Here is a 236,476-nt window from a genome sequence, read left to right as displayed (position 1 = left end):
CCCTTCTTAGGGCAGATGCATCCCAGCCCTTGAGCACTCTCTGGGACTGACTCCCATTTGCATCATAGCTTTTGCACACAAGGGGGAAAAAAAACCAACTATATACAACAATAGTGGTAGTTATGGCAAGAGCAATTAAAAAAGGAGAGAGAAAGAGGGTCTGGGCTCAGTCTAAATTGTGTATGCCCAATACCAAAACTACCATTACCTTGAATGAGACTGAGTGCTGGTTTCTTCCTGATTCCCAAATACAGCTACATAGGAGGCACACCTTGGATTTACAGCAATATTTTCTCTTGTGTCTGTTTATCCACTTTGTTCATTTATCTGTGCCTTAACATTCATATTTCCAAAATCCAGCCCATCCAACAGGTTTCTGGAGCACAGTCACAGTGCATTGCATATTGAGAGGAAAAAACCAGCTCCAAGAGCTTTTAAACATCAATAGACTTGAGTTCTGCTAGGGCGTTGGTGGAAGAAATTAGAGATGGGTTGAAATGAATGAAAAATCCCTGCCATTGTTCTCTAGTCTGGTTCAGCAGAAGTACCAATCTGCTTGGAGCAACTCCTCCTTCCTGATAGGAGGTCTGTTTCCCCTGGTCTCTGCCTGTGCAAGCTGGAGACCTCCTGCCCTCCATGGCCATTACTGGTCTGGGTGTTTCCCCTGAGCACAGCCCAGAGCTGCATGTGTGAACGCCCTTTCACATTGGTACCATCCCATTTATTAGGCACATTCAGACCAGCCTTGTCCCAGTCTAGGTCTCTATTTTCAGATAAGCCTGGGATAGATGCTCTGAAGAAGGTACAGGGCCAGTATCTGCCTTCCAGCTTCCCTGCAAGAGCAGAAGCAGCATTCACTCTACATATAGTCTCACTGAGAAAAATTCAGGCCTTGTATTTGAATGTATAGCTAGAGACACATCTCTCACTCCTTCCAGCTCCAATGGGAGTCTTGGAAAAAGCTACTATTGCAGGGTATAGCCTTCAGTGAGGACATGCACATGCATGCACTGCAGAGTGGGAGGCACTAGCTGAACCTCTAGACCAAGGCTTTGCTGCTGGGGAGCTCCACACCAGGGGATACCCTGGGCTTGATGAAAAACAAAACCAGAAAACCACATCGGGTCCTGGGCTTGTAATTCAAAATGGAATTAGGATGTTGAATCTCACTCTGGTTTACTATCTGTGAAAGTTCAAGTGAAATTTTTGTGCTGACCACTAGAAGCCTGTCATTCTCAAGCACCATCAGGAAATCCAGTTTGGAAGGGGCCCTGGGAGGACAGCAGTCCAGCCGCCAGCTCAGAGCAGGGCGAGGTTGCATCAGGCTGCTTGGGCCAAAAAAATCAGGATTCCACTAACACTCTCTTTTTCATCCTATCTGCTGGCTTGAGAGACTGGATTCAGTTTTTACCACATTTTAGTTACACTAGCAATACAGAAAACACTGCAGCTCTTGCCAGCTGTGGAATCAAGTTCTGTTTTGCTTTTTGCCCTGATTTATATGAAAATGGAAATTATTAAGAGCCCGAACTGTCCTCACTCCACCAGAACAATGGCCATTGTCGTGGAAAAAAGTAAATCATGCTGATCCCTGTTATGGCATTTCTAGTGGCCACATTGTCTTTGATAAAAATAACCCAGGGCTATTCTTTAAAAAAACATGGTCTGAACTTCTCATAAAGGATAAGGCTTCTCGATAAAAAAACATGTCTGAATAGCATGCCCTCACTGCACTGCAACTACAGTACTGCTGGTGTCCTCTTCTTGTGGTACCTGAGTTTTTCTTTGGAGATATCCTGGCCAAACAGAGAGTATGTGGGGTACTTGCTTCCTGGGGGGCAGGGGAGAATGTGGCCCTTCCCTCACAGCCCTCTGGTTTCACTGGGAGTCCTATGCCTTGCAAGTGCTTTTTCTGAGTCTGTGGACTGGACAAGGGATAATTGGTGTCTGGCTTTCCATCACACAGTGCTGAAAAGCAGCGCTTCAACCAAGCACTGAGACCAGGCAAAAGGAAACATGGGGAAGGAGAGGTAAAGAGGTAGAACACAAAATAGGCAGGAACAGAGGCATGAGGGATGGAAATAAGAGAGTTTTGATGGCAGTATTAACCAGGGAGCATGCAGACACTACCTAAAGTGACGTGTCAAGTGTCAAGAGAACCACACAGGCTTCTTACAATGGGACAAGGTGTTTCTAGCCAGGCTTTGGAAAGGGTGTGGAGGAAATAGATGGCACCTGGCATGCTTATATTCTATACCAAGAAGTGGCATTTTCCTCTTTGCTTTTAAAGAAGACAAGCCATCTTAAAACAAGTTTTAAATGATTGAAGAATCTCTTCCAGGCAAGCTTTGTGGTGTTGGGTAAGAGGCAAATGGACTGCTTTGATAGCACAGAATCTTCCCCCACTGTACTTTGAAAGGCGTAGAGGCTGCTACTTTCATAAAAAAAATTATATGAGGGAAATGACAAATAACTGATAGATTGAAAGGTTTATCTCAAAATCCTCCCTCACTTTCTCCCAGGTCAATGTCAAAGAGAGGTCAAAAATAGAGATGGCATACTTGAGGGTCCTAAGGACTTTGGATTTTTTCATTTTGTCATATAGGACAGATTCACGCTTCTAGTCAATGATTTTTAAAATCTATATTGTATTGATGTCAGTATAATCCTCAAAGGCAAAAAATAGGACACAAGCAAGCAGGCAGATTTCCAAACTGTCTGGCCCCTTTACATCATTTCCTCCTCGTAACTCATCCTGTGTATTGTACCTCTGACTTGACATCTCTGGCTTCCTTTAGATAAGGGAGAAATTCTTCTTGTGTCACGTGAACTTCTTCAGTTTTATCACCACTTTCTCAGATAAAGGGCTCACGTGAAGCAATCCTTGCTGAGCTCACATTCCTATCTTCTAACAGCAGAACATAAAGCTTTCCACCTTATAAGGAGGGGTTCTACTGCATGTTTGAAAGGTGCTGCAACTGCTTTAAAAGATTTCCCAGCCTGAGTATTGCAGAAGGAAATGTACCTGGTACCTGCCCTTGTGGATTAGCCAGCAACCTGGTATTCCTGCAATGCTGTTCTATGCGCCAGAGCTAAAACCATTTGGAAGGTTGTATTCCATACTTTTTTGTGGACAGATTTTCATCCATCTCCCAGCACAAGCCAATCCTGATGGCATTTAATGGAACAAGTCAGAAAATTTCTTCATTGATTCAGGAACTGTTTTCATAGATGGGAATTCAGTTCCCTGAAGTCTGTTCTCCTCACTCCATGGTTGAACTCCAGGCTCTGAGTACATCTGCTACTGGTGCCTAAAAATCAAGCATGTTACTGTGCTTCTGTGTAGAAGAACCTCAAAGTATTTCCTTTTTACTACATGTGAAGAAAATTGGAATGTAAATGTATTAACAAAATAAGCACTGGCATTTAAAATGAAGCAGAGAAACCAGATGCTCTGTCTCTTTCATTATGCAAAGAAAGAAGGAAGTGTCCCAAGAAACACCAAATGGCACCTGTTGTATGGAGACCAGGCTGCCTATTCAGACTTATATGCAGTAAAATGGACACTTTAAGATTTACCAAATATGCAGTTTAGCCTTTAATTTTCTTTCATTTTTGTTTCCAGTTTCAGACTACAAGTCTGTTCCACTCATAGTGAAAACATACCTGTTTTGGAATCCAAGGACTGGGGAGGAGGGGAGAGGCTCCCTCTTCGGCAGCTCATTTAAAATCCAGGCTGTGATGATGAGTGATGCACTACAGGCCATTTCATCACGGGCCATGCTGTTCTCACAAGGGTTCCTATTTATCACAAGCTTTGCTCATGGAAAGGAAAGCTCAAGAGCAGAGCTGCACAGGGTGTCAGTCTCCTCTTCATTCCTGGGCAGTGTGGTGCTGTTCTGCAAGAGCTCAGCTGCTTTCTCCTTTCCTCCTCTCTGCATTTTCCTTCTAGCTCCACTCCTGTGAGATTTCTCAGCAGGACAGGTCAGGAGCAGTAGGACAGTCCTCAAGGGTTACACTGAGTGGCAGGGAGGCAGAAAGGTCATCTCTGGGTGGGAGCAAGAGCGGATCGCAGAAGTTGGAGGCCAGTGTCCAATTCCAACTGCTTCAGCCAAAACTGAGGCCAGGAGAAGAGTAGGTTATTTTTAATTAAACCAACAACAGAGAAGGACCCATGATATTGTTCTTGAATAGAAACTATTTAGAGGAATAAATCATCACCATGGAAACGGGGAGCTTTGCCAGAGCAAGGCAGGAAACGAAGCACAGAGGGAGATACCCAAGGAATTTTCAGCCATGGTAACTGCAGCAATTGTTGTTTTTGGAGTTGTACCTTTGGTCTAGGGGATCCCAAGTTGCCTTCCTAAGGTCATGGGGCACAGGGGAGTCAATCACCCTAGAAGCTTGTGGTGGGATGCAGCACTTCTGCAATGCCACCCACCAGCACATGCACCATGTATGCTTGAGGTGGGACATGAAGAAGAGTAAGCCTGCAACAGGAGCCTGCAAAACATCTTTGGGAAATAAAATTAACTACACAGGGATTAAACCAAAACAAATCCAGAGGGCTTGAAGCCTTGAAATGTTATCAGCTTGTCTGTTTCTCTAAGTCCTGATTAGATGCAAATGCCAGTTCTTTATCTTGAAGTCCTAAAAGGCAAGGACAAGAGCTTAGCTGAAAGGCAACACAACCTTCATCACATTTAATAATATCTTATGTCCCTCACACTCATACTACCACTACAGAGAAAATATGGACACCCCATTCTTGGCTGTTTGTGCTGTCAGAGAGGCTGACTCCTGAGTAGATCTTTTCACTTAATATGATTTTGTCAGTTTTTGAACCATTTCCATGATCAGGAGTCCAGTCTGGGCAGCTATCATCTCCTACACTGCATTTGAAACTGAGCAGGAAGGGCAGCTGCTTCATGTTGTTCTTCGTTTTGTGCCTCTTCAACGCAATTCCAGCCATGAGTGTAGGCAGAACCAAAATTAAAGGCACAGAAAACCCAGAAAAGAAAAATCAATTTGTATGAAACAATCTGGAAAAGTGACAGCATCAGAACTCCAGGCAACACTATTGTAGCCAGAAAGCTTAGGGAAGCCCAAAGGAGCAGCACCACCACCAGCTCAGGAACAAGCAGTCCTCATCTTTGCTTGATTTCAAGTGTAATAATTATCCAGCCTCCGTGACACTTATCCTAATATTTCGTGTCACAACAAGAAACTCCATCACTTGTGCATGAAAGCCAATATGCAGCAAGGGCAACCTCAGAAGTGACCCCAGTTTAAATGGCAGTCACCTGCCTGCGAGTCAGCCTGGAGGCTTGCTGCCATGAACATGTGTCTCTAGGCACTTCAAAATCCATCATGAGCAGCAGCCCCCAGGTGTGATGGAAAAATGTTCTCTGCATTCAACACATGGGATTAAATGCTGGTTCCAGACCCCAGGCCTTAGCCCCGCAGGTGGATTGAAGCAGAGTGGGGAGCCTGCTGTATCTGAGGAGCAGAGGGTTTGCTATGTACCTAAGTATAGGTGAATCCTTGAGTTCCTCATTGTGCATCTCCTCTCCTTGGATGGGAGCAGCCTGGAGACACAAGGCACTGGCGTGCCTGCTCTGAGCCCCAGGCAGTGGGGCTGTGCACCAGGCCAAGGCAGCAGCACACCAGACAGAGGCTAATATTACTCTTCCCAGAGGTTCAGTAGGTCACTGCTTCATCCTGTGAGCAACTCCAGATTTCAGGGCAGTGAGAGAATTGTTTATATTGGCTACTTGTATGAATGCTAAAAAAAAGAGAGGGTATTATGGGACTTCTGTTCTTTAATTCCAAAAAGAAATCAAACATGTCTAGACTGCTGCATGCATGTGGCTTTCCTCCAGGCTTCTCCCACCTGGAGCAATAAGCAGGCTTGAAATTCTCCATAAAAGACTTTTCAACACCCATTTTAAAATGCTCTCACCCCAGGCACATTAGCCAGTATTGACCAGTCAAATTCTGTTAGGAGGCAACATCAGATAGAGAAAAAGTTTTCAGGCACAGGCCACAGAGATCCTCACACCCTTTCAGCTGAGAGAGGCTGCAGAACCAGCTGGCAGCTGGCCCCGGCCAGAGTCCAGGCAGCGCAGGGGGATGTGCCTGCCTGCATTCCTGCAGGAAAACTGTGGGAGCAGAAGCCACACAGCCACCCCACAGGGCACACACTGCCCTCCTCCAGCCACAGCTCCATCCCCAGGGATTTGTCTCTGCACCACACTGAAACAGGGCTGCAGTTTAGGTGTGGGCTTTTGTTATTGGTGTCACCTGGTGAACTTGAAATTGCTGCTGACAAGAGGTGTCAGAGCTGGTTTGTGGAGAAAGACGTTTTCCCTTTGGGCAGGAATCTGCCTAATTTGAGACTTCATTGATATCAGCTCACTGAGGCGCCAAGATGGCAGAGGTGGGAAGGACCAGCAGTGAGGGAATGGGTGCTCAGTCCTTGCAGATTATCTAGCCGGTCTTCCTTGACAAGGCTAACAGCCAGGGAGGTGGGAGGGCTGTGGAAAATGATCAGCAGAAGGGACAAGGGAATTACCATGTTGATTGAAGCCTGAGGTCCACCTTGTCTGGCAGCAGCCCCAGCACAGCAGTTCAGAGGGAAGTGGAGAACCGTGTAGGCAGGCAGATGTGAAACCATCACATACTGTAAGCCAGTCTTGTTCTTTTGTGAATCTCATAAACTCTCAAACTACCATGACCTGTGCTGTATTCAATCTTCTTGCTAAAGTTACCAGTCCCAGATTTTTCATTGTTTCCTCTCCTACTGAAGGCAAGATCCTTCTTAGCCCAGTGCTGTAGACATTTGTCCAACAGACTGAGGTCAGACACCAAAGTACCTATTTAAACAGTCAGAGATGGGAACAACCACAGCAGCTGGCTCAGGAATGCCCCAGGACTCCAATCTCTCCCTTTTCTGAGCAGATCTATAGAACTACCTTTAACTGTTTTCCCTGCATGTCCTTGTTTACAAAACTGCAACTCTTTGCCATCATCGCCATTATCCAGACTTTCCACAGCTCCCAGGGATATGGATAGTTTAGCCTCATGTGCAGAAGAGGCCCAGGAAAACAGGCAATGTTTTTTACAGTTCTCTAGTCCAAAAAGAGGTCCAGATTGTAATTTTCTGGACATGATGCAATAGATAAATATTTGAGAGATTTTGAGAGATCTGCTCCCACAATGATGAAGAGCTTCTGAACTCAGACAGTAAATTGAGTCCCTGAATGAAATATTGCTTAGCACTGGTGGAATGTTACTACACACCAGTAGGGTGTAAATAGATCTATATCATCAGACAGGAATTTTTCTAAAGCTATAAAACTTGAAATAAACAGAGAACTGGGGGCAGGCTGGGTCAGTTCCCCAGGGCCAGGGACTAGTAAGGAAGAGCCCCCTGCTTGGGAAAGGAGTGCTGAGCCTGTCTGCTGGCAACGTGCTCTGTCTGAGCTGGAGTCAGTCTGCACAGCTGAGGGTAGCCCTGCAGGTAAGTTGGGCACATACTTTACAGACTTGTGGGCAGCTCTTCACAAGGAATAAAGGTAGAGATCTCTAGGAGATCTAGGAGATTTGGTGTTTTTTCTGACTGTGTCCCCTGCAGACAGGTGAGGAGCTTGGACTATTATCACATTTGTTGCTCAGAGTCCACTTCTGTGAGTGCAGCCCTGCATTGCTTCTCCACAAACCCACTCCTAAAGACATCAGGCCCAACCCTCAGCCAGTGGTGATTTGTTTCCCGAGAGTCTGTGTGCTCCAGTCTGAGCCCAGAGCCCCGTGCTCCCAGCTGGCTGTGGCATACAGGCTGTAGAGTGCCTGGGGTGAAAGGATCAGATTTGCCCAAATGCCAATGCAGGTGTTGGGGACAGGAGCCCCAGTCCTGCCTGCCCAAGGGACAGAGGGGATCATCACTGCTCATCCAGCACTGAGCACAGGATGTGCACCCACCCTGCTACCAATTCACCATGCTGGCAGTCCAGCCCTCTCCCCCTTCTACTACCACAGCTGCAGAAAAGCACAAGCAGCAGCTTCTCAGCAGGCCTCAGCCAGGCCCTTCTGTGGGGGAATCAGGAACCATCCTTGCCAGCTGCTTGTGACCAGTGTGGTCCAAGGCCTACCATGCTGCAGTTCCCTGATGTTCTGGGGTACCACCTGTCCCCCAGGGCTAGTGTGATACTAAACACCAGGGGAAGCTGGCCAGGGTGGGATGAAGAGATGGAGGCACTTTTATTGCAGTGGGCTGCTCATACCTGAGTTTTCCCCCTTCTACAGCACCTCTGCTGGGATGGAGGCCACCCCAGTGTGGGGTGTCTGACACAGGAGGAAGACAGAGCGCAGCTGGGCTGTGCAGGAGCAGACGTTTCCCATCTGGAGCCGGCAGCCCGTAGGCGGGTAGATAGCACTGTGCTTACACAGATATGCTACGTCCAATCAGCAGCTCATACATAATTCAAGACGTATGTGATGACATGCTTTAAGCCCTGTAGAAGAATCCAAGATATGTGTGAGACTACCAAGCACTTGCTTTGATGAGTTATCCCAGCTGGCTGCCTTGGTGGCATCCTCGTGCTCAGCACTAGCCATATCCCCCTGTCCAGCATCACTCCTCTGCCATGGTGATTTTCCATGGCTAAGAACAACCTGGATGGAATGAGGTAAGGAAGTTCTAATCAACATCCTCTAAAAATTATTTCTTTGAGAAGCTGAGTAATTTGATCAGATGCTTCTATCTTCAACCAACCGCCCAGGGCCAAGCACACTGCTTTCCTCACCAGCAGAACATTGTCTTGCTAATATTACAGGAGTTATAAAAGGATGAATGAGTGATACCTATAATTTGATTCCATTTCCTGCATGGAAAAAGCATAATTAGATTTATTTAAGAAAAGAAGAACAGCTGAGATATTATTCATCACAAAGCAGTCCACTGGAAACTGCTACAGTGCAAAAGAGAAAAAGCCAAGAGTCAACTCTCTGAGTTAAAGTAATAACATTTCTCCAGGAACATTCATAGATCTTTCACTAATGCTAATTCAGCCTCTTCCTCTGTTCATGCAATGATTAATTCGCTGACTGAATAAATCAGTTCTCCCATCATACTTTTCATGAGAAGAGCACTTAAATCAGTCCAGTTTGTTGAAGGTAATCAAGAACCACCTTAAACAAAATCCACGTGTTTGGAGCAAAATCCACAGGCTGCTGCTACTTTTCATAGATGAGCTGATAACAAACCTAGTGAACAACAGGATGACTGTTTAGTGAATTAGTTTATTAATTCTCAAAGAGTTCAAATGCCAACACAGAAGTATATGAGAAGAGACTTGTCAAGCCAAAATATCTCTATCCCATCCTTCCTTACTCTTGCCATACAGAACCAGATGCCCCCATACCTATTTTCCAAAGAGCTGTTTGTGTTCATAAACTTGAAAACATTAAAGATTGTACTAACAAGACATGGTCTCAGCACAGGGCTCTGAGTACCTCCTCAGAGAAGGACACAATGATGTTATGATCAGATTTACCCTAATATTGGGCTCTTTCCCATCTCCTTGTTTGGTCATCATTTAACATGGGTGAGGCTCTTGCTGCTGCCTGGCAGTGTCCCGCTGGCATGGATGGCTCCACCTGCCTGCTCAGCAGAGCAGAGGCTGAGCAGCACGAGGGGTAGGGAAACAGTGGAGAGAAACTGCAAAGAATCACAACCTGCCTTAGCAAAGAGCTGAGGGCTGAAAGGGGCTTTTGTCTTTGTATGCACAAGGCAAATTTGGCTTTTGCCTTAATTAAAAAGCAGGCAACTGGACCTTCATCTGCAGTACTGTAGGAATGGCACATGTAAGTTTAATGTAGCTTCTGAAGGATGCATGCAGAGTAGTTATCTGAAAAAAAAATTGAAATGCCTTTTCAGGAGTTTCTCTCTCAGCTTGCCTCGCCGGTACATCAGGTAGGTGCAGGTTTACCTCTGCAGAGCATTATGCACTGCACCATTAACTCCTAGCAGGAAGTCCAGTGCTAAATTACAGGGACAAGTGTCTGTACTGCTCACATGTCAGGAGAACCCCTGCAGAAGTGTTGGCATCACACAGCCACCCAGACACGGTACTGTGAGAAAACTTCTCCCTCTGTGAGAAATCCCCAGCTCTGACTTGTGCTGAACCAAACAAGGCAATCAACAGATAGCAATGAAACACACAAAGGATTGAAACTGCTTGGAGTCTGGTTTCACCTAATTATCCTAAAAGATGTTAAGAAAAAGTGACATTGACTTGTCTTTTTTATATCCCTCAACCATACAAATCCCTGCTTTTCTGGCTGTTTTGTTCCCATCCTCAAGTGGCCCAGGTTTATCAGGGCCTGATCTGGGGCGTGATCTGGGGCAGGCTGCTCTGCTTGGCTGCTGAGCCATGTTGTTCTCACTGTCTATCTTTTCTGTTTCTAATGCAGGCTGCAAAGCATGTAGTTACCCTTGTGCATGCTGCCCAGCCATTAATAAAGACATTAATAGATGTATCAATACCCATTTGAAGCCCTGCTGTCCACTAAAAGTGTCACTAATGATTTGCTGCTTGGGGTTAATGTTGATTAATGATGAATGCACTGAATGCAAATTGTCCTGGTTTAATAGACAATGCTTGGGCCCTAGGACATTGAAAACACCTCTCCAGTGGCCCAAGTATTATTGCAACTTCTACATTCATCAGCTGAGCTTGAAAATATGCTTAGCCAACACAATCCATTTTCTACACCATTCCCTATCAGTTTGCACTATTTAATTAGCCATGATGACATTTTCTTGCTTCTTTTTTAATGCTTGCCTCATATCAAATTCTGTTGACACTGAAAGCAAGCCAGTGGGACTGGAATTAGGTCATCCTGTTTCCACGGCTGCTTCCCAGACCCCCAGAGCTTTCCTGAACATCAAGGTTTATTAATACTCCCCACACTATATTAGCAGTTCAGAGATCTCTCTGTGTGGTTAGCTGAAAACTCCAGAGTGCAAATTATCCATTCCTGTTGGTTTGAAGGAACAGGAGCCACAGCTGCCCACTGGCTTTCCTGGGGCAGAGCAGCTCACCTTGGGGTCCTGCCCCAACACTGTGCTACCACAGAGAAAAAATGCACTTTCAGCTCTTGGGAAAACAGCAGGCTCCTCCCGATCAGGATTCGACCCAACAGTCAAATCTTACTTGCCCTGTACTTCTTTTTTTTCTGCTTTGGACCTTTGCTTCCCTCACTGTTTGCCCATATTTCCTGATTTCTAATTGATATTTACTGCTGTGAACTTCCCCTTTTCACTGTTTGCTAATTGTAAATATATACTTTATTAGTGCATTTACTGCTCCTGAACCCAAGTTCATTTGCAAATCACCGGTACCCAGCTGTCACAGTGTGGTATTTGGACTTTCCAGAGTAACATCCTAAAACCATTTCAAGTCAGGGCTGGATGGAAGGAAGCCACAGCTATCCAGGCAGGTCCATTATATGCTGCTATCAGCAGGAGTGAAATGGGCTCTTCACATCCTGATATCACAATCAAAGATGCCATAACATGTGGAATTGGTGAGGGAGGGAACTGAAGTCCGGGCAACTCCCTGCCCCTCCTTTCCCAGTGAATCATCCTCCATAGGGCAACGCTTTTAGAGAAGAGTTACCAGGTACTTTGGCCAGCAGGGTGAGGGAAGGGATTCTTCCCTCTACCCTGCTCTGCTCTGGTGAGCACCTGTAGTGCTGCATCCAGCTGAACATAGGGACATCAACCTGCTGGAGTGAGTCCAGAGTCCAGAGGAGTGCCACGAAGATGATCAGAGGGATGGAGAACCTCTCCTATGAGGAAAGGCTGAAATTCTCAGAGTTGGGGTTGTTCAGTCTGGAGAAGTCTCTGGGGAGACCTTATTGCAGCTTTTCTAAAGTAAAGGGGGATAGAGGAAATGTGGAAAGGGACTTTTTACAAGTGATAGGACAAGGGGTGATGGCTTTAAACTAAAAGAAGGTAGGTTTGAATTAGATATTAGGAAGAAATTCTTTACTGTGAGAGTGGTAATGCACAGGAATTGTTTTCCCAGAGAAGCTGCGTATGCCCCATCCCTGGAAATGTTCGAGGCCAGGTTGGACAGGGCTTTGAGCAACCTGGTCTGGTGGAAGTTGTTCCTGGCCATGGCAGGGGGTTGGAATGAGATGATCTTTAAGGTCCCTTTCAGCCCAAACCATGCTGTGATTCTAAGATCTCCCTCACGTGCCACCAATGACCAGAGTCAGAGCAACCCTCCTTGAGTCTGGCCACCTCCAAACACTGCTGCTGCTCCTTCTGGGGCTTTCCTTGTGAGTTAACAAGCACACTTGTCCAGAATAAACCTGTCAGCTTTGCGTGGACCTTGGAAGTTGAACTGGTTCCCATAGGAAGCCCAGCAGCTCAGGACTAGCTGCCTCTGTCCTGGAGGTTTCCCCTCTGCAGCAGTTTCATAGTAGCAGATCTCAGCTGCTCATGCAACCATCAGCTTCCTTTTTACTAGGAGTTTAAAATGTTTGGGGATTTTTTATTTGGTTGGTTTGTTTGGCTTTTTTCTTTCCCAGCTGTAGACAAATTAAATCCTTCCCTTTAGGCAGTATAATTGTATAGTATGATCAGCTAAGTATTTAATTTGATTTAAACTTCAGAAATTTAATCAGCTAAGCAATACACTGACTTTAAATTCTGAAATAATTTTCATCTGGCAAGACTAAGATTAGAATAGGCTTACCCTTGAGTTGGAAACAAACACTCCTTTGGATACTATGGGATAAAATTGGAGAAACATCAAAGGTATTTCAGGCCCAGCTGTAGGAGACCTCAAGATGTGTCACTCAGAGTGAAACCTTCCCATGTTTTTGCAGATTTTCAACTTCAGAGCATAGATTAATGAGCCATTTCTCTTGCTGTCTCCTGCAATTTTTGTGTCTAGCAAGATGGTCTACTGTCCCAGCATGTTCATTAACTGTTAGGAAGATGGGCCACAAATGACTTGTACTTTTTGCATCTGTACCAGAAGTGGAGGTTATTAGTGGAGTGAAGGAGAAAGTTCACCCACCCTTCCTTGGAAAACAGAGGGGAAATGAAAGGTGAAGAGCCCTTGTGTTGGATGACGAACTGTAAAAGTTTTGACTTTAAAAGTATGTGTAAGTAAATAAAAATTTCCATCTAAGGCTGTAAATTGCTTCCAGTGTTCCTCAGATAGATTATCAGTCAGTCAGCCATTCAGGAATTCAAAACATTGCCACAGACTTTCCCAGATCAAAAATAAATCTTCCACATCATCAGAAACATGTATGAGCTAAAAAAAGCTTCTTTATGGAAAGACTAGAGATCTGCCCTGTTGGACAGGCTGAAGCACTCTCAGTCCCTGAATTAAAGGAGATGCAGGACTTCTGCTGTTATCATCCCTGCATGCAGATAAGTGCACTGCACTGCAGAGTTGGTGTATGTGTGTATGTAATACAAACTTTGGGAATAGGGGGCTTATAACCAGCTTTAAACACATACATCCTTTCATTCCAAGATTGTTGGAGCTTAGACCATCTTTCCTTTCTCTCCCTCCAAAGCTTAGATAGGTGGGAAGCAGACTTTGCTCATTCTTTGGAGAAAATTGTATTCAAGGATATAATTCCAAGCCAGAAAATGCTAGGTCTGGCCATAATACACTGGAAGTCTGGCTGAAGCAGAGCTATGAAATTTCATTTTTGCTTTCTAGGCAAGCCAACACTGGAAGTCCCTCTAGGTCTAGAGACAAGAAAAACGTACAAGACTCCTCAAGGAGACATAGAAACCTCAGGAAGGGAAAGAGTAAGTCAGAGGAGGCTCATGTGTTGTACTCTGTTCTTCCTGCAAGGATGCATTTATTTTCCTCATTTTAATAGGCTGCATAAAGATCACCCTGAAATGTAGCCCCAGACTTTCCCTCCAAGATCCAAAGGCAGACATCAACTAAGGTCCTTAGAGGGAAGTACTTTTGGTTTTCTTCAGCACATCCCAAGCAGTACAAATCTAAAGCAGACAGCTGCAAGACAGAATCAGCTGCTCAGAGCCAGGGGCAGCCTTGCTGCTGACAGCCACGCTGGCTGCACATGGAAGAGTGACCTGGCTGGGTAACAACGTGTGACAGGCTTGTCAAGAGTGATGTGAGGCCTGGCTGTGGCTTCTTGGCTTCTTCAGATCAGTGGGTTTGAGCTGCCAAGCTCAAGAGTGAAAATTCTGTTAACTTATTGCTGAGGCTTTTAGAAGTCACTCTTTGAAGCAGGCAATGAACTTCTATTCAAAACCTAATTGGGTATGAGGGGCTTGTTTGTTTGTTTTTAAAAATACATTTCAACTCCTTTCCTATTTCCTGGCAGAATTCAGTTCTGAAGCTCATGCTGTTTTCTTTTCTGCCACACAGTCACATTTTAAAGAGTTCAAAATGTATCTCATGAGTACTTAACTTTAAACCAAAGCTCTTTGAAAATATGCAACAGGCTTTCCTTGAAGCAACTTTTGTTTCAGTCTTTGTTCTGGGAGCAGGATACTGACTTTTACTGACGCATAAGACTTTCCCAAAGATCATGTGGTTTGACCATCTGTGAATGCCCAGAAGGTGAGCCCTGGAAGTACCTAGGAACTGATGCTCTCTGCTGTTAATGCTGCTAATAAGAAGCTGTGGTTTGTGAAGTGAAATATAGTCCTGGGACTCCACTACACCTAGAAACCTGCAAGTCCTGTAGCATCCAATCACGAAAGTGCTAGACATAGCCAGAGGCATTGTCTGGCTGCGAGGGACCTGCTCCCCCTTCAAAAGTTCAAACACAGGCATTTTTTGCGTGCTTATAGGAGCATTTTTACTCATTTGCATCACATAGCTCTAAGCAGCCAGAATGCAAACAGCAGCTTCAGCAAAGGCAAAACTCTGATCAGCTCTGAAAGCTGCAACAATGCCAACCTACATCTGCAAAGCAACACCAGAGCTGCTGGTGAGACCATGCTGGACTAGAACATAATGGGAAGATATCCCCAAGATAGAGAAGCTGAGCTTGCCAGCCATATCCCAGAACAAATAGCTCACTGACTTGGCCAGTCAGCTCAGGAGGTAGGTATTATGTGTCTACAACAAAATAATAATATTTAAAAAATTATACCCACACCACCCAATTTGGAAAAGACCATTCTACCATGTTCAAGACAATGATAAGTATACAGAGCTGTGTCAGCATCTCTGTCTTGCTCTCTGGAACAGAGATCACACAAGGTGGAGAAGGAGAAAGAGTCCTCCAGCATTTTCTCACCAAACCATAAACCAGCAGGGCTGGGCTCAAGGCTCTGCTCCAGGGATTTGTGGAAGGAACTGTTTCTATTTCCTTTCCCCTTTGCATTTCAGACAAAAGATGAAGAAACTCATCCTAAATAATGCAGTAGGCTGATGCTTAGGATGCTCAAGCAAAAGGCAGGAGGCCCAAGTTCAAGTCCTTAACTTCAGTCAAATTGAAATTATTTCTTCTGATCACAGAACACGCTGATGTCTGGGATTTCTCTGTTTCTGATCAGCACTATCAGTGAAGAAAACTTTGGCAAACTTGGAGCCTCTTGTAACCAGTGGGATATTGGTTTGGGGTTTTTTATTGAGGAGGGGGGGTGGTGGTTTTGGTTTTTTCTTTTTTCTCCCCAAGGGAATTGTTATTTTATCAGATGTCTGAAACAGAGTTCTTGTTCATAAGAATAGAGCATTAGCTGGTCTAATTAGTGCATCCTGATACAGCTGCAGGAGTGTGCTGATATATTTTATAAATTATGTATGTGCTAGAATTAGTTTATTGAAGAATTCCTGAAGAGCCATGTGCAGTGCACATAGTAATTCAGCTTTTGCAGGCATTTGCATTTCCCTGGCACTCTGAAGCTCCTGCAGCACAGCCCTGAGCTTCTCAGGTCTGACAAAGACACCCAGCTAATCTGAGTGGCTGAAAATGAGAGAAAGCATCAGGTGTAAAGGGTAGCTCTGCCAGTACCAGTGCCTGTAAAAAGGAGATAAAAATCTCACTAACACAGAACATTTTAGCTGAATGGGGCAATAACAACAATCTTGCCTCTCTCTCTTCCAAAAACAGCAAAATTCATTAACTGCAAATGAAAGCAGCCCAAGACTTCAGTAATATCAGGCCACATCAGCTTGTGATGGCCACAGTGAGGAGAGACCTCTATGTGTTCATGAGGATGTGACAATGCAGGCAAATACAAGACCTCAGAAGTGAACACAACCACATTTATCTCTTTTGGATGTTGAGGAATAGTGATTCCTTTGAATGAGGTATAGTGATTTCCCAGCTACCAAGTGACATAGGTTATATTCAGAGATTAGGATTGGGTTTCAATCACTTATTCTATTATGAAACTTAGCAGGAAAACATCCACTGCAAATTTGGGAGGGAAGGTTCTTAAATAAGTTGTCCTTCCCATTTATTACTCCAGCTGGGACAGGCTGGATTTTGGAATTTTCTGCAAGCAACTGGTAAAAACCTGTGCTCTTGCCTTCCCAAGACAGCTGTGTCTTTCTGCTCATGCACAGTCTGTGAGACCTGCTTCTGAACAGCAAAGTGCCATCTCCATTGAGCCACTCAGCTTGGAGAAGACTCACCAGCTTTGCTAAAATGTTCTCTGAAGTGCTGCAGGATGAACTTTGGTTGACAGATCTCTCATTCTTCTGCATCTCTACAAGTAGTTAATACCCCAGGCCAGAAAAGCCTTATGCTTGCTCTTCAGAGGAAGAGTCAGCTTTGACTCTCTCTTTAAACAGAGAAAGCTGAAATAAGCAAATAGTCTGTGATCTTGTAGAAATAGAAGAAAGAGCTTCATCAAAAATCAATATTTCTGTCTAACATGCTCTGAGGACATATAAGGGAGGGTTTTTCTTTTCCACAGATAAGGCTCTCTGGAACTGTACAAGGTGGCTTAGCAAATTTCCTGCCATAACAAGCTGCATGGTAAGCAAATAGTGACTAACAGGGTAGTTCAATATTTACACAACCTTTTCGGGTTTTAAGTACATGGCAGATTATTAGTAAAGGTAAAATCTCATCTGATAAATTAGTAAGATTTTCCACTGAACAGTTTACTCTTTTCCCAGAAGTAGGGAGTGACAATTCCAAGCACACAGCAAAATTCATATGGAAACTATGGGCACACAGCAGGATGAGCAACCCAGTGTAGTGAGGGAGAGCAAATACACAGGATCAATGACAGAGTGAAGCAACCTGCAGCAACAGAGCAGCTCTTCTCAGTGTTGGCTACCTCAAAGGGACATGCTGCTGCTTGCTGGCTTGCTTTTTTGGGGCTCTTCACCACATAATGGAGCAGCCTGCTGCTGATAATGTTTTTTGTGTGAGGAGGTGAACACACTGCTTCAGAAGCTGCAGTTCTTGTGTGCACTGAAATTTCCTGTGAACAAAAGGTTAAGATTGCAGCTTGCCTTCCTCCTCCTGCCTGGCAGTAACTAGAAATAACAAGAATGCAGGCAGCATGGGAGTTTGTCTTTGGGGAAACCACAGCAATCCTTTATGCCCAGAGCCAGAACAGGAGCAGGTTGGATTAGATGACCTCCAGTGCTCTCCTCCAGACTTATCCATTCTGTGATTCTGTAACACCAAGTCTGGAGCTTTTATTCTGCTTCTCAAAACAAACAAAAGAACCAGAAAGTGAGACCACAAGGCATTTGAAAAAACACTAGGAAAAGATGACCATGTCAAATAAGAGTATGGATGTTCATTCACTAGAAGTGAGGGATGAAAAAGTTTTCCCATGTAAAGAACTTTCAAAGCATAAAAGTTTTGACTTAGTAACCTCAAGATTTTGGCTAAAAGCCAGAATTTACAGTAAGATGTTTCTACCACTAAGGAAAACACTCCTGTAGTGATCCTGATTGTAGGAATGTACAATATAGTAAGTACAGAACAGTTTTTTCAATAAGGTAACAGTGTATCAGAGCTTGTTCTTATTGTCACTTTTGATTTTGTTTGCAAACCCCTTCGCCTTTCTCACCCAGAAAAGCAGACCCAGTGTGGGCAGACAGCCTATGACAGACTACTTAGAGTAGTTGTAAGTCAATGTTTCAGGTCGTGTTCTTCACTCTCCCTCCCACACCTTTCCCTCACAGCATCCCTTCTGAAGTGCTCCTTCACTTTCATCCTGTTTTAACAGGGCATCTTCCTACTCTCCCAAAGTACTAGGGAGTTGTGGATATGAAATAATTATTCTGAGATCAGTGCTTTACAGCAATGTACTGCTAGAGTTGTATTGAAAGCAAAAATGTCCAATTCCTTAAAATAAACTAACTCTTTCTCAGTATTGGGCTTGAAAGCCTTTGAAAATTACTGGGGTCCAAAGAAGCCTCTTTTTTTGTTGCACGTACATGTAGTTTTTGTGTCCTCTATAGATGGTTTGTTTTCCCCTCACACACTGACTCTTACCTTGTTGCTAGGGAAGCAAGTGCAATTCCACCAATTCCAGCATGCCAGAACTCAGATGACTCACCAGATACTCCACTCAAAAGAGTGCCCAGGCAAGAAACAACCCCATCCACCACAGAGCACTCAAGTTCTTGGCAGCAAGAGTTGTGCTCTTGCACAAGTTCTGATTGCCAGACTTGAAGACCCAGGCTCCACATGTGGGAACAGTTCTCTGAATCTCTCCCTTACATGCAGAACTCTGCTGAATACATCTACCCATGTCCAATTTCGAATATTAGCAGCACAGTGGCGGAAAACCAACCCTGATCTCCAATCCTAACCTGTTCTGGGCTCCAAAAACTGTCAAAAAAGCATTTTTCAATCTTTACCAAATGTTGCTGTTAACATGAATCAGTTACATTATCTATACTTCAGCTATTTTCTGTTTGGCCTACTGCTTCCCAAGAGTAAGAACACGGGGGAACAGTGAACACAATCAAAATATATCCCCACACCCAGAACCATATTCTTAATAATAATAATAATGATAAAGAGGAAGAAGGATATCTATGTGTTAAAATCACAGAAAGGCATGTTTTTTAAAAGCCCTTGGTTAGAATGAGGTCTACAGCATCATACCTGTCTGTTGCCAGCAATCATACTTCTATGTAGTGATGACACTGTGTTATTCAGCTCTTTTCTTTAAAAAAGCCCACAAAATTGAATGTCACCATGGGAACAGTCTAAAGCTGATTTTGGAAAGAGGCTCATTTCCTACAACTTTTCTGTTGGCATAAAAATAATGTCACTGAACTGCATCAGGAGTAAGTACTTTATGAAGTATCATCTCTGAAGATACCATCCAGTTATGGAAATATCCTCCCTAATGGTTGCATTTATTTACTTTCTGCAGCAGAATAAAGGGCCCAGAAACACTTCTTCCCTGCTTTCCTCCATAAGAAACACACCCTAATTGTGTGGTCTACCAGCAGTGTGATCTAATTTCACCATTCTTCAGCCTGCAATATGTAGTGTCAGTATGGAAAACTTCCTCCTTAGAAGAACAATTACACTTTAAAGCAGTCATCCTGGTTGGTTGGCTGAAAAAATGACACATGTTCACACAAGAATTATGCAGTCAACCATCTTAATAAGGATTTACTTTAAACAGAACCTTGTATGGGTACACTAGACTCAGTCTCATTAAGGAGCAAGTTGGATTTTTATACAGCATGAACCACTGGCATTCTAAAACAGACCCACTGAAGAACGGAATGGAGAATCAAACGCAATGTTTCAGACCCAACCTCTATGTGCCTTTAATACTTTCTTTTTCCTTTTCTTTCTGAGTGAGTGCACACTACGACAGACATTTGCATTTATCATGTTTTTAACTTCTTTTCTAAGGATGAACTCTCTGAATCTGCATCTTCCAACTCCACTCTATGTCTTTTCAGTCCTCCAAGAGGTTGAGTGCTCTCACTGCCCGCAGGATGCAGGTCAGCAGTATCCTCTCTTGTGTTCACATTGTAGCTGTTGGAGTCCATTTCAGACAGGCAGCAGTCTCTGTGCAAGGTCACACCCACCTGTACAAGGTTGCCATTATCAGCATTTGAGTGCAGCTGTAGTCCTTGGGTCACAGACTCCTGCTCTCCAAAACTCTGTCCATTGTTGAAGCACGAAGGGTGAAGATGCAAGTGGCCATTATTGTGGTTAACGCAGGAGGTGTCAAAGCTCCTCTCCTCACTGCCATCAGTCTGGTTTCTGGAGCAGTGACCTGACATGCTACAGATGGCAACAGCAGAGAATGGAGGGACCAGTGAGTGATGGCTTGGTGCTGGTTGACAGTTCTGACTATTTTTCTGTTCCACAAGTCCTGCAGTCTGAATGCAAGGTTCTTCGGTACAGCTATTTAGCCCTTTGCAGATAGCTTTTCCATTGAGCTTTTTAGTCTCAAAAGAATGCTCTACACCTCCACTGCTTGTGTCTTCAGATGTGTTTTCTTGACCCTCCATCCGCCGCTGATTGTCACATTCGTGAGCTTGACCATTACTAGGATTTTCTGTCCCACCACATTCTTTTAAATTTTCTCTGTTGTGGTTTTCAGCAGAAAGTGCTGAAGAACCCTGAGGAACTACTGAACTTAAGTTCTTAGCATCTTCTTTAGTTAGTGAGCATGTTGCACTGTGCCTTCCACTGGTTCCTGGTTTTCCTTCATCATTTTCTCCATCTCCTCTGGAGGATTCACCATCTTTACTAGCTGAATATGATATGTAAGAATAATGGAGCCATTTGTAAGCTTTGTAAATTTTTCTCTCCACTGATTCACTGTCTGAACAAGGGGACGTCCTTTCTTTGAGAACTTCTTTGTTGACTGAACTCCTTTCTGGTGAAGAAGCTGGAGAGGAAGAAAGATCATCTACTTTGATCTGGGGGTAATCATATATGTCCTCACCTATGTAAGGGGTTACATTCTCTGTATTAGTGCTAGTCCTTTCCTCCTTTTGCACCTTCTGCCGGCGCCTCAGTGCATTGCGTTGCCTCATCGATGTGCGTCTTTCGTTCAGCTCCTCTTCATCTTCTGTGCTGCTGCTGCTGCTGCTGGAACTGCTGGATTCATTCTCCTCAGGGCTCGGAGATGGTGGCCGTGGGAAAAGGTCTGTCTCTAGCTCTGCCTCACGGGTACTGTCATCAGAGTCAGACTCATTGGAAAGGGCCAGGAGACGTTTGTCCTGATACTTTCTCAGCGCAGAGAGCCTCTGCTGACGGGAAGCCACGTCTTCTCTGGCTGAGGGGGATGCAGTTGATCTTAAGGCCCTTAAGTTATAGGGAGTTTCATCAGACTCTTCAGCCACGTGTGGTGGGGAGTGATGCAAAGAGGTGGAGGACTCAGACTCGCTGTAAGCGGAGCGCTCACTTACTCCTGCGTGGAGCTGCAGGATTGTGCTCTCACTGAGGTCGCTGTCTGAGTCAGAACTCCAGCCCTCGATCTCCCGGCGCACGAGAGAGTCAAAAAAGGCCATCATCCGTGGATCTTCCTGGACTGATTGGTTGGCATAATCGTGGGACAAACCACTGCCACTGTTCAACACAAGACTGATGTACTCTTCATGAGTGTAGAGGCAACGCGAATCATCCTCAATTCTACCATCCAGGTCTCCTGTGCAGTCAGGCTGCTTGTAGGGACTCCAGATCTGTAGCAGAAAATAAAAAAAACCCACACGTATGTCTTTGAATTCATAAAATATTTTAGGAATTTGAAATGGAGCAGTAGCTCAAATACCCAGAATAGCTGCAGGTTGCAGATTGTTTTTCTTAATTTTTACTTCTCAGTACTATACTTACAAGTATTACAAAGCAGTGGGATTTTTTTCTTCCCCTTTACAAATGTGGTTTTTCTGCATTTACTTCACCCATACAGAATATAAAAGCTCTCACACTGCAAATTATCCATCATTTTAGTAGTTCATTGTGTGATAATTTCTCCCAAATTGCAGGGCTCTATTTTTATGTAATAAGGGATGCTTACTCACTAACAGTAAGAATAGTTTGTTGCCTACAATACAGTCTTAGCACTAATGAAGGCACTTGTTTCCCAGGAAACTAGAGTTGCTGGTGCCAGTGGTGTAGAGTAACATTTCATCCAGCTACGTAGTCGATCCCACCTGATCAGCAGGCAGGGAGTTGAATGCATGGAGGTGAAAAGCAGAGCTGCACTACTCCTTTTAGGGAACAGTTACAAAGAAAAGAAATCTTCCAACACCCTCTGAAGATACAGCAGCAGTTTTAAGAGGTGCAATTGAAGAGTTTTACTGAAAGCTACTTTTGAAGTGTACTGATTTCACCAGCAGCAACAGTCTTGACTATGCTGTCCATCTATCCTTCCCTCAATTCTCCTGGTATGGAGAGGAAAAGGGGAAAAAAAAAAAAAGCTCCAAAGAAGATTCACTGATATGCCTAAGATACTGGTAATCCATAGCAAACATAATAGTTGCATGTCCTCACCCTTCTCAGATTTACTCACAGATTTGGGGGCAATGTGATTATGACATTCTGTGGACAACCACTATCACTTTGGATCAATGGTTAATGAAATGAACAATGCCTTACTGTAAGCAGAGCCAGTATGTAGCTTATCTACAACAATGCCTTAATGTTCTGCTTATAAAAGATCTGATCTCAGCCATGCTTTGGTTTTAACATGCTAACAAGCTCAGGGGAAAAATTTCTATGCCAGCTCTCTATACTAGGCTGAACTTCTAGGATAGTCTTTGGAAAAAAAGGGAAATTAAGTTTTGTTCCAAACAGACAAAACTGCTAACAAAAAGAGTGTTTTGCATGTATAAATTACATAACCAGCACTCATCTAACAGGTTAACAGTTAACACATACAACATAACCTGATACTACCATGACAAACAACACAAGAAAAGCTCACAAGAATGCCAGTTACTCTGTATTCACTGAGATCTTCAACAGTGTACAAGAAAACTTTACACCTTTAATAATGTAAGCAAAATGAAATAAATTACCTTGCAACTACTTGTCCAGAACAGCTGAATTTAAGATGAAAAAGTAAACCTTATTCTGGAAATCTCCCAAATTTGAAAGCTTTTACTTTGCATCCTCTGTAATTTATGGTTAACCGAGCCTCCACATATGATCTGCCTAGATGGATAAAAGAGACACTATTCCAAAATTAAAGTGGTCTGTAGATAAACTTTCTTCTGCAGATAATCATCAAGCTGCCTTTCAGAGCAAAGGGAAATGAACTTTATATTGTGTTAGGCTGTTTCCAGGAACATCTCAATATTAAGGTGTATTTGCTATTGCTACTTAATTGCTTTTTTAATTATTTGCAGTTCTTCAGGAAATTCTCTCCCAGTGCAGTTCTTTAATATGACACTTGAAACCAGAATGAAGATGGTTTTCTGTAGCTTGGTTCAAGCACTGCACTTACCAGACACATAGCCCAAAGGACAAGCATCATGTTTGGTTGAAGATAACAAAACCCACTCTAAGTCTACTATGTACAGAATTTCAGCAACTAATCTTAACCTTTTTGAACTATTCAAGGGACCAGGAAGAATTATTCCTCATCCTCAATTTCTCAGGCTCCATTTCCTAAAGACATAGGAAGGAGCTTTCTCTCAGTGAATCCACCAGAGAGGCTGTTGACTTGTGGATACACCACATTTTTTAATAGAAAAATAGAACTCTATTTGCTGAAAAGACTATTCCTGGGTTGCTCCCTTCTTTGTGATTTATGTAGTGTGTGTTCAGTACCTTCTCTCACAGCCTCAGATCTTTCCCCCACTACTGAGCATTTCAGCAGGCAGTCAGATGTTTTTTCAAAGCATGTAACTTCCTGTAAATGCTTTGTACTGTGTGCTTTGACAAGCAGGCCGACATGCCCCTTCCTCAAATAATCCTTGCAGCATTAGACTGATCACTAGGTTTTATAAAGCCTTTTTTTTCATATGTAAGCAAGAGAATTAGAAAATGCTTGGATCTGGTATGAATCAGTATAAGTAGAGGAGAGGTAGTTTGCTCCAAAGTTCCTCTGAGAAAGGCCTGTTTGTAATGAAATTAATCTAAAAGGGTACATAAAGTGTGCACAGAGATATTCTATATCCTTGGTAGCACTACCACATCTTTCTGCTCTCTCTGCAAGCATCAGCAAAAACAGAGCAGTACAAAACATTGAAAAAAAATAGCTACAAAGAGTCCACAGTGAGGCTTTTCCCTTCCAAGAGAGATTTGTTCACAGAGAAGTAAGTAATAAAGAGAAGTCAAGGGAATTCAGGATGAATACCTTGCTTGTATGGGATCAGTTGTCTCTGGAGAATGATATCCCTGCATTTTAGATATTTTGTTATGAAGGAGTGTGAAGGCCTGCCAGAGTCACAGAAAGAAATCAGACTAAGAATCTATCCTTGGCAGAACGAGAAGTCTTTAAACTGGTACCAACAGATCCAGTGCTCTCTGTGGCATCTGAAATGGGCTTCTTAATAAGTGAAATGCCTTTGCCTTTTTCTCATCCTCTGACTGATGCCATGTTGAGGAATTATGTGATCAAACTGGAGAAAATAAGTTGGCAAATCAACCCACTGAAGCAACAATTTATCAAGTAGTTCTTTTTCTGCCAGAAGATTAAGGAGATGAATATTACTCACTGGTGACCTGGGTACAGATATAAAAATAGGAACAATAACAGAAAACGGGAATACAAAACTGGTTCTCTACTTCAGTAGCTATCTACTGACAGCATATTTGAATTGCTTGTATTCCAGGGTGGCAAACCCCCAAATTTTAAAGCCAATAAGTAGTTATGCCTGTAGCATGAGAATAATTAAAACCATTTACATTAGATTATCTGATTAGGCAGAGGCAGATAGTCACAATGCCATTAATTTGTCACCATAGCAACATGTGCAAATAGACTTTGTTATCTCCGACACACTTATGATTTTTAAACAAATGGGACCCACAACAGTTGTGCTCTGTTACACAATATTTCAATTTCAATACAAAACAGAACTTTTTCTCTGAAAATTGTTATACATTTCATCTATTATATCTTTCCTGGAACTGTCTCCTAACTGCATAGTTCTCCATGGCCCTCCTCTAAGCCCAACACATCAGAGGGAATGCCTTATTTATTTCTTCTGCAATGCAATTCACTTTCCTGCCAGCACATCCCAATGTCTTGAGCACTTAACTGAGGGGAAAGTGGCATTTTTCTGTTTTATATTGCTTTAGCCCTTGTGGTGAATCCTTGATGCAAATTATTATTTTAGCTTGCAGCTGCACTTTTTCATACAGTTTTACTGAAGTTCAGTAAGTGAAGGGCAATGAACAATTCATTTGGGGCGATGTGTCCACCACACGCTGTCTGGAGTTGAAGTTCCTAATGCCTCCTCTTAATGAGATTGTTGGGTCTTATTTTTAGTCCTACCAGAAATCAAACCCTAAACTAATAAATTGCTGGATTGTATTCTTGTGGGTGCTTTACAAAAAGATAAAACTAAAACAAAAAACTATAACCCTAAATATCAAAACTATTTTTGTGAATACTACTCTTTTCTGTGGGGCTAGGCCTGAGGTGAATTTGTATCTCATTTGCAATCAACATTAAAATAGCAAATGTGTTGGCAGAAGCTCATGGAATTATTGAATGGCTTGATGCTGGTGCTATCAGTTACTCCTTTCTTGAAGTACTAAATTTAGGCCAGCTACTCTAAAAATTAAGAGCTCAGACAAACAACTACTTGTATCCACATTTTTAACATATTAACATTACTCTAGAATTGTTTCGACAATTGCAATCAACCACGGTGAAGTTATCTTCTGTGATTTTATTCCAGAAAGGGTTTTAGAGGACACTTGAGGGATAATAAAAAGAAAGACACTTTTAAAGAAAGTATTAAAACAAACAAAAAAGAACAAAATAAGAAAACATAAAAAATTTAACTGTGATTTTTATTTATGGTTCCTTCTCCTGTCATCTCAATTTCTCTGAGCAAGCACATAAAGCATTTATATAGGGGAAAGAAAGACAGCCATGCAAAGGAAAGACTTGTGTTCCCAAGTGTTTTTAATGCTGTAAATGGCCCCTAAGAACTGCTGGTGCTGTTTTTCCTAATTTGCCCTTCTGCTAGTGGCAGTTACTAGTCTCCCATCTATCCACAGAAGTGGCTGGAATGAAGAAGAAACCACTTTTGTACAGTCACCTGCAAACTGCTGTGCAGTGAAACAGTACTTCTAGAGAGTGAAGTCAGGCAGCTCAGACAAGATGTGAGCCCCAAACAATGCACACTAAAAGCTGAGGCAAAAAGGACATACAACAAAAGGCTAAGAAGTTCTGGCTGGCCAAAAAACTTAATACATTAAACACCTTTCTCTTAATTTGTTTTAGCTTGAAATGCCTGGGGAATTCAGTTCCTTCAAAGCAGCTGCACAAGTTCCACTGCACACACAGTGGCACAACAGGAGCTCTCTTCTAAGGAAGCGCTCAAGCAGAGGTGTCTTTGAAAGATTTACACAACCTGTGACTTAATCAAACTAACCTTTTAATCACTAGGCAAAAAAAAATGCCTTGCCAAAACCCTAGCAGAAGTACACAAAAGCGTCACAGGGGATGTTTATACCAATGCTAATCCAACAGTCTAAGCACACTCATGCAGGAAGGATTCATAGGGTGGAGGGTCAGCAGATCTAGAATCCAAAAGGGAAAATTCAGGCTGCATGAATCAAGTTCCCAAAGCAATAAAAAAAAAATGCCTCTGGCAAAACTGTTGTTAAACAGTGGCAGTTTGACTGCTTGGAAATTGAAAAATCAGTGAGCTGCTAAGACTGTTCAATGCACTTTTGTTCAAAGCCTGTATTTAATATACTTGTGATCAAACCTGTCAGGCAGGCACAGATGAAGAAAAAAGAACAAAAGTACCAGGGGAAGACAGAAGAGAAGGAAAGCTGAACTACAATCAGAACCTAAATGCTGACAGTAGCTGTAATGCAAGCAATGCAGTGGGGCACTGAGCCATAGTCCCAGGATTTTGGGTCAGTTCTTGTCCATAAGCTTCACATCATTAAAACACTCCTTTGAAGGACAAGTTCATGCTGTCAACTCGTATCTGACAAAAGCATTTACAATATTTTAACAACATTATTTATAGCCACATGCAGGTAAGACTTTCAGTAATACATTCAACAAATAGGATCAACAGCAGTTCTTTTTATCCTACTTCAAAATTAAATGTTTATGACTTTTTTCTTTTACACTGTTGGTAGACCTAAATGATAGCAAAATATTTATGGCAGCAGAATGCAAACCACATTAGTGTAGCATAATCCTTTGCCTTCCCAACCCTCAAATAATAAAATTGGTTTTGCCTTGCTCCCACAATATTGACTGTGCTTCCTTAAGGAAAGAAAATTTCAGAACCTAACAAAGTTTATCTTTAATTTCCACAGAAAAAGGTAAAAAACTTTCTAGAAGTACTGTACATTGTTAAAGGATTCAGAAATATGTGGTGCAAGGTATTTAGAGTCCTTCCTCTGGAAGCCACAGAAAAGGTATGCTGAACTGATTCAATGCACAAATATGTACAAAAATTATAGAAGGTCTTCTGAGGCATTATTCAGCCAGGTCAGTCTAGGCCAAGGTTCAACAATACTCTTTGGAGATACTTTTATTAAATTTTAGACCAGAGCATCACAAGTTGTAGGCGATCACATTACAGCCGTAACCAAACTCACCCGAGCAAACGAGACAAAATATTTTAAAAAACAATAAGAGGAGAAGACAGGATGGGTGTGGAATAGAATGATGGCAAGCAAAGCAGAACATTTCTTCCTGAAAGATTGAAAGAACACATTTTTCTGATCACTAATCTTACCTTTATAATCTTTTCAACGCCAGAAGAACAGATCATGTAGGTGTGAGGATTAAACCGCACTTGGTTGACAATTGACCGATGACCTTTCAATACCATAAAAGCACCATTGACAACCCTGCCAATGCCACCTAGGGGAAAACAACATGGACATGAATAATTAAACCTTCATATTACTTTCAGTCATAGTCATTTAAAGTCCTATTATATTTTACAATGTGCTCCAGCTTTATTTTGCAGTATTTTAAGGCTGTTGGCTGCAGAATTCAATTTTATGCCCCTGTGAGAAGCTGCAAGTTTGATGAAAAGCATCCTTCCTGCAAATTCCTGCTTTGATTCATCCAAATAAACAATGAAGATTTTGACCTAATGTGACAAATATGTGAAACAGAACAACATACATAATGAAATCACAAGTGAAACCTAAGTCATGACAGAGACAGTTTGCAAATCTGTAGCAGAGACAAATAAAGAGGTTGGCCTTTAACAGTGATACTATTTTTTAAATTTATTTTTTAAATCAGCAATTTATTACTGTTGACTCCAGTCTGATGAATAGGAAGGACTTGAAATAACACATCTGAACAGTGGGTTATATCATTCTTTGTCACAAGGCAGTGGATTAGCCAAAGTGGAATGCTTTTGTGCTAGTGGTAAAACTCAAAACAGAAGCCAATTAACTTTTCTGCTTGGTCATTGACTCTTGCTAGGTCTATACACCAAAGCAAGAAACAGTCACAGTATTTTTTTTATATTCATAGACACACACAATTAAAAATACAAATTTGTTAGAAAGCACACCTGTGCATCTGAATAAACAAGTGTCCATCAACATGCTATGACTTTATATTTTCAGTGAAAAAACCCAAAACTTTTAAAAGCTGGGAAGTAAAAACTGACAATCACTTCAGATGAAAATCAACTTGCTATTTAAAACTTCATAGGTTATAAGTATACCTTACAGAAAATTAAAATAATTTCACTAGCTTCTGTGCTACTTATAGTCATCTTTACACTAAACAAACTTTATGTTCCTCTTGTGGAAAATGTTTGCTATCTTCCTTTGACCCTAACAAAAGCTATTTCAGCTGAAAGAGTCACTGGTCTAAGCCCTGTGTTGAACAATTTGTGTTCTAAAACAGTCAGAGTTCTCCTGTAATTTACACTTTCCTAAAGAAAAACTTGCATTACCACTGAAGAGTAGCAATATAGAAGGGTCAAGAAAAAAAATTAAAAAGAAAAAACCATTCTCCTATCACATTTCATTTGCTAGGTAACACAAATGATGAAAACAACTGTAGCTAATGACCTTGTGTACAGCCCCTCCCCTCTTATAAAGTGTTCTATCCCTTTCACTCATTATAGTTGCACTCTGAAGAGCATACTGATGTTCAACATGGAGAATAAACCATGATAAGGATTTAGAAATGAAGTGTCATCCAAGTCCTAAAAATCCAGAGACAGATCTTTTACTGCTCCTGATGCTATCTTCCTTTTTTCCATGTAATAAATTAAATTATCTTTTGCTGTCTTCCCTTGAAATGGTATTTTTATTTGTATTGTTTCAGCAGAATTGACATCTGCTATCCTAAAACCACTAAATTTTGCTTTTGAGGTTTGGGGTTTTTTTAGGGGAAGGGGGTGTTATTTGTTTGCTTTTATATTTAGTAGCATGCATGGGTTCTGCAACTCTTTAATTCTTATAAAACAGCTCCAACATGTATAAGAAGTGTTCATACAAAAGTCATTAGATTACATATCTGTTATAAATAACATACAAAAAAAAATAAATCCTAAAGTCTCCAGAGGCTGACTATACCAATTTTAGAAGGTTTATAATTTTTAAACCTCTAAGTACTGGAGGGAAGAGATGGATATGTTCTAGTTGATTTTGCAATACTACCCAAAAATTGCCATGCTTAAAGACAGTCCTGAGTAGTGGTTTAGTGTTCTAGCTGTGCTGGTCAATGTTTGTTTTTTTTTTTTTTTTTGGTCTGCTTTTATTTGATGCTCACTCAGAATTTATGCCCTGCAAATAAGTGTTCCAAAGAAGAGCAATACAAAAATATCAAAAGGTCCTTAAATAATATCCTAGTATGATATCTGACCAGCTGAAAGAAATAACTTGTAAAAGGCTAAATCTAATGTGCACATTTTAAAACAAATTTCCTGTCCATGTTTGTCAAGAATACCTTTGCACCACAAGGCCTCTCTACAGGCTCCAGGACAGAGGAAGGAATAATACAACATTTTGAAGTAGTTGATGTCTACTAAATTGCCAAAGCAATTTCTTCTTGGTGTGCTTTTTTAACTTATGTTTTAAATGTTAGGCTAATGAACTACTTCTTAATTATGTGGCTTTGTAAATACTAATGTGAATAAATTGACATTTGCCATATTGCAAACATGCTGAATGGTACATCCCAACACATTTTAAAAACCTCTAGTAAATTGTAACAAAGGAGAGTGAGAGATTCAGACACCAATCTGACTTCCCCTACATGAGTTCTACAACAAGAAGCAATGTTTAGAAAAAGCCAGAATAAATTATTTGTAGGATAAAGAAAAAGTGAAAGTGATAGATTACTAAGAAAAAGTGCTCTAGTTCAGAAATCCTGTAAGAATGTGGAACAGTCTCCAAACTAATGGAAGCTGTGTTGTTCCAAACTGCCAGAGAACTTGCTGGGATAAGGAGCTATTCTCCATTGGCTCTGTAACAGAGGAATTAAATGACCTCACTAAGAAGTCTTTTCTATCTAGGACACTGGAAAAGAAATCCCACTGTTTGTTCATATAAGGTAGAAAGACGTTCCACAGACTAAAGCATAACTTCATACAAGCCTTGTGAATTACTCAAAGTGCTGAAAACTCCTGAGAAAAACCAGATATTTGCAGCTGCTGCCAGGGTGCCATAGCATACCATTCCACTGCAGTACTCGGCACTACTGTAGTAGCTCATTTAAAATTAATTTAGTTTTCACTAATAATAATCCAGGGCACATTTAGACCATAGGCCACTACTTTCCATTTGAATCCTATGAGATCATGATGTGTTAACAATGATAGATACCATAGTTTGGAAAGCAAATGGCACAGCACAGTACAAGTAAATATGCAAAGCATATAGGGCCTCTGCCTTCAGGGCAGTAGATTATGTTTAGGTATCTTAAAAGTCTCTCTCTGGTCACTCACACACCTGTATTTGTTTCACACAATGGATGCCAGTAGATGCTTTGTTCCTCAGAGACCCTTTTGCAGAGAAGCTAGACTTAAACATGAGCACTTTGACCTACGAGCACAGGGTCCTGCAGCACACCTTCTTCTGGGATCTGACTCCAGCTCTGGCAGCAGCCAGACTTACTAAAGGTTTATCAGCAGTACAAGCAAAGCTCACTTTGGTCACATCAAATATTAGGTGAGAACAGGAAGAGGAAGCCAAAATCCCTTCTCCCCCTAGCATGGTAAAACGAGACATCAGAAGTACCAAGTGTCCTCTCATAAGACAGCAGCTCCAACTCCATTTGCAAACTGCTTCCTTTGACACCTTTGAGTATCCCCTCCAGCTTCCAGGAGAGGTGAAAGGATCAGCACAGCCTTGCAGAGCTTGAGTGAAAGAACAGGGAGCAGTCAGCTGGCAGCAGCCTCTGTCTTAGACAATGCTCTTTTCCAGGCAATCAACTCCTTTGCCTGGTCTGTGCCTAAGAACCAGCCCCATAATGGTCTTGTACCTCTCTGGAGGTTCCAAAATCCAAAAAGAAAAGTAATATTTAAACATTTAAAGACTATGCAGAAAGCTATATATATATATTTGGATATATGTTTTCTCCCTTCTTTTGTTGCTTCTAAGTATCTGCCATACACATTTTCTATCCCAAACTTCCTACCATTATTTATTACCAGTATAGCTGAGCAACAGTATGAAAGCTAAGATAAAATTACCATAGAAATAAACTTTGGCACACCCTTTCCACTCTGCTCCCCCTCCTGGTCTGAGAGGCACTGCTTTTTAGGTGTGCTTAATGGCATAGGTTGCAACAGGTTTCACAATGTTATTGGAACCATGCAAATTACCACAAAAACCTATGCTTTCTGAACATAACAGATATAAAGTGAGTGAAATTATCTCATAACCAATAGCTGTGCTTGGGGTTTTTGCTTGCTATTTTGTGGTTGTGTTTGGGATTTTTAATGGAAGTGTGAAAACTGCTTGGCTGTACATTTCTTTTGCACTGGTGGCTGCAAACATTTTCAATACAACCAAGAGAAAAGAGCTTTGCTAGGGGCTAAAGCTTCTCCAGCCTCTCCCAGTACTCAGTGTTATCTTCAGCTTTCTGCTCCTGAATTAGATCTTAAACATACTAAGGCTGGTGAGATAAACACTCATGGATGCTGCATCTTCTTTCTTATAGCACTAGAAAGCACCCAACACTGCCTTGTTTTCTGATAGATGCCACTTGACCAGAACACTCCACAGGTCCATGGTATTATTACAATCCAAATAACACAGAAACCAGTCCCAATTCCAGCAAATACAAGAATCTTTTCTACAAGGACACAGCCCTTACTGCCTGTGTTAATCAAACAACTGTTTCATAGCACACTATGGTCACCACTGACTGACCTGAAGAAAGAGACTAACTACAGTCCTAGAAGTAAAGCAGTTTATATCCCAAGACCACACCTCAGAAAAATCATTTTTAAAAAGAACACAAACCTTCAAGAGCATGCTCCCCATTGGGTCAGATGGCTTAACCCTACCCCAACCAAGTGGTATGCAAATATGCATATGTACCCATACATAAAATATCTCAAAAATAGCTAAAGACATTAAGAAACACTTAATATTTTTCTACTCATCTTCATTTATCAGCCCAGAACTTTGAGAACTTAAACTACAAGCTGTCTCCAATGAGATAGCTCTGTTCAAGTGTTGTGAAAAGATCTGTTCCTGAATTCTTCAAGCCTGAAGAGGTGTTAGCATTTACAAAGACCAAGAAGGAGGAAAAAAAAGAAGAAAAATTGCATCAGTTCTGCTGAAAATTTGTGCAATTAGTTTAGTAACTGGCCCACAATGACCGGCCCTTTCTTGCAGTTACAGTCAAAGGCAGAATTAAAAAGAAGTTTTGAAATGCAGTTTGCTGTTCTGATTTAGTAAAGTTTTCCAGAACCTGGTGGCAGCCTGCTCACATAAACTGAAGGATCCTCAGCTGTCTTCACAGTCACAAATAAATGACATATCCCTCACACAGCAGCTTTGAGCAGGATTTCAAAAGCAAGAGTTGCATAGATGATTCAGAGTAGTGAATGAGGAATGTAAATTCCATTTTGAAAACTTTTGGTCTACTTAACCCTCTATTACTCCAGAAGACATGTCAGGTTGTGTCTTGAACAGGGGTCCTTTACCAGCTAATAAACCATGTTTATTGGCATTAGTTTTAATAATGTCTTAAGTGCTTTTATGTTAATGGGCTTGCTGGACAAGTCATGTAGGACTGATATCTATTCTCACTTCCATCTTGCATTGGAGTCAAGTAAAAGCTGTCAAGTAAAAACTCAGGACTGCTTTTCTTCTGCCAGACTCATGTATTAACTTTGCTAGAAGCTGCCTTTGAATAAAAACTGTGATACTTTCACGGATTACTTTAAAGAAGAAACTGGCTAACAAATTCATGAAGCATTTGGCAATTACTTCTAAAGCACAGTGGAAAGCTGGACAGTACTTGGATGGAGATGAAAGTGGAAAAATGAGCAAACTATTCCATCCTTAATAAACCACAAAAGGTGCTAAAAAAGCTACCAACCTTCTGGCATAGGAAATCCTGGCCTATTCAGAATAATCTAAGACTATAGAGGGAGACAGTCAGTAAAACTCTTCAACAGAATAGCTTCCTAAGCAATTTAGGAAATACCTTTTTTCACATACCTCCCTGCCCCAAAGGCAGCAAAAATCCTGCCTAATTATTGGACCAAACAAAACTGCTTGCAGATTGCAGCTGATTGTGGGAATGATTTAATGCAACCTACTGGAAGGACACTTCTAAACTATGACTATCTGAAAAATAACCCAGCAGATTTTGTTCTATTCCCCTGGCAAAATACCAGTACAAGCAACCACATTTCTCCAACTTGAAATATGTTTGCATCTGCCTCTCTGGTGTGTTCCTTCACATTTTTCCTTTTGTTCACTAATGTTGCTAACCATTGGATAATCAGTACTTGGTGCATCTGTAACAAAATAATTTCATAGCTGTTGTTAAGGATGCAGCTGCTTAAAAAGATATAAGCTTGCAAAAAAATCCCTATTTTCAAATAACTGATACAATTTAAGGGAGTTGTATCATAAATATTTATAGCAACACAATGTCTGAGTTCAACCGGAAGGCAGAAATCAGTTCAAGAGATATTTTTATTTAAAATACCAACCAATGGTACAGGACATTACATCATCCTGTCTAGTTTGCACACTATTTTAAGTGAAAGACCACATTCCACTCTTTCAGATCACAAACCCAAAGGCACTCCTATTTTAGACAGAACATAGGAACAAGGAGTTTTCCACTGAAGCAAAAGTTTTCCAAAGTCTCTACATCCCTATGGCAAGACTATTTCTCCAAGAAGAAAGCACAGCAACATCTGTCTCTGGCAATTATTCTGAACAGCAGGATTAGATTTAAGAAAGGACATTTCATCACATTCAAAATGGGCACAACCCTTCAAGAAGAGCTGAATGAAGAAAAGCTTCAATAAGCCTATCACAGGTGATCTGGATGCCCACTTAGTTATTTGCTACAAAAACAGACCTTTGGGTCTGACAAAACAAAGCTTGTGAGTTCTGCTAAAATAAAAAAGAGAACTGTTCAAGTTACAAGCCATTAAGACATAGACATTCCTACTCTTGGATCTTCTGAATCATTAAGCAACCTCTGAGGGCAATTGATATTAAGTAATTAATTTTGTAACTGAAATGTTGCAAGTGTACTGACTCCCTTCCTGATGTTACAAGAACCAGAGACAAGAAACCTGCCCAAAAGAGATATGACATTGTTTTGTGGTAAATAAAAAATTAAATTTGTTTGATCAAAATGTATCACCTAGCAATTACTTTTGCAAGCGTATATCTTTTTTACTGAGGAGCAGTAAAACAACCACTCTGAAGCAGATTATTTTGCTTAATAATTATTTTGCTTACAGGTGCAACAGGTGAAAGTACTAGCTATCATCCTTGTGCAAAAGTCCTAGATAAAAAGTTTGTTATGTGCAGCTATCTGGGAAAAAAATTCTCAAGAGCATCACGATCATATAAACAGAAAATCTCAAATCCAGATTTTACAAAGGAAGTCAGGACAGTTGGTGACATGCAGAAAATGTAATTTTACAGTCCACACAATAAAACTTACAGATAAATAACTAATTTTAATGTATGTTTTAACTAGGAGGAAAAAATCCGTAAGTAGCAATAAAACAGTGTTAAATGTAAAAGAAAACCACAAAAATAAAAAGAAAAGCAGGGAGATATTTCTATAAACTCTATGCAAAGACAGAAAGCCAAGCTACTGGTATTTAGCAGGACCATCTTCAGGACTTGTGGACTGCAACATGAAATGTTGGTTAACTAAGCAAAACCCCCAAAATTAAAGTATCATTTTCCTCAAAACCCTGCCATTAACTGAAGGCTATTCATCCTCTCAGCTGTGGATTACACAGCTATTATTAACAACCTTTGAAAATGAAACAAAATATTTTCATTTTACCTCTAACACACCTTGTAATTTTCTCTCACTATTGCTAAAGCAGCTGAGACCACAGGATAGCCCTTAGTTGTACCTAATATCACTAAAATGTACAGTTTAAAGAGCCAGAGCCACTAACAATGAAAACACTAGTACAGTTTTCAAAATATTGACCCTTTCAATTAAATTTTAACACCCTGCTAGAAGTGCAGGGATTTGTTTCAACAGTAGAGAGATGCTGACATCATATGGCTTAGAGTGTCATATTGCCAAATCCTATACCCTACTAGACCACATCAAATTAGACACTGACCAACAGTGGCATCCACAATACAATTGTTACATTGCCCCCACACTGTTGCTTTTTTTTAACATCCCTCTCCTGTATTTTCATACAGAGCTGTGCTACTGCTGTCTGCTTACCATGTCTGCCCCAGCATGGGAATGAGTCGGAAATTAGTTAAAACTGGCCATTTCCACTAGCTGATAGTGCTCCTCCACTCAGAAAGTAAAAAAGCATAACTCCCCTGTACTGGAAATCATGGGAAGATTTTAGTATAAGAGGAATGAGAGGGGAAAAGAGGTCAATGTACTGGATCTGTAAGGAGCACCTTGTGAAGCCAGCGCCATTTTGTACTGCAAGCTTTATTTTGGGAGGAATGATCATTACATGACAAGGGGAAAAAAAAGAAAATCATTATGATAAAACATTCAAATGGCATTGACCAATGTTATCCAGACACTGGAAAACGAATCTGTAAACTCTCCCTATGCAGCTTTCCTCAGAGTTGCTCTAGACTCACAGTAAGAGAACAGCAATTTTTTTTTAAATACCAGTCTACTATTTGTCAGACACCTCCCCCCAACTTCCTTCCCCATCTAGAATAACAACAACACTTACCTGCTTCTGGATCTGGAGGAATCCTCCACATATACAAATTGAAGTCATCAGAGCCCGAGAGAATGTACTGTTAAGAATAAAAATGAAAGCAGTTTATGGCAAATTGTCACCTGAATTATGCTATTTTACTATTGATCTACTTCCTCCAAACCAAAAATGAGAAAAAAAGGATAATTTGTGTCATTCTTTGTGCCTCACTGATCAATTTACATTTAAATGGGGATGAAGTACAAGCACAAAAATGTTGCATGTAGAAATGGACCAAAATTGAAAAGTGTACTTCATATACCTAATGCCCACTGCCCAAAGTGTATATGTTTGCTTTGCTAAATAAGGCTATGAATTTTGGTTGGCTTTAATATAAGCATGTCTAGATCTAGATCATGTTCTCTAATTTTCAGCCTGCAACTCTGGTCTTTTTTGATCTTGTAGACTTCCATTGTTTTTTCTCATCTCCTGAACTACCAAGGAAAATTCCATCAAACACTTACCTAAGAGAGCTGCCATGTCCATTACAGACAAGCATGTCCATTACTCATCAAGCCATCAAAAGTCAGTCACTGAGAATAATTTTGAACACCAAACAGAAAACAAATCTAAACATTCACTGTCACCAGGCCTCAAGTGGTTTAAGACCTCCCCCCACCCACACATTTATGACACTACTCATTTTTTTCCTGGTCATAGTTACTCTGAAGAGATGGAAGGCTGCCCTTTTTCAGCAGTGCACAAATGAAAAGCAATCTCTTTATTGTGCAGAGCTTCATGCAATCTGCAATTCAAAGTAGCTTAATATACTACAAGCAGGCACTGGAATGACAGGTGACATTTGACGTGGCAAAAAGCTTACACCTCTCATTTCTGAGAGGCTACAAACTGTGCCTTGCCTCCAAATACTTATTCTCCAATAAATGACAGACAGTACAGTTTATTTTGTTCCCAAATTAGAGATTAAATGACACATACTGGAACCAATGGAAGATTGCATTTCTAATTATACTGGTGTAGACAGTGTAAATCTCTATCCCCCCACTAATGTTAGGCTGCAGTTTAATCAATACAATCAAGAAGCTGGGTTTCTCATTTTATTATTATTACTAGGTTAGGGGGAAGGGAGAAAGATAAAGAAATGGACCCAGTTTGTCCCTTTTCTAACCTTTGATGAGAGAAAAATTCTGTTTTGCTTGGGTCAAATGTAACTGGTTTCTGCCTTTCATTCTCCAGGGAAACATAAAATCATCAAGCAAAGTAACACCAAGCAGTGAGGAGACAAGTTCTGGAATAACACAGAACTGAGAAGCAACTAAACAGAAAATATACACTATCACAGAAAAAAAATTGGCTATCAATTTGCATATATTCTGTTTGCAATGCTAATTACATTAGTGCAGTGTTTGGATGGTTCCTGTCAAGAAAATGCAATAACGAACCACTAAAATGCCTTCTCTGGTTTCCTGCTATCATAATCCAACCATTCTTTCTTCCCTCATTTTTAAGAATGCAGGATGTGAGTAAGCACTTATGAATGCAATTCTGCTCGTTTTCTGACAGGTAAGAAGCAGTGATCAAACAAAAGCTCCTTTAAAAGCTTGTGCACACTAGTTCAGAATCACTCATAAACCCATACTTTCCAAGCCAGAAAGTTATTTCTACAAGCCAACATGTTCAAGCACTTACGCAATTTACCTTCCAAACTGACCTGACAGTGCCAGGAATATGTGCTTCCCCTTTCATTTGGCTGCTCATAAATGTTAGCCCACAGCAGGCTGAGCTGCTATGCCAAAATTCTAAGGATTAGTGCTAATATAGGAAACATCCCAGCAATTAGAAAAAAAGCATCTCAAATACGTTTTGTTGAAGAAATGCTACCTGGGAAAAAAAAATTTCTCATTTGTATAGACATGTTGCCAATTGTTACTATTTATTACCAAATTGTGTTGTTGAAGCAGCAACTAGTTTGCCAAGGACACATGACTAAAAACAGACTTGTAACTAAAACACCTAGAAAACGCACTATCTTGAATTTATGACCATGCCTTTTTTTTTTTCTTTTTTTTTTTTTTTTTCTTCACATACCATAAACCAACAATGACAGGGTGCCAAAGTGACATATTTCAGATATCCTGCATGAGGAAAACAGGACAGAAAAACCATCTTATGTACGTACTGGGAATGGAGTGTCTGTGAGTCCCTTCAAACCTGCTTTCAAAGTTATTTGCAGAGGAACACTGCACTGTCATTTGTCACTGCTCACACAGCAATACACTACCTGCGAAGTCCATTGATCCCAGTACACTCTGTCTCACTTTGGAGATAGCAAAATTTAGTGTCTTTGCAGAGATGTGTAGTAACAGCAACTTGATGTGCTGTCAGGAATATAAACAGAAGGTCAAGACAGGTGATTATTCCCCTTATCTGGCATTTTTGAAGCCACATCTGGGGTATTGTGCCTGGCTTGGGTCCCCCTATACAAGAGTGACACTAACAAATTGGACAGAGAGTGGACAAGAGGGCTGCTGCAGCTGAAGGCCCATGATTTGCAGCGAAAGCCTAAGGGAACTGGTTTTGTTTAGCCAGGAGAAAGGGAAGAGACAGAGTGAACCTCAACAGTTTCCCACTCTTCAAAGGAATACTCAGCAGACAGGGAGAGACTCTGCTCAGAGGCATGCACTGGATACCCAGGAAGCAGCAGTCACAAGTCACAGCAAGGGAAATTCCAGCTGGGCACAAAGGAACAGCAAGTTCTGGAGCATTATAAATATTGCAACTCAGCCCCAGAAAGTGGTGGAATCTCCACTCTTGCAAACCCAAAATTGACCTGAACAATTCCCTGAGCAATCAGATCTGACTTTGAAGAGGCTCTGCTCTGAGAAGCAACTAAAGTCAGGTAATCTCCAGAGCTCTCTTTTGACTGATTTGTTTCAAAGACTGCAAAATAAAAAGGGAATTAATTGTCTTGGTGGATTAGGGTTGGGCTACAGGAGGGAAGGGAAGGAGGAGGGAAGAAGTGAGCAATGTCAGGAAAATGCCCACCTGAAACCTTTACACTCCATCACAGCTTCATGAAATGGCAAGACAGGCCACAGGATCTGCAGCTCAGCACATGGACTTGCATAAATTAAAGTGATCACAATTTGGGGAATTTAAAGGAAGAAATTGATAAAGTACCTGAAAATGGTTTAGAGAATCATAGAACGGCTGAGACTGGAAGGGACCTTGGGAAGTCATCTGGTCCACTCCACCTGCTCAAGCAGGGCCACCTAGGAGCTGACTTCCTGGGACAGTGCCCAGATGGCTCCAGAGTATCTCCAGTGGCAGTGATATTCAATCCAATCCTACCTACTTAAAAGGACCATAAAGTCCTTCACTTCATTACCATTTTCAAGCCTAATGACATTTGCACTGATCAAACACACTTGGCTAAAATATTCTGGAGTGAATTAAGAGAAAATAAGTAGGAATGAATTAAACATCTGCAATGCAATTAAGTCGGGCCACAGAACAAGCTCAGCTCGGAATCTGAGATGAAAAAGTACTTATGGCTTTAATCTTGACATAAGACAGCCATTAGTAAATGCCAAAAGCATTAACTGATAAAGTCATGTACACAAGTTTGATGTTGTAAGCAATGTGCTGTGAGTAGTGAACTTTTTATATAAAATTATATAATATAAAATTATTTTGATGGTTAGGCCTCCAATAATCATCAGAAATTGATCATATTCCCCAAAGTATCCAAGTATTTTCTATCCCTGCCACTACACTGCCACCACTGGAGCAGCCAGCATTGTTTTCCACTCTCTTTCCCTGTAAGGATACCTCTGGAGTACACGTCTTCCTGCTGTTCTCACAACAGGATTGAATTCCCAAATGTATTTCTTTTGCCTTTTTCTGTAAGTTTAGGTGATATGGGTCTGACAAACAGAAAACATCTTTTCTGGTCAAGGCCAAGAGATTGCCAGAAGAACAACCTCATGACTTCAGCCATTGCAAGAACAATGTGCCACATGAAGTTTCAAGGGCAGACACCCAAGCTGCTAAAGTCAGAAACATGCCTGACATCACTTGCATGACATTTGGAAAACAATCCTCAATTCCAATTAGCACTCTCTGTGCAAGACAATCAGAACCTAAGGCTTCTAGAGAGCACAGCTGGACTGATGCTATTAGGACTTTTACAGGAACATTTGTGAAAATGTTTCTTTGATATATGCATTAGTTCATGGTTATAGAATAAAGATTAAGAAAACAAAGAAGTCAGTCCCTACTACTAGAAAAGTCAAAGAAATAATTTCTATTAAGTTCACCAAACTCTCTAGTTAATAAGGCTCAAATCCTGAGAGAATGGAGTAGACTTCTTTAACGAAGGAACAGAAACCAAAAAAATAGAGAGGCTTGAGGAAGATTAGATGAAAGAATGTCATCCTGCATATGGTTAGACTCCACTTTAATTGTGAACAAGGATTTTTGGTCCTGAGGGGATAGATTCCTAGCAGAGTACCTTCTATTCACTCATTTTAAGAACAAAAGCCCAGATAATCAAATCACAGAGGCAAGCCAGGGGGAGGCAAAAGCATGTGTATTCCCAGAGACAACTAAATAGCTAAGACATCAGGCACTGTCCTCCTTCCACCCTCCCCCCTAAAGACAAACTTAAGCTGAACATAACCTCAAGAACCACTGCAGTGCTGAACTAGGGATCAGATCAGACTCTGCATGAGGAGCTCAGAACCTGGGAGGAACAGACCAATACTAAACCCACCTGTTTCATTGTCTGCCTTTTTGCTGCTGTATCTGACCAGGACTTCAGAAATCAACATTTATAATATTCACACGAACACAAGATTAGACAGAAAAAACACTTGCTGCTAATACTGGAAGTTTTTTAGAAGGGCAGAGTCAGCTTCTATGCCTAGCTGTTAGCAACAATGACAGGAAAAGGCTTCCAGATGACTATGAGCTGCTGATTCAGAAGTTTGCCTTAGAAGGAAGAAAACTCTCAGGCATGGTTAGAGTCTGCTCCTGGGAGAAAACACCAATTCAGTCTGAGTTTCAAGTACGCATAAAACGCTTAAAATGAACCACCATCAGGAATCTGAAGGAATTGCACAGGACTAGCACTCCCCACTCATTTCACTGTAACTTCTCATTTTCTCTCTCCCCAAGGAAATTACAGCAGTTGATATAAATAAATGAAGATCTAATCTGCTACTGTAGTCTAGTAACAGAGGCATTAGCATTGCATTTTGCAGAGTACTACCACTCTAGGGAATTTATTTTTTGTTCATAGAACTGCCAGTTTGAAAGCTTTCAAAATCCCACAAGCTACATTTCCTCAGGTGCTACTAAATATGGATTATTTCAATAAAATTTTATCTAAATCACACCTTATTTTAGTCTCCAATATCCATGTTTCCTGCTCCCATAAAATGTGCTTTTGCTAGTGACCTATATCAGAGATTTTTGAGCTTTTGGCCCTAGATAAAGGACTAGCAGATATGGATCATGTTTCCAAAAGTGTCAGCAAGTCTCTTCAATGGCCCTAGTAATGCAGGGGAGAACAAGAAGAATGCAGGAGCCTGTCTTAAATGCACAAATCAAAAAGCACCATCACCATATAATTAGAAATGCATGCACAAACAACAGATAAAGGTACCAAAATTACAACCATTTTAAAAGCAAGTACTGCTAGGTTACTAGCAGAAAAATGCTTGTCAGACTCGAATTTCATGCTGCTGTTTACAGTTTTGAAAGGGACTAAACTTCTTAAATCTCAACCCCACTCACTTGGGCACGTCTGCCCTTTCTTCAGAGGAACCAATGAAACTTGGGGCAGAAAGGATCAGAGCAGACAGAATTTTTCTCAGGGTTTTAGTGAGCTGTCCCTTAGCTTCTACAAGCAGTGCAAAACCCACGTGCTGGGGAAGAAGCACAGAGGCATCCAAATTCAAAACAGTCAGGCTTGTACCTTGCATATGTCTTTCATGAGACAGAATGTACAGATCCTTTATTTTACCTGTAGCATAACATAATTAATGGGTGGGGTGTAGACTTTTGGTTCTTTTTCTATGACAACAGATAAAGAATCTGGTTTGGGGCAGCCTGCTAGGCTCAAGCCTTAATTCATCAAAACTTGCACATCACTTCTGTGGTGGAATATGCACTGATAAGCATTGAGGAAAACACAGTTTGACATGAAGCTTCACTGAAGTCTGAAAAATATTTTTTGTCCAAAAGAGCCTGGAATTCACAGCAATCAGCTGTGGAAAAGGAATCCATTTACATGAAGAATACAAAAACTGTGTATTTATCCAAGGAGGAAAGGTTTCCTAAGTAAACAAGGCTTATGCCATTTTGTTCTTTGTGACAGCTCTCTGTCTCCAAGAACTTCTAAGCCTAACAGACAATTTCAAATCTAAAATAGAAGCTGAAGATTCCAGAACTGTGGTCTGTCCAGAAATATTCTTTTACAAAAGGGCAGCTGTCACACAGAGGAGAGAGATACTCTGTAAGTAGTCACTGAAAACAAAGCAGTACTATAGATACATCCTACTAACCAAACATCGGGAAACCCAAAATGGAAGTCATCCTTGAACCCAACAAAATCCCAATGTGAACATGACAATCTGCTTCTCATTGAACTATTTCAAGGGGGGTAAGCACACTATAAACAAGAAGAAGCAAAGCATAAGAAAGCTCCCAACATACACACATGTATATTTGTGTGTGATGTGTGTATATATAAATGTATGTATATAAAAACTGCCATAATGAACACCAGTCTTCTTATATGTTACATTTTGTATGAGAAGTATTTGATAGAATACAAATAAAATTTTTTATAGCTGCTTCTAGACCTTTTGTGGTGTTAAGACTGCTCTACCTATCTTATTAAAAAAAAGCTTTCCCTGCTATTTTTCCATTTTAAAAAAATTACTGATAATTTATATTTTGATCATAATTTCATGTTGTCTGCATTTCCTGCAGGTAGAAAACCCACAGATTTACTTTCATTTCATCTATTGTTAGAGCATCTACTAACCAGATGGGAAACAAGGTAGGGACACAACTATGGAGGAGGAAAAGAATTTTTCCTATTTCAAAAGCATCAAGAAACAGACAAGCAGGGAAACAACAAGGCAAAACAATTAAGGACAGCAGTCAGTTAATAAAGGATTTCCATTTCTTTGTGATTCCTGATCTGTCAGGCTGGCACCTTTATGTTGATAAATCTAGGTGTTGATGAATCTAGGTTTTTAGTATACAATTCCCACTGAGTACAGCTTGAAAGACTGCTGTAATCATCACTGGCTGACTTCCTCAGCAGGTCTGTTCCCACCCAATTGTCTTGTGTTAACATTGCAACCCCTAAGAGCAGAGGTCTGATTCAGTAGCTACAGCAGTAAAACCTCATACAAATTGTCATGACTCATTCAACATAGTATTGCCATTTATGCACTTCAGCCAGATTCTGTAGGGTCAGATGGGTTCCAGCACAGCCCAAGAGGAGTACAGGAGGTCCCCTCGAGGACACATTGCCTTGTTAGTACCTCAAACTGCTACCCCAGTCAGAGTGGCTGCCTCCTTGTAGCAGCTCTCATTGTCACCAACTAGAGATTCTTCTCTCCAAGGCAGTTAACCAGGAGATGACAAAATAATGAGCAGTTACCTCTGCAAGCAACTAACTTCTTATTCCTGTCTTTCAAAGAAAAAAACCTGAAGTAAGAGAAGGCATAACTGAGGAAGCTCTCTCTGAGACGTTTTGGAAAACTTGTGGCTAAGAAAAGAATTTGCCTATAAGGTATCTATACACAACCTTTTATCTTCTACTTTATAATAAATTCTGGGGCACAAAATATGGGGGTTTTTTTTCAATATTTAACAAATTCAAAGAGGGCTCACAACACTGTGAAAACAGAGAGATTTTCACACTAGACAGGACAGCCTGTACTCTTTACATACTATCCTGTTCTCTTGGAGACCTTTTTTTTCAAGAGGCTGAAACTGGCACAAAAAAGAGCTTAAAAGTTTTCCATCTCAGCCTGAGAATCAAACAGGTGAGTCCAAAAGCTTTTTAACAATAGAAGCTTTGTTCGTCAGTAAGAAGCATGCCTATCTCATGAAATTGAAAAAGAAAAGCTGCGACACAGCAGACTGGAGAAATACAAATTGCTTCTACATAAATTTCAAAGCCAAAAATTTGTATTCCCACTCCATAAATCCCTAACCTTACAAGCAGCCAACTCTGTGTGGGGCAGTTTCAAATGCTTACAGAGGCATCATTGGGAACAATCCGTCAACATTTTTACAACTGCCTTTTTGTAGTGCAGAAAGGCCATAACAGGAATTTTATTAATCAACCAAAGCAACTTAGAAATCCTCACTGAGGATTTCTATGGCAGGGAAAATATTTCTATTACATTACAAAGAAATCAACAAGTTTATCTGAGCATATGAGAGGTGCTACTAACTACAGATCTCCCGTGAATGTATTGTGAGGAACTCAAAGCCTGCAAAATTCAAAGTCTCCTGAGTCTGCGTTCCACTCCACCAGAATTTAGTTTCAGTGTGGGTCCTTTTGGGCTTGTATATGGCTGGGCAGATGTCTAAAAACCTCCCCCAAGGCCTTATAGGAATGCAGAAGAAAAGGGAGACAGGAAATGAGACTGGCAGGATGTACCAGGCATGGGGAAAGAGGCAATCAGAATAAAAAGGGTTAAAGAAAACTCATAGCTCCTGCTGAGACCTTGACTCTGAAGAGGCATTTGCAGTATGACCCTTCCAATGTCAATTACTAAAAACAATGGGGAAGCAAAAGAATAAATAATTTCATTGCTAGATAAATCTCATGCCTGGTCTTTATATGTTTGTATTATGCATACAGCTAGAATTTCAACTGTTATTTAGATAAAGCAAAAAGCAAAATACAGTGTCATCAGTAATTCTTGGAGGAAACCAAATTTAAGACACAGTAAGGCATCGATTTTCTTTGTATCTAAGCACAGCACCATATTTGCACACTGAATGCTTTTCTTATATTAAGAAATGCTGACTGCAACAAGCTACTATTCATTAGGAAGTATTCATGCACAGGAAACTTAAAATATATTCTCTAAAAGAATAATTCCCTTTCTTCTTTCTAGTTCTTTAACCTAGACATTGATAAGCACTACTTCCCATGATAAATGACATTCAAATTAGATGACACAAAGAACACCATTGAAGAAAAGTTCTCTTTCTTTACAATGGCAACATACAGCCATACAAGACCCCTGGCACCTATACAGCTAACCTTGTTTTTGGAAGAGTTACATTCAGGTAATAATTCTGTCCTGTGAAAAACTGGCTTGTCCCTAACCAGGGCTATTTAGAACATGGGCTGCACATAATGAGGGCTGTAACTTTATAGGGAGCCAGAGCAGCCTTGCAGGACCGTGAGCAGTGCATTCCTGAAACCCTCCTGTACCAGTGTAATGTCAACAGAAAAGGCTGAGTGGTGATGTAATGTCTGAGGGCATGCCAGAGTCAAGACACTTTTTGTTTGATTCACAGGGTACAAGTTATTTCTCCCCACCCCCGCCTTTTTTAAACAGGCAATACGCAGTTGATTTTACAACCACAAGCGTTATAGAGCCTCATATTATCTGCACAGGGAAAAACAGGAATGAACCGATAGCATTCATCATTGTGACACAGGCAACAATTCTTGAGCAAGAAAACCTTTTGGACTATTTTAGTTTGGAGAGTGGTTGCATTTTGTGGTTTCTTTTTTTTTTTGCTCTTGCCTATCACTATAGCCTCTGAGGCTCCTACACTTATAAACACATTTGGGTACCTAAAATCCTGCAATATTGCCTGTATCCTCAGATACAAAAGATATTTTCTATACCAGTCTAGCAACTAAAAATCCTTAATATTTAATCAACATTTCCCATATTCTAATGCTGACAAGAAGAACAGAAACTTGCCCAGCACTGTGACATGACTAGAGAGTCTCACACATTTAGTATTTGTATGTAATCAAACACTTGTGCATACTAAAGTCAGTGGGACTTGGGTGTATAAATAAAGTGTTTTTAAAATTCTGGATGTGAATGCCCAGAAGGATGGATAAATTACATTCTCACACAGATCTCTACAGCCAACAAAGGCAGTGGGAAGCTGAGAATCATGCTTGATCCACCCAGCCTACCTTACCCTTCCTCTCTTTCACAGCTGTATGATTTAAGTGAGCTCCTGGATAATGCAAACACCTTACCATTTTGAACCTGGTTATCAACCAACATCAGAGCTCTTCTTCAAAGAGTAGAAAAATTGGTGTCATGTGTATTAGGTCATTATTCCAATGACAAGGACAAAAGAAAAATTCTAAGAGGAGCAGATGAAGGTAGTTTTAGATGGGTGCAAATAAAATACCAGCTGAACAATGCCTCTCAAGCTTTGGTAGTTTCAAGAAACAAGAAAAGCATGACTGTGACATTTCTAGGAAAAATGCTCAAGTATATACTATATATATATATATGTATGCACACTGCTCATTGACTTTGAAATCATAGGACAATAATGCATTTGGAGGAAAACAATAGTTTGTAAGGCCACAAAGAGAATCAAAGCTGTTCATCCTCTAAGATCTCTGTCACTTAGCTTGTGCTGCAACCCACAATATTTTCAACAACTCAAAATCAATACAAGCATTTCAGAATCTGTTCTTAAACTTTTAAAAAAACCCCAAAAATCATTGCAGTTAACAATGGCATTTTGTACCTTAAAGCACTAATGATATATCAGTCTTTGCTAAGAGGTTTCAATCTACTTGCATCTCAGATGCTCCAGTAAAAGGAAGTGGTACACAGATCACTGCATGCCTGCTAGTAGCAGGCTTCCCTCTAAAGTGACATATCAGGAGTTCTGGCTCCAAGTCTTTTTGAGTACCTATCACAATCTGTGAGCACTAAAAAAACAATACTGAGGAAATATTAAAACCCCCATCAACAGACAAACTAATCAAACTGTTCCCCAACCAGTAGTCTGTGTTGTTTCTGCAAAGAAATTTCATCAATTTAACACACATACCTTGACAAAGTAAGAACTCTTCTGGTTATTTTGGGAACTTAAGCATTTGACTTCTTAAGATACAAGGGCAATCTCCAAGAGAACTCTCGTGTGCTTGCAGCTCAGAATCTGCTCATTTCTGCCATACAGGAATGCAATCCATATAGAACAGAGTGCTATTTACCTTTACTGTAGATTTTCACCACTGTATTAAAACAAATTTCCAAAGGCAACCCAAAACTAGCAGAGTTTTAAACCCTGATGGCCACCATCTACAAGAAAACTTCCTGTGAGCAAACCATTTTCTATGTACAAAATTCAGAGAAATATTAGCAAAGGCTGTAATTCTGTGAGGAGCTGGGTCTCACAGAGCTGAAAGGCCATCTCTCCATCTCTCATCCATCTTCTGATCCCTATATCACATCCAAATGCTTGTCAGAGCTCTGAGTGTCAGTACAAGTCATTAACCCAGGAAAAGAAGTAAATGCTGCTGCCAAACTAGGAAGTGGTATCAGTGAAAGGTCTTACAATCACCTGTGCTGGACAAGAAAGGCCTCCTCCTTTCAGTTGTTCACTTTTCCCCCAATGCAATTGCATTCAAAGCACTGATGAGCTAAGGATAATCCTTTCTTATTAGAGTTAAGATATAGTACAGAAATGCAACTGTATGAGATGAACTACCTGTGCAGACAATACATAGTAGTTTTTGAACATAGGAGACTCCATTTTTAATTTATGTGCTCTGTAAGAAAGGTAAAATCTAACTATTTAAAACAGCATAAAAGAGAAAAAATATCAAGTTGGAAGTTTAATAAAGATGAAAAGAAGAATTGAAGACAGAAAAAATCAGAGGTTCAATGTGAAAAAACTGCTGAAGAAGCCTTCCTACTAGAAGTGCCACTCACAATTTGAAATCAACTTTCTTATCCACAAGTCCCTTCAAATGAGCCTTAGCCCACACAAAATTTTGATCCTATGAGGAAATACAAGCAAGGTATTCTGTGAAGCTTACTTTGCAGGGATCTCAAATGAAAGACGTTCTTTATAAAGGCTAAGAACAGCAATATTAAAAGGGAGAGGTGACTAAAGCCAGATTAAATTTGATACAGAATTATTTCTTCTTTTTGATGCATTCTGATTTGCAGGGGAGAAGACTTGCATTCATTATATAAAAGCATACCAGTTGTATAGAAGGGCAAAACTAAAAAAACCTGTTATTTTTTAATTCACCTTGTCTATCTTACAGTAGGTTCCAACTCTAACCTTCTTTTCTAGATATACCTTAAGCTGTAATTGGGTTCTCTGTAAAAGGCATTCCTAAGGACTATCCCTAGTGTTGAGAGTCTTAGCCACATTACTGGACAGTTTCAGATAGAATTGAAGCATGTGTTGGCATTTTCTGAATTCATTATAATTTTTCCTTCCAGTTAGAAGATGGGTATAAGCTTGTGTCTAAATGCCAAATTCCACATCTCTCTAACATTCCATATAAAACTTCATCTTCCCTATTAGCATAGTATAGATTTATAAGAGAACGTAATTGTCTTTTGCTCTGATTTCCAACTCATTAGCAGCATTATGTTCTGCTACTTATCTGAATTGATGGTCTGTCAAGCCAAAAGAACATAAAGTTTTTTTTTAAAATGCAGGCTCCTGAAGTATATTTCATCAGCCTGATACATACCCATAAGAAAATGCCTTAGAAAGCAGAGCAACATATACTAAGACTTTTCTCTACATCTTTAGTAACAAATGATAAGCTAAATTATGTGCCAGAGTGTACACAGCTCTACAAGTTTCAGAAGAGAAAACTGTGTTATCTTTAGGCCAACAAAATAAGTGACCACAAATTATCAGTGGTTTCTTCTTAACCAACACGTGTGTTTTCCCACGCTTTATAGTAAGCCACTCAATTGTGTTAAATGAGTTTCATTTTCACAGTCCTGTCAAAAAAGATTCAAAACTAAGGAACACTGCTCAAGTTCAGTGACATGAATGTATTTCCTACTTGCAATCTGAAAGAAGCTCAACTCTGCCTCCTGCAGCAGCAGCAATAGAATTTGTGATGAAATTCTGACTGCAGGAAGTTTGCTGATGACAGTTAAGAAATTTTCAGGTCATAGTTTGATGCTATCATAGCTTGAAAATATATCTTTTGTCCTTAAACAGTGTCTGGTTGTTAAATACATTAAATACAGCTGTTCAAAGACAATATCTGGCTCTAGAATCATATGAACTTCTCTTAACTTCTGTTTATGTGTAACCTATTTCTTTGTGATCAGTAGTAGGGACAGTACCCTGCCTCAGTGAAGTAAGACTATTCCTTCCTAACCACCTGCCATCACCACTTACAGAACACTGACCTACAAAGACCTATTCTACCTGATCTAGTAGTAGAGTATTAAAAGAGAAACATTATCATTTGAAATAAGAATTAATAACTCTATAAATACACAATATTTGCATTTTGTGGGATTGTCTCTACGTCACTCCATAACAAAATTGAAATGCAAGGAAGATGCTTCCTTATGACATGTAGATGAATAGATAACATTGTATTAATTGGACCTAAAAAGTTAGCAAATATTTTCTTATGAATATAATCTTCCAAGTAAGTATTACATCAAATAACAGGTAAAACTTCTCATGTGTTTTGGTATATGTTTTCCTTCTTTCACAGCCCACATTGCAAAACACTTCTGAAGAAGCCTGTACATGTCCTGCCTCCTGTGTTATCTCTTGAATCAGAAAAAAGCCACCCTCACAGAGGTGTTCTCAACCAGCCATGGAAACTCTGGAGACTCAGGGCAGCACTGCTATTACCTGGTCACGATCCCCTGCAAAGCAGCAGCTCTTCATGGTGCAGGAGTTGAAGTAGCCCTGGTTGTCGAACTGGAAGACGGGCAGGCGGCAGTGGATGTCGTAGAGCACCGGGGGCAGGCGCCGGCGCAGCGCCAGCAGCTGGGTGCCGTTGCTGTTGAAGCGCACGCTCATGGCACTCTGCAGGGAGAGGTTTCCACCATAGCGCAGCAGCGAGCTGGGGACAGACCAGTGAGAGCAGGTCAGATGGGCTGCACCTACCACCTACAGTACTTAAAGACAGAATTCTCTTTCATCTTACTGAGGCATGTCAAACGAAAGCCCAGCAAATGATAATCTTGTTTAGTTTCTGCTTTAAAGCATCAATTTCTGAAAAATCTTAACATGAAACCTGAATGACAAGCTATTGAAATGCTATGATTGTAAAATCTTCAGAAGGGAAGTCAAAGACTGTGAGTAGTTTTGCTAATAACAAGTTCATTTCCTACATAGGTGCAAAGTTGGACAGAGCACTTAGCCTTAAGAAAGGCTGTCCTTTTACTTCTGGGATGTCTGCCTTTGAGACTGACCCTAGCAGCACTCAGCCCTTTTTGTTAGCTGGTTCTTGAATCCAGGCAAACTTTTACCCTTGATCTGGCACCAAGATGGCATTTTCTCCAAATGTAGACAGGCTGGCCATTCTCTCTCTTCTGCTTCTATTTATATCTCTACAGGGCATCAGAGGATGTTTAAACTCCACAATCAGTTCCAGATGTCTTAAATAAAAGGACATCTTACTAACATGTTATTGAAAGAAATGCTAAAATAAGTCACTTAGCTAATCTTGAACTAGCTTCATCTAAAAATACTGCCAGGTAGGCAAGACAATTATGTTATCACATGACATTATTACTTAAAACTCTCATGTGGCAGGATTAGCTGGTTTCCTTGTCCCTTATAAGGCTGTATGTTCAGTATCCATTCTTATTGACTTATATAAAACAAAACCAAAGGTTCACAAGTTTCCAGAATCTCTCTTTAAAAAAGTAACAGAAATGGAATTTGTTCCATAAAGGAACCTAAACTTAATCAAAGCACAACTTAAATGTAACTTGTACAGACTTTCTGCTCTGTTCAAAGACTTCATTCAATCTGTATACTTGAAATTATTGTGTATATGGAAAGCGAGACAAAGATGCAAGACATTTAATCCCTTTTTTTGTTCAGTGATCACTTAAACTCCCTAAACAGTACTAAAGCTCATAAATTTGTTAACAGTTCTGTTTTGAGCAATAAGCATCAAATCTTGTTGAGAACCATTACTTTTATGTCCCTTCTGGACCAGAAAGCATGCCAGCTCAGAATTGATAAATTCTTGAGGGAAGGTTATTCATAGATTTTAATGCATAATACTTTCTTATATAGCCCTTTGCCCCAACAAGTATGAAGAATGAGTCACTCCACATGGATGGGAAGCCACATTCCATGCAGGTCGAAACATGCATCATTGCCTGAGATATGGTATCTTTATGGTAAATTTAAAAAACCATTGTTCCTAAGCTAGAGTCAAACAAAACCAACACAAAATATAATATTCTACATAAGGAATACCCTAGAAATAAGCTGCTCTCACACACACACACTCTTTGTGAACTGAACAGTCAAAGCCAGGGTGCCACAAAGGCACCAGAAGTCACATTTTCAAAGCCAACTAACTAGTAATTCTTCAAGCTGGGCACCAAAATTTCAGAACACTTCCATCAGCACGAACAGCCCTGCTGTCTCATGCTCTCCTCCTCCATGGCAAAGTCGCCAAGGTTTTCTTAATCATGTTCAAAGTATACAATTAAAAACATGAGAGAATTTAATACTAGACAACGTAAGCTTAGAGACAAGGATTTAGGATCCCTCTCATCAGCCTTAGTTTCTGTTAATTGACACCAATAAAGTACTCAGCTCAAAATACTCAGTCAGGCATTGAAAATCTAAACAAAACAAGATAACCAAAACACATATGACATTTTTTCTTCCCCCTCTTCTGATAGGTCTTACTAAGCCATTTTTGTTCCATGGAATTTTCCACTTCCTTAACAAAATACAAACAAATAAGCTAAAACATCATAAACCCCTCAAAACCCCAACCCAACCAAAACTCAACACAAAAAGAGGCAGAAGAAACAACACCAGATTTTTTTGGGTAAGAAAAGTAATTTTTTAATACAAATATGAGTTGTCCAACATGAATAAGAAGGTCATAACAAATATGTACCAACCAGACTTAATGTTTAGGTGCACCCACTGCTGTACCAAGATTCAGCTTCTCCTCTCATTACCAGTTCTCTCCCTTAATCCAAATCACAACCCAGAATTCTTTCTGCCTACAAGTGAGTGAGCCTACAAGATGCCCCATCCTTTCAAGTCTTCAAGCAAAGTTTCCATGGTTACTAGTATTATGCCCTGCCTGAAATAATTTGAGATTATATTTTATAGCAATAGGAGTGCAATATTAAACTGGCTTCCATTCTGCTTACAGATGTTTCATTAAGCTTCTATAGCAGTCAAAGGTACCAAAGCAAACACTTGGAATTGAATTCCATATTGTGTTGCAGTAACTTCAATGTAACCAAGTTCCAAAAGAATGTTTTACTCAGAAATTAAAAAAAGCAAGAGAGACAAACTTCAGAAAAAATTATCATATCCACACATGAGAAATCGAGAATTAAGGAGCTACATAGTTAATCCTCTTCAAAAGATTCACAGCTTTGTCTGCCTCAGGTCCTCACTCCACAAAATTCAGCCAAACATGTAATTTCCATGTAATGGCAATACAGTTCCTGCTGAAGTTTGGCTTTTTATTTTCAGTTTGGCTCAAACAAAAAAAAAGAAAACCAAACAAAAAAATTAAACCCCCACACTAACAAAAAAAGCAGTGAGCTAGTTTGGCTGATACAGGAAGAAATACTAAAATAGCTGTTTGCCATTTATTTATGAGAGTAATGACTTTCCCCACTTGCCTTAATTCTGGCCCTGAAAGTCTGACATGGTAGCTCCAAGTGCAACATTTCACTATACTAATCACAAGCAGTTTTCTGTTTCCTCACCCTGCTGTGCCCTGAGTGCTTACTCTCTGCCTCTCTGAAAGGACTTATTAAATTAACTGCACAGTGTTTTCCTTTAACAAACTCCAAAAAGAGGCAGCAGGTAGTCAGGTGGGGATGAAGTGAATAAACTGACAGAAGCCACCAGCAAACATCCAATTCCTGATCCAAACAGAGGAAAAATATTTGCTCCTACTCTCCCCTCCTAGGACAGAACATCTGAGAGATATGTTCACAAATAAGAGGGGGGAATGTGTACGAAGGGAGATCAGCTCATGGCTCTATCTTAGTGGCAAAGCTGCTCACTTAGTTCACAGAAAGCATAAAAAGGATTTGAGAAACCTCTCTTTCTCTGTCTTACACTGCAGGCAGTGCACATTGTAGCAGTACTGAGAACTGAGAAACCCTAAAACTTTGGTAACTTCCATCATAAAATTTTGTTGATTCTAGAACAACCATGACGGTTTTAGGCATAAAAAAAAGAAAATGCCTGAGATCCTTTCTAGAGTATCCACCTCCATCCAAATTGCAGGAAAAAAGCAGTCAGCCCTCTCTGAGAAAGAAACCAGCAGAAGATGTTTTTTACAGTATTAAGCCACTACTAATACGCGTTAGTACTAAGGAGGATATCTGAATCAAGAAGCTCTAAAGAACTTCAAACTCTTCAGAATGACAGCTTTTGCACTTTCTTTTCTTTTTTTTTTTTTTTTGGGGGGGTGGGGGGGAAGAAAGAGAAGTTCTGTGTTTAAGTATGTTCAAATGACTATATCCCCTCTTTCAGTAGCACCAGGGTGTTGCTCTGTAGCTTTAGTTAGTGTTACTTTTGGATTTTTTCACACAGGATTTTGTGGAGCAGCGTAGACATGTTTGGATACGTTGCTCATGTTAGAACTGCCACTTCTGCCTGCCCCTTACTGCATGCACTAACAAAGGAGTTTCAGAGGCAACACCTTGTTGCAGTTACTAAAAAGTTTACTTCATGCATCATGCCAGAAGCAATACTCTCATCTTGAAGATACAGACCATGACAGCTAGTGAGAAATCTGAAGGCAATACTTAAAGGACACTTTTGAACAAGATGAGTGCTCTTTCTGCCAGAGGCATTATTTTTATGAGTCCGAAGCCAGACTACTCGGATTTACTCTACTTCCAAATTTGGCTCACTCAGACAGCTGTGGAATGCTGATGTTGCCTACCAGCTCTGGAAGCAATATAGAGAGAGACACATGCAATTCTGAGTTTTTTTAAAAGTCACATTGTATGATTAAGAGAAATATTTAGTTCACAGATGGAACACTGCAATCCAAACTCACATGCTGGAGCTGGAGGGAGGCTGAGGAGGGAGAGAATGGATGATTATATGCAATATGGTCATTTCTGTAGCTGGATACGCTGCACACAGGCAGCAGGCAAGGCTAACTAAATACCAGCTCAGCCAAACAATGGAAGGCTTTGAATCCATGAGCAGCACCACAAACGTAAATAATTCGGTTTTACTGGCAGTGGGGTAAGGGAAGGAGCAGCATCACTGCATTGCAGTACAGACACTGTCCTTGGGACAGGGGTGTCATTTAAGAAAAGAAATAAATTAAGCAAGGGAAGAGTGTTGGTATCAAAGAGCAGCGAGTGAGACTAAGTCAATGGAAGAATGACCTTAAAAGGAAAGAATGAACTGAATGCTTGTAACTAATACACACCATTGCATACAACTGTGTTTGTCAGCAATTCTGTAACCACAAAATTGAGAAACTTCTAACTGTGCAAAAAAATAACTGGAATGAAACTTGGCAAACAGAATTTTGGCCTAGAAAACTGCAGAAAAGTTTGGGGGTTTATTTGCAGGAAAATTATTGTATGTTTAAAAGGACACAATTCATATATAGTTTGAAGCAAACACTTAGAGCCAAATTAACCAATAACAGAAAAGTCAGCACAATATCAATAATAAATGCAGACCTTTCTAAAGTAGATTATGAGTCTCAGAAATCTCAAGACAGTTTCTTTGAAAAGCAGATAAATTGTGTCTAAGTGTACAGCATTTCACTCTAAGTAATAGAAGTGTTAACAAACATGAAGGAAGTCCATCAGTGTCTGAAGATTAGCAGGTATACAAGCCATACTCAAGATTTTATTATTTTTCAGAAACAAGGTCATTTTTCTAAATTCTATCATCACTACTTCTGATAATCTTACCACCTTTACAAGACTTGTTTCCAAGAATCATCACCAGGGAGTAAGGGGTTTTGCTTGGATTTATTTCTTATTAAACAATAACCAAATAAAATAAAGGCTGTGTATCGTTAGCAAAACTAAACACCTTTGCTTTCCTTCAAAAAGAAAGTATAATTACAATCAACTCCATCCACCAAGATAAGAAAAGTACAGAATTCAGGGTGAAGATTCTGCATGTTCAAGAATGTGACATTTCTTTGCTGTTTACTGTTAGGATCAGAAACATATAAGCTAGTTCAAAAAGGAATCTCCCCATCATTAATGGACTTTCATGCATGGCAAACCCTAAGGCGAAGAAAAGCTTTGCTGTTCTCTCCAAACCACAAGGGCAATATTTTAATTTTTTTAATAACTGAGATTCCTATCTGATAACAGACTTCAGAAACTGGAGCCTTAAAAACATCAAACATCACCATTTATGTACCCAGAGCAACCCGACAACGTAACAACAAAGGCTTGCCTAGTTTGGCCCTTGTGACCCAACTGAATCACTGAATGAAAATGTTGCTACATCAGTGATCTCAGGCAGTTCTCCAGGAAGCATTATGATTTCCTGTATTCTGCGTTTAGTCGCAGGAAAATAACTCAGGAATTTCAGTATTCTGAGGAAGATGGAAAGAGCAGAGGTATAAAGTATACTAAACTGTCCCCTTCATCTGGATTACTTTTATCCTTTCAGGATTTAAGGTCACCTCTACCATTACAAAGATTAAACATTAGTGAATGACAACAAGCAAAAAAAACCCAAAAACCCCTGTTTGTTTGAATGCTTCACATCCTCCTCCAGCACTAGCTAAGGCTTGTTTTGGTGTTATTACAGACCTGTTCCCAAACATTCTCCTGCCCTAGACTTGCCCTCACTACAGATCTGCAGGTCAGCAGGCACAAGAGTGTCCTATTCTCACTCTCTGCTTGAATCATGTAGGTGTTACTGTAATGTAAGTAATAAATGAGATCTAGTAAGAAAACAATTTGTTTTTCCAGAAAATAACAAAAACCCAAACAAACCAAAAACCCAACCAAACAACAAAATTTAGTTGGATTAAAAAAAAAAAACCAAAAAACTAGAGAAGACAATGTAAAAAGCAACTATCCAACGCCACAAACAAACTAGCTGAAACACCTGATAATTTCCATCCTTTTCTAATCCCTAAATTCTCTGATCAGAGTCCATTATTCAGCCTGTTCAGAAATAGCACCTTGTAGGATGGAGTACAGACTGTGACAGAGAGCACTGCTCAGCTAAATCCAGCAAAACACAAAGGAGCAGGTTCCATCAGATAACCAGATAGAGAAGATGGAAATACAGCCAGACATGGCATGGGAAGATGACCTTTAGACCAAATAAAGGACTGGGACTTGTTCCCAAAACCAAGCATTCACCAAAGTCTTTAGAACACAAAGAACATGGATATCAGAGAATGTTACCTTAGAAAAATAATCTGAGTGTAAAAGTTGGCAATCTCTCCTGAAGAATAAAGCCATTTTCATACTTTATGCAAAATCAGTCACATGTCAATACTGCAGTCTTATGATACATTTTTCCTACACATTTCTGTGTTGCAATTGTTGTCTTGCAATAGGAAGCTGAGTAACATCAGACACAGATTTGTTCTCTTATCCAATAATATATATACACTTACTTCTCTGCTTTTTCTATGAAGCTGCAGGAATTTTTAATTTACAAAAACTACACAAGCAGAAATTACAGAAAATAGCATCAAGAAGAAAGTAGGCCTTTCTTTTGACAGGAAAATTGGCAAGATCCAAAATGCTTCTGCAGTAGAGTCCAGTCTTGAACTAATAAAGCTTTTGCCTCTAGTAGGTAAAAGATGAATATAAACTTTCACCTAAAGCTAAGTGAATGCAACTGCAGACATAACTTTGGACTCATCAGATAGGTTTCACCACAATTTCCCCTGGAATGATGTTTCAAAGACTAATTCCCTTCTCTTAAAAAAGGATTAAACTAATATTTCAGATGTTCTCCTAGCAAATGCACTAAGTGGATCTCTCCTTTGATTTCAGTCACTAATATTTTTTTTTAATTATTCTTTCTCCTATTTTTTTTCTTTTTACACAAAAAAGGGTTTTTTAAACATTCCCTCCATATTAAATATAGGTATAGAGGTGATTAGGGCAAGACTTACAATGATTACTTCCTTAAGAAAGCCATCAACAAAAACCCATTCAATCTGAGCTTCTTTTGAACAACAGATTATAATTTTAAAATTTGCATTACAAGGACAATACTTTGCACTTTAAATTCTTGCTTTAAAGAGACCTGGGTGCTAAAGTATTTCAAAGCTAACAAAGTGATTAAGCACTATGAGGCTTTTGAAGTAGGCAATTTTCTCTTTTCTTGGTACAGGAAAAACCAAGGGCAAGAAAGGTCAACTAACAGACCTAAACAACACTGTGAAACAAAACCAGGTTTCCTGACTTCTTGTTTATAGTTACACACAGTGTTGAATACCTAAAATCTGAATAGCACCTCTGCATGTAGGAGCAAGATGGATCCCACAGAGCAAAGGGACAGGACTGAGCTTAAAGTGCCTGCCAGAACCAAGAATGCTAATGTGAGGATGCTGATAGATGTGAAAAAATTTCATCTTCAAATCAGAAAATCTCTGTGCATGTGATGGAGGGCAATCAAGACAGAAGAGGTGAAACAGAAGAATGACCATAGCCCTGTCTGAAAACAACAAAGAATTAAAAGCTGAGCTACTAAGAACACCCATTTTTATTATACAGTTTGGACCTCAGTTCTCCAAAACTGAATTGTGTGTCTGATCAACAAATCTGGGGATCCTAGGGGAAAGTTAAAAATCTTTCTAAATACACTCCACTCCAGGAAGGATACCAGCCTAAACAGAGAGAAAGCTAAGCTAAACACTCTAACCCAAGAGGGCTGCTAAGGTCATGCATAAAGCAGGACTGCAAATTAAATATGGAGTGTGTACATCTAAAACAGAAGCTAAGTGAGAGGGCCCTCCCTATGGTACCATCCCAGTAAATTCCACAATAAGGACAAGGCAGAAGGGTGAGAAAAAGAGACTATGGCACCTGTTTCACACACTTAAATACCAGATAGCATTTGGCAGACTTGCACACTTAAGTATTTCCAGACTATCTATTAGGCAATGCTCACACCAGCAACAGAAATTACTGCTTCAGAATAAAAAAAAAAATAAATTAACAATAAATTCACTGATTTACATATTTCACAACTTCAGGCTGCACTCCTGTCTTTAAAGAAAAAAAAGGTAAAAAAAAAGCATCAATTTACTGAAGATGACAACCACAAAAAAAAGTCTCCACATGAAAGAAAGTCATCAACATGACTAAAGCCTTGATGATTGTCACCACCTCTCTTTGTCCAAAGTCAAAAAAGGCTCATTTGCAAGTACTCCCTTTTTTCTTTCAGTGAGAAGAAAGAAGGAAAGGCAGAGGAAACTACCTTAGATATTTCTAATTCTAAATAAGTGGTTGATTTTGGCTAAATTTGTGGCAAATGTTTCAGAGATTTATGTTCACAATGAGGAAATCAAAGCCAAATGCCATCCAAAAAGTACTACTCCCCCAGATTCCATTACTATTCAAATGTTCCTTCAACATACCCAAAAGATTTCCAGAAAAATTAAATCCCCATTAACTTAAGCAATAGTCAGTTCACTTTCTACCACATTAAAGGGAACTTTTGAGAAGTAAAGGAAGACAATTAGGGGGAAAAGTATCTACATTTAGGTTCTGTGTAATTTGGGGCAAATATGCTGAATTGGATCTGGTTAGGAGATGTTCAAAACTGATCAGTTGAGCTGCCTCAGCAAAGCAGAAGTGTAACATATGAGGATGGTACATGTGTGGGATGAGTTCTATTTCCTGAACTGCAAAAAGTTATTTGAACTATTTGAGGTGGTGTGGTTGACCTATATTGGTGAGTTCCAAAATAGCACTTAAAATTTGTTATACTGTAGCCTAACTAAATAGATTACTTTTAGCAGCATCAAGTTAGTCAAAACTCACAACAAATTATTCCACTGAGAAGAGAAAGAAATGATAAGCCTGACAATGAACAAGTGGTTGCTAAGATACACACATTTCTCCTGCAGTCCTTAATACAGTGCTCTGCTGAGAGCAGTACTGACAAAGGTCTCCAGACAGAGAAACACGCAGCACACTTCTATTGCACTGAAATAATTGAAACAGGTTTTTGCCAATTCAATGGTGTAGTGAACTGTTCCACCTGCAGGGGCTTTGAGAATTCCAAAGTATTCACACTGGAAGTGATGACAATCAGAGGCTTCTTTCCTTCACATGAAAAGTCAAAATGTAAAACAGTCATAGCAAAACCTTTAGTCTCATAATATTCCTGCCATCAACATGAAGAGATTCGACAAGAAGAAAATTCCCAATCCACCAGCACCAGCTTTTAAGGAAAGAGCTCTGAACCTTGGTAAGCTCTCTGTCACAAGCAAACCCTGTGGGGTTTTTTTTGGCTCCTGAATTAATATCCCCAATACAATCACTAACAATACTGGATCCCTCACTTACACTTGCAGAAGCCCAGTATTTCATCCAACATGCCAGACATCTTGGTAACACACAGATAAAAGAAGGCAACTGTTACTTTATAGAGTGAGCTCAGGAGTTAAAGCTAGAAAGGATAAAAACTCAGCACATGGGTGAGTATTTCTCAGAAAATAACTACCATCTCTGTTCTTCTGGTGTGATCTTTAAGGATCACATACCTTGAAGGTATGACCCTAGAAACTAAAGTTGGAAACCACTGGAGACCTCAATCTATGGACTTGTACTCAGTTATGATGTTGTGTTTAACCTTAGAACACCTCCAACATCACCACACAGATTTTCTAAAGTCTTCTCTATGCAACAGGTTAAAAATATCACCTCTGGTACAGACAGAGTTGCAAATACTCATCATCTCCCTTTCTTCCCTTTCCCTCGCACATCCACACATCAAAAATAAACCCTAACAGAATTAATCATGCCATTATTCAGAGGTAATATTCAGTCCTCTCTTGAAAAGCTGGTCTATTTGACATGCATTTAACTAAACTACGAAGAATTATTCTCAATTTTCCTGTAGTTCTGGCAGCTACCACTCCTGTTTTGATATGGAGAGAGGCCTCATAAACCTGAAACCTAACTTTTCCAACTAGATGTCAATCAAATACCACCTGCAAGATTTCTATGTCCAACAGTGTTTTTCCTCTTGCTATCAGACCACTGATACAAAACCAAAAAAAGTAATACTCATCAGGTCTTTAAAAGACTGGGAACTAAAGTAAGAGAAACTACAAGTCAAAGCTATCAGGAGCCAAGAAATGGATTTTCAAAAGAACTGTGATTTTCAGTACATGTGAACCAGAAGTTATGGATTTGATAGATTGCTTTAAGAGTTGGATGGTGTTTACTTGCAGCACAATGACTAAGCTGAACACCTAATAAATAGCACTTGACAGAAAAGCTCTGTTCAAGACAAAGACTTTAGGAAATGCAGTCAGTTCAAGACCAGCAGCACAGTGCAGCCACACCTTCAAAGTCCTTCACACATTGGCAAGATCGACATACCTGAACATTCATAAAACTGATAAGAAGAGTCCTCTCTCAGGACCTCCCTGAAACTAATTGGTTTAGTACAGGGAAAAAATTTCTATAGCTCTCTATTTTGTTTACTGTTTAACAAGCTAACCACTAGGTGATTCACTAATATCTAACAACGTGTATTCCTTCTCCACAACTTGGGAGTTTGCTTCTCTAAATTCTCAGAGCAGGAGGCAAATTTAACATTAATTAGAGCACACTAAGAAAGACTTCTTGATTGCTGTTATTTAAGACACAAATATTCATTTAATGTGAGTTAAAAAGTTTGTTGAAGTGGGCTCTGAACTGCAGTTACTTGTCAGCCAAGACAAAGAAAGAAATCGAAGCTGAAATAATGTTCCTTTTGGATGTATCTGTAAAGACTTAATGGAAAACACCAAAACTGACATTCCTTTAACTTGGGCTCATTATGATTTGTATGGTCAAAAAAAAAAGATTTTAAAATATGCCATAAGGATTACAATTACCAAGGAATACCAGGCTTGCCCTGTTACTCAGGGATTTTTTTAAGTCATCGTTCAGCTTTTTGAGTACATGGACTTGCAACTGTGCAGACAGCATAAATCTTGTGAGCATTCAGAAGAATCTTAAAAAGATCTACTGTGTGTAAGCATTTCTACCTCATTTAGAGTTGAATCCAATACTTGAATTAGGGGGACAAACACATTTTCAGATTCCAAAACTAAAGTCTGGGGTTCTGGAACAGTGTTTTACTCCATGAACACAAAAAGTCAAATGACAAAAAGAAAAATTCTCCGCTTATAGTTTATTCTTACGAAACATGCAGCCTTGGAAGTTAAATCATCCCCAGATTTGGTCAGGTTCCACTTCTACTTTATAAAAAACTTGTAAAGAACATGCTGAGGAGGCAAAAAAGGGGAAGGTTAGTGCAGCAAAAGAAACCAAAGCAAGTAAAGCAGAATGAGCAGAATGCCACAAACAGCTGAACATATCTAATAGTTCACTGCTCCTTAAATGAGGACATGTTTCCTTTTTATGTCCTCTTCTCAGCCTTACTGTCTCTTCTCAATTCTTTACAGTTGCCACTGGACCCTCCCTGAACCAAGTTCAACTTGCTACGGCACAAGAAAGCTACAAAGCCTTTCCAGCTTAGTGTTCTAACTTCCAGACCTGATGAGTTGGCTCAAAAAACAGGTCAAACACATAACTACGCAACAGACATAGGAATGAGGGCTGGGTAGTTTTTAGATAAGCTCTCTCAGACTCACCTAAAATACCCCAAGATATGAATTTATGACACAAGACATAGCATTTTAATCCTTGACCTGGACACACCAATGGATCCCAGTGTGCATAAAGTACTGGCTTAATGCTTCCATCACAAGCAGAACAGACTTCTGTGAACAGCCTTTTTGCAGCATGGAGATTAAAAATATGTGACAGTCATTAATAGGACAAACCAATATAATTTTGATCTCAAAAACTTCCACATAAGTTGATGTAAATGGTGGGTCGGAGGGAACATATGAAAAGAAAGCATTAAGGGGACAATGATAATATTTTCTTAAGGGAAAAAGCAGTTTATTTCAGTAAAAAGGAGATGGTCAGGGAGCTGGGTGGAAAAAGAGAAGGGAGAGCATGAGTACCTAACAACAGCTGAAATATATCTGTACTCTAACTTTCTGAGCTGCCCCCAGAAATTCTGTAACAATATTTGTAAAAGATATTTTATAGTAAATAGTTTAAAAAGCACAGACCTCCCTTTTAAAATTTTCTTCAAAAAAGGCACAGCTTCCAGACCCCATCTAGTGGTGAGAATGCCTTACAGCAGCCTCCTCAACCAAAACCACATTTAAAGCTTTTCAATGCACTGTTTTTAGAAAAGAAACAATACAGATGGTTTCAGTTTAATGTCCACCTGAAGGAATATAAATACTTACACATTCTAAAAATAGAAAAATAAGATTTCCAAAATCACTAGACATCTTATAATAATAGAATTATATTAGTTCTATATTTATAACACTCCATATGCTATTTTTGAGGATTTTGAGGAGTCAACCCACCACATCCAGATCTTATTAGTATACTGGGGTAGACAGAGAGCATCTCAATTGCTGCACTAAATCTGAGACAGAAGAGATATCAAGCTGTGAATGAACTTTGGGAAAAAGCAAAATGAATCCGCCTCTGTATTCTGACTCAGTCAGCAAGACTAATCAAATTATGATTATTTGAAGTGAGCTAAACTTTCCACAATTCAGAGCTGTGCAACTGTCTCTAAATTTCTACATGCCTGCCAAGAAATGCTGGCTTCTCAATCAACTCCTTCACTGTAGTAGCCAAGCATAAAGTACTCCCAGTTTCCCATTTGAAAGTTAACCAATTCCACAGTATATGAATAAAATCTACTCATAATCAGGACTTTTTTCCTGGCCTTAAAAGTATTCAATTTAAAATTTTTAGGGGTGTTTAATGTTGCCTGACTAAACAAGTGGACAAAACCAACTTTCCTGGCTGGAAGCATGCAACAGCAAACTGAGACAAATTCTCCCATAATCCAATTGGAAAAAAGCCATTTATTTCAGAAAAAATACACTGCTGTAAAAAGCCTCAGATTTTCTGGAGAAATAAGTAGATACAGCTCATTTGTTCCTGTCAAGCAATGAAGTCTGTATCTGAATTCTCTAACCTACAAGGACTACTGCTCTATTCAATGCAGAGCTATTAGTTTAAGACTACACAATTAGCCATATTCCACTGACTGACATAGAAGTTAACAGTAAATCTCTCCTTTTCTGATAGTTCATTATCAAGCTGAACAAGCATTATCAAGCATTAAAGAAAAACTATACTTCCCCTGAGAAGCCTCAGCTGATTAAAACTAGAAATTCAGCATCAAACCTGATCGCCTTCAGATGCGTAAAGGCCAGCCAGATCCTGTGAGTTTTATCAAACCTCACCTATATCTGTAAAAAGCCTCAACACACACAGTGCTGTTGGCTGCAATAGGTGTTAAGTGAAGGTATTGCTAACTACAGTGCTGCTACTGGCCACAAACAGTCTTTGGAATTCCAAGCTTTTCACTTGTTGGATTTTGCAGACAAGCAGCAGCAGGATTCCCCAGAGAAGCCTCCAATTACGAAGCAAAAAGTAGTGCCTGCATCATCTAACTCTGCCTCTATCTGAGGGCTGACAGTAGCTAGGGAACTGAGTTTTACAGGAGGTGTTATACCAGCAGCAAATGATTAACTACATGTAACTGTTTCCCAGGTCCCATATTGGAAGAATGCTGTGGTCCAGCTTAAACCACTGGAAGTTAAAATTTTGGCAATCCACAGCAATGTTTAAAAGTATCTACACTTCTTCCCCTTCTTTCTACCTCTAATCAAAACCCCACTACCACACAATATGACAAAACAGTTAAGGTTTAACTGATCTAGTATTTTCTATTAGCACCACAGCTGGAATTATAGGACTGAAAAACTTCCACAATGGCCTCAGTGTTATGATGGATTACATCAATACTGAGGGAAAGGAGGAATTTCCCTTGGTGGCTTAAGGCATAAAAATCCCTCACAGGTGAGCCTCATGTGCAGCAATGTAAATAAAAAATGTAGACTAGGGAAGAAATAGACAGATCTAGCAACTTTTTACTGTAGTTATTTATATATTGTGCTGTACAACAATCCCAGCAAAGATTCAACAATCAAACAAATGTTTCTAAATCATGTCCCTCAAAAACCTCTATTTCTCCATCCTTCCTACCTTGGATTCCAAAGACAGTATAAAAGAAAGCTGTAAACATGTAGAGAAGCAGGAATTTTCACCATTAGCTGGCTTTTTTGACAATGATGAAAGCATCTGATGCAGTAGCTCTCCTTTGCTGTGCTAGTGGCATGCTTGCACAGGCAGCTTCCTGTTTATCCCTAGATTATGGAGAATTTCAGGGCTCTTTAACCCATTCTGCCTATAAAACTCACCAACTAAAGTGCTTTTGGCACACATCTTACCTGCAACTACAGCATCCTTTATTATTAACAAGAATATGGAAAATATTCACAAACTCCTGCACATACCAACTTCAGCTGTATGCAGTCTACCACAAGTACTTACACCATTATGTGGATTACTTTAACAAGAATTATTTTTTCCCTCTGATAATTAAGTGTGTTTTCCCCAGAAGAGACTGTAACAAACTAAAACACACAGGAGTGTAAATTGTGGCTTCCACTTCCCCACTGGAGTGGGGATTGTTTCTTTACCGATCTAAAATTAATAAATATATTTTCCTTTTATGACAAAGTGAATTGCCACAAATACATTAAAAAACAAGTTCCAGCTTTCTAGATTAGCAAATAAGATCTACAGAGACATGTAGAACTTTTGTCAAATGATCTGTTACTTTAAAAAGACTAAAAATCCAGCCTAATTTATTTAAATATGAGAGACTCTGACTTTGGCAGCCCACTAGAAGGACACAGATCATTCTGAAGAGTCCTCTTTCCTAAGAGTTTCATAGGGAAAAAATCTGCAGTGGCAGCAGAGTTTTTTAGAGCCATTTTTTTATGTTTGGGACATATCTCTGATCAAGCAAAGGAGGAGAGCTAATGGCTATACCAGAAAAATGGTAGCTGAAGACTTAACACCTGCATTCATTTATATTACAGCTGGCATTCAGCCAGACTTAACCCACCACAGATTTTTATGATGGAAAAATAAACATTCAAAATCTGAAAGACTGAAAAAGCTTAATCTCTCATGCATGCCAAAGTCTGGTATCAGACACTGTATACAACCACTTTAGAACCCTGTCTAACCATATTTCAAGCTGCAACCTAATTCTCTTAACTTGTTTTTAATTCTATGCAAATCTGGAAGCACATTCTGCAGCCAAATGATTATACAGATGTCTGTATCACTCAGGATGTCATGTTAAACTCATAAGCACTGAGTAAAAATCTGCCTTGACCACAGTCTTGAGTCAGCCACTAAAAACTGAGCTGGGCAGGAAAAACAAACTGCAAACCAGGCAGTGCCCACCACAGCTTCTTCCAGTAGTGCTTCTTACCAAGACAGTGCTAAATATAATGATGAGAACTTGACATAGCAATCCAAGTTAATCTGCAGTGGTGAAGCCAGGCAGGTTTAAAAAAAAAACAACTTACCTTAACACTGAAGATCTAGCCCCATTTTAAATCAAATTAGATCATAAGTATGAAGAAGAATATTATTACGTAAAAAAATTGATTACCAACATTGCTGTTAACTTTGTTCTGCATCTTTGTGACTTAAAAAAATTTTTTAAAAAGCAGCATGCCATCACCTCCCAAGGGAAAGAAATAAAACAAGGACAGCCAGATCATACCTCTGAGGTTTACGAATATCCCAGAGTCCCACACCTTCCTTAGAGTTGGCAGTGGCCAGTAATCTGGGTTCTACTGGATTAAACATCACACTGTGAAAGGCTGATGGGTAGTGTGCCAAGCAGAAGGGCTCTGTTGAAAAAGTTGAAATTTCAGACATAAGAACAAACAATGCATTCAACTTCAATGCAAGGAGTTTGGCAGCTGAATATGGAAATAGCATAACAAGATCTGAAGATATGGAGACATGTTCAAACCACTTCCCAAGCTGACACATCCAAAGCAATATAAAACCTGAAGTTTTAAAATCCACCCACGTTTACATTAATGCAGTCTAAATATGGAAAAGGACACATACTGAATTTCAAGACATAATTTGCTTTATGAAAGGTTATCAGAGTTTTAAACTAGCTATTCAAAAATCAAATACTTAAATCTTCTTAAGGTTCATGACCAAATGCTCATCTGATAAGGACTATACATGGAGGGGCTTCTGAAAGATTCCTAGTAATATATGCCTGAGACCTTCCACAGTCACTGCTGATTACCCAGGGAGAATAATATTACAAGAAGTGAAACAAGTGGGGAAAAGAAGCCTACCACCTCTTAAGGGCTGCACAAGCAGACAAGAAGGGTGTTCCTCTTGCATTAAAAAAAAAATAAAAAAAATTGTTAACAGTTAGCTCTTGCTGTTCACACACAGAGTAGAAAACATGCTCATTCAGACTCTCCCTCTCTTAAGACTGTATTTGGACTGCTACCCTGCCTTATTTATTCCATCAAAATATTATCTCTGTGAAGAGTGGGGAAAAGCCTTGACTCTGTTACCTTCTCTCTGCTTCTGTGAGCGTACAGCTTTAGGCAGTCTAACTCTATTCCTTGTTTGTGTCTTTTGTGGCATGCTGCCACTATGTCATTCAACTAAGAAACCAGATTCAATCCATATTTTGAGCCAGGGATTTGGCCAGATTTTCCCACTCACTATCTGCTTTGGTGCAACTCCTGTGCTACTCATGTGCTTGGGAGAAAATTATTGTCCCTACCTGAGCCACAATGTGCAGCACTTGTAGTCCCACAAGCAGCCCCAGAGCTATGTCATTTTCTTTCCTCATTTCCCTCATTACCACATATAAAACATGGTTAAGCAAGCAACCCTCTCAGATTCCCAGTACCTTATGAAATTATTGCCTATCAAGCAAATGATATTTGTCTTGTCTCTACTCTCCCCTCATACTCTATTACAAGTTTTTTCATCAGGGATTTTCCTTTTTAGTGTTTCTTTAGCAGTGATGAAAACAAAGATTTCTGACCACAGATGAATCTCCATGGTGCTATTCATTGTCATAAGAGTCAAAAGTAAAAAGAAGAAAAGAAGCCAACTTTTGTTCTGCCAGTCTGCCCAAAGGCTTTAGAAATTGCTGTTGCTCTGCCATCAGCTCCAAACAAGGTTTAACACCAAAGCTGACCTTCTATGTTTGCATCATCAAATCAGAATCCTGCTGGGATATAAAAGGCTGCGTTATTAAAATGGCAGCCCCCACTGAGAAGCAAAGGCCTGCATCAGCTGAATGAGAGACAAACATCAGATTGCCAAATAAAAGAGCTGGGTTTTAAATAAACTTTCAATTTGTGCATATTTCCTTAGACAAATCATTGTCACTAATTACTGGTGCTTTCCTTCACACCTTTTATTATAAATAGATTGTCACTGCGGTTTTCTTCTAAGATACCAAAAGTATCTTATCTTTGCCTTTCAGCCTGTCAAAGAGAGATTACAAGAGCTAAACTAATGAGGCACAAAGTAATTTTAATGAAAAGTAGGGGGATTACTTTTCTATTGTTCCTTACGCTCATTCACAATTGTAGCTCTTATACACAGGAGTATGAACATGGTTCTGAAGGGAGTAGCTCAATACCATCCTTAATAAAAATTACAAGTAGTCATTTAAGACAGTAACAGAACTGTAAAGACCAGGACTTGCCAATCACTGGCAAAACAATTATGCCTCACTTTCACCCTTCTCCAAGACTCACCGTCACGACTGTCCCAGATAAACAAATTTTCTCTTCCTTGCCTTGCATGAATTCTTCCTAAATGAATTATATTTTCCTTGTAGATACCTTACCTCCATGGGAAGATTCTCGGATGTCCCAGATAAGAACCCGGCCATCATCTGATGAACTAGCAAAGATGTTGTCATTTACTGGGCTCACTGAAAGGCCATACACTGCATCTTCATGGGCAAACACATCCAAGGTCTCAGTGCTGGAAAAGAGACACAACATTATCATTCTTCCTTCTTTTTCTATTGTTTTATACAGCAAAGTATTTATCCCTTTATCTACCTAGAAACACTTTGTGACATAGTTTCTGTAATTTCATAAGAAGACCCTTGTGTTTAATTACAGTAAAAAATGACCAAAATACCCATGTACACTGACTTCATGCTATGAGGGAAAAAATCTCTCAAACTAAAATCGAAACATTAAAAACTTCAGACACTGCAAGATGCTATGGAACACATGAGGTGTTAGATTTAAGTTTGGAAGGATGTAATGGGAAAGGGAAAGAAGCCTTGGGACCTCTGGAGTAAATTTTTACTATTTAATGTAAAAAAGGAAAACAAGATAGAAGTTCATTCTTTAATACAGGTTTCTGTTTCATCCAAAAGTTTAGTTGAAGCTCGCATAAGAGCAACTTTCCAGATGGTTTTTTCAGTAAGTTTTCTTTGTTTTTCAGGATAGACCAGACCTATATTTTTCTATGTGGAAAGAACAGCAAAGAAAAAATAAAATAAAAATAATTCCCCCAAAAGTATATCTGGATTTCAGCTGTTTCACAATTGAATTTCACATTTTCAAAAATGAAAAAAGAAAAAGCACATTCTCTATTTTTTTCCCAGTGTTTTAGTTCAAATAAAAAGCTGGAAGAGTGGTATATAGTAGAAATACTGTAATACTATGGTAGAAAAACTGAAATACTAAATAAGAAGATCCTGGAACTGTTTTATTTCTTTTAAAAAGTCCCTTTATTTCTTTAGGGAATAAACTTTATATACAAACCCTATATCTCATGGAAGCTGCACCAAAGAGATCCCACATAAAATCAGCATTTTGCTCACATGGCAATAGATGTTCTTAGTGGCAGATCTACTAACTCTGTCTCAGGGATCATTAATAGAAAGGGGAAAAAACAGTAACAGAAAAAGCCATTTAAAGTTATGAAAAAGCAACTGACAGACCAAGTGTTATCATTAAAAAGTGATTAACTTTCCACAGAAATCAATTAGAATTTGATCTACTAAGATTTCTTTTAGAAGGCCATACAAAATAGCCTTAAAGGAAGGAATTCTGTATGGATTACAACCGGACTTAGCACACCAAAAAATACATAAAAACCTGATTACAAAAGTACATTAAAAATATGCACATATCAAAAAGACTTGTTAAAACACCCAAACAAGGCACAGCCAGAAAAAATGTGTTATATAGAAAAGTTAAAATGACAAATAAACAAAAACCCAAAAACCAGCCAGACAAACAAACAAAATAAAACAAAACCCAAAACCCAAACAATAAACAACACAATACTCCTGAGAAACCATCAGAACAGAAGGCAGTTACTTTTACCCAGTTTGTATGTAAGATTTATGCAAGGAGCAGACATAAGGTATGATGGAAGGTAAATATACACTGAACAGTTCAATGCAAAAGGCTTTGGACAAACACATCAAGAAATATGTCCATATAATGTTATTCAGGAAACTCAAAGAAATGCAAGGTTTTACATTTCTCCGTTCTTACATATACCTCTTCCTGATTTTTCTTTATTTTCTTGAGTTCATATTAAATGAATTATCAACACTTAAATCTGTAGAAGTTAATAGCACAGACAAAATTTTGAAGTTTTTTTTCACTTCAAAAGCAGTAAGCTCAGTAGACATGATGTCTAGAGAAGTCAAATGCAATGCATATTACTGCTACTGTATTAATTACACTTCCACTAACAGCCTAATCTTGATGCAGCTCAACAAAGCCTAATTCCCAACAGTTTTGCAGTTTTGCTGGAAAGTATTAAACCCAATATTCTCTATGTTAGTAGGGGAATCCTGCATCCAAAATTTATAAAGGAAGTTAGGTAGGCCAAACACTAGGCATCTTAAACACAAGTCAGGTGAGTCTGTTGAAAAAAAGAAGCCTCTATGTGCCAACAGTTATTTATGTGCCAGAACAATCTACTCAGAACCTACTGTGCTATCTGTAGGAGAGCATATATATTTAATAACCATTTTCTTTCCTGAGGTCAAAATAATACAGAACACAAGTGCTGAAAAAGAAAATGGGGTGATGGGGAATACTTCATTCCAGTTAAATTAAATAAATAAAAAGCAAATTTCAGTATTAAAACACTGTTCTCCTAAACCATTCATTTGAAACAGAAAACAACTCCAGTGAATGGACATTAAAGGAGTTCTTGAAGCAGTGGAAACAAACAGTGCACTTACCTTTCTACATCATGGAGTATAACTTGCTCATCATTGCCTAAAAAGAGAAATACAAGCAGTTAACACCATGTTCTAGTGGTTAAAAAGCATTATGGTGGAAAAAACCCCAAACCACTTTAAAAAAAAAAAATTACAATTTTAAAACCAATATTGAAACAGAGAAGACCAGCTCAGTTGCTACATGGTTACCCTTCGCTCTGTCATATGAAAGGTTTGATGTGATTTTGCCAGTCACGACCAAATGCACCAACCTGTTTCATCTGCTACTGGTCAACAAATAATTCCACTTATATGCTTATTCCACTTAAATATGCTACTTATCACTCTTTGTCCAGTTTGAGCTTCGGTTTTGGGAAATTTGCAATAAAGAATATGAAGCAGCAGAACACTTTAAACTCTGATGAAAATACCTCTTTCTTCCTGCTCAAAGGATGCTCCATAAAAAGATTGTGGAAGGTGAAAAGTGATGCCATAAATGAAATGCACATAGCTCCCCAATCAAATACTGCCAGATAACACTTTCAGCACTCAGGGTTTTGCAGCCATTGAGAAGGTATGAACATGACGGCCAATGTAATTTTTTCTGTATTAACAAAAACCAAACCAAGTAACCAGACAATCATGTCACTTTTCTTTGGTCACACCAATTGAATACAATGGAAACTAACCACATGTGTGCAGGCTAAGAGGGTCACAGCCACCAAGTAATTCCAACAGCTATAACAACAGATTTTTTTTTCCCTCTGTGCTGAATATTTTATTACCTAAATTTGGCACCTCCTCTTTAGAAACCATTTATATTTACATTTAATTCAGGAAAAAAAACCAAATCAAACCAAAACAAAACAAAACCAGATAGCCTGCAAAGTCATATTCTTATGCTCTGCATATCTTTGTAGTTGAATTGCAGACTTGTGAAGCTTTCCTAATGAACACTAAAGACAGAGATTCAGAAGGAGCAAGATTTCATTTTATGATTGTTAAATATTCAGTTGACTCAGTTTCCATGTATCCCATACGTATTTCAGTTGCATTCTGTCTCAACAGAGAAATATGAGAAAGTTTCTCTTTGACTAGTGAGGTATGAGCTTTTCTACCGCCATTTGCTCTTTGCTCAGGCTCCTAGTAAAATCTTGCCAGCCTCAGATTATTGCAGTAGCTCATCTTTTCCATGGTAGAATAAACAAATCACTTAAGTGTAAATGTCCTTTGATCATTAATTGAATTTAGAATTGCCCATTATATATTATTACACACTGTTTATACCAAGTAAAACTACTCTAGTGCCTATGTATTTCACCAGTGAAAAACACTGCCTAGTTTCTCCAATGACAAAATTTCTTCCAGCAGACACTCCTGGATCTTTAGTCTCCATCCAGTATGAACAAAAGAATCATTCCAGTTGCCTGGTTTCAGGCATCCAGTCATCATGGGATCAAATTCCCTTCCATCACAAGCTCCAAAATGGGAAATAAAGAATAAAAAGAGAGTGGAATAACTACTGTTTTCCTCTGTTCTGTGTGTGGGAGGAGAAAGTGGTGACAAAAATCTAACCACAAACTGGATGTTTCTGGTAAGGATTCATCCCTGCAGAAGACATCATTGCTGTTCAGCCCATGGGGGTTCCTACTTACAGTGTTTTTACTTTAACACTGGAAACTTCATTCTACATTGAGATTAACTGGGTCATAATTGTGTACACAACTGTGTCATTTATAGTCTTTCTTGTTTTGAAAACTGCAGTTACAACAATCAGAAAGACAGGAACAATCTGCCATTCCCTTCAGCTATACTTGTCATGGTGAAATACCACAGAGCACATACAGAGGAGTACAGTTAAGGTGGCCTAAACCCCCAAATCTGTCATATAAGAGCTTAAAAAAATATAAATTAATTTCCCGTAGGTTTATTTCAGCTTTTTATATACCTAAGTGCAAAGAAAAAAAAGTCCATGCAGTTTACTAGGAAGGAATCTTGCATTTCAAATGCTGCTCAACTCTCAATGTGTGTGGACAGAGAAGGGCATAAATATTCTTCAGAGATGGGAACTTTCCTGGGACAGGTTTTTCCTCCAGAGATTACATGCAAAACATTATCCACTCAGTTCCTTCCTTCCATTTTTGTAATGGCTACTTGGGTGCTTGCTCCTTCAAAGTAGAGAGCTCCGAAATTTTTTGGTTGCAATCCAATTTGTACTGAAGTGGAAAATCCCTTCTCCACTATTATCAAGAGTTGCTTCAGAGAAAGATCATCAGATCCTAAGTCATTAGTCATTGGCAGTCATTTATTTACAGAATAAATTGGGTTCTGTGTGACTTGTGCTAGTTTACATATTCTAATTTTTGGTTTTGGGGGATTTTTAAGTATTCCAACTTCTATGATTTAAATACTCTAAACTCAGGTGTGGGTGTAGACAACCAGCAGATCTTAGAACCCACAATTCTTTCTGACTTTTTAAGAATCTCCCAGAACATCATTGAGTGAATAAATATAGCTAGCCCCATTTTACCAACAGAGATAAAACAGATGGTACATCTAGGCCATGCAGCAAAATGACTCTTTACAAGGGATCCAAGAGTCAGACTCACAGCCCTTGCAGATGAGCTCACTGAATCTTGATGAAGCAGCTGAAAGAGTTCCTGACTCCTCCAATGGAAATAATTTCTGGCAGAGGCACAGTGTTTTTATGCAAACTGGAGGAGGAAAAAGATATGAAAACGGCCAGTTTCTCTGTGCATCAGCTGTCACAGCTCATCTAACCTGGCATCTTAGCAAAAACCCACCATAATCAATTATAGAAATCTTTAACTGCAGGTGTTAACTTCAGTAACCAGGTACATACAATCAAGCCACACCTCTGCCTTTCCTGTGAAAACAGCAGCCTCTGACAGCAAAGCCCAATGGACAGAGGGCTGAGTTGGACATGAGATAACACCATTCCAGCTGGTCGAGCAAGATTTGGCACACTTCATTCCTTGAATATTCATGTAAGGTTCCATTTGCCTGAATTCATTCTAAAGTAAAAGAGACTTTGGCCCAAAATTCCACTGGAATCACTTGTGCAGATATATTCATTTGAGGACAGCATGTACTGCTATTTTTCTCCTAAAACAAACAGCAGACCCCAGAATAAGAAGATAGGCATCACTATTTGACAGTCTAGGGATTTATTCCACCTGAGAAGTACAACTGAATCATTTCATCCTTGAAATCTGACTCCAGCTGAAGCTTTGTCTTGTCTTTTTTTCTATGGGATATTATAATTTTAACACAACACTGAAGGATGAGAAGCTTCCAACATTCACATCCACTCAGAATCCATCTCTAGCAATGATTTACAGTTCACAAATCTTGGGTCAAAAAGGTAATGAAGGGCTTTGACCAAGTAGTTCCATAGCACCCTAAAGTAAGATTAGCTGTATGTTAACGGACATACTGAAGAAAGATAAAAAATTCTCTTCCATTCTGTGCCCATATCAGAGATTGGAAACAAAGTACAGCAGAAAATGGCACTCAACTCAACTCTTGTGCTTTTTTTCTTCTCAATTTTCTTCCCTATCTCAACACTTTAAAAATCAAGTGAAATGGACCTAAATTACAGAAACTATTACCCCAGAACAAGTTATGTCCACTTCTCTTACCTTAGTTTTAGGACAGAATTAAACTTTCTATTAAAAAGTAGATTTATATTAAAAAGAGACGGTTATCAGAGCCCAATGTGCCAACAGTTCTAAAAGGCAGAGGCTTACCTAGTAAGAACTGAAATGGGGTCTAAGAAAACGTGATCCACCAATAGATGGCAATAGTCCTTCATGAGCCATCTAAGGATGCATTGAAATCAGTAGTAGGAAATATTTTCAAGCATTAGGCGGTTTGGAAAAAGACATGGCAAAATTGAAAATGTTGTGCTAGCTATAGGATTCCCTGCTCCCAAAAAAATTCAAATTGCTGATTGAGAACACCTTCCAGATCTCATGTGTGGCAGCAACTCACTCATCGCTTCTACTCTTGATTTCTTGTGAAATCACGGTGCTCTTCCTTCCTTACCTCCAGAGAACACTTTTGTGTTGCCACTGTTGAAAGCTAGGCAGAAGATGTTAGAGTGATGCTCCCCTTTCAGCTGAACTGGTTTGACTCTCGAGTGGATGGCTTCTTCCATATGCCAAAGCAAGACTCGGCGGTCATCCCCTCCTAGAAGAAATAAAGGAAATGTGCATTACTGCCTGAGCCATGTGTACATTGATTACAGGCAAATTATTTAAGTCTGCACCTATTCATAAAAAGCTTTGCTAAAACCTTAATTAGCATAAAAAATGTATGCCTTCTTGGATATATAGGCACACATTTACATTAAGATGTCATGCAGTCAGGTATTCAATTAAAATTAATGAAAACACAGCTATCAGCAGGAAAAGTTTGAATTAAACAGCTGCCATTCTGCCAACACATAGTCACAACCTATAGCAACCTGGAAACTCAGAAATTCACATGCCAAATTCACATACGCATGTTGGCAAAATGTTTCTACGCCAACTCCTTGTTGTCAGTATTGCTTGTGTTATTCATAAAACACGAAATTTCTCCCCCTTTCACTGACAACTGTATATCCTCCCACAGTCTTTGCAAAGTTTTCATAGCATAGGTTGGCTCAGGACTGATAAAAGATTCAAAAATTTTACTGAAGCATTCAGAAGTCCTCAGTACACACAGTTATGCCAGGCTTCTAGACCTGTAAAGGTTAAGACAGATCTTTCTGAGGGGAAGTTCTGACAAAGAGAGTATCTGAAGAAAGGAAGTTCAATTCTCTTGATTTACATCTTGCTGTACTCCTAATGGCTTGCCTACATGCAGCTCTCAGTTCAGAGCTCTATACATAAATACATTTAAGTGCCTCCTTCTCTGCCTGGCAAACAGTTATATATAAAATAAACATTAGCCTGTTTGTGCTTCAACTGCATTAAGTTATTATTTATTAGGAAAATAAAAAATCAAGGTACTATTGTATTGGTCAGCATTCTCAGCAGCAATTATGAATGCCTGAAAAAAAAATCTGAATAAGTTTTCTTCAAGTCAGATGTAAAATATTTTTGGTATCTGTCTTTGGTAACAAATGAAAGAGAATGGCATTACAAGTGAAAACTGACACCAGAAACATGCTGATTACAATTAAAACATTTTACTAATTCTTTGCACAATCAGAAGCCTGAACTCAGACCTTTTGAGCTGCTATCCAGAGGACAATCAAAAAGAGAAAAAAATAAACCAAAATTACTTGACCTGCTGTTTACATAAAAAAACGTGAATGCATAAATAGATTTCATTACTACGGTTAATCAGATTTCTTAGAACTTTTTACATCATATGTTGCTATTAAGAAATTTTCCCATGGAACTGAGTTATGTCAAACATCCTACAAGTAAACAGTCTCTCAGCCTTTGAGTCTCCTAACAGATTTTATGACACTTTGATAGACAGTACAGCAGCATGTTATGATTACCCATGCTCCATGGAATTGTGTATTCCTCCTCCTGATTTTGTACTTCACATATCAAACAAGAGTACATGATACAAAGATTTGTGATGCTTTTGATAGCTATTGAGAACAAGTCAAATCTGATGGATCCAAAATCTCACAGTAACTTATGGTCAACTAAACTGATGGAGACTTATATTCCTTTCTATCTAGAAATAGGAGAGAAAGTTGCACTCTAGTGATTGCAGATGAGCTTGTAATAGGGAGACATAGAAACACATGAGTGTCGAAACATATGACCACATTATTCAAGATAAGATTAAGAAGTAACTGTCACACTGAACAAGACTACTTCCCAAAGCTGCCAACCACAAGAAAGTATAAACATTGATATATACCTGAAGAATGTAAGCAATATTCCTGTTGTATTTTTGTTCTGTCTAAAACTATGTTTTTGAGCTCTCACTGAGAATTGTTTATGAGACTTGTTTTCTACGCTAATGTCTAGGACTATGTTTTTCACACTGAATTCTAAGGCTTTTACTTTTTAAGGTACTTAAAATGTATTTTTACTTATTTAAAACTAAGATTTATACTTCTACTTCAAGCAACTTAATTTCCACATCTGTGCAACTTAATAATATTTCTATTTACTTAATATCGAATGTCATAATGTTATCACTACCTGAAAAACAATTTAAGCAACATTTAACACAGGTGAACACCAACATTGCTTCTATCAGACTTCATTTACTGCCTTCTGTAAAAGACATTTCAGGGCAAAACATAGTAACATATTGTTATTTGTTAGCATAGCAAACCAATTTGCAAAACCACTGCACAAAGTCTACACATCCTCCTACCTAACAGCAAAGCCATCTAGGTGCCTCACTTTAACAGTAAACTCATAATAATTTCCACTAACCACTGTCCAGAAACAAACAAAAAAAATTACATACAGTGTGAGTAGGATAATTTGCAACCTGTGCATAAAAGTGTTTGATAGTGTGAAAAATAGCCACTATCTTCTCTTTTTTAAGTTCCTATGTCTTAGTGCCTGTGTGATCTTGGAAACTACTTTTCCTGTTAAATACAAATGTCTCCTTCTTTGCAGACACCTAGATCTCCATGAAACTTTGGTGGTGGCACCAAATGGTTCCATATCTTAGGAGCTTTTAAATATGGTGGTTCCATATCTTAAGAGCTTTTAAATGTTCCCCAAACAGCAGTGCTGTTCCTCCTCCATCTATGTATTCTCTTGTACATTCTTGTCTTTGAGAAATTCTACACCTATTCACTCCTCAGTTTTATTCCTCTCATATCCCACTGAGACAAAAGTTTAACAAAATAATAACATTAACTGTGTTGAAAGTGTGTTCTCTTCTAATTCCAATTCAGCTGTTCTTGAAGTAATTCTGACTCAAGGCCAATTCCACCGGGAAAAAAAATTATCCAAAAAAAGTTACTCTGTGTTGGACCACAGAGGATTTGTGGTAAACAAGACACTTCAGCAATCCCCATATCCTCACACCAGAGAACAAGCAGTGTTAAGTCACAGGCAAATAATACCCAATAAAAGGCAAGTCTTAATTGACTCAAACCAGCAAATGCAATCTCCATTACCCAAACCTGACTCTTACCATAAGAGGGAAGAAAGGAGGGGGGTGCACATGTATGGGCAGGTATACAGGGAGAAAGTAAAGAAAATGTGAATATATATGTTCTATGCTCTGTAGTAAGGAACTATGATTCATCAGACACAAACTGCATACAACATAAGTTACAAGTCTGAGAATTATAGGAAACTTCAGGTCTGTAGCACTTGTTCTGTGCAGCAGATTGGCAAATGCAGATTAATTAAAATGCTTTCAATTTTTGGTGAATTTATTGTGTATGTACATCAATTCTACAACTGAAGCAGAAGCCACGTTCTTAAAATAATATAGAGCATACACCAACAGCAACACGTTTATCGTATCTGGAAAACCTGGATTTATGGCTTCATATGCAAATACATTAGCAAGGCTCCACATATGGGTTTTCTGAAAATTGAACATCAACAGAGAATTTGTAATTTTTTCAGTCCATGGTGTGAGTTTCAGTCCAGTTAGTTCAACATCTACAATGAAGAAATAGCTTCACTTTCACCTAATTTTTTCCTAGACAGACTCTGTTTAGGACTGTATGACTGACAATTTGAAAAGTAAAAGTTTGTGTGACCCAGCTAAGAGCTACACAATGCCATTCTACAGTTATTTTTCAGAAAGGAACCACATTTAAAAAAGATTTAATTAGTCAAGTACTTCAGTGCTTGTTACAGGAGCAGGGTCAAACCTGTAGAAACATTCAAAGAGACATAAGAAGAGAAATCTCTTTGGTTTAGACCTAAAACAGTTTGAAGAGGGCCAGAACATACCCTTACCAAAAGTAAATCTAGTTCAAACAGTATCTGCATAGCTCATGAAACACACTTGAGTTCCTGTGTACTAACAGAAGCACTTCTAAATCATACCAGTTCAGTACTGAAAAACTGCAGTTTGAGAGTGCATTAACTTTGCTGGTTTTGGACAAAGCTCAAGACCACTATTCCCCTTTATCTCCCATATACCAGGTGCATTTGCTAAAGAACCTACATGGCAAGTGGGAAATACTTCTAAATCATAACATGAAAGATTAGTCTTATTGCTTGTATCTACTTCAGAAGTTGCATGAATCACAGAAAGCAGGACTGGATGGTATTCCAAGAAGCTGATCACTTAGTTGGTCTTGGCCAAAGGCAGAAGACCAGGCTCTGTCAGAATTATTCTCAGAAGATAAATCTCAAGTTTGTTCTTAAAAAACCACTGCTGAGGAAGATTTCACACCCTCCTTAGGCAGCCTATTTCAGTTTTTCATTATCCTTGCCGTTAGGCAGATTAGCCTCTTATATCAAGCCTGAGGGTGCAGTTTGGCATTACATATAATCCCACTCCCCTTGCCATGTGCTCTTGCTACTTTCCCTTCCATTGGATTCAGTGGCCATTCAGGCACAGGTTAAGTTGAAGAAGTTGACCTGACAGTAAATCAAATGACAGATGAACAACCTCTCCCTGCCAATTCCATCCTCCTGATCAGGTGCTTCCATCATACCAGTTTCAGACTTCAAATTATCTAAGTGTCACAAAAAATGAAGAGGAGAAATTAGTGAATGAGTTACAGGATGAAGGGAAAGTACAAGATCAAACAGCACCCTAAAATCTTTCTTCCTATAAATTGAGACCATTTCTTTGTCCTATTCCCAGCAGACAAAAAAAAAAAAAATTACAACTTAATAATAATAAACATAATAATAATTTAAAACACCTTTATGCAGCTCAGGACTTGCATTTCTAGTCAGCTGTTCTTTCTGTAGATTAAATGGAACACTTTCTTTCACTATTTTGTTCTTCTAAATCTCAGATCATTCTTCATGCCCTCTTCTGAATTTTCTCAGTTTGGGCACATCTTTCTCAAAGTACAGTGTCCAAAACTGAGTGCAGTGCTATAACAGCACCACATTAGGTTTACTTCATGTGCTTTGTCATGTCTGATAATTTGGATCCTTTTCTACACGACTATGGGCTAGTCTCTGTGATCTATTTGTAGAGTTGATAATTTTTATTCACATGCTGCAGGTTGCACTTGTCCCTTTCAAAACACAACATTTTTTCCCTGTAATGTATCTTAATTAACTTGAACTTCAACTCCTATTCCCTGAAACTGTTGCTGCCTGATCTTATCTTTCCTGAGGAATTTTTATAATTTCTCAGATATTAATTAAAACATGATGTAGCAACTGAACCTAATATTCCTCATCACACAGAATTCTGCTTGATACAGACTAAGATCAGAGCACTGCTCCTTAAAACACACTTGATACACAATCCCCTTATCCAGAAGTAATACTCCACAACATCTGCTAAAGTCACCTCATTCCCCTGTTTTAGGCTCATGTTCCTTCAGATTTATGTAAAAACTAAATGACAGATGCATTTCCAATACTTTCCAGCACTCTCACAAATTTAGGATCATAGAGTAACTATTAACTTTTGCATTATCTGGTAGGAAGGGGAAAAAAGCCAAGAGAAAAAGAACACTAGCATGGATTAAGTAAGTCTCTGATTACAGTACTTCCCAGAAGTTATCTTGAAAATGCAGTTTAAAATATGCAAAAAAAAGTGGGAGGTTCTGATAAAGATACTCATGTTTGTAAAAGATAGCAGTCATGAGAAAGGACAGTCAGATAAACAAACAGGAAAACATATCCACCAAACCTAAGGGTGGGAGAAAGACTGTTCCACAGACCAAGTAATGCTGAGTTTTAAGAAGTCAAATTGCAGGAGATGCTTGGCAAATGTGAGGGAAGCATAAGCTTGTTGCATACCACTGCATGGTGATTTTAATTTCCATGCATGGACAGTCACATGATTCTCAAACTGTTAAAAGAAAAAAAACAAAAAAACCACACTATCTAGCACATAAAGTGTTGCAAAGACACATTTTGCCCAATAAAATCTTTCAACTCCATCCAGAAGCAAGTTTTAACCAATTTCAACCCACTTAGACTTTTTTTAATATGTTAAGCTTTCCTCTTCCCTTGTGTCATTCTACAGATAGCTTTTTTCTGCTTGTCACACTGCATTTTCTCCTGAGCATCCACCTCCTCCTTTTGATTATTTCAATTTTTAAAAATTCTTGTCCTTATGTCAGCTCCTTCTTCTAGCACCCCTGCCTAAAGCATTAATCTCTGCTCTTCTTCCTCTCTATAAAGTGACACTGTTGAGTTTCACACAGGTACAGAATCTCCAGACTGTCCCCCAATTCAGTCTGTGGGCCTCAAATTTTTTACTTTGAAATGTGGTTAAGAACAGAAATAAATACTATTAAACATGTAGTTTCCAATACAAAATTTGAAGAAGTTAAGATAGCAAAAATTTTCAAACATGCTTTTGGAGGGCCTGCTGAGGCTTGTCTACACTGAAGTTCTCTCCAAAATCCTAACAGGAAAATTATCTCCAACTGCAATATAAACCCTGTTTAAGCAGTTTGATTTGTTTACTGAAACAGTAATCATTAGCCTTACAGACTTGCTTTTGTGAGACATATTAAAAAAAAAAAAAAAAAAAAAAAAAAAAAAAAGTGGGACACATACCCAGGAAAGCATTCCAGCCAAGTGATGAGAACAGCACTGACCTGGAAGCAGGCTAGTATTTCAATGGCATTGGTATAGCCACTATGAATGCATTGTATCAGCTGTACTTAAAGCAGCTCTAACAAGGTATACAAGGTCTAAGTTGTTAACAAGTCAATCAGCCAAAGCAGACTTCTCTAGGTTAAGAATATACATATTACTTAAGACTGAACAACTGAAAAGGCTGCTTGCACTCTCCCTTTTCATGCACTCCAAGATACCTGTTAACTCTCTTAGCTGTTATGGGTGCAGTTGGAAGTACCCAACATCACATCCTTACTTCTGTACACTGACTATTTTGAGGGAAGAGAGACCCTCATGCCACTAATTCTAAGGCTGTATCTGCATTTGGAAGCCTGTTGAAGCAAGCCTTCTACGAAACTTCAGAGCAGAGGCAGCTTATACTCTACCTTTCCCCATTGCTTTTCTTCCTGCTGTTGCTGTTTCTCAGAGCTCCAAGGCCAAGTGTGGGGTTTAAAAGGAATGCTTTGAGTGTAACTTTAATGAAGCTTAGTCCTATAAAGGTGTGAAATTTAACAGTGTCCATAAATATTTGGACTTCTATTCCTTCTTCTTCTTGACTGAAGAACAAAGCACCTGCTGCTGTTACTATGGCCCATAAAACATTCTAGATATTATGGTCATAGATAACATGAAACTTTTTAAAAAGAAAGTTACTACAATTGGAGCTCTTAATTTTCTCAGGGCATCAGTAGAAAGTCAGACCTAAGGTAATCTGCTCTTGGTTATCCCAAATTTGTGCACTGCTAGCACATGTGATTAATTTTTTTTTTTTTTTTTTTTTTTTTTTAAGGAGGGTAGAACTCTAGTAGCATGTATGTACTACATATGGAGGAAAACCTTACCCTCTGAACATTCTAAAGCTCTATGAAAAGTTAGGAATTTGAAAACTGGACACACACTTTTTTAGATATCCACTAGATGTGAATTCTGCCTTCATTCTCTCACTGAACCTACCTTGATTCAGGCAGTTTGGATAAAATTAATTCTTAAAAGTCCATTTCAGCCCTGGACTGTGCACACTTCTGCCTAAAGAATGGATGTCAACATAGGTAAGTGCACTGATGATACAGCAAGACCTGAAGTATATCCTGAGACCTTTTTGAGCAAGAAGAACAGAAAATATTGGTGGTGTTTCCATCACTTGTTATGGAAAAGAAAGAAGAAAAAAAAATTATACACTTGAGCTCTCTGTATGACTTTATAAGTAAAAATACATCACTCTACTTTCTACTGGAGAAGGACCAGTACAAACCAGTATGACAACTGGCACAATTGGGAACTTTAGAATGGGTGAATCAGCATTCCCTTCCAATACACATTCATATTTATATACATATATATGTATGTATGCACATATATATTCACAAGCTAAATGGATGTATATCTCAGAAGCTGCAGGTGTATAAAACTAAAAGAATTCCTAACAGAACCACTAAGAACCCTCTCGGACACTTCAGAAATCACTGGACATACGCTTGCAAGTTTTTTCAGGTAAGACTTAAATTTCGGAAGGTTTCAGTGTATCAGCTTCCGCTGCACGTTTATACAGGGTTTCTATTCTGCCCGTGCTTAAAAGTAACCAGTCATAAAAACTTTTTTATTGAATGCTCTTTGAAGTTATTACTGATTCCACTGAGTGATACAGTTCACCTCTGCCCAGACACCACGACAAGGCAGTACACTGGCCGCTCAGCCGTGCCTCCATCACATTCCTATTTGCAAGGTGGACAGGGAAACCGAGGCCCTCGGTAAATAACCAGGTCAGCAACCCCCTGGCAAGCGGAGACCACTCTCCACACAGCTGCCAAGGACCTCCGCGATTCCCCCGAGGGCAGCTGCCCCCCACGACGGCGAACGGGCCTTTCCCTGCTGGCCCTGGGGAGGGACCTGTGGCAGCCCCAGCAGCGGGAAAGCAGCGGGAGGGAGCCGCTGCCTCCAGCCGCTGTCCCGGGGCCAGGGGCGGCCGGGACACACCGCCCCCGACCGCGGCCTGCAATGGACACCGCGCTCGGCGGCCCGGCCCTGCCCGGGGCGGCGCGGTACGAGCGGTGCCTCCGGGGCCGGCAGCCCCCTCCCGCCGCTCCAAGGTCTCTGCCCCTGGCAGACGAGCGCAGGGTCCCGGGGCCCGGCGGGAGAAGAACGCCGCGACCCCTCAGCGCCCGAGCCCCCGGGGCGCCGCGGGCGGGATCGGCCCGCGATTCCCCGGCCTATCGCTAAGAGCCGCCCGAGGAGACCGCGGCCTGCAGCGCCCGGCCAGGCCCCGGCCTCAAGTTGCCTCCTTCCCCTGCCGCCCCTCGGGGCCCGGAGGCAGGGAAGCAGGAAGAGGCACCTGCGCCAAGAGCTGCTGGGGTGGGGGGAGAGGCCAGCCGGCCACCGAGCCCCGCAGCCCCTCCCTGGCTGGGGGTGCAGAGCCTTTCCCCCTCTTCGGTGGCGCAGCTGATGTCAAGCCCTCGCCTCCCTCCTACCTGACAGCATCCCCCACCCCTATGGCTCCCTCAGCCCCGGCAGGCAACAGAGGGGACCTTAAGCCAAAATCCATCACCGCAAATACATCCCCTTCTTCCACAAACGCGCCCTGCAAGGGGAGGGAGGAGGAACAAAACAAAACCCGACTCCCCTCCCCCAAAAGAAGATGGGGTAGGGGTGCCCCCGAAGTGACCAGTCCCTCGATTACAGCGATGCCGTTCCCGCCGATGCCGAGCGGCACTGCAGCCCCCCGGCCAAATTCGGGGCCGCCGCCCGCCCCCGGCAGCGACTGCTGACCCCCGGCCGGGGCACGGCGCTGGCAGATGTCACCCGGTGCCCATAATGCGCGCCGCGGGGCTGCTCCTTCGCCGTCGTCGTCCCCCCAAAATAAGAAAATCCTCTTTTTAAGAGGAAAGACACGCGAGCCATCAAATAAAAGGGCACCCCTAGCTCCCACCCCCAGCGCCCGGGAAACACTCTCGTGAAAACTTTGTCCAGGGCTCCCCCCCCGATAATAGTAGAATTTAAAACCTGTCAACCATTTTAGATCTCTGCTTGAGAATTCATCATTCCCGGGCACTGGTGGATTTGGGAAAGGGCTCTAGAGCAGCGCTGCCGCGGCTCCCCTCCCCCGGGCCGCAGGGGAGGCGGCCGGGGAGGAAGATGCTTCCTGGGGAGGGGGTGGCGGGAGGGGGAGAGGGACGGGAGCATTCGCTTTACCTGAGACCAGCCACTGGCCTCCATTGTTGGAGAATTCAATGGCATTGACACAGCCGAAGTGGCCCAGGAGGTCCTTCTTGTAGAGGTTCCTGCAGCCCCGCAGGCGTCTTCGCTGGAAGTCTTGGGTGAGCAGGGGGTCCCCCTCCAAGCCCCGCTGGGACAGGAACCCCACCACCGACCGCATGCTGCCCCCCCGGCTGCCTCTCCTCCTCATGCTGCCGCCTGCGCCGCTCCCCGCCGCTCCTTCCCCCGCCGCCCCTTCCCCCGCCGCCGCCTCCCCTCCCCCGCTTCCCCCCTTGTTATGGTTATGATGATTTTTCTTTAGCCAGCCATGGCAGAGAGGTGTTAGACACTCCGCCGCTTCCTGATCCCGCTGGCTCCTCCCCGCTTCCCTCAGCAGCTGATCCTCAGCTGCAGCCCGCGCCTCCCGGCCCGGCTCTAGCGTGGCGCCGCCGCCGGTTAACTCGCTGCTGGAGCACGGGGGACAGACACACTCGAACTGCGGGGGGACGGTAACGACCGCCACTCCAAGGACCTCCTGGGGCAAGGACACACTCGCCGCTGCGGCGACTTGCGGGGGGCCGGACACACTCTCCGCGCCGGGGACCTTTTGGGGGAAGGACACGCTCGCCGCTCGGAGGAGCTGCCGGGGAGCGGGTGCCCCGCCACTCGGAGCAGCCGCGGCAGGACGCGTCCCACCGCCGCTCAGCCCGGCTGGGTGACCTGCGCCGCAGGTGCTCCCGCGAGCGGCGAATGGCAAGGGAGCGCTCCGGAGCCACGGGCGGGCACGCACCGCAGGGAAGATGAGGGGAAAACAGCTCAAGTGCGGGCGGTTTGCAGTGGGGCTTGTCCCCTGTAAATGCTGAGTGATTTCTGGGAATTCAAAGCATTACGGCTTTAGAGTTTAGTTTGGAGGGTTTTTCTGTTGTTGTAGTTGTTTTCTCTATGATAGTTATTAGCGGGGCCGTCCGAGGTTTCATAGCTTGCTCTGTCTTGCTCCTTCCCCAGCGACACTGAAAACAGGAGGGTTGCCCCATCACAAGTGAGTCAGTACACCTTTCTTCAGCCCTGCTGGAAGTACAGATGAATTGTCTTCTCTTATCCTGCAGTGTCAACTAAACCCCAAAACGCAGATGGCTAACGAGGTAGAAGTGATCTATGTTGTCCTTCACTTTTTAACAACACCCAACCTTTACCTTACTGGAAAAAGAATATCTTTTCTCTTTCACGGGACCTTGTACCTCTCAGGTATCATCTGATGCCATGTCAGGCAACAGGAGTATCATTCAAATAGTGATGTCCGTGAGGCACTGCACAGAACCCCAGTCCCACTTTGCAGCATCTTACTGCATGTCTCTGCACAAAGAGAGTAGCTTGAAACTTTAGGGAAGATATAGTTTTCAGAAGGTGAGAGGAATTAGCCTTACCATCCTGGCCATTTTTATGTAGCACTGCACTTGCTGGGAATTAGGAGTCTTCAAACTTTAAAATAAGCTGAGGGAAAAACCCCCCCGACATAAACTGTGATGTGGCAAGGTCACTGAGTACTGTTAGACTGCTGCCATGTTCCCATGACAGCTTTTCCATAAAAAAATAAATTTTATTACAGAAAGTCAGTTAAGTACTTTGTGTTTCTTCTTGGTTCAGATTATAGAAAGAGCATAAACCAAGCTTTTTTTTTTTTTGACAACATTATAGCCTTAATTTTAACACATAACAAAAGTAAATAAACTTTATCTTCTAATTAGAAATTAAAAAAAGAACATAAGAGGTTACACTAACAGTGTTAACATTAACAATTAACAATGCTTCACAACTGAAGTGAAAACAGAGCAGTTAACCTCTTCAAATCTGAACTGTACATAAGGATCTTTTTTAGTTACAGCTGTTGATGCTCAACTATTACAATATAACACCCTCAATATAGACAGGCAAAGACACTGCCCATCATGGTTTGAGTTTATTACCTTAGCTTCAGACACAGGTAAATTTCAGATATTGCTATAAAATCATATTATATAGCTGTTGCTTGCATGCCATGACATTCTGCACCATTACAATTATATCAGAAAATGTTGCTCACTTCTAAATTCCCAATGTGTGGTTCATTTTTCCCCCTTTCCTAAAGTATTGTTTAGGTTGAATATCTTTGAGTATCTTTTGTTTCTGTACTGAAGTAAATATGCAATATAACAAAATCTCCAGTGGTTTTTCTCCACATTCTGGATCCAGTCTCTAGAAAAACTGTGTACTTACATGGTTTTGCATAGAAATAAAACTATTTCCTAAGTACCCAGTTCCAGGATTTTAAAGAAAGATTTAATTGAGTTTGTTTTGGTTTTGTTTGTTTGTTTATTTTTGTGGGTTTTTTAAAATCACATTTCTAAGCAGAAATTAAAATAAAAACAATAGCAGACTGCCAATCTGTTCTGCCCAATGAAATGACCACGCAGGTTAAAAAACTGTACTGGTAAGCCTTCTTTTCACTCTCTGATTCCTTTTTTTGAATTAATTTTGAATATAACACCTAAGGAAGTTTTCATAGCCTACCCAGGCAATATCTTCCTTGGAAAATAACGGCTTTCTGTGTTAATAAAGCCAGAGTGCTGTTATCTCTCCAAAGCACATACACTGTTATCCTGAGTCATACTGAAGTAGCATCAGTGAAGCACCTTTGTCTCCTTTAATAGGAACATTCTGCAGCTTGCAATGGAATTGATGTTCTGATAGTAGATAGTCAAACAGATCAAACTTTACCAAGTTGCTGTTCTGGGGGACATGTTAGCATGAGGGGTGCTACACCGAGACTGGTTGTCACAGACAAAACTGGATCACAGGAAGACAGAGTCTGCCTGTACACACTGCTTCAGCTGCTTAATTCTGGAGGATGTTTATAGTCTCCTCCATGTCTCAAAAGCAGCATGAAATCAAGCACAACAAATGTTTTGACTGGAATTTCAACAAGTAAGCAACAGAATGGAGACGCCAACTGGAAAGGAAATGGGAGATAATGAACAGGGTGGTGACTTGCTGTAGATGCCCTTGGAAATGAAGGTAAGTAAATAAAGTTTGATGCAATACAGAAGAGGGAACTAGGCAAATCCTTCAAATAGAGAAGTGATGTGGTTAGAGTAATGAGCAATGTAAACAATCTTGGGTTGCAGTTTCAGAGTTGTTAATTCCAAGGCTGTGCAGAGCCCAGTCTCTCAGCAGTACTAAATTGATCTGGATGAGGTATGACCATGGTGTCACATTGCTCTCATATTAAATCTGTCCATGCTACAGTATTTTTGTTCTGCCTCTGGAAGGACTGACAATAACTGATCGGGATTTACTATCTCCTGGTACAAAGTTATCCCTTCAACGTTTTTTTCTGAACAAATTTTAATTGGGAGAATCAGTTAAATTGCATTAGTTGTTTCCGTTTGATGGCTGTGGTGTATTTGATCATTAAAAGGAGGCCTACAGTCAGCTTGGCTCTGTTGTCAGACTGTGACATTTCCAGTGGTCAGTGGCTGTTGTGTTAGGAGCTGTGTTGGTTAATGCTGGGGGATGCTATTAGGGCAGCCTTTGTATATCAGCAAGAGAACAAGGGTCTTAGCTACAAGGATGGATCAAAGGGCTGTTTTGGAGCTGCCACATATACCTTGGGTGCTAGGATCTACAAAGACATTTCAGTCAGACCTGACAGCTGACAAACAAGCTTGAGTGGCAGGTAAACTCACAAAGAAGATAATAAGAAGGTTTTTAGGGAAGAGTTCTTGCTCTAATGAGCTCTAATTTCCTGCTAGTCGTTCACAGAAGAGAGAAGAAGACTATGTTTTGAGTTTGGATAGGGGGAGGTATCTGATCTGAAATACAAATAAATTAATATCTCTCTGCAGATGATTTATGGATCTGCTTCTTTCCCAGAGCTAACTCAGAGATAACGTAGGAAGGTAACAGAAGACCAAGGATACAGCTCTCTGAGAGTCTGTCAAACACTAGGAAGGAAGTCTTATATAAGTAAAAAGCATTTAAGCAAATCATGGTTGATTGTGTCAGGTGAGAAAGGATGAGAATTAAATACTTTTCTTAGGGTTCTGTTGAACCTTTGGTTGGCTTTGGTTAATCCAGAGTGGAAACAGAAGTTTGGACACTGATTGTTGGATGTCTATGGAGTGAGTCAGATAGAGGGAATGCGTAATTAGGAAAGTAGAGCTGAGTCAAGGCTTTTTTTCATTTGTTTATGTATACCACTATTTTTTGTTATTGAGGGGAAATAGAGAGAAATGGTAAACCAAGAAGACTACATCATATTTAACCATATCATTTTTAAAAAAATAATTTTTCTTGTGTAATTTATCCCCTCTAGTGAAAATTTGGTGGCTTCTGGGTTTTTCTCCTTTTGCTTACTTTCATGGACCAGAAGAGTAGGAAAAACAAGGATTGTTTTCTCAAATGTCTCCCCTTGGAGCTTGTTGTTCTGCTATGTAGGTTTAACATGAAGTTAAGCAAATCTAATGATTTGTGGCCACAAAAAGGTGGCTTTATATTTTTTGTGGCTCTGTGTTCTGTCCCTTTCTTTGTGCTGATGCTGCTACTTATTGGACCTGCTTGTCTGCCATGTGTTTATTTGGCTCATGGAAGTGTCCCAATGAGTGCCAAAATCAGCACAAGCTAGCCTGGAGTGCCCAGCTGGGAGATGAGTTTTGGAGATAGGGGATGTCATATTCTTAGCAGCTATAAACTGTGAGTCTGACTCAGAGCACCTTCTGGACTGAATTGTTGGGGTAAGCTAAGCAGCTCTTCAAGAAATGGAATTGTGAAATTCATCTCTGTTTCTATTTAAGCAATGAAAAGGGTTGGCAATTAAGGCAGAAATACGTTGATGATAATTGATGTTAATACTACTCATCCTCATGGGATTATCTGGCATTTTACACCTCTGAGTTTTTTTCAGATTCTTTGCAAAACTTGCAAACTCTGTCAGATCCGTTCAGTGAGCTACCACTGACTCATCTTTTGGCTTAGGATGTAGTTTCACAGAGATCTGGCTGTATGATGAGTTAGTACAAGGAGTTAAACCAGAAGAAAACCCATTTTTTTGCTGGGCTAGCTTTCTGTTCACTTAATTCCTTGAATCAAGCAGGTACCACTATTTGCAGAATTGAGTCTGGAAAAGAATGCTGACAGGTAGAAGGGGGAAGCAGAATTGCTTTTTCAACAGAAGCTAAACCTTCTATCCACTTTGTTGCAGTGTGAGACTCCACCTTTAGGATGTGGCTTCACAGTTGATTGAAACTGATCTCATTCTGACTTCTTGAGGAAAGAAACTCTACTGCCTTCCTGGTATCAACCCTGTTAAAACAAACCCTGCTCAAAATCATTTGTTTGCATATGTAGTCATGGCATTAATAGCATGGACAGAAGGAAGATAAATCCGGAGTTGAAATGTGAGTTTGGCTTTTTTCTGTAGCTCGGGATGGGGCCCCACAGAGCATGTTATTAATGAGCTAGTGGGGACTACATGCAGCTCTCTGCTCATTGTCTGCTACCAGCAATTTAAGTCTTCACTGGAGCTTCTCCCCTTTGATATTCCATGATCATTGATTTTCCTTTGAACACTGACTCATTTACCCTAGTCTTTTCCCTCCTAAAGGATAAGCTAATGCCATTATAAAAATAATTCATTTTTTCTGTGATCAGCAGAACAAGTGAAGCCTGGTTTCCTATGGATTTGTCTCATATGTGTATTAAGCAGTGTCTGCACATGCTTACCATTTTATCAGTGATAGCTTTATTAGGAACTGTTTCATCCATTTGGCTTTGCATTTCACTTAAGTTACCTTTGTACAAATTTAGATGGAATTTAGCAATGGTTTAAGCATGCTTTTTTTGGCAAGGGAAGTGGGGGATGTAATGGGACCCAGAGGCAAAAAAAAAACAACACAGAAAAATTTCATAAGCCTTCTTTCCTTAGGAAATCAGGATAAAAATTAGTCTTTTGACAGAGACCTTTGCAGAAACCTCAGGTCAGGCTACAGACACAGAAAAATAAATGTTGCTGTTTACCATGTAAAGGCTTGCAGTTACCTGCTGTAACAGATTTCATGAAAGGCTAAGCCAGCATTTGGTGTTTACTCACTTGGTTATTTTCTCATCTTCAGCAATGTCCCTATCAGGTTTTGGAAACTTGTAGGGGTTTTTTGTTTGTTTGTTTGTGTCTTTGTTTGTTTTGTGGGTTGTTTGTTTTTTGTTTTGTTTCATTTTGCCAGAGTGCACTCATGCATCACTTGCTTCCATTTATTTTTAATTTAATCTTTATACTTGAATAAATGGCTATGTAGGTATAAGACAAGCTGTTAAAGAGACTTGTGGCTTACAGGACTCTGTAATGTCAGTAATGCCATGAAAAATAAAGGCTTTAAATACAACCAGGGATACAATCCTCTTACTTAAAGAAAAGCTATCATCTTCTCTTTGAGATTTTCACTGTGTAATAAATATTGGGGTATTTTACTGCATTTTTCTCTATTGTAAATGTATACTTCTATTACTTTAGAAACCGAAATAAAATAATTGCAAGAGGAAAACCTGCTATTTCAGATTTCTTGGTGGATACCAGTTTATTATGAAGGGTCCACCAGCAAACAACCTTTGCAGATTTGTTCTGTGTAAGTATTCCATACTTATCTTGAGCTCTGACAGAGTTCTCTTAAGGATGCCTTCTCTACCTTACAGTGGGACAGCTGGATCCTGGAGCCCAGGTGCATAATTTTCTTTATTTCCCAGTCATCTGGGTCTATGAAACATTGCTGAGTAGTGCTGGCTCCTGCTTGGTGATCTGCAGTTCAGCTGGTCAACTGTGTCTGGTGCATCAGAGCATAGGTGTAGGATGGAGAAGCTGGGGCCAGGCTGTGACTGAAAGGAACGTACAGACCTTTCCTCTAGAGGAGAATAAACCAGAGACAAGATGTGAGTTACTGCAGTGAGATTGCAATGCTTTCTAACTCAGTGAATTAATATAAAAATCGATAAAAATCTCCACTGTAGAGCAAGACTGAGAGGTTTTGCAGAAGCACTGATGATACAGAAGCTGTAATTCTTAAGGTATAAAGCATTTGTACGTTCAAAATACAGATGCAAGTCAATGGAAAACAAAACTCTGATCCTACCCCAGGGCCAGTGAGAGCTGATATGGCCACACCATGCTAGCATAGATCAGATCATTAGAAAAAGTAGCTGCTTAACCTTTAATAAGCCTTGTCATCTTATTTCTGATAAGGAGAGGGCCTTATTTGCTCAGAAAAGTGTTCTGGAAATCACCTGTATTCATTGTGAGCTATCAAGATGTCTGTATCTCATTCCTGAGTTAAGAAAAAAATAAGGAGGGAAATAAAGATGAATTACAGACTGAAAAAATATTGCTTCTATAGAAGATTTTTTGCCAATGCCAGCCATTAGCTGCTTTGTTGCACTCTTTGGACAATCTGTGTGCTAATTGCCAAGTCTGCTAGGGAGATCCTCCTACCCTGACAACTACTAGTGGCAAAGTTAAAACAAAATTCGATGCTGTCAAATTGTTAAATTGATTTAATGCAACATTTTCTGTGGGTTCAGTCTCTGTTTCATATAGATGCAGCTAGGTGGAATTCTAACAGCACAAAATCTGGGAGATACTGGGAATTGCAAAGGAATTTGAAGAAATTGGGTGCTCAGATCCTCTCATTTGCAAGGAAGTTTGGGCTGGAAACTTGTTTTGTTTTTAAGAGTGATGACCTCAAGCCTGGATGATTGTAACCCTGAATCCAGCAGCTGCCTGTACTCACTGTCCGGGTTTTGTGGTGTCACACTTCTAACGTGTGTATTTCTCCCCACACATAGGGGGAACAATCACTTGTCATGACTATTCCTCTGTTAATTTCTCAATACTCTCCATTTGATTTGTTCCCTCTTTGTTTTCTTCCAGTTTGCCACTTTGGAGGTGCCTGCGATTTGCTATTTATTTTCCGGGCTGCCTTTGTTCTTTACTTCCCATTTTATCTGGTCCCTCAGACCCAGGGGCTCCCCAGTGCTCTGCCACAGCCCGCTGCGGCTCGCTCCTCAAACCCTCCCTAGCCGCAGACAACAAACCGCACTTTTCACTCCAAAAATCTCCTTTGAACAGAGCTGTGTTTTCAGTATTCCTGCCAGTATTTTGTCCCGGCCGAAGGCACGTTGGCGCCTGCCCATCGACACAGACAGCCGGCCGCTGCTGCCGTACAACATGGCGGCGCCCACCACCCCCTCGCACCGCCGCCACAGAGGAAGCGTCCGCCACTGTAAGGCTCCCGGTGTGTGTGGCGAGGGCCCCGCGGGGCGTTCCTGCAGCCGGACGCAGCCGTTCCGCGGGCCGCAGGCAGCAGGAGGATCGGCGGGGCCGCGGGCGGGCGGCGGGGAGAGGCTGCTGCGCGCATCCCGGACAGGCGGCAGCCGCGGCTGCAGGTGCGCGGTGCGCGGCCCGGTGTGCCCGCGGCCTCCCGCATGCCCGCTCCCGCCGTCCGGGCCTCTTCCCGGCGGAGATAACCGCGCCGAGCCCAAAGCGGGCAGCGCGTTCCCCCTGGCGCCGAGCGGAGCCGCGGACTCCCCGGCTGCCCCCGTCCCGCGGGCCCGGCAGCCGCCCGGGGAGCGCTCGGCTGGGGTCCCGGCCCGCCCCGGGCCTTGGAGCGCCGCTGCCGCCGGGGCTGAGGGGGCCGCGGTGTGTTATCGGGTTTCTCCTGCACGGAGGGGGATCCACACTAGGATCGCAGGCACCCCCGTTGCCAGACGGGTACTGGCTGTTGGACCGAGGGCGCGGCCTCGTTGCCCGCGGTGTTGGCGCTGGGTTTTCGCGGTGGCAGTGGGTGACCTGTTGCTCCGGGGGTGCTCAGGGAGGGCCCGGCAGTGCTCGGGTGCTGTAGCGTCGGCACCCCAACTTCTGCTCGGGAGGAGTGCGCAAGGACAGCCCTTTAGAAACAACGTGGTGGGTTGGGGAGGTAGGGATGGAGGGGCAGGATTGACTTCAGCTTATTGAAGGGGTATAAGCTTCTGTATGCTAGAGGGGTAGCTGTGTTAAAAATAAGATGCTGCTGCTTTAGGACTTTTCAGTGCCTGAAGAGCCATTTGACCCTAGTATGGATGTGAATGTAACGGATAAATGCCCGTTATTTACTAATGCCTGAATGGGCATGCTTATTCTGCAGCAATTTCATTTGGGCCTTGTTTAGATTGATCTAGTTACAAACTGAACTAAAAGATGTTAATAATAACCATGACTAGTTTATTTTTGGAATAGCAGAGTTTATGGAAGCACTGAGTTGCACCAGTTAAATTTAATGGATTTCCTTTAAGGGTTTTAGTGGTGTGATCAAAGCAGCATTCAGTCTCCTCTTCCTGGTCAATGCATCATTGCAGCAGTCTGTCTGCAGGACCCCAGTCTATTAAAGTGGGACCCAGACCTTTTATCTGTTGGGATCACAAGTTGTGACTAGAACCTTGTTATGATACCATTGCATGTGTTCAATATCTCTAAACACATTTGATTAAGTTGTCTTTAATTTCTTCTCTTATTTTTCTCTGCAGGCCATGGTGAAATCCCACAATGCCATTTTGAGAGGGTGAGGTGAAGGAGGAGAAAGGGTAATAAGAAATGGCCAAGCAAACAGCCGTGACGATTACTTTGGCGACCCTGCTGGGTGTTGCACTGGGGGGCCTGGTTTTGTGGAAAGCGAGCCAGTGTCGGAAAGGAAAAACACGCTGTAGTAGTCAGCAAGAGGAAGCAGCAGAGAAGTCAGGAGATGAGAAACTCACTGAGGCAGAGGATAAGAAGGTGCTTTCCTTCTTCAGATCTCCCACCTTTTTCTGGATAGAGAGGACACTTGATGCAGACATAGTGCTGGTTTCAGAGCAGGAGGAGTGGGATCATGTAGAACCATTGCTGAAGAAGGAGCTGGAGAAGTGGCCGGTTCTTGGAATTGATTGTGAGTGGGTGAGTGATCAAGAAGTACCTCTCCTTCCTTTAGATTGCAAATTGCATGGGGAAATCATTGAAGGTAGAGCAATTCCTTTGCTTAGACAGATACGTCATTGATTCTTCTTACGTTTAAACATGCTAAGTTTTTAACTCACCAGATATATTTGTTTACTGAGTTCCTGTGATAAATCGACTTTACTACATATAGTAACAGTTGTATGGATAAATATAGCACTATGTGTTTTGTGTAATATCTCTTAAAAGGTGATTTACTAGAAGTACTTGGGCTTACACTATTTTAAATCCAGCTACGTATTTAAGAAATAATATCTTAAGAATGTTAAATCCAAAAAGGAGGATAATGCTGATATGTAGATAAAACTCACTGGGACAACCAGAAAACAAAGTTCCTTTTCTGCTTGTACATTTGCATGTGTGATATCTCAAACAGACTTAGAGTAATTTGTAAAGCCGGCCTTTGCCATTGTATTGACTGAAGTTTATTCACTCCACAGTCCCACAGCTAAACAATGTATTTGCCATAAACATTTATTTAGTGGGTAGCTTTGTGCTGATGTGGATTCAGAAATGTTTCTTATTTCTTCCACGAGCTCTGCTATGAAGGGGAAGGGTGAAAGGGTGAAAGGTTCTCTTGTGGAAGTGTAGCAAGAAGTAGCTTGGGGACAATAATACTGTGAAAAAGATGTAGTTTGCAGTGAAATTTTTAAAGACATATAACAGTACTTGACCGTGTAAACTGATAAATATTTCCTGCTTTCATTGGCCTTTTTTTGCAGTTTGCTTCTGCTCCAGTATTATAATAAGGTAACCTGGACTCTCATTTTTTACTTCCTTACAGGTATCTGTGGATGGAAAAGCAAATCCTGTATCCCTGTTACAGATAGCTTCTTCCAGTGGCCTCTGCATTCTTGTTCGGTTGCCCAGTCTTGTTGCCAATGGCCAGACTCTTCCAAAGACCCTGTTGGACATCATGGCAGATGGTGCTGTGTTGAAAGTTGGGGTAGGATGCTGGGAAGATGCTTGCAAATTGCTTCATGATTATGGTCTTCCAGTCAAAGGGAGCATGGACCTCCGGTATTTAGCCCTGAGACAGAGGTGAGTGCCTGAGGACCAGAGGTAGATCTCTTTGAGGCATCTTTTGAGTTGGAAATATTTCGTAGCTGATTTGCATAAGCTGAATGATATCAGACTGGTATGTCTGGAATTCTTAGAGTGGCTTTAGAGATAGCTGCAGCCCAACAATGTGTCTTGCTTCTATTCTGTGGTCTTAATGGAAATGAAATCTTCATGAGGATTTAATTTGCTGTTTATGTCCATTAGTCTTCTCTCACAGACTGATACCTTTGTGGACTGCTCTGTGTATCATGCTTCATTCCAGGCACAGTGATGTAATGCAGTGAGAGTGAACACTGTGTCAGCAGATGTTTGAATGCACTGCCTAGAAGTGTGAGTTAAATGTGCCCAGGGCACGTAAATGGAACTGCTGAATTTCAAGATTTCTTGAAAAAAATACTAAATAAACTAGTTCCAGTTTCCTCTTTTAATAACAATTTTTCTATGGAAGGGTTGCACTTCTGTGGAAAGGTTATCATAAATGTGATGCAATTTTCTTATCTTTCACTCTTCCTAAAACAAGATGTTTTATTGCAAATATTCTTCATGTACAGTTATATGTGTGCCTGGGTGTGGTGTTAGTGATCTGGGCCATGGGTTTGCTGACCTGTTGGTGCCTTTTTAGCACTGAGGATGGACTTCTTGTCTCTAGTGGCCAGGGTTCTTCTGAGTCATTCCTGGTTCTTGGGCTTCTCATGAATCCTTTGGACAAATGGTCCGTCACTGTATGATGGATCTCTTTAGTTCAGAAGTGAGTAGTTCAGAGCCAAACACTTCAGCCTTAAATGTTACTAACTCCCAGTCTTGCTTGCTTTGCATATTGCAGACACAAGATAATTACTAAATCTAGAAAGGACATTTTAGTAGAGGGGAGGGAGAGGGCCTATAAAGCTGACAGGCAGCTGTGTGCTGTTTGAGTCATGCATCATGTGCATTGTGCTCTCACAGGTTCAGGCTATATGAGGCCATATGAATTTGTATGAGTGTTTAGTTTCATTTTTAATGTGTTTGTTTCACTTTTTTTGTTGAACTGAAGGAAGGATCTACTTCACAACTGCCTTAGCCTTAAGTCTTTAGCTGAAAAAGTACTGAACTTCACACTTGACAAGTCTCCTCATGTGCGTTGCAGCAACTGGGAAGCAGAAGAACTGACACAAGATCAGGTGTGTTCTCCACTTCAGCTTACTGTTTTGGGAGGAAAAGTAACCTTCTTACTTGAAAAAGTGGTTTTACAGAACGGAGATCTGAGCTTGTTCAAATTATGTCTCAAAACCTTATGTGTGACACTGCCTGCATTTCTGTCTTTTCCATGAAGATAATTTTCTGCTATTCTCCCTGGATTCTTTACCATTTTTTTTTCCTTAGTCATGAAAGGTCTGTGAGGCAAGATCCCTTGAAGAAGTGTTTCCAAAAACCTCACCTTTTTATTATTTTCTTACACTGGAAATCTTGTTCACCTTCTTTGGAGCATTGTTTTTTTCCCTGACTTCCCTGTTTCTTTAGTCAAGTGGCACATGCCTGCAGAAGTAATGACCAGCAGAGGGAGTGACAGGACAAAAAACCACATTGAATAGTCAGCCAGTGTGCCAAAAGGGAACTTTTTATGAGGGAGGGATTGGTGGGGTAGGAGGATGTCTGACCAAAATATATTTTCAGTCCCTTACAGTTCCCGGGGGCACTACCCCAGGGTAGTGGGATGTGGTGATGTTATGAAGGTGCCACTCAATTGGCAAAACTTTATGTGAAATTCAAATGGAAATGAATCCAGCTTCTGGTTTTACTGTACCTTGTGCTAAAGACTGATAATGCTGGGAGTATGCTGTTTGTCAGTATATTAATTTCTGTGCTTTTCTGCAGATTCTCTATGCTGCAAGGGATGCCCAGGTCTCAGTGGCTCTGTTCTTCCATTTGCTGGGATTTACCAGCCTCTCTGCTACATCTGAAGGTGAAAACTCTGTTGCTGCTTGGGAGAAAGCACGGGGTAGATGCCAGGGCTTGGTGGATATCCCATTTAGAGGAAGAAAGAGTGGCAGCATAGGAGAGGAGAAGAGTGGAGAGGGACGTTCCCCTCAGAAAACAAAGAATCGGAAGTCTTGGATGAATGGCCAGCCCTCTGGCAATCAGCAAATGAGAGACCCACGGAGGCAGAAGCGAAAGCCTCTGGGTGTGGGATATTCTGCACGGTGAGTATGTTATCACATCTTACTCTTTGCACTGCATGTGGAAAATCCTGAGTGTTGCCTCATGCTCTGGTCATTAAACAAAGAAGATAACACAAGCTAGGAAAGGGAACACAGGACCTAACAGTCATGGGGGTCAGATCCTATTTCCTCACTTTTTCCACACTTTTTCCTCGCTTTCCTCTAGGTGGTACTGAAAGCAAGGGCAGCACTTATATCTCTACTTAGATCATGAGCAAGTTGAGGTGATGTCTTTGAGTTTTGCCCTTCCTTCCTTCCTTCCTTCCCCTGTGGAAGCATTAGCCAGAGAGCAGAGTCCTAGCAGGAGACAGTTGTCTTTCCTGGTGTTATTCTTGGGTGTCCAAGGTGTCCTGAGCAGGGCCAGGAGTTGTACTAGATGATCTTGGTGGGTCCCTTCCAACTCAGCATATTCTGTGATTCTTTTATTTTGCTGTCCAATCAACTGTGCCCTGTCTTATCCAAGGAAAGGTGGCAACTGAAGAGAGCTTGTCCTTTCATCAGGATCTGCCTTGTGGACTGTTGATTGTCCTTTGCTGTCCCATGTCACTGCGGCCACAGAGGTGGCAGGGCTGAAAGCTGAGGTTAGCAGGGGTAAGACATGTTATGTGAGGTGTCAGAGGGCACAGGAAGGAGCAGCCTGTGGTAGCAGCAAGGCAGTGCCCTTCTGTGTTGGCCAGGGGGTGAGAGGAGAGAATACTGCTGCTTTGGCCTGGCAGAGGCAGCTGTTGCTGGATTCAGGATTACCATCCTTACAGGCGATTTTTTTGGAGTGAATCCTAAATTCTTACGGGTTTTTGCTAGCAAGAATTCAGTTGTTTTTAAATTAAAAACAAGTTGAAAAAGTTGCTTTAAGCTCAGTGAAGTGGAAGATGTGGGATATCTGTATGTTTGGTTTTGTTATAATACAATCTAATAAAATTAAACACTGGACTAACTAACATACTAAAATTGTATGTAATTATCATTGGGAAAGAAATACATTTTACAGTATTTACAGCAATATGGCTCTGGTCTGTAAAAACACTGGATGTGGTTTCAAAAGTCCTTTTTCACTTTTCTGTTTAAGTCGGTTTAGTTTTAATGTTTATTCATCCAGAGTTGGGAAGTACTGACATTATCATGGTAACTGAGTTGAACTGTTGATGCTCAGTAGAAGGGGACCTCCTGTCTCTTTTGCTGGTTTTTTTTCTCCTCACAGACCTCAGAAGAAAGAATTTTGTCAGATTATATAGCCTGTGAATCAACCTTTTTCATGGTAGAGCTCTGCTGAGTACTATTTTGTACAATGTCGATGTAGAGAGGAAATGAAACTTTCCTCCAGTGTATTAGACATGTCTGGCCAGTTCCTCCCATGTCCTCTCTGAGCCCAGCCTGCTCCATGCTTCAATTTTGTATGAAGGAGGTTGGCAGAGTAAGGAAGTGTTTTCTGCAAAACAGAGCCGTTCCACACACTGCCACAAACCACCAGAGACTGCTCAAGCAGGATTTCTTGTCACTGCCAAAGGTTGGGGCCTGTGTTTGAGGGCATCAGCTCAGCTTCGTCGTTCTTCTGAACTTGTGTTCAAGTTCCCCATTTCTCCTGGGTGAATAAAGTAATTGCTATTCACGCTAAATTTTAGAAAAAAATTCATAATAAAACATTAAAATCCAGGCTTAGGCATCCAATCCTTGAAACTGACTTCCCTGTAGGTTGATGCTCTCTTTGAGCTTACTCTTAGCTCATGATTCTATGACTTCAATTTTGTTTTGTTTTCTAATTCAACTTTTTTTTTTTAAATGCTGTCTTCATTGATGCCATCTCTTGAAAATTTCGATTCAATAGTTAAAATTCTTCTATTTAAGAATAGTTATAATTCTTATAAGAATAATTATGTTCCTTATAATTCAGGAAAGCAAAGATATCTTAGAGCCGATTGGTGAATCCTGGATAAATTTTCAGATGTACTGCTTCCTTGAGCAGCAGCCTGTGGAGTCTCAGCAGCCTCAAGTTTGGGTTTAGGGATACTCCTGGGGTTCAGAGGAAGCTGTCTGAATTGCAGTGTGGCACACAGGGCTGTAGAAAGCTCTGGGGTTTTTTGCATGCTATTATAGCTGCTGTAATACTGCCCTTGTTTCATAGAAAATCTCCACTTTATGACAACTGCTTCCTGCATGCACCAGATGGACAGCCCCTGTGCACTTGTGATCGCAAAAAGGCTCAGTGGTATTTGGACAAGGGGATTGGAGGTAGGCATACCAGTTTTCCTGTTGGTATTTGAAATCCTCTCCTCTCCTCTCCTCTCCTCTCCTCTCCTCTCCTCTCCTCTCCTCTCCTCTCCTCTCCTCTCCTCTCCTCTCCTCTCCTCTCCTCTCCTCTCCTCTCCTCTCCTCTCCTCTCCTCTCCTCTCCTCTCCTCTCCTCTCCTCTCCTCTCCTCTCCTCTCCTCTCCTCTCCTCTCCTCTCCTCTCCTCTCCTCTCCTCTCCTCTCCTCTCCTCTCCTCTCCTCTCCTCTCCTCTCCTCTCCTCTCCTCTCCTCTCCTCTCCTCTCCTCTCCTCTCCTCTCCTCTCCTCTCCTCTCCTCTCCTCTCCTCCTCTCCCCTTCCTAATGGAGCGTGAATTTTCTTGTATCCTTACTGGAACTGGGGATTCACTAGAATGACTCTTGTATTGTAGCATTGTTATTTTAGCTTTCCAATACAATTTGTCTTGTATATTTTCTCTTTGCCTTTATCCTTTTAGAGCTAGTTAGCACAGACCCTTTTGTTGTGAAGCTGCGGTTTGAGCCTTCAGGACGTCCTGAGTCTCAAGTTGATTATTATCTGACAATCAAAGAAAATCTCTGTGTTGTATGTGGCAAGCGAGAATCCTATATCCGGTGAGTTGTTCAGTGGGCAGGAGAAAAATGCATCTTCTAAAACAGGACTGAGGTCTGCATCAAGTTTGGCATCCAGAAGCTTGGTTAGTGGCCTGAAACATAGTGCTTGTTCATGTCCTGGGTGGGACACTGTTTGAGTGTTTGTGCAGTTGTTTGGCTGTGTGAGACCCTGAAGAGACCAGCCTTTCCTTTTACTGAGACAGGAGATATTGATCCTAGGAGAGATCAAAGCATATGGAACATGGTGTGCTGCAGTTTGAGTGAAGAGGCAGCAGTGTGCTGACACACACTGGGTGGGGTGGCATCCTCTTCCAAAAAGACCTGTACTATTCCTTTCACTCCTTAATCCTTTATTTTTGGAAAGTTTAGGTGAGCCTAAAGCTCATGAGGTCTCCTTGTCTTTTTGTCTGCTACTGATTAATTGAGAAGTGTACTTCTCATAGTGCATTACTTTTTTTTTTTACAGTATGAATCTTTAATTAAAAGTGATGAATTTTTGGAAAGAAAAGGAGAGCAATGCAGAAAATCTGGAGATAGAACTAAAAATGAAAGAATAAAAATAATTACTTTCTCTACTACATGTCCTGGTAATCTTTGCATACCTGGACTTTTAGTTTTAGTTTTAGTTTTAGTTGACCCTTTCTGGAGCAGGAAGAGGAGGAACTGAGGAGCAGCAGCCGCAGACAAATGCCTGTTTTGTGTTCCCTAGGAAGAATGTTGTTCCTCACGAATACCGAAGACACTTCCCCATCCAGATGAAGGACCACAACTCACATGACGTGCTCCTGCTCTGCACATCCTGCCATGCCATCTCCAATTACTATGACAACCACCTGAAGCAGCAGCTGGCCCAGGAGTTCGGGGCTCCGATCGGCTCTGAGGAAGGCGTGCGTCTCCTGGAGGACCCTCTGCGCAGGCAAGTGCGCTCGGGAGCGCGAGCCCTGCTGAATGCAGACAGCCTGCCTGACCCTCGAAGGGCAGAGCTGCTGCAGAGCATCAAGGACTTCTATAACACAGACACAGTCACTCCAGAGATGCTCCAGGCAGCAGCTGGTCTGGAAACCAGGTATAGCAAGCCCATGTAGGCTGGGTGTAAGGTTTTTAGTCGTTTATATTCATTTCTTACTGGTTTTGTTTTTGTTTATAGCCATCTCCGCTCAACCCACCACTGGTCTCTGAACCACAGCTCTTGTTTCTTTCCCTCTTTCCCTTCCTCCTCACCAGTCATCTGTTCTTGCTTTCCATCTTCACCTCCAATATTTTAGACTTCTTCTGAAGGACAGATCAAGAAAAGATTCTGAAGGACAGTCATATCAGAAGTCTTCTCTTCTTTACTTTCTCAAAGCTTCCCCAGATACCTTTTCTTAACAAGTGTCTAGTGTCTGCATGAAATGAGCATCTTCTCCTTGTTATGCTCGCTGTTGTTTGTAAAGTGTGGATGTTGTAACTCTGAACCCATCCAGGCAGGGAATTCAGTGACGGGCTCAGCGCTCTGAAGGGTCATATAATTCTTGCCTTGAGAAATTTGCAGTCTCTTGAGGAGCTTGTAATGGACCTTAAGAGCTTTGTTTAGTGTTGCTGTAAAGAAGAACACTTTTTAAGGTCAGAGAAACCATCTTTACAGTGTAACTGTGTTCCAGAAAACAGTCTGGTATTAAATCAAACCTTGAAACTCTCCCTCTTGGTTAGGTTACCCTTTGTCAGTAATTAAATTCTGCAGCTGAAAAGTATTTTCAGTGTCTTGCTGTTCACTGGAGAAAGATCTGGAGTCTGACAGTGGGCTTGTGTGAAAATAAATCATGCTTGTGTCCTGGCAGGATCTGCAATGAGAGCTACGTGCCACATGGACTGAAGGTGGTGCAGTGTTGTGCTAAAGGAGGCCTGCGCTGTCTTATGCAGCTGGAAAGACGCTGGCGGCAGCATTTTTTGGACAGCATGAAGCCAAAACACCTCCCAGAGCAATGGTCAGTGGACCATAACCATGTGAAGTTGATCCAAAAGTATGGGGAGGATCTTCAGATCAAGCTGTCATGAAACTAACTTCCTGGACCCTGGATAGTGTCTAATGGACATATGTGACTGAAGATGGAAAGACTTTTTATTTCTGTGTCTCCACTAACACCTTGGGCCTGGGTTTGCAAAAAGACAGTGGTAAATCTGCCAGATTTGCCAGTTAAAGTTAAATTTGACAGTTTATATTAAATCCATTGACTTGAGCTTTCAGATGGTTTGGAAGTTTAATCTTAGTCTGTCACTTTGTTCCGTGCAAGAGTGATACGATAAAGGAGTTTTTCTGCTCAAAATGACTATGAAGAATCATTTTCTAGCCCCCAGGATGTCTGGTGTCTCTAGGCCATCTCTCATAGTAGAGTGAGTACAGAGAAAGGCAACAAAAGCACAATACATGAATGTTTTTAGATTTTCTGACATACATTTATGCCCTTTGCTTTACCTTGAGAGTCTTTACCTTGAGAGTCTTCTTGATAAAAAAATCTTTCTTTGTTTTCAGTGTAGTTGAACTCATAGGAGTTCTTCCTAGAGAAGACCCCCTGGCAGAGAGGGATTCCTTATTTGGAAGAAGCAAACCAACCTTATTTTTTTGCAGATTCTGAGCTGTCTCAGCATTGTAGATAGGCCTAGCAAGTTTCCTGGTGCAGGTGCCTGATGAGAAGTGCACTCACACATGCAGGGCTGTTACAGAGGCAGGGTGCCATAACTCCTGACTGGAGTGTTGGAATGGAAGTGTCTTGGTTTGAAAAGACAGGCATCTGCTAGGGAAGGCAGAAGCCTCTCTTGAAATGGGGAATGTAAACCCCCATAAAAATGCAGTTATACAAAAAAACAAAACACTGACAGAGTCAGAATCCAACCTGACACCCCGTCAGTCAGTCAGGATGTTGGTAGCAGTCCAATTAAATGGTGGCTACAGTCTTGCTGGAGTGACAGATGTGGTTCAGTTGAAGCAGTGGTCCTGTAGAAGTTTTCCTCTGAAGATCCACTGCTGATGTAGATGGGCCTGGTCTTCCTCTGGGAATCCAGTGGAAGAAGGCTACCCTTATGTCCCAAATCTCAGATTTTATCTAGGTAGGAAATGCTTGGCTCCATCCCCTGAGTGGAGCATCACCCAATTGGCTGATGTAATTTTACCAGTCATACAGTGGGACTCTATGGCCCATTAACAGAAGGTGCTTTCCTGGACAAAGGATGGGTAGTGGAAGAGATGGAGAAAACTGCCCCACGTGGATTAACAGCTGGATCATTAACAGAGGATTCCCCCAGAGTTATGAGGGATGGGTTATGGATGAGATAAGGAGCACTGCTCTACCTAGTTTCAACAGATGGTGATAGAATACATACTGCTGGTTACATCTTGCATTGCAACCTGAGGCAGGAAGGATGCAGGCTCTTTAGGAAGAGCAGGGACTGGAGGCAAGGAGGAGGTGTCACCTTCTATGTCAGTGATTGGTTGGAGTGCATGGAACTCAGCCTAGGGATGGATGAGGAGTCCATCAAGAACTTAGGGGTCAGGATTAAAGGGAGGGCAGGGACAGGTGACAGAGGGGATCTTTGAATAGCACTTGGTGAGTACCTTTTCATATCAGACTGAAATAATGAGAGGTGTCTTAAAAGGGTTGAGAGGAAACAATTTAAATTAAAGATCAGAGGCTTTTAAGAGGTCTAACCACACATGGCAAAAAATGGGAAATCTGATGTTCTGTACCTGGAATTGACGTGTGGTGGTGAGCAGGGTTATACTCTCTTCATGCCTGTTTCTCTGTCTCTAAAATGGGACTAATAATACTTAACTATCTCACAAAGGTGTTGTGAGGCTTAATTAATTTGTGTTTTTGTAAAATGCTTTGAAAATATAAGGTAGTGTATGCTAATTATTATTGTTGTTTTTTAAGATGTGCTGCCGTCTAACTTCCTGAAATAGTAACGTTTTTTGTCTGGTGCTAGATCTTAGTTAAAGATAACTTTTTAAAAATACACACTCCTTTCTGTAAAATTCCTTTTGATGATTTTGGTTGCATGAGATGAATGTGCTTCTCCTGAATGATGAAGCTATGCTCAACTTTTATACGCCTCTATAAAGAAGTTTCAGTAAAACTCTTATCTTCACACTGCTGTGTATAGTGCAGTTGACCCACATTTTTTAATAATATTTGGGCAAAATCCTAGATCTCCTGTGATTGTGGCTGAAGCTGTACATTTTCAGATAATTCAAGAAATTTCACAGGCCAGGGGTAAAAACCCTGTTTGTAGCAGAGACTGTTTGAGATGAGTAGGAGCCATGGAGGGAAATGATACATTAATGCCATCCCAGTGGAGCTGCAATAACAGCATGAGGAATCAAAGATTCATGATAAATACTACTTATCACAGAGCTGCAAATGAGATAATTTTCATTATATGGGCAATTTTTTCCTTGTACCACTGGCAAGTCTTAACAAAAAATCTTATAGCCAAATGTGGTATGTCTCTGTGCTCATTCACACAGCTGATTATAATCCCAGCAAGACCTTCCTGCCTACAGCAGCAGTTTGGATATAACTGTTTCTCTCCAAAGCATTTTGAGCATGTGTTCAGATAGTGCTATATCCTGTCTCCATCTGATCAGGGTGTTGAGAGCTCTCTGTGTGACTCAGAAACTCCTTTTCTGTCATCAGGAGTACAAGGTGTCCATTTCACCTCTTTGTTCTGCTTTGTTTTTTCTCCCTTTGTTCTGATATAGGAGCTCCTGATCAAACTCTTTAATGGAACCCATTGGCTGACCACAGGGTCAGGTCTTTTCTGTTTGTGAGACAAGAAAGTTATGTGGAGACAGGAACTGAACTGCAGGTCATCTATTTTTAAGGAGCCAGTGGTATCATTGAAGAGGGTTTTTTCCAAATCACTTGTTCAGAAATAGAAACCAGCAAGGAGAACTTCCTTCACAAATATTTTCTAAACTAAGATTCTTTGTTGTTTGTAAGATATCCTTAACTTGCATGATTTTAATTCAATCTGATAGAAGAGGGGAAACAATATATTTATTATGCAGAAATAGATTGGATTTATTTTATTATGATTTTAAATTTTCTACTAGTCTATAGGTAAAACTTCCTTGTATGTCTCAGTTGCTAATTGTTACATTCTATAAATATTTACTCTTTTACCAGACTTACCACTTTTGAAGTTCTCTTGTTCCTTTCATGTGTGCTTGCTTTTTCTCTTCTTTCCTTGTATTTTACTCAGTCCTTATGGGTCCACTGTTCCTTACAGTAACACCTGGACCTCACCCTCTGAGTTTCCCTTTCCAGTGCCCTCCCTGATTTGTGTGTCAGAGATCAGCTGTGGAAGAGCCCATGCTGGCAGCAGTACTGTACTTCTAAGCAATGGGATAGTGAGCTTGCTCAGGTATGTGTGAATAGTGAATTCAGGTGCTGTCCTTGGCCTGGTCATTTTGGTCTGTCATGGCTACAGATCTACATTTGTTCAAATGAAACCTTGGATTTTTCTCAGCCTGAGCATTCATCTAGGTTGCCCCAAGTATTTTACCTTGACTGGGACAGTCCTGCACTTAAACACACACCCATTTTGTCTATGCAGGGGGAGTATTGGCAATGCTCTCTGTACAGGCTGGCTTTCACAACATGGGATTTTTCTTTCTGTTGCTTGTCACTTCACATTTTTAAGTTGGTCCAAAGCATACTGTCAGAGATGGGGGAGAGAAATTTTCCCTTTTACTTGGTACTTGGTGCCATCTGCTTCAAAGTGGTCCTTGCAGGTTAGCAGGGAGCACACCACACCTTCTGAGATCCCCAAACCTGTCTTGGCTTATGAATTCCCTGCAGAATTTGCTTCCATCCTTTTTGTTTCATGTGTTTTGCCCATGCGAAACAGATGTTCTTCTGTAAGAATATGACTGGGTACAAATTTCCAGAAACACATCTCTGGAATGGGAGAAGCAATGGCCCTTGAAACTCTTCCTCTGTGGGCTACAAACTGATTTCTGTCTTTCCAAACGCTACAGTTTGTGATTTTTCTTGGTTTTTCAGTAACTTAGGCATTACTGCAAGGTGCAGGATTTACCAGCTGGGCAGCATTGTCTGTTGGAGGTGCAGTAGGTGCTGCACTTTTGAGCAGACTATACATGACATGTTAATTATGCTGCTGACAGTCTTGGCATTTGGAGTGCCTTGATTTTCCTCCTTTGACAGTTTCTAAAGGTCCCAGCTGTCACATTTGTGACTGACAGGACTGAAGACAACATATCCCTGCAGGTTTGCATTTTTCTGTTTGGTATTCAGAAATGGCAGGGATGGGAAGCTCACTTCCTGTTGCATTTCTATTGCTCTGGCTCCTTAGGGAGTATCTGAACTTGGCACTGTCTGTAACATGGTTTTGGTGGGAGTTTTCCTGTGAAGGCAATGTGGTTGCCTTGAGAAGTGCCTCACTGCCTTGGCCCCATGCCTGAATGTCTTGGAAGAACTGAGTCTTTTCACATGCAAAGGGAGTCTCTGTAACAAGGAGTCACCTCCCTGTCTGCAGTGTTCTATATGGGTTTACAGGCACCTCTAGTCTGAACCAGAGAGTCAATTCTCATCACTGCTCCTTGATCTCCCTCTTTTGGGCCTCCACAGTTGTCCAGACCTGTAAGACCTTCTTCATTCCCACAGGCTGCCATCCCCTTCGATGTTCCTTGGGAGTAGAGACTATTACAAAGACCTTTCTTCTACTTAGTTCAACACTATTGGTATAAGGACTTTTCCTCACCCTGAGGGGTACATTGTCCTGGAGAAAGGCAGTTTGAGCTCAGTGCAGAGATATATCCAGCTTTCTCTGGGACTTATTAAAGGAGCCACAGTGAGCCCTCTTGTATTAGCCCTGCATCAAGGGGGTTTTGTTAAATGTTTTTACAGGTAATGAGGGTAATGCAAGTGAGCCAGCATGGTTAAGCTTAATAGAGGGGGAAAAAAACTCCAAAAGCCAAATAAACATGTATGGAACATAATTTCTCTTAATCAAAACATATTCCTCTATCACTGTGAATTCTATCATGAAGAACAGGCAGCTCTGGGAAGGTTTTTCTGTGCCAAGGTTAGTGCTGCATCCTCTCCTGCCACTTAACTGTAATGGAGCTTGTTTCTGTCTTGAATTAGCCAGTGTGATGCTACCTGGGGTCTCAGTGGTGTTGGTCGCCAGGAAACAAAGCAAAACCATCATTCTCTTATTACTTTCCTTTTCAAGATATTGGATAAGTTCAGCTTTGAGACGTGGGGGGAGTAAAGAGAACAGAAAAAAAAAAAAAAGAGCATGGAAGCTTTTACTGTAACAAGATGTTATCTTCAGATAACAAGAAGCCATTTCATTGTACAGGAAAAACTTCGGCTTCATCCAGGATGGTAGGAAATATGGCTTCTATCTTCCTTTTCTTAAAAAAGTGAAAGATTGTGCAGTGGTTAAGAAGGAAAAAAGGAGAAGGCATTTATAGATCTTGGCACAAATGTCACAAACCTGTGAAAAGGGTACTAGGCAGCTGTCAGAAATGCAGGCTTAAGAGAAAAACTGCCTGTCCAAACTCCCTTCACAAAAAACCCTGCTGCTCTAAGAAGCTGCTTCACATTGTGTCATGCTCTGTGGGGATCTGAAATCTGTTTCACATTGATTAACAGCAAGTCCTTTCCAATTGATTGTTCTTTGAAAAATGTCAGACAGTACTTTGCATTAGCTGAGATCTGCAAGTTGCTTTTCCTTTTTCCTCTATGCCATGACTCTGTCCAGGACTTCTAGCTGTAAATAAAAGCAGAGAGACTGTCTGACTGCTGGAGCGTGTGAAAATATGAGTGGGACTCCTTTTCAGTGCACTAGGAATAAAAAAAGTCATTATCCCTACTTATCTAGGAAGGGCTATGGAGAGGTGAAATCTGAGCTCTAAGTATGTGTATATAGTTTTATGTCATATTTTTGCTATTCAGATAATGTTTTCCATATGTTTTAGAAGCTTTATACTATCTTCTGTCCCCCTCTGGTTCTCCTGTGATATATGAGTAGCAAGACTAGATGTTGTTCAGCTGCATGTCTCAAAGCACTGTGCTGATGTCTTAAAGACCAGCTCCATTTTACAGATATTTTCTCCACACTAGTAGTAGAATCAATCCAAGCAGTAGAATTGGAACTTAAGAAATCCTTACAGAGCTCTGGAAAATATCAGACTGGACTGCCAGTCTCTTCACAAAGTGTTTATGGGGGAGAAAATTGCCTTCAAGTGCATCTTCTGTGCACCATGGGTGATGGTGAATGACAGGTTCTTGATAGGTCCTCAGGAAAACCCAAATACCCTTTTTTTCCTGCCTTACAAATGGGCATTGGGACTCTTAATGCCACTGGGCTCTGGCCCCATTGGCTTCATGCTCCAGTTATGCTCTGCTGCTTTCAAGGTTTCCAGCGTATAGTGAAATATTGGAGTGTGTTCAATTTTGGACAAAGAAACCAGCAAGTAAAGTAAATACAGGTAGATAAACATAAGAGCTAAAAAAAGGTGTGTTATCTGTTTTTCACTCAATTGGAATAATCACCAGTTAAAACCAGAAAGATTTCCTGCTAGCCTCCAACCTTTTGCTGGATGTGTTTCACTGCCTGCTGTGTGCAGTCAGTGAGTTCACAGCAAAATCTTATTCTCATGGTGGGCTGTAGTAGGAGACAAGGAAGAGAAATGGCCATAGCTAGTGGGTTGGCACTCAGCTACTAACCTTGATTGTCTCTTGGCCTGCCTAGCCCTAACCTCGAAGGGAAAGAGAAAGAGGGAAGCCTGAATGGGTTCTTGTCCTCATTTCTGCCTCTTTTCCTAAAAACTTGCCACTCCGGAAGGTGAGTCCTATGCTCTGCAGGGAACAGCAGTGTGGAAATGTGGCTTATGAGCAAAGGCTAGAAGAGCTGAGTTTGTCTTCTTTAGGAGAAATAATGGAGGGACAAAGAGGTAAATAAGAACCATGTTGTGCAGAAGCGGAGGGGAATTTTTGTGGTGTGCTTTCTAGTCTAGCTAGGAGAGGAGGTTATGGACTTAAATGTCAATGAAGGAGATTTGTGCTAGTCATGAAGAAAAACTTCCTTACAGTATGCACTGCTTCACAACTCAGGTCACATTGCTTTCTTAGCAGCAGACTGACTGCTCCCCAGCTGCAAACCATCTGTGCTTCCCACTGACAAACCTGGAGGTGATAAAAACTAAAATATTTTAGCTACCTCTGTACATGGATGCTCTGCTCCCCTATGTGCTATGTGCCCTCAGTCACCCGCTGCCAAGACAGACACACAGAGCTTCTCTCTGAACTACTTTAATTAATGTGTGCCTGCTCTGTATTTTTATAGCTCTTAAAAAAAAATAGCTGTGAGTGGTATCTTGCATCACAGGGAGGTTTTATATCACTGCTGTGAAGCTTGCCATTGCTACTGCTGAGGAGGTGACCTTGGCACGTGTTCCCTCCCCTTCGCTCCTCACATTATGTATTAACACCACACTTGGCACTTTCAGTCAAATGCTTCAAAAAAGGACACAGAAGCCAAATGAGGAATTTTTTTTTTAATGCAACTTAGCAGCTTTCCAAAAATCCCTGCTTCCTTGAGAAAAATTGCAAAACCAGACCTCCAGACCTAAATGAACATTCTTTTCCCAAGTATGTGCTCATTTTTCTTTAATCTCAGAACTGCACTTAGGGGAGACAATGGAGTCAGTAACCTCACCAGCCTTACTTTTCTATAAAATTCCTGAGAGTTTGCTGGGGAGATTTCACCACTACCCCCACCCCATGAAGTTAAATGGAACTGCTGTACAAAGAAATAAATTGTGCCGGAATAAGATGGGAAATATATGCCAGTAAAACCAGCACAATTTTCTCACTTGCATCCTGAACAAAGATGAAGGGGAAAGCCTGAAAAATACAATCAACTTGAAGGGAGTGCCAAAAGCCATGGGGTGCTGTGTGTTAGGCACACTACAAAAAAAATACCCTATATGAACCATGAGGGCAAGGATGTATGTGTAGGAATTGCTGTGCTGGACTGAAGCCAAATCTAGTTCAAGACAGTTTCACTGACCTTAGTAGTCAGTAGGGTAAGCTTCGTTCTCCCCAGATAGTTTGTTTTTCACACTTCATGTTTTCAGGGTGAAAACTGACTGATATTTCCTGTGGTAGTTTGAGGAGAATTTTTTCAACAAGCCTCCTATCACCAAGACATGGGGAAGTGCCTGCTTTGCTGGGGCTGAGCTGTATGGCCAGCAGGATTTAATTTCACCTCCCCCTCTCTAAATACCCAGCAGTGAGTAGACTCTCAATGAGTTGCCTGTCTGAAAAATGTCAGCTAAAGTGACTGCATGTGTTCTGCCAACACGAATTCCCAAACTGCATTTAGGGTTTGATGAGGAAGGAGAAAGTCCCTGATGATACAATACAACCTCGGTTTGCTTCGGAAAGGCTCCTGCACAGAGGAGCTGTTGGTGAGTTAACAAAGCATTTTACAAGGAAGAATTTCCAAGTCTTCACGCAGAGTGAACTTTGAAGAATTCCATTTTGCATGATTTAACCCCAAAGATTCAGTGCTCTAGGTTTGCTGATTTGATAAGGAAGAAGGAGACTTCTCCACCCTCCTTCCTGTATTTGTCAGTGGATTGTGGTGATAGTGACATAAAAAGATGTTGGGGAGCATTGTCAGAAACAAGTAACCAGACTTCCCAAGTTCAGAGTGTGGCAGAGGAGTAGAAACTCATTCTATGTGTGCTAACCTCACTGCTCTGCTGATTTGACATGGAGACAAAAAAAGGCATTAGTGCTGCTTTTGTGGTCCTTATTGCCCCTGCTGAAACTGCCTGCCTATCACCAGCTGCACTGTGTGAACAAGACACTTGCAAGGTAGCTGGATGGTGAGCCAGCTGGGGAGATGGACATTAGTGGCAAGGAGACAGATGAACAGGTATCATTTGTTCAGGCTTCAGGAGCACCATGGCTGTGTCTTCAGCAGTGAAGTGCTTAAATGTCAGTGGTCTTCACTGGCTATGGCCTGTTAATGCCCACTGAGATGCATTGAGGGACCTATTTTCTAGGCTAGTACAGACCATCTGGAGAGGACCCTCTGATGCATCTGTCTCTGTCATGATAGGCAGAAATTCAGAACTCACTTGCATAGCATTCATTATTATTTTGATTGGAGGTGGACTTTTGGATGGTCTTTTTGTTTATCTAACTGAAATGTGACCTGATGTTGTCAAGAGGGTTGCAAAGGCCTGTTTTGTGTTAATAGCTCATTCCCCTGGTAATGTCATGCTATGAACACCTTCAATCCAGCAGCTGTGTCCATCCTGAGGAAGCTGCCCTGGTTTAATGCTATGACTGTACTAAAGCAGTATTACTTTTGTATTGACAAGCTTCCCTCTCTTTTAGCAGTGAATAGTAGAAGTAAGTAAATTACACTTTTCTGACAAAAGAGAATAAAAGGCATTACATCTGTGTGTCTCCACCTCAAGCTCTGGGGTATGTGCATTTATGCACTGCTGGCAGCCTGGATTCCTGCTGAGACACAGCAACCTGCTACAAAGGAGCCTGCTAGGGAGCATGTTGAGGAGAGCAAGCTGCTGAACAGGATTTTCAGAGCCAGGGCTGATCAGTCTTCAGAGGTAGAAGGAAAGTTCTTTCCTTAAGGTATGTCTTTTGTGTCCCAGTTCTTAATTAATTAATGTCTCTTGCATCCATAAACTATATTCTGAATCTTGCTCAAAGCTGTGAAATCTTGACTTCAATAAATCCACGTCCAAAGCATGATGTGTGGGCCGAGGTCAAGAAATTAAAAATTCAGCAGAGGTATAAAATAAAAAGTATCTTCAAACCCTTCTAAATCTCAATGCACTGGCTATACCTCATTTATTGACTTCTGCTCAGTCTGGGGGCTAAAAAATGAATGTGCACAGTCTGCCCCAGTTCAGTCCATGGGAGACAGTGCCAGGTCACTGATTTCAATGTTTTATTAGTGAAAGAACTGCATATGAGCCAAAAATGAATTACAGGTTTTGTTATTTATATTGTAATGGCTGGTGGTTTAACCATGGATGGAAATTTGGGTGAGCCCCAGCTCATGATGAATGGACAGTGACCTAATAGTCTGATGTCATCACAAATCATTTCTGTTGCAGATGATTTAAAGCAGCTTCAGATTTAGATGAATATGGTGCTACTTGCACCCCAGATAGCAGATGTTCTGTCATTTTTCTTTTCCCACAGGACCCCAGACTCACCAAGTTTTTGTAAGGCACTTTGTTCTGTTTTATCTGCAGTAAGAGTCACTTTCTGTTCTTCTTCCTCACCATACAACTAGCGTTCATTCACTTTTCTTTACAGCAGACTTGTTCTGAAGCAGCCAATGCAGTACTGAGTGTGCCTGGGAGAGGAATAGCCTCCTGGATTTTCCTTACAATGCATAGGACACCTAACTGAGGAATTCCTAGTTTTCTCCAAAATCACTCCTCTGGTGAGCAGTTTCTTGTTGCACCTTTGAGACTCTGTGAGGCTGGACTTTAATTTCCAGATTCAACTGATATTTTTCATTGTGATTCCCTTTCGACATTTTTAGCTTTACTGGTTCAGACCTTCAATTTCCCACTTCCTTGCATCACAGAGGGCCTTCAACCTGTGATATGTAAGTTTTCTATCTAAGGCTAGTTTTCTGCTAGCAAGCAGAAAACACATTTCTTTGTTCACTGTTGACCACACTCATTTGGATTACTCTAAGCTTTTTTTTTTTTTTTTTTAATCCACATGCTACGAAGAATGTGAAGAAGGATAAGGCAGGCAGAGGGAGATGGAAAGATGTGGAGCATTTGTTTCTCTCTGCTTAGGGAGGTTGCAGAAGTTCCTGAGGGCTGGAAAGGTATCAAAGCAAACTCATCCTTCAGAGTTTGTTGGGGGCCAACTGTCCCTGTGGGTCACATCTGTCCTGCTGAGCTCCCCCCTGCACATGAAAGAGAACCTGGTGCCTCCTTCCCTCTGTGTTTGCTGTACTCAGCTGCCCCTGGGGCTGCCAAGTAGGGAAGAGCAGCCTCCCATCTCTGGAGACAAAGGCACAGGGGCTGATGCTGGCCAGCAGAGGCAGGAACACGGCACATAAGAGCCCATGAAATGCTGTGTGGTGGAGTCTGAGCTTGCTCTGTGCTGGAGTTTGGACAAAGCCTGCCTGGCTAAGCTGGCTGCTTGGAGCAGAAACAAAGCCAGGCAATGAAGCAGGAAAGACCAGTGTGACACTTGTGCATGGTAGCATAACTGTTGGCAGGCTGAGATTGCATGTGCTGTATATGGGGCTTTAAAACCTGGACCTATTGATACGGTTATTTTTGTCTGTATAGATTTTACTGCAGTAAAATAACCTGTAAGAGTACTTCAGTATGCCATTTAGCAATATGGTTATAATTATTGCACAGAGCCCTTTTTATCCTCTGTCTGTGGGGAAAGGTATGCTGCAGTGAACGTATTTGTAAAGGAATTAGTTATTTATTTGCTAGATATGGCACATTTCTTGGATCTTGCTGTGACCTTCAAACAGAAATGGTTCTTAGCTCCTGTGGGAGATATTTTCCTCATCTTCAGCCAGCACCAGAGAAAGTGGTATCTGCTGCAAACTTGAGTTAGACTTGAAACAAATCTTAGGGTGTGAAACTGTGCACGTGTGTATATGCATGTCATGATGTATCTCTGCCTCTGAAAATGCTGCAGTGATGTGCTGAGTGTCTCTGCAGACATGCAAGTGTTCAAATCAGAGTACCACTTCCATTCACAGTGGCTTAAGTGTTTTCTCCCATTTCTCACTCCTTTTTCTGGCTGCTGTGCTCCACAGTGACAGCTCTTCATTGCCAAACCATGCATTCAGGTAACTGAAGATAATTACGAGGAAAAATTAGGGGTAATTTTTTTAATAGTGAAATTTTTTACTTCATAATTCCCATCCCCCCTTCTATGCAAAAGTGGTGGAAGCCATGTTGTTCAGCACATCTCTAAAGCATTTACCTTTAGGGGGGGATAAAAATATATTTCCTAAAATGTGAATATTTTAAAAAGACTTTCTAAAGTCATGAGAAGGAACAGCAGCTCCATTTCTATAAGAGCTTCAAAAGAATTTAGCAGCATGTTTGTGGAAGCTTAGCAATACCTGGATTGTGGTTTATAGAGGGATGCTGCCAGGCTCAGACTGTGCACCTTATTCTTCAACCAGAAGTGGTGTCATGCTGAGGGAGTTATCTCTGTGCTGCCCCATGGAGCCCCTGATGCCTTCCAGACTGACACAGCTGAGTGCTGGCCTGATGCAGGTCAGAAGTTCACTGAAGCTGCCATTTCAACAAATACTTTCACCATCCTTGATGTCTGCTTCACCCACCTCCCTGGAAGTAAAGATGGAAACAGAACAGAACACAGATGGAAATGGTGGAAACTTACAAATATTTAATATTACGTTGATCTGCCTGGACCGTGCTCCTGACATTACAGGGATGCCTGATGTTCTCTGAACTCCAACCCCTTTCCTGGCTTTTTTACACATTCCATGTTCCACCTGGAGATGGACCTGGATCCCAGTAGGCAGATTATGGCATCTGAAACAGCACTGCAGTGCCTCTGGAGTTGACTGATCCATGGCTCCTATTTCTGGCCTCCCTTCAGCCTGGAGTTTCTCATGCTTAGTGCCAGGGCTGGAATGTTTTGGAAACTTTTCCATTAATTATCCAAGCTATTTTCAGTGATAGAGTTTAAAAAATAAATATAGTGCTGTGATTTTTAGGAAAGCTAAACATTTTTCATTGCTCTCTATTCAAACTCAGTCTGCTGTGCAGGGTGCAAATTCCTTTTATGGGATGTGTGAGAAACTGGGTTGGATGTTTTTCACAGGTTATTTCCCAGATTGTTGTGTTTTCACATGAAATTCCTCTGTAGTGGAAGAGAGGAGTTTAATCATTTTGCCAGATGAGCATTTCAGACTGCTTCTCCTTTGCAGCCAAGAGGACTGTTATGAGCACTAACCTGGTAGCTACACTGAGCTGTAAAAGCTTTGAATTTCTATGAGGATTAAATTGCAGATCAGATCACAGTCAAGGCTATGATGGGATGCCAGTAAAGGAGAGCAAATTGTCCTCAGATTGTAATAAAAAGATTTTTATTGTTAATTAATTCTGAGCACCAGAAAAAGTGTTACGTGCTTTACCTTGATGGAGGGAAATAAATCTCTGTCCTAGAAAAGATGCAGCAAGGAAGTGAAACAAAAGACTTGGGGTAAGAAAAGGAGATAAGAAAAGTAGGTAGGAGGGAGAGCAAAATTTTTTATCAAGCTCATAAAGTGAATCAGATGGATTATGTGTGGATCTTCTAGTTAATAAGTTGTAGTAATATGTAATTATTACTTCTTAAATATTTATTCTGTTTCTACACTTTTTAAAAGGTTATATGAACTTTGAGCATTTTCCTGGGCTGTTGATCACTCCTGCCTGATTCTACCATAATTCCACTCCTCACTAAGGCCCACCTTATCTTGTGGTGACAGACAAGAAGGTTACCTGGCTTAGAGGGGATTAATGGCACCATCTCCCATTCTCAATCCCATCCAAACACTCTGGAGGTTTTCCTGGCTCTTACACACTGTCAAAGCAGATTCCTCTTGCCACTGTTAGCCTTTTAGCAGATGTTTTTCTCTTCATACTTGAAGAGCACAAGTGCAATGGGGAACTGTTAATTACAGCTTATTGTGAAGTCTTCTCTGTGCTCTCATTTTCCTTTAAGAAACATGCTCATGAAAGTATGCTAAGATTACAGCGATCTTAACAACACTTAAGACAATATTTAATTATGCAATTTAAAAACAACTGAAATCCTGGTTCCCAGTTAACTCTGTGAGATCTGCCTTAACTTGGCTCTGAGTTGCTGCCCCCCACCACCTTACTTGTGTTTACATGCTGGCCAGAAACAAGGGCCCAGAAGACATCTCTGTCCTGGTCAGCATATATGACACCCCAGATGCCTTATCTTCTGTTAAATGCAGAACTAATGGGCATCCACCATCTGTACCTATTCTGACTGGGAATCAGAATAAATTAAGCCACTCTAAGGACTGCAATTTATCTGATTGACTTTTTTTATGGTGTCTGAAGCAGTAAAATGCTGGAGACTACTTGAACAGTGTCTAGCTCTAGGCAGGGCATGATCAAGACAACCTGGTGCACTTTTGGTTCATCTTGTGGTTTCCCAGTGATGTCTGAGGCCAGGGATGTGGAGAGTGATATACAACCTGAGGCACAGCAATAAGGATTTTCAGAAGCCCACACACCCACACCCATGCCCTCTGACCAGTATAAGAAAGCTTTTTCAGACAAAGAGAGTACTTCAGGGAGTGTAGAAATGTGGCCAATGTAGATGAGTCATGAAGATAACGTTTTTATTTTTCTTTTCAACAGCTGGTGGTGGAGGATGATGGCACACATTGTCATCTTGGCATTACAATATGGGTGAACATATCTCAGAGGTTTTATAAGGGTAAGATCTGGATCTGGATCTGGATGGAGAGCATGGTGAGATGTCATGGTCAGACTGTCAGAGGTGCCCCTCATCCATTACAGGGCAAGAACTTCAGCTCTTTCTGCCAATTGAAACAAATACTTGCCTTTCTCCCTCTTTTTCTTGAATTGAAATCAGGGATGAGCTGTGAGTCCTCTCTCTTCAATTGTTTTCACCCACTCCTAGCACCTCTTCCTGACCTGGAAGCAGACCACTGTCCCTGCTTGGGAAAAGACCAGGAGCTTCACCAGGAAGAGTGAGTGCCCAGCCTAGGGCTGGGCCAGAGGAAGGAGGCACTGAATGGCAGTTCAGAGAAAGCCATCCTAAGATGTCTCACCTCCTTTACACTCTGCTCTGCCCATGCAGGAGGAGCTCTCTGAAGAGTGATCTTTTGTGAAAAATCCCTGAAAAGTCCCTGAACTGGGGGTGCTCTTCCCTAGATGCTCAGCTCCTGGCGGGCTGTGGGCAAGCAGAGCTGCCTCCCTCTGAGCAAGTCTTCTCATCCCATCTCACCATCATACTTGATTCTCTCTGGAGCATGACCTGCTTCAGCCCCTGAACTCTAATGCTAATTTCCTTCAAATGTTCTTAGCTAAACTCTGGATGAATTTACTTAGTTTCCAGAGTCCAGACAGACCTTGTGTTCATGTTTCAGATGGCACTTCCTTGCCCAGAGGCCACAAATACAGCAGATCTGATTTCTCAGACCAGAGTAGTGATAAGAAAAAATCTTTTGGTGTTCTCCAGATGTTTCATAGTTGAAAGGTCAGCCATGTTTTAAGTCAGATGACTGCAAAAACATGCACTGTGTCTTGCCATAACTATAAAGCAGCCACACTTCATTTTTTTTTTAAGACAAATCTGGATGATGCTTGTCTTTTCCCCTGCAATAACGATCATCTCAATTTTATCTGGGCAATTTGAAACACCAGGTCTGTTCTCCTAAATGATGTGACCTAATCTGTCAGCCAAAGACAAAACTGGCTTCTCAAGAGCATCTTTTAATATTCATGGCCTTAGGAGATTTTTTTTTTTTTTAAGATTATGATGCTTAGGGCCTTGGTGTTTATTAAAAAAAATAAGGTTCTCAAACTCCACACAAAATTTACCTTGTAGCTGGTTATATTCCTCCTCTTGTTCTGTATCTTTATTATTTGCCAAATGCTTAGTTTATGCTTATCCTAAAAAAAAAGCTGCCTGGGTTGTCACAAGGTCCCTTATTCCAATGAACAACGTTTGTCACAAAATAAGAAAAGATTTAACATCTCTATGAGGAGCTGAAAAAGAACAAATATGGTGATAAGATCCCATAATTCTGCTGTGGGGTTTGAATAATCTTTATTTGTTTAGTTTATTATATTATGTTTCTCAGGTCACTTCTCTTAGGGCATTTATTGAATTAGTTCATGCTTTTGCAAAGATCAGCACTGAAGTGTTTATTATCACTGTTAATATTCATTGTATGTCTACATTGCCAGTTGTGTGGTGTAGAGATCTCCATGCCAGACTGCTTCAGGTATTCTTTTCTCTGCTGGGCTGGTGCTAACATCTGCATGCAGCACTGCAGCTTACAGTATAGCTATACCTAAACTGAACAATTTATATTGTCAGAGATCCCTGTAGAATATATGGTTAGAATGTCATCTTTGAAAAGAAAGATGAGATTCTGGAGCAAAGCTCGGTGGTCAGAAATTAAGTCATTGCAAGTTCTGGCTGCAGAAATGAAACCTTCAGTACCAATAGCTCAGAGCTGCAAGCTAGTAATCCTACAGAGAGGTATCTGGGCCCTGGAGATGAAACCTCTGCAGAGACACTTTCAAAGCATGTGGAAGCCTGGTGCTGTGTAAGTAAATTCACAGCCTTTTCTGCTGAAGGTCTTGTCTCCTTCAGGTCAGCTAGCTCTAGTGCCCCAACCAGCACCTCCTAACACTCTTCAGCTCAAATAGGTCCCAAAGCTTAGGCAACATAAAAAAAGGACCTTTGCAAATCTGGTTTGTCTGTGCTGAACTGGATCTGCTGGCATGGTGAGCTGCTCTGCCACCAGCTCTGAGGGTGGGTAACTCCCTGCTTTTGCTGTGCCCTTCACTATAATTGTGGCTAGAGCAGAGCTTCCCTACCTAGCACTCTGAATGTGTTTCTGCAGGAGCAGTCCCTGTTTTCTACTGCTGATTTCTGCAGGGAGAGGGGAGTAAAGACCGCTGCCCCCTAGGAGAAAGACCTCTTACCTGGCTTTCTGTGAAGCTTTCCTACAGAGCACTCTGCTCATTTCTGACTCTTCCCTACGTGCCATCCCTTGAGAGGCAATGGTGATTGCACGGCAGCTTATAGGGTGTGCTAGCAGGGTGGGAGGTCAGCACAGCAAGAAAATGAATGGCTGCAGTGGAAAAGGGAAGCAGCATGCTTGGAAAAGCAGGAGAAGGCAGTCTGTTTAGTTCAAGTCTTGGGGCAGAGGATTTTCTCCTGTTTCACACAAAAGTCTCCATTGCTGTTTGTGATTTGCTTTTCTGTAGTGAATCCCACAAAAAAGGTGAGAAAAGACTAAGAAGGAATCAAGCATAGTCTGGTATGATCTGCGCAGTGGTGAAAGAGGAGACACTCTGCTGGCTTTGCTGTCACATGTATATGAACACATTTTACTCCCTGTCTCCCTCTTTTCTGAATCCTTGGTACAGCTCCTCTGCCTCTCTTCATGTCCCTCTGCAGCCCAGGCAGCTGCTGGATCCAAACCCATGCCAGAGAGCAGATGCTCTTTTTCCAGCAAGACAGTGAAGAGACTGAAAACAGTGGGAGCCCAGCTTCCACAGGATGTGGGCTGGGTAGCTTAGACTATGTTTTTGTTGCTCCCATGGAAGATTTTGGTTTTGCCTTAAATGTCTCAAACTTCCCCTTGCCACTGACTATGACTAGCCAGTCTGGGAAGCTGTGTGTTGTTGACAGGTCATTGGAGAAAGTACCTAGGGGGATGTGAGAGGCTTTCTAACACTTTCTACATGAGGCATGCAGTGTGCTTTGCAGGGAGGTTGATGTGGAGCCGTGCTGCAGCCCTGGGAGGTGGTGGTCCTAGAAACAGCATTCTGCCCTGAGTGCCACAGAACGAGTCTGACGAATGAATTTTGTACTGTGCTGTACTTAAGAAACAAGCAGTGTGCAGGTAAATCTCAAAGGGCAAGTTGCAATTACACTGAGAAGAATTTGGTCAGGAGGAAAGTAGGGCAAAAAGTTATTTAGAAGCCCTGATGACATTTTCTGTACCGTAATGCAAATACTCTAATCCCCTCATCGGATGCCTTGGAAGCACTCACATGTTCTATCTAGCCCCATTATCGGGTGCCTTGGAACAACCTTTGTTTTCTAAACGTTTGTTTTCCCTGTTAAGTTTTCTCGGTACCTCCTCCTGCTCTTGCAAACCTTGAAGCCGTAGTTGCACAGCACCTGCGCTGTGCCTAAAGGTCGCAAGCTGCATGCAGGGCTGGATTCAGTGAGCCTTTTACTGCTTTAGCAGTGCCCTGTAGTGTGGAATTGTGTCATCCTTGCCTCTCCACTGCCATGCTTGTCCTCCTGCAGGGCTTGAAAGGCCTGTGTGGTGCTGGCCCAAGCACCCAGCCCTTGTGCCAGCGTGTGTGTTGCAGCGATGGGAGCGGTGCTTGGGCAGCTCCATTGTCAGCCCGAGAGCCTTGCTGCCGTCAGCCAGCACAGCTCCAGCGGGACATCAGTGGGCTCACCTCCACGGAGCGGGTGCCTAGATCCCGTGTGCCACGGGCTGCCACGGTGTGTTCGCTGTCCGCCTGCCTTAGGGCACGGCTGTGGCGGTACACACACGGCTCCCAGCGGGGCTGCTGTGCTGCCCAATCTCCTGGGCTGAGCACGGCCCCACATCACCCGAAGCCGGCCGGGCCAGGAGGAGGAGTAGGAACGGGGGGAAGCGCGGAGCCGGCCAGGCGTTAGGAGCCGGTTGGGGCGGTGCGGTGTGAGGCCGGGCCGGAGCGGTGCGGGCCGGGCCAGGCGTTAGGACCCGGCGGGACTGGGCGGTGCGGGGCGGTGCGGGGCGGGCCCGGCGTTAGGACCCGGCGGTGTGGAGCGGTGCGGAGCGGGCCAGGCTTTAGGACCCGGCGGCTGGGCGGTGTGGAGCGGTGCGGGGCGGGCCAGGCTTTAGGACCAGGCGGCTGGGCGGTGCGGGGCCGGGCCGGGCCGGAGCGGTGCGGGGCGGGGGAGCCGCCTCCTCCTCCTCTCCTCTTCTTCCTCCCGCAGCCGCCCCTGCCCGTCCAGGCAGCGCTCCCAGGCTCCCCCGGGGCGCTCGGCATGAGGAGGATCAGGGCTAATGCCATCGCCATCCTGACCGTCGCCTGGATCTTGGGCACTTTCTACTACTTATGGCAGGACAGCAAGCCGCGCTCGGCGGCCGCCGGCAGGTCGGCCGGCGGTAGCGGCGGCCGGGGCGGGCAGAGGGCGGCCGGCAGGCTGGAGCTGCGCCGGGAGGAGAGGACCATCCCCCTGATCGTGAGTGAGGGAGGGCGGCCGCGCATCCCGGACTGGCGGCGGGAGGATGCTCGGGGCGGGAGCGCGGCGGGCTGCGCTTCGCCTTCGGGCTGCTTTCTGTTTATTTCAGCATTCGTGCTTGTCACCATGGCAGCCGCTACAATCGGGGAGCGGGGTGGGCACTCTCGGGGGAGCGGAGTAATGCCGTGGGTAAAGTGTGTGCGAGTTGTCTCCGCCGCTCTCAGCTCCTCCGGCTGAGAGTCGGCTGCCCTTGGCCGGGGAAAAAGGCGGGTGAAACAGCTGGAAGGGTTTCGGTTCGCGTTCAGAAGGTGCACACGCACAGATATGTAGGCACACAAGCATGGATGTGATCGCAGTGCTTTCCCGGCAGGAGCAGCTGAGCCTTGACCTCTCACAAGCCCTTCCTCCGGCCAGCCGGGCTGCGAGCATCGGCTGGGGGGATGCGAGTGATGTACAGCTGGTACCAGCCTCTGCCCCGGCCCCTCCGCTTGGCTGCCAGACGGGGACCTGGGCGCCTCCTGGGACTTCTGCCTCTTTTAAGCCAGAGGCAGCGTCTGAGTCGGGCTCAGGCTATGGTTTGGGCAGGGAGATGGCAGGAGCCCCCATGGCTCTGTTCCTAACCCGAGGAGTGTAGCAGTGCCCTGATGTGCTACTTCAGTTTTGTTGAAAGTCCCACAGTCTGCCCTCCTTTGGTATTTGTTCGCTCAGTAGGGGGATAAAATTGAGCTCCTGACTTGAGGATGATGAGGACCCTTCTGCTCTGTCCATGGGGGTGATTTGTCGTCCCTTCAGCCTGTATAATAGCATCAATAAAGCTCTCCCAATTCTAGGCAACTGTTTCATAAAAAATAAATCAGCCCTGGAGCAAGAAGTGGCCCAGCAATACTGTTCCCAGGAATGATCCGGCTGAAGCTGTTCTGGAGCTGCACTGTGTGTCACTCTTTGGCTGGGAATCCATTTGTCAGCTGGTTACGCACACATGGAAGCGAACAAAAGCAGCAGCCTGGTCAGAGTTGGAGCAGGGGCAGGCACCAGGCCAGGGCTGCCTGCTTCCCTCCTTGCCTCCACTGGGGTTTTTTGGCCTGTGTCTTGCTTTTTTTTTTACCTGTGAAGCAGGGATGGGAAATGTGTGTGCATAGGTGTTTGGGAAGCCTGTGAATGTTTGCAAAATGCTGTCAGAGCAGTCCCAGCCCTCAGGCAGCAGGGTGGAAACTCTTTAGCTGAGCCCCTTGGCCATTGCTTGCAGCTGCTGAAACTCAAAAGTTAAGGCTGAGGCTGTTGGGCAGAGCACTTCTGTTATTTGCTGCTCACTAGGGCTAGGGGCTGCCGGCAGTTCAGGCTGCTTTGCTTTGGACCCTTTGGAGCAGGATTTTGGAAATGAGTAGGATGAGGAACTCTGTGGGAGTGCTGTTATTGCTGTAGCCCTTTGGGTGCACTGGGAAATGCTCTTAGTCTGGCCAGAGCTGAGTTGAACAGAGGATTTGGAGCACTGGCTTTTTTGATTCCACCTTAGTGGCAGAGGAAGTTGCCCCTGAGCCTCTGATTTCTCATGTGAGCTTGAACATACTGCTCTGGCAGTTTTATTTCTCTGTTCCCCCGCTCACCCCTTCTGTTTTTTTATAGCATTTACTTTACTCCCTCTCAGAAGGCTTGTGAGGTTACATGAATCTGTATCATCGGCCAAGCACCTTAAAATCCTCGTGAGGAGGATGCTGTGGCAGTGCCACACATTGTTATATTGCTGCTGTTTGGAGGGAGCAGTCTGTGCTCATGGCTAACCACAAAGCCTCTCTTTACAAGATACAGTGCCGTGCAGCAGCCACTCCAAGTCTGGTCCTGCTCTCAAAACCGTGTAAATCATTCCAGCTCTGCTCCATGCCTGAAATCCCTTAGCAAGGAAAAATAATCATCCTTTGCATCTCAAGTCCCTCTGTAACTGGGGTCCCAGCATGTGCCAGCCCTCCCAGCAGGGCTCTCAGTAGCAGCAGCTGAGATGAAGGAGGACCCTCTCCTGATGTACCTGGCAGTGGGGCACGGTGGAAATTTCACATCCTGACCTGCCATGATGTATTTGCACAGAGAAGGGAAACAGGAAGGGTTTGTGGTGTTTGGGCTTTCCCTCATGCGTGCGGGTTTCCCAAGGGTTTGGTGGATTGCTGTGAGAGGCAAGGTGGTAAAATGCAGTCTGTCTACTCCTGTAACTATGCAGTGCTATGGCTGTGGGAGCCTAACAGGCTTAGCAGTGATGTGCACAACGAGCTGTCCCAGCCTTGGCCTCTGCCTGCGCTGCTGGGGCAGAAGCAGGGAAGCAGCTGTGTGTGGGCACGGGGCAGGAGGGTTGGTGGAGGTCTGGGGACAGCAGTGTCCCTCAGGGCATGGCATCTGGCAGGGTCAGAGCAGTGGAGAGCTGTGTGTGAGCTGGTCAGGCTGGGGCAGCAGCAGTGTGCCAGCAGCTGTGCTGTCCTCAGCGTGGGGCCAGCTTTGTTCCCCAGCACAGCCCAGCACCCTCTCCAGCCAGCACGGGAAATGTGCCAGCTCTATTGCCCTGCTGGAGAAATAACGGACCCAGAGAAGCAGCTGTCCTTTGGCAGCACAGAGCTCTCAGCCCTGAGCTCATTCCCCTCAAAGTCAGATCATTGGACTTAATGTATGGTGGCAGTCATGTATAAGGGGAGGCATGCTCATGCTCTGCGTGCTTCTCCAACCCTTGGCTTTCTGCAGAGCCACTGAGACAAGCTGCCCACTTTGATCCAGCTTCTGGTTTCCTCTGCTCTGCATGAGTGATGGTGTTGGAGTTCAGGTTTGGGCTCATCTGCGAATAAGGGTGACTCATGTGACTTATGGGCCTCTGGAAAAATATTTTTTCAGTTTTCTAAAACTGGCTGTTTTTCTGTCTGGGAAAAAGAAAAATATCTTTCTTTTGGATGAGTGAGTCCAAGAGTTCTACTCCTGCATCTATGCTATGACATTTCAAATCCAGGGCAAGTGAAGGTGTATTGCATGGGTTTAAAAACTGAAGTGCTGTCTGGGCTTGTGTTTTTCTTCTTTATTCTCACTTAATGTGAAGAATAAAAATCACTTCAGGTAAATGCTGTAGTCGATTGCAAGTCTCAGCTTGAAACTGTTTTTTATTTGTTGACCTCATATTTATTAGCACAATTTTAAACTTAAAATCTGGATGGCTGATTCCTGGAGTCAGCAGGGAAATCTTTGAATATTTAAGCTGAGGCATGGAGCTGTTAGAGATCAGTGTCCCAGAAACAGCTTGTGCATTAATAGTGATCCTACAGATATCTGCTTTATATATAGAAATCTTGACATGTGGCCTTTCTGCAATAGGCTCTTCACAAACAGGCTCTACAGATGCTTGTAATTAAAATTCAGGTATTGGGAAATGCAGGGCTCACTTGGTGACACAACAAGCTCCTGCATGCTTCTCCTTCCACTTACCACACAAGGTAGAAACACAAGTGAGTACCACACTCTTAAAATTGCATTTTTTCTCTGGAGCTATCCTATCAATTAGAAGGAGCCCTAAGACCTCTGACAGTTGGTTTGTGTGTTTTTGGAAGATGAGCTTCTTCCCTGGACTCTGTTCTGTCTCCCATCTCCAGGGAATTTCCAAAGGCCAGAAGCTGTGCTATGTGTCTTTGGAAGGGCTTTGGCATCACTCCTGCTGTATGTACAGGTGGTTAATTGTTCACCATGTGGTGCATATCTGCTTTGGTGAGGCACTGATGAGCAGAGCCCAGGGCTCTGTTCTCCCCTGCCTGAAGACTGCAGCATGGGGAGCTCGCCCAGCGCTCGTGTCCAGTGCAGGGAGCGAGGCCATTGCTGCAGTGTGGGCAAAGCTTGTCAGTGACTGGGAGGGTTGGTAGGCTGCTTTGAAAGAGAAATTTTTCTGTTGGCCGACTGTGAGCTGAAAGTGGGAGTATTTGCTCCTATTCCCTAGTCAAAAGCAGGATGTGAGGCTGCCCACAGGGTTCTCCAGCTTGCTGATTTCTCTGGGGTGGCAGGGGAGCAGCAACACGCCTGGAAGGTGGAGACAAAAGTATCATTATTTAAATGCTCTGAATTGTGTTAGGCTAATGCCCTGTTGCTCTTTGGAGCAGGAATGATGCCTCTTATCTTTGTCAATTGCTCTTTGGAGCCGGTATGTTGTCTCTTGTCTTTGTCCTGCCAAGTCTGTGACCTGTGTAGCTGCTCTGAGCCCAGAGGAGCCAGTTTGGCAGAGGAGAGGCCCTGCATTGTAATGCTGGCTCAGGCTGCTGGGCTCAGCCCTCCTGGCTGCTCCCTGCCTCTGTGCTCAGCCATGTAAAATGAGCATGGGGGAGATGAGATCAAGGCATCCTTCTTCCTTGTAGCAAAGGCTTTCTAAATGCTCTGCAAACATCACAGAACTGTGTGTCACCTGCCTGTGATGAGACAGTGAGCAGGAGACTCCACTGGGATGCTTTGCTCAGAGCAGGTGGTGTGTGTAGGCAAAGAACAAGTTGGCGAGGAAAGATGTCAATTGTTTAATTCCCACATCTTGTTTAGCCAGAAAATAGGCAGTGGCTGGGCTTTACCTGCTTCTCTGAATTGCCAGATGGGCACTTTTAGCCATGCTTGATGGATGCTCTTCAGACCCTGGAACACCTAGTTAACAGCATGCTCTGCTGCTTTATTTTTGTGTTGCCTTTGGCTCCTGGGTATGTGAATCCCACAGAGCAGGTGCTGACATCACTGTGCATTCATGAATGATTTTATAGTCATCCCTTCACCACATTTCCTCTGCGTGCAGCTTCCAGAGGATGCAGTTTTCCACATAACTGGGATAAGCTGCAACTTTAATGGTTTGCTAAATGACACAATTTTTCAGGGACCTGTGTCCCATGAGACTCCTGCAAGCGTGTCTGCCTGGAGGCAGGTCTTGTAGCCTTAGGCATGTAACTCTGGAAACTGAGGTGGATCCTAAATAAATAAAAAATCCCAACAAACACACCCATAGGGGGATCAGCACTATATCCTTGCATTGGCATATCAGGCTTAATTTCATGACCTGCTGTGTTATGGAGAGAAAAGGCCTAATTGTAGGAGAATAGCTTGTAAGGATAGTGCAGAAGGCAATTTTCTTTAATGAATTACAGCTGTACTGATTGCTGAGAAGTGGAGACAGCCTTGCCTGCCCAATGAGGATGGGGGTTATAAAAGAGTGGGACAGCTGGGCTAGAGTAGGTTGAGACCCAGAGGTTGCTGGCTGTGCTGTGAGGAGGAAGGGATGTGCAGTTGTGCAAGGGACAGACAAGGTATGAAGATGTTGTGTGAGGGATAGACAGGGTTAGGTGGCCAGGTAAGGGACAGATTTGAGTTTTTCAGTCATACTGAAGGAAGAAGGAAACCTGCAGAGAGGAGAGAAGGAAGTGCTGTGTGGAGCTGCTTGAGACAAGTTCATTGAGAGAAGGCATGAGAAGTTTTTAATAAAAGACTGGTGTTGGTGCCAGTTGTGTCCATCTTGATATAATTACTACACCTAATTTTTAATGAGGTGCCACAGTTCATTTCAGCAGCTTCATTACCATTTTACTTATAGCATATTGGTCCCTCTTGAGTCTCCTGTCTCTTGGGAAAAGGACTAGACATGGCTCTAGGTTTCTTTCTGCTCTTATGCTGAGTGTCTGTGTTTGAGTTTGCACGTGTGTGGACAGAACACAGGAGGCTCTGTGGTCTCCCCAGGGCTGTGGTGCTGCCTGTGAGCCAGACCACCATGGCTGCAGCAGCAGGAGCTCGAGGCCAGGAAGGTACAGTGAATAACTCAGTGAAGTTGCCACATTCAACAGCTCACAAAATGCTCTTGTTTTCTTAAAACATCTTCCTTTTAAGTTAAAGGAGAAGTGGAGGATTCTACCAGCCTGCAAAACAGCTCCTCTCCCTGTGGCTCTGCAGATATCTGAGGTGTTAGAAATGAGATGGAAAAGAAGCTGCTGGCTGCAGTGCCAGTGGTTTTGCAGGTGAAGGTGCCTCTGCCAGTTGCTGGGTTTGTCTGTGATGTTCAGCCTGGCCCATTCCACTGCCAAAATCCTGCAACTGCCTGGCTCTTCCCAACACTTATATTGGCTGTGCTCTTCCCAGTTTATATCTGGGTGGGGGACCCAGCCCTTAATGCTTGGGACTTTGTGACAGCTGTTCCTCCTTTTTTTTTTTTTTTTTTTTTTCTTCCTTCCCCTTCTTTAATCTCTATGGCATCTTGGCATCTCTCTTATGGCACACAGGGCCTGTACCAACTCTGTGGGAAAGCATGACTTGGTAACTTTTATCTAAGGATACTACTGCAGCAGGAAGATTCAGTAACAGCTTGATGGTCTAATATTTTATTTACAGTGTTTGTTTTAAAAATGTGGGAATGGCTGCTGTTTGCCTAAATGGCAGAAAATGATTTTGTATTTAATTTGTCCCAGTGGCCCTTCTGATGCATTAAAAATAAAATAAAAGAAATTTTTCACAATAGTAACATTAATAAAATCTGGTTGGCAGCACTGGCCTTAATTGTTAATCAAAATGATGCTGTAGCTGCAGTGAGGTCACCAGGGCTTGGGGAATGTGGTGGTCTGGGCAGCCTGGGACAGTATATAGAAGTGAGTGGAGGCCCAGTGCAGTGCTCATGAACATGATTTATTTTACTAGAGCCTTTCCATTAGATCAGTGGGTGAAGCTGTTGTGAGTTTTAGCAAGCTGAAGCACTGTTTAGTATGCTGTTAGATTTTTACATATACAAAACTGTCTTAAGATTTAAAAACTAAAAATCTAGCAGTGTTCCTGGAAACAGAAAGCTTTGATAGCTATCTCAGGTTGATGTTTGCCATAATGAAACTTAGCCTAGACACTTCATCCCAACACAGGCAGGTTGAGAGTCACTTAAAAGGCAAGGGGAGAAGGTGTTTTGTTTCAGTGGCACTGAACTGAGACCACTCATTTTGGAGCACTGAAAACTGAGTTGTTCCTGTTAGAAAAACACACAGAGCACAAAGGCAATGAAACAGAGGTAAATGTGCTGGGGATGAAGCACGTGGGGCAGTGGGGGACCCTGGCTCGCCTGTGCATTGTCTTATTTCTGCAGGGGAAGTCCTCCCCAAAGTGGGATCTCCTGTTCTTCCTTGGCTCCCCATAGATTGACAGCTGGTTGTTCCTATTCCATGTCGTCCCAGTGTGCTGGAGTGCTTTCTCTTTCCTGTTTTGGCTGTGTGTGCTGCTCCAGCCCTATCTGCCACTCCTGCAGTGGGCTTGTGGGCTCTCTGGGGTTGTCCTGCCAGCTGTCACTGCTGGCTCTGTCCAGTGCTAAGAGCAGAGGCCATGATCCACATCCCACACTGCTGCATTAACCTAAAGGCTGAACCACAGTGAGACCTGTGGAGTGGGAGTTGAGCTGCCTTATTGACTGAGCTGAACTCATCCTCCTTACAGGCTCTTCATATGCCTCAGTTTCCCCAAAGCCTAAAATGAAAATTTTATCTGCTTCACAGGGCTTTTGGGCAACTTGGCTTGCAAATTTTGTAAAGGGCTGGAGATGAGAGAGATAACCTTAGCAAAATATTTGGTTGAGAATGGGATTAGCAGAAATGTAGCAGGTCAGGGCTGATCTGCTGCAAGAAAGTGTTGGAGGCACAGCATGTGCCTTTAACAGTGCTCCATGCACTGAACAATGGGATTTGTTAGAAAAGGCTGTGTGTTACCTGCTGCTGTATTTTGCTGTGTCTTTACAAGCACATTTTCTTGCAACTAATAAAAGTGATAAAGGACTGGAGGTGGACTGTTTGCTTCAGATTTCCATGTCCCAGTTATACTTGGGGCTGTGGAGACAGTAAGATATATGGCAATACAATTAAAACAAAATCAAAAACAAAGTAAAAAAGAAATATATATAGTGGTCCCTTGGGCTCTATCTCTGCAGAGAAATTACCTGTGTTGTGATGTGCTTGAGCATGTGGGTGATTTCTCAGTGTTGGTAGGGACTGGGTTTTTGATAGGCAGCTGCATGCTCCCCTTGGCTCAGTGCCACTGCAGGTCTCACAGCACTGTCAGTGTCCCTGAGCATCCCCAGGATGTGAATGAATTTGTCCCTGGGCTGGGAGGCTGTTCTGGCTGGTGAGATGATGCTTGCTTGGCCATCCTGCCATGGTGAAGCTGGAGGGTTGGCTTTGCAGTTGAGGCTTCAAGGCTGCCATGGTTGGGCTGGGGCAGTGCTCTAACTTCTGACTGTTGCAGCACAGTCACTGATGACATTTGGCAAAAGCTGCAGAAAATTATCTGCTTTAACCTCTCGTTTTTAATTCTCCCACTTAACAAAATTTTCATCTTGTAAGCTGTAATATGATCTTTTTGAGGAGGCTTTGTTTAACAGTAGCAGAGAGAGAAAGCACCTGTGCTGAAATCTGTATCAGACATTTTGTGGGCCTGTGTGGGGAAAAAAAAGGCTATTTTTCTTGACTTTATTGTTTTGGATAACTGCCCTGAAACAGCTAGGACTTGGCTGGAAAAGTGCTTCTAACCAATGAAAGTGTCTTCAGAGGTTCTCTGAAAAAATCTTTCTGCAGGACAAAATTGTAAAAATGATGCTTTCCATCTGCTTGCATGCTGAGTGCCCTGAACACAGTATTTGGTGCCAGAGTGTGTCATGCCCAGTAATGCCACACTGCAACTTTGTGCCTTTGGTACCAAGTATGCAGTAAAAAGCATAATGAATAAGGAAGAGTGTATAAGAGCTGCAAAAAGCAATACAGCTCCTTGGGTCAGTTAGTCTCTGAGTACAGGAATTTGGATACAGTGGCAGTGCAAATGGGAGCCATCACATCCACACAATGAAATTGAAACAATTGTGTGCTTTCTGTGTAGTTCCCTGTAGTCTTTTGAAATTGTAAAAAATAATAGTAAAGTATTGGAGTTAAAAACTGTGACTGTTGCAAGTGCTCACTGCCAAGTCCTGGTGTGTGTGATCCTGCTGTGTTTCCCAGGTAATACCCATGCCATTTTTGGTGGATTTTTTTCTTTGTACCTTTCAGTGAGATTGATTCAGATCTGGTGGTGTGGTAGGAATTAGCAGCCACAGGGCTGCTGATGGAGTAGATTGTAGTAGTCTCTTAACCTTCTGAAATGTCTCCATTTGGCTGAGCTACCTTTTTTATGCCTAAAGACAGGGAACAGGCTCTCACAGTGACCTCTGAGGGGTTGGCAGGAGCATTGGCACACAGGTAGGGGCATAACCCTCTTTCTGCCCTAGGGATGCTCAGCTGCCACATCCCTGCTGGTGCTTCAGTTTCCCCCTCTTCTGTCAGGGGCAGGCTGGGGTGAGCACAGGGGTGTTTATCTCATTGCTTGGGTGCAGGGTGGTGTTTATACTGAGCTTGGATTGGCAGCAGGGATGCTCTGAAATGAGGTAACCCTTTCAAAAATTCTGTTGGAGCAAATCTGAATGAACTTGGCATCTGTTTGTATCCTCCCTGTGTTTAGGTAGTCTGAGTCTGATTGTGCAGTGCCTTGGAATGCCAGATTGCTGAGTGGCCCCTTGGGACATATTAGGGCATTTCCAGTCTGCTGGGAAAACTGGACCACACTGGCTGGGCAGCCCAAAAGAAATTTTGGGAAGGGCTGGGAAATCAGCATTCCATCAGGGCTAACTGTGAATCTATCAGGCCAGGCAATGATGAGATGAGGTCAAGTGAGGTGTCTGGCCTTGGAGAAGCTGCTGAAGCACCTATCAAAAGCTGCCTTTGGCTGAGTATGAAAGGATTTTAAGTGAGCAGTTGGACTGCTGGCTCATACCAGGTCCTTGAACAGACATCCATCTCATGCTACATGTTAAGATGAGCTGTGAGGAGCTGGTTAACAGTGAAAGCAAACACTGTCCTTACAGCACAGGATACAGATTGGGTCACATCAGGTAATAGGGGAAATCTGCTGGTCTGCCTGCATCACTCCTTACAGCATTATTAAAAGTTATACGTTGTAAATTATTTATTCATTAATTTTTCTTGGGCCCAATGCCTCATTTTCAGGGAAGACATGTTGGAATTGATAGGAAATGTGATGGGGTGATACAAATGTGTGTGACAGGGCTAATGTAAAATTCAGGTTATGGCTATATTATTCTCTTCATTCAGCTGTTAATTGTGCATTACTGCTCTGCCTGGTTGGTACCTTTGCTGCCCCTTTATCTGTGACTCAGCAAGGCTGCCTGGGTGCCCCTGCCACCCTGTGGGTGTGGATGCATCTGTCATGGCATGGCAATGTCATGGCAGCAGTGTTCTCTTGCCCACCACCACATCCTTGGGGCAGTGGGTCTCCGTGTACACTGAGGAATTGGAGGGAACAGTGTCCTGTGAGGACCTTGTGAGAGAAATTTGATGTGTGCAAAGCTGAGCCCTTTAAATCTTGGTGCCCTAGTTAAAGGGGATTTAGTCCTTCCAACCTGTCACAGTCCATCTCATTTTTCCCCCTCTTTCCTTTTAGTTAGAGGATTAAAATTGTTGCATTGAGCTCAAAGGGGATTGGAATGCTCTGTATTTTTTTTGCTCAATGTCTCCTAAGAGACATCATAAAGAATGGCCAAGAATGGATAAACAGGTATTAACACCACTGCAGGTGCTGAGGAAAAGGTGAGAAAGCTCTCCCTACCCTGTTGTGCCTGCAGGGTCTGTGCAGGATGCTGATCCCCTGAGCTGTGGCAGCTGCCCCACACACCAGCATTTTCCTGTGTCTGCAGATTGCCTGGAGGCAGGAGCAGGGACTTGGGGCACTCAGCTGGGCAGGACTGCAGCCTTAGGAGAGGAGAGTGGTGGTGGGAGCTGGGTGTGTGAAGGGATTCCCTTCTTATTCCTCTGTGCCTCCTGTACTATAGGAGCCATGTAAGGCTCACCAGTGTACAAGAGGAACTTGCCCCCAGTGGGCTGCATGTTCAGAAACACCAGTGCACAGTTCCTTCAGCTTAGCTTCAGCAGCATCCAAGATCTAAACTTTAAATTAAGTATCTTGTTTTTGCGGGGATAGGAGGGGAGGGGTGCAGCTGGGCGGTGCCATTCACCATGGAAGAATATTTAAAAGTGTTACAAAATAGAAATGCAGGGTGACTATTTGGATTCCCTAGTTCATGTAGCAGTGAATCTGAGAACTTAGAAAGTAATGCACATGGTATTTGTTAAATATCTGGGAAATTGCCAAACTGTCTCTTGTGACAGACTCATAAAGACTAAGTAATTTTGAGTATGCACAATACGTCCTCAATTTTCTTGTCCAGCTTTCTGTATGATTCCTCTAGAAGTATACCTCCCACTGCTACATTGAATTTGCTGGTCCTATGCAGAGCTTAAAGTGTGGTCTTCACCATTCTCTGTGGCAAGGACAGCCATGAAGCTTGTTGCCAGAAGGTTATTTTGAATCATTGGAGGCAATTTGTGTCTTTCTGCTCTGAGTAGGTGAGTTGAATGTCAATGGAAAATATTTCCATTGAGGTCAGAATTTGCTTTAAATTTTCTGTTCAATATTTTTCTTCCCAAGGTAAATTCCCATATCACTGTCCCATATCTGATAAGGGCAAATTAAATGCATTTTGATCAGTGCCTGTCAGCTGGGAGCCATACAGGTTCTTTCTGTATGTGAGGGACATGTTCAGGGCTCTTATGTGAAGGGAAAATGGGATAGGGAGACTAGTTGAATAATAAACCATTGGAGGCTGCCACAAGCCTGCTTAGAGTTGCCTGTTGCCTTGCCATCCTTTTCCAAGCAATTTACATTTAAGAGTTGTGAGATCTCCCATTTGCCTTGCTCCTATCCAAGACCTCATACAAGGCTGTACTGCTGGGTGCTTTCTGTTTATCTGCAGATCTCTTTGTGCAAATGTGAACAGAAAAGACAGCTTCTGTCCCAGAGTTTATAGCCTCTGTTCATAGGTGAGATAAAGAGTTGGGGATTGAAAGCATTCTTTCCCCCTTTCCCCTGATGCAGAGCTGAAATTAATCCTTGAGCTCTGCTGAAAGGAAACAAAGCAATATTCAGAACTGCTAACCTCTGGTTATTAACTCTGATGAAAATGCCAGTGAAGCCAAGGCATTGGATATTAATTTTGCACCAACCATTCAATGAATTTGCTGCTGGATTCCAGTTGCTACCCCAGAGACAGCTAAAACTCTGTCCTGTGGTCACTCCTATTGTAACTGGCCATCCTTCATTACATTTTGTATTGATAATACATTTGGACCACCTCCCCAGCTCTTTTAATATCTGTGACCAGTGATGGATTGGCCACCTAAAACCACTTTGGCACATATTGTATGTCACCTGAGTGAGCAGAGACACATGGGGGAAACAAATTTGGCTTGTGGCTGGAGGGAACGTCTTGGGAATTCCTCTCTGGGATTGCCTCAGTTACATCAAATGCCAGATTGGGTTCTGGTGTGCATTTCTTTCTGCATGTTCATTTTGGGGGAAGAAGTAGCATTTGAGAATAAGCTGCTAAGACAGGAGACATTTAGAAGTTTTTTCTAAGCTGATGTGTAAATGTTAATCATTAAACTTGTTACCATGTAGCAACATGACTTCTCGTAATGATTAACTGCTTTGCCAGGCTGTACTGAAATAAATCTCAGGGTGTTTGCTTCAGTTTCTCCCACCTCAGTCCAGCTGCTGAAGGGTGTTGAAACACTCCTTAACTGGCTGGAGTGATGAACAGCAGGGCTCCTTGGGCTGATAGTGCTTCTTCATGCTCAATTCTGCTTTTGGAGACTTACATTCTCCATTTAATCAGGGTAAAGTGAGATTCCCCATGTTACATTGTTTTCAATGCCAAATGGCATTCTTAACCACGTGCTGAAACCAGTATTCTGTGTTTGCTCTTCTGAGTGGAAAATGCACTGTAACACTTTTAATCATTCTCTATGTAGAGGGAAAAAGTGTTTTCATCAGGGAATATGTTCCTGGCGTTTGTAGCATGTACTTGTTTATTGTCTTGCTACCTGGTTCTTTGCAGGAGTTTGAATGCTGAGATGCTGATGTGCCTGGCTGGGGGAGTGTGGCACAAGTTGTCACGGGCACTGCCACCTGACTGGGCAAATGGCCTTTTCACCACAGGTTATTAATGGTCAAATGCAAGTACAGCAGCATTGTCTGCTTTTGTAGGAGCAGAATTGTACAAGGGTGAATTCAGCTGGTTGTTCTCGTTTTCCTTCAGATAGGAGTTTGAATGTCTGAATCTGCTGCTGCAGACCCAGCTTTGTGCTGAGAAGGAGTACTTGGCTAGTTCAGGCTCCAGCAGTCTGGACAACATCAGCTGGAAGATGAAAAGTTACAAATGGATGGCCAGGCCTTTACCACTGTTATTTTGGAGAGTGCTATTGGGTAATATTGCCAATAATTCTGTAATGCAGGCAGGGAAAACTTGGCAGTCTAAGTGTGGGGCCCTGGGGTACAGCCTGTACCTGGGCTGGATAACCCACTCTGTGTAGCATGCTGGAGAGCACCTCTCCTGATCAGAGGGATGAGGAGTAATGTTTCTAGGTCAGCAGCTACATGCCACCTCGAGAAGGCTCCTAACAAGAGCAAGCAACTCAAGGTCCTTTGGTAAGTCTGTCCTGTTTGACACAGACTTGCTACTGCTTCTTGAATATCTTTCCCCATGGTGCTGTTGGGTAGTGGGAGTGGAACAGAATTAGTTCTGCAGAACTGGTTTTTCAGAATGGCTCTGCACTGTAAGCAGAAGTGGGTTCTTTGGACTTACTTGAGGGGCAAAAAATGGCCAAAATAGACCAAAAGCCTGATAATTTAAAATAAATACCTTTGGTCCTGAAAAGGGTGAGTAAAAAATCCCCACCTGTTTGGTAGTGCCATTCAGCTCCCTATAGGCTGTGCTTCCAGAAGAACTGTGTGCCAGTACCTCCAGCATTACCAAAGAGTGCAAAAAATAACTGCATGGGAATGTCTTCAGTGTTAGGGGGCAGCTCAGCTATCTGTTCTCAGGATAGACACCAAGTCTGGCAAGGAGGAGGATATTTATACTGTGCTTCAGTAAGTGTTGGCCTGAAGGAACTTGTCACTGTGCATTTCTTAAAAAACGTGTTTAAAAAAAAACTCTATTAGCTTTAATATAATTGATTTGGTCCATTTCTGTGAGTGTGATGGCAACATTCTCCTTGATTTGCTGAACTAGCTTATCTGAATTGGAGGAGCTTCCTTGGTGCTTCATTGGGATGAGAAAGGTATGTGAAGTGTGGAGTGCAAGGACTTTTTCTTTATTGTGTTTTCCTAGTATAGAGAAAGTGAAAAGCAATTTAAATAAATCTAAAATATTTGAATGTTCACTGAGATGTAGACTCTTACTATTGTCTTAAAATAACTGCAGCCTCCCTGCAGATGCTGACTGCCTCCTGCAGAAATGGCTCCATGGCTCCTGGAGCTTCTGGTTTGCTTTGGCAGGTACAGAAACCATCTGATAGCTCTTCCTTTCACCTGTCCCATTAAATAGGTTGCCAATATAAAATGCAGTAAGCACAATGCTATGATTTTAGTCTATATTGAGCCATATTGGAGCCAGCAGGAAAGATTATCTAAAGATGCTAGGGTTACAGAATAGAATTCAATGTGACTGGTCTGGAGCTGGCTGCTCTGTAACGATGTGTGGTTTGAGAGGAGAGAATTGCTGTTAGAGAGGCCTGTCTGCCCCTTCAGAGGTAATTTAATAGCCTGCCTTCCATTCAGGCAAGGGAAATGCTATCAGTGGGGTTTTTTCCTATTGTATTAAATGACCTGTCTGTATGTCATGGCCTAATTGTGTTACTCCAGAGAGCAGTGGATAGAGGATGATTTTCCTTGGAAGTTTTCTTTGCTGCATTGGAAAGGGACTGCTCCCATCTGATTCAGCTGCCAGGCAGCCAGATTTCTCTCTGCTGGTCAATAAACAGAAACTGTGGTTTCATGCACCAGAAGCTGGGGTACTGGCTGCTATAGTTATGACTTAATTACTAGTGTTAGATTAGGTAGGACTTGGATATTGTATCAAGTTAAGGCTCTATCTGCTAGAGAGGTACAGGTTGAAAGTGAATCCATGTATCTACTTTAAACAGATTTGTAGTGGCATCTGTTCTGCCCAATGATTTTTACAGGGAAAACAGTCCACAGACAATAAGACTGAAACACTTCTATTGGTACTTTCAGTAATAAACATTTTTTGCATTGACAGGTCATGTGCACTTGACTCTTCAGAAATGTGGTAAGTGCTTAAGCATCTCTTTTTACAGATCAAGACTCTGAAGGAGGCTCAGAAAGGTTAAAGTCTTGATTTACACTGATTGCTCAGGCTCCATTGACTTTCTCTTTGAATGTCTTTCCCGCTGGGCATTTAACTGACGTCCCCTTCCTTAGAGCTTCAGTGCATGTTTAAATAGCCATGGCTCTTCTGCAGGGCAGGCAGGGGTAATAAGGAAAATTGGAGTGAATAAACCCTGCTGATGCACAGTGCCAGCATGCTTTGCCCCCTGAGGGTGGTGCCTCTCCTCTTTGGGTATCTTCAGGAGGCAGCAGCGAGAGTACTCAGGTCTCTGTTTGCAAGTGGGACACTTGCAGTGCTGTGAGGTGAAGGCCCTTGTAATGAGTGGCTCAAATGAGGCAGGCAGTAATGAGCTGTCCAGGAATAGCTCATTGGCTCCTGCCTGGCAGAGGGAAGAGTGTCACTGTGATTTGTGCTTCCCTAGCTATGCAACTGAATTTTATCCTTGAACTTGGCTCCTGGTTCAGACAAAATCCCTCATGTGAAACATGTGCCATTTGCACAGGGTTCTTAATTAGAGGAATTCATCATAAACATGGGCATCTTTCTCTTGTTATTATGGCAGCAGATAGAGATTAATCATATCCTCAGAAATATCTGTTGTTGTTTACTATTTCTATGAAATTGGCAATCCTTGATGTCTGCAGAAAGATGAGGTTCCTTATGATATTGCTGTGCTACATTAGTTCATTAACTAATTAAAAGCATAATAGTGACTTTTCAGTTGAGGTAGTTCCACAAGGCTTGCTGTCTGCTGATCAGCAAATGCTTAGAACTTGCATATTCAAAAATATCTATATTTGTGAGGATAAAGGGGGAAAATCACAGTGTGTTGAAATTTTTAAAAGCAGCCCTGCCCTAAAACACCTACATTCTTTTCTCCCATACTGCCACTAGAAAGAAAGGGATAGAGTTCAAGAAAATAATTTGCTATGATAATTTCAAAATCAGCAGCTTGGTTCTGGGTACATCTTGCACCCTGCTTTTTCTCTGCCCTGCCCCAGGTGGCCAAGGCATGCCATTTTCATTCAAGAAGCATTCAAAGAAGAGAAAGCCCATTGTCTGTGCAAAGTTCAAGAATTAGAGGTTAAAAATGGTTTATTAGGTCCATCTATGTGAAACCTAGCTTCCAGCACCAGGGATTAATTGCTTCCCTTCAGGTTTTGAATGGTCTGTGTCTTTCACTGAGAATAAAGCAAGAACACCTTGCAGGCTGCAAAGCACATCAGCCTTATTTAAAATGTTTGCTGAGAGTGCAGCAGGGCCCTCCTCCTAAGGTGGGAACTATTGGACTACTGCAGAATTTATTTTAATGGGTTTTTTAACCAATAACCCCCATTTATCTCCCTGGGGAAATTTTCTTTTAGCTGGTTTGTCTCCTTTCTTCCTCTCCAGATGGGTATCATGGTATTAACAGATGGCTAAGGAGAAACGTTTCCTAGAAAGGAAGTGGATGTGTGGAAGCTGTCTCAGGCATGAGTTTTGAGCCCTCTTCTGACTTGGCAAAGGCTTTGCCCTCACCCCTGGAGCCTTGAGGAGCAATCATTACCAGTGTGGCAGGCAGAGGCAGATGGGGAAGCCCACATAGGCAGCTTACAGGGAGAGGGAACAGAGTCAATGTGTTTTGAGAAGGCCAGTGTTGGAGCAGGTGGGCTCACTTGTACTGTTCTGGGCCAAATCCCACTCTGGCTCTCACATGCTGGTATTCTCAGCTGCTTCTGTCCTTTAAGCATAAAAGCTAGGTCACCAATGGTATTACTGGAGAGGAGATAAATATTTGTCCATGTGTTTAATGAAGACTTGCTCTTCAATGGCTGCTTTGCACTGCTGGAAGCAGATAATTAAATAAAGCACTGTGGGTTTTAGACTAGCAGGGTCTTTTGGGTGAAGGACTTGGATAGATCTGGAAGGAGATGTTTGATGAAGCCATTTTGTGCTTTGCAGTTTTCCCTTTAAGCCGAGATGGAAAGGGTGTGTTAATCACTTCTCAAGGGCACTGCAAGACATGACTGCAGTCTTGTGAGCATCATTGATTGTGTCCTCCAAAAGATCTTGCTGGGATCTCACAAATGGTAGAAGGGATAGACAGCTGTGGTGGCTGGCTGAAAGAAGAGAGAATATTTGTTTTGAGAGCCTGCAGGCAGTTATTACTGCTCCTCTTGCTCTGAGAAGGCACTAATCTTGTCTTTTGCTCTGCAGGTTAGGATGAGCAATTAAGCCATTCTGCCAGATTTTTGCCAGCTGCTGGAAGGGACATTGCTTGGGAAATGTAGGAGGAACTAGTCTTACCAAGACATCTGCCCATCTGTCTGCAAATAATGCCTGTATTTCCTTGTCCCTGGGTGCTGCCTCCCCTCTGGCTGGGAGGGAGGCAGAGGCTGAGTCAGTGCAGTCCCACACCTGCAGGAGATGTGGGCCCTGCTGAGTCTAGATACACAGGTCATCTTCCAGTAGCTGGACTGAGAAGACATTGAGGGATGTTAGTTGTATTTGGTAGGAGTGTGGGGGGAAACAGGAGTAGTAAAAGCCAGGTTATCTCTACCAGATGCTGACTGTGGTTTCTGAGGAAAACTATTTTTTCTGTTGCCATGATGTTTGTACTTGAGGTTAAAGCACTTGGGTTGAGGTGAAGACACCATTCTGATAATGTTTTGCTTTAGGTGGGTTGACTGTAAAGAAAATTCCTATTGTTAGCCTGGTATTAACCAGAAGGTATGAGAGAGATGATGTCTGTTTCTTGCCTGGTAAAATGAAAGTGTGCAGTGAAGGGTAACATGAATGCATTATTAACTAAAAGAAGTTGAGGGAGTTCTTCCCCCTCTTGTTAAAAACTTATTGCTTCTTACAACTTACACAGGTTAATGCAGGGCTCTGGGAAGAGATTGGAGGGGTGAATGTGTGTAGGAAAACAGAGGGTGGGGGTGGATGTTCTATATATGCTTTTCCCACCTGCTGCTTCCCCACAAAATTTATCAGTCATTTGTAACTTAGTTCTGGCAATATTGTGCTGAATGCCATAAGAGGAGGAGTCTGTTAGAGGCATATCTGATGGGTGAGGGAGGGAGTGTAAGATCTTTCATCTGGTAGGATGCTCCCAGGTTGGAGATGGTTGTTTGCTGCACCCCCAGCTTCAGCTGAGCACTGAGTGGAGGACAGGGTGGGAATGTGCCAGCTGGACTAGCAGCACTCAGTTCAGCTCCAAGGACAGCTGGAGCAGCCTTGCTGGAGATCCTTGCAGTTTGAGCCACTGGCCTAAATGGCTCCATAACTCAGAGTTAATATTAACCTGTAGGTTGACAAGTCTGACAGCCTCTGACTCAGAGCATCTAAGTGACTTGGGATGGGAAGAGCTTGCAGGGGACCTGTCAGGATAAAGAAAGCTGATTTGGAGGGGAAGTATATTGCAAGTAGAAAGGACCAACTTTGTTTTCTTGTGCTGTTCCCCCTGGCTCTAGACTGCAGAGAACAGCAGCTATTTAACATCCCTGTAGACCTTCCTCACTTTCAGATGAGGAATAAAAAGGACAGTATTTTTTTTAGGAAACTAAAGATGTGGCTATGTTTACAGTTTCTGAACTGAGTTGTCTGGGAGACTTGTACATGTTATTTGTGTGGGTATATACTGAAAGCCTTGAAGTTCTTGTTGCAGAGAGTTTTTTTCAGTACAGAGGATTTTTATCATCTTTGTGCTTGTTTTCTGGTTTTGTTCAAAGCAGTAACTCAGATCTATTGTTTCTCCTACTCTTTGAGAAATACTGGCAAGTCATTTGGACACCTGAGCAAAAGCACTGGAGTTTAGGATGCCTCCCTGTATTTACCAAAAGAATACTTACCTAATAAGATGCCAAACCTGATCAATTTGGCTGACGCACTTCCATCCCCATCAAGCAAGGGTTCATCTTGAATTCCTCTAGTTCAAAAGCCCCAGAGACGTCCAGCAGAAATGGATGGTGGAGCAAGTAGCTCTGGGACCCAGCTGCTTTCCTTCCTCTCAAGCTTCTCTTGTCTTGGGCACCCATAAGCAGGATTTAGAGCATCCAAATGGGATGAGCTGGGGACAAGCCAGGTAACCCTCCTGTGTGAGCTTGCTCAAGATGGGATCACTCACACATATATCCTTTGATATATGGCTTGCAGTAGGTAGAGCCCTCTTTAGCTGGAGATGATCTCTGAGGCCCCACCAGCAAAAATTAATGAAATGCTTTCAACTCCATTGATTAAACTCACAATAAATGAGCATTTACTTGTGATTGCTACTGGAGTTGTAGCACCTCCTCCCATGAGACTTTAATGGATTTTTTTTTTTTTTTTTTGTATTCCCAAGTTAATCAGCCTCCTTGAGATAGGTATCTTTTCTCATGACACTATCAGTGTGTCTTAGACCTGGCACAGTAGGATTTGAACTGTTGGCACTGCTTAATGCAGAGATATAAATTGCTATTGCATTGCCTTCACCACAGTGCATGGTCTGTGTCAATTGTCACGCTCAAAGGCAGCCATTTCTGAAGCAGTCTTTCTCATATTACAGTTTGCCTTCAGTGAGGAAAATCACTTTTCTGCAATGAGAAACATGATTTCTTCCCTAATCTGTGACTAAAGATCAGTGAACTTTTGAAAGATACCTTTCTGTTGTCCTCTAATGAAATTATTCATTTTCTTGTTCTGCATGAGTGACAGATATCTACCAATTCCAGGCCTTTATTGTTGCAGTACAAACCTGTGTTGCCTGTGTTTAAGGAATGATTATTCATTTGCAGGAGCCATACCAGGCAGTTACCCTCTGTGAACTGGCATACAGACATGGGTTGTGTGCAGTCCAAGTGTACCAGCAAGATAGGGGTTGCAAAAATTGCTCCATTTTATGATGGACACACCTCACAAAGGTTTGATGGTGGGAGACAGTTTTCTTTTGTTTAACTTCACTGGTTTCTAATGAAGTGTGCTGCTAAGCTCTTCTGCTTCACCAGCTTGGGGCATTGGTTTCTAAAGTGCCAGCTTTCCAAAATTACCCAATTATACCAAGTGTTTGACTCTTAAAAAAGAAATCTTCTGGCAAAAGAATATATTTCTTTCTGCTTCTGGAGGGATTCTCCTGTGGATAGCCTTGATTCTGAACATGACTACAGTTATATAGTTATATTTGTGGAGTAAATAGCTGTCAGTCAACTTTTTTGTCTTTTTCACATTCTTTGAAGTAGCCTGCAAATGGTAAGCTGAGAAACAAGCTGTTGTATTGATATGGCAGACCTGGAAATCAGTCTTATGATAGTTGTTTTAATGCTTCTGTAGATCATCGCCAGACCCTGAAGTAAGCTCTAGCATTGAAGGAAAAGTTGGCTTTGCATTATTTGTGCTGTGCTGTAAGCTGCTTTTGGCTGAGCTGTTTGAGGAAGAAGCTGAAAGTGGATGCTCCTAAGAATCTGATGGGTGTTGTTCTGAGAAAAGTCAATCACAAGAGCTCCCCAAGAGGTAAAAAGTGCAGTGATGTGGGTGGGAAGCAACACCCTGCTGGGTGCAGGCTTCAGAAATTACTTTGGTGAATGAAGTGGGCAGAGCCCTGCAGTGGCAGTGGGGCTGAGGCAGGAGCTGAGCATCTCCTCTCAGCACCCTGCTCCCAGGGAGGAGGCTCTGCCACATGCACAGCACAGTGGAAGGGTTCCTTCTCACATAGTTGGCAACTGGCTCTGTGTGCATTGGATAAGCACACTTTTTCTGGCTTTAAAAAAACCAAAAGCAACAAAACAAGCTGAAAAGTGCTGCGGTATTGCTATGGTAACAAACTTGGGCTTTATAGCCTGTGCCTTGGTGGTTGCATATGCAATCAGAGATAGAGGGAAAGAGCAGCAGGTTTATGATACCTTGGGATCTTTCCAAGTATGAGACCTTCTGTTCCCCCTGCTTGAGGCAGGCTAGGAGCAGTTGCAGGCTGTTGGTGTGTGTCTGTCACTGCCTGTTCACTGCCCATCCAGGCAATGAGAGATGAGTGGCCAAATGCTTTCTGCAGCTCTGGAATATCCTGCACTTTGAGTTTGAGCAGCTTGGGTCTTTCATCAGACATTTGGAGGGCTATGAGTAGCTGAAGGAAACAGGCATCACTTGCTGCTTCCAGCAGCACATTCAGTGGCAGGCCTGGGAGAGGGAGTTCAACTCCTTCCCTGGTGTGATATTATTTGTGTGTGCAGTAGTTCTTGGTCTTGCTTTGTTTTCATTCTTGTTTTCTGTTTTTCCACTGTTTTGGGCAATGTTAACATCCTCCTGGAGGAAAGGTGCCAGTAATAGAGCACATTGAGTTTCTGGTAGAGATGGAGCAGGTCCTTCCACAGCATGCCTGTGGCATGGGGTTTCTTGGTAGCTTGGATAGCCATTTTCTTCTCCACAAGCATCACTGGAAAATACTGCAGGACTGGGCAATAGATAAAGAGAAAAAGGGAAGGAACTCACAGAATGGTGATTACAGGTGTAGGGGACCCTGCTGTAATTGTATAGGCTGATGTTAGAAGAGGAAAAGACCTGTCCTGAGAAGGCGTGGCTGTGGAGAAAAGACCTCAAAATGACAATGATGATGAGGAAACTGGATCATCTCTCTGGTGAGGAAGTGCTGAGAGAGCTGGGCATGTTCTGCCTCTAGAAAAGATGACACAGAGAGGAGACTTTTTCAGTCTTGAAAGGGAGAGTGTCAGAGGGTGGAACCAGGCTCTGCTCGATGGTGCTGAGCAATAGGACAAGAGGCAATGGGCAGGAAATGATGCACCTAAACATGAGGAGGAGCTTCTGTCCTCTGTGGGTGACCATCCACATGGAACAGATTGCTCAGAGAGGTTGGGGAGCCTTCCTCACTGGAGATGCTCAAGAACCATTTGGACACAGTTCTGTGCCATGTGCTCTGGGATGACCCTGCCTGAGCAGGGAGGTTGGGCCAGATCACCCACTGTCGTCCCTTCCAGCTTTACCCGTTCTGTGAAAGTGCTACCTCCTAAAAAAGAAGTCTTGTTTCCTACATCCTTCCCTAAGGATGATCCTGACAAGATGCTAGCATGTGTGAAGGAAGCTGCCTCTTGGAATGCAAAGACTTCTCTGGCTTAATGCTGCTCTGGCTCCCCTTGGGACCAAGTTGCAGTCCTGACTATGATTTCAGACTTCAAATTTTTTAAAGCTACTATGTGTGAGATATCAGTGGGGCCTTGGTCTGGACACTTCTGGCATGCCATTTGTTTCTGTTGTACTTTGCACATGACTGCAGGGAAGCAGAGGAAGAGCTTCAGAGAGCTCAGCCTCCTTTATAAGGGCATATGTTGGCATGTAATTATGTGCAGTCATGCCAGTTAAAAATCTTTTAGTGGATATGAATGGTACAAGTAGCTTTATATTGGCACTTATAATTCAGGATTACTCTTTTTGCTGAGTTCCTAACCCTAAAACCTTAAATATACCTTTTTTATATTAACTTGGGGAGGGACAAGAGAGAGCTGTAAGCTCTGTGAGTGACAGCTGTATAAAGAGCTGTATGTATTGATCATGAAGAGTCCTTCATCAGTACATGTTGCTTAAATATCTTAATTAGGGAGAAAGGTTGAAGAGTGCTGTCCTGGCAGTTGGCTGGATTGTATGCAGTGGATGCTACTGGCCATGAGAGCTAATGTTAACGTTCTGGTTGCAGGGACCTCACTGGCAGCTGCCTTTGTGCTAATCAAAAATAAGATTTGAACAGTTAAGTCTGTTTTTTGCTCTTTATTGGTATCTGTGTGTGTTGCTGGTCTGATCACCTTCAGCACTGGCTGAGAGAAACTGCCTGTAAGGGGGTGTGGAGATGAATTCACTGCCTGGGTGCTGTTGGTCCATGGTCAGACTCATACAAAATACTTTTTACATTCAACCAGCTAAGTAAATGCTTATTCTAGACTCTGATGCAGAATTACAAGCTAATTTTTCATTCTCATTAACCTTTTGTAATCTAAGGATGGACCTCCTTCATCTTGTTTCCTGTCTATAACAGTCCTTTCAAGTTTTTGTGGGTTTTCAGGATCTGGAGTTTTTTTAAGTTTATTTTGTGATGTCTTTGATGCTTGCAACCACAGTCCTACTTTTGGTTTTATGATTTATTTTTTTTCCAAATCTACTTTGAACAAACCTCTCATCATATTTCCTTTGTTCATGTTTGTTCATCTCCCTTTGTGAAGCCAGAAGTGCTGAAACCCAACAAGAGCAAGCCAGAAAAGTAAAGAATGTCTCAACTTTTTTTTCTGTTTGGGAGAAAATGAGCTGTTTTATAGACTCCATACCTCAAACAAGCTGTTTTGCTTTTAATCTTTACATCACCACCACAACCTCCAGCTAGAAATTTATACATTATTTGTCTTCTGGGTAATGAAAGCCATTTACAACATAGTTAAAATGGGTTCTAAACAGGAGCCATTTTCCAGAGCAAATAAAGAGTTGTAAGAAAGGGAACCTTAGTGTGCTAAGCAGTTTAATTTTTCCAAAATTCTGAAAGATACCAGAAAATTGAGTACTCTGTTTCTCATTGTTTGTACTTTTGTTGTGGCTGAAATTCTGCTGATGTCACTGATAATTTTACCACTGAATTTAACTAGTAATTGACAGTCACTCAGACCACAAAACATTCAAACATTACTTGATTTGAAAATCAAGTTCTGTGTTTCTTACCTTCTGGGTTTTGCCTTTTTAGATATCTGCCTTTTTCTTTTTTGCAACTAAGACAGCAAAAATTTATTCTATCCATAGAAAAGATGTGGGTACTCCTGACAACATAACCCAGGAGTTGCATCTTTACAAGATGTTCTTACAATACAGAACTTTGAGCCTTGTGTGTGCAGAATCAGATGATGCCTTTTGTATTGGACAGGGATTAATGGATTTTAAATATCCTCAGTACCACTGACTCTGTTTTGCTGCAGTCTGCACCTGCAGAATGAGATGAGGGGCTGTGGCACTTTGTGCATGGGCAGAACTATATTTCCATGAGCAGTGCTTGTGGCAATACCTGTCCTGAGTATATTTTTATGATGCTTCCGTGGTTCTGCTCTTCCTTATGTGCCCAGCTCTTTCCTGGTTGACAGTGACTAAATAGCAGAGCTGAGGGGGCCTTTATTATTATTAGTGTGATTGAAGTCTAGAATGACAGAGGCCTGCATAGCATAACAGAGGTGTTTTTCATATTTGACAGGCATATATGAACCCATTGCATGATTCTTCATTGGTATGCATCCTTGATTAAATTTGCTGTTGGGGAGGTGAATTTAATGCCTTTGCAGATAGAGACCCATACAGAAGCAGAGTGCAGCTCTGAGGGTTTTGTCAGTTCACTTTGATTGCTAAGTCCTGGAATTGGAGCAATGCAGTAACTGAAAAATTAATCAATTAAAATGGAATATCATTTGGCTCCTAAACAGAATGGCAATGGCCTGACAACCTCAAATATTCACGGACAAATAGGCAGCGAGTTTTCTGCTATTAAAAAACAATGTTGTATGCTGCAGGGATGAATGCCTAGCAGAGATGTCTGAGTGAAGAAGGCCTTATAAAAAGGGACTAATTTTTGTAATAAATCCTGGGTGTATATGCACCATCACCATTGTCACTACAGAAGGAATGTCAGTACAGTCTTTGGGAGTAGATCTCATGGCTTCAAGCTTCCAAAATACAAGTTTATGTTGTGAGCTGAAGGTCATTCTTGAAATTCTCTGAGAAACCAGGTCATGATTCAGCAGCGACATGAGGAGCTATATAAAGTCACTCTGCTAAATGTCATGTTGGTTGTTGGTTTACAGACAATTTGCATTTTCATATAGGGCCTGTGTGACTCCCAGACAATATGTTCTGCCTAAAGCCTTTCTCTGTGATGTTCAAAAGCTAATGCAAGGAGGAGCTGTGTGGAGCACTGTGGCAAGTTACTTGACTTGTCAAGGTCAGGTCCTGTTCAGGTGTTACCTCCTGGGAAGACAAGGTCCCTGCAGGCTCTGGGCTGGCTTTGTCCCTGGTGGGGGTATGAAATGTCCTGGGGTGTTCCAGTCCTTTCCTGGCTCAGCTGTGCACATGCACAATATTTTTGTGGAGTGTGAATGTTGGCTAGTTGAAAAACTGCACTGTTTTATTCTTAATCTTCTTATCTCCATTTAAAGCTCTAACTCTCGAGAATGAATGATTAAAAAGGTACTTTAGCTTCCATTCTCTAGCCTTAGCAAAAAGCCCTCACAGATTGATCTTGAAGGCAAAGAAAATGAGCCCCAAGCTTAACATAATTAAATACTTTAACACTTTGGGTAAGTGGTGCCTGCTTCTCAGTGCCAGCTGACCTCTGCTCATCTCTTAGGTAACCAGTTTGCTGCTTACTGTGTTAGCAGCTTATGAGGCTTGAAGTTGCTTTCTCCTTTTCTGTGAAAATATCTGTGGTGGCATCTGTCAGTCCAGACAGTTGTGATTCACTGGGAGGAAAGGACTGAATGTAGGTCACTGGAGTTCAAAGGGAATAGATTAGTACATCAGCAGGCAGGCACACACACATGTTGTGTCTGTGCAGACAGTGTAGGTGGGGGAGTGGGCACAGAGAGATGCAGTTTATGTGACTGATGATTTAAGAAGACCTGGACCACCCTCATTTGAACTGCCTTGTTGGCTTTTGGCTGTTACCAGGTGACCATGGGGGGCATTGTCTTGATGCAGAATGCTGTGTGTCAGTCTGTCTTGATACAGGTGCTCTAAATCAGGGTTCAGGTAACACCCAGCTGGCCACTGAGTGTCTAACAGTTAGAAGAGAGGAAACAGAATATTGTTCCTTTTTCTTCTTTGTTTTCCTAGTTCAAAATCATTGGGAAACCAGAGGCATTCTTTGCATATTTAGATGTCTGTGAAGACAGGAATATTTTTCCAAAAGGAAAAAATGCTTCTTCATACAGCACCTTTTTTACTCTGAAGGACCTCAAAATACACTTTTAAAGATTGCTAAGGGTTACACCTGCACCAAGCAGTATTCCTACATGGAGTAAGTAACCTGGATGGCTTTTGCTGAGTAGATTTCCTCTGTGATGCTAAACAGGTGTCTGAATTCAGACAGCTTCATGTCCATGTGACCATCTTCTCTGTGCAAAATCTTCATACCCAGAGGCACTGTGTCCCCAGCTACCTGGTGGGATCTCGTTCTGACAGTGCTGCTGCTTTGGTGTGGGTGCCAGCATGAACAGCCTGCTCCCTTAGGCATTCAGAGAGTGTGCTGTCCTGTCTGTCTTCTCCCTGACACCAGATGTTGTCATGGATATTTATGGATACAGGGAAATGTGCTTGGAAAACAAGTGCTGTTTCAGGGAACAGCAGCCCTACAGGCCTCACACTCCCCTCTTGTGCTGGGAGTCAGCAATTTTGAAAACCATCCACTCAGTATTTCTTATGGGGTTTTCAACATTGTTTTTCTCCTGGAGTGGAGTACAACAGCATAAAGGTTTCTATGAGCAAAAGTGGCACTGTTCATTTCACAACAAAGTTTGCTGAATAGGGAACAAATGGCATTATTCCAGGGTATGAAATAAAGATTGAACAAACATAGAAGCCAGATGTATGCAAGTCTGCACATGTGGGTCTTTATACAACATCAGTGTATGTAAATATCATAAATACATTAAAACAAAAAATTATGTTGTACATGTTCATAATAAACATCTGTGTGCATTAGACTTCAAACTCAGACGAAACCCACCTTGGCAACTGCATTACCTCATCTGGGGTCTGAATTTCTATGGTTCTGAGCAGCCTCATTTCCTCCAAGCTGTTTGGAAGAGAGTGCCCTCAGGCATCTGTCTTTGAAGCCCTTTTTTGCTTCCATTGCTTTGCTTTATTCAACTGTCCTGAAAACAGAAGACCAGAAGGATACCTTAGGGCATCATCTCCCCTCCTCTGGTTAGGGGGAATGTCTGCCTGTCTCTGGGAAACTGAGCCAGAACACTATTTAGGGTCTGACCCTTGTTAACTGTTGCAAGTCTTTTCAGGATTGAGCAGCTGGGTCAAAGATGAACACACTTGATAGAAACCATCTCCTTATGCTGTATGTTATATCTATATACACTATATCTGCCTTGGCCAGCAGCAGAGCAGGATAAACAGTAGTGTTGTGCACCTGTCACATAAGCAGTTGTATAGTAAATTCCAACTTCAGAGGAACCCAAATTAGCAGGATTTGTGCATTGATTGTTAGTCTAGGTGGGCATGGAGTGAAGTTAGTTGGTGTGGAAGCCAGTCAGTGCATGTGGCAATAACTGCTTTGCACACAGTGTGGTGCTGAGCTCGTGTAACCAGCACAGCAGCACGTACCCCATGATGTTTGCAGGAGGGATGACACTGATGTGTGCTGTAGTGCTGGCACTTGCACGCTCTCTGTTACCTTTGGCTGTCCTCCAGTTGTCAACCCATGCTGCATTGCATATCCTTGAGAGCTGGGCAAAGTCATCCAGCTTCCTGGAAGCATCTCTTCCCTCCTGCAGACAAGGACACGCAGGATCTAGGTGAAGTGTTATGGGAAGGATGCTTCTCCATAGAGACACTAAAGAGATGGCTGAGCAGGATCAGTGGGCAGAGGCCATGTGGCTGCCTCAGCAGCACCTGAAAGCAAGGAGTTGGGAGTGTGGCAGGACAGACACCACCCTGCTGTGTACTGAGACATTGGATTGGGGGTATCAGAGATACCTCATGGTAGAGGCACTAATTTAATTACTTCCCACACAGTTTTGCTTTCTTCCCTTAAACTGCCTAAAAGATGAGCTGTCAAACCATGGCAAATCTGCTTGAAGGTTTAGTGACCAAATCTTGTCCATCAACACACTGTTGTGACCTGTAAGTCAGCAACATCCTGTTTCCAAATTCTTCACACCAGCAGCTCATGTCTGCTTGAGGCAGACATCATAGCAGCTCATAATCTTCATGTAACCTATGCTGTAGGCAATAACATGGAATACATTGTGCCATCATTGTGCCATCTTCTGTATCTCTTGGAGGAGGGTCTGAAAGTTCTTACTTTTGCCATCCCATGGCAACTAGAGCTCTGTCCCAGGGCCTGGAGAAGCCCTGTGAGCTGGTGACCATGGGCCCTTCTCAGAGGGCATTGGCAATAGCTCCTGCTGGCTGTCTGCTGCTGGTCTCAGGATTGCCCAATATTAATGGCAGTAGAAATTCTTTTGTGACCAGTTAGGTACCATGGGAGCTGATCACGTTGCTTTACTCTTTCCATTGCATTACTCCAGTTTGTGCAAGCTACAAATGAAACATTCAAATTGGTCTCTGGGCTCTGCTGTCAGCACTTGCACTTCTTGAAGAGCAGCAATGGTTCTATTTAACTGTGGTAATTTTTATTAAAATTTCATAGCAGAAGTTCCATAAGTGCATAGTTCCCAAACCACATTTAAAATGCTTTACACAGTTTAACAAAGCATGAATAAAACAGGTTTTTGTCTCTGAGGACTAGGAACAGTTTTTTTGGAGAAGTGTAGAGACTATTCCATGAGGCATAACAAAAGCCATGTGCACACTGGGATTCCCAGTGCAAACTGGAAATACAAAACCCCCTCTACAGCAAATGCTTTTAGCTCATGTGATCTTGCAGGTTCAGCCCATGGAGAGTAGCTTGCTCCCTTGGAATTTTTTGGGAGTTGCTGCAGCTCTCAATCCTGCCTTGTGCTCTGTGCCAGTCACAGCCCATCCCTGTGCCAGTGTATGGGTCACAGAGCTGAGCAGATCCTGTCTCTAGCATCCCCAGGCACTGCTCTGCTTCCCAGCATCTCCCTGCTTCCTGGTCAGTTAGGTCTTCCATGGAAAGACATTTAGTGGGGACAGCTTGGAATTAATGCTTTTGTCTTGTGAGGTTTGACAGAGGCCATTGTGAAAATGAGTTTAAAACAAAGGGGAAGCATGGCACCCCCTGCTCCATTTTTTGTACACTAAACTTGTAAGAAGAGCAAGAGCTGCAAAGTTATGTCTTGTCACATGAAATTGCTGGTGGATTAATTTCACAGTGACTGTAAAATGATTAATTGCACTTACCTTTGAGAGTTTTACATACCTTACTCTAATTAAGTAGTGATTTCTCATGACCCCTAGAGTATGGTTTTTCCTTTTGAATTTGGCCAAGCCTGCTGGTAAAAAAATTGCACCTTGGGACTCTGAATTCCCTAGCTCTGTTTTTAGTGGCTCTTAGCACGATGTGGCAGCTGGTGTGCCTGTGTCTGATGGCAGCCTATAACAACACACAGAGATGAATGGCACTGTCTGTATTATAGTCTTGCTATTTCACAAGGAATCAGGCCTAGAGGAATATCCCTGTGTTAGCTGAGAAATGAGGCTCTCAAATTTTCATAGGCGTGCATGGAATTAATTCCTTTACCTTAATCCCTTGCTTACGAAGTTAATTTTGGTCTCTTGAACCATGTCAAAATCAGAACACGTTTTTAACAGCAGAAGAGCATCTGAGTCCATTCTGTCACTGAAAGGGAAAAGTATATGTGAAAATGAGAAATGATGAAATAAGATTAGAAGGTTTACAGTATTTCCTGAAATTTTCAGGAATTCTCAGCAATGTTTGGGACAAAACTTAATTTGTGCAAACTGTTTTCTAATCCCTAGTCTAGACACTCACATTTCCAGTGCTTATTCATCTTTATTTCTGCTTTTGTGTAGCTTTTTTTAATCTATCAGAGAGCATCAGTCATAAGGAACTGGGCTCTTCTGCTCACCTAACTCACACTTGTAGTTCCAGCCCCAAGCATGGGGATACTGGGTGTGTATAAAGGACCTGGGGATATGAATTGTCCTGTTGGTATGATAAAAGTCTTGACTCTGCACTCAGCTGTACACACTGTGCCTTTAATATACTAAAGCTAACATCTGCTTATATTGACTTCTTCTGAAGTGAGAGCTGTTAAGGTGAGGAGACAGGAAAGAGGGGGGAAGACATTAGTCTGCCCTTCTCGCAGGGTTTCATGGAGAACCTGTCCTGCTCCTGTCAAGTATCATTTGACTTCACAGCAATAAATGTCCTGTAGTGCAACATCTGTGTTCTAGGAATATAATCTGATGAAGCAAGTCAGTCCTTAAAGATAAGCTTTATATTTGCTTTGTCAGGCGAGTTCATAGCCATCTTAGGCTCCACTCAGGGTTGTGTTTTCTCTGCTTTTTTAATCTGACTTTGCTGTCTTGTGGTTTGTAATGAGCTGTAATGTCTAGGGCTTTTCTGAGGAACTGCTGCTGTGCTGTCTCTGCCATGTTTTGTGTCAGCACAGACCTGGTGAACTGCAAAGGTCTGCAGTGCCCTTATTGAATTGCTTTCACTGTTTTCAGATGTATTTTCCATGTGTTGAGATAATTTTGAATTCTAATCCTGTTACTCAATATGTCTTAAATTTTTTCTGGATTTCCTATGGATTTGACAAACATGTTGTGTCTAAATATCTAAGGTATTTATGAAAATACTGGATAGTGCTGGATCCAGAACAAACCCCTAAGACCTGCTCTTACCCCTCTGCTCTGACAGTGAACAGCTAATAATTGTGCTCTACAGTAGGTTTCCAACCAGTTTCACCCATTCTGCAGTAATTTCACACAGACTATTATTTTTCTAGCTTGCTAATGACATCTTAACAGTCCCTACCAAAAACATTATCAGTCATGATGTAGCTGTCTCCTGCTTCTCCATACCCTTGAGCCTGATTACTCCATCACAGAAGAAAATTAGATTGGTCTGACATGATTCCATCTTGACAAATCTCAGTTAGTTCCTATTTATTGCCTTGTTATCTTCTTGGTGCTCATAGATGGATGTTTGGTTACTTGTTGATTATCTATTGATTAGCTGCCTTTCTGGAAGCTGAAGCCAGGCCCTCATAGCTGTCATCCTCTCAATCCTCCCTTTTCCCCATTTGAAGAGAGCACAGAGAGATATTGTCTGAGATAAAACTGCAAGTGGGACTTAACTCTTAACTGACAGTCATTTATCAGTGCTCTTCTACCACTTTTGGATGTGTAAGTAATGTGAGAACCATAGTATCTAAAAGAGTTATCCCTGATAGTTCAAGTTAAATATGTTATGGCTTTCAGGGCAATAAAGGGCCTTCCAGTCCCTTCCAATCTCTGGGACTCTCCTCTCCCTGCCCATGGCAGGACCCCAGGGTCTCACAGCCCTTGCCCAGTGATGCTGCTGCAGGGCTGGTCCCCAGCTCCCAAAAGCCTTGCCCTGCCCAGGTGAGCCCCCATCCTGTCCTTCCCCAGAGAGGTGCCCAATTCCCAGGGGTGAGGGTGAGGTGTAGGATTGTCCCTGGCTGCCAGACCCTGCATTATCCTGGGAAAAATGTCTCCTGAAAATACGTTGTCATTTCCAGCATTTTCTAGTATGTTCCTGGCAACCTAAACCAAAAGCAGCTATTGCTTTTATAGGACTTGGAGGGGCAAGAAAGTGGCTGCAAAATATTTACAGGTGTGTGACAAGCCGAGCTTGTGCTTCAAATCAGCATTGTTTTCTGAGGCAAAAGGAAAAAGAGAAATGGAAGCCGAGTTTGACAAAACTCCTTGTATGATTTAAGGAGAGAAAACATTTCAGTTTTTAGAGGTACGAAAGTAATTATTTCCTCATCATACTGAAAATACAAATTCAAGGAAGATTCTAGGCAGCAGGCTGTGCAACCAGCCATAAAAGTAGCCAAGATGTTCCTGTGACCCGGCACCGTGCCCAGGTGATGTGGTGGCTGCAGGGGGCAGAGGGGATGGCAGCAGCATCCCTGGAGAAGGGTGGCAGAGCAGGGCCCTCGCTGCCTGGAGGAGCAGAGCAGAGGCACTCACCCACTGGAGTGTGCCCATGTGTGTCCTACACAAGGGCAGATCCATAAACATTGGCTTGGCTGTGCAGTGGCTGAAGGAATTTCTCAGCGTTGAAAATAATAGCACTTCCCCCCATGAAAAGATGTTTGCCTCATTCTTGTATGGTGAGAAAGGGAAATGTGAGCATTAGGCTAGCTTTGGCTATATTAGGCAAAATTTTATGGGCCACCTTCATTTTTTTTTCCTGACTTAATCTCTCCAAATGGAATAGTTCTAACCTCAAATTTCTCTTCATCCTCCAGTAGCTTCCTTCCAGATATAGGCTTAACAAAGCTTGTGCTCTGGCCCTGGCTGCTGAGCTGCCACTGATTTCATGTATCTCCTCATGATGGTTTCAGTTTTCCCTGTCCCATTTGCAGTGCACTCAATTTGCTACATTTCCCATCCTGAGAGACCAAGTGCAGGTTCCATTTGAGCTGTCCTTGGGAATGCTCAGAACTGTATCCTGAGTGGTCACAGTTCATTTGAAATCCATCAATGTACATGAGTATTTCAATTTATTTTTTCTAGTGTTCATTGTCTTGAACTTCTGTGTGCTGAATTTCATTTACCATCATCTTATCTGACTGTCTAGTTCTCTTAGGGCTCTCTGCACTGAAGGGTAGCCCTTGTCAGAGAAAGTTGCAGAGATGAATGTTCTTCTAAGCACTCTCCTGCTTAAGGAATTTGCTGTGGTGTTTGGTCTCTTGAATTCTTTCCCAACCTACTAGGATGGCTTAACCAACAGGCTGTGGGATCCTGGGGGCCATTCTCTGGCCTCTTGCCCTCTGTAACTCCTAAAAGGAGACCTTTAGCTGAGGGAGAAACATGATCAAGCCCAGTATTAGAGAGTATCCAAGCTATTTTACATAAAAGGATCTTGAGATCTGGGGATTGTCTAGGACTTTGAATGAGATGGGTAGGTGCTGGTATCTGTCTCTTGCAGCAGATTTAGGGAGCTCTAGCACTCCCTTGCAAGACTGAGAGTGTTTTGGTCTATCAAACAGCTACTGACAATTTGTGAAACTACTTTTATTGTGTAAACAGTCTTGATTGCTTTACAAGCAAATATTTTAGAGTTTGTAGGCTGTTTCCAAACAGAATCATGTTACCTAAGAGAGCCAGAGCTGTGCCTGTCCTCCCTCCTGATGACCCTAGTGAATGTTTTTCAGGTCCTGGTATTGCACTGACTCTGTGGCTAGGAAAGTTAGAGGAAAACTAGGAGAGGAGAGTGATGGCAGAGGTCTTTTAACTCTTGTGGGGTACTGGGGACATCATGTACAGCTTTGAACTGAATCAGGGACATCTGTGAGACTGGGCAAGCCTGAGCAAGGCACGGCAGGGAACCTATTGAATCAGCTGCCTCTGTGCTCTGTGTTTGTATGTGGCAGTGATTGTTGAAAGGCTGAAAATGCTTTTCCTCAAAATACGGTGTCTCAGCCACCTTGGCTGGGGACTGTTCTCAGACATTCATTGCCTGGAAGGATTTCCAAATGCCTGCAGTCTCACACATTCTGTGTAACAGGTGCTAAAGGGAATTTGGCTCTGCTTGTGCTATCAGGAACAGCAGCTTTCATCCCAAGCTCAGTCAGTAAGGATAGGGAAGCCTGCAATTTTAACACCCTGTCTATGAGGACTCCTGCTTTCCTTTCCAAGCTCTTGCCTATCCTGCCTTTCCCCATACCCGAGTGACTTCCAGATATGTGGCAATGTCTGCACGTATTGCTCTGTCTGCCGTGGGCCAGCTGCTCTCCCTGAAGCTCTGCTCTTGTCTCTGCTCCAGATGACGAGGGCTCCCCAGGGAGAGAGGAGCAGCCGGCGGGGTTTTGATGAGAAGGCTTACTTGTCCTCCAAGGTGCTGAAGGCTGGAGAAGACCCCTACCGCCAGCACGCCTTCAACCAGCTGGAGAGTGACAAGCTCAGCAGTGACCGCCCCATCCGGGACACCAGGCACTACAGGTACCCTGCAGCCCTGCCCCCAGCCCAGCCTGCTGCAGGGACTCCACTCTGCAACCCTGACAAAGGGTATTTTGGGTTTTTCTTTGCCAGCTGTGTTTCACTGAATTTCACGGTTCATCTGGAAAGGTCTCAAATGCTCCGAGAACCTTGACTAATTCAGTCCCAGCTTGAGACTTTTCAAACATCTCTTTTTCCAGGTCCAAGCATCATCTTGTTTTAGCACAGCTCCTCCACTGCAGCTTGAATTGCTGACTGGGCAGTTGTTTTTTCCTCAGCTGCTCCCACACTCAAAGTTTCTTTCAGCATCCTTCTGTCCTGGCTGCAAAGGACACCTTTGTTGCAGCCTTGCTTTACTCTGGTGTTCCTCATCTGCTATGCCCTGGCTATCTGAAGCTGGTTTGGTGCTTCTTTCCAGCCTGAGCATCACTGGATGAGGGATGCTGGGGTAGGGATGAAACTAACATGCAAATATGGTGTTTCATGGTTTGTAAAGTGCTTGTTTTTCTGTCCTTGTTTCACTGAGGGTGTATTTATTCTGCTGAAAAATATTGTCCTTAAATTGATAATAGTGCTTGGGTAACTATTTTGTAGTTTCTGGAGTACAAAAAGGTAATGCTTTAGTAAAAATAGGTTCTTGAAAAACTGTAGGTCTAATAGTAATTAGGGTAGTGTACAATAGTCTACTTCAGTCCTAGACTCTACCTAGAGCTATGTATCATTCTAGGTATGGTTGCAAAACATTTCACAGATGCTGGGAGCAGGAAACCAGGCATCTAACTTGATTGAAATTGGGAAAGGGATGCCAGGGGACATGGAGCTTTGTGAGCCTGCCAGCACTGACAGCTCTCAGAGTGCTTTTTGAAGGCAAGCAGTCAGGACCATGGTTGTGGGATCCAAGTCTTGTGCTGCTGTTCTCCAGCATAGTATTTGGGACTGACTTCCTAGTGACCCAGAGGCAATGGTGCCATGTTCTGTGCTGCTGATAAATCTCCCTGCCATGCAGAATTGCTGTTTTCTGTTAATCTGCTGTCATGTTCTGGCCTAAAACCAGCTCATTTCAAAGGTGAATTATTGTTTATTTTGATCTGTAGTAGCATGCAGAGCATGCTTTTTGTGAAGAGCCTCATCTGTGCACTTCAGTCAGAAGAGGAAAATATATGTGACTCCCTGCAAATGTATAGCCATTTCAGACCCAGCTTTTCAAGGATTCTGTTGACTAATGGAGAGTCCAAAGTAGTGCATAATCAGAACAAATAAACCTATTTCCCTGTTTCTTCCCTTTATGTGGAGAATTTGGGAATGAGCAATCTGTGTTTGATTATCTTATGTTATAGCAATACTGGGATGGCAAATGAGGATGGGGACTTATTTCAGCTGATACAAATTAGACTGTGGACCTGGCTCTTTGTTTAAGGAATGGGGAGAGTCTGTAGGTCACTAGCTTATCAATTTTTCTTCAGACACCCAAGCCAGAACATGGACATACTTGACTTCACATCCTACAAGCTCCTTCTGACTTAGCATGTAGCTATTTCTTTGATCCAAAGCAAAGAGTCAACTTTCAAGCACAAACCTTGTCTTTGCTCTCTGTAATGCTGAAATATTGGGAAAACTTCTCTGAATAACACATACATCAGCCTTTTCTGCTTTTCCACTTCCTGATTCCTTAATACATTTTGTATGCATTACATCATGAAGTTATTTTGAAACAATAATAAATATGGTCCATCTCAGGTCTGTTCTCATGTTGTCCACTTTAGCCTTTATCAGGTTTCTCTATATGTTTGAAAATTGCTGTATGAAGTTGCTGTCCCATTAATAAAACACTGCAATGAAAATGTCATAAACCAGTAGGATTGAAAGTGATGGTAAAACCAGTAACAGTTTAGCAATAGTCACAAAAGAATAGTAAATAAATGTGCAAGTACGAGTAGTAGGTCTAAGAAGCAAGTTGTATTCCCTCTCAGGATGGAGATTCCATCTATGCAAAGCCTTGAGTTGTTAAAAGTAGGTGTGGTTTCTTCATCAGGCAGAAAATTAGAGCAGACTGACTGCAGTTTGACACTCTCTGGAATTCAAGAAGGCAGATGAAGAAGAGCAGGTCAGTCCAAATCAGCCATGCTTAGCATCTGCCAGAATTGGATTCAGGATTCACATCTGTGAGTTGTGCCCCTCACAGAAACTTTGTTCTCCACAGGGAGAAGCAGCCTGGTGCAAGTTAATCCTTGGTTCTGAGTGTGGGAATGTATGTATCTACCTAACATTACAAAGTCAGATGAGAAGACAGAAAGAATTGCTCTTCATTGCCAGCGGGTCCATTAGTGTTGAGCCTCAGCAGCTCTCCCAATGCAGATCACAGAACTAGATAGTGTTTTCCCTTCTGTGAAGTTTGTGTCCAAATAATTTTAAGTGCTTTATACAGTAATGCCTGGGTGTACCAGCTCCATGTGTCCTTAGCATGTCCATGTCCTGTGCATGAATAAACAAGATTTCATGTGAATCACAGGTAAATTCAGGGATTAGAATCTACGACTGAAACTTGGTTCACTATAAAACCCACATGGCCTCCTTAGCATGCAGCTTTGTGAGTTTAGGTATCACAGCCTCCAAATGTTGCTTTTCAATAAGTACAGTCCTTTTTAAGCTCTGCCAGCCTTGGTATGGCTGAGACCTCCCTTGCTGCAGCCCAACTGTGCTGATTCTGATTTTAGCATATTACTCTCTTTTTAGAAATTCAGGTATACTGCTGCAGTGGCTACTGCTGGTCATGTTTGGCTTACCCTTGTGCTCTCCTGTGCTGCAGGTGCACCTCTGTACGCTATGACCCCGACCTGCCTGCCACCAGTGTCATCATCACCTTCCACAACGAGGCGCGATCCACGCTGCTCCGCACGGTGAAGAGGTGAGCTCGGCTGGGCTGTGCAGTCTGCCGTGCTCTGCTGGGGAACTAGGCATTGTGCAGCAGCTAGGCAGGCAGGGTGGCCGCAGTTCCCCAAGTGAGAATGTTCTGCTCTCAGGCTGGCCCGCTAGGACAGGCCAGAAGGATTGGATTGGCACTCTGGGCATATCTTCAAATGCAGAGCATACCTGCAGTTAGCCACTGTATGGCTCCAGTCAGGGAGGGGAATGATGAGCAGCAAGAAAGGGTAGCTGGGCCTGCACCCACAGGTGAGAACAGTCGGTGTGAGCTGGGTTTGGAAGAGTGAGGGGGGACCAAAGAGAACACTGTGTGTTGCTAGGTGCAGTAAAGGGATGGAGGCTTGGGAGGGCTCTGTTCCACAAACAGAAATAAGCCAGCTCCCTGCTAGGACACGTTACAGGAGCTGAAGCTGGCTCAGTGCAGGCAGGAGCAGAGCCTGCAAACCTCTCAAGCACAAGGTGGTGGACAAGTCCCAGGGAGAATGAGCCCTTGCTCAGGATCCCTTGCTGGTAACAGCTGCCAAACCTATTGGCCTACCAGGTGCTCCCTGGGGCTTTGCACACAGCTCCTGCTGAGTCTGCAGGACACTTGCTGTCTTGTACCAGTGTCTCCTCATGTCTGAGTATCAGCAGTGGCCAAATCTAGCTGAGTAAGTAGGTGGCATGGGGCTGTCAGCATCCCCAAATATATGGAGGCATGCAGTCACCTGTACCACAAAGTGATGTTCGAGCTGCTCCTGCACTGCCCTCTTCCATCACCCCCACAGAACCCAGGGAGGCTCTTTTCCTTTTAGTTCCCACAGAAAAAAATGCCCTCTGACATCTCTGACTACTGAGTAATTTCTCAAAGGGTCTCTGAAGCCTGCAAGCAGGCCCAGAGGCAGCCTGTTGAGGCTGAAGGGAGAGTGAATTGTCTGTGCAGCAGTTTGAGCTGATGGTATCACTAACAGGAATGCATTATTCATCATTGCCACTTCTTCCCTTGACAGGCTCTGTGGACTCAAAGAAATGTGCTGTGTGAATAAAGAACAGTCTTTTTCAAGTTGGCCTCATGTCTAGAAGGCTGGGTTTCTGCAACCAAGTTTGGTGCTATTGTGTTTCCAGAGACCTGTTTATATTGCATTGACATGCTTTGTCTTTTTATTTCTATCATTTGAACCATACAATGAGTTCTACAGAGTCACTGTCCAGAAAATGAGCAGAGTTGTTTGGAATCATGGTGCTGCTAGGGCACTGGAGGAGATTTCTGGCTTTTCAGTCATAGGTCAGATAGTGAATAGGTGCTGAGAAACCATGGTAGTGTATTTTCCTTTTTCTTGTCCTGGAAAGCCCAGAACTGGACATAGCACTTAAGATGTGATATTACCAGTCTCTCAGATGTGGTCTTCTGCAACCAAAGCCCCCAACAGACACCTTGAAAAATGGGTGACTCATCTATTCATATTGGTCCCTGTAATGCTGCTGCCACTGGAGGAGTGCTGTTGTGAGGAGCTGGCTGCACTCTACTGTGAATGGTGTAGTGGGTGGAATTTCCTCCCAGACCTCTGGCTACATCTGGGGTCTTCATTGCTAGACAGTTTGCAGCCAGTGTGTATGGTGGATTTTACTCCCTCCTTAAATCACATCAGAAGTGTCAATAATTTATCCCTGTCTCATGAGACATGCTGAAGGCTGAGTTCTTGGGCTCTGCAGTATTTGCAGTGCCACACAACCAAGCATTGGCTAATAGCCTTGTCTTTGAGGTTTGATAACCATATAGAGAGGTAAAGGTTCATGTCATGGCTGCATTGCCATGCATAGAAGGCAGAAGAGGCATAGGCATAAGTCTGACTTACAGGTTGACAGTGATGTTATACAGGAATTTGACACAGCTCCTCAGGGCCTTTTCTGTAACCTGAGAGTCCCATCTTTCAGCAAAACTCATCTGAATGTGCCAGGCTGAATTACTGCTGTGAGTGTAATTGTTGCTCAAGTCACATACGCAGTCAGTGCACCAGTACTGTGTAATTACTTTGCATCCCTGGCACTTCAGGATAAGTCAAGTATCAAAGGGACAGGACTGTTCTGTTCTGTTTGGTTTATGACCTGGCTGTGAGTCTGCTGAGGACCACAGTGAGATTAAGCAACAGGAAGTGTAAAATTTCACTGTCTGCTTACCTACTGGCTAGTCAAGCTTGCAGCTTGTCACTATTTCTGTATCTGCAAGAGCTTTCTTAAATCAGGTAGAGCATGATTACTTGGGTATTAGAATGAATCATTTGAGATGCATCTGGTGAAATTTAAGTATAATTCCACTGTTATTATGGGTCTTTTCCCAAGTTCAGGTATCATGATTACACTGTGGGGATGCTGTAAGAGAGATGGGTGTTTTAGAGGGAAAACTGATGAAAATGAGCAGCACTAAAAGCAAAATTTTCTATGTCTGAAAACATTTTTAGAGACCTAATCTTTTGAGGTCAGTAGAAAATGTATTACCAGTTGAAATTTTCATATGTGAGGTCTTTGCAAGTGTGGCTTTTGAGTATCTGAGTTCGGGCACTCAAGAAACAGCCATAAGACTTTGGGAAAATCTAGAATGAAATACATGAAACAGGGTACTTAGTTAAACCCAGAGGGAGCCCAAATGTGCTCCCCTGAACCAGATACTGGCTTTACTGCAAGGTAACTCAATAGAGTGGCAATGCTAGTACCAAGAGGTCTTAGGAAGTGACCCAGGGATGATACTCCTGCATCACAGGCTTATTTCAGGGTGATCTAAACCTGGCAGTTCTAGGGGCCAGATCCTGCTCTGCATACCCTTCTTGCTAACCTCACATGCACGTGTGAACACATGGACTTAAACTGCAGCTCAGTGGTTGCCTACTTCTCCCTCCTGTCTTTGGGATCTCTGCTGCTGGGTGGAAGCACCAGGAATGATGTGCTGTTGTTGCTCGTTGAGGATGGGAGAAATGTTTGTGTATGAGGGAGAGGGGAAAATAGAAGAGTGACTGTGAGGAGGAATAACATATTCCCTCAAGTACCCTGTTTCTTGTCCCTCTGGTCTTCAGAGGCAGCATGGCTCCATACCTGCCTTCTGGTGTGGGCTCCAGCTGTGTTTTCAGTGTAGAGGGAGACAACTGGTTAAAAACATCCAGCAAGAGTCTAAAGAAGGGGAATAGGGGAAAAAATGGGAAATGGGCTATCAGACAAAAGCTGTCAACATGCCAGTTCAAATGGCTTGTTGCTGGCATCCTCAGTCCTGCAGGAGATGTGTGTCAGTCAAGAGCTGCTTGCCTGCTTTGATCTCTTTTCTTGCTAGGACGTAGCTGTCACTCTCAAATCAGTCACTTGCTTGGCATCCTGCTCTCCTTAAGAATCAATTGTCACTCAAAAGGCATTTTATATGATTGATGTCTATGCATGATTAATCATCAAGCCATACCATCACCTGCTGCCATGACCATTCCTGCAGAAGAAAAAGTCAAGTGCTTTGTTGTTTGGTCCCTCTCTTCCCGTTTTCAGGAAGTCATTATTGCAGGAACCTTTTGGTTTTGTGCAAATGTAAGGGTGAATTGTCAGGCTCTAAGTTAATGGATTTGAACAGCTGTCAGTGGTTCAGTGCTTATGCACAGGGCCTGAAAAAATACTGATTAAAGGGATGCTGTTGTAATGCTAGAGCATTTGGTGTATCATCTGATTACAATAACAATTTAAATAATGGCAAGAAAGGATATTATTTTAGAGCAAAGGGAAAAAAAGATTCTCTTCTGCTAACATCCAGAATAAACAAGATTATCTGTGAACTGAGGGGGGGATGGACATAGGAGAGAAACTCATTGGCAGTGCTGATGTCACATTCATGCAAGAGAGTAAGGACTGATACTGAAAGAAGGAGGAAGCTGTGAGAAAAGGTAAAGGAGATAGAGAATCCATTAGGTGAGGGGGGAACAGTCCATGTTTCTGCTGTAAAAGACAATTTGGATTTTGGAATTCTAATAATATATTTTTGTGCCTAAAAATGTTTGTCATGGCAGTCTCTGCACCTCAGTGAGAGAAAAATATTAGGATTACTAATACTAGGATTGTTAAAAAGGAAGGGATAATAAAGTGCAAAGAAGATTAAGTACCTTTCCCAAGGATCAACAGCAAGTTATTGCAGAGCTGAGAGAAGATCAGGGCACTGTACAATGAGCTGTGAACTCCTCAAGGGCTGTGTTCTCTCTACTGGGGAATTAGTGGACGGGTAAAGAACAGAGAACAAAATGGGGCTTTTTACCCAGTTACATTGAGTTGAAAGACCTGAAACTTGTGGAGAAAATATGAGCATTGCTAATAGTCAAGCTAGTGGAAGAAGGTCATTTTGCAGCCATTATACAGCAGTCTGTCTGGGTTGTTTTGCATTGTGTTTGCACAGACAAGAATTTCAGTGCAGGGCAACCTTGTAAGATTGTAAAATACGCAGATGGTGGTTATGCTGGGAGAAGCTGCACTCAGAATGGCTCAGGAACATCTCCCTACCTCTACCCCCCATACTAGAGTATCCAGAGAGACATGAGCCAAGAGAAGCAAATGAGATTCAGCTCTGGAAAATGCAAGCTCAGTCATCTAGGGACATGTAAGCTCAAAATACAAATACTATCAGAGGCGTATAAAGCAATGTGAATCTGAAACAGAGTGGGATGTGATACTGAGCAGCAGAACAGTCAGAACTTTGCTGTGTGAGAAAGCACAAAACTCTTCCAAACTGAGGGAACTTTGGCTCTGTGTGCAAAGCCATCAGTGGTGTTACTTAACAAGATGGCAGTTTATTTCTCTACACCTTCATTCCTGGAAGCATGGGACTATTCTTGTTGTCTATTCCCTATATAAAACAACCACAACAACAAAATCCAAAAGAGAAGAAAAGCCAGAATTTTTTCTCCAGTATTGCTCAAAAGAGCAGGTGCCACTGAAATGAGACAGGTTGCTGGAACTAGGAGGACAGTGTTTGCCTCTGTTTGTATTAAAATTTGCATAACTGCCCTCTTCATTGATCTGTCTAAGCAGATCACTGAGCAGTCTTGTTGAAGTTAATGAGGACCTGCCTGTGCACAGAGGCATTGGAGGAGGCTTGAAGGGGGAATATGCTGTGTGATGCTAGTAAAGCCAAGAGAAAGATTTGAAGAAGTTCATGGAAAAAGAGTTCAAGTATTTTTAATGAATGAGACTGATAAAGAAGTCAGAACTGAACTGCTCAGACTCCAGAGTACCAGAATGCTTTGATGTCTGAGGAGTGCAGAAGCTTTACTCTGCTTTCCTCGTGTGTGTCCTGCAGATGCAAACTCATTGCAGATCCGAGGGTATTACATGGTTTGGTGCAACTAACCTGAGGAAAGGGGGTGCTTTCAGCAAGGGTGGTGCTGGGTAGAAAGCAAAAGAGGGGGGAAAATGCAAATCCAGAATATTGACAATACTTCCTTCCAAAGAAGGGAACTGGTGAGAAAGCCTGAGCAGGTCACAACTGTTGCATTGAGACAGAGCTCCTTGCTGGGGAAAGTTATGCTCTTTATGCTCTCTAGCAGTGATGACTTTCATCTAGAGGCTGGCAGATGGGAATGGCTATCAGGCTGCCTCAGGGCAGGTGGTTCTCTCCATTTCACCTCTGTTTAGGGGCAGAGCATGCTGCTAGCTCCCCCAGGCTAGTCCCACAGTCAGCTCCTGGCTGTGAGTCCTTGTAAGGTCTGGCTGAGATGCCATAGCCCTCTGGGATGTTCTCACTTGTAGTTTGGTCCTGCCAATGGACACTGTTACAAGGGAAAGGTCACTGCTTCCCCTTTACTGGAGTTTGGTATTCCTGCTGTAATGCATAGCACAGCAGATTTCTGTCAGTCCTAACATTGTCATTATTATGGCAGCTCACAAAGTGGCTTTTTCTTTCCTGGGTCCCTGCAGTGTTCTGAACCGCACCCCTCCCAGTCTCATCCAGGAGATCATCTTGGTAGATGACTTCAGCTCAGATCGTAAGTTTGGACCTATTTCCTTTACACTTATTTCTTGCCTTCTGTTTTCCCATTTTTTTGTTTGCTCTGGGTCCCCCTCCCTCACAGATTCCCTCTTGTTTGTATTCAGGAGAAAAAGAAAAGAAAGTAAGTCTGTGTTTAATGTCCCTGCATGGCAGAGGCCAGAGCTTCCTCCTCTCTTTTTCTTTCCACTGGGTCTTCCCTTTCTGTCAGTGTGGCAGTTTTTGCTAGGTTGTCAGAGATCTCTGTCTAGTTTCATTATGCAGCACTTGGTGAGCTGTTTAGCACAGATATATATGGAGCAATGGTGTACCTGAGCAGAACAGGTACTTACCTGCCAAGAGGCAAGAAGAGGATGCATTGGAGCATACAGAAAGTTGCTGCCTGGTGTCCTGCAGGCAGGCTGAGGTGGGACTGGCTGACTCCATGTGCCTGGGATCCCAAATGTCCCGTGGGAAGCTGTGCACAGGGATGGAGGATGCATCCAGACCTGCAGACTGGAGGCTCTGGTGTCTTTCCATCTGCACAGTTGCTCTTGTTCTTGGCTGTTGTGGAGTAGTTGTGAGGTGGTGGGGATAGAAGACTTCTTGCTTCTCCCATGATGTGTTAGATTCAAGGATAACCCAGTTGTGTATCATTTATAATAATCAATAATTACTCCTTCAGAACACTTTACAGATAGCTGCAAATGCCCACCTTGGCCTGCCGAGGTAAGGACGCAATGCTATTTTGATTTTGCAGCTAAATGGTTATGTAGCTTTAGCCACAAAAAAACGTTTTTAAAGGTGGATGCTGAGATGAGGGATTTGAGTTTCTGAGGACCTTACAGTGTATTTTGAATAAGTACTGAGCTGTGCTCAGAAGTTTAATTGCAGTGTTTCTGAGCACTTCCAACAAACAATCTTAAATGTTCCACATTCTGCACCTGAAAATTCAGTTCTTAATGGGCAGAGTTCCAGTCAACAGTGATGGATTTCTGGTACCTGTTCTGCACAGGGTTCAACCAGAAACTCCTACTTAGGCTTCTCAGTAAACAGAAAGATTTTTAGAAGGCTCCATCCTGTCACAGCTCTTATTTTTTCACTGGCAGCTGGGTATTTGTGGATATAGCCACTTTCCTGAGACACCTTCATGGAGGCACTTCAGCACATGTTTGAGGTCTTGCAGTTTGCTTTAATACCTGCCTCAGTTTCTCCAAATATACTGAGAGTCTGTCATCTCTAGTAAGTAGCTACAGGCAGAGGATGTTCTCCAGTCCTGCAAAGTGAATGAATAAGGATTCTCCTGCCTGAGGTTATGACTTGCCAAGATAAGAGCATTGCCTTCCCTTGTAGCAGAGTTCCAGCAAAATCTTGATGCTCTGTAATTCCCTTGGATGATGCAGCATCTGCCAAAGTGCTGATGTAAGAGCAGCATTTCAGATTGCACGTGTCCTTGAGACTGGAAATGCTTGTACAGGAACATGCTAAGAGGTGCACTTTGGCTAAGGGCCTTTACATTCTCCCCAGAGTGTCAGTCTGTGGGAATATGGCAGCAGGAAAGAGGGGGCATGAGGCATGAAAAAGAATACAGAATAAACATGGAAATTGGGGTGAATTTGATGGAGCAAGAAAAAAAGAGCAATTTAAAAATTGCTGTTCCTATGACATCTGCTAGGGCAGGAATAGAGAGTATGACAGAATTAAAGACTCAGTGCTCAGTATCTGGCTGAAGCAGGTAACTATTCCTCATCTTCCCTAGGCAGTGCAGATGAGGGATGCCAGGAGTTTCTGACAAGCTGCCAGCAAAGCCCTTGGTCAGGCATCCATGTATCAATGTGATGGTGTCTCCAAGGAAGCAGGTTGCACCCCTGTGCCCTTATTAAATAAAATCAAGTAGAAACTGCCCTGAGAACAGAAGGGAGGAAATGCCCAGATAAGCCACTGAAGGCAAAGAGAGTGGATAAGATCACTTTGTTACAGAACTCTTTTCCTTGGCACTTTGGTGATTTGCAGTCCTGCTTCCATGTGTTCCCTCCACTTCATCAGTGCCAGGGCCACGCTGCCAGCACGTGTCCCATTGTTCTTCTGAAATGCTGAGCAGGGGAGATGGAGGCCTGGCTGCTCAGAGGATTGGGAACACAGGCTCAGCTGCCTGAGGAGGACAGCAAGCAGGCAGTGCTCTTCTGTGTGCTCTACAGGCAGCAGCATTGAGGCCATCGGGCTCATCAGTGTGATGTTAAGTGAAAGCAGAATTTCCCCTCCCATGGAGAAGCAGGAGGACAGTTAATTGGGGCTCTCTGTTGAAGCCAAATTATTCATGCATGAATAATTCTTTTTTTTGTCTTCCCAAGCTGAGGACTGCCAGCTCCTTACCAAGATTCCAAAGGTCAAGTGTCTACGAAACACCCATCGAGAAGGTGAGTGTGGAAAGCTTTCTACACACAAAGATTTTGTCTATTTTTTTCACATGACCCTGGCTACCTCTCAACTGCTTATATGTTGTTTCTTAGAGTTTGTATTTTTCAGTATAAGCAATTGTAAGCTTTGTGGAGGGAGAGCACAGCTTATCAACTCTCAGGCTTCAGGGGTCTCATGTAATATTTAAATAATGAGAAGTGCTGTCCAGAGGCCTTGGCTGGAACAAAGACCACATTTTAAGATCTTTATGAATAAAGATCCAGATATTAATCTTGCCCTTTTAAACACAAACTAACTCTTGCACTTTCTTCAAGCACAAAATAACAAGCTGTGTAGGAGTCATGGGAGAAGGAAAAACAATCATGTATCTATCATAAAGAGATACAATTAAGGAAAGTTTATTTTCATATCTGCTACTTGCATAAATGACTCTGAATTTCCCAGCTGCTCTTTAGCTTGACTCACATGTGCTGGCTTTATTTCTAAAGCTGTCAGTGCTCAGCAGGTTTGGAGTGAGGATCTAGAAGGAGAGACAAAAATCACTGTTTAGTTCACAGAGAGGATCCCACATAGTGGGGTGGTCTGTAAGAAAGTAAGGAGTCATCTGAGAGCCAGGCTGATATCTCTGCAGGACAGAATAAAGGACAAATGGGAATAAAGCAGATAAGCAAAAAGCAGGGAGGGCTGGAAGGGACGAGCAAGGTGCCAGGTGGAAGTTGTGTCACGGACAGAAGTGACAGGAGAGGTCATGCATTGTGTGCTGGGAGGGCTCATCTGGCTGTCCCCAGGGTAAGCCCTGCTCTGAAGCTGGTCTCTGCTCCTGATGGAGATGTGACAGAGGAGAATCCCCTGCTATTCCCCTGTAATGGCCACACAAAGTTCTTTTTCTGAAGGAGGCTCAGACGTTCCCTCTCCTAATGTTCCTGCTCCTCGGCTGTCCTGTTCTCGCAGGGCTGATCCGCTCTCGGGTGCGAGGAGCTGAGGTGGCAGCTGCTGACATCCTCACCTTCCTGGACAGCCACTGTGAGGTCAACAGCGAGTGGCTGCAGCCAATGCTTCAGAGGGTGAAAGAGGTGAGCACAGTGTCCACTCTGGGATGGATGGAGCTGGCCTGCCCTGTGCTGTGGGATCCTCTGCCCTCACATGTGCCAGCAGAGCTGGTGACAGCAAGGCCTGCCAAGGAACTCCTCTGTCACAGAGGAAGGTACAGCCTGAGCTAGATGGGCAAGAGATCCCTGGTGGGATTCTGTTCTGCCAGTGTGACAAGGCAGAGGTGCAGAGTGATGGGAGGCAATGCTGGATGCTGGAACCACCAGCTTGTACCCTTTGTCTCCTGCAGGCACTGTGCTTCCTTGTCCTGTTCACCTGTGTGTAGGACAGCCCCTTGGGCAGCATTCAGTGTGCAGTTTTTCCATGGTTTCCATCTCCCTTGCTGCTCGACCCTCCCCGCTGCCTTGTCACTGCCAAAATTTTCCTTCCATTGATTTCCTTCCCACTGAGCTGCCACCATACATCACCTGTATGCAGGCAGATTCCTATCACAGAGAAGCTGCCTGTGAGTGTAGGGATGTCCCTTTGATGGTTCACTTTGGCAAAGGATTGATGTAAGGCTGGAAGAATGAAAATGAGCTGGAAATATTAGCAGCTGTAGGAGAGAGAGAGATCCTACAGCTCTGCTGTAAGAAAAGGCAGGGGAGAGGTGGTGGGAGAAGCCCTGCTTGCAAATGGCTGTGATTGTTCCTCTCTGAAAGGAGGATCCTGTCAAGTAATGGGCCTCAGGAGAAGGGGTGGAGGCTTTAGTGATGCTTTGTAAGCATGACTGATTAGTTTAATATGAAGGAGCAGAAGAAAGTGAAACTTCAGAATTGATGAATTAAAAGCTTCTGGTTTTTATTCTTGTTCAATAAAGCCCATAAATGTTTACTTTACTTACTGATTTTCAAGTCAAGCTGCAGCACCAGCATAGGGGTTCCTAAGCAGAAAGAACCTCACTCATTTCTTTAGGGAAGGATCTAAATTGCAAAAGCCTGTGTGCTAACTCTAGTATACAAATTTTTTAGTGAGCAGATTTCAAGTCAACCTATTTCTGACCTACTTCCTACATTACTGATGTGCATCCTATTTCAGATTTCAGTCTTGCCCTAGCCAGTCCTGGCCCTGATTGGTTGGAGTAGTGGCTGGCACACCAGGCTGCCAGGTGGGTGCTGGAGTCTCAAACTGGGCAGACACACTCTGGCTGGGCAGCTATCACAGCTCAGAGGGGAGAAAAAAACATGAATCCTCTCACCAAAGATGTCTCATCCTGGCCAAGAGTGGTACATCATGAGGAACTATTGCAAGGCACAAAATGAAGGTTTGATAGGAGAGGATGCTGGCAGCTGTCCAGTAACAAGGTGCTGTTTCTGACATTGCCAGCTCAGTTTCATCTTACATGCCAGCTGTCACAACACTGTCTTTAATGCCCTGTTCCATGATCTTGAAAAATTGTTCAACTTCTACTTACTAAAAGGATTGCAAAAGAGAAATGTAAATGTTTATATGCCTTAATGGCAATAAAGTACTCACAAAATCTTGATATTACAATGTGTCATATGTATTATAAAGTTTGCACTATGAATCTTGAATGTGGGGTCTTGATTCATAGTACTTCTTAGGAAAATGCTTTATTAGGGGTTTGATAATTTCTAGGCTGATGATAATGAGTTAATTCAAGGATGGCTGTGCAGAAGTGTGCTGTTAATAGATATCCAAAGCAAACACAAAACCCTTGGAACAATGATTAAAGCCCTGTGACTTGGGCAGGAAATAAAGATCTGTTTCTTAGCAGCATTCCTAGGTGTTGGAGTCCACATTCATGGAGTGCAGCTGGTTAGTGTCCACTATCTCCATGTTTGGATTTAATGCCCACAGATCCCTTGCACAGCTACCAGAACCATAGTGGAGAAACCAGACAAAGATTTACATGTGCAGCTTTGTGTTTCCTGATCTCTGCCAGCTTTGCTGGACATTCAAGAAAGCCTGACTCCTTTTTTTTCCCCTTTCTCCCCCAGGATTATACCCGAGTGGTGAGTCCAATCATTGATGTTATCAGCCTGGATAATTTTGCCTATCTGGCAGCATCAGCAGATTTGAGGGGAGGTGGGTATAATGAATGGTTTATATAAGTTAGACCTGAGGGATGGTGCCATGGTAAATAAGTTGTGTTCTCTTCAGCTTTCCAAAAAAACAGAGTGATGATCTTTCCTGATGGGTTATCTGCCCCTTTTTCTCTGCAACTTGAAAAGTCAGATCTTTTGAGGAGTTAGAACAAAACTCAACTAGTATTTTCCTCTTGAACTTGAATCACTGTCATAACATTTAGCAGTTTCAGGACTTGGTTAATTGATTAACATCTCATGGTGTCCTCACTATGCTACATGTACACTGGAGTCTGTTTTGCAGTTTTGATCTGCCAGGCTATCTCGTGGCATCTTCTGAAAAGCATTTACACCTCTCCTCTCACAGCTGAACCCCCTGCAGCTGTTCCTGTGTTCACCCCACTTCCTGGTGCCCTTCTACATCTTTTATGGCTGGGGCTCACTTCTGCACTGCTTGCCAGCCAAAGGCTGCCTGTTCTTTGGCTACTCTTAATGATGGTATAAAGTTAGTGGCTGTGCTGTGCTCTACTATCCACCATAGGCCATCTATAAGTACTTGGTAGTCTTGAAAGACATGGTGGTTTCAGTGATGTGCAGGCCTTTGTTCCCAGAATATATCACATCCAACAATCCTTTATTAAAGCCTCATAACTGGCAGACAGGGTTTGCCTTTGGTGAAACAAACTGGCCAGAATACAATTACATCTCAGCCTGACAACACTCTCCTGAAGGTGTGGAGTGAAATTGAGGAGAGGTCTGTAATGCTAAGGAATGATGGTGCCAAGACAGGCTGGTGAGGTCTACATTGGGATGGGATATTGCCATTTTGGGAAGACTGTGAAGGAGGTCAGGGAAGGAACATGGGGGTAACCTGCTGTATAAAGGTGCAGACTGTCACTGAAGCTAGTAGGACTGTGTTTACAATATGAAAACCATGTTTTCTTCATTTTCAGGGTTTGACTGGAGCCTTCACTTTAAGTGGGAGCAGATTCCTATAGAGCAGAAGATGTCCAGAACAGACCCAACTCAGTCCATAAGGTACACTCTGATGGGCAGGGTGCACTTGCACTTCTCTAAACACCTTTACTGAGCCTTCACCAGTGTGGCAAGGAGGGTACAAGGACCTAACTCAACACTCTGAATGCCTCAGAAATTGCTTTGGGCTTTTTTAATTACCTCCATCTTTCAGATGAAAGCTTAAAGAATGAAGCAGATAAACAGTCATCCTGTGTGTGTAAAGCAGCTCAGAAAACTGAATCTTACCAAGTAATTTGGGCATAGAATTACTCCCACCTATTAAATCTGCATGTCCATGGACAAAAGAGATTCTGTTGGCTGGAACAGTTGTTGCCAGCATCACTGCAGGGTACCTGGCTCTGAGACATGTAGAATGTAACAAATGCTGATGTGGAGAGTTATGGTGCTTGTCTGTTTAGGCAGACAGCTCCCTGTTTGTAATATAAAATCATAATTTAATTCCTCTGTGTAATTTGTGAGCCTCTGTTTTGCACTGCAGAAGCAACCAGCTTGCCAACAGCAGAGCAGTACAGGCAGCAGCCTGTCACACCATGTCTAATTGGTGAACACAGTCATCAAACAGTGCCCATCATCCCTTCACACTGTGCATATTTGTATAAATGCAAAAGACACAGCATTACTCCTGCAGTGCTTGCAAGACCATCCAACAAAGGCATGAGGATGATGTGGTGAGGGGGCATCTCAGAAACCTGCTGCAGGCTCACATTCCAGCTCTACTATTTTTCTCTTTTAAATGGGGTGTGATTTGTGGTACCTGGACAAATTGTCTGTCATTTAAAATTAGGTTTGTGGTGCTACATATATGTGTGATTATTTTTTCTGGATTTCTGTTTTCTCTTCCAGAACCCCTGTCATAGCAGGAGGCATCTTTGTGATTGACAAATCCTGGTTTAACCACCTGGGAAAATATGACACTCAAATGGACATCTGGGGAGGAGAAAATTTTGGTAAGTTTAGGAGGTTTCAAGGGAATGACACACTCATGCAGAACTGCTCCCCAGTCTTCACTGCTTACCAGAGCTTTATTTTGTGAGAGATCTGACCACCATGTCAGTATAAGGCTAGGGACATGGTCAGGTAATTCCTAAGGTGGTCAGAGCTGTATTGCTGTCAGCATAAAGTACATTTATCAGGTCTACACTATCCTACAGGCATATGTTCTATTATACAGGAGCTTTCACTGTACAAGAAAGAAAGAAGAACCTCCTGATATTTAAATTGTTGCTTGTTTTTGGAGAATATTCCTCCAGTTCTTCACATGACAGTCTGTCTTGCCCCAGCTTTGAAGTGGGCAGCCACTCCTGCAGCCTCTTATACCTGTTCCTCTCTTGCAGAGAAGTCTGAATTGCTCTCCGAGTTTGACAAATCAGAGAGATACTTTTCCTAATAAAACAAGCCTCTTTGTAAATGGAATTTGGTTACAAATAGACTCAGAAGGCAGACATTTAGAAGCAGGCTAGAGCATCACAAACATCTGAGGAATTCAGAGGCCCAGAGTAGTCTGTCCACTCATGCTGTTTTAGGGCATGGTGCTTAAAGCCATCTCCTTGCTCTTAATAGTGGCATAGATATTCCAGGCATCTCTCTTTGCCCTGTGTGAAGGGATGTGCAATGTCAGCAGGTGTTAATGACAAAAGCAAGATGTGTTAAAGAGAGGTTCATGGAGACCTCAAGTATTTGAGGCATTCATTTTCAAATGGTGTAGATGGACCTGAGGAGATAAGACTTACCTTTTATGGTCAACTTAAGTAGATTTCTCTGTAGCTAACACTGAAAAAAAAAAAAAAAAAAAAAAAATCTGTTTCTGCAGGTTCCATAAATGTCACAGATTTGTAAATAAAACCTTTTAAAGAAAAATCTGTGTGGTGTTTCTTAGCACCTGGAGAACCAATTAGAAAGAATGAAATAGTCAGGAAGAGGAAACTTGTTTTTGTGAACACAGCTGGGAGAGCTGCCTCTTTCTGAAATGCTTTCTAAAATTATTAAATAACATTTTGGACTGGTAATAGACTCTCAAGGTACCACATTTTAAAAATAAAATATCTAATAATGAGTGTTCTCTGTTTTCCCAGGCCTTGATTCAGTTTTATGGTATTCATTATATTAAAAAGAGATGTTAAATGGTGCTGGCATTGGAATCTCAGCAGTCCTAGTAGCATCAGCTAAGTACTATGGCAGAAATAACAGGAAGCCTTTACCCAGGCACAAAGATCCCACAGGAGCAGAGCCAAACTGAGCTCCTTGCCTGGCTAGCCCTGCTCCATCTGCAAAGCCAGCCCCTTGGCCATTCTGCCAGCCTCTGAGCTGTGGCTGTGTAAAAGCTGTAAACCCCAAAGATGGAGAAGGAATATTTCTTTAGGCTTTTCTCTGTCTGCTTCTGCCCATCTGGGAGTCCAGTGTTGTAGTTTGGTCCATACATGAGTACCATGATGCTAAGAAGAGCTCTCTGCCATAAGTAGCAGTAAATTGTTGCATGCTCACAGCCATTCTTCCATATAGAGCTGATCAAAACCACAGAATTGCTCCCCAGGATTTGCTCCATTCTCCTTGAAGTAGCTCTTGTAAAGCCTGGCAGTGGCTGGGTCAAGCTGTGTGGGACACAGCCACATGTACAGGGCTTGCCAGTTTTGTCTGGTAAGGAGGTTTTTCTGTGAATTCAGTGTCTCCTGTCACTTGCCCCTCATCCTCCATCAAGTGTGTTGCTGCTGAAAGCAGAGGGATAGAAACCAATCTGGATTTGACAATAAAAAGTATTAATTTTCCTTGAGGAATTCAGAATGGTTAATTTAACTCTTAAAAAAAACAGTTTACCATACATAATTGAAAACTGGGTTTTCCAATCAGGGAAAAATATTGATAATGTTCTGAAGTGGTATTTTTACTAAATATTACAATTTTGAGTGGGAAGTCCTCATTTGTAGATGAGAGAGTGGTTCTGTCTAAGATGGTGTGAAAAATCCTCCCTTTGGAAACAGACATCACTCCCAGGTTACACATGCCAGACTGAGAGTTTAGTTTTTGTTGTAGGCCAAAGTGAATCAGAAGCTCATTCCAGGAGAGCAAATGTTAGCTGGACACATCATCAGGCAGAAACTTATGTTTTGGGGTTTTTAAAAATTTGTTTCTAAAACTCTCCCTCTCTTCAAATCTGAAACTTCCTGTTAAAAAGAATCTGAAAATAATTAGCTCTGGGTAAGAGTCAGGAGAGGAAAGAGCAAGTAAGAAATACTAAAAAATACAGTGGAATCAAATGGGTTTTTTTACTGAGAAGCTACATTAAATACACCATCTCCCCCCACCCTGCAACTCACTGTTTGAACTACGTCTCAGTATGCAGAGAGAAAAGCCATGGATAAAGATGAAGGTTGGGAAGATGTTAATGTGTGTACATGATTTCAAACATCCATTAGATCTAGATACATAATTTCTTTTTAATTTCTAAGCATTAGAGCTGCATAAATGAGGCATTACTGGAGGACATCCCAACTGAGTAAAGTTTTTGAAGTATTCAGTCTATACAATCTGAAGCCCTTTTGGTAAAGACTACCAAACCACCCAGCTAATTTTCATTTTCCTTCTTCCTTCCATTTTCATCACCACATGAATTGAAAGTGGAAAACCTCTCTGGCGTGGCAGTGATTAAACTTGTGAGGACAGACCCATAAGCTTGAGCAAGGTCACATACCTTCTGTGATGCAAATAAGTGCCTGCACATCAAAGCTCCATGCTCTTCTAATCCTTTAAAATGTTGAATCTAGCTTCAGGATAGGGTGGATTTCTTCAAGTAGCAGGATTCTCTCTGTATTTTCATAGTCATACTATATGAGACTAGTATCTGCTCTGAGCAGCTCCCCCAGCAGAGACAAGTGCAACAGAGTCAGTTGCTCTGTTTCATTAGTAATAGAGCCAACCAAAACGAGAAGGAACTCTTGTAGGGTGGATAACAGAGGTATGAGGGAAAGGACTTAGCTCTAGACATTGACTCCCTGCACCCTCATCTTGTTCTATTCTTTCCCCTTGTCTTCTAAACTCCCTTTCTTCTGCACTTGATTTGCTTTACACGGTAAATTCTTCCTTTTAAATTCCATCTATGTGTAGGGATGAGAGTATCAGAAGTCCAAAACAGGGTGTGTGTCTGGGAGTGGTCTGTCTGTTGCCAAATGCCATCCTGAGAGCCTGACATCCTGAGCAGCCTTGAAGACTTGGTCAAATGCAAAGGTGTCTCACTGAAATGAGACCAAAGAGGAGCAGGACTGGAGAAGGCTTGGAGGTCCCTGGGATGCAATGGTTGCCTCCATTTATTTTTACACAGGCAGGACGGTTTCTCCACTCTCACCATGGCATTGCTTCCCCTGATTTTGCTGTTGCAGGCAATACACCTAGAGCAGAGGGGCAAGGAACTTGCCCTTCTTGGGACTGTTGCAGCTGTCTGACTCTTGGGGTCTCTTGCAGAGCTCTCGTTCCGAGTGTGGATGTGCGGAGGCAGCCTGGAGATTGTTCCCTGCAGTCGAGTGGGACATGTGTTCAGGAAGCGCCATCCCTACGACTTTCCTGAGGGCAATGCACTGACTTACATCAAGTAGGTGTTGGGTAGCTCCTGGCAGCAGCCAGCCCCCATTTTTGTTGGGCATGTCTAAATAATCTGAATTCTTTGTTGTGCTTTTGCTTGGGAACAGAGAACAGCTTGTGGCTGAGCATCTGTTCTCAAGGGAAGGATGAGCTGCTGTTTTCTGTGAACAAAACTTGTTCCCTTCTCTGCTGTTTGTATTAGTGTCTCTTATTCCTTCTCAGTCTCTGGTTGAGGGGTGGGGAGCAGGTTGCCAGAGACACCCTGGCCATTCACAGATGCTGCCCTGTGACATGTGTGTGGGTATCAGCAGTGCTTGGACGTCTCTGTTGTCTCTGAGCTGTACATGCTCTAAGATAAACCCTGAGGACAACATCTACTGCTGGACAGATGGAAGGAGAAAAGAGATGAGACACAGTGCTTGACAATGAAAGTGTTCAAGCACTGCTGCAAGGCCCCAGAGAGATGGTGAAATCTCCTTTGCTGGAGATTTCAAAATTCAACCAGTCAAGACCCTGAACAACATGACCTAATTTGAAGCTAGTCTGATTTGGGCAGGAGGTTAGAGGTTAGACAGAGCTGCTTTCCAGGCTGAATTATCCCATAACATTATCCTAATCTGGGAAAAGGGATGCTGTAAATGAGTATGATGGTGGCAGTCAGGCCTGGTGCCTCTGCAGAGGAAGTATGTGTGAAAAAAGTCATGGTAAACTATGGCTGTTGAATTTTTACCTTTAGAATTGCTCTTGCAAGGCTTTGTAGACTTAACACTTTGAGTCTCTATCCATGCGTGCTGCCTGCTCGGTTTTGTGTGCGGGACTGTCCCCAGCAGCTCCTGACAGACGCTGGGCTGTCCCCAGGGGCTGCTCTGCTCAGCACAGCACCTGCCCCCCTGCAGGAACACCAAGCGCACAGCAGAGGTGTGGATGGACGAGTACAAGCAGCACTACTACGAGGCACGGCCGTCGGCTGTTGGCAAATCCTTTGGGAGGTAAGCTGCCCCGAGGGCTCTGGTAAACCCCTTGGTAACAAGAAACAGTTTTTGGGTCTTCTCTGGGGCTAAGTGTGAGAAATAGATGTGCACTAAATGCCTGGCTTGCCAGGGAGGTTGTAGGGTTAATGAGGCTAATGTGGTTTGCTTCTAATTCAATTTATTTTTTCCCCAGTAACGCTGCATATAAATTATTTATTAGCAGAAGGCCAAAGGGGTCTGTAATGAAATTAAAAGATCAGACATTTTAGGTGGATTGACAGGAATATTTTTTTATCACAGAATGTAGCTGTTGTGGAAATTTGAGCTCTGCCTTGAATTTGATCTGAAGTTCTTGTTCAGATTCAGAGTCCCAGGGCAAGCATGGCTGGCTGGCACATGGAGCACGTTGCACTTGGTGCACTCCCCACTTTCCTGATGGATGGAGGGCAGTTTGCCTGGTTTGTCAGGCAGGAGAGAGCATGGTCAGCTAAGATTTAGAAACACCATCTGCAGAATTGTGCTTCTTACAGCACCTTTGCTAAAGCTGTCTTCAGGCCACATGGGACTCAGTGTTATCACTTAACAGTTCTCTGTGACCCAGAAATCAGTGATGGACACCAAACCTTGGATGAGAGGAGAGCTTGCTGTCTGTGCTCTCAAACCCCTGTGACTCCCAAATAAATGTAAAAATCCCAGGACTGCTGTATTTCAGTGGGTATTTTCTGCCTGTGAACAAAAGGCTATTGTTTATCAGTGTAAGGACTTGGCAAATGTGGTTGTATCTCAAATGTGTGGCTGTGTGCACAGGATAATGATGCGTCTCCTACTTATTTATGTCAACCAGATCACTTTTCTTGCTGTACACTTTGCTTTATTATCATGATGCATTACATATTTTCATAAAAATTGCTTTGCCTATCTAATTTATCAGTCCTTGAGCTGACTGCAGCAGCTGGGATGGGACCACTTAGCAAGTAACCCTGCTGATTGTGAAGGAAGGCAGAGTGTTGCATATTGTATATAGATATATTGCTCATGTGTTTTAGTGGCAAAATCTGCAGTTCTTGTTCACACAGACTTCCCAGTGACTTTACTGACAGCATTGGCTGAATAAGAGCTGGAGCAGGGCATAGGACTTTGATTTCAGGCAATTTCCTGAAGTAACAGCTCTGTGAACCTGCATTAAATCTAGCTTATAGGGTGCAAATGCCTTTGACACCATCACTGACAATTGGGCCTAAAATGGACCCTCTTTCCCCTCAATTTTGATGTGGATATGAAATCTAAGAACATTCCCCTGAGGTGTGTGGCCTCATGTATGTGTGCAGTGACCTCTGTGCACTGAGGATGGAGAGGTGCACAGGTACAGTTGAAATTCCTTCCCAACACACAGATGTAGTGTTACAGCTTAAAGGCAAGGGTTCCTGGTCTTGCTGCTCAGTAGGATTGCTGTAGGGAAATCCTCTTCTTCAGCCAGCTAAAGCCAAACAGATCAGCAGTGGGAGGACTGCCACAGCAGACAGCTACTGAGATGTTGAGTTAATCTCCCTTTATTTGCTCCCACCCTTCCCCCAAACTGCTTAAGGACAAAATAATTAAGTTCACCAGGTCTCAGTTCTCCAACCTGGACCTAGACTTGCTGCCATGAGCCAGAGACATGCTTTAGCACACACAGATGAGCACAAATACTTCCTAGGCCTTTTCAGCAGCTGATTGTTGTGCAGGTTTCATGGTATGCCCCTACAGGGGCACCCAGAGGCAAAATGCTTTCCTGGTCTTATAGCAGTTTTACTGCAATGTATTATTTAACAAAGTAGGACTTGGGCCCTGCCATTGCTCTGAGCTAAAGGAATTGCAAGAACAGCTCTCTGAAGGTGTTTGTCTTCCATTTCTATTTCCTGCCACTTGCCTCTCTCCTCCTCTTCACCTCAGGTCACTGCCAGTGCTCTGAAGCCAGCAGCAATTACATAGGAGAATGAGTAATGGCAAAAAGTCATGTAATTTCCCTCAAACCTCCTGGCCAGTCTTCATTGTTCCCCTCCCTCCTGTTCACTGCCTTATTCTCAGCACACTGCCTGTGTTTCCAGTGTTGCAGAGCGAGTGGAGCTGCGGCACAAACTGAACTGTAAATCCTTCCAGTGGTATCTGGAGAATGTCTACCCTGAGCTCAAGTGAGTCACTTCTTTGTTTGTGGAAATCTCTGAAGGATCTGGGAGGTGGATCACAATGGGAGGATGAGCCTGGACAGCAGTGGGCAGAAAAAAGACTTACGCTTGGAGAAGGTTTTCTCTGTTCTTCTTTTTGATGAGAAACCTCCTGTGTTTTCCTGGCTTGTGTTATCACAGCTCTGCAAAAGATCTGCCTTGTGTTCTGCCCCACACAGCTGTTCCTTAGAGATGTACAACAGTGGTGTTTTCAGAGGTGTGGGATGTAGACTAGTGCCAGAGTAGTACACCCCTCCCAGTTTTGGCTTGGTCTCTGCCTGTTGGATGCTCTGTCTGGAGGCAGTTGAGCCATGTAGAACTGGACAGCCTCAGTGCAGAGGTTTGGGTGGTTCAGAGAAGGCTCTGAGGAATGCCAGAGCCAGCTGTCCCTGTGACTTCCCCTGCCCTGGGTCAGGACATGGTAGTGTTGTGTCCTTGCTCAGCTCAGGGGCTGCCTGGGTAGAGCTGTGTTGTTGGAATGTGCAAACCAGCACACCCTGGCAGCACATCTTCACACCTCAGTCTGGCTAGCATGAGGGAGGCTGAAACATCCAGCTGTAACCTGGTCTTGGCAGATCCTTCCTGCATTCCTACCAATGAGGCAAGGATATATGTTAGCTGGGGGGAAGAAGCAGCAGAGCAAATCAGCTGGATATGGCTTTTTGCTGGAAACAGCCTCTTCCAGAATTTCAGAATCTTCACATTAAACTGCTTAGGGTACTCCTAAAGATCCTGGTATGCCTTCTGAAAAAAAAAGTATCAGTCCTCTGACCAAGTTCTCACTTGGTTTTTGCCTCCTCCAGATGTTTCCAATGGATGGCATGATATTGTTCATTTTCTGTTGAATATAGGAGCTGTGTTCCAGTCAGGGGCCAATTAAGCCTTCATAAATGTTAAAGTACTTTGGTCATTTCTGTGTATGAAGTACCATGCAATTGTCATTTTACTTCAAGGATTCCTGAAAAAGAGTTGATTCCAGGAATAATTAGACAAGGAAGAAACTGTCTGGAGTCTCAGGCACAGGATACCTCAGGGAATATGTTGGCTGGCATGGGAAACTGTAAAGGGACAGTGAACAATCCACCTGTCACTCAGGTAAGGCAGGCTTCAGTTTGGTGCTTTGCTCCTGCTCCTGAATGAAGAGGCATCTCTGGCCTTGGGGGGTTGATGTGGAGGTGAAGGAAGGAAAAATTTGACCCTGTAATGATTTTAATAGTAAGCAGAAAAAGAAGCCCATCTCTCAGAGCTCTGTTGGCTCAACAGACTCAGCAGTCAGGCATAGAATGTGAAGGCTTTCATCACTCAGAGACAGCAGCTTAAATGCTCAGGGAGTGACAGACTCATTGAGAATCATTTAGGAGCTGTGCTAGGCTAGTACCCTGGCAAGTGGGTAAGAGATTTTTTTGGGATCAGAAACATTCCTTGCTCTGCCAGCTCAGCTGTAGCTGCAGATGTCTTGAATTGTGCTGTGTGGCAGATGTGTTTCAGTATAAAGCACAATTAGAGTTTAAATGCTGACACCAGTAGCAGTAGTGTGGTGCAGTTCTCCTAACTGCAGTGGAGCTGTGATGGTATATACAAGCTGAAGATCTGCACTCAGACCCTCTGCTGATGACTGGAAGCAGCAGGGAAGCAGCTTGAGAAAGTTAAGGGTCACAGTAGGATATTTTATGCCAGAAAAATACATATTCATGTCTGTTAACTGTTGGAAACTAGTTTGCAGCCAGCATTCAGTCTGCCATTTAACTTGACTCATTGCTCTGTGTCATTACAATTTGAAATCTCTTAAACTTACTGCATTTTGTATTTCTTCCTTGGGGAAAGTTTAGTAGTAACATTTGATTGAATCAGATATCCATCTAGTCAGAGGAAGGAAAAAATGAATCAGCTTGTCCCTTATGCATGCTGGTGATACATGGATATTCTTGCATGTGCTTTGCTTTGCTTGACAATCTGTGGGTCCCAGATACCTGTTACAGAACATGTCTGCTGTGTGAAATATCAGAAGTAGTTGCACATCATATGTGTCAGGGCGTGGGATCCTCTTTGCTTTGTAGCCTGAATCTGTAAAGCTGCAGATCAGAGTTGCATGGGATCCAGGGTTAATCTGACACTCAGATAGTGAGGGGAGCTAGCTGCAGGCTTTGAAATGGTCATGATGCACCAAGCCTAAGCATAAACTTCTGATCAGGTGATAACTGCTGTGGTAGTCTTCCCAGGGAGCCTTTTGTTGGAAAACAACAAAAGATAAAGGTTTTTAAAGTATCTGATAGAAAAAGTGCTCTCTCCCTCATCTGATCACTGTTGGGATCCTAATGGAACCTTTCTTTTTCTTATTCCAAAGGAATGGATATTCAGTGACCCTCTAATTAGACAGCAGGACAAGTGTCTTTCCATTACCTCCTTCTCTGCTGGTTCTCAAATCACACTGGAAGCTTGCAGTCAAAAAGACAGCAGACAGGTGAGTAACTGTGCACCTCTTTCTAGTGCCTTCATTGCCACATACCAGTGTACCTGTATCAGTGCAGCAGGGGCAAACTCAGTACTATCAAAGCACATTAAAGTCCTTTCCATCTTCTGCATCTCCCTCTCTGGTGTGTTTCATGAGCTGGGATGTGTGACAGAGTGTGTGACCAAGCAGGAAGAGCAGTATGTGGGTGTCTGCTCTGCCTGGGCCCTTGGTGGCACGGTTGGCTCCAGCTCAGTAGCACCCCAACTTTGCTTCTTGGATAAGTTTATGTGCAGACAGATTGGTGCATGGATGAAACACAGCACCAAAGGCAGGTAGGTGAGGCAACTGCTTTGAGATACCTAAGGGAAGGATGGTGTGTGCTATCATTTGTTTATTTAAAGTGAGAGAGCTGTGCTCTTCTTTATGCTGTCTTTGGACATGTGAGCAGACCTTTAAAACTGAGTGCATGCAGCTCAGTTAAGAAATACTGAGTGACATAAAGCACCGTATGTTCCACCCGAACTGCTCCCTAGAGGGAAAATACACAGCAGCAATGTTCTCAACAAAATGCAGTTCTTTGACTTATGCTGTTTCCAAGATGTGCATCCCTGATCTGTCAGGACAGATCAATCATTTTGTCTTACAGCTCTAGGTAAGGGATGGCCTCTGCCATAGCTGGGGTGCCCTCAACAGAGATGTGATGTGGCTTTTTATCAGAGCTGGGCAAAGCACAAAAGGGAACAATGCAACACTGGCAGACAGCAGATTGGACTTGCTTCATTCCTAGTTTCTGTGTTTCTCTCTGTACCAAGAGAGAACAAATTTTCTGTCATTTGAGGCTGTGCTGACTCTATGATGTGTCTTGTTTTGATAGCCCGAAGGTAGAAGACAGCTCAGCTCTGACCAGTTCTCAGAAGCATCTTCTTTTGTCAGTACTTTCTAATGCTATATGAGTCCTTGAAATTAGTTCTTCCTGAAAGAAAGCACTGAAATCCAGTCCTGCCCATTTATGGAAAATCTGTGTAGACTTTCCTCTGGAGGGCTGGTTAATGCAGAAATGCCTTGAAGAGTTGTCACCATGAACACACTGGGAAAACTCTGAGTTTGGATTAATCTGCAAGGGTATCCCAGTGGGCTGTGCTTTCGTGCTCCTTTTTCTTGCTGGCAATCAGTCATCCCATTGCTGTGTAATTAGGTCACTTAGTTTCTCCTTATGTGCCTCACAGTATTTTCCTCCCTGGCAGCAGAGAGGACTTTAGCAGCTGCCAAAATCAGCTGTCTTTCCCTGTTTCCTCTGTCACGGAAGGTCCCTCAAGGAGGGTCGAGTCCAAGCTGTATCAGAAGCCAGGAGAGAGATTAATCCACAGTAATACAAGCAGGCTTATTCTGCTGCTGGAATAGGATTTATTGAGTCTTGATGTGTTGATTATATACAGGCTCATTAAGAAGACATACACACACTTAAGGGTGTGAGCTGTTGTTTTCCACTACCTTATGTGAGCAAACTGCACTTACATCAAGGACATGACCTAGCAGATGATTTAACCAACTGACTCTGAGCAAGGGTTTATTTAAGCATTTCAAATAATTAGAGACTGATTTGAATTGCAGCTGCTATTCCAAACTGCCTTGAGGCTGAAGGGATAAGGTGGGGTGAAGTGGGAGAAATGCATTTGAATTTTTAATGTAATTTGGGTTGAAATACTCTTAAATATTGGGATCTTTTTTATAATCCCAAACTCCCATTTCAGATTTCTACTTATAAAGCAAATTCTACTTGCAATGCTCAAGTTTGTTGTGTTCCTAGGGAATGTTGTTATGGTTCTTTCCTTCCATAAACACAACAGTAATTGTTGTTAACACTGACATTAGATTTTAATTAGCTGGAAGTCAGTCATCTTGTAAACCATTCCATTCTCTCTCCTCCTGATATTTGAGAGGTTGATTTCCAAGAAAGAGCAAAGCTGGAGGGAACAAATTTCCTCGGTTACCCTCCAGCTTGCCTGTCTCCCCATAGATACAGCTCAAAGGGCAAGTGCTGGGGGACAGCAGTGCCTCCAAACTGTGCATGAGTGTATCCACTTCTCAGCTCAAGTGGGCTTCTCAGAAAGTCAGAGGAACTGAGTGTAGGGTGGAGGGAGGGGAGTTGAGCTGCTTTGCAGAGCTGGAAATGACAAGCAAGAGCCCTGAGTGTCTGGTCTGAGTGGAGGAGGGTGAGCGTGGGCAGCACACATCACACACTCACAAGTACAATATCCTAAAAGGAGACAGCAGTGCCATGAAAGTCCAGCTTGGAACATCCTTCCTGTCACTGTCATCAGAGATCTGTGCTGAAAGGTGTTTGGATTCTTCTGGATCTAGATTTCAGGTCTTGTCTGAGTCATGAAAAAGCAACATTTCTGACAAAAGATGGTACATGTGATAGCTTTGGTTTTTAGTAACCTGGGAGTAAATTGGTTAGATCATTATGACAGCACCACACAGCTCCTAGAGTTGGTTTCTGCTTTCAGACATACTGAAGCTGTGCCCATGCTACACAGCTGTTCTGCATTAAGCATGTCCCTAGGGCAGATAATTTTGTTGTTAATTTTGAGTGCTAAAAACATTCCATCTAACATATAGGTAATACTCTAGCAGAGGCTTTAGAGTGTTATGATTTGTGTCTAGAGTATCACCTCAAAACAAGTCTAGAATTTTGCAAGCAGGAGTATATGAGACAATAGTCACACTTCAGATGATTTTTGGTGCTGTCAGACTCCCTTGGGTTGAAAGAAACCAGAAATTAAATCTATTTGGCAACATGATCCTGTTGATCATTCAACAGCAACAGCTGGCACTGCTAGCAGAAGACCAGCCAAAAGCTATTCTGCATAATCAGAACTAGATTTCAAACCAGATGGATGTTATCCATAATGTCATTTGGAGAAAAGCATTTTTAGTTGAATGCACAATAAATTATTGCCTTCAGCTTTGTTTTTTTGGCTCTGACTGACAGTAGGAGTGGTGTTTTAATTTGTATTATAGTGAGGACAAATAGAAGGCAAAGTGAGAGTCAGACACTAAAACAAGAGAATGAAAATGTGAAACATTGGCACAGTATTTCCCAACAGAACAAGAAATGCTGAGAAATCCTATTAAACAGCTATATTTCATTAAAATGTTCTGCAGGAATGTGACCTCAGTCTGAAAACGAGGACAGAGTTTTCTTGTGAGACAAACACTGTTTGAAATCCTGTGTCCCTTTGTATGCCACTGGGAAATTTTCCCCACTTTACTTCTCGGTGTATATTACCTGAAAATGAATGCAACTTTATATAGAGTATCCAAAAAGAAAAAGAGTGAAAGCCTATCTATTTTGCAAGCACCTGACTCAGCATCTTCATGACAATAAGTAGGTAGAACAATACTGGCAATATGCCATACCTTGAAAGTAGTTTTCGGGAGACAAGAGTTTTTCTTAGTTGTGATTTAGTTCTACAAATTTAAATTCTCAAAGGAAGACAGTACTTGCTGGATGCTGGTGTGAGCTTTTCCATCTTCTCTCTCTGCTCATATATTTAAAATTTAGTGTTCCAACCAGATTCAGGCTGCCCATGGCTCTGCAAATCCAGTCAGTTACAACTCACAACATCCTTGGCTACTCCAGTTATCAGCTCTCCATACATTTTTGTTTGAAGCATCTCAGTCCTCATGAACAAAATTTGCCTTTCTCAGCTGTGCCTCCTGAGCTTGGCCAATTCCATTGTTTCACAGTTAGGATTTTGAGAGAAACTGTGGACTGCCTGGATCACTGGGGGTTAAAAGAAAATTTTTGATTACCCTGAAAAATTAGACTAGTGTAAACAATTTCAGCTTTTGTGTATATATTGGATAGAAGAAGACTGGCTGTTTCTGACTTTTCTCTTAGTTATTCCATGTGGAATAGTCCTATCCAGCCACCTAATACTACTTTGAAATGATAGATGTAAAAGAGGGAGAGAGAGATTCACAAAAAAAGTGGGGGCAATTTTGGGTTTACACTGGGGAACGAGGGTCAAGACACAGTATTTCAGAGAAAAGAATTGATTTTTTTTTTTTCCTTCCTCCATCTTCACTCCAAAGCTACACTGACCAGTAAACTATATTATCTCCATCTGCACAAGGAAGGGAGACCAAGGAGGATTTCCAAGCCAAAATTTCTCAAATTGTGCAATGCCTGTATCTGCCAAAAGCTTTCCTTCCAAGTACAGTCCAGTCATAATGTCTGGGTGTAGGAGAAGAGAGGACTGCCTGTAATGTGGATGCAGGAGGTGTCTGCTCTGGTTATTTTTTGCTAAAGATTATCATTATTGCTGTCATTTAAAACCTGCCAGTCCAGGCTTCCCTTGTGGTGTGTGGAGAAAGCTGTGCCCTCCCAGAAGGGGCTTGTACCTTGGACCCCTCCACAACTATGTCACCAGGCAATTAGTTTAGACTAAATTGCTCATTTCTGAGGAGGCTGACAGTGAGAAAATGAGCTTCCTATCTCCTGTTCCATTCATTCCCACTGCCCACCCACCTGAAGGGTCTGAGATTGGATGTGTCCCTGCAGGGCAGGATGTTGGGCTGTCTTTGGTAATCCTGTGATCTGCAGTCAGGCCTTGTGGAAGGTTCAGGTGAAGTCAGGGGAGTTGCTCTGGTGTCTCATGAAGGGCAGAAAAGCCCAGTTTCTGATCAAAACAGGTAAAATTTATCATTCTGAAAATACTCCTTGCATTTGAGATGAGGAGCCCTACTTTGGCTTTTACTGTTAGTGTGCTTTATAGCAGCTACACACATGGCACCTCCCTGCAGCCCAGATGAGCCTCACCTTCAGCTCTCACCTTCTCTCCTTCTCCCTATTCCCTGTCCTTGGCCCACTTAATTTTGAACAAAGGGATCTGAGGTGACATGCCATGCTGGGCTTTCCAGTGGTGTGACTCACTGAGAAGCTGATGGATTTTGTTGGCAGCAGTAGATGTGCTCTGGGGAGTGCTTGCTGGTGTCCTGCTGAGCCTGTTGCTGCAGACTCCCTACAGACATCCCAGTGGGAGCCTGCTCAGCATGGACAGGGGCCACAGTAGCAGGTCTCTCATCTGAAGGAATAACTCCAGTAGTGCTGGTTTTCTTCTGATCAGCAAGGAGAAAGAAGAAAACCCCCCAAGTGTCTCTTGGTGATTGGTCTTGTCCTCCATCTCAAATCTCATACCAGCATATTCTTTTACAGCAGGGTCTTTTGGGGAGGTGTGGGGTGTGTGGAAGAGGCAGCTGGCAGGGGAATGTGGAGACTGAGAATTCACAGAGAGGTAGTGGGAAAATGGAGGGCAGGGCAGTAGGAGTGCTGTGGAGAAGGTCAAAAGGCTCTTCACTGTGTGTGACACTGTCTGTGGCACTGGGAGGCACTGGTGGGGAGGCTGCCATGCAGCAGTGCACCTGCTAGGCACAGAGCACAGCTTGCCAGGGGGGAAGACCCCTCCTTTACACTCCATCATTACATAAAGCTGCTGCTTTATCATATTAACTCTTCCTCAGCTCTTTGTAGGGAGGCTTCTGCCAGATGGGAGCCAGATGGCTCTGGAACCTGTGTAGGCAGCGAGATGCAGCAGCTGGTGAGGGCACTGTAGTGCAAAAACTGCATTATATCTGCCTGTCCATCATCACTGCATTCCTCTGCCCCCTTCCCCCTTAAAATCAGCTTCTTCCTGCTGTACAAACAGCTCTCCTTCAGTGCTGTCCTGTCAAACAGGGCTTGCAATACTGCAAAGTGATGCTGCCTCTGCTATTGAGACTTGAAGAAATAAGTGATACAGGAGCAACAGGTTACTCTGGGCTTTGCAACTGCCCTGTCCTCCAAGACACATAACAGCTGCCAGCATTATGTGAACATAACTGAATATCTTAAAACACACAGCTGGTGGCAGTGCCACATTTTGCTATGCTACCCAGGAATTAAAATGTTTGTAGGTTTTGACATTGTCAAGGTGTCTCGAATTCAGCCAAGGCTTGGTGCTGTGACCACTACTGTCCTTTGCCTTCTAGATGCTTCTGAGTATCAGCCCTGTAGCTCAGCTAAATCCTAACCTACCTAACTGCAGCCATCATTAGTACAGGAACACAATGATTTTGGGATGCTGCCCATACCCAGATTTTCATTCTCCTGAGTTATTGGAATTTACTTGAGATTACCCTCAACTTGAAGTCACAATTCTGTAGGGGAATGGAAGTAACATCATGTTTTTTCTGTCTTCTCACAGAAGTGGAAGATGAAAGGCAATTTCATTCAGCACTTTGTCAGCGGTCTCTGCTTGGAAAACCAGACTGGAAGAGTGGTGACCAAACCCTGTCAAGCAGGTGTACCTGGCCAACAGTGGGAGCTGCTCCAAGCCACATGATGGTAGCACAGAGATCTCCTTGTTTCTTTGTGCATGAGACTTTGGGAACAGAGGGGGATCAGGAAGGGAGGAATGGTTTTATATGTCTGACCCTAAATGTTTTCATTGTGCCCATCAGTAAGCACCACTTCAGCTGAGCACTTGATGTTTTTGAGCTTTTCAGAGAAGAAGCTGGGGGTGAGAGGGATCAGGACAGTTGTCAAAATCTTCTGATCTACTGTCTTAAGTTCTCCTTTGTAGCTGATGCCTGTCACAGCTGCACCTAGAGATGGAGGAGGACTCAGCCCAATACTTGCTGCTCTCCCCATCCTTTCCTTTCTCTGCATCCAGAGTCCACAACCTTCAGTCTAGCAGCTCAGGCTGTGCTTGTACAAACAATGGTAGCTCTTTGGCTTCCCTGGCTTTTTGCTCTAACATTGTGCATTTTTTATGCATATGTCTCTCAGCAAGGACTGGCCAGAAGAGTCACTGTGATCAGTGGAGAGGCTGGGAAAGAGCTAGCAGATCCTGGGGGCAGGTTTGTCACCTCTTCTTGGTGGCCCCATTCCTTCCTCTGCCCACAGTAGCTGCCCTACAGCCAAATGTGCTGAGGTTGGGCAGTGCTGACAAGAGAGATTGAAAAGGGACAATCTGTTTTACCAGCCTAACTAGGGATTGTTTCAGGGACTATTCCCTGTTGAAGTCTTCCTTCCAGCTTTCTCATGTGTGGAAGGCCAGCCCTGCCCCCAAGAGTGGCCAAGCCTGCAGTTCAGGGTACCATGTTCTGGTGGAGCCAGCCACACACAGACAGAGGTGCTGCACATGGCTCAGGCGTGTGGCAGGAGCCCACCCACATCCCCACTGTGAGAGGCACAAGGGGACAGCCCCCAGGCCATAGCAGACTTCTTGCTTGTTCTGCTGCTTGTCTCCCCAGCTCTGCATAACCTTGTGAACAGAGCCCAGCATGACAAACCACCCACTCCCTCTGTCTAGCTGTTTTTCCTTCTCTCTTTGAGAAAGATGAGGCAGAAAGGCTGGGGCTGCTCTATTTTGATATCCCTCTCTCTTCCCAGTGAGCACCTTGGGGAGAGGTTAGCTGGTGAAGCTGAAACTGCCCCCTGCACAGATGCTGCCACAGTGCAGGGCCTGCCCTGAGAGAGGCTCCTTTGTGTTCTGGAAATACCAAAGACACTGGTGGTCTCTAGCTAGCATCCCAATCCTGCTCCCAGTTACCAGTCAGCTCTAGCCACGTGTGGGTTTTCAAACCTGCCAAGGGATGCTGACCTATTCAAATAAAGTCCAACAACCTTGCCTTCTGCTAATTAGATCTGTTAAATTTTCCTCTTGAGGTAGATTCTGCAAACCAGCTCTCCTTTCCAAGACCCTGATAGGGGAACCAGATGGTGGGACCATTTCACTAGGCAATTGCTTGCCTGGATCCCTTCTAATCTGGTGTAGAAGAAACAGGTTGTTCATTTGGATTCTGAACAGCTGTTTGCTTTTATCATGTTTGTATCTCTTTTTAATTCTTTCTCTTAGCATGGTATTAGCCCAAACAGTTGACAAAAGAACAGATAATGTTCTTCATACATTGCATGTGCTTAATGAGAAAACCAGAGAATGTTTTTTGTTCTTGGTTTAAAAAAATTAAATCCATAATGTGGCAGGAGCTCTTATCCTGTCTTCCCCTTCGCTTTGATATCAGATCCCCATCTCAGCACTGATTAGCCAGAAGAGTATCTGCCTGCACTGGGAAAACTCACAAGAGAGTTCCTTTTGATCCTTACAGAATGATGCAGCTGCTCTTCTGTGTGGAAATGAGGGCACTGACTCTGCAATGGTTTCTCTTTCCCTGTATAGAGATGCTTTGGGCCAGAACCACTGAGGTTAGGAGAGGGCAGAGAAGGAAGGAGAATAGCCTAGGAATGGAATGAGAGCGGACCAGGCAGATCCATTGAGGGGAGAGATGCCATCCTATTAGCTACTGCATTTTAAACAAGAATATACAGGAGATGGTCCTTTCAGAATAGCATCATGATGCAGTAGGAGACAGGAACAGTCAAGTTCTTACCTGCCTGGCTTGAAAAATATTGATGCAAAGTCAGATGAAGTGCCACTGAGCAGGTACTGTTTGTAAGCTCCATATACAATGAAGTGTGCAAGGATTACATATTTTCATCAAAACACAGCCTAAGTGGACCACCTGACCTCTCCCAATTTCACTCTGCAGCACTTAACAGCATGTTCACTCCTCTACCAGGTCCTGCCTCCTTCCTCCCTGCTCCCACTGTGTGTGTGCAGCTTTCTTGCAGTTCTCTCTTCATAACCACTCTGGGACCAGGACCCAGCTCCTCTACAAACAATGCTCCTGATTGCTGCAGACCACAGAAGCTCTGCTTGTTTGCAGTCTCCAAGCTCTGGGCAGCCCTCACTCCAAGGGCTCTTGTCAGCACCATGACTGCTGCCCTTGGCTGTGTTTGGAGGCTGCTGGCTGCTCCTGGAGCAGGCATACCTGGACAAGCTGTGTTGATTTGTGCCTCTCTTCCTGCTGCTCTCCTGGCAGGGTGTGAGCTGGCATCCTTCTTGGGCTGTAAGCTGGGGCTGCTGAAGTGGGACACTCTCCTTCTTCAGGTGCCCTGGCCTGGGGAGAAGAGGGCAAAGGTGGGCATATGCTAGATGACAATAACTCTAATTGTTTGTGGAGTTTGGACTTTCATTTTTTAATTCTACCTGGTTTTGTACATGTTCACCTGGGGTCACCTCCCAACCTGTCACTCTTTCTGTCAGCTACAGCATTGCTTTAGCTCAACGAAGACCTCCCCACACATCACCTTTCAAAAGCTGTTGGTTTCCAGTATAATCTAGCAGTTGCTGAAAAGGAGGTACTTACAAAAGGCTGCTGTCAAGTGTGGGCAAACTGAACTTCTTGGAATAAATAGAGTCTTGTTCATTATTAGCATGCTCTACATTTCCCTTGCACTGAAGGGAAGGAAGAACAATATTATCTCTACTTTTTTTCCCCAAGGTCCACAAGTGCCATGTTTTGTAACAGGTGTCTGTTAGCATTTCTTCAAGCAAACTGACTATTTTTAGCAGTGGGAAAAAGCAGCTGCTCACCCTTGTTTTCCTGTTTACTTTAAACAGCCCCCTAGACTGTCAATAAGAGAGCATTTGCATTGGTAATACCCTAAAAGAAAGCTGTTACTGTATCAGAGCATCCAATGTAATTTCCTGTTCTGTGAACCAATGGGGGTTTATTTAAGAGGAGCTGAATCTACTGTTGTACAGAAATCGGTTTCAAAAGGTTTATTTTTCCCACTCACTTGTAAGTTGCACTTTGCCAGATGTAATTTATGTGGAACCCAGATTAATTTTCCTTTTTCTTCAAATAAAAAAAGCATGTGCCAGAATCTGTTTAATGCCTGGAATAAAATCCATTTTGAAATAAATGTTTCAGCCTGTTCTTTTTCCCCTTGTCTTCCTCTACTGGAAAAGAGCATCATTTCTTGCCTGGTCCCCTCCTCTCTTCCCTGGATATAGATCCTCCAGTTCTTGGCATGGGTTTGTGGGCTGCCTCAGGAGGATACTGCTGGAGCAGGCAGAGATGTTTCTAGGATACAGAAACTGGTGTACCAGTTGAAAAGGACTGAAACAGTCATTCTCAGCTGGATAGGGAGACAAGTATCCTTCCTGGCAGTTAATGGGCTGACTTAGATGCTGAAAGAAATAGCTGGGGTTGTGGGGAATTAATTCTTCCTGTTACTCCCTCTTTGATATTTTCCTTAAGCTAGCAGCCTGCCTGTTTTTTACATAAGCCTCCCAAAGACCTTTCTTCTGCTTCTGGCTTGAGGGCAAAGAAGCATCACCACCCACAGATGTCTCCTAGCATGTGCATCACTGAGCTTCAAATATTGTGGCTCCCCAAGGAGGCTGGTAAGCTTTTCTAACCTCATATTATTTAAAACAAAAAAGAGAGGGGGAAAAGAGAGATAGAAGAAAAAAAAGGGAGAGGGAAAAAATAATAAAAAAAGAAAACTCAGCCAGCAGTGCCAATTTGGAGACTTTAAAATCAGAACTTAAGAGCATACCAGTTCACCTGGCAGAGGCTTTTTCAAACTAGGATCAGCTGGGTCTGCCTCACAGAAAGCAGCTGTGCCAGAGCACCTATCTAAGGAAGGAGGGTGAAGGCAGGCTGGAAGTCAGCTGCTCTGGGGGGAACTACTGTTTATCCATGCTGGCTGATGTTTGAGTGCTGTGGGAACTCAAGAAAAACGTGTAGAGTTGGGTCTTCCTGTCTTAGTGCTGCTCTTGCAGCAGGACATAGTTGGGCTGTGTCCCTGGAGCCCTGCCATGCCCACCTTGAGTGATAATCACTAAAGTGCTCTAGAAACCAGGAGGTTCTCAGGCTGTAATGGTGGCTGGGAAGGTTTTTTTTTTAGTCCTGCCTAGGAAAATGATGGGGTTTTGATCTTCTCAAGAGCCAGGCTAGAGGGGTTGGGAGGGAGGGAGAAATGTGTGAGGGATGGGTTACCCTCTGAGGAGCACAGGGTCAGACATGCAGTGGTCTGACACATACATAAGGTAGAGAAGAGTTTGGAGTAGAAACAGATGCCTCAAAAGAGACTAAAACACAGTGGGGGAAAAACTATTGGGGAGTAATTCCTCTGCTGGAGGATGAAAACCTTGAAGCACCAAGTCCACAGCAGTAATACAGCTGGGTCAAATTCAGTTGATGCTTTATCTGAAATGGAAAATGAAGCGTTGTTTGGATTTGTTGCTCGTTTGTTGGTTTTTTAAAATATTCAAATACTTTGAGAACTCACAAAGCAGATTATTTTCTTAGAAATAGGGGTATTCTCCAGGCTATATTCTGTAACAAATCTAGGTGCTAAGGGACCATCTTTTTCTGCAGTTTGTTAAAAGGTAATTGCTTGATACAGAGACCTTATGGGAACATCTCTTAATTCTCAAGACCCTCTGCTATTGGGCTGCAGGGTGTGTGGAAGGGGATATCTCTAGCTCTCTAACTGGACTTCTTCAGCATTTTAGAAGTACATTCTAAGTTCAGAAGCATCTGGAAACATGACTGCTGCTCTTCCCTCAGGCAAGCATCCTAACATGCTGCCTGCATCCTTTCTCTTTTGGTCTCTACTGCTTGGTGAGTGTTCAGACAGGAGCTGAAGATCTCCTGTATCCCTCCCTTTTAGGGGGTTAAGATTCATTCTTTCATCATGGCTTGTGAAAACTTTAAACAGAAGCAGAGAAGCCCTGGGGAACTGCAAATATTGAAATTAGATGTCTAGATCTACCTGAAGCAAAACTTGTTTTCAGTGTGTTTGTTTTGCTGCTATAGTAGCAAAAAATCAGCTGCACTGTGCCCTGTGAAAATAAACAGGATATCTGCAGCATGCTGGGCTTCTGGCTCTGCTTCTCCAGTGGAGATCTCTGTGCCCATGTGTGGACAGAAGGCATTGCCTTTCCATCAGTCTCCCAGCTGGGGTGCAAGGTAGCAGCCATCCCCATTTCTAGTTCTGTTTCTGTAAGGTGTTTTGCAAGCAGCTGTGATATAGTCCAGAGCTGTGTTAAAAAATGATTCTTTGCTGCAGTATGTTGCAAAGGAGCCACTGGGCAAGGGAAGCCTGGGGACATGAGGGAAGTGAACAATATTTTGATGTTTTTGACTGATCTGCATCTTGTTTGAGAAATGTTGCTTAAATCTCTCCAGTGACTGACCAGTTATTAAAGCCAGGCCAGAATGAGGCAGTGTTTCTGTGCTGAAAATGACACTGGCAAGTGTTCAGACCTGCCTTTTTTTGAGACATCCCATCTAAATGGAAATAGCAAATTCTGCTTGACTTATTGATGAAACTTGTGCTTTACAAATCGGAGTCATTTAAATAAATTCAGTTTCATCTGTACTGGGTGGTGGAAAAAAACAAGAATGAGAGAAAAGATAAAATAATCCATTTGGGACAAAATTCTGTTTTGAATGTGATTTTGGTGGAAACCAGCTTCTCTCTCTTTGATTTCCATGGAAACTAGTACAGCTTACCATTGCCTGCAGCAGAGCTGAGCTTGGCAGTAAGAGCAGCAGTGTGCTGGGTGTGAGCTGGCCAGTGCCTGGGCAAGGCATAAATTCATGAGCATGAAGTGAAAAAAATGGGCTCACTGACCCAAAAGGCCTGTGAGTCCCTCTGCACTTCCATGTCTGTCTACTTTCTTTTCCCAGTGGCTCTTCTCCCTGAATTTTGTGTTCAAGAGCACAGGGCTGCTTTGCCTTTCCCCATCCCAGTCTCAGCTGATGGGTGGATCTCAGTGTGCCCTTCTCAAGCAGCCTGAGCTCCTTGTAAGCATGGTGGCTGTTACAGGGTGATTGTGAGCATTCCTTGGCTTCATCCCAGCTCTTGAGGTCCCTTTTCAGCTCCTGCCCTGGCATTTCATGTCACTGCCCCTTGGGGCTGCCATGGGTCTCCTGGTGGTTGCTTAGTTTTGCCCTGCTGCTGTCTGCTGTTGGCTTCCCTTCAGCAGCTGGGTGCCAGAACTGGACCTTCAGTATAGCTCTATTTTGGAAGTGCCCACAGCAGCTTCAAAGAAGCGGGACACCTGCATACAAAGTACAGAGAACAGTTTATTTGAAGAGATATAGTTCACCATAGTTTTATAGTTCACCAGAGTTTGTGTGAATTTCTTTACCCACCAAAACACTTTGTTTCCCAGTCCTCCCCACATATAATGAGGGCAAACCAGAAATCATGTCAGTGCTGGTATGTTTTGAAGATGATGCCTTGCGTTTCACCCTTGCTGAAGAGATGCAGTGTTGTTGCCAGTGCTGTGGCAAGCAGAAAAGCAGTGGTTGGGGAAGTGCTGAAGTAGGTATGAGGACACTTAAATATGGCTGCAGTTTCCATTGTAGGAAAAATGGGATGAAGTTTGATGAGTGCCTTTCAGCCCAGTCAGTAATAGAGCAACAGGGTGAAGAAGAAAGAGATGTAAAAGGAGTCCTGTAATGGCTGGGGGTGTTTCTAGGACAAGACTGCTGGGTCAGGCTCTGAGGAGCACATAGACCTGTCTCTTGTTTCTCATGCCAGCTACCCCCAGCCTTTCTGCAAGCTGTCCCGTTTCAGGAGACAGCTTGGCCTGTGCCAGCCAGCCAGGACTTGAGAGAACATGCTCAGGCTGTGACTTCCAAACCTGGCTCCCACAGAAGGGTTGTTGTGCCACTGGCAGGGGGGTGTGAGGCTGCTGTAGAAAGTGGGGCACTGGGACAAGCTGAGGCAGATGTTCCAGCCCAATCTTGGAGCCACCTGCTTCTCTCCTTGCTGTCTTTGATTATTGTTTCTTGAGTCTTGTTTCTCTGGATCTCAGTGAGGATCAGACAGTCCAAGGTGCTGCAGCAGTTTGCTGTCCTGATCCCCTTGCTGTTCTAACTACTGCAGTGACCACCCTGCAGCTGGTGTGTGCACCTACACCTATGGCCTTGTCTGCCCAAGGATGAAATTCTGTTTTATTTAGTCCTTGTGTGTTCTGCTATCACCTTCACTTACATCTGCATTCCTCCTTTCTGGTCTTGAAGTAGATTTTATGGGTGAGAAGACTGAGCAGAGAAACGTTTTTCTTAGCAGAAACTGATGTTGAACTTTCTCTTCACTGCTGCAATTTTCTTTCTTTTTTCTCTTTGTGTTGATGTTATTCATTTGTGTATACATTTGTATGCACTCAGTCTAAATTGCTTCTGTTTGATCTAAATTTCTGTGTGTGAATTGTGACATTATTGGCTTTAAGAAACCATGAGTAGCTGGGAGAATGCTGCTTGGCAGTCACTGGTTTTGTGGCAGAAGCAGCAATAAAGAGCTGGACAAAGCCAAGGGTGAGACTGAGGGCTAGAGGGCAGCTTGGTGGTTATCCTGCTTGGTATTTCTTCAGCAGCAGACACAGGGAAACTGGTAATACAAATCTTGAAGGGGCTACTAGGAAGAAGAGAAATACAGCTAATATTTGAATGAGGTCTGCATTCTGTACTGGCAGTGTTCAGGGGATGCTCTGCACAGATCCTCCCTCAGTGTCCAGCATCACTTCCCTTCTGGAACACCCTACCTATCTCAAATGATTAATCTGCCATCCTGCTTAGCACACTGATACTTCTGGCCATCAAGAACATTTTAGTAAGCTGTAGGTGAAGGCTTGACTATGCTGGCTTATCACCTGGACTGCCTTTGCTGCTCTGGTGCTGCAGGGCAGGGAGCATGCCAGTGGTGTCTCAGTGACTCAGGTGTGGAGGGATCTATTTGAGGCAGAAGTCATTTTCTTCAGGCCATTTCTCAGATTTTTAAGGAAAAGTGACAAATTGTAGCAGAGCTGTTCTGAGTTGCCAGGTTTGCTCAGCCTGGTGTTTTAGGCTTGCAGGCTGATTTGTCCTTTTGGCCTGGGTAGTTTTAATTTATGCCCTGGACCATGTTTATTGGCACAGACTAGCAGGGTGCAGCCTGACTGGGTGGAGACACTCAGCTGCCAGAGGGAAATCCTTGCTCTTACCTCCTGCTGGATCTGGGATTTTCATGGAGTGTACTCCTGCACCTCCAGGAGATTTGTTTAGGCTAAATCACTCAGCGTGTGAGAGCTGATGATGTGGCTGCCTGTTGATGAAAATGGGGAATTAAAAAGGCAACAGTTGTAGTGAAGTCTTAAAATGTACCAAAGGGTCTTCTACTTGGGGTGGAATTATGGAATGCATATGTTCAAGCAACTACTTTCCCAGCTCTTCTCAGAACTTCAGTGCAGATTGTCCAGTCTCTCAGTTTTATTTCTCTTAAATGGTTCTTTAACTGGAAGCTGCTTTAGAACGCTGTTTACAATGATGTCAAAGTCCCCCTAATTACCCCAAGATGAAGTGTCTCCTCTGCTTGCTTTCTGAGGAGATGAAAGCAATGCTCAAAGAGACCCACTTGGTACCGGAGCATTTTTCAAGGCAATCAACTTTTCCAAGCTCTTTTCCCCCCAAGCAATCTAAATGCTAAATAGATCTTTAAAATAATTACCATAGCTAAGACGAGGAGCCATTTTTCCCTACAAACACCTGATGCTCATTAGCAGCATTTAAGGTGTCACACATCACCTCTGTTTACTCTAAACTTCCATGGTAGGAGTTTGTCACATATGTGCAAGTACTGAGCTTATGCTGGAGAGTCTGAGAAAGCCTCTAGAGCACAAATCCTCTGTCCAGAGAGGGAACAGGTGTATATTTCTTCAAAACTCCTCCATTTCTCCCCTCTCATTTTCATTTTGATCTTATTAAAAATAAATAGTGCCAGTGAACTATACAAGCCTGGCAGCAGTGTAAGCCAGGTACCCAAATTAGAGATGAGCTTAGCCTGGAGCAGCAGGGATGTAGAAAAGTTGGCTTCTACCTGTCTTTGTAACTTCTCTTTCCCAGGTTAGAACAAGATACAGCTGGGTCACTGGTGGGTGCTTGCAGCCCTTTGCCCAGGGATGTCTGAACCATGAATCCCTCAGGGCTTGTGCAGTGGCAGTCCCACCGTGAGCAGTCCTGCTAGGGAAGCCCATGGGAGCTGGCTGCTCACTGTACCTCACATGGCTGCCAGGAATCTCTCCCACCCTTGTACCAGTGCAATATATCAGAGCAGGAACAGAACCTTTGGGAAGCTGGGGTTTCTCAAGGTGGAGCTGTTCTTAGCTCTGCCTGCTAAAGCTGTTCTACTTTGGGCTTCACATAATAAAGCTTGGTTTGGACAAAGGATGTATGATTCTAACTTAGTGGTTGAAGAGCTTTCAATCTCTGGAGCGAGGCCTGGAGCCCAAGATTACTTCAGGAATTACTTTGCATTTTTATTCAGCAGCTATTTAATTTCAAGCTCATAAACAGTCTTTGGAACAGTGCCTGGAATGAAAGACCTTCCTGTAAATACCCCAGCTGCTACTAGAAAACTATAATTACTTTCCTCTGGTGCAGGTCATTCTCAGATTTTCCATACCAAGGATTTCAAAAGACCCTCATCACAAGACATTCAATATTTTGTCCTCTAATCCCTCTTTCTAGCCCCAGACAAGCCTATACAGCTTGGTGAAATAGAGAAAGCTCTGATAATTTTCTTCCTATTTATTTGCAAGGAGGCTTATCAAATCAAGGAAAATGGAGGAACACTTTGCCTGTGAGTTCCCTTAGCACTTACACAGGTGGTCTGCACACAGCTGAGACTAGAGTGCTTCTGTGTGGGTGTTGAGGCAGATCCTGAATTGTGAAGCACACTGAAATGTGCTTATCTGATGTGTACCCAGTTTTGGACAACAACTGAACAGAGACTTTTATAACTCCAAAAATCTGATGGTCCAAACGATTCAAATCCCACCTACACAGTTTGGGTATGGGATTCTGGACACTGTACATCATCTGGGATGCAGCCTGGAAAAGAGTCTGAAATCATCCCACCTCCAGTGGTGTTTTGGCTAGGATGCCACAAATCCCCTGTAATGCACACTCCTTAAACTTCTTATTGCAAGGTCTCATTTGAATAATGTGTGCTTCCGTACCACAGGGGCTCTTATCCTGTAATGCACTGCAAGCAAGGCTGAAGGTCTCGAGTGAGGGGAGTTCACAGGACCCTTCCATGGGTGTGCTTTGCATGGTAATGCTGTCAGCTGTGACCTCTGTGAACTCAGAGCCTCCAGACACCATGTTCATTAGTAAAAAGGATGATACCATCTCAGAGGGTTTTTTTGGTGTTGCTCAGAGGAAAAGCAGGCACTGCTGTACAAATTCCCTCTGAATTAGCAATAAAACCTGACCCAGAGGACTGTGAGCATGTGTGAGAAGGGTTATCTGGGGCTCTCTCTCATGCCCCAGGGCTTCCACAGTTAATCTGTTCAATCACATCTTAATCTGACCATAATCCTAGCAGTGAGTGAAAGGGAGCCAGCAGGAAAGGGCTGGTGCCTGCTGCAGTGATGGGTGACCAGGCAGATCCTGAAAGCTGTAAAAGGCTTTAAGGAGATCAATGTTCCCTGTGCACTTGTATCTAATTGGGCTTTATTGCAGGTCTCTGATTCATGTAGTTCATTAAATGGACTCAGATGGAGTTTCTATAACTGAGTTTATGCTCCTAGGGCATGGGAGCAAAATAGAAGCAACAAGCAATTTCCAAGGCCCCTAGAACTCATCTGGAGAAGTAATTGCAAGAGTGCTGAAGCATTAGACTTCAAAGAAATGCAGATGGGGCTAAATCAGTATTATTAATTACATTGAAGTTTACCAAAAAAAGGTATCTACCATGTTAAGGGTCACTTTAAAAACCACCCAGTGCCATGAAGTACATATTTCAACTAATTTATTGCACCACTTGCATTCTGGGGCAAGTATTTTCTGAGTTTTCATGAAGCCCACCAGTAAACAGCTCCTAAACAGTAACTGCATCAGCTAGAGTTACATCATCACCAGTTCTCTCTTTCTCAGGACACCCTGCCCAAAACTCAAACTTGTGGAAACAATGAGGAAAATACGTGGGAAGTACATGGAAAAAAACATTGCCTTTCCACCTTAGGTCTGCTCAAACCCTTTCATCTTCCCTGCAAAATATCTGTGGGAGATGTTTGCCAAGTAAACAAAAAAAAAAAAAAAAAATCCAGCAAAACTTCCCAGCAGCAGAGTTGCTCTGTGCATTTGATCAGACACAAGTGCCACAAAGCCCATTAACCTGTTCCTGTCAATGACCTGCACCAAGTGTCAAGGGAAAAATGGAAGAGCAGGGCAATTGCATGGTAGTCCCTTTCCCAGAACACTCTCAGGGCTCTCAGTTACTTCTGATGCACTGAGACCCTGAGCCAGGGCTGTATCCTTGCATTTAACAGCCATCATGGATTTCTCTTCTAAAATAGGTTTATCTGAGTAAATAGGAAGAGGGCGTGTTTCCATTCTCTGAGGATCCTCTGCATTAAGTAATTAGCACTATTTATTGCTAGTTGGGGTGAGTACCAGGTGTCTGACAAAGGTAGGACAGGAGATTATCAGTTAGGTGGATGCATGTGTGAGGAGAGAAAAGGAGGAAATGCACCAAAGTGCTCATTGTTAAGCTGCTTAGCAGGCATTGGGCTGGGACCTCAATTTTGCTCTTATATTCCTCTAGGAGCCGAAGGAAAGTCTGGGCAAGACACACAGGTAATTTTTTTCAATCTGAATTATGTGTCAAATACACTGAGGCTTGATCTCTATTCTCCCTGCAAGTAGTTTGGAGTGATGTCTAACTTCTAAAGACAGCATGCCTGGAGGTAGTCATGAATTTTCTATAGAAACAGTTTAAACAGAGAAGTCAGGTTTATGGAGATAAAATGTGTTATTTGAGGTGTCTTTGGGGGCAGGTGGAGGCTGATAAAAATTCTACTGGCTGCTCTTTCCTCATAAGAGGCGTGTGGGGCTCTGAGTGAGCTGCTGAGGTGTGAGGAGGGGGTCTGGGCAGTGAGACAGACAGAGAAGCCAGCACACTGAGCAGAGAGCTGCCTAGGTTATGCAATGTGCTAGCAGAGTGTTTAGCCCATTAATTATAAGATGAAGGGAGGTGCCTGTTTTTCCTTGGACTTTCCAGAAGGGAAATACGTCCTGGAGCTATGGCTGACCTGATTTGGGTGCTTTTCTGCCAAGAAACAGAGCAATGCAGTTAAATGTAGCTCCTACTCTGCTTATTTCAGACAAGCTTTGAGTTCCCTGAAATATCTGAGGTGAATGTCCTCATTAAGATCAAATACTTGGTTATTCTCATGTGTTTCTGTCACAAGCTTTCTAGTTGAAGTTATTTAATTTTGTACGAATACAAGTGTTCTTACTTGGACATGATAGAGAGTGCACTGAGTGATCAGTGATCAATTGTGTTGTAAACACAAAACAAAACATGCACTTTTAGGGGGCATTGAATGATTAATTTCTTGTTAAGACGAAATCAATATCATTACCACAGTATGAAAGACTGGTAATCTTCTAGTAGCGCTGCAGGTGCAGCTGGTGCCATGGTTATTTCTTTGAACTAGGTTCAAAGACAGGATAACCTGCAGAAAACTGCTAGCATTAGCAGGAGACATACATAAATTAAATAGAAATTGAAGTTAAACTCACTTGGCCCAGAATTTAGAAGGATACCAATGAGCTGAGAAATGTGTTTAAGAAGACAAGCCAGGCAGGGAAAGTAGCACTGTTTTGACACTGGCTAAATTTCTAGAGTCTCTGAGGATTGAGAAGAAACAATTCTGAATTTGAGGAATGCACTGTGAAGAGATTTGAACACTGACTCTGCTTGCTATGTTCTGTTTAGTGCTTCTACTGCATTCCAGTGGAATAGGTGTACAAGAATTCTCTCAGAGACCAAGTTAATGTATTGAGAGATAATGAAATTATCCCGTGCCCCTCATTTCCTTCTTGAGCCTGAAAATAGACATAGTTAAAGAAATGTGAAACAAGGGTTATGTTTAGTTCTGGCAGCACTGACTTTCCACTTTCCCTTGCAAGTACATTATTTGGTATTGCATGAAGATGCCTCCAATAAGATTAGCTGGGGGTTGATGTGGAAGCACAGGTGCAATTGCCTTTTTCTCCATTGCCATGCATGGGCAGCTTCTTGCCTACCCCTGGCGTTTTGCAATGTCTCTGAGCTTTCTCTAATACTACATCACAGATTTCTGAGGCTTTTTATATATTGTTTTTTCCTTCTTTGAGGGCTGGAAAGTTATGAGGAATATGGAGGGTTGCATCTGGGTGCCAAATCTGATGACCTCTAGGGATTTAAACTCTGTAGCATGGCATTATTATCAGTGTTCCATGTGAATCTTCGTTCATATGAAGAGAATATAAAAACAAAATCAAATTTGACTGTTCTGCACCCTGTCTTTATCACTGGGGAACAGTTGCACTTTCTGAAGCCTGATGAATGCTACTGTTGTGTCACTCAAATCCACTAAGGAATACATGGTCATGACATGACAATACAATTTTCAGCACTGTCCTCATTGGCCTGGGGAATACTGAGTTTGAGCAGCTGTATGAAACTAGTAGAGTTTCATAGGGTAGGAACTCAGATTTCCCATTTTTCATGACGTGGTATTTTCTAGTAGTGGCTCCAATAGAATGATAGATAATTTAAATTGGAAGAGAGTTCCAAAAGTCATCCAGTCAAATGCTGCTCAGGGTGGGTCCTATGGGTCTAACCAGACCAGTGCTATGTCTGGTCAGGTCTTGAACATCTCCAAGGATGGATATTCTACACCTCTCAGGACAGCAGGTTTATGTTGTGTGTGTGTGTAGCCTAGTGCCCATGGTAACTAAGAAGGTGATTTATATTTGGGAGCCTGTTTCCTGCATGGTTAATGAAGTGGTGCAGAAGAAGCAATGAAATGCACCAGATGGAAGCACCAGTGCATTAGAGATCTGGGCATTACAAGTGTCAGATCTAGTCAGTGCTAGAGCCCAGACACAACAACTGCCAAGTACATTGCCAAATTTTTCACTTCTGGGGGTCTTGTTGACTTACCTGGCACAAACACAAGGCAGGCAGAAGCTGCAGAGCTCCAGAAGATGTGTGTATGTCACTGATATACACAACAGTCCACAGTAGCAGTCTTGGTTGGGGATGGTGGAGACACTGCAGGGGGTGCAGGTGACTCTGGTGTGTACAAAATCGGTAACAAAACCCTTGCTAATGCTCTCCAGGAATGGCACTGACCAGGCATATGCAGCATGCAAGTTTTAGTTGTGTGTTACTGCAAACTCAGCATAAAGAGTTTGAATAAAACCTATGAATTGGAGCTATGCCCAAACTTCATCCAGATGAAATGTTCCTACAGGAATAGCTCAGATCACAGTAATGAAAAAACTAATTCCTACAATCTAATGTTTTCCTATGACAAATCAAGACAGGTTTTACCTTAATCCTTTTCAGACATAGTGAGGAAGAAGCATATATTAGTAGGTGATAATAGAGAACTGCCTTGTACTGTGCAAAGCTGAGCATCTCCATTCAGGGAGTTTCAGTGGCAGATTCATTCCCCTGCTGTTTCCGTGAATGGTACCTTGTATTGGGCAACACTGAGTAACATAGCAGACAATACACTCAGTGTAGAAAACCTGAGGGAATTGGCTAGTATGACACAGACATAAACAGCTTTTTATTCTAACAGATGTACTCTTGCTGATTATCTATAGCTAGTACAAATTATTTATCATTTTCCCTTGAAGTCAAAACCTTCAGACTTCAAAGGCCAGTGGGTACCTCATGTGAGTGGCTCAGATGCTCACTGAGGCTGAGAATCTTTAGCCTCACCCACAGCCCATCTCCTGCTGGAGAATAGCTAACTTAAACTCCCTGCCCCCCTCAACCTGTGATAATGGTAAAACAATTTGTTTCAATGCTCACCAGGGTCTGGAAAACACCAGTTTCATAGAAACTGGAAAAAAACCAAGAGGTTTTAATTATGTTGCACTTGTAACCCAGCTACCCTTGACTTTTCTGTTTGTTAGCTTTTTTGATGGATTTTCAGTGTAGCTGAATTCCAGTACAATCAGACCCTTACTCAGTGGGGATTGCAAATGTACAGAAGTGTTTATATTCTCTGAAGTCAAGCAGCTTCTCCTCTTCCCTCTGAGAGTAAGTCATCCTAAGAAGCATCCTTGCTTTCAATGCATCATGAACCAGCAAAAATTGCTTGGCATGTGGTACTAAGAACCTAACCAGCAACTTTGCAACATGCGCTTTTCTAATGCAAGTGAAAAAATCCGGTAGCTCTTTCAACCTTAAAAATACTGTGGGCAGTCAAGTCTCCTCTTGCTGTAAACAGGTTTATTAGTTACTAAGGAAGATAACAAGGTGGTCTTGACTACTACCTTTTTCCTCCACTGTGCATTGACAGTGGTGATAAGCACAAGAACAGACTGAACTAGCAATGATGCTACTTTCCTGCTGTGCTGGTAATGCCCTGTGATGGATGTCAAGATTTCAGTCTATTTTAGAACAATGTGATGATGGAAGCAACAGCAGACAAGTATTTTAACTACCTAGCTTATTTCACCCTCAGAGCAGGAATGAAAGCTCAATTTTGTTTTTCACAGTTCTTCTTCAGCATACTGAAGGAGGCTGCAGGGTGGGATTCCTGTAAGAGTGATCCTGTTATTATTGTGGTGTCAAACAACTTACTTTGTAATCTTAGTGGGATTACTCCCTGATCCAGTGTATTACTGACTGGCAGGAGTTTGCAATGGTAGATAAATGGGTACTTTATACATACACCAATTTATCTACCCTGCTTGTCCTTGCTCTCAAAATATCAGATTTTATTTTTTTAAGTGACCAGCTGCTCTGCTTGTTGGTGCTGGCCAGCAGTCCTGTTCTCCCCTTCCCCACAACACCCAGTATCCCTTTTGTACAGTGTGAAGTAGCATTATGCTTTCCAACACCAGGGAACTGCTATTTTAGCTCAGCCACCTCACATAACTCTACCCTACTATTTGCTTAGTGAATAGCCCTGCCAAGAAATTAATTGTGCCAGTCTGTGCCTCAACTTGAAGTCCACGGCAGGCAGTCCAGAAGCTGTGGGAGGACTTCCCAAGTTTGTGTTTAGCAAAGAAGCAGCATGGCTTATGGCTCCACAAGGCAAGCAGAAGTCAGGCAAGCACCTCAATTCCTCTGCAATCCTGCCAAATAGCTCATTTGGCTCCTTGATCTGTGGCTAGGCTTCCATAAAGCACTTGCTTTCAAAAAAATTAAGTATTTCCACACACTTTGAAATACTAGGTCTCTGAATTCCATTCTTAATCCCCGTTTTAAAATACTGTACCACTTTCCTGCAGAAGCAGTGAATATAATTTCCTTTGTCATTATTCCCACACTAGCAGGCATGACCAGCACAGTTACTTGTATCTACCCTTATTAAGAAGCACCAGACAATTTGCTGCAGGCAAAGCATGCATGGGATGAGATTCTTTTTTGACACACTTTCTGTAATCATGCTGTTTTTTATGGCTTTACCTGCACAATGCTGCTACTGAACCTCACTTTTACACCAGCTAAACTTGGGCAATAATCAGGATCTTGCTATCAAAGTGCTGATGCTTCTGAGGACAAGTGCAACTGCAGAAGGTACTACACACTTTGCTGTCATCCATTACTCAGTAGGAGAAAAAAGCAAAGTGAAGTCACTTTTCAAGGTCTGCTAGAACAGCCTACATTACTAGAATGCCAGCCCATGAGCATGCCCTAAGTTTCCAAGCGCTTATAACCCTCCTTCACTAAAGGCACCACATGGTTATTGGAGAAAACTTTCCAGATTCTTCTTTCTAGCTTGTTGCACATCAGATACTGTAGCATTCTTTCTTCCTTTCAGTGTATTTGGTCAGCTGCTCAGCTAAGCAACAAATCTATTGTTTCATAAATAGTTAATCAAGTAAAATGCACCAAAAGACTATGGAAAACAGCAGCTCAAGAACTATGCACTACAGTTTTAACTAGCAGCTTATTTCAGAAAAGAGACTTGTAGATGGGTGAAAAGGGGGAAAGGAGATGATGCCCAAGTCCCCTATCCTAAAGTGGCCTTGGACCACACTTTTATGTCTGCAGAAGGCCCAATCTGGCTCCAGAGGTATGAAAGAACTGCTTACTTCATTTTCCAATTCTGTGAGAACTTCAATTGTGAATGAGCACAGCAGTTTCTATGATTAAAAAAAAAAAAAGTGAACTAACCTTGAAGTTAAAGCTTGCAAACCTTCTACTTTCCAAAACACTAAAAAACATATCTTCACAAAGTCCCTTTCAAAAAGCAGAAAGCTTAATTGCCACCTCCTTTAAATTACCTTCTTCCTAATTTCTGCTCTAACATAAGAAATTTGTATTTCATGCTTGTTTACTGGTCTGAGTTTGCACTGTTATTCTAGTAGAGCCAAAATAAAGAAAGGGGAAGATTTTTTTTAATCAGACCAAACATAAGGTACCTTTGAAGGAAGAGCTGTGCTGTGTTCCAATGCCTGATACTAGAGATTCAGCATACTCCTTTGTGCTTTCCACAGTAAGGAAAGACCATATTGTTGGTTTTCCTTAAATTGAAAGCAAGTCCATAGAACGAGGTAAATGTTATTTGGCTTCATTTAAAGACTGCAAAATGGCATCTATGAGAATATTGGAATTTTTACAAAAAAAAAAAAAAATTGAAGTTAACCTCAAATGTGTTATGAGAGAACATGCTATTTTAGTCTGTGCTATTCAGGAGGTTAACCTAAAGCTGTTTTATATAACATTGCTTGTATTAAATCTGAACGTTATAGTGAATTTTCTATTACTTACTGTATCAAGCTGGATATAACACATACCAAAGTATTTTCAGATTTAATAATTCTAAGTATACTAATACAGTTCTGACCTACTATGATTTCAAAATCACTATTCATTATAAAGGAAGCATGTTTTGATTCTAGCAGATTTAATTTATTCCTGGTCATTATAAATTCTAGAGCTAGTAGGTCTAATCTCCAACCTGTATTTGTGCTGAGAAGTTTTAACACCCTCATCCAGTTTCTTTCTAAGAATTTATATCCCTTCAGTAATTTGATTCCCAGTCTTCAGCAGCTATTACTTATCACATAAGTAAAGCTATTTTCATTAAAGCTTTACTATAGACAGCCACTTTACCATGGATTCTTTTCAGCCAGTGCATTTGCTGTGAAGTCCATCAGAAACTATTGATGTTATTAGAAAGTTAAGTGCATTGGAGAGAATTACATTCCTCTCTCAATCACAGAACTGCTTTTGGTTGAGTGTTATCTGTACAGTCTGTTCCTATAGTAGGAAAACTCTAAAGGCACAGAGAACCAAACCAGCCTTTCTTTTCTACCTGCTCTATTTTTTTGCTTTGTTGTGTCCTCCAATCCAAATTTTTTAGTACAGCAAAATTATAGAAACATCAGCATTCACAATAGATGAGTGTAGATAGAATTTACAGTGTGAGCAAACAGTTAAGTATTTACCTTCTGTAAAGAGAAAATGAAGTTTGGGGCAATGTTGGTTCAGTCCATGAGACCTTTCAAGCCCTAGCCTTTGGATAACAGGGAAAAAAAGATTTGTGTTTTTTGGCAGGAACCACAAAATGGAGCACTCAAATTTAACTAAAGGGTAGTTTTTTATTTCCCATTAAGACATCTCAAGGACATAACTGAATGTTAAAAACCCACAGAGGGGCACATACAGCAAATGTGGTGAAGTACAACGTGAACTGCCCCAGGTGTTCAAATAAGGTAAGAGCATTAGCAAAATGGAGGAAAAAAAAAACAAAACTCTGCTGAAGATGTTATACTTTCTTCTCCATTTACACCGAAAAAAAAGTCAAATCAACAAAATCCTTGTATCTCTAAAAATACAATCAGTCCTGGCTAACGAGTTTATCAAGATGGCAACAGGATGACTATAATACAAAACGTTCACTACTACACTCTGTACACACCTGTTGTCCAAACCCTCCCCAAACCCACGTGGTGGTGGTGCCCCCATTATTTGCTTGCTTGCTGGGCCTGCCTGCGGAGGAGGACGTAGATCTTCTCCTTTATCCAGTCTTTGTTGTACGGTTGGTATGTCTGAGTATCAGCACGGTACCTGCAGAGGAAACCAGAAAAAAATGTCAGTCTGCTCTGTAATACATTTACCAGAACTTCACAAACAATTAACTGTCCTCAAGTGTATGAGGCAGAAAGTGGTGTACAGAAGATAGTATCAGAAGGAGGTGGTAACTGCCACTTATCAAATGGATTTATCCTGTTCTCTAAAAATCAGTTGTCTAGCAGATCAGTCTGAGCCTGAAATAAAACTAGATGCTCCAAGCACTACTGAGTGACTGGATGTCACATTATGGTGTGTTCACATTTTAATTCATGTGTTTAATTACTTAAGGGAGAAAACAAGTAGAGAATCAAAGTATTTGAGAGCTCAGCCTGCAGAAGAATAGTTCCACCAGGAAACAATCTAATTTGTCTTAATGAGTCAAACGCTTCTTCTGTGTGGAATTTTTCTGAAAATTATTAAGATCAAATTTTTCCAGTAGCAAAGGCAGACTCACAGATAGATGACAAAGGATTCTTGCTAACTGGCACTGAGGGAAAGCTTACATCTAACAAGGATGCTGCATAAAAAGCAAACGGAAAATAAGAACCCACAGATGCATTTTCTTTGCTACTCAAGGGTGGCTGGTAAAAGCAATACACTAGCAAGAGCCAGAGAATTCAGTTACTCAGGGAATGTTGAACTAAAACAGAATGAGACTGAAAAATGAAAGCAATCTGAGTGAAATTCTGTGTAGGCTCATGCCCTCCTTTCTCTCTCAGCTGAATATTTTGTTAAAGAAATTGGTACTCTCAGTGAATGATTCAAGAACTACTGAACTCCTAGTCAGTCTTTCAATCTTGGTATGCTTTTATTTCTTACAAGATGTGTGCAATGGTCAGTGGCAAGAAGCTGCATAAAAATCCCAAGTTAACGCAGTCTAGAACAATTTACAGTTCTTACCTAAGGAAAAACTCTAAGCATGCTGTTTCTAAAGAAGTCTTACTATTTAAACCTCAGCATGATTGGATAAAGGCCAAAGAAGAGCTTCAGTGTATGTTCATACAGCAGTAGTTCTAGTGCAATGTAAGAAATGCTAGTTTCAGGAAAAGTTACTGATTTCTATCCTCCATCCCCAAATGGCTTCATAATGCTACACAGCAAGAGCAGACATCAAGTACTTCAGGAATTTCTGTGAACACAAGACATATCTATTACACTTTGTGCTATGTGTGCCATCTGGTGGAAAACTATATGCTGAAGAAGAATTTGGCATGACACTGATTTTAGAATCCTTATTAAGAAAGGCACAAGACTAGCCTAGAAAACAGTTGTTACCTCCTAAAACAAGTGGCTAGTTTCAGTCTGTTAGATAAACTTTCATCTTTCTGTATCTCAATCAAAATAAATTTTTGGCTGCAATGTACTTCTGCAGCCTTCCCCTACCACAAGTTCTGCCCTCAGCTGAAAAAATCTGTAACCATTCTGCCTCTTGAGGAACTGGATAAACAACACAAAAGCAAATTTAAACAGATTCTAGTATTAATAAAATAGTCAGCTGTATTTAACTGTTGGATTTCAGTCAGCTTCAATGTGAGTAACATCAAGTGGACCCATTAGTTTCTAAGCCTTCTTTAGAGGCACCTTGTATCTATGCTATTAATTGGACTGGGCAATTTGCTAGGGCAGCTGCAATACTGCTGCACTAGTTACTGCTAAAACCACATAAAACAGCACTATGTTAAACTCACACAAAAGAGTTTAGAGGGAAGGCTTCTGACTTTGCTAAGTCACTGAAGTGTACAAGTGTACAACTGGACTTACACAAGACAGCTGAGGTCTGCCAAGTCATCAATGAAGTCAAACAACTGGCTGATATCGTATGTAATGGATGGACTGTTGGGATTCATTCTCTTCAGGTGCTCTTCATACATTTTACAGACTCCTATAGAGAAACAAGATTAACAATGCAGTATTAAAAAACCGTACCAGCTGAAACTTTTTCAGCTCTTGACCCACAAATAAAGGCTTAGAAATTAACATTATAAGAACAATCAAATTTTCTAGAGCTAAAATTCTTTTGTTCCTAGCGATTTGCATTGACACATAATACTATAAAATCAGGTAAGATGCATGGAAAGAAAAGTTTTCATCATCTGGGGTAAAAAGTTTTAGTTCTGTCAAATGTGTAACTTTCCATGCAGTAAGCTCCAATGGACATCTGGAACTTCTTCCAATAATTTTAAGACAGCAATTAGAACATATATTCCTACTGCACAAACACCTTAGAAACAGAAGAACTCATAAGAATGATCATTCTTCATCCAAGAGTCAAACAGGGTTCTGAGCACAAATCTGTATACACGTTTAAAGAATTTGTATTTATTTAAACTAGTCCACTAATAATTTAGACACATTTGAGAAGAATGTAATGCTAAAATGAGCACAGAGACTTTACATGGTCTTTGTCATACTCCTGTTTTCCTCACAAAACCTCCTGCAAGATTAATGTTACATGAACAACAGCTCTAATATTTCAATCTTCTTTCCAAGCTCATTATGTGTATCAAAGCTTTGCAGGATCTTTACTCTGGCACATGCACCATAAGACTGCAAATTATGTATCAATTGCACACAATCCATTATTTAATATATTATTTCCAGTAGCAATCTTTGCCTTACAGTGCTAAGAAAACAACAGTGAGAATTAAGTGGTGACCCTGAAATGAAACACATTGAAACAAGTCTGTTGCATGGGCCCAGACAGAATATTGTCTACTCTCCCAAACTGGATGTGGTTTCATCTAGCTAAATCAAAACCAGACATTTAATAGAAAAAGGAAATTTTAGAAACAAATAATAACTAGCTTTTAGTTTGCTAGAGCATCAGTAAGCTAAAGACATGAGGGTTTGTTGGTGAATTACCTTTGAAAACCATGAACAACAATTTATTTTCTTACTAAGTTTGTGAATATGTCAAAAATAGGATTTTAACAACAGTTTTTAACTGCCATGTCTGCATCCACCCACCTTCCATGCACTCATTCACCGATTCATAATCAGCATATGTTCTGCCTTCTGGCCTCTTGGTAGGCTGGACAAGTAGAATTGTGTGAGACTGGAAAACAAACCAAACACAAAAATACAGGTTACTTGCACACTTCAAATTATTTTTGTTTTAATTAAGTTATTTATATGAAAGAAGGAGTAAAAAGAAGCATAATAGTAAAATGTTAGACTAACCATCAAGGACACAGACATTTTCCACATAGCATTTACTATTTATATAAGCTGTGTTAATAAGTTCTGTTTCCAACAAGTCCTATCAATACTCATGGAACTTTAAAATGTGTGAAATCACCAGTAAAGTGGCTGTTGTGCTGAAAAACAATACCACAGAAATAGTTACTATTTAGACAGACAAGCAAAGCAATAAAGTCAATGTATAAGAGCTGTGGCATTAGTGCATTTACTTATTTTATTCCAAATGCAAGCTGTCAGTAAAATTTTCAATGCCCCAACTGAAGAGCAAGGAGGGGACCCAAATAAACCACATTGTCAGTCTCACCTGAAAGATTTTAACAGAAATAACTATTTTGAGTTATCCATTTAACTTCAAGGGAACACCAATGATACAATAAATCTGCACTTAGTACTCAAGACTATTTCTTGTAAAACAGATGTACTGGTTTTTCACACTTCAGTGAATTTACTTAAACAGTAATTATGCCTGTTCCAAAACTGTTCCAAATGTTGGAGTCCATAAGCTTGTTCTTCTGCAGGGAAGGCTTAGATGATTGTACACTCTGTGGCTTCCATTAGTTCCATAACATTTTTCACTTGGCTACAGCAAATAATTTGAGCAAAGAAACAAGATTTTTGAAGTGTGCACAATCTGTGATCTAATTAACAGGTTGCATACCACACAAAGTTTGCAAGCATGCTGCAAATGGCCGTTTCCAGTGCTGCTAATTGGATCCAACATTTTCAGTGCTAATATATGAGGTGAGCACACAACATAGAGGCAACTGCAGGGTAAGACATTATTTGGCTAGATTAATCAGTAGCTGACAGAAAAATCCTGACCTATACTTTGGAAATCAGTGAAGACACCAGTTCAGTGATCATAAGAAGCAGTGACAGAAAAGAGGAATGGTAAATGTCAGGATTTACAGGAAAAAAACCCAAAAAACCCAGGACAAATTCTTATCCCATAACTGACAGTATTCCCATCCTTGGAGTACAGTTTTCAGTTCTTTAAACAGTCTCAACAAAGCAGCAGCAGATTCTGAGAAGTTCAGGAAAATGTTACACAAAGAAAAAGAAGGAATAAGACTTTTCCTAATGAGAAATGGAAGAAGGCAATTCTGAGCTGCACATCATAACAACAAAAATCATACAAAGCAGAGCAGATAATTTAAATCCACTTTCATGTATGCCAGAGGATGATTGATTTGAAGGGAATCCCCAAGTGGGGGCTGGTATCTGGCTGTTCCTAAGTGCATTGTACTTGAACAGGCATGTCTTAGCAGGGAGTCCAAAAAACTGCCAAATATTATCATAAAATAATTTTTCCAGCACTACCATTTCAATTAGATGATCACTGAGGATCACAAACTGAATGCATAATTTCTGAAACTACCCAAATAATCAGATTATAGAAAAATCAGTGAGCCAGACATGTAAGCCAGTTCTTTCAGAACTTCATAGCAGAAATCATTTGGGCTTCTGACTTTAAGCCATTTATCACTTCAGACACTGTACAATATGCGTTATATTGACCCAGAAAAATATTAAAATTATTGCCATTGGATCACATATATTGTAAAATTAATAATTTTCAAAGATTTCTTTAGGAACTTGACATTATTTTACTTTAAAGGAAAAAAAATTGTTTGATTTGGCAAAATTGCTGGTCCTGTCTTTACCACATAGGTACAAAGAAATGACAAGTTCGGAAGCCTCCTTTAACTATTATTACCTACACCGTGTGCCTAGGTGACAAAACCAAAACAAGAGAAGATCCATTAGCACCAGGTTACCTGGAGAAGCCCAATATGGACCCTTATTATTGTGATGCATGTGTTGAATTTCTTTTAATTTTCCTTAAAAGCACAGTTGTACTGGCAGCTTTTAAGCAGGACACGGAATGAGACACCACATGGTTTATATTATACCAATTCTGAACTTCTAAAGAGCACTTTAGAAACTGCTCCCGGTACTGGAGGCAGAACCCTGTAAAACTGGTTGAGGCAGTGCCAAGAGCCAAACCAGCAGGACTTAAAAGCTGTGGAGCATCTGCCCAAAGAGGCTTCCACCAAATGTAGTGTATTTGACAAAAAAAGCCCCAAAACAATAAAAGTGGAAGATAAATACATACTGTAAGACTAAGATGTACAGTGATGCAAATATCAACCAGCAGCATACTGCACACACAAATAACAGGCACAAAAAGTGGTCCAAGGACCACCTTTCATTTTGGCCAACAGGGACAGGGCTTGTAGCTGCTCATCATGGCTGAAGCCAACTGCACTGGAGCAAGAGATGGAACTCCGCCGGAAAGCGACAAGCAACTGTCCTCCCACCGCACGGCAACAACTTGCTTCAGCACATCTTAATTTATTAGATAAAGGCAACAAACCACGATGACAGGGAGGCCTTTGAGCTCCGGCGTGCCATGCCCAGAGCCCACCAACGCGAGCTCCCGCCTTTCCCTCCTCCGAGCAGAGGGGAGGAGCAGGGAAAGCAGCACGGAAAGCGCAAATCAGCCATTTAAGGCCGGCTCGCTCAACGGGCGAGACCCGCAGCAAAGCGCCGCGGTTCCAGCAGCGCCCTGAGAAGGGGCCGCAGCTGCCGGGGGAGGGACGGGAGCCTCCGGCGCCCCGTTCCCCGAGCGCCGCCGCCGCCTTTGTGCCCCTGCCCCGCCAAAACGTGCTGCCGCCCGCCCGGGCCCGCACCGCCGGCCGCGGCCTTCCCGCCCGCGGTGCCCCGGGGGACGGTGAGAGGAGGGGAGGGAAGGCTGTGCTGGCGGGCGCGGTGCGCGCGGAGCCCGGCGGTCCCGCCCGGTCCCGTTCTCACCATGGCGGCTCCGCTCCTTCAGCACCGGCGGGCAGAAGTGGCGCGCGGCGATCCCCCACAGGCCCCCGCGCCCGCCGGAAGCGCCGCCGCGCCAACGGCCGCCACCATAGAGCCGCCCGCGCCAGAGCGCCGCGCGCACGCGCCCGAGGGCCGCCGGCCAGGCTGGCGGGGGCGGGGCGCGGCCGCCGCCATCTTTGGTGGGGGAGCCGCTCGCGGCCCAGCGGAGACGAGGCCCCGCCCGCCATCTTGGATGCGGGCAGGGCGCGGCGGCCCGGCCCGGAAGGGGAAGCGCTGAGGTGCCACTTGGCCGCCGGAGCAGCGGCCGTGGGTGCGGGGTGGAGCGCTGGTCCCGCAGGGTCCCCTCGGCTCCGTCTGGGGCTGCCCCGCCGTGAGGAGCCGCCTGCGTGCTCGCTGCTCCCCAGCCCTCCCTCCCGCCTCCCCCGGGAGCAGCGCGGTGCGGGTGGAAGTTCCCCCGCCTCAGGTGAGGCCGGGCCCGCCGCCGGTGGCCGAGCCCCTGCCGCCCCCCGGCCGCGCACCCCCGGCTGGGGGCCGAGCCGGCCGCTGCCGCCGGCCCAGAGAGACATGGCTAAAAGCCTCTGCTGGGAGCTCGGTGTCTGCACGGGTTAAGGTGTGCGGTGGGGAGAGCTGGAAAAGTTCCCGTTGGATTTCACTTCGAGGGACCGCGCAGAAAGCGGCGAAATGGATGACTTCCCCTCCATCTGCCTGCTTTCCCTGGCCATGCTGGTCGCCTGCTATGTGGCAGGAATTATACCCTTGGCAGTTAATTTTTCCGAGGTAAGAGAACTCCGCCAAACTGCTCGTTGGTTGCTAATTGAGAAACCAGAGAGATCTCCCGGTAGGAGCTGGTGCCGTCCCCTTGGAATACGGCAACGCTTTTAAGGATGAAGCTTTTATCTTTACCTTTATCTTTAAAAGTTATGAGGGCAATATTAATTTTAATTCAAATCTGCTGTGTAAATTTATGCTTGTTTCACAGTGGCCATTTACACTTGTCAGATTTGAGTCGAGTCTCTGCTACAGGTGAAGCAGAGTCTCAGCACTTAGTGTAAGGACATGAATAAGCATGGCTATTCTTAGAAGCTTGTGTAAGAAATTGCTGGAGTCGGTGATTATCTCTTGTGTGCCCGTGGGCTACTCAAATAAGGCTTTTAAAAACAATTCCAAGAATATTCTCGGAAAAACTTTGATTCACTCAAATTTTGCTCACGGCTTGCTTGATACTTGAGGGGATTTTCTTTTTCTAAATGATTGCTAATGCATAGAGCTATGGTGTAGTGAGAGTTTAGTTGTTCTGAGGTAGTGAGAGCCCTCTTATGAGGGGTTCCCATTTCTCTTGGAAGTAGTGCTACTTTTGGGAAGCAGGGTGCTGGAGGAGAAATGTGCCTTTGTCTTCCATCAAGGTAGAGGGCTGCTTGCACCTCTCCTTTGGTCCCATCATTACTAGGAGGCTTTCGGAGCAGTAAACCCTGAGCAGCATGGAAGGAAATGCCGTTCATTTTAGGAAAGGTACAACTCAGCTACATGAATTGAAACCTAAGAGTGTATTTGGGTGTCTTCACGTGAATATCAGCAACGTTTGGTTTTGCCAGTGCTTCATCTGGTGCTTTGGTGGACCTTCCCTTCTGTGTCTTCAGTGTTGTTGTTTCTACTGTCTTGCTCTTCAAAACTCACTTCTGCCCTGAAGCACACAGAGGGTTTTCTTGCAAATTTTTTGAGAGCACTTCCTCGTGTGTTAATATTGTCTCTTTTTAAATTTAATTTTACATTTTGTCATGTATGTGCTTCATAGTCACCTGTTAACTTACATTGTTTGAAATTAAGGTTCTTGATCTGTCTATGTGTTTTCTTTGTGTAGTTGAATCAGTGTTCTCCTAAACCTTTCAAGGCTTCCAGGATCTGTTGTAGATCCCAAACTGCCTAACCAGTAACCATGTACTTAATTAGCCTTTTGTAGGTGTGGTATTTTATCATCAGTATGCAATGTGCAGCCAAGTTTATTGTGGTATCTTAAGCTCTCAGAAGTTCTTGACTCGGTTTTACTCTTAATTTAAATCTTAGATATTTTTGAGTTTGCATGCAGTGCTGGTTTAAGAGAGCAGAATATCTCTGCACATGATGTACAAATCCTAGCTAATCCTGGAAGTGTCTAATTAGAACTTATAATTGTGTTGTTGAAAATTATAGCTTAGGGTTCTGCAACAAAGAGAATTTCAAACTAAAATAACTGTTTGGACAGTTCATTCTGTAGTTTGCAAAAAGTTTTGCAGATAGCCAAAGTGAGTAAAAATGCCTCTTCCCACTGGCCATTTGTAATGATTGAGTTGAAAACAAAAGTGAATGCTGTGCATAATATGCCCCAGATGTTAGAGAACAATAAAATTACTCATTAATGTTAACACGTTCCTTCAGATTATTTTTTGCCATGGAATTTATTATTTGCATTCTAATCTCATGCTGTGTTCTGTTGTTTCAATTAGATTAGGATATTCTTGAAAGTAGAAAACTCTGGGAAAGCCAGGTATGACTAAACATGAATGGTAAAAGGTACCAACTGAGCAGAGCTTTGCCTTAATGCTGTATGCAGAGGTACCCCTTCATTTTATTCCTAATTTACAGGACTTTGTTGATCTAATTTAGGGCTGGAAACAGCACTCTACCAGATCTGAGGCTATCTCTTAAACTGTAGCCTAAATGCAAAAGAGGAAAAAAAGAGTTGTAGTAGTTTGAATGTTTTGGTGGTGTAACAGAGGCAGGGACTGGGGCCACTTCCTCCCGAAAGCAGGTGTGAGTTTTTGATAGGTCCAAGTAAGAGTTTCAATATCATGCAGACTTAAAAAAATATTGAGCAGTGGAACAGTTTGCTAATTTGAGGAATTGGAGATTTTTTCCCATGGCGTTTTACCACTGCTTACTGTGTTGCTCTTGTTTTTTAACATGCAAATGTATTTGACAGAAATGGTTTGATTTCTTGGATAAAGTTGTATTCCTTTTGCCTATCTATGTAGGCTGTTCTTATTAAATGTCTGTATTCACCACAACTAAATGTTTTGCACTGAAAAGGAGATAGAGGCTTGTTTTGAAATGATAACTTGTTAGTGTGTATTATTTTCATGGATCCTTAAAATTTACAGGTGCCCACGTGAAGGCAGTTGTAATAAATCAGTATTACTTCTGACGCTTTCCTCTGTGTTTACGTGTGTATGCAAAAAATACTATATTGTTGCTGATAAAATTAATGTTTTATTTCTTTGTACAGTACTATATTTTTGCACAATTACTTTATGTACAGCAGATGTTGAAAATTTATCTTCTTGTGTATATTGCCACTGTGTGACAATTTACCAAGTATAATTATTGTATTGCTAGTATACAGGGCATGTTTGTTTATGAGAACATTACACTTGTTTCCATCTCTTGCATATTACTGTTGGAGTTTTCCCCAGTAATGCTGCTGTTGTTCCCTTATGGTCACATTTGGCTTGCTTTCAGGAAGCTGCTTGTGCATGTCCCCAGTGCCTTCTTCTTCTGTCCAAGTGTTGCCCTTTTGGTGAGACTGAACAGGTTGTGTGGTTGCAGGGCATGAAGGAGAATGGATGGCATAATAATGATATGCAGCAAGTGGTTTCCTGTTATTCAAATGCTGACCTCTGTCCCTAGGTCCTCAGTAGTTAACGTTAGTGTTTGGATAGCTCTCAGACTTCTCATTGGACATGAAAGGTGATGGTTCTGCCATTAAATGTGTGCTACACAGTTGCAAGGAGGATCTGGCCTCTGCAAACTTTCCTATTTTAGACCCAATTATATATTTAATTGGAATTTAGTACGTGGCTTTGACTTTAGCCTGTCAGTGTAGTCACAAGGAAGTGAATTGGTGAATTTATTGGTGAGTCAGAATGTAATTAGTTTGGGAGGAAGATATTTCTAAGCTTTTTCCCCAAACTAGAATATAACTAGGAAGATAACTCTAATAGTAGAAAGTACTGAAAAACTATGTGTGGTTTTTCTTTTTGTTATAGAAAGTCTTTAAAAATATTGCTGAGACTATTATTCTTTACTTTTAAAAATTAAGTTTATGTATTGTTGATAAGGTTTAATTGCAAATTCTCAATATTTATGTAACAAGTAACCCTTCTTTTAATAAGGCAGAATAAAGAAAGTATATTTATTCTTAAAGATGACACTTATTTTGTACTTACTTGCAGGAGAGATTGAAATTGGTGACTGTTTTGGGTGCTGGGCTGCTGTGTGGAACTGCCTTGGCTGTCATTGTGCCAGAAGGAGTACATGCACTTTATGAAGACATTTTGGAGGGTAAGAACCAATCCCAGATGGCCTGGTTCAAGATAACTTAGATCATGGTGTGTTATGATATACTGAGGTTTCTTTTGGGGTTTTTTTTAACATGAGATTGATGGAAGAGCTTCAGGGCAGCATGGCACAGCACAGGCCTAGAAATGCAAAACAACCGTAGGCCTGATATTGCACACTGGGGGATATGATTAGGCTGCACACTGATGATTCTTGCTGACTTATCCAATCATTTATGCATCTGGATACTGTACTGTTCATGGAATAACAGCCTTTTATGGCAGGTCATGTGCAGTGATTCTTATTCTGGGGAGAGTTTAACTTCTACTGGAACTTCAAAGGAAGTATAAGGGTGTCTTTGGCAGAGAATGAAATTATGGAGCATTTGCTGCTTCTCTTTGTAGTTTAGACTGCTTCTCATTAAAACAGTTGTAGAAGGTATTTTACAAATTTGTGTCCCTGCCCTAATAAGAATTTCCTCTGAAGCTGAAAAACATCTTGGAATTAATATACTTAGCTGAAAATTATGGTTATATAGGGCTAATTTACAGAGTAGCAGACATTTCTTCATGGGTGGTGGTATACATTACACATCTAAATCTGTGTTGAAGTGTCCACTTCTAATCTGCTGTCACTGTCTTAAACCTCCTCATCATCTCTAATGAGGAGCTCCAGGTGAGCAGAGATTGTGTCTTGCAGGGATGTTTGTGTGGAGCGTGTCTTATAGCCAAAAGCCTTAACAAAGCTCAATTTGAGGTTGTGACATTTTAAATAGCCAGGGCTCATCGCCTCTGGAGTGCACTCTGAATTTTGCTTTTGCTTGGGGATCTATGCTATTAGATGACCATTGCATGTATGAGATTTTTCCAGTATGCTCAGAATCAGAACGTTGAAAGAAAACCAAGGCAGTAGCTTACTGATTGCAGGGAAAAGCACTATAAAGTTGAGGCTGTAGAGAACCTTGCAAGCATCTGGTGTACTGTTGTTGCTAATCTGGGATTGAGAGGTAACTGTAATCCTTTGCTTTTCCTGTAGTACTGGGTTTTGTGTTTCTAAACTTTTAAATTTCATTTTAGTAATATGCTTTAATGTATACTGTTTTAGCTTCCTCTAAAATTATCTTGTTCTGTTTAGATTTAGAATAAATAGAAGATAATACATACAATCATCCTTTATCAAGAAGTGAAAGAAGCTCTGATTATGCTTTTATACTATTCTATAATTTGTGCACTCTGAAGTTGGCTGTCTCTAATGAGCTTTAGTTGTGAGTTTGCTCTCCATTCAATTTTAATTCTGAGTAGGCTGATTTTCTCTTGTAATGATACAGCTAGCAATGAATACAATTGCTGTGAACATTTGTAGGTTTTAATACTTTTCCACTAAATAAGGCATACTGTTCATATATGACTTGACAGCTTACTGTGTTGAGCTGTATGGGCTATAACTTTGTTTAGTACATGACAAAAAAGACACTTCACAGTACTGCAGTAGTAATAGCAGAAGTATTTTCCCTGGAAAAAAGAATTTGTGTGTAAATGGCTTCAGACTCAATGTCTAATTCACAGTATTGTGTCTAACAATAGTCTAGCTGAATTCTTTTTTATATTGCAAAGGGGCAGAATTAATGGGTATTACATGTTTAACTACAAAAAATTATTTCTAATACTTTTTTTAGAAAAGTAAGATATTCAAAATTAAACTATGAGAACAGCTTTCTCTTTTTTTTCAAGTTCACCTATTTACATAATTAAATCTAGAAAAGTGCAACTAAGGGAAACATTGAGGAATATTCACATTAGTGGAAAAACAAAGAGAGAAATCTTTGTTTTCTCTCTTTCAGGTGCAACTTAACTCTGACTGGCTGCTTGCTAGCAAGCATTTCAGTGTTTTCCATTGATACAGAAGAAGTTTACTATTACTTCTGTATTTACCCACAGGCCATGGAATAAATAACTTATAATTTTTGACCTTGCAGGCTGAGAGCAAATAGCGTATCATGACTTGGGTTATTCTTTGATCATAAGCCTGTGTAACTGTATAGTGGAATCTTGGTTTGGGTACTACCAGCAGATAAAATTCCATTGCTAACTTCATTCCTTTGTTCTAACTGCTGAAACTGTGTAACTGCTGTCAGAAAGATTGCCCTGAGTTACGCAATTTATGGCTTGAAATGATCTGAAGCAAAGTCAATTTCATAATATGGATGGCAAAAAACTTATGTGGTCCAAAGTAATTTTATTGATAATCTTGTTCAGGAAAGTTATGTTTGAAATCTTTGCTACCAAGCTTATTCTGGATGTGCTTTGACTGTAGTAATGGCACTGTGGGATGAACATACACTTGTCTCATCCAATAGGATGTATGTATATTCCAACTAGACGATGACTTGCTGGAGTGAGTCAAGTTCTTGGTATAAGTTTTTAAAGCTTCTAAAGAGTAACTGCCATCCAAAAGACCTCCTAAAAATGAGAAAAACATGGACAAGCTTTAATAGCTTGTGTAGGGAAAGGAAACCACATCATTCATCCCCAGGGTTTGGATCTTGGGTTTCTGGGGTGGTACTGACATTTGCAGGCCAGTGTGCTTGACTTAACTATTGTTGTAGTCCATGTCAATTGAGTATATCAATACTAGCTTGATATATCTCAGCATCAGTTAATCTTCTTAAAAACGGTTTTAACTCTTTTAGTGGATTTTTTTTTAAGTGTTTTCTCACTTAAATGAGGATAATGAAGTAACTGGTTGACAATATCTCTGAATAGTGACAAAACTGGCAACTTCAGTTAAAGAAGGAATTATACTGTATTATTGTGAATTAATTTGTATTTAAAATGCAACCTGGCTTATAACATATTAATGCTTTCTTTGCTTTTCCATGCTGAAGATGTATGAGGAGAAACCAACCAGGCTTTGCTAAGAATGTTATCTAAGAAAGACCTTAAGCAAGGACTTCTTTGTATTGTCCAGGAAAGAGTGAGGAAGGCCTTTGGCAGAGGAGGAAAGAAGTGACTATGTCATGTTTAGTCTCCTGTCCTGATCCGCTTGCTTGCCTGTCATAGGAAAGCATCACCCAGCGAGCGAGATGCAGCATGTGATGGAGTCTGAGAAGGTGGTGAAAATCCCAGCAGTACATGAGCATGGCCACGACCATTCCAGGTTGCACGCCTACATCGGTGTGTCCCTTGTCCTCGGCTTTGTCTTCATGCTGTTGGTGGATCAGATAGGCAGTTCTCATGTGCACACTACAGATGGTAAGTAAAGATTCTCCTCAATTAGACTTGAAAATTAGTTGCAATTTTTTTTATGCTGCGAGAATGTAATTTGTCCAGTCATGTCCAGAGTTTCAGTAGGTACTTTAAAAACATAAGCCAAGGTCCATGTGAAGTGTTTATGCTGGAAGTCTATCTCAAAATTCACCATAATTTGAGAGCTTGCCTCAATAACATGTATGAGCACTTGTGGTGTGGATGTGAAGGGTGACTTGAGTTATTGTCTGTTGTACAGTATTGCCCCTAGGGGATTTCTTCGGCTTTCCAAAAAACTTCAGATTAAACTTCTATTAATTTGCTTTTCCTGCTTAATTATCATATATGTAGGTAAAATTTGCAAAGAACAGCAAGTTATTTTAAGTAAGATGGCAGAAATGATTAGGTGTAAGCTCTGGTACTTTAATTGCATAGCTGGACTTCCCACACTAGTCTAGAGGCTCACATACATCAAAATACATTTTGCTTAGTGTAAAGATTAGTCTGTTTCTTGCAAGACTCTAAAAATATACAGTTGTCTTTGTTTCCTGCCTGTGCCTTCATGTTGACAGTGTAACTTGAGATGCACCAAAGGTGTTCTGTCATTTAGAAAGGTATTTTGTTGCCTTTGGTTGCTTATTTTCTCTGATTTTCTTATATCCTCTGATGCTGGAATTTGGCCCTGAAAAAAGAAGAAATAGATCTTAAAGGAAAAGTAAAACACACACAAAGGCGGTGGGGTATGTTTTGGCTGGATTCTTTTCAGTTCACAGTGCAGCTTGTTTTGTATGGAGTTACTGTGGTGGGACAGGTGAAAGGCCAGTGCAAGGTCACCTGTGTACTCCTGAAGAAGTACAAATGGACCCACAGCCAAGGTAGCTGATTTTCAGAGCTGTTCTAAAGAAACATTGGCAATGAGGATGTCAGGGATGTGCAGGTGAGCAACTTCTAAAAGGATTCTTGGTTTTTATAGGTTATGACCCTTTTCTATGTCTCTGATCATAGCAAATACCAGAAGACTCTGATCTGTGTTAGACATACACAGTAAAAATAGAACATTAAGTAAAGTTTTATCTAGCCTCTATCTGTCACAGGAGATGTAGCAGTCTTTTTGTAATGTTTTTTAAAACAACTGGAGAAAAACACTTTTCTCTTGAACCAATGTCCTGTAGTTTATTATCTAGCAAGTGACTAGATGTTACTTTGTCTAAACTAGAAAAGTTCAGTAGGCTAGAATGAAGGTGTGAAATCAAATGTGATTCTTTGTGTTTAGTAGTGGTCAATCCAAAACAATTGTAAAAAAAACATTTTTTGTATCTCCTCCTGTTTGAGATGAGTATACCATTGCTGTCATGCAAGTGCAGCTTATGCTATAATTTCTCACGCAGTTTCCCCTTCATTCAGAAGATCAAGCTGACCAAAGAGAATGCATTAGTTTAGATCTGACTCATTGGGAGTCACACACTTCCCATGTGTGCCTGGGAATGAAGAGAGACTGGGTGGTAAAGGGGCAGACAGGAGGAAAGAAAAGGACTGGAATTTCTGTTTCACTGTTTTTCAGCATCACTGCAGAGTTAGTGAAGCAGTGTAGTTGTGCTTGCAGTTGTTTTACAGACTACTGGGATAATTCAGTCATGGCTGTTCAAACTATCTGGAATTAAGCAGTTGAACAATAAGATGTTTCTACACTTGTGTAGGGCTTACCCACCCTGCAGTGATTGTGTAGTGGTGGATATTGATGTTGCTGTGTTATGCTGTGTAATGACCTAAACTGCAAATGTCAGGAATTCTGGTCAAAACACTCTATCTCAAACAGCCCTGGCTGCGTTTCTCCTTTGTGTTCTATAAGCTCAAAGGGAGCTCTTTGCAACTGGTGCTGTGACACGTAGACTTTATTGTTTACTAGGAAGTGCCAGGCAATCACTTCAACAAAAACTGACCCAGTCTATCACCTGAAGGAAACCATGAATGTTGAGCTGTGCGGGGAAAAAATCATACTGACTCTCAAAGCAGCTCTGGATTCTTGGGATCCAAAAATAGCTTTTATTTTTCTTGGAGGCACAGACCTTTAACATTTCATTTGAGGAGGTTAAGAAAACCTCCTAAAACCTAAACCATCTGCTTCTGCCTATGAGAGAGGTCCTGCAAATTGCAAAGAATTGTCTATGAGTCTGTCACTTATTTGTTGGCAGAACTTCAGGTGATTTGAAGGTGTTAAGTGTCAAACTATTTTACAGTATATCAAGTGCAGAAATACAGAAGCTGGTAGTTTTGATTACAACTGCCTATGCAGCTGAGGGAAGATATGTACAGTGATACTTAGAAATTTTTTTTTCCCAGCATGATTTATTCCTTTGATCTCTGTCATAACTGTTCTCATGATTGTTTCAGATCCAGAAGCTGCAAGATCAGGCAACTCCAAAATCACCACAACACTGGGACTAGTAGTCCATGCTGCAGGTAATGTGGGACCTATTGTTAGTGCTTGACAAGTATATGCATTGCTGTGTGGGTCATCTTTAGGTGTGATGGAGACATTTGGGTTTTGATTTTGTGTTGTGGCCTGGGAGGTAGCTTTTTATAAAAGAAAGAAAAAAACAAAACCAAAAAGCAGGGAGAACTAAGGATCTTTCTCAGAATTAACTGGGAGCTCAGATGGTTCATGGAGTTTTATATGGGTACAGAATTTTCTCTTCTACTCTTACTCTTTTGTTTTTCCCATCTGAAAGGTTGTGTGACGCTCACTCTCTGCCTCTTCAGTTCCTTTGCTGACTCTTTTAGCTGCTAAATTTCAATACAAGTTAACACATTTGATAAGCTGTAATGAAACACCTTTGGGTTTGCTCGTTGGTTGATGGGTTTAAAAAAAACACTAATTTAAAAGAATAGTACCTTGTGGGGAAAAAAAAGGGCATTACAAGGTAGAGCACAAAGACTTGACTGCAACACATTTAGGCTGACTTGCAACAGTCAAGCCATGTTCACATTGTGATTCTTCACTATATATGTGTAGTATAAATATGGTGCTTTTTCATATCCTGCTGAAGGTTGGTGTCTAGATAAGTCAGAAGATGTTTCTTCACTAAACAAAGTGATTATATACTGAGGAGTAGTCTAATATAATTTTTTTATTTAGTTAAGACAGTATATTTATTCTAAATATTAAAAAATCTTTACAGTAGTATTTATCTTTGAAAAATCATTTAAAGGGTAGCAATTAAAATTCTTGCAATACTTAGTATCTAAAACAATTTTTTTAATTTAGAGAGGAAGTCTCTTCTAGTACAGTAGACTGAAGCAACTAAACTTTTTACTTGTTCTAATTTGAAGGAATGTGTCAATAAGGAGTAGATTCTCATAATGGTTTTTATGGTCTTGGGAAATATGAGACAGCTCTTTTTGAGGGTTTTCTGATATTCTGAAATGTTATGTCTTAACAGACAAAGGCAAGTGAATCCTCTGTTGGGTTGTTATTGTAAATGGCAATTTTCAGTAATAGAGCTTCTTAAATCAACATGTTTTCTACTGTCAGCCTTTGGGGACATGGGGAAGCTCATGTAGAAGAATAATCCATTATTTTCTGTGCACTCCTTTTTCAGCTGATGGTGTTGCATTGGGTGCAGCAGCTTCTACTTCTCAGACTACTGTCCAGTTGATAGTGTTTGTTGCAATTATGTTGCACAAGGTGAGTTATCATCAAAAAAGTCTTTGACTGTTAACACTCACAGGAATTGCTAAAGATCTACAGTCTCAGTGATGTAATGCAGAAGTGTTTAATGCCATTGAAATGAAGAGGTTAGTACAGTGTCAAGGACCAAAAAGCATGGATATGAGATATGACAGAAGAGCACATGGTTGATGCTAGGTCTGAGTGGGGTGCAAGTGAGATAATTCTGACTGCCTACTGCCTACCTTGGTTGGAGAGGTTGGGAGCAGTCTCCCAAAAGTAGAAAGAGTAGAGTAGCTCATGAAGAAATGTGTCAGCTTTGTACATCTTCTGAAGCTAGTGTGGTAGTATTTATTTAACAAACAAAAAAAACCTAGGTTATTACTGCTGTAAGAGACATATTCAGAGTGGTTCTAAAGGGTGAAGCACAGAAGTACATGCTGGTGCATTCAAGGAGGAAAAGCAGTTTTATGCTGATACAGCAGTCTTGGTTCAGTGATGTTCATCAGAAAATGGGGAGGATATTTGTTGTGAAGAGTTCTAGTGTTTAAAGGGTTAGTGTTTTGAAACCACTGAAATATCAGAGTACTAAATTACAACTTCTGGTTACCTCTGTTGTAGTAACTTCAGCATCACTCATATACCATTTTTGTAGGAAAACTGATGTTTTGCTGATGGTAACAAGCAAGCAGTGGCTGTTAAGGATGGGGAGGTCTTTGCTGAGTACTTGTGTGAATGTGAAGCCTGTTGGCTATGTAGGCTCTAAAAACACCTGTGCAGATAAAATTTGCCTTATGTGCATGGATTACAGTGGTTAGTTGGAAATTCATCAGAAATCCTACATAATGACATGTTCAAAATGTTAGGAAACACATTTCTCTTGTCTTTTTGTTGATGTTCATACAAGTAATTGTGTTTTACATAACTTTCTTTGAGGGTGACAATGTTATTGTCTCCATTGTCTTGGAACTTAATTTATGGCTATTGCCAGGTGAAACTTGCTTTTATTATTCTTAATGTTCTTAACTGACTTCTGGAATGGTACCATTTTAGAGGAGGAAAAATTCTCCTCTGAATATTGGCTATTAGAAGAGAAACTTATTTCTTCTTTGGTGTCTTCTTTCTGTTCTTCTGATCCTGACTCATTCTTTTGTCTCTCTCATATTTTTTCACTCATTATTTCCTTCTATGAAAAAAAAAAAATAGATTCTGTTTATAAAAGTGCTTAAGGTATTTTAGTTTTATGTCTTACCTCAGGAATGTCACAGTTGATTGCTTATATCTTTATACAAGCAAAAATATAGTAAATTCTGTGAGTAGTAGGGACATCTATGCCTTTTGGATAAGAAACTGGATGCCAGCAGAGGGAGAAGGAAGTATTTGTTTGCTTCCTGGTGAGAACAGGAATGAACTAATCAAATGAGCTCGTAAGTCTTTGTTAACATGGAGGCTTATTCTTACCTGTCTTGGGGCAATTGTTCCCCTCCCTATGCTAATTGTGAAATTTTTCTAATGCAGATGAAGAAACTGTCTAAGGATGCGTGACAGTAAAAGCATGAAAAAAGAAATTACCTGAGTTGATGGAGTCTTAGGGATTATTGCAATGGCTGTAGTCAGAATGAATATTTCAGTATTTATAATGACTACACAAGTACATGTTTTCTGATAGCCAGAACATGAGTTTCCATTAGGTTTGGTTATTAAGGTGGGGCAGTCTGCAGAACGCTCTTGATTTGTGTTAGCTGCAGCATGCTAATGCCTGCCCTGAATGTCTTCTAATTCAGTCCATTTCATTGTAGTATGTAGTATTTCAACCTTTTCTCATTTTTCAGGCAGTTTAAGAAGGAATTTTACTAGCAGTGAATATTGTTTTTTGCAGGCACCAGCTGCCTTTGGCCTGGTTTCCTTCCTGATGCACGCTGGGCTAGAACGGAATCGAATCAGAAAACACTTGCTGGTCTTTGCGTTAGCAGCACCTGTTATGTCGATGGTGACATACTTAGGGCTGAGCAAGGTAGGTCCATGGCTTTGTTCTGCCCAAAGTCTAGCTTAGTGGTGAAGCTTGGGAAAGGCCTGTGATATGAGTTTCATGTTACATAATTCCAAACTGCTTGAAAAATTCAGCAGAGTAAAGATATAAGAAAAGTTGATGGAAAGGTAGCAATATGAATGCACAAAACAAATAATAATCCATGCATTTCCATCAGAATCAGTGACATAACTAGTTTATAGAGTTTGGTATAGGTTTTTTGTTTGTTTTTTTTTTTAAAGTCTGATATCTGTCTTTTATCCTTTCTGCTGCTCCCCACTGAGATCAATTTATTCATATAGCAGGTTTTATGTGATGCCTATTTAAATAAGTAATTTTCAGCATTGTTGCATGCATTCTTCTTTTAATATGCAGGTAGAAAATAATCTCCTCTAGCTGCACCCACCATCCCAGAAGTGGTCCTCAAAGTTTCAGAGTTTGTGTCAGAAGTTGAGTCTTCAGCTAGAGAACAGTCTTTTTGTCTTAGTCCATAAAGCATTGTGGTCTCTTGGGTCTGTACAACAAATGGCCTGTGAATGAGACACTGCATGAGTTTACCATCTGTGTCCAAATTAAATGTTTCTGCCTCTCATAGCATATCCTGGATGCTCCTGTATTTCTCAGCTGTGGTGTGTCCTGCTATGGTGGCATGTTGTAAAAGATATAATGTGATCTCATGAAATTCAAGGCATGAGAGAAAAGATTAAATAAATCATCTGGGCTAATCCTTTACTTGCTGGAGAGGATTTATATTTGACATTACAGTACCAAAGACAGCAGGAAAAATGGTTGTGTCTGTAAATAGAAAAGAGAATTCTCTGAGCACTCTTTTGAAGTGTCCTCATCAGGGGTTGGGTTTACATTTTTTACATTTTGTTCGGAAAGAACACAGAATTGATGAGGCATCAGGGCTGTCACAGTTTTGTAGTTCCAGATGATGTATCTTCCTCTTTGGAAAAATGATCTGGGAGTAAACACAAGAACTAAGATTACACCTGAGTTGGAGAGCATTGAAAAAGCATTTGGATCTGATGAGAGCGGGTTGGCATTTCATTGAATTTACTGATCTGTAGCATATCTTAATCTTATTAATCTTATTATTAATCTTATTCTCACTTTTTTTGCTCTTTGTGTTTCAGAGCAGCAAAGAAGCCCTTTCAGAAGTCAATGCCACTGGAGTTGCTATGCTGTTTTCTGCTGGGACTTTCCTTTATGTTGCCACAGTTCATGTTCTCCCAGAAGTAGGAGGAATTGCTCATAGCCACAAACCTGAATCAACTGGAGGGAAAGGACTCAGTCGTCTGGAGGTGGCAGCCCTAGTAATAGGATGCCTTATTCCTCTAGTTTTGTCTATTGGACACCATCACTAAAGGCTCAAATTTCACTGTTCTCCTCCTCGACAAGACATGAGCAGTAACTGTCTGCTGCTCCCTTTATAATTTTTTTACTCATCATTCATCCCATCCACTTTATGGAGTTCAGAGGGAATCTTGATTGCAAAATGAGGAATACCGGGGAAGTTTTTAGTGTAGCAAAATGTACTTTGGCAGCCAAACACAAATTCTATGTAACTTCCTTTTCTGAAGACATTTGCTCTTTTAATTGTTGCTTCTGGCCCTATTCTCAGGGAAGATGGAACTTGAAGTTTAAGAAAGGTGAGCAGGGAAGAACATAACGACTCATCACGAAATTGCAATCACCAAAGTATCCTGCAGTTCAGCTTTCACAGCTGAGAGCAAAACCCAAGGGTAGCTGTGTTGTGAGAGTTTGAAGTCTCTCTAATGAAGATGGGGTCTCTCCCCCATCAATTCTACATTGTCCATTGGCAATGACTGGCCCTTGTGATGCTTGTCACTAACGGTATTGCGGAAATTGACTACCCTGGGAACTCTGCATAACACTGCTGTTGTCACAGAAGTGTCACTTGATAGGAAAGAAATTATGTAGACAATGTGTAGGATTAGAGAAAAATCAGCTGGTTAAGAAAGTGCAAATGAGTCTTACAGTGTATTAAATTGTTTAAGACAAATGATAGAAGCAAGGAGAATAGTGTTTTGATTATTTAATTGTTAATAAATTCTAAAAAGGCACTGTTTCTTGGGAGATAGTCGTCTTCCAAGTCAAGTGTTAAGCACCAAAAATGCCAGCAGAAATTATGTATTGGCTACTGTGGTACACTACTGCTTCTGTTGAGAGAGATACCTATAATGCCCTTTGAAACAGAGCTGTTCTGGGCTCTGAGGAGTAGAAATCTGATGGAGACAGCTGTTGAGGGACCAGAGAACTTTACTAGCTCATTTTCAAAACCCTGAACTGCTGAAATCAGTGGGGGACTGTGTGGGTTTTTCACTAAATAAAGGTATTACGGCTAACAAAACAAGATGTTAACTAATAAATATTTAGTTAAATATTTATGCTGCAGATAGAATACAAAGTGTTTCTAAAGCAGTTCTGAACAAAAAACCCTAAAACCCACAAATAAAAAACCAAACTGGTGGGTTCCTAGTGGACCTGTTAGACATTTCGCTTTTCCTTTGGGAATTGTTAATTTGCCTCTTACTGATAAGCATTAGTTTTGGTGAATCTGCTGGAGGACTTTCTGCCAATTGCTGATGTGTCTCACTGCAGAGGGGTTGTAAAAGATTCCTCCATTTTCAAGGCAAAGCTTTGTCTTACCAGGCACCATTTCCCTTATGCAAAACATATTGTACTCTAATGTGCATTGAAATGTCAGGAATGCTTGACATGCACAGAATCAGCATAAAATTCTTTCTTTAGGGGAAAACTTTTTAATGGTGTACCCCTTTTAAGCTATACTTTGTCGGCACTTTTTGAAGATAATATTGCCAAATATATTTTTCTTTTTTTCTTTTTTTTTTCTCAATGAATTTTGAAGATCTGTCTTCTTAATTGAAGTGCTTCTTGTTTCCATATGAATGAGGGCAACTGTTTGTCATGCCATTTGTTACTTAAGCTGCAGAGCCCACTGTGCCTCATAGCTTCTTTACATTTGTGTTATTGTCCTGTTTGTCTGTTAGTTCAGAGAGTAATGGGTGTGGCCTGGCTCTTGGACTTGTGATGACTTTGTCTGTTGGCTCTGTAACAATACTCATGTGTTGTTACATTCCCAGGAGTGCTTGTTCATTTATGTGTTTTAATGCGTAAGATCAATGCAAAATTATTAGAAGTCGTATTTTCCCATAAGACAGTATTTTCAGATACAATTAGTGCTTCTGGCCTAAACAAGCATTTTTTTATAGTAGACCTTCAATATTGCGTTCTGAAAAGCTGCTGCAAAATTAGTGATGTGGATGGGATCCTCTTCTGTTTCGTTTTCAATGTTGTTTTTGTCTGTTTGTTTTGGTTTGGGGGTTTTTACAACGTACATAATGCAACTGGTAAGTTACTGGTTTAAAAAGTTCAGCAGGGCAGGTTCCTAACACATGCAAAAGATACACATGGATGTTTACTTCAGAATTCTGTTCTTCCTGATTTGCCCCTAATAACCTTCTTCCTTGATGATCTCATTATTTTACCATGTTTAATCTTTCCACATAACCATTTCCAAAAGCTGGAGGATTTGCAAGAGCAGGAGATAGTACTGCGCTAGCTGTGTGTTTGCATTTCCTAAAGCAGTAAGCTTACTCTTTAACCTCTGTCCTGTCACTGCATGTGCACCCCACCTGGGAGTTAAGTTGGCACCCTGACTGCATTGCCCTTCAGCCTCACTTTGTGTGTAACAGTAGCAGTGGTTCACAGAGGTAAGGTCCTGTTTCATGCCTTTTGTTCCCTGCTGAAGCATGTGGATAGTACCTTTTCAGATGGATCGGTGTGGATCAGTGAGGATGTGGCAGCCACGCTTTTCACTGCTGACATAACCTCTGGCATATTCATCACAGGTGCCACTGCTGAGAGGTTTTGTCATCTTCCCATTTTCCTGTCCTTTACATCATGTTTCCAGTTTCTGGGGCAGCCAGCAGAAATAGTAATACTCTGTTTAATGATTTATGAAGTAGAGAGGCCAAGGTATAGCAGCAGGTGAGGGAGTTTGAATGAAAACTTAAAAAAACATGGAAACTTTAAATTGGCACAAGAATTCTAAAAACATACATTTTGGCATTTGGTTAAGTGACAGAAGACTTCAATGATTTTTAGTGTTTCTTCTGCCCATTTAGAAATAGCAATAGCATTTTGTTTTGACTGCCTGTTATCTCTGAGTTATTATTTTCAATTCTATAACTGAAACTTCAGTGACTAAAAAAGCTTTTGGTTATGTTGATATGGAGAATGTAAAATTTTGTATTATCAAACCTTTCCAAATTTTTAGTACCAAATGGAGGATTATTTTCTTGATGCAGAGTATTTTAATGAGTTAAATTAAATGGTCCATTTTATTATAGCCCTTTCTTTCTACCTATGTCCCCATCTGTCACAGTAAATCCAAGCATTGCGTATAGTCAGGGCCATCTGGTATCATTTTCTACTCCTCAGGAGACCTTGGTGCAAACAAATTCCTCTTACTCTCTGTAATAGCCTCTTTGCTTGTTTTTTCTTCTGTGACGTAGATGGCATTAGATCTGGCAGGTAAATGCTTAAACCAGGTACCAGCCATGTCCCACTTTCCTTCTGTAAGTCCCTCTAGGAAACCCATAATCTTTTCATTACCTGTTTCTTTTCAGTTAATGATTTCCTAATTGGTAATAGGAATTTGACTAAAGCTGTTTCTGTTGATCCTCATGTCTTCAGATACTTTCCCTACTGTTCTAATGCTTTTATGTTCCTTATATAAAGAAGGGAAATATTTATTTTTCAGCACTCAGTGACAGAGGCAGAAGGTGCATTGACATTAACTTAAGTAATGATGGCAGAGCTGTCACACCAAGACAGGATTTTTTGATTGCTTTGGCTTGTCAGATGGCTGGGTGTTAAACACAGAAACCCACTGTTGATTCCAAAGAACTATTTCCAGGTGGATTATATAAATGCCTAATCTTACCCAAGAGGCCCAGGAAAACCACTGTGTTTATTCAGGAACTAATTCAGAGCCTTCAAGGAGCTTGTGACACTAGCAGGTGTGTCCATGTGGTATCAGCTGATTGCAGAAAAGAGAGATAATGTGGAATAAATGTTCCTGCTGTTCCCTTCTCGTTCTGTGCTGGCACTTGGGATAAAGAGAAGGAAAATGTACTTGTATTCTTTTGAGGGTGGAAGAAGGAGGAGTGATTGCAGTACAGTGGGAAAGTTTATGATGAATATTGGATTCTTTATCATAATCAGATTCCTGTTCACATCAAACTTCTTTTAAAAATATTTTTTTTTCCTTACTGTTCTTATATATCTTAGCAGCCTTGGCTTTCCAGGGAAAAAATTTGTGTGGTCATTGCTGTTTACCTGACTCCATGTATGGAACTGTACTTTTAATGTCTTCTTTTCAAACCATTTGTACACAAAATCATTCCATGAATGGCTGCCTTATAATTTTTCCACTTTGTGAATGGTTAAAATAATATTGCCGTTTTCAATTTGTTTTATTATATTAAATTTTTACTAGGTGCAGTGCTTCAGAGTTGGCTTGTTATTTACTGCTTGGATTTTTGTGAGAGCTCTGATGGAAATTACGATCTTAAATGTGATGCAAGCATTGCAGACAGTGTTTTATTTTTGTGGGATTGTGTTTGCTGCTTTTCTTCATGGTGTCTGTGCACTCTTGCAAACCTGGAATGTGAAACTTCATGCTGGGAGGCAGTATAGCAGGTGATTTGAATATGGCTCTCAGTGTGTTCAGAGGTATTAATGCAGAGATGATGTGACAGCTCTGCTTGAGCAGGGCATTTAGTGTCTCTCACAGAGTGTGTAGGAGTTGGCGTTGCCCTGAAGCTATCTCCTCCTGCACCCTCAGGGAAATCTCTGGAGCTTACAAGGCTGAGGCCTCTTTGGAGTGCAACAAGGAGATGATGGGCTTAAGGTTGCTCCAGGCCACTGTTAAAAGGCTTGAAGACCCTTTGGAACTTAAGAAAATAATCCTTTTTCCATCCTGTGCTCTCAATCTTGTTAGTCCCGAATCAAAAATGCAAACGCTAAGTCTGGCTCCCATTCCCTTTGCACCCTTCTCTCAAGTATCTGTGTACATTGATGAGATTCCTCTTAGAGCTGCTGAGTTGACATAGTGTACAGATGTTCTCCATACTTTCCAGCTGCTCTATAAGCAGGACTGGAGTTCAGACCTGCATTTTCAGAAGAGAGAAAGGGGAATGGTGATGTTATAGGATGAGTGATTTATGTATTTGCAAACTTCATGTATCCATTTAAGAGATAGCACTTGATGGAGATGACTTACAAGCAATTTATTAAAAAAATTGATTTATATTTTTCTGCTGCACTTAATGTCTACAGACTTATCCAAGATCCTGTCACACAGTGTTTTAGCTCTTTCATTCCAGCAGTAAGCAATCCTCTCAGCTGGTTGCTTGCTTTTGATTTTTCTGGTAGCTCATAGGACTTGTGTCATTAAGAAAGTGTAATCTCTTTATACTGGCTTAAGCACAAGAGAATATGATTAATGTTAAGTCAGTAGGAGAACTGAAACAAATGGCAGGTGCTGTTAAAGCTGGTACAGGCAAATGTAAAGCAGTAAGAAGGGAAAGCCAGTGGTTTTCCCAGATAGACTCTTGTTTTTTGGCAAGGTAAACTCATTTTTAACGGTAAAGCATAATGCAGTATATTAGCATTCTTTTAGTGTATTCAGTAAATATGTCACCTCAATAACTGGAGATTTAATCACTGTGGTAAGTCCTTTCGGAGATGTGAGGAAATGCTTTGGGTGCATTTATGTTACAAGAGTTACAACTACAAACTGAAATGTTTAGAATACTTAGAAGCTGTGGTGTTGCAGGCTTCCTGGCGATTGCTGCTGAGTGTTCCTTCATTTGTTAAGGAAATAAAAATGTACATCAGCATTTTTATGAGCAACTTATTAGGGATGAGCACGACAGCAAGATGATGAGCTGTCACCTATTGTTCCAGCTGACAAATTAAGCCATTTTTCTACTGATACCTGCAAGCCTTATCCAAATATCCCGGTAGGCAGAATTGCACAACATTCCACCCTCCTTATCACAGCACTTCTCCCTCTTGTCTGTGACATTGAGAGATTAACAAGCTGTTACTGTGGATGGGGGTTAAAGAAAAATGCCTCATTCAGGAAAACTTGTAGACCTAATAAAAATTAAGCTGTATCATGCTGACACCAAAGCTGCATAGTATTGAAAAAATCTAAAAGCAGATTGAAATTATTAGGGGGAAAATGCTTATTCTATATCTGTATGCCCAGCCAATATCTGAAATGGTAATTAACTTACGATATATGATTATAATTATGTTGGAGTCTGTGGAGGTTATTTGGCTTCTGCTGTTTGAAGGAACACTTTCAATAAGATACTGGTTATACAGGGTTGAAGAGGCCTGCTAAAAACCCTTCTTAAAAGCCTTCCTAGTACTCTGGGTGAGTCTTACTATTGCATCTCTTAGTCAAATATTTCTTGCCCTCAGAGAGGGTGATGCTGTCAGTAGAATGAGTCGAGTTTTAGGACTGCAATGGATTTCCCATGTTCTGTTGTCTCTTTTTGACAGAAACTGAGAGGTGACTGACCTTGAACAAAACTTTGTACCCCTGATATCTCCTCTGTGCAGACACATCATGTGAAGGTGATTGGGTACAAGTCCACTAGGCAGTGGGTCTGAGAGCTTTTCCATGTTTATCCCTACAATCCAGACTTTAGCACTATAAAAGAAGCCTCATCTACAAAAGCTGTGTGGCAGCATGGGTCACCGGAGAATAAAAGGAGATGGCCCTCTTAGCCTGCTGTGTGCTGTGGAGAGCAAAGTCTTCTATGCCCTTCCTTGCCAGACATTTTATCTTCCATCTGGCTGTGGGCTCTCCTCAGCATTGCAGGGTTTGTAGTACAGCTGTCATGGCCTGCTGCTGTGATAGATGGCAGCAGTAGATCTTTGTGACTGTACTTAGATAACCACTTGAGAATGTGGATAGGAGGGAGGCAAGAGGTGTCTTGTGCCTGCCCCATGTACATGTGCAGCAGGGATCCTGACCTTGCTGTGACTGGCTGGATGAGCAGGACCAGGAAGGAAAAATTTGAAGATTTCCTGCGACTAGAGCTGAGGGGTATTGCACAATGTATAGGGGAGGGGTGTAAAGAACATTGGTGGTGTGGTCCCTGCAGTTTCCACTCCTGGATGAAGTCCTAATTGTAATGTTCATACTTTTCAAGGTCTTGCCTTCAGTAATCACAGCAATGGTAGCTGTAAAGGAAGTGCTGAAAATGTGTACAAGAGCAATTGTGGTCTCTGCGTGGATGTGTGGGGCATTTTATGAACTTCAGATTAATTAAAATGGGGCTTGGCCAGTTCTGCTTTCCTGGATATGTATTTAATCTTAAAAGTTAAGCCTGCGAATTCTTTCCTTCTTTTGACCAAAGGGAACAAAGTGGGTAGAAATTGGTGGACTGCAATCAATATTGAAATCTTTGCAGTTGAGAAACACCTTTAAAATCCAGCAGCTAACCTGTTTTTAGAAACATGGAGAATTCAGATATACTAACTGGCGTTGAAACAGCCTAAAGAGTGTGTTTCTCCACAATGGGCAGCCCTGGATCTTTTGTTTCTTGTTAGACTGTTTTGTCAGATCTGAAATGTGCTGGTGGTTCTTTGGTTGTTTGCCTGTCTTAATATGCAGAGGTATTACATTTCCCCCCTCCATTATCCTGCCAAGGAAATGCTAACAAATCCTTCTCTTTTGCAGGACTTTTTTGGCTGCCCATGGTACCCAAACTACTGCCCTGATATAAGTATTCTTGTGGTCTTCTGGTTTTGGTACCAGTGTCACACATGAGGAACAGTGGCTGAGGGAAATCAAGTTATATACTTAGATTCATAGAATATTCTGAGTTGGAAGAGACCCACAATGGTCATCAAAGTCCTACTCCTGGCCCTGCACAGCACAACCTCAGTCAGATAAGCAGCCATTCAGTATTTAACTGCTGAAGCTCCAAGGATTTTCTGTTTGTCAGCCATGTGATATTTTTGTAGTATTTAGGTTTGATGGGGGGAAAAGCTGGTGGCTTGCAGGAAGCCTGTGGGCTGTCTTCTGGGGAAAACTTTCAAAGGTAGCTGTCCA

General features: G+C 42.2%; 5 protein-coding genes across 18 annotated transcripts; 3 read left to right on the top strand and 2 right to left on the bottom strand.

The window, feature by feature from the left end:
• Window positions 1-19,598: 19,598 nt before the first annotated feature.
• On the bottom strand, window positions 19,599-85,289 carry DCAF5 (DDB1 and CUL4 associated factor 5). Of its 2 annotated transcripts, none has more exons than XM_056492523.1 (9): window positions 85,031-85,289; window positions 75,186-75,329; window positions 71,139-71,175; window positions 68,760-68,899; window positions 66,636-66,765; window positions 50,373-50,586; window positions 36,498-36,564; window positions 27,870-27,997; window positions 19,599-21,662 (listed from the first exon to the last, which is right to left on the bottom strand). In XM_056492523.1, the coding sequence occupies exons 1-9, from the start codon at window positions 85,242-85,244 to the stop codon at window positions 19,851-19,853; spliced, it is 2,886 nt and encodes a 961-aa protein (XP_056348498.1). In that variant the 5' UTR covers window positions 85,245-85,289; the 3' UTR covers window positions 19,599-19,850. The 2 variants fall into 2 exon arrangements, with proteins under 2 accessions (XP_056348498.1, XP_056348499.1); XM_056492524.1 differs by lacking the exon at window positions 85,031-85,289 and adding an exon at window positions 82,799-83,210.
• Window positions 85,290-85,374: 85 nt separating this feature from the next.
• On the top strand, window positions 85,375-106,023 carry EXD2 (exonuclease 3'-5' domain containing 2). Of its 11 annotated transcripts, XM_056492531.1 has the most exons (10): window positions 85,375-86,175; window positions 87,948-88,084; window positions 94,613-95,018; window positions 95,863-96,119; window positions 97,174-97,300; window positions 97,995-98,320; window positions 100,458-100,564; window positions 101,057-101,192; window positions 101,902-102,258; window positions 103,010-106,023. In XM_056492531.1, the coding sequence occupies exons 3-10, from the start codon at window positions 94,680-94,682 to the stop codon at window positions 103,224-103,226; spliced, it is 1,866 nt and encodes a 621-aa protein (XP_056348506.1). In that variant the 5' UTR covers window positions 85,375-86,175; window positions 87,948-88,084; window positions 94,613-94,679; the 3' UTR covers window positions 103,227-106,023. The 11 variants fall into 11 exon arrangements, with proteins under 11 accessions (XP_056348506.1, XP_056348509.1, XP_056348502.1 ...); XM_056492534.1 differs by lacking the exons at window positions 85,375-86,175; window positions 87,948-88,084 and adding an exon at window positions 93,066-93,333 and having other exon boundaries at window positions 101,902-102,108; XM_056492527.1 differs by lacking the exons at window positions 85,375-86,175; window positions 87,948-88,084 and adding an exon at window positions 93,110-93,333.
• Window positions 106,024-121,968: 15,945 nt separating this feature from the next.
• On the top strand, window positions 121,969-191,816 carry GALNT16 (polypeptide N-acetylgalactosaminyltransferase 16). 3 transcript variants are annotated; one of them, XM_056493552.1, is made up of 16 exons: window positions 122,208-122,248; window positions 137,448-137,477; window positions 156,163-156,338; window positions 159,142-159,240; window positions 165,168-165,235; window positions 167,568-167,633; window positions 168,586-168,707; window positions 170,685-170,772; window positions 171,725-171,809; window positions 172,653-172,756; window positions 176,262-176,388; window positions 177,275-177,367; window positions 179,437-179,520; window positions 180,507-180,648; window positions 181,898-182,014; window positions 188,257-191,816. In XM_056493552.1, the coding sequence occupies exons 3-16, from the start codon at window positions 156,163-156,165 to the stop codon at window positions 188,392-188,394; spliced, it is 1,509 nt and encodes a 502-aa protein (XP_056349527.1). In that variant the 5' UTR covers window positions 122,208-122,248; window positions 137,448-137,477; the 3' UTR covers window positions 188,395-191,816. The 3 variants fall into 3 exon arrangements, with proteins under 3 accessions (XP_056349526.1, XP_056349527.1, XP_056349528.1); XM_056493553.1 differs by lacking the exon at window positions 122,208-122,248 and adding an exon at window positions 135,487-135,832; XM_056493551.1 differs by lacking the exon at window positions 137,448-137,477 and having other exon boundaries at window positions 121,969-122,248.
• Window positions 191,817-207,506: 15,690 nt separating this feature from the next.
• Window positions 207,507-214,167, bottom strand: ERH (ERH mRNA splicing and mitosis factor). Its single transcript, XM_056493355.1, has 4 exons — window positions 214,017-214,167; window positions 210,969-211,056; window positions 209,763-209,883; window positions 207,507-207,995 (listed from the first exon to the last, which is right to left on the bottom strand). The coding sequence occupies exons 1-4, from the start codon at window positions 214,017-214,019 to the stop codon at window positions 207,893-207,895; spliced, it is 315 nt and encodes a 104-aa protein (XP_056349330.1). The 5' UTR covers window positions 214,020-214,167; the 3' UTR covers window positions 207,507-207,892.
• A 131-nt stretch (window positions 214,168-214,298) lies between these two features.
• Window positions 214,299-232,842, top strand: SLC39A9 (solute carrier family 39 member 9). The gene is made up of 7 exons (XM_056493164.1): window positions 214,299-214,811; window positions 218,240-218,348; window positions 221,405-221,596; window positions 223,982-224,050; window positions 225,190-225,275; window positions 227,137-227,271; window positions 228,426-232,842. Exons 1-7 carry the CDS (start codon window positions 214,716-214,718, stop codon window positions 228,654-228,656), a joined length of 918 nt encoding a protein of 305 aa, XP_056349139.1. The 5' UTR covers window positions 214,299-214,715; the 3' UTR covers window positions 228,657-232,842.
• Window positions 232,843-236,476: the final 3,634 nt, after the last annotated feature.

Source organism: Oenanthe melanoleuca, chromosome 5 (assembly GCF_029582105.1).
Source record: "Oenanthe melanoleuca isolate GR-GAL-2019-014 chromosome 5, OMel1.0, whole genome shotgun sequence".
NCBI lineage: Eukaryota > Metazoa > Chordata > Aves > Passeriformes > Muscicapidae > Oenanthe > Oenanthe melanoleuca.
This window is presented reverse-complemented; position numbering and strand designations above follow the sequence as displayed.

What these genes read in the sequence shown, in the direction of transcription:
- EXD2 (XM_056492531.1), top strand. Translation starts at nt 94,680, where the DNA reads ATGGCCAAGCAAACAGCCGTGACGATTACTTTGGCGACCCTGCTGGGT. An exon ending in GGTGTGGGATATTCTGCACG is followed by an intron (nt 98,321 to 100,457) that starts GTGAGTATGTTA and finishes CTTGTTTCATAG; the next exon opens with AAAATCTCCACTTTATGACA. An exon ending in TTTGGACAAGGGGATTGGAG is followed by an intron (nt 100,565 to 101,056) that starts GTAGGCATACCA and finishes TTATCCTTTTAG; the next exon opens with AGCTAGTTAGCACAGACCCT.
- DCAF5 (XM_056492523.1), bottom strand. Translation starts at nt 85,244, where the DNA reads ATGAGGAGGAGAGGCAGCCGGGGGGGCAGCATGCGGTCGGTGGTGGGG. An exon ending in GATATTCGTAAACCTCAGAG is followed by an intron (nt 50,587 to 66,635) that starts GTATGATCTGGC and finishes GTCTGTCCCCAG; the next exon opens with CTCGCTGCTGCGCTATGGTG. An exon ending in TTGCAGGGGATCGTGACCAG is followed by an intron (nt 36,565 to 50,372) that starts GTAATAGCAGTG and finishes TATTCTTAACAG; the next exon opens with TACATTCTCTCGGGCTCTGA.
- GALNT16 (XM_056493551.1), top strand. Translation starts at nt 122,051, where the DNA reads ATGAGGAGGATCAGGGCTAATGCCATCGCCATCCTGACCGTCGCCTGG. An exon ending in GACCCAACTCAGTCCATAAG is followed by an intron (nt 171,810 to 172,652) that starts GTACACTCTGAT and finishes TTTCTCTTCCAG; the next exon opens with AACCCCTGTCATAGCAGGAG. An exon ending in GTCAAAAAGACAGCAGACAG is followed by an intron (nt 182,015 to 188,256) that starts GTGAGTAACTGT and finishes GTCTTCTCACAG; the next exon opens with AAGTGGAAGATGAAAGGCAA.
- ERH (XM_056493355.1), bottom strand. An exon ending in GGTGAATGAGTGCATGGAAG is followed by an intron (nt 209,884 to 210,968) that starts GTGGGTGGATGC and finishes GTTTCTCTATAG; the next exon opens with GAGTCTGTAAAATGTATGAA. An exon ending in GCAGACCTCAGCTGTCTTGT is followed by an intron (nt 207,996 to 209,762) that starts GTAAGTCCAGTT and finishes TTTCCTCTGCAG; the next exon opens with GTACCGTGCTGATACTCAGA.
- SLC39A9 (XM_056493164.1), top strand. Translation starts at nt 214,716, where the DNA reads ATGGATGACTTCCCCTCCATCTGCCTGCTTTCCCTGGCCATGCTGGTC. An exon ending in TTATGAAGACATTTTGGAGG is followed by an intron (nt 218,349 to 221,404) that starts GTAAGAACCAAT and finishes TGCCTGTCATAG; the next exon opens with GAAAGCATCACCCAGCGAGC. An exon ending in TCATGTGCACACTACAGATG is followed by an intron (nt 221,597 to 223,981) that starts GTAAGTAAAGAT and finishes TGATTGTTTCAG; the next exon opens with ATCCAGAAGCTGCAAGATCA.